Genomic DNA, 288,358 nt, shown 5'->3' with positions numbered 1-288,358 from the left:
TGTTCAGACATCACTGGAGCAGTAACTGGACCTCCAGTTACCACTGGGTATGTTGCATGCTGTGCATAAGTGTAATATACACTCAGTGCTATATACAGGATTGAAACGATTAAAAAAACTTATGTTTTAACATAAACATTATATAAAGGGGTATGAAGAAAAGATAGTGATGGGACACATGTTATTCTGCTCCTTTGATATGAAATAAAATAATTTGATACATGTGTTTACCTTTCTCTTATATTTAATTATAAAAGAACACTGAGAACTTTGAGAACTGATGTGTTAACAGTATGTAATAAATCCTTTGCTGCATTTGTATTGGAGTGATGTGTTCCATCATATAAAGTTTGGAATGTTCTCTCAATGGTCTGCCCTCGGGCTCCGGTCACCACACTAAACCATTCTTCTGACAAACGCATCTCACACTCCTTTCAATCGCTGTTCCCTGCTAAGCAATCTGATGTCAGTGTTTATGGCAGGAGGTAGCATTTCATATTCCCTTCCGGGAGTTATCAGTTTTAAAAGGCCTCTAGCCAGAAGCGCAGTATTACTGTGCACTAATCTTTTATAAAAATAAAGGACTGGTTTAGGATCACCTCTCATAATGTCTCTTAGAGCTTTTAGATGTCAGGATATGACATACTTGAAAAAGATGTAGTCTGGCTGAGACAGAAAGTTGATACAGTTGAGTTTTTATAATTATGTAGTTTCCTGACTGGCTGGATCACCTTATCAGAGTGACCCAACAGCAAAGGCCAATAAACAAATAAAAGCTTCTAGCTCACTTTCAATTTAATATACCTACACCAGTTTCTACCTCTAATGAAGTTTGAATGATATTATAGGATTTTAGCCATCACAAAAGCAAAACTTTTCTGAGCTCTTTGGATGATCATACCAAATCATCACAGCTAAGTCCTATTTTATTTTTTAATTGCTGTATTTACCATTTTATTTTATTTACTGAGAGAATTCTAATTCTCTTTTTACCATTAACCAAAACCTGAATACACTCTCACTCCCAATGTGCTGAATTTTATTCAGTTGACATTGGACCATTCTCTCCATCAAAATCCGTACATTCATACCTAATGCGGTCCCCCGGACGGGATGCCCAGGAGGACGAGAGGAGGGCTTGTGCCTCCTCCAGACCGCGAGGGGGCGTCTGTCCTGGTTATGTTGGGGGCCTCGGGTAGAGGGCTTGGAAGCCCAGCCCTATAGGGACCCTTGGCCACCGCCAGGCGGCGCCCTGATACCGGTTTATCCCGTGTGGTCCTCGGCCGGGGCTGGAGCCCGGCCGGGATGCCTTGGAGGACCAGAGGAGGGCGTGTGCCTCCTCCAGACCGAGAGGGGGCGTCCGTCCTGGTTATGCAGGAGGCCTCGGGTAAGGGGCTTGGAAACCCAGCCCTGTAGGGACCCGTGGCCACCGCCAGGCGGCGCCCAGTGCCTATTTATCCCGGGAGCCCGGCACTTCCGCCGGGGGGAAGACGACAGGGGAAACCCGGACGGCTTCCGGGTGCGCAGCCGGCACTTCTGCCACACATGGGTGTGGCTAAGTTTAATTGCCGGGAAGCAGCTGGAGCCCATCCAGGTTCCTATAAGAGGGGCCGCCTCCCTCCAGTCATGTGTGGATGTCGGGAGGTAGCAAGACAGAGCTGGGGAGAGGACTGGAGGCGGCCAGAAGAAAGGCACAGAACTGTGAGCCCTGGACTTTGGGGGAATCGGTGCAAGAGGCACTGGGGTTGCACGTGAACATAATTATTGTATATAGTGTAAATAAACAGTGTGTTGGGTGAAACTATGTTGTCCGTCTGTCTGTGTCCGGGCCAGCTTTCACAGTGGCGTAGTCGGCAGGATGCTCCGCCTGGTGCAAGGCGGGGACCTGCGTTATTAACAAATATATCTGTGAACGGTCCGGCACAGCAGCGGACCCCACACACTGGCCGCAGGAGCGGGCCGTGCACAACTCTGTGGGAGCGGTTAACCCCTGAGACCGGCGTCCGACCGCAGGTAGGCCATCCCCGGGTGCAGAGGAGGAACCGGCGTCGCCGGAGCGCCACGGGCCCCGAGAATCGCGCTGTCGGGATGGACAGCCAGGCCGGCGTTGCAACGCAGAAGGCCACAACGAGGCAGGGGCCTCGGCATGACGGGATCCGGGAGGTGAGTGCCCTGCCCTGCAATAATCGGCCCTTCGGGGTCGTACATACCTTGTTTCCTACAGGGAGGGACGAACCGGATCTGCGTCCGTGGCAGGAGCACGCCGGGCCACGGGCTGTCGGCAGCACGGCAGCGGCAGCAGAGGAGGCTGCGTATTCGGAGCCGATGCGGCTCAAAGGATCGGCGCAGCTGCGGAGCTGCGAGGAGGCACGTCTCCGCACCCAGATCAGGGGAGACAAGATGGCCGCGGGCCGGATGTCCCGCCCGCTGACAGGCACGGGATTGGCTGGTGTGTCTGGTGTGCCCGCCGATGATTGGATAGAGGCAGGACCTAGGAACGCCAATCTCGTGTCGAAGAGGGACCCGATTGGGCCAGAGGGAGTGGCCCAGAGGAGGCAGGCGTTGCGTGGAGCTGATGGACAGGTAAGCTCACCGACGTCTGTCTCTTTCTTTCCACCAGCGGCTCGGTGCGTGTCGGAGGAATCCCTTCGGCCCGCCGAGCCGTCTTTAGAGCAAATGCTAGGTGATCTTGTGCTCCGTTTGGAGCAGCTGGAGGGGAAGGCGGTCGCGTCGGGAGAGACGCCACGTGGGACGGAGAATCAGCGCGACGCTGGAGCCTTTGGCGATCGGGACACTGCGGGGAAGGTGAGTTGTACCATCCCCGTAAAGCATGAAGGGGGATCCGCCGAACATAGTCGTGACTTATTTAAGAAGGACCGACTTCATGTAAGCGATCCCCCCACAGCGGACGTGGCGTTGCAGACGGCCGATTGGGCGAGGAGAGCGAGCACGCAGGCGCTGGCAGGACAAGGGCTGATGAGTGCCCTGGGTCCTAACGCCCTGCGCTCCAAGCCCGCGGCAGTCTCATGTCGCTCTGCAGGGATGCAGACGGGGCTGGATTTGAGCTATTGCCATGCTCAGACCCAGACTGTCAAGCCATCCAAGATTAGAAGGAGGAACCGAGGGGTGTATGCCGGGACCTCCGATACGAAGGGGTGTCTTGCTGGGTGCGAGCGCCCGGAGAAGGGCCATCCTCTGCGCAGGCAGAGGAAATCCCCTGGGCGGCTGGGCGAGCCGTAGGAACCCCTTCGTTGGGGACCTGCCCTCTGACATCGGACCGTCTGCGGAAGGATCTCTCTGCTGGTGCGCGAATGTCGCCACGGCTGGAGGAGGCTGCAGGGGAGCGAGTGACTCCGACCAAAGGGGTGCGGAGGCCTCGGAGGGGGTGCCAATCAAGGAGGCCCCAGGGTGCCGGTAAGAGGGGGGAGCACAACCTGTGCGAGGCGCAGGGGAGCACCAAGCGGTGGTGCTCAGGCCGTGTCTCCGCCCCTAACCCTGCTTGGAGTGCGGAGCCGGACCCCAGCTATCCTGGGGTTGGACCCGCTTCGGGGCTGCGCTGCCCTCGCGGGACGGGCCGCTCTTTCCCCAGAGTGGTCTTCGCTGGCTGTGGGGCAGTGTCAGAGATGCCAGGGGCCATGACCCGGCCGGGATGACGGGAAGGACCGGATGTGGGTCTGCACCCACCTTGGATCACGTGGGGGTTGCTTTCCGGGTTGCTTTGGGGGCCACGGGTACAGGGCATGGAAGCCCTACCCTGTAGGGGTCCGTGGTCACCGCCAGGAGGCGCCCCAATGCCTTGGGGACCTGTTACCCCAGCACTTCCGCCACACCAGGAAGTGCTGGGGGGAAGATTTATGACGGCGCCCGGAGAGCAGCCGGGAGGACAGCTGGCACTTCCGCCACGCTGGGGCGTGGCCAGAGGAGGAATGCCAGGAACACCTGGTGCTCATCTGGCCCGAAGACAAGGCATTGTGAGGCCAGGACTGTGTTTGAATTGGGGTTTGTGCACGTGACTGGGTCTGTGTGACCAATGAACTGGGGTCTTTGTGACCATTATTAGTATTGTATATAGTGTAAATAAACGTGTGGTGGAAAAAGAACAACATGTCCGCCTGTCTGTGTCCGGGTCAACTTCCACACTAAGATGAACCCTCCTCAATTTTTAGAAGAACTGTGTTTTCCTTCTTTTCCTGTTATGATGTATAGCATAGAATACTTGATCATGTTGGTTTCAAAGAACAAAGATGGCATCTCTCTATACCATTCTTTAGTTGCCTCCAAATCTGTCTGAACTCTTAAGAACTTCTAATCAAAGGCCTCCAGGTCATGGAACAGGCAATCCTATGATTTTTGGCCATTTAAGGGAATCTGAAAAATGTGTCGCAAACCCAACAACTCATTACTTGCTCAATGACCCCATGACAACTTGCACAGTGTAACTGATATTTTATTCAGAAGCAACAACATTGGGAACTTGATTCTTTAAATATTCAATTTCCCTTAACATTTATGAGAGATCCCATAGGAGACTCTGGAGGTTAGGAAATGTTAGCCAAGATTAGCAAATTGGGTATATATAGATTTAATACTACAGTATTTCCCTGTGTGGTCTAAATTAGATTAATTACTTATCCTCTTTCTTGCATCACCTTGGTTAGCCAATTAACCAGGGTCCTTATTTCATTCATATGTGGTGACAAGCTTATTTCCCAAAGGTGCTATTTGGACAGATTGATGTTGTTAACATTTTTAAGGCTGCATAATAATTTCCCTTTTTTGTGAGTTATATGCATGGAGCCAGGTAATCATTTTGAAGAAGCTTAAATGTGCTCTGATGTTGAGACTTACCAAAAGGCAGAGGTGAATTACACTATAGTGGATGTATATTGGGGTTCATTTTTGCAGTGTTATCAATTTATTTATCCTATTTCACGTTTGTGCTTTTCTTAGCCACTCTGTTCAATATTTATAAATATATACTATATATCCCATCCCAATATATATATATATATATATATATATATATATGTATATATAGTGGTAGATGGCAGGCCGTTCATCCCGGCCAATACCCTCACGCCGCCAGGTGGAGCCCTCCCTGCAGCATGGAAGTGCCCCGAATGCCAGCAGCGAATTATGGATGTTGGAGTTTTCCTTTACAGCCCTGCTGGATACCATGGGGGCCACTAGAAGGGGAGGAGCAGTGACTATTTTCCCTACGCCCCAGAAGTACATATGGACAAGGGGAATGACGTGCTTCCGGGGTAAAGAAAAAGGATTTTTATCTGACCTGGAAGTGTTCCTAGTCACATGGACAGAGAGGGCAAAACACTTCTGGGACAAGGACTATAAAAGACTGAGAGGCACACCAGAGCATTGAGCTGAGCTGGGTGGAAGAGTGGCAATGCGTCTGGGAGTGGTGGAGAGTTTATTATTGTGTATTGTGATCGATTTGATGAGTATAGTGGAGGTGAGGGTTCTTTGTGCACTGTTGTATAATAATAAAGTAAACTTTTGGACTTTTATCTGGTGTCTGGAGTCTTGGGCAGGGGTTCAAGGGAGCGATAGTACCCCCTATCTGTCACAATATATATGTATATCTATGTACATTTCTCAAAAAAAAATAATGGAACACTTTTTAATCAGAATATAGCATCAAGGAATGAAACTTCTGGGCTATTGATCTGGTCAGTTAAGTAACAGAGGGGGTTGTTAATCAGTTTCAGCTGCTTTGGTGTTAATGAAATTAACAACAGGTGCACTAGAGGGGCAACAATGAGACGACCCCCAAAACAGGAATGGTTTAACAGGAGGAGGCCCCTGACATTTTTCCCTCCTCATCTTTTATGACTGTTTTTTTCACTAGTTTTGCATTTGGCTATGGTCAGTGTCATTACTGGTAATTACTGGCGATACCTGGACCCTACAGAGGTTGCACAGGAAGTCCAACCTCTCCAGGATGGCACATATATACGTGCCATTGCAAGAAAGTTTGCTGTGTCTCCCAGCACAGTCTCAAGGGAATGAGGGAGATTCCAGAAGACAGGCAGTTACTTTAGGAGAGCTGGACAGGGCCGTAGAAGGTCCTTAACACATCAGCAAGAATGGCATCTGCTCATTTGGGCAAAGAAGAACAGGATGAGCACTGCCAGAGCCCTACAAAATGACCTCCAGCAGGACACTGGTGTGAATGTCTCTGACCAAACAATCAGAAACAGACTTCATGAGGTTGGCTTGAGTGCACAATGTCCTCTAGGGGGCCCTGTGCTCATTGCCTGGCACCGTGGAGCTCGATTGGCATTTGACATAGAATACCAGAATTGGCAGGTACAAAATTGGCGCCCTGTGCTTTTCACAGATGAGAGCAGGTTACCCTGAGCACATGTGACAGACATGAAAGGGTCTGTAGAAGCCGTGGAGAACATTATACTACCTGTAACATTGTTGAGCATGACCGGTTTGGTGGTGGGTCAGTGATGGTCTGGGAAGGCATATCCATGGAGGGATGCACAGACCTGTACAAGCTAGACAAGCATCTTGACTGGTATTAGGTATTGGGATGAAATCCTTGGACTCATTTTCAGACCCTATGCTGGTGCAGTGGGTCCTGGGTTCCTCCTGGTGCACGACAATGCCCGGCCTCATGTGTCGAGAGGTTGCAGGCAGTTCCTGGAGGATGAAGGAATTGATACCATTGATTGGCCCACAAACACTCTCCTGACTGAAATCCAATAGAACACCTCTGGGACATTATGTTTCGGTCCATCCGACACCACCAAGTTGCACCTCAGACCATCCTGGAGGTCAGTGATGCCCTGGTCCAGATCTAGGAGGAGATCCCCCAGGACACCATTCGTTGTCTCATTAGGAGCATGCTCTGACGTTGTTAGGCATGCATACAAGCGCATGGAGGCCATACAAACTACTGAGTACAATTTTGAGTTGCAGCAATAAACTTTTGATAAAATGGACTAGCCTGTTGCATCATGTTTTCACTTTGATTTTCAGGGTGTCTTTGAATTCAGCTGTCTGTAGGTTGAAAGTTTTCATTTCCATCAAACAATGTTGTATTGTTTCATTCCAAATGCATTGCCCAGTCAATATCAATATACAGTAGATAGCCAGCATGATTTTTTTCCCTTTAAAATCTGATGTGTTTTCAAAGTGTTCCTTTAATTTTTTGAGCAGTTTATATAAATTACTCCAGTTGAACTGCATATTAACTAATTTTAAAGCTGTTTGTATTTTATGGGGAGATATTGACAGCATTCTAGCCCTCAGACAGAGATTGGTAAAGATTTTCACACTATTTCACTTCGGACATACTGTATTTTATGCTCCCACCATTAATGCAGCAGTATAATGTTGTAACAGCATCTAACATATGGCCTTTAAACTTGGCACGCTTGATGGAATGCCTCCTTAGAACTTCAAGTGAAACGTGAAGTTTTTGCAGTATTTTTTAAACGTAAAATAAGCAACATTAGACCTAATATAATACATCCCTCAAATTCAAACCCTGCTGAACTTCACCATGCTTATTAAAGTTAATTCAGTTCCTTCACTAAAATAGGTTTACCTAAAATCATATTAGCACTCAACTAAAACCTTCCACTAGTGTCACAACAGTATTTTTCAAAGAAGTTTCTGGTGTGTTAATTGACAGAGAACTTGGCATATTTAACTCTCCATTAGGTACTGGGGTCTTCCCAGAGTCTTTGAAGACTGCAGTAGTTACACCCCTGCTTAAGTAATCTTGAGTCCTCTGTCCTTGATAATATTAGACATATTTTATCTCTAAACTACCTTTTAAGTACAAGAAAAAGCAGTTTTCCAGAAGTTAAATGATTACATGAATAAACATTGTGTTCTTGATAAGGTTCAGTCATGCTTTAGACCAGATCATAGTACAAAAACAAAATTGGTTAAAGTAGTAAGTGACATGCACATTAATACTGAAACAGGCCACATATCTGTTGTTGTTCTCTTAGACTTGAGTGCAGAATTGGACTCTGTAGACCTTATAAATTGTCTTGGTCAGGGGGTGGGTCTCTCTGGTAGTGTCTTAAATTGGTTTCAATCTCAATTAAGCAAGTAAATAATTCTTTGTTAGGTAAGATCATCTTGAAGAATAAAGTGAAATACCACAGCTATGTAGCCGATGCACAGCTTTACTTATCTATAGCCAATGTCAGTTTCATATTTGATGACAAAGGACTCAGCAGTTCCTGTAGCACCCACGGAACCCAACAGGGCTATGCCAAGCTCAACTCCCATGGAGCTGTATGGGAGTCCAAGTGCAACCCAGGGTGGCTGCCATCTAGCTCTCTGGGGGAGGTAACGCCTTGACTAAGCTCTCTGCCCCAGTCCTTTCACTGTAGAGGCATCCCAGCCAGGTAAGGGCCCTGGGAGGGATGCCACACATTATAAACATGGAAGATCTAAAAATTAATCTATAATAAAGGACTCTACTTTATTAGTTGCATATCTGTATTATTCTTCATACAAAAAACTACAATGTTAACACCTCAGCCAAGTACATTTTTTAGTTTAACTGGTTAGCCTATTGATGAGTGTGCTCCACCGTGGTAATGAGAGCTAGTGATCCAGAGTTTCAGCAGAGGTATTTTTACATCAAGCACATCTGGACATATTCCATTTTCATTCACAAGAGTGGTTATTTGACAAAAATTTGGTTTGGTTTATTTAACAACATTTTAATAAAAATAATTTTGTTTGGGACATTGTGAGTATAAGACTGGATTATTTAACATGTGGATTATAAAACATTAGTAGCCTGAGATTTTTTTCCAAGGACTTTTTATTATTGTTTGCTGCTGTTCAGCACTGAGCATAAAAACACAGGATTAAAAGTTTTTCCTGGCCACCACTACAAACTGCATTAAGTAAGTAACATATAAAAAGTTAGTTATTGTTTTCCTTCACTTTGACCAGTCGATAATGTGAATATGTGAACACAGAATATCATATTTGAGCAAACACAGAGAACTCGCTTAAGAACTGTTATCAAGATTACTCAAAATGAACTGTTTTTTATGAACTGAGTTGTTGAATAACTCCAAGAAGACTTTTTCTGAATTAGAAGAAACAATGAAAAAATTATTAAGAACATAACTAAAGTATTTTGAAAGATATTAATGTTTCTGCACTGGGTTTAAATGTTATACTAGCATGCAGCCCACAGCTATCTGACAAAGCTGATATTATGTATTTGTAATGTAGTTATTTGACAACCATCAAAGTTAAAGAGGGCTGTTACAGGCTGGAAGTCTTTTTCATTCATTGGATGCCAGTCTTGTTTAGTTTGACTTTTTTGCTTAATGATTTGCCTTTTGATTTTTGATGTTTTACATTCATACTTTTGACTAGGTCCTTACCCTTACTTTATGCTTATATTTGACTACCGTATATACTCGCAGATAAGTTCTCAAGTTGGGACTTGATTTTGCAGTTTAATTTCTTGTATTTTATAATGTCGGTTGTATAAGTCGAATGCGAAAAACTCACGCTATTGGTCCAAGAGAGTATGATGTGCTAACGCCCACCTGAGAGAGTTACCATGGAGCACACTGCCTTCTTTTCTATGTGGGTGCGGCAATGTGCTGTTTCAGAGGGTGCTCCTAACCTCTCTCTCTCTATTGTGCCTACATGTCCACACGGTAATACCAAACTATTCTGAAACAACGTTTGCACTGTTTTGTGTTTTTTGTATCTCACACCCTCATAGACCTTTATTGTAAGAGCATCCCTTATCTACGATGGAGTGTTCAATCAGAAGAAAATATGAAGCTGGTTTTAAATTAAATGTCATTGAAGTAGCGAAAGAAATTGGTAACTGCGCTGTTGCAACAAAATTCGATGTGTCTGAGAAACTGTTGCGATATTGGAAGAGGCAAGAAGATTTAAAGAAAAAAAAAATTAAGTGTCGCATTTTTGAATAGGCGTATAAGTCAGGTCTGATTTTATGATGGATTTTTCGTGTTTCAAGACCAGACTTCTACGTGAGCATATACGGTAATCATCTGTCTTCTTGCTTTCAGGCTGTCAGACTTACAGTGCATCCGGAAAGTATTCACAGCACATCACTTTTTCCACATTTTGTTATGTTACAGCCTTATTCCAAAATGGATTAAATTCATTTTTTTCCTCAGAATTCTACACACAACATCCCATAATGACAAAAACGTTTCTTGAGGTTTTTGCAAATTTATTAAAAATAAAAAAAACAGAGAAATCCCAAGTATTCACAGCCTTTGCTCAATACTTTGTTGATGCACTTTTGGCAGCAATTACAGCCTCAAGTCTTTTTGAAGACGATGCCACAAGCTTGGCACACCTATCCTTGGCCAGTTTCGCCCATTCCTCTATGCAGCACCTTTCAAGCTTCATCGCGTTGGATGGGAAGCATCAGTGCACAGCCATTTTAAGATCTCTCCAGAGATGTTCAATCAGATTCAAGTCTGGGCTCTGGCTGGGCCACTCAAGGACATTCACAGAGTTGTCCTGAAGCCACTCCTTTGATATCTTGGCTGTGTACTTAGGGTCGTTGTCCTGCTGAAAGATGAACCATCGCCCCAGTCCGAGGTCAAGAGCGCTCAGGAGCAGGTTTTCATCCAGGATGTCTCTGTACATGGCTGCAGTCATCTTTCCTTTTATCCTGACTAGTCTCGCTGAAAAACATCCCCACAGCATGATGCTGCCACCACCATGCTTCACTATAGGGATGGTATTGGCCTGGTGATGAGCGGTGCCTGGTTTCCTCCAAACGTGATGCCTGGCATTCACACCAAAGAGTTCAATCTTTGTCTCATCAGACCAGAGAAGTTTGTTTCTCATGGTCTGAGAGTCCTTCAGGTACCTTTTGGCAAACTCCAGGTGGGCTGCCGTTTGCCTTTTACTAAGGAGTGGCTTCCGTCTGGCCACTCTACCATACAGGCCTGATTGGTGGATTGCTGCAGAGATGGTTGTCCTTCTGGAAGGTTCTCCTCTCTCCACAGAGGACCTCTGGAGCTCTGAAAGAGTGACCATCAGGTTCTTGGTCACCTCCCTGACTAAGGCCCTTCTCCCTCAATCACTCAGTTTAGATGGCCGGCCAGCTCTAGGAAGAGTCCTGGTGGTTTTGAACTTATTCAAATTACGGATGATGGAGGCCGCTGTGCTCATTGGGACCTTCAAAGCAGAAAAAAATTTTTTGTAACCTTCCCCAGATTTGTGCCTCGAGACAATTCCTTTGACTTCATGCTTGGTTTGTGCTCTGATAGGAACTGTCAGCTGTGGGACCTTATATAGACAGGTGTGTGCCTTTCCAAATCATGTCCAATTAATTGAATTTACCACAGGTGGACTCCAATTAAGCTGCAGAAACATCTCAAGGATGATCAGAGGAAACAGGATGCACCTGAGCTCAATTTTGAACTTCATGGCAAAGGCTGTGAATACTTATGTACATGTGATTTCTCAGTTTTTTTATTTTTAATAAATTTGCAAAAACCTCAAGTAAACTTTTTTCACGTTGTCATTATGGGGTGTTGTGTGTAGAATTCATCCATCCATCCATCCATCCATCCTCTTTCGCTTATCCGGGGTCGGGTCGCGGGGGTAGCAGCTTAAGCAGAGAGGCCCAGACTTCCCTCTCCCTGGCCACTTCTTCCAGCTCTTCTGGGAGAATCCCAAGGCGTTCCCAGGTCAGCCAGGAGACATAGTCCCTCCAGCGTGTCCTGGGTATTCCCCGGGGCCTCCACCCGGTTGGATGTGCCTGGAACACCTCACCAGGGAGGCGTCCAGGAGGCATCCTGATCAGATGCCCGAGCCACCTCATCTGACTCCTTTCGATGCGGAGGAGCAGCGGCTCTACTCTGAGCCCCTCCTGGATGACTAAGCTTCTCACCCTATCTTTAAGGGAAAGCCCAGACACCCTGCAGAGGAAATTCATTTCAGCCGCTTGTATTCGCGATCTCGTTCTTTCGGTCACTACCCATAGCTCATGACCATAGGTGAGGGTAGGAACGTAGATCGACTGGTAAATTGAGAGCTTTGCCTTATAGCTCAGCTCCTTTTTCACCACGGCAGACCGATGCAGAGCCGGCATCACTGCAGATGCCGCACCGATCCGCCTGTCAATCTCACGGTCCATTCTTCCCTCACTCGTGAACAAGACCCTGAGATACTTGAACTCCTCCACTTGGGGCAGGATCTTACCCCCAACCCTGAGAGAGCACTCCACCCTTTTCCGGCTGAGGACCATGGTCTTGGATTTGGAGGTGTTGATTCTCATCCCAGCTGCTTCTGTGGACGAAAACTCAGACCAGACAGCAGGTGCGGTTACAAAGCAGCTTTATTTTTCAGAGTCACGGTGAGAAGAGTTTCAGATAAGCAGACAATCAAATGTACATGACAGCGTCAGGGCTCTTCTGAACCCCGTCTGTTGGGTGGGGTCCAGTTTTATACCCCTAGAATGCGTGATTTAATATCATTATAAAATGCAACAGTCAACACATTTATTATACACAAACCTTGAGCCCCTTTAATGTCCCTTGTAAAAGATGATTTCTTGGCTCCTTTTGTTATGGTGTTCAGATGTAAGCTAAGGGAAAACGTGATAAGGCAAACTCATGTGTGGAATGCTCAGACCTTGAGTCCTTTGCACAAACCTTTTTTCTGTTTGCTAAAACAAAGCATGCTGTTACTTGGTTTCGTAAAGCTTACTTCTCAGACATGAATTAGTACAAGGGAACGAAGAGAACATTCGTCTTCCACACTTCACACTCAGCTACGAACCACTCCAGAGAGAGCTGAAGATCACGGCCTGATGAAGCAAACAGGACAACATCATCTGCAAAAAGCAGTGACCCAATCCTGAGTCCACCAAACCGGACCCCTTCAACACCCTGGCTGCGCCTAGAAATTCTGTCCATAAAAGTTATGAACAGAATCGGTGATAAAGGGCAGCCCTGGCGGAGTCCAACTCTCACTGGAAATGGGCTCGACTTACTGCCGGCAATGCGGACCAAGCTCTCACAACGGTTGTACAGGGACCGAACAGCCCTTATCAGGGGGTCCGGTACCCTATACTCCCGGAGCACACCCCACAGGATTCCCCGAGGGACACGGTCGAACGCCTTTTCCAAGTCCACAAAACACATGTAGACTGGTTGGGCAAACTCCCATGCACCCTCCAGGACTCTGCTAAGGGTGAAGAGCTGGTCCACTGTTCCACGACCAGGACGAAAACCACACTGTTCCTCCTGAATCCGAGGTTCGACTATCCGACGGACCCTCCTCTCCAGAACCCCCGAATAGACTTTTCCAGGGAGGCTGAGGAGTGTGATCCCTCTATAGTTGGAACACACCCTCCGGTCCCCTTTTAAAGAGGGGACCACCACGGTCTGCCAATCCAGAGGCACTGTCCCCGATGTCCATGCAATGTTGCAGAGGCGTGTCAACCAGGACAGCCCTACAACATCCAGAGCCTTAAGGAACTCCGGCGTATCTCATCCACCCCGGGGCCCTGCCACCAAGGAGTTTTTTGACCACCTCGGTGACTTCAGTCCCAGAGATGGGAGAGCCCACCTCAGAGTCCCCAGGCTCTGCTTCCTCATTGGAAGGCATGTTAGTGGGATTGAGGAGGTCTTCGAAGTACTCCCCACCGACCCTAGCGTCGAAGTGAGGTCAGCAGCGCACCATCCCCACCATATACGGTGTTGACACTGCACTGCTTCCCCTCCTGAGACGCCGGACGGTGGACCAGAATCTCCTCGAAGCCGTCCGAAAGTCGTTCTCCATGGCCTCTCCAAACTCCTCCCATGCCCGAGTTTTGCCTCAGCAACAACGAAGCCGCATTCGCTTGGCCTGCGGTACCTATCAGCTGCCTCCAGAGACCCACAGGACAAAAAAGTCCTATAGGACTCCTTCTTCAGCTTGACGGCATCCCTCACCGGTGTCCACCAACGGGTTCGGGGATTACCGCCACGACAGGCACCGACCACCTTGGCCACAGCTCGGTCAGCCGCCTCAACAATAGAGGCACGGAACATGGCCCATTCGGACTCAATGTCCCCACCTCCCTCGGGGCGTGGTTGAAGTTCTGCGGAGGTGGGAGTTGAAGCTACTTCTGACAGGGGACTCTGCCAGCCGTTCCCAGCAGACCCTCACAACACGTTTGGGCCTACCAGGTCTGACCGGCATCTTCCCCCACCATCGAAGCCAACTCACCACCAGGTGGTGATCAGTTGACAGCTCTGCCCCTCTCTTCACCCGAGTGTCCAAGACATATGGCGCAAGTCCGGACACGACCACAAAGTCGATCATCGACCTGAGGCCTAGGGTGTCCTGGTGCCAAGTGCACATATGAACACCCTTATGCTTGAACATGGTGTTCGTTATGGACAATCCATGACGAGCACAGAAGTCCAATAACAAAACACCGCTCGGGTTCAGATCGGGGGGGCCATTCCTCCCAATCACGCCCTTCCAGGTCTCACTGTCATTGCCCACGTGAGCATTGAAGTCTCCCAGCAAAACGAGGGAATCCCAGAAGGTATGCCCTCTAGCACCCCTCCAGAGACTCCAAAAAGGGTGGATACTCCAAACTGCTGTTCGGCGCATACGCACAAACAACAGTCAGGACCCTTCCCCCCACCCGAAGGCGGAGGGAGGCCACCCTCTCATCCACGGGGTAAACCCCAATGCACAGGCTCAAGTGGGGGCAATAAGTATGCCCACACCTGCTGCGCCTCACCGGGGCAACTCCAGAGTGGTAGAGGTCCAGCCCCTCTCAAGGAGATTGGTTCCAGAGTCCAAGCTGTGCGTCGAGGTGAGTCCGACTATATCTAGCTGGAACCTCTCGACCTCATGCACTAGCTCAGGCTCCTTCCCCTTCAGAGAGGTGACATTCCACTTCCCAAGAGCCAGTTTCTGTAGCCGAGGATCAAAGCGCCAAGGTCCCGCTCGCCACCACCCAACTCACACTGCACCCAACCTCCTTGGCCCCTCCCATAGGTGGTGAGCCCATGGGAAAGTGCAGAATTCTGAGGAAAAAAATGAATTTAATCCATTTTGGAATAAGGCTGTAACATAACAAAATGTGGAAAAAGTGATTCGCTGTGAATACTTTCCGGATGCACTGTATATGAATCCAGCTATGAATAACATCTCTAACCACATAATCAAAAATAGCCAAATCTTCTGTTCTCAACACAGAAAGTTTACTGTAAATGCCTAAAAGAAAGTGAAGATCCATTTTACATTGGTCTGACAATGCATAACAATAGGTCTTTAATCATATTGATTCATGCAAACCTAGTATTACAACACCCTGTCCTTCAACCCATTTTGTTAACTGAGCAGGGTGAACTGTAAAATAATTCCATGCTGCAGTGTATAGAAAGCTTTTAACTCATTTAACATCATTTTCTATCTCCAACTCAATTTCTAGTGGAAAAGGAAATATGTTTTAGGTCTGGATTGTAAGCTGTCTATCTATATTTTTTCTTTGAAGAGAAACAATTACCTGAATAAGTTTGGTTAAAATAATGACCATTTCATTTTTAGCCCAGAAGAACCATCTCGGTGGACTCGACATTTACTATCAGTATTTTCATATTTGGTTACTTATAAATCTTTATCTTTGTCTGTATCTGTTAACCCCTGTCCTCTTCAGAGACACTGCCTGCCTGTGTGCCTAATCTATCTGGCATAAAATAGTCCATTTCATTTTTGTCAGAAATTTCCCACACAAACTTTTTGAGTATGAATTTCAGAATTTTCATGTAATGTTTTTTTACTATGTCTGAAAATAGAAAATTTAGCTTTAGCTTAAAAATACATAGATCAACCATTAATACTTTTTTAAACTGCAGTTTTTATACAGAATATGGAGAAAAAATCCATTTACAGATATCTATTCAATCAAAGTTAACAAGATATTAAATTATGATTACTAATGTTATTGGTGTTCCAAAAAGCTTTGAGGAATGAGAGACAAGAAACATTTGTGTCTGTATCAGTTTCTCCAACAGGCATCCTCTTCATCTGGGAATTCCACAGATGCTTTTTTTCCTTGTACACAAAGGCTTGGTAAAAACCATCAAGAAATGTACAGCATTTATAAAGAACAGATACTATTGTAGCAAGGCTTCATAACTTGACAGTCAGGATGGCCTCCTGGACTGTCTGTCACTTTATAATGTTGGCTGGGAGGGTGTTTGTAAATAGCCCTTCAGGCTCCTTTGGTGACATCCCAGTGCTGGGAGGACTCCGCCCGGTAAATATTCCAGCTGCCTGTTGCTGGTGTGAGATCTACTATGTCCAGTAGGAGGTGCTAATGTCATGGATTAACCACATTCATGTGATGCCCAGGTTGCCCACATTTGGCATTAACTTCTAAAACCCAGGACATCGATAGTCATGAAATCACCATGGACTTAGGTGATTCAGAACATAGAAGAACAAAAGGTGATGCAAACCAGTGCAGAGAGCATTTTATTTCAATAAATAGAGTTCCAAAACAAAATACAGCGCAGTTGCTGTAAATAAATAAATATGTGGTAAAACCAGCATCTTTTTGAGGTTAATAATTCTTCGGTAACACTTTACATTGTGTCCATAATTACACTGTAACTACTATGTAATTACCTGTATAAGTACAGTTATTACTCCATACTTACTTTGTAATACAAAGTAACGCTATAGTTAATTACTCAGTTGTCATTTTTATTGCACAGTTTATATATTTTGGAGCGAGTCGCAGATTGGTTGGACTGAGGAGGTATTTACGCTCAGTAGTAGAACAGTATGGAAAGACATCTTACTTATGCTTCCCATGCAATTCAAAATGTCTTGAGACCAATGGCATATTCATTTTTATAGCAAATACTTAACTTCTTTATAGGATCATGAATCTTTAAAAAACCGATAATAAAATTATCTTATCATTGAAATAAATGTCCCACATTGTCCTACAAATTTAAGATATTCCAACCATTACATCTTTACTGCTTTCTATTTCTTATATATTAAGATGTCATTTATTTGATTTCATTTTATGTATTGTCCTAAGAATTTGAGAGAGATAGAGAGAGTGGTTGAGGAGCATGCGCTAATAGCTCATTGCAGCACCCACCACATGACAGACCAGCTGAATTGGGACCTGAGTACAGCAGGTGACACCTCAGCACCACACTGGAATGCTGTGAGGTTTTTTTTGTTTTTACAAAGAATTTAAGATAGTTTGCTATACAGTGATCCCTCGCTATATCAAGCTTCGACTTTCGCGGCTTCACTCTATCGCGATTTTTTTCTCATACACGCTTACGTCACTACGCATGCGCTTTCTGAGAACTTTATCTAAGCCCTACGATGGCTCCTAAACATGCTGCTTTTTCTAAGCCTTCTGACAATAAAACTAAGCGCCGGAGGAAGATGCTTACTATCCAGGAGAAGGTGAAACTCTTGGATATGATTAAAGATGGCAATACCCTACAAAAGCCTCCTCACGCATATGAAAAGGCAGCGCCAGCAACTGCCTATCAAGATGTTCTTCAGCCGCACCCAGACACCCACTGCCTACTCCTAGTACTTCTTCACTGAAGACAACAACGCACCTGCTGAAGATACTGCACCACCTCTGAAGACTCTCCTACTGAGGTTGTGCCTTCATAGGTTAGTGGTTGTGTGTAATTAAATGTACAGTACAGTACAATAATCTACTATATAAAAGCATTCGGGATTGTCCTTCCGTCCCGTGAGTGCAAAGCGTATTCCGCTTATTACAGACTTACTACTTGCGGCTTGAGGTGCAGGCGCCGATGTGAGCAGAGTTCAGGTGCTCTCATCGTTCCCTTGCTTTTGTGCGATGCGCTGGAAAAATAGACAAAATTATGTCTCTGGAAATAATTAATGTTGATGGAGTACAAATGCCTCACTGCGTAGTAAATATCAGGGGAGATGGTGCTTGCTTATTCTCAACTATAGCTTATTTAGTGCATGAAACTCGGTTTTTAGCGGTACAGATTCGGGCTGACATTGTATGACTTTGGACAGGCACTTGAGGGGATAAAAAAAAACTTAGGTTTTCAGGAGATGTTATGAATGGGCACTTTAATGTTCTCATTCCCTACATTTACATGCCTGATGTACACATGGAGCGCACAAAAATTGAGGATAAAAGTCGGTCGCCTTAAAAGGCAAGTGCCTAGTAATATGATATTTGTAACGTCTAATATGTCTTATTTTCTCTTATTTTGTCTAATATATTGGGTAATACGAGTGTAATGGTGACTAAAGAGTGTTATTTCATGCCTAGATGGCTCTAATAATGTTAAAAAACGTATTTAGAAGGTCGTAAACAGGTTTTCTATACTCTGTGAAAATATTCGATTTATAAATAAAGAATCCTACTTTGCGAAAATTCATTTATTAGAGTAGAGTCTGGAACGGATTAACCGGGATAAATGAGGGTTCACTGTACACTACTTATAAAGGCAAAATTGTACTTGACCAATCAAAATTAACTGATAGTTTGACTGTAACAGGAAAACCGTAAAATTACAAAAGCAGCTGGATACACCAGAAACATTTAAATTTAATTTAGGTGACTGTAATAAACTGACTAGTACAATGTAATCAACAAAGTCTGATGCAACTAAAATATAAAAATTATCTTTAGACACTGACCCATGACTCATGTTTACTGTTTCCATGCCAACAGATGCATAACAGGCAATATCACCATCCACTCAAATCATGACACTGGACAGTTTTTCAAAGAAGAAGCCTCAGGCTATTTTTTTTTTATGAATCAAGAGTGTCATCAATCAGTTTATATATGGTAGTGAACAATGAAAGATTATATTTTCCATGTTTTAAGGCAACATTTAATGTAATGAATAAAAGCAGTTAAGCAATTCATTGAAAATCTAGAGTTAGTTTTATAGCAAACCCTTCAGCCTTCACAATGATCATAAAATCTTCAAGGGCAATATATCTACTTAACTCATTGGCCAATGATAACTCTGAATTTATACACTAAAAATACATTTTTAAATTAATGTATTATCCCAATCACTCACTGTCTGTGCAACTGATTGCACCAGCAGTCTTTATCCGTTTGCTACATTCACTACTTCTAAGCAGTGTGCCCCTATCAAAGGGACACAAATGGTATCTTGGCACATTCAGTTCATTCGGTAATGCCAGAACCTGTTTGTGACCTGGATCACAGTGGAACATTGGGGCTCTAGTTTAGGAGTATAACATCTGCTCGCTGAGAGGTAAAATGGGAAAACCTGCTTCATCTGTGCTTACAGTCCCGACTTTGCCTGTCCCAGCCCTCTTCACAGTCTACAATCACAGCATCTGGATACTATACCTCCAGCTGCATTATTTTAATACTTGCAGCGTGCATAAGTGGCTCAGTGAGTTTCTTACAGGTTTTAAGATTATTTCATAAGTGCATGTTTCTGAGAGGTTACGTGCACGGGTGCTTAAGTCTGTAAAGGAGCATCTGAGGTAGGAAATAATGTAAAATATATCCTTGACTAGCCAAGCTCCATAGAAACATTATTTTGAACATCATTTTTGAAAGGGGTCTGCATGGACAGAAATAGGTCGTGCTTAAAGTTACAGCATTTGTTTTATTTGTTAGTACAATTATAATTAGTTGCACTTGTGTTACAGGAGTTCAGTATATTATACCTAATCAAAAGAGCCTCATGTCACATGCTTTTACAGTAATTGATCTTAGTTTAGCCTATGGAGATTACAGCCTGCTCTGAGACCTTGAAAAATGGAAAGATTACAACTACAAATACGGATAGTGTTTGTTTTCTAATGGGTATGTCACAAAATGTGTGGCTTTGTAGATCCTTAACCTGGTTTTCCTTGGTATGTACGCAAACCGAATGTATAAAAATGCATTTTATTATAAGCTAAAGAAAACAGAATATATAAAATATTGGTAATTATGATATTTTCTAAATTGTAAAGTTACAAACCTTTCAATGGAAAGTTCACTATATAAAAATAAATTGTCCCATTTCAGTGTATGCTTATTTATCTGATAGATAGTGAACAATTTCACTTGATTAATCTTCATAAGAAAGTCATTTTTGTTTTTTTGACTTTTTATATTTAATTGCCTAAATTGTAAAGAATAATAAAACTGCAGTTTTTCATGGTCTATAAATACAGTAAGGTTCATGTTTTTACCGTTACACATATGTACAATTATCCAGTTTTTTAAAGATTCATGATCCTATAAAGAAGTTAAGTATTTATTTTTATACTACTAGGGGGCTTTGCCCCCTTCTTGCTTTGCTCGCCCATCCCCGGGTTTGGTTTACTGGATATACAATTTAAAGAGATTATTTTCATGGGAATTGTTACATATGCATTATTTTCACTTTTACTTAAAAATGTTTGTAAAAACAGTACTTGTTCTTTATTTCCAGCCTCAGGCGTGGTTAAATCTTTTTCGCAGGACATATAACGCTGCTCATGTTGTGAAGTGAGACTGTTGAACGCACGCTAAGGAGATGCTGTCGGATCATCTGCTGTCTTTCTGCTGCTGCTGCTGGTGAGCTGCGTGTTCTTTTTGTCATGCTGCATGTCGATCATTTAAAAGCCTGTACAGCAGCTGTCCTTTTGCCACTTCATGTCTCTGTCACTCACGTTATGAAGAGGGGGCGGCTAAACGCACACTAAGGAGTTGCAGTCGGATCATCTGCTGGCTTGTTGCTGCTGGCGAGCTGCATTTTCTGCTTGTTGTGCTTTGCGTCGATCATTTCAAAGCCAGTACAGCAGCTGTCCTTTTGCCACTTCGCCTCTCTGCCGCTTGTGTTATGAAGGGGGGGGGAGGGGTAAGGGGTGGGATGGAGCTGAACACACACTAAGGAGAAGGGGTTGGATCATCTGCTGGCTTCCTGCTGCTGCTGTTGGCAAGCTGTGTGCTCTGCTTGTCGCTTGAGATTGTTTTAAGAGCAGGGAGCACATGATGTCTGTCTGCCAAAAGCATTCCAATAACTGCTTGGTTAGATGTCCGTGAACTTGTTTTAAATGTTGTCTCACTGCCTTGTTTCTCGTGATGTCAAATTGTCTTTGCATAACATTAAAATGTCTCTCGCGGGATGTCAAATTATCTTCCGAGAAGATCACGTCTCGTCTCCCTAGTCTCCCTCCCAGGATTTTTTTTTATAATGGAGAGATCTACATTTGTTCTTTTCATATTTTTGATTAATAGTCTTTATATGTAATTTTGTATATAATGGTACACTTTAATTTTGATGATATTTTATTCTGTTGTCCTATTTTTAACTTGTCTTTCCTTGAACTTTGTGTATTTCTTGCTTTTGCTGGTCTATTTGTATAAGAACTCATTATTGGCAGAAGTTTGAATGTTTTTGTTTGAAATGTTGAGGCCAAAGCTATAATAAAGGTTGTCCCATTAATGTAATTTTCACTGGCTACAGATTGTAAATGGAATGTATGTGATGCATTTGAAAAAGCAACATTCTTATTTAAATTAGAGTATCGAGTTATAGTGGCCTCAGGCCATTTACTTCCATTAATTATTTGCTCATGTATAAATGGTTTAATAATGATAACCTTCTCACAAAATGTGAATTTCTTCTCTTGTGTTGTTTCTTAAAGGTTTTCAAAGGATTTTATACATTTCCAAAAAAATCCCATTCCAAGCAAATTTAGCAGCAAATTGGTGGCCTGTAACAATTCAACTTCAGGTGGAAAGAAAGAGTCTTTTTCCTGATTCACATATGTAAGTCTACAACCATTCATTCTGAACCCATCTTTTTTCATTTCAGAGCCTATTCCAAGAGCTTCAGACACCAGATGAGACATATCTTTGAATGGAAACACATTTATTATATAAATTCACTCATGTTTGGCCAATTTTAAGTTTTCACCTATTCAATGTATGAATGTCTTTGGGATTTGGGAGGAAAATGGATTACCTAAATACTGGTGGAATGTGTAAAACCCATGCAAATGATGTCTGTGGCATTTAATGACTCCATGTCCCTTGAAGTGTGAGCCACTGCTGCTAACGAATGTGTCAGCAGGTCATTTTATTTCATTTTACATTTTGCATTCAATATTACTCAAATACAATGACAGTTATTTTTCTTTCAAATTTTGCAATAGCAAAAAGTGTTTGCTCTTTTTTATTTTTTGATGATGTAATGTGTCAAATTTCAATGCATAGTGTGTTTAAGCATAATTAAAATTTGTATAAACATATTTTCAATGTTTATAGAGAGAACATCCAGTGGGTCTAAAATATCATTTTTGATTAGTTCCATTCATGTATTTTCTGATCCAAATTACTCAATTGCAGGATCAGATTCAGTCAGAGCCTATCCCTGGAAAACCGAGTGCAAAATATGAACCCAATCTGATCTTGAACAAGGGCCTCAAGCTCAGTTCATACAGGGATGTGGTGGCTCAAGGTATTCTTTGCTTGAACAACATTTCTATTACTATTTATTGCCAATTACTGATGCCAATGGAACATACAGTTTTCTTCATATTAATTCACTTGTTTTTTTTAGATTACTAGCCTTTAATTGATTCTTTTTTTTCCTCACGAAACTGCCAGTTAACAATTTAGGTAAAAAACATTTAGATGATAATCTTATAAAAATAAAACACACAATATTAGAAATGTTTGATGTATCAAAATGAGAGATCTACAAAATAATATCTGTATATATAGTATAAAGCTACATGGTCCTGATTGACTTACTGACAGACTGAGAAGAAATACTTGCAGACAACCTAAGGCAATATCATGGCCCGAAGCACAAAAAAGTCCAGCCTCACTGGAAACTTAACTGTGAAAAAATTGGACAAAGCTGCAGTAATGTTTTGCAATCAATATTTGGTAAGTGCAATCTTAGTCCCAGTGTCTGGCGGTTGCAAAATAGCCAAAATGGTAGCATGTCCAACTGTAAGTCAGCTGGGTCTAGCCTCACCTGTCTCCTATTTTTAACTTAATATTATTTATATTTTGTAAAAGAAACAGAACAAAGTAGAAAGGTTTGTGGAATCCACCCCGTATATTGTTAGTAAAACAAACAGTCGACTTTAGAGTACTGAACATAAGACTGAAGTGAAGGGTGGAGGGATCGGTCTTAAAGGAGTTGTGCAGGAAGGTTCTTAGGTGGAAGTGAGGTCTGCAGGAGGGTGTGGTCTGGCAAAGGAGGTGGGGGTAGTTCTAGGTTGGTTTCCCTTCTGCTGGTCTATAGAAGAAGAAGAAAAAGCATTAATCCAGTTCGTCAACCCCTGATTCTGCGTCTTATCCCCTTAAACTGCCTCCCATGTGTGCATGTGTGACAGTTTCAAATACTAAGGGAAGGGGTTTGATTATCAAAATTGTTTGCTACTATAAAATTATCTTATCATTGAAATAAATGTCCCACATTGTCCTACAAATTTAAGATATTCCAACCATTACATCTTTACTGCTTTCTATTTCTTATATATTAAGATGTCATTTATCTGATTTCATTTTATGTATTGTCCTAAGAATTTGAGAGAGATAGAGAGAGTGGTTGAGGAGCATGCGCTAATAGCTCATTGCAGCACCCACCACATGACAGACCAGCTGAATTGGGACCTGAGTACAGCAGGTGACACCTCAGCACCACACTGGAATGCTGTGAGGTTTTTTTTTTGTTTTTACAAAGAATTTAAGATAGTTTGCTATCATTACCGCCGTCAGGATTTAATTCAGGGGGGTGCACAAAGAGATTTTTTTCTTTCTACGCTCCCCCCGCAACAAAAACTTTTTTTTATATGTATGTGCCCATTAAATACCTGCCAATACAGTCGCTATCTCTGAACAGTACAGAGCAGTCAGTTTTTGCATAGATAGATTAACCACTTAAGGCATGACCTAATTTTTAATTTTCTGACAAAAAATCATCGACTTTTTTTTGTTATCATATGATTACTGGAATATAGTTAAAAATGTTATTGATGTATTCAGTGGCATAGGTAGTGCTTTTTTCCTTAAGTTTTTAATGTAATTTTGTAAGCACTTACATACAGCTAGACCTCTTAGATATGTTGCATTTCCGAATTCAATCAGGTGATCAAGTTTTAAAAAATCATTTGGAATCTGGACCAAAAAATGCGTTATACATATCCCATCAGATTCAAAATGAGCTGATCCAAACCTGTGCAGATATTCTCAAAGAACAGATAATCTGCGAGGTTAAAAAAGCATCCGTTTTTTCTGTGTTGGCTGATGAGACTGCAGATATTAGTGGAACAAAACAACTATCCATTGGTGTGCGATTTTTGCGTTGCGATGAAGGCACGGGGCAGTTGACAGTGTGCGAAGAATTTCTGGGTTATACTCTGTTGACCAAATTGGATGCAGTATCAATCTCAGAAGCAATCCTTCAGTTTCTGAATGATTGTAATTTAGATTTGTCGCGACTTGTCGGTCAAGGTTATGACGGTTGTTCTACGATGGCAGGTAAAGAAGGTGGTGTTCAGAAGCTTATCAGAGACAAGCACCCTAAGGCTTTGTATTTTCATTGTGCCAGTCATATATTGAATCTCGTCATTAATGACTTGAACAATGTCAAAGAAGTTCAAAATGCCAGTGGCACAACTAAAGAAGTAATCAACTTTTTAGAGAGCACTTTACAACGATCTTTGATTCCTAATATTCCTCTGTTTTGTGAAACACGTTGGTCGGCAAAGTATAAAAGTATCAGAATATTTTCTGAGAACTTTTGGTAATTGTCCAAGCGCTAGAAAAGCTTACAGAGGACAGTGCGAACAAAAACACAAAGGTTAAGGCTCATTTGCTGTTCACTGCTATTACAACTCCAACTTACATTTTGACGCTTTTAGTAATTGCTACTTATTCGGCTAAACTCGAACCTGTGTGCAATCAGTTGCAGCAAGTAAATATGAACATTAAAGATGTAACTGCTCATATAATTCAATTAATAGATGTGCTGCAATCCCATCGAGACAATGTTTCTGAAGAGTTTTCATTGATTTTCAAAAAAGCACAATCGATTTGTGAAGAATTAGACATTGAATTAAAACAGCCACGGTTAAATAAAAGGCAAGTTCACAGATCGAATTTACTTTCTGAAAACGCAGAAGAATATTTTAGGAGGTCCATTTTCATCCCTTATTTGGATTCTATAATATCTTCTCTACAAATTCGGTATTCTTTTACACAAGAGAAAGCATTTTCACTTTTACAACTTCACCCAAAAGAAATGAGTAAATTGGATAAATCATCGTTTTTAATAGTTCTGGAAGACATTAACAGTCTGTATGGTGATATTCTTCCAAACTTTATATCTGATGCTACCACATGGTATGAGATGTGGAAAAATAAAAACATTGCAAACGAAATTACCGATTGCATGAGTTTAATTGAAGAGGCTACGAAGTTTTATCCGGCTGTTTCGAGGCACTCAAGATTGGCATGACACTTCCTGCAACAACCTGCAGTATTGAAAGATCTTTTAGCACATTACGGCGCGTCAAAACTTGGAACCGATCTACAATGAGTGACGATAGATTAAGTGGATTATGTATGCTTAGTGTACACAAAAAAAGAATAAATAATTGTCCAAAATTTATCGACAAAGTTGTAGACAAGTTTGGACAACAAAAAAGAAGGCTTGAGATGCTCTTTTAGAAACAAAGTGAATGATTGCTTATGTATAGTTGTAAAATGTAAACGTCTAATTGTAATTTAAAAATTTTAAATAAAAACTATTTTTTCGCGTTTTTTCCTATTATTGAAAGATTTATTTTTTTTCTCCATTTCCTTTTTTTTCAAAAGCTAGGGGGGTGCACGTGCACCTACTTGCACCCCCCTGCCGGCGCCCATGTTTGCTATACAGTGATCCCTCGCTATATCACGCTTCGACTTTCGTGGCTTCACTCTATCGCGATTTTTTTCTCATACACGCTTACGTCACTACGCATGCGCTTTCTGAGAACTTTATCTAAGCCCTACGATGGTTCCTAAACATGCTGCTTTTTCTAAGCCTTCTGACAATAAAACTAAGCGCCGGAGGAAGATGCTTACTATCCAGGAGAAGGTGAAACTCTTGGATATGATTAAAGATGGTAATACCCTACAAAAGCCTCCTCACGCATATGAAAAGGCAGCGCCAGCAACTGCCTATCAAGATGTTCTTCAGCCGCGCACCCAGACACCCACTGCCTACTCCTAGTATTTCTTCACTGAAGACAACAACGCACCTGCTGAAGATACTGCACCACCTCTGAAGACTCTCCTACTGAGGTTGTGCCTTCATAGGTTAGTGGTTGTGTGTAATTAAATGTACAGTACAGTACAATAATCTACTATATAAAAGCATTCGGGATTGTCCTTCCGTCCCGTGAGTGCAAAGCGTATTCCGCTTATTACAGACTTACTACTTGCGGCTTGAGGTACGAAGCGACGCGATGTGAGCAGAGTTCAGGTGCTCTCATCGTTCCCTTGCTTTTGTGCGCGATGAGCTGGAAAAATAGACAAAATCATGTCTCTGGAAATAATTAATGTTGATGGAGTACAAATGCCTCACCGCGTAGTAAATATCAGGGGAGACGGTGCTTGCTTATTCTCATCTATCGCTTATTTAGTGCATGAAACTCCATCTTTAGCGGTACAGATTCGGGCTGGCATTGTACAACTTTGGGCAGGCACTTGAGGAGATAAAAAAAAAAAACTTAGGTTTTCGGGAGATGTTATGAATGGGCACTTTGATGTTCTCATTCCCTACACTTACATGCCTGATGTTCACATGGAGCGCACACAAATTGAGGATAAAAGTCGGTACGAAGCGACGCGATGTGAGCAGAGTTCTGGTGCTCTCATCGTTCCCTTGCTTTTGTGCGCGATGCGCTGGAAAAATAGACAAAATTATGTCTCTGGAAATAATTAATGTTGATGGAGTACAAATGCCTCACTGCGTAGTAAATATCAGGGGAGATGGTGCTTGCTTATTCTCAACTATAGCTTATTTAGTGCATGAAACTCGGTTTTTAGCGGTACAGATTCGGGCTGACATTGTATGACTTTGGACAGGCACTTGAGGGGATAAAAAAAAACTTAGGTTTTCAGGAGATGTTATGAATGGGCACTTTAATGTTCTCATTCCCTACATTTACATGCCTGATGTACACATGGAGCGCACAAAAATTGAGGATAAAAGTCGGTCGCCTTAAAAGGCAAGTGCGCCTAGTAATATGATATTTGTAACGTCTAATATGTCTTATTTTCTCTTATTTTGTCTAATATATTGGGTAATACGAGTGTAATGGTGACTAAAGAGTGTTATTTCATGCCTAGATGGCTCTAATAATGTTAAAAAACGTATTTAGAAGGTCGTAAACAGGTTTTCTATACTCTGTGAAAATATTCGATTTATAAATAAAGCATCCTACTTTGCGAAAATTCATTTATTAGAGTAGAGTCTGGAACGGATTAACCGGGATAAATGAGGGTTCACTGTACACTACTTATAAAGGCAAAATTGTACTTGACCAATCAAAATTAACTGATAGTTTGACTGTAACAGGAAAACCGTAAAATTACAAAAGCAGCTGGATACACCAGAAACATTTATATTTAATTTAGGTGACTGTAATAAACTGACTAGTACAATGTAATCAACAAAGTCTGATGCAACTAAAATATAAAAATTATCTTTAGACACTGACCCATGACTCATGTTTACTGTTTCCATGCCAACAGATGCATAACAGGCAATATCACCATCCACTCAAATCATGACACTGGACAGTTTTTCAAAGAAGAAGCCTCAGGCTATAGATATTTTTTTTTTTTTATGAATCAAGAGTGTCATCAATCAGTTTATATATGGTAGTGAACAATGAAAGATTATATTTTCCATGTTTTAAGGCAACATTTAATGTAATGAATAAAAGCAGTTAAGCAATTCATTGAAAATCTAGAGTTAGTATCTTGTCTTGTTGATTTAATTATTACTTTATTAATCCCAAGGGGAAATTCATATACTCCAGCAGCAGCATACTGATAAAAAACAATATTAAAGAGTGATAAAAATGCAGGTATAACAGACAATAACATTGTGTAATGTTAACGTTTACCCCCCCAGGTGGAATTGAAGAGTCGCATAGTGTGGGGAGGAACGATCTCCTCAGTCTGTCAGTGGAGCAGGACAGTGACAGCAGTCTGTCGCTGAAGCTGCTCCTCTGTCTGGAGATGATACTGTTCAGTGGATGCAGTGGATTCTCCATGATTGACAGGAGCCTGCTCAGCGCTCGTCGCTCTGCCACGGATGTCAAACTGTCCAGCTCTGTGCCTACAATAGAGCCTGCCTTCCTCACCAGTTTGTCCAGGCATGAGGCATCCATCTTCTTTATGCTGCCTCCCCAGCACACCACTGTGTAGAAGAGGGCACTCGCCATAGCCGTCTGATAGAACATCTGCAGCATCTTATTGCAGATGTTGAAAGACACCAGCCTTCTAAGGCAGTATAGTCCAGTTGCCATGTATGTCACCTAGGCTAGTCCAGTTGGATGATGATGATGATATTATTATTATTATTATTATTATTACTAGGGGGCTTTGCACCCTGCTCACTTCGCTTGCCAACCCCCCGGCCTGTTCTACGCGCAAGCCACTTCGCGTCTCTGCCTCTCACATATGTGGATTTCATTTTCACCAAACAACAAATGTTTTAATTCTCACAGATGCGCCTCTTCATTTGGAAGAAACACTACTTTTCCCAGGGTGGCACGGTGGCACAGTGTTAGCGATGACCTGGGTTTGCTTCCCGGGTCCTCCCTGCGTGGAGTTTGCATCTTCTCCTCATGTCTGCCTGGATTTCCTCCAGGTGCTCCGGTTTCTTCCCACAGTCCAAACACATGCAAAGTCTTACAAAAAAATTGTAAGAAAAAAAAATTGCAGGTTAGGTGCATTGGCGATCCTAGATTGTCCCTAGTGTGTACTTGGTGTTTGGGTGTATGTGTGTGTGTGCCCTGCGGTGGGCTGGTGCCCTGCCCGGGGTTTGTTCCTGCCTTGCACCCTGTGCTGGGTGGGACTGGCTCCAGCAGGCCCCCGTGACCCTGTGTTAGAGTGTAGCAGGAGAGATTATTATTATTATTATTTCTTACAGGGCAGCACAGTGACGCAGTGGGTAGCACTGCTGCCTCGCAGTTAGGAGGTCCTGGTTTGCTTCCCGGGTCCTCCCTGCGTGGAGTTTGCATGTTCTCCCCGTGTCTGCATGGGTTTCCTCCGGGTGCTCCAGTTTCCTCCCACAGTCCAAAGACATACAGGTTAGGTGCATTGGCGATTCTAAATTGTCCCTAGTGTGTGCTTGGTGTGTGCATGTGTGTGTACCCTGCGGTGGGCTGGCTCCCTGCCTGGGGTTTGTTTCCTGCCTTGCACCCTGTGTTGGCTGGGATTGGCTCCAGCAGACCTCCGTGACCCTGTAGTTAGGATAAAGCGGGTTGGATAATGGATGGATGGATGTCTTACAAAAAAATTAAGCACAACAAACACTACTTTCTAGCAAAGAATTTATATCAAACTTATTGTTATTCCAGATATCATAAATATGACGTATATATCAAAAATAATTTTAAAAATTCACAGTTGACTACAATGGCTTTCAATAAGTAATCAAAACCAATGCGTTTTAAAGATCAGTTATCTCAATACCACTTTGGTCTGCTGATGCTGAATCAGTGAGAAATCTCTAAACCCAAGCAATTCGCTTTTCCCCTCTAATTTTTATAAATTCAAAACTCAATTATATACCAACAGGCGGAACAATTAAATTTGTACAGAACTATTTAGAATATTTTAAAATCAAACTTACTATTGTACTTTTTTTCATTACCTGCAAATTACAGATTTTACTCACTGTCAAATACTTGTTTTTAAAGCTATTACCCATATCTACTACTGTTCATAGAATTGCTGTTACAGTTTAGAGGCCAATACTTACAAGAAAACATAGGATTAAAAAAACAGTGCTGGAAGAATCTGACATTTTGTTTTGCAAAGAATTAGCGCTTCAAAGAAAACAGTCATTCCACATTTATGCTACACAGGTTTTAACACATTTTGAACCTATATACTGTATTCTCATCATCATCATCATTGTCTTCTTCTATAAATGATTAGAATATCCCTAACCAGGATTTGATCCAATTTCAACAGAAGGAACCAGGCAACAGCCTCTCTTTCCACATGTTTCCACTTAACCCTATTTGAATTTACTTGATGTTTTTTTCTTTCACTTTTGCTGTCAGATACTTGCATCCTCGTCCATTTTCAGCCCTTGAAGTTATCTTGGACAGATCTCACAAATGACCATTATATTTGCATTTGTTACACAGCAAGTAGTAAAATCACAGCAAATGGTAAAATCCTGCACTACCCTCTATTTTATATTTTTTAAGTACGTGCAATGTTATCTGAAATTTTAAAAAAAGTGCACTTAACTATTTTATGAAATATGGAAGTTTTTTTGTGGATATAACTCTTTTGTTTAATTCCCAGAGCAATTTTATATCTTACATTTTTACTAAGGTTGTGATGGGTTTCTGGGCAGGAGGAATACATTAAAAAAGAAAATGATAATATTATAAAACCATTATATATTGTTCTATATTGGTTTTCAAAAATGTAATACAGAAATTATATGAAAATGTCAACGGTGTAGTATTTCTGAAAGAACTGGTATTTTCTAATTATGTTCAATATATTATTGTCTGCTTGGTCAGCATATTCTGTTTGGTCTACTCACTAAGGCACTGATATTAAAACATTAAAGTTTACTTTTGATTGAGTGGAAGCCACTATGTATGCCACATACACTACCTGGGCTCTGGCTGTTAAAATATATATGCAAATACAGTGCCTGTAAAAAGTGTTCACCCCCTTGGATGTTTTCACATTTTATTTTTATATAGTAATCACAGTGGGTTTCATTTGGCTTTTTTGAAACTGATCAACAGAAGAAGACTTTTCAATGTTAAAGAGAATGCAGATCTCTGCAAAGTAGTCTAAATTAATTATAAAATTAAACACCAAATAACTGATTACGTAAGTATTTACCCCCATTAATATAACACACCTAAATTATCACTGGTACAGCTGATAGAAATCACCTATTTGGAGTCCAGTTGTTTCAATTGATTGTTATAAATGCACTTTATCTGGAAGGCACAGCTTGTTGTGAGTCAGTATCATGGGATAACCTACACAGTGAAGACAACAGAAAACTCTGAGTAACTCCATGAACAGGTGATTGAAAAACTCACATCCTTTGATAGATACAAGAAAGTATCCAAGTCACTGAATATCCTTTGGAGTCCAGTTAAAACAATCATTAAGAGAGAGAGGTTGGTAGCATGCACTGATAGCACATTGTGGCACCCACCACACAACAAACCACCTGGATTGGAACACAAATGTAGCGGATGACTCCTCAGCACTACACTGGAACAATGTGAGGTTTTTTTATGGTGACTGGAGTGTCAATCCTGCCACCAACCCCCAAGTGTTCTTTGTAAATTGGAGGACCAACTTGCTGGGCTAGATACAGATTAACATCATAGCCAGGATGAAGCGATTGCAGATTAAGAGCCTTGCTTAAGGGCCCAACAGAAAAGAGTCACTTGTGGTGTTTGTGGGATTCGGATATCATTAAGGCACAGCTGTAAATCTGTCAAGAACAGGCTGTCCAAAATAACATGCATGAATACTAGTGAGGGAGGCCACCAACAGACCTATGGCAACACTAAGGTGTTACAAGATACAGTAGCTGAGATTGGAGAGATTGTGAATGCAACAATTATTGCCTAGGTGCTTCACTAGTTACAGCTTTATGGGAGAGTGACTATTCCCACCATGAAGCTTGGTGGTGGCAGCATCATGATGCGGGAAAGCTTGTGAGAATAGAAGGTAACTTGAATGCATCAAAATACAGGGAAATCCTGGAAGAAAACCTGATGCAGTCTGCAAGAAACGTTCGTCATGGATGAAGATTTGTTTTCCAACAAGGCAACGACCCCTGGTATAAAGCCAAAGCTGCACTGGAATGGCTTATAAATAACAATGTTAATGCCCTAGAGCGGCCAAGTCAGAGTCCAGCTCCCGTATTTATCAAGCATCTCTGAATTACTCCTAGGAATTGCACTAAAAGTCTGAGTAAAATAAGAATTTGTTCTACCTCAGAGTTGAACAAAAGAAGTATTTATGTGCCCATCCACTCTTGGGGCAATGATCTTGTTGTTTTTACAGTTAATCACACCAACAACTCCAGGAAAACCAGCTATTTGCATAAATGCAGCTTGCTTTAACATTACCTCATGGAGTGGGGGGAGTGCATCATTTTGAGTATTTCCTCACATGCTATAAGGACATTCAATGTTTCTTGCAAAATGGGAGATATTATTGGTTTTGACATACTTAAATCATTGCTGCTGCAAAACATTTTTCTTGTGGCCAAAAAAAGGTAATATTTCCAACAATTTCATTTTGGCAGACAGCACATGGGTTCTTTGCTTAGATGGACCAATCATGTGATGTACAAGATTTGTTATAAAAATTATTCCATCTCTGTCAAATTGATGTTTTTATGAGTGCAGTGTTATCCAGCATTTCCAAAACATTCAGGATGTGCATGTCAATCTCTTCTGGCAGATTTGGCAAGTTAGGAAAGCTCATAGGCTCTCCTAAATCCTGGTCAAGTTAAGAGTAGTTTCCTAAATTAGGAAAGTTGCTAAAATGATTTTACACCGACCCCTAAGAGTAGGTCCACATTTGTGTCACTCTGAGATTTTTGAGCCAGTTAGGACAGTTTTACTACACCGTGACACTTGATGATTGAGGCACAGATCTCAGTCCACTTGAAAATTTGTGTCTGGACTTGGAAAAAGGCTGTTCACTAACAATCCTATGTAGAGTCAAGACATGGCTTCCAAAGGTACATGTGCTAAATACGGGGAATAAATACTTCTGGAATTAATTATTTTGTGTTTTATATTTGTAATTAATTTAGAACACTATGCAAGGATCTTTTTTCTCTTTGATATTATTTCTCTGTTGATCAATGTCAAAAAGTCAAATGAAATCAAGTGTGATTTAAGGATGTACAATAATAAAATGTAAAGACTTTCAAAGGGGTGAATATTTTTTATAGGTACTTTATTTTGGAAAGCTCTGCACTTCCTAAGCATCCTGAGATATTGTTCACTATAGGAATGTGTTAAATAATAAAAGACATTACCTTTTATGTTTTTTAATTATGTGAACAATTCACCAATGCAATTTTAAACCAATTATCCAATTCAGTAGGATTCCAGTCTAGGAAACTGGTGCTTATCCCCAGCAGCACTGAACTGAATTATTGAACTATTTTCCATTGCATTTTACTGTGTAAAATATTACTCAAGTAAATTTAGTTCAAAATGGTGCCAACAGAGTAGTAACCCAAACCAAAGACAGCAACTATATTAAATCTCAGTTGACTGTCTACAGGAATTCTTTCTCATTAGGAGTCAACTTCTAAATTTTGCTATTGAACATACTAACCTGTACTTTACAGCACCCCAGAGTACCTTAATGCTGCTTACCCTATATCACATAAAACAGCTAAGATCTTTTTAAAGTGGCATTTATGCTTCTCCAAACATTTGATTTGAAACTCTTGGATGTTCATTGATCCCCCAGCCTAGTACTGTAAGTCTTCATATATAATGGAAGGAACTCAAAGGTTTATTCAAATCCATTAATTTCCTAATTGCACATATTCCATTCAGGTTTGCAAGGAGACAGAACCATCAGCACCAGCTATAAGACACAATGCCAGTTCATCACACATCAGACAAGCTAACAATCTGGAGATGTATATTAACCCATGCACTAGATATAAAACAACACTGTTAAGCACAACAACACTGTGCCATCCTTCAAAGAACAACAGAATTTCCATTCAAGGCCAAGAAATCTTTGGCTCGTATTAACATTGTTATATTGTCTTGCTTTGTGTTGTTTGATTTTCTACAGTGCCTTACAGTGGTGTTTAGCATGAAAGGCCCTCTTTATATATTATATAAAAATGCTAAGGTTTGTCTATCTGTCATGTGACTACTTACGGACTACTGTAGCTTGATGATTGATCTTGGTCTTAACCTGACCTGTTCTGAAAATTCAGAAAAGTCTGGGTAGCTGTTTCCTTAGCAAACTGACCAGTGCTCCTGTATTATTATGGCAAACTGATCAAGAAACTAACATGGCAGAAAGAAAAAGAAGAGCAGTGATATCTGCTGAGCGTTATGCAAATATCACCATTAGAGATGTGAACATTGTCAAGATCTATTTTTTCATACTGAAAATCAAATGTGTTGCCAAAATAGAAAAGATCTACTTTGTCTAAATGAGTTGTCAGAAGGAGCAAAAATACATTATGACTTCTAGAGGAACTGAAAGAAGTAACTATTTAGAAACCATGAGAAGTGTCAACAGCTGCTTATCTTTAACTTTTTATTCATCTTAGGCTCTTACTTGTATAAAATAAAAATTGACTGACATGTAAAAATAGGCCAACATAGAAAATGTGATGTACTAACCTCCTCTAACAAATAGTATCCACAGGGGTATATAGGAATGGACAAATTGGTAATGCATTTGCATTTTCTTTGTGCAGGGAAAAGGAAACCATACTTGTAAAAGACTCAGCAAGGTGATTATAAAGGATCTTCCCTCACCATTTATGGGAGTGTGTTGAAAATCGGGAGATTTAGCTGCTTTCTCTGAATCTTTGTTTTTGATTGTTTCTAGTTTATTCTCAACAGTCATGCTCATGTTTTATCAAGGGCTTGCAGGAGCAAAAACAAGGGGCTCCAAAAGAAAGATTTTCACAGTAAATGTGCTGGGCTTTCTGATGACCTTGTTCTCTGAATTATTTCCTGAAAATTCACCATACGGCTGGCATTTTTTTTCCTAGCACTCCATGAAGCATTGCAGGGCTAGCGTGACATTTTTCTAGGATAGATCGCTATTATAACAATCATAATAAAACAAAACTATAAAGCTAAATGATGTCTCAGCTAGTCAGTAAATATTATCTATTTTTTTCAATTCACCATATTATTTACAGTAGATTTCTTAATGTTCAAAACACCTGTTTGGGTGCACATTTATTGAAAACCTGTCCAGAAAAAGTTACAAAATATTAGGAAAGACTGTTAATCATAACAATATTGCTGAACCCTTGCAATTTAGACTGTTAGTGATTGAAGCTGTAGAGAAAGATGGAGATAAAGGAAATAGAGTATTGTGCTGTGCTATTGTAATTTCATTTTTTGTAGTTGTGTGTGTGTGTGTATGTAAAGAATGGCAAGCACAGGCTGACAACCTGGTCGGGATGGTTTAAGGTATTTTACCTGTCTGGAAAGTCTAAAGAATATTGGAGTAGGAATCAAGGCAGAACATTCCCTGCTTCAACCAAGAAATTGACAGAAGGTGCCAACAACACAGTAGAGATTTTCACATACTGGAAGGGCTCAGATGAGAACTCTTGCCAAGTGTAATGGTGCAGGTCAGCTACATGCTCCCACTTCTGTTTTGGGAGCCTTTTCAACCCAACACCATCGGTAATGTAACTGGATGAGCTGGTAGATGAGGACACAACACAAAGCAAGGGGTAAGTGCATAAAGTGCAAAAGTACTTTTATTAAAAACAAGTCAAAACAATGTTCAAGAGTGCAGTGCAAGCCTGTAATAAAAAAAGAACAATGGCTATGTGAAGGTTAAAATCAGTCAAATAAATAATCCATTAAAAGTGAGGTTAAAACATGGCAGGAAACTGTCCATAAAAACATGAGCCCTGGTGCACTCCTTTAAGACAGATGTCTCCTTAGCTTATCCCTGTATGGGTTCTTGCAGCCAAGGAGGCATCTGACCAGCAGTTTAGCCCACCTTCTGCACCTGCTCCTTGGCTCTGAGCCACGCAGGGGCAAAGCTAGACAGAATGGGTCCGCTAAGATTCCGTATATCAATACACATATATGCATATCAAACATTTTGTATGTTTTTATTCAAAAAGGAAAAATATAACTATGTAATGTAACTAACACAAAATATGATTTCTGAAGTCTACAAGTGATGTCATTTGCACTAGGATTTCCTTACCCACTTCGCATTGCTAGCAATGTGTGTATCATTTATGAAATGGCACACAAAATATTTTTTAAATATACAAGTATTACAATAATTTTTGCCATTTATTGTAAAATTATCTATTGCATATATTGTTTGCAATCATCACAAACAAAATTATTTTCATCACATGTTAAAGTTATAGGAAACCCACCTTTAGTATGCAGTACCAGTACGTGTACATTACGGGAACCACTATTGTCAAATGTTTTGTAAACCTGAAAATGAAGTGACATTGATTAAAAATACAGAATACTGCAGTAGCACTGGTAACGATGTAACTTTGGAAAAATGTATTGTTATAATTAATTAATTTGTATACGATACAAAAAAGAGAAATAATCCATAAGGAACTGTGATGAATAATAAAGGTGGATTGCACTACAAAATATAACAAAAATAAGTAATTTTAATATACATTCCTCTTTTGGGATTTTAATTAGGCAAAATCTTGTTTTTTTTATTTTACTTTCAATCATTTAATTTGATCACAAGTGTACATACAAAACAAGCAGTTAAAAAATACCTCAAACATGGCCATGGAAGAAAAAGATAAAAAATATTGCATGTCTGGAATTAATTTGGACAACAATGAAATCTGTCTTAACCAACTGTCACCTAATGATAATTCTAATGTATGATTGAAAAAATTCAGATTTAGGGTGGCTGCGGAATAAAATTTCATGTGTTATCTAGTACTACACCGCGGTGGGTTGGCACCCTGCCCGGGATTGGTTCCTGCCTTGTGCCCTGTGTTGGCTGGGATTGGCTCCAGCAGACCCCCGTGACCCTGTGTTCGGATTCAGTGGGTTGGAAAATGGATGGATGGATGGATCTAGTACTACATGTTTTGCTATTAAATTGACATTTATTTTGCTGTCTCATTAACATCTGATTAATGCTTATAAATAACTGATTACACCTGTCATTTATAATTGTGAGGTTAGAAGACTTGATGGCATATACATTTTTTTTATCTAAGCTAAGACATGTTTTTTTTCACAACCACCCTAAATCTGAAATTTGTTGGATCATATGATAATTTCAAACAAACAAACGTGATTTTTTTTTTTTTATGGCCAAGCTTGAGGTATTTTTTTTTTTTATGAATCAGTCCTTACTTTTAAAGTACCTATATTTATACATTTGCAGAATGCCATACTCATAAGAAACCACCCATCCATCCATCCATTTTCTAACCCGCTGAATCCGAACACAGGGTCCTGCTGGAGCCAATCCCAGCCAACACAGGAACCAACCCTGGGCAGGGTGCCAGCCCACCGCAGGACACACACAAACACACCCACACACCAAGCACACACTAGGGCCAATTTAGAATCGCCAATCCACCTAACCAGCATGTCTTTGGACTGTGGGAGGAAACCCACGCAGACACGGGGAGAACATGCAAACTCCACGCGGGGAGGACCCGGGAAGCGAACCCGGGTCTCCTAACTGCGAGGCAGCAGCGCTACCACTGCGCCACCGTGCCGCCCCCCCATAAGAAACCTTACGTGCATATTTGTATCTATGGCTTCAAACATGTTATAAAAGTTATACTTACTACTTTTGACTAGAAGTGTAATCAATTTAAATCAACCTCATATTGTAACTACTGTCATGTGCATTTGCGCAATTGTTGACTGAAATGACTGAATGTGAAACCACGTAAGGCTGTGTTCGAAAACATTACTAGCAAATTCGCGCTGACTGCATTCGGTTTAACGCTAATTATGTTTTATTTTAAAACACACAGAACAAGTCCAAATTAACGCCCAGGATACTCAATCAATTTTTGGACTTCTTTTTTTTTTTTTTATTTGAAGATTTTTTTTTTTAATTTCAATGTGACGACTGGCCCCCCGTATGGACTTATATAATGTGAGCATAAACAACATTACACACAGAAACGTACTTTTAAAAGTGAAACACGTTTTGTGTATTTATTTGTGTTTTCTTTAATTGTTGCAATTTAGAGATGTCATGGATGAACTAATTCATATTATACATAATCAGTTAATTGAGCTTATCAAATTATTTTAAAAATAAACTGTTACCTCAGTGAAATAATGATAATGATGTTTTCTGTTTTAAACTGCATGCAAAATTACAGCATTGCCAAACTGCCTCATTCCCTTTTTGAGCATACAGCATTCACCTTGTAATGCAGTGCCAACATCCATTTAGATAATTCCTGGTTTAAGGGTGTTTTTAAAGGTGTACATTCTCTGTTGTAGCAGAAAATGTAGCATTTACTCTAAGACTGAGCAAATGATGTCTGCCACACTGAAAATTATTTCACCTTCAGGCGATGTTACCTTATTTTACTGTAAAAAATAAAAATAATATTATAAAGAATGGAACATTATGCTACCTGGAAGTCTGTTATGATGCAATGTTGGAATCCTCACCTTGCCAATGGGATGACTCATCTCTAAGTTGGCGAGTTAGGTCACCTGCATTATTTGTCCTTGATTGGGCTAGAAACATAAGGAGGAAGATTCAGTTCCTTCTGAGGTTCAAGTAACTGCATGCACTAAATGTGAACCCAGCTCTGTTTGGCTGCAAAGTGTTTCTGTGTTCTTCTAGCCAGACATCAAGACAAAGAAATAATTTGGAGTTTATTCAATTTGTTGTTTATTCAGAATGAATGTCTTCATTTTCTACTCTAACTTTATCTTGTGATTGAGCATTTTATGATAGCAGGGATGTAAGTCTTGGATAAGTCCTACAATCAGCCAATAGTTTGAAATCAAAAAATCAATTTTTCAGGCATTGTAACACTCTTCTTAATGTGGAAACTAACTCTAGCTCTCAAACGCAAGTATATTCTGCATGTTAACATTCCTATGTAATTCTGTAAATTTCTTTGCTATTAAATTATATCCTGTGTAGATTTTGCCACCCTAAATAACATTGTTTAAGATGCACACTTAAATAGTTCACACAATGGTGTCTTTTTTAAAAAAATGTTTTCTCCTGGTCATCAAGCCCCTGCATCACTGGACTGTATAATTACCAATACCAGATTTATTAATTTTGTTTGCTGCCTTTCAATTTCTTGTTCTGTCTTCTCTCTTTTTCTCTGAAGAAGATAAAAATGTTTAATGTTAGCTGGTAATATTGAAAATTAAAAGACAGAATCTTTTGGGTTGACCCCCTGGCCACCTTGCCTTAGGTGCAATTAAAGAGTAAACTGAGATGGAAGTCAACTACAAAGTTAGAAGTGTAGCTCGAAAAACTTTTTATCTAAAATGACGTGAAAAGGTGTACATGATACAGCTGATGTAGCTTAAGTAGAAAATAAATATGGCATTTGTGTAGGAGGCAACATTAGCTGTGTGAAGTAGTTAGATAAACCAGTAAATAGGGCCATTTTTCTGTTTTGTATTGCCTTTTTTGTTTATTCCTGAGCCATAATGAAGGACTATTACTTGCTGTATAATTTAATGTGTGAAAATGTCCCACAGCAGACAAGGGATATCTTGTCCATATATCAACAAATTACATATTCTTTTCATTGTTAATTATGATCATAAAGCAGTTCTATAATCACGTTATACTGTGCAAATGAAAAGGAATTTGTGTAGTCTGTATAATGGGTAAAAAAAATACAAGAAGACTTTTTTTCAATATTATTATTATTATATTAAGAATAATACAGAGTAATTTTCATATACCAGAGTTGTCACTAAAGGTATAATCAAAAATAAAAGTGTTCTTCTATATATTATCCTTCATTAGGCTACTCAGAACCTTTATTAGTTCTCAGACACTGGTTGCCATTTGAAAAGCATGAAGAAAAGAAAACCTACTGCGGCAATTTTCTTTCTTTAGTGACAATGTTTAAAATTTAGCTATAACAATTAACATATTAGCTATATGAGGGACCTAATTTACAAAAATAGGGCCAGAGCAGGTTTTGCTTCTTGAGAAAACTTGGGTCCTTTAATGTGTGTGACAGGCTTCTAGGTATACACCATCAGTTCATCATTACTTTTATCTTTTCAGGGTGCAGCATCAGATCAGTATATGCCTGATATCTGAATAAGGCCAGCTATATTACAAGACAGACAACAGACTCTTTAGAGACTGACACAAAAGAGGATGACGACAAAATTAAATGCCATTATGATCAATGTTGCCCATTCTCTGCATAATGTGCTCTCCTGGGCACCTGCATCCACCAGATTTTTCTACTATGACCACCAAGATGTGCCACTAAAGCACTTTTTTGCCCATGGTCATCATACTACGTAATGCTCCAAACCATTATGCTGGTATTCACTACAGCCATTCATGACATATTGACTGGGACTTTATAGATTAAATATACACTGGGCATATGGTATTTACAGTCCTTGCACTTTTTTATGGTGACTTCATGTTCTGTAGTTTCTGCTGGAGGAAATAAATTCACCCTTGGAGATCGAACATATCTATCTATCTATCTATCTATCTATCTATCTATCTATCTATCTATCTATCTATCTATCTATCTATCTATCTATCGTGTTTCTTTCTAAAACATAATTCTTTGATTTCAAATATATAGTACATTCTGATTCAGTAAAACTTTTTCAGCTCATTTTCAGGGGTTAATATACTGTATATATTTACCGATGTATTACGTTTACAACAACAACAACAAAACATCATGCTAAATAAAAGTGCGTATCATACTATATAAGAAACATCACCTGGATGAACTAGGACACATCATCAGTGATGTATCCTGAGGTCATCGGGCATTTTGGGTCTCGCAACATCATACACCTTTGCTCAGGCGACCCAGCCGGGGTTGATCAATCCCCAACTTGCTTCTCAGTAGCAATCCACGGATCAGCCCTTTTTATCCAAAGCCACCTTGAGGTTTTCTCTGCGGCTTCACTTGCGGATTTAATGGCCCTCTTTTTGGGCGCTCCTGTTATGCCCAGCTGTGTGAGGACTCTGAAGAGTGAGCATCCTGCAAATCCTCTGCAACCAATTTCTATGAGCTCATAGAGTACCCTCCAGCCTCTGACCCTGCAATCCTCCACCAGGGTCTTTGGGAAGTAGCCCAGACCTGTTCTACCTGTTGCCACGGTGTCCACCACAGCCTTCTGTCTGAGGCGTGACTCTGCCACCTCCACATACTTCTCCGCCCTCCATTTCCTGCCTGTCCTCACCACAGTGCCAGCTGCTGAATTCTTCAATGAGGCCGCTAAATGGTAGCCGCAGGATGTAACTTGTCCCATACAGTGCTGCACTGGTGAGGCTGCGTGGGAGTCCCAGCCACCTCCAAAGAAAGCTGCTGATCTTCTTTTCAAGGGACTCAACTGTTGAAAATGGGACTGCATATACCAGCAGAGGCCATAGGACACGGGGCAGGATTAAGTGCTCATAGATCCAGGCTTTAAACACACCAGGCAGGCCAGACCTATAATATATTCTCATACAAAATTGAATCTGCATTTCTTCTATTAATTAAAATAAACTGGTCAAATACATAATCACTTGGAAGGTCATGTGTTTTAATGGCTAACACTTGTGGCTCACAGCTTTTAATTCCTGGTTTTGTATCCTTGCTTCAAAACTGACTATGTGGAGCCCTGCATGTGGTCTCTGTATCTGTTGGGGTATTCTTTCAGGTACCCATTCATCTCAAACACATGCCTTTGAGGTAATTGGACAACTCTTCATCAGCCCCATTTGAAAGTGTGTGGCTGTTAGTATGTGAGCTTGTCCTGCAGTTGCCTGCACCCTGCACATTTCCTACATTGTGGTCATTGCTGTTTGGATAGTCACTGACTTTCTGTGATTCTGTACTGGAATAAGCTTGTTAGAAAATCTGTATATATAGAGAGAGAAGAATATGTTGCATTAGTTAATTTTGCTGTCTCACCATACTAAAGTTTTTGGTCTGAATTACGTGGCTGAGCCTGTGAGATGTTTTTACATTGTTCTCCCTGTAACTGTGACTTTTTCCTCTGGTTTTCCATATACTTCCAAAAATGTGTGTGTTAACTACTGTATTGAATATTTGCTGGCATGCTCTAAACTGGAAGGTTGTATCCTGCCTTGCACACATTTCTGGCAAGGGTAGACACAGAACTGGATAAGGCTATGATTTGTCATCTTTTACATATTTAATTCCCCATACTTTTTTTTTTTTTAATACATAATTTCCCAAGAGTAAGTGGTCTTTTCTTGTCTTATTTAGTCACAACTTCAGAGTGAGTTCTTTTGTGCAGTACATGTGTGGTGAAGTTAAATTAACTGGCTGAATCTTAAAAGGCCTTGAACTTCTCAACAATCTTTGCATTCACAGGCACAGTTAAAATATTTGGTGGAAAAAGCCCCATGATGTCAGAAATGTAACATGTAATATATACTGTACTAGGATCACACAAAAAATATTTATCAAAGGATTACAAATTGTATGTTAAGGTTTATTGTTTTGTGTGGCATTGTGATGTTGCTGCTTCATAGTAAGGTGACTAGAATTCACATCCCTGGTCCACCTGAATGGAGTTTGTATGTTCTCCCCATTTCTGGGTGGGTTTCTGCTGGCAGTTCCGATTTCCTCTCACAATCCAAAGACATGCAGGTTAAATGGATTGTCAAATTTCTTTTTCCGGTTTCTTTGTGGTGGCGGCCTGCGCCACCACCACCTACTCAAAGCATCATGATGCACCAACATTGATGGACTGAAAGCCAGAAGTCTACGTGACCATCATCATCAGGTCCTTCCATGAAAACCCTAAATACAAAGAGGACTGTTTGATTTATGTTAGGTAGAATGCCCAGAGGGGACTGGGCGGTCTCTTGGTCTGGAACCCCTACAGATTTTATTTTTTCTCCAGCCTTTGGAGTTTTTTGTTTTTCTGTCCACCCTGGCCATCGGACCTTACTCTTATTCTATGTTAATTAATGTTGACTTATGTTTATCTTTTATTGTGTCTTCTATTTTTCTATTCATTTTGTAAAGCACTTTGAGCTACATTTTTTTGTATGAATATGTGCTATATAAATAAATGTTGATTGATTGATTGATTAAATGGTAAATTGGCCTTGTTGTGTGTGGTGTGTGTTCACCCTGCAATGGACTGGTGCAATGTCCAGGGATTGTTCCTGCCTTGTGCACTATACATGATGGGATGGGCTCCAGCTTATCCATGAGCCTGCTCAGGGCACAGCAGGTTTAGAAAATGGATAGACAATTTACTGTTTTTAAGTATTAAAATATACTAAATATATCTATTTGTTCAGTTTCAGTTGTTTTCAAATAAGCAACTAGAACTTTAATACCCCTTGTTCAACATACAGTGGATTCAGAAAGTATTCAGATCCCTTCACTCTTGTGCCCCAGAATGACAAATCTTCATCATGATATTAGAATTTTTGCAGTTTTTTTAAAAAATAAAAAGCTGAATACATTGACAAATATTCAGACCCTTTACTCACTACTTGTTTGAATCATATTTGGCAGTGATAACAGCCTGCTGACTCCTTGGGTATGAAGTGGCAAATTTAGCACACCTGGATGAGGGAATTTTCTGCCATTCTTCTCTGCAGATACTCCCAAGCTCTGTCAGGGTGGAAAGAGACCTTTGGTGGACAGCTACTGTAATTTCAGGTCTCTCCAGAGATGTCTTATTGGGTTCAAATCCAGGGTCCAGCTTGGAAACTTTACTACATTCCTAGAGTGGTCACAAAACCACTTCTGTTTTGCCTTTCGTTTGAGCTTTGGATCATTGTCCTATTGGAGGATAAATTTGAAGATCCAGAGTGCTCTGCAACAGGTTTTCATTAAGGATATACAATATCTGTCATTTCCTCCATTCAGCTTTCCATTAAACCTATTTAGTGTCCCAGTCCCTGCCACTGAATTCAAACCCCACAACATGATGCTGCACCACCATGCTTCACCACTGAAATGGTGTTACACAGGTGATGGGTGGTGCCTGGTTTCTTCCAGACATGATGCTAATCTTGGTTTTATCACACCATAGAATCTTGCTCACCACAGTCCGAGAATCCTTTAGGTGCTTTTTTGCAAACTTTCCAGACTTCTTCCATTTAAAAATTATGGTGGTCACTGTGCTCTTGTGAACTTCCAGTGCTGCAGGAATTTCTAACCTTCTCTTTGATCTGCACCTGCAAACAATTCTGTATGTAAGCTCTGAGGGCAATTTCTTCGACCTCATGGCTTGGTTTTTGCTCCATTGCACATTGTTAACTGTGAGACTTTATATAAAGAGGTGTCTGTCTTTTCTAACCAAGTCCAATCAATTGAATTGACCACAGGTGAACTGTTAGCAATGTTGAGAAACATCTCGATAATCAATAGAATGGGATGCACCTGCGACAGTTCATAGCAAAAAGTCTGAATATTTACATCAATGCATAATTCGGTAATTTATTTTTAATACATTTGCAAATTTTTCTCAAATTCTGTTTTTGCTTTGTCATTCTGGGGTATTGAGTGTTGCTTGATGTATGGAGAAATGAACTTCAATAATTTGGGCATAAGGCTGTAACAAAGCAAAATGTGAAAAAGTGAAGGGGTGTGAATACTTTCTGAATCCATTCTACCTTTCTAGGTCTTTGTTGAGCTGGTCTTTGAAAAAATAGCTTTATCTCAGGTTTTTCAGCTGTGGCCTGTTGCTCTCCCTTGCCATCCAGAAAATCTGTGTGATCTCTATAGAGGCAGCAATTAGTGTTTGAACACAGGGCTGAAATCTTACTGATTGTTTTTTTTTTTAGTATATGACGATTAAAGCTACTAATAAAGTTATTCATGTTGCAAATGTGTTTGTTAGTCACTTTCTTAAAAATAAAAGCTTATTAATCTTTGTACATTATTACTGACCTTCCTTTATTCTGATTTTTTTTCATCGTATCCTGCTGTTGCATTTGTTGCTTCTGTTACTGTATATTGAGAGCTAGTACTACTGCCCACTAGAAAGTGACGGCAGAGACTTTAGATGCCTTGTAATTATTATACAAGGATTCAGTCTTCTTATGATATTACTAAATGCCCAGAAATTGGAGGATGGCCAGTTAACTTGTGTCAAGAGAACTTTGTTATAGCTGACCACTGACCCATTAACCCCCCAAGCAGTTTTTAATTTCCCTAAAAATGTTGTTAACTTGTTTGTGTACCTCTCCATTGGTGTCCTCTGGTCATACTTCAATTATAATGTTAATGAACCTTATATTGTCTGTTTATATTAATTATTCATCTGTTTCACTGTGTATTTATTGTAATTTGTGTTTACTAGTTGGCTTCGCCCCCTGCTCGCTTTGCTCACCAGCCCCTTCACCCCATGCCCTTGTGAAGAGGGGGCTGAATGTACCCCAAGGAGACACGGCCGCTCCTCCGAAACCCCTCTTATTTGGTGATACAATGTGAAACAAATACATTATTTTTACCTGTTCTTTGCTTGATCAGCTGCTGGATTGCTGCTGCTGTGCCACTTGATCTACATTTCATGTGGCACTTCGAAGATTTGAAATCCTGTACATCACCTGTCCTTTTGTCTCATTGCCTTGTCTCTCTTGTCCCCCAGACATCCTCAAACACTACGTAATCTCTTTTCGCTGTTCCATTATTTCACCGAGTAATATTTTCTGTTTGTTTGTGCTATTGTGATCTTTATTGTCATTTTTTTGAGACTTTTGACTTTTCCTACTTCCATTATCTCTAATCTGCTCTGCATGTGTATAACAGACTTGCTTCCACAGGTTGTAAATACGACGTGACTTGTCCGTCTTGTGGGATGTGAAAGTGTCTCTCTGTCTCTCTTGAAAAGATCACTTCGCATTATTTTATAATAGGGAGGTTTATTTAAATATTTCGCAGGAACTGTATAAGGTAATGCTCTACATTACTGTTATAATGAATTTATTCTTGCTATTCCTTTCCATGCCCTTAATTAATAGCTCTAATCTCTACCTAAACACATATTTAGTTTTCTTCACTTTGACTTTAATCTTGTCTTCACATTCTCTGCAGTCTAATATAAATGAACCTAAGCACCTCACCTACTTTATTTGCTTGACCTTTTCTCTTTCTGCTGTGAAGTTTACTTAAATTCACTTTGACATTTACTCTGTACAGTGTTTACTTTGATCTTCTGCTTCAATCTTGATGTTCAAACTTTTGTTAAGTGGTAATTACAATATTAAATACTCCATCCAGTCCTTAACTGGAATCTGAATAAGCTGTATCCAGCAGTAGTGGCTAAACAGATACATTTTTAAACTGATTTGTCCTTAAAATATCTTTACACTAATGACATAATGTATTTGACTAGAATCAGCACCTGGTGTTGCATAGGTAAGTAGTTTTAAGTTCTGGTCCATTTGTCAGCTAGTGTGGTTTCAGTGTGTTCTACTGTTTCACTTGCTCTGAGCCTTCAGGTGGTATTGTTGTTCAAACTGAAGGAAAAATAACAAAAAAGTACATCCATCTTCAAAATTTTGGTTTGGTACATAGTCTACTGTGTTCCAATGATGAAATGAGCAGGGTATTCAAATTTTGACAGAAACTGGTCCAACAATATATTTATTGTTTATATATATATATATATATATATACTGTATATACATACACACACACACAGAGGCCATTTAGGTACACTTTTGCCTTCATAATTGCTGTAATTCTTCATGGCATAGATTCAACAAGGTGCCAGAAACATTCCTCAGAGATTTTGGTCCATATTGACATGAAAGCATCACGCAGTTGCTGCAGATTTGTTGGCTGCACATCCATGATGCAAATCTCCAGTTCCACTACATCCCAACCCTGCTCTATTGTATTGAGGTCTGGGTTCTGTGGAGGCCATTTGAGTATAGTGAACTCATTGTCATGTTCAAGAAACCACTTGGAGATGATTTGAGCTTTATGGCATGGCGCATTATCCTGTTGGAAGTAGCCATCAGAAGATGGTTACACTGTGTTTGTAAAGGAATGAACATGGTCAGCAACAATACTCAGGTAGGCCATGACATTTAAACAATAATCAATTGGTACTAAGGGACTCAAAGTGTGCCACGAAAATGTCCTCCACCCCACACCAACACCACCAGCTTGAACTATTGATTCAAGGTAAAATGGATCCATGCTTTAATGTGGTTGATGCAAAATTCTGGCACTAGCATCCGAATGTCACAGCAAAAATTAAGACATGAAACATTTTTCCAATCTTCTATTATCCAATTATGGTAAGCCTGGGAGTATTGTAGCCTCAGATATCTGTTCTTACCTGAGTGGTACCGGATGTGGTCTCCTGCTGCTGTAGCCCATCTGCTTCAAGGTTTGATGTGTTGTGCATTCATAGATGCCCTTTTGCATACCTTGGTTGAAACGAGTGGTTATTAGAGTTACTGTTGCCGTTCTATCATCCTGAACCAGTCTGGCCATTCTCCTCTGATTTCTGCCATCAACAAGGCATTTTCACCCAGAAAACTGCCACTCACTGGATATTTTCCCATTCTTGAACCATTCTCTGTAAACGCTAGAGATGGATATGCATAAAAATCCTAGTGGATCAGCAGTTTCTGAAATGCTCAGACCAGCCCATCTGGCACCAACAACCATGCCAGTTTCAAAGTCACTTAAATGACCTTTCTTCCCCATTCTGATTCTTGGAACTTCAGCAGGTCGTCTTGATAATGTTTACATGCCTAAATGCAATGAGTTGCTGCCATGTAATTGGCAGATTAGATATTTGTGTTAACAAGCACTTGAACAGGTGTTCTTACTAACGTAGACAGTAAGTGTGTGTATGTGTGTATATATTTATACATACATACCGTAGAAGAAAATGTATTTGAAACAGACACCTACCCACTAGAATGCCCCAATTTAAGCAATAAAGCACAGGCAGGAGAAAGTGTCAATCATTATTCTTTATCTTAATCTTGGAAGAGGCAACAAGTGCATATCTTATTAGCAACATGTTACAAAGAAAAAAGTGTCCTCTGCACTATATTTATACAATTCATTTATTAGTTCACTACTCAAAAAAGGAATTAATTACATAATCACAAAACTTTTAACATGATTGGTTATACCCAGTTGCTAATGGGACATGACAAATGTTGATACCTTAAATGACCAAAATTTGTTAGTTTGGGGTGTATGTGACTTTTTAAATGTATTATTTTTATTCTTATTTTAGAAGACATGATTTTTTGCAGCATTATCTTGTTTTCCAAAGAAAGGAACAAAGGCCTGATTTTTTTTATGATCCAACTGTGTACAAAAATAGGAAACTTATTAATAAGTGACAAATATAGAAAAATGATTATGCCATAAAATATAATATTTTCTCTTAAGTGTTTATATAAAATATATAAAAAATATATTTTATCATAGTAAATAGTAAAATAACAGCATCTGCTTTTAAGCATAACCTCAGAAGGATATGAGACTCAGACACATGTTAGGTGCACATTGGACCAGGATTCAAATTCAACTCTTACAATACATACATGCATACATACATACACACACACACACACACACACACATACATACATGTGCGTGTGGTGCATGCCGAAATGCCGTTGATGTGTCTGTTGAGGATTGGCTGTCCATCGTCAAGGCAACTGCAAGTTCACAGCCTCGCCACGTAATGCAGCTGTCGCCTGATGATTGCTGCAGGAAATATTCTAACCCGGCAACTGACCTGGCCCCATCACTGCTTGTTTGGTGTGCTTATGTGCATTAAAGTGGTAGCTCCCGTTTGAATAAATACCCTAACTGTTCCTGTTTAGATTTGAATAAAGTTGGTTTTCTTGAAGCCTTTGGACTCATCATCTTCTCTTGGGTGCAAGACAGTAACTCGTTCATTACATGGTACCAGGACTGGGGTCTTGCACAAATGGATCCTCAACAGGCAAATGATGTTCTTCTACCGCTGAAGTCGGATTAGGTTCCTACATGCACCCCTGCCCTTGCCCCTCCTAGAGATGTGCTGGTGAAGATGGCTCCTTCAGACGACCCAGAGTGTTTCCTATTCTGTTTTGAATGCATGACAACACTGATGTGCTGGAACAAGGGAGGCTGGATGGCTATTTTGCCCCCACTTCTTGACTGGGGAGACCATACAGGTTATGCAAAATCATCCTCAGGGCTTGATGATTATGACTTCCTGAAGCAACAGATCCTCCATGCGGCTATGAGCAACTTGGCCAAAGAGCGTCAGTTTCAGCTGTGGCAAATTGATCTGGATCACCCTGTAATCCCGATTATACTAGAACTTAGTAGACCTGGTTCAAAGCTGGTTTCCCAGAGACACCTTCGAGCACATTGTGGAAAAGCTTGCTATTGACGCAGTCTTGTCAGGGATAAACAAAGACCTATGTGATGTCACTGCTGGGCCTGACCTACAGGCTGGAGGATACCCAAGCCACCTGAAAACAGAGGGGCTATTCTAAATTGAAACTGACATTGACCCAACCATCACGACCCCACCCGAAGGCCAATCACAAAATCTACGGGTCTCAGCCCCCACCTCCAACTCTTCCTTGCCTCTCCTCAGATCAACATCTGCTGCCACTCTGTGCTTTGGTTTCTCCTGCTGAAACCCAGGCTCCTAGAGTCGATGATGCCACTGCTGGAAGCATACAGACTGACGCCACAGGTAGAACACACTATTGTAGGAACTCCACAGCTGGGAAGGACAGCAGGTGCTTTCGCTGTGAACAACTGGGACATCTGGCTCAGGAGTGCCGCATGTCACTTGCACAGTCTATGGACATCGGTCTGGCCCAGGTATGCGGTTCTAAGGCTTCCCCAGGATGTCGAAGCAAGGCAATTTTAAGGTCTCTATTAACTTTGCTGTATGTGAAATCCCGGCCCTGCAGGAATCTGGTAGTGACTTCTGCATAGTTCACCATGACTTGCTGCATCAGATTCCTTAAACAAACACGGATTGGGTGAACTTTCACTGTGTTCATGGAGATGTTAAAGAATAAGAGACTAACTTACTCCCTCTGAAATTAAAAGGGAGAAACTTCCCACATCATGAAGCACCTGTGTAAGAGCCTTGCAATTAAACAATTGAGCATCACTGTTTATTATCCGCAGACGGATGACCGAACTGAATGATTTTACAATACTTTGAAACAGATGATTTGGCAGGTGAAACACTGTATTGTCCTTTCTCCTGTTCACTATTACAGAATCCCCCCAGGCATCTACCAGCTTGAGTGTGTTTCAATTGTTATTTTTTTCAGGAGAAATGGATGGGGGGTTCACAATGCAACTCACGGAGTGTGATTTGTTGACCAGGTAGTTTTGCTCCAAGAACAGATTTCAAGATTGTCCTCCATTGTGGTGAAGCATCAACAGCACAAACAGGAGACGCAGAAATCTAATTATGATGAGAACAGCAAATTTCACAAATTCAAAAAGGGCAATTGGGTACTGGTGTTGATTCTGTCTGACCCACATAACTTTCAGGCAAAGTGGCTAATTTCACCAGTAGTGGAAGAACGTATGAGTCCCGTGAATTATGAGGTCATAATACCCAGCCGACAAACCCCAATGCAAATCTTGCATGTTAATCTTCTGCAGGAGTGGCATGAACCTCACAAGGTGCTGGCCACTTATGCCACAGTCTCTCATTGGTGATGATCTGACAGATATCCAGAAGGCTGAGTTGCTGTCAGTGATCGGAAGGAACTCTGATGTCTTTTTGGCTGAGTACAGCTAGACTGAAATTGATGAACACAAGATTGTAACTGAACCTGGTGTTAACATACAGAAGAGCCAGTATCATCTTCTAGAAGTGACGAGGAAGTTGATACATCAGGATATTAAGCAGATACTCGAGCTGGGTGTAATTCACAAGAGTAAAAGTGAGTGGTGAAACCCAGTTGTTCTGGTTCCAAAACAATAAGTCTTGGTTCGGTTCTGTATAGATTTTAAACATTTAAATAAGATTTCCAAGTTTGATGCTTACCTGATGCTGCGTATTGATGAGTTATTGGAGAAACTCAAGCAAGTCTTGTATATTTCCACCATGGATTTAATGAAGGGGTACTGGCAGGTGCCCCTGGAGTATTCCAGTTGCAAGAAGATCGCATTTGTCACCCCAAATGGGTTGTTAAAATTCACCAGATTCTCATTTGGTCTCCATGGTGCGCCTTTGACTTTCAGTTGATGGACTAGATTCTGGAACCCCATTCCACATACGCTAGTGCAGGGGTGGGCAAAGTCAATCAATCAATCAATCAATCAACATTTATTTATATAGCACATATTCATACAAAAAAATGTAGCTCAAAATGCTTTACAAAATTAATAGAAAAATAAAAAATAAACATAAGTCAGTCCTGGAGGGCTGCAGTGGCTGCAAGTTTTTGTTCCAACCAAGTTGCTTAATTAGAAAATAATCCTTGCCAATAATTTAATTTCATGACTTGTTAATGCTTTAAATCTCCCATGTCAGGTCATTCTCATATCGTAGATTTTTTTTTTCCTTTCTAAGGATATCGTCCAAATTATATGAAGTCTACAATTGAGGTGTAATTCTCAGCCATTTACTTTTTTCTCTTCACTTTCCTTCTAAGTATTTAATTAAACCAAATAGTGCCCATTAAATACACACAGGTGTAAATTGAAACAAGTTAAATGGAGAAATGCTCGTTTCTTTTGTCATTTACATCTTATTGATAATAAGGAGCAATTAAAAACCAAGAATACAGCTGTTGAAGACTAAAATAGGCAATAAGGGTTCAAAATCTTAATGAGCGAGACAACTAAAATGGAGAAGTGTTACTTGAGCAATAAGTGCTTCTGATTAAGTAACTGGGTTGGAACAAAAACCTGCACCCACTGCGGCCCTCCGGGAATGACTTTGCCCACCCCTGCACTAGTGTGTACTTCAATGATGTGGTCATTTTCAGAAATGATTGTAGCTCTCATCTCAACTGTCTGCAGACAGTGTTTGACAGATTGAGGTTGGCTGGGTTGATGGCTAACCCTAAGAAGTACAAATTGTATACGTTGGAAGCACATTATTTGGGGTATTCCATGGGGAATGATCTGCTTAAACCTCAGTTGAACAAGGTGGGGGAGATGCTTGTGCATCCTCATCTCATAATGCAGTAGCTTTCCTCAGTCTTGCTGGTTATTACAGGAGGTTTATTCTAAATTTTGCTCATAGGACCACCCCTCTAACTGACTTGACAAAGGACAGAAAGAATCACAGCATTGTCTGATTATGGCAGGTCCTTCTCAGACTTAAAGGCCGTTTTGCCCTTGTTCCCAGTTTTGCAGAATCTGGACTTTTCTAAGGAATTCATTCTACAGACAGATGTGAATATTTTCGGTGTGGGGGCAATGCTCTCTCATTGTTTTGATGGGGAGTAATAACCCATCATATTTCTATGTAGGAAATTGCTCCCCATGGAGTGTAATTTTTCAACCATTCAGGAACAATGTTTGGTAATTAAGTGGGCAGTGGTAACTGTCCGCTACTACTTATGGGGTCAGCAATTTACTCTGGTGATAGACCACGCTCCACTCCAGTGGCTGTATAGACCGGAGGATGTGAATACCCAGCTTACTCTGTGGTTTATTAGCTTGCAGCCATTTGCTTTTGCACATCAAGTATAGTTGACTCTGGCCTAGACTGTTGCTTTGTTCACACAGTGTGAACAAAACTAAGGTGGGGATATAAGATTTTTGAGACCCTCTCCAACTGTGCTGCACTCCGAAATGTGGCTGACGCATCTGTCGAGGATTGCTTGTCCATTGGCAAGGCACTCACAGGTTCATGGTGCCACCAAGGCAATTGCAGGTTCACAGCCTCACCACTTAATATTCCTGTCGCCTAATTGGTTGATGCTGGGAACATTCTAACCTGGCCACTGAGCTGGCCCCGTCACTGCTTGTTTGCTGTGTCTGTGTGTATTAAAGTGGTAGCCTATTTGAATAAAATTGGTTTTCTTGAAGGCTTTGGACTCAGTGTCTTCTCTCTGGTGCAAGACTTTTTGACACCCTGACAATCTCCCAACTGCACTGTGCGCTGACACTCAATTAACACATGTAGGGACTTGTTGTCGCTGCCAATGCAACTGTAAGTTTGTACGCTTCCCACGTAATGCATTTGTCACCTGCTGGGTGGATGCCACAGCTAACCTGTGTTCACTTTCTGTTTTCTCACTTGTGCTTGAAATCTGTCTACTGTTTTAAGCTGAGAAAGGAGCAACTTTAAGATGACAAGAGCGCCACTGCATACGTACAGTAGTTTTTTGTGAGTGCTGAGGCGACAGCTCCCATTTGCATAACTAGGATGACAATAAAACTGATCTTTTTTTAGAAATCTGGACTCGCCTTCTTCTGTCTTGTGCAAGTCTGTGCCCCACACATCACAATATTATGAATCACAACAGGGCACGCCAGCTACCCCAACACCAACACAAACAGATGCTAGGCAGTGTGACGATGTGGGTTCTGGCTCCACGCTCCCATGGCTGTTTGGGAACCCTTGAACCCAACACCGTCGATAATGAAACCGAGTGAGCCAGTCAATGGAGGCAAATTGAGCATCTGAGCAAGGGGATGGTTGAAAGTACAAAAGTGCTTTTATTAAAACAGTCAACAAAAACAGTGTTCCATAAATAGTGCAGTTTCAAATTCATTAAATAAATAATCCATAAAAAGAACGTGGAGTAAAACCAATAAATAGAAAAAACAATCCTTAAAAACGAGAGGTTAAAATCTTTTTAGGAAGCAGTCTTAAAACCCAACAAACAAATCTGGTGCTCTTCTGTTAGCGTCTCACCTGCTTATCCCGTATGGGCCAAGCAGCAGGCAAGACGCTCTACAGCTGCCCTCCTCAAACACACGCAAGACTGGAGACCTCCCGATCCCTGGCTTCGGTTTGGCTCTCATCCCAGCCTCGAGACTTGGACTCCTTGGTCTCCAGGACGCTCACACCAAGGACTGCCACTCCAAGCCTCCCGACTTCCGCTGCCTTTCTGCGGCCTTCTGCGGCTCGCTTTCACCTTGGTCACTCCGCTACCTGCTCGCCAGCGGAGCGACATCAACACAAACACGGGTGTCGGCCTAACACCCAGCTTCCATGCAGCTGTCCACGAGCGCCATTCGCCGCACGTCCGCCGCTCTTCGCGGCTCTCTCCCTCTCACCGACCTGCTTCCTCTCCTGCTCCCGTAACCTCCGCCCTCTCCTTTCCTTTCTCCGATCGTTTCTTTCTCTCTAATCGATTCTCTCTCTGAACGTTTCTTTCTTTTTCCCCCTTTAAAACCGACTCGCGCTTCTTTTTAAAATGACGAGGGCCACAGCAGCTGCAGCATTAGCCGCTGGACAATCATGAATGTGGGCAGTTCCTCACCTGTGCACTAGGTGAGAAACGCCACACCCTACGGATCGCCCCAAGGCCCACTATGGCCCAACGCCCCTCACTAAGCCGCGAGCACATTGATTATTTATTTAAAAATGGCCTTTACTCAACGAGCTGTGGACCCATAACACCACAGGCAGATGCAGGTGCTTTTCCCTCACTCCCCACAGCAGCACTGTATAAAACACTGATACATAGTTCCAAAGCACTTTTTTTGTTTCTCCTTCTCGTTCCACCTTCTCCTCCACAAGCAAGCTTAGTCCCTCTTCCTCCTGACTCTGGCTCTCCAAATAGAGTGAGGCGGCTCCTTTTATGTTACACCTGGGAGTACTACTAATCAGGGTTAACCGGAATTACTCCCAGATGTGATGGAAACCCAATATAGCAGGGCTCTGCTGTCTCTGTAGCTTCCCCTAGCAAACCCCACGGAGCCCAACAGGGCTGCATCAAACTTCATCTCTCAGCATGCCCTGCAGGAATCTGTGGTGTTAGTCACCCGGGGGGGCTAAATATAAATATAAATGCATACACACACATGGATTTTAAACTTCACATACTGTATTGATTGATGAATCATTGTATTAAGCAGAATTTGTAAGGCTAATGACAGCAGCAATATAATTTACTGTAATGTTGATCTTATTCAGATGTTTTCATTCAGTATTAGTTACCTTGAGAATTCAGGGGATCCTTCAAGAAAAAGGGGTTTGCTACAGAAATTTTACAAACAATTGGAGACAGTTCAGCCCATTAAGCTCATTTGGTATGCCTAATAGCTAATTTACGCCTCTCCTTATTGAAACTTTTGCCTACAATGTAGTTTCTACTCACTACGTACCTTTCATAGAATGTACAGTATGTACTGTTCTCTGTGGCTCTAGTCAGTTCCATATGTTTTGGTATGTTGCTTTTTACAGTACTTGCTGTTTAACAGTTCCACGTTATCGCTCGTTTTACTCTATCTTAGTCAACTGAAAAGAAACAGATTTTTAAAGTACTGGGGAGAGACCAGATCCTAGAATCACATTGCTCCTTTAAAGAGTATATTATTTTGAATTACTCCTATCACTATATCCAGTCTGCCATTTATTCAGAACCTATTGCAACCATTTTGGGAGAAAAGCAGGAACCTACCCAACAGGGCAAAAGTCCATCAAAACCCACATTTATTTGCACTAGACTAATTCAAAGTAATTGTAATAGTCAATAATTAATTACAGGGCGGCACAGTGGTGGCGCTGCTGCCTTGCAGTAAGAAGACCAAGGTTTTGTGTCACAGGTTCTCCATGCTTGGAGTTTGCATGTTCTTCCCATGTCTGTGTAGGTTTCCTCTAGGTGCTTCAGCTTCCTCCCACAGTGCACAAATATGCAAATAAGATGGACTGGCAATATTAAATTGCCTTAGTGTGTGGTTGGTGTGTCCAGTTTGTTCCTGCCTTGCACCCTTTCCTGGCTGGGATAGACTTTAGCAGCCCCCGTGACCCTGTTCAGGACAAAGCAGGTTAGAAAATGAATGCATAATTAATTACATTTTTAAAGAGTGTTTCTAGCTGCTCAAAGCACTTTATGTAGACATTGGGAAGCCACATTAACCTCCTCCAATGTGTGGCATCCACCTGGATGATGCAATGGCGGCCATTTTTCCTCCAGTATGCTCACCACACATTAATTATTAGGTGGTGAAGGGAAGGGAAAGACAGCCACTTGGAGGCAGGACATGATTTGGGGATTTGGGAGCCAGAATGGACAAGACTGTGATGGGCAATTTAGCCAAGAGATTAGGAAACAACTTACTCTTTTTCAAAAGATGCCTAGGAATCTTTTATGATTGCAGAGAGTCAGGACCTCAGTTTTACATCACATTCAAAGGGTGGCAACATTTTTTCAGTGTGGTGTTCCCTTCACTGCACTGGGGCACTGGGATTACCACACAGCCCACAGGGAAAGTGCCCCCTGCTGAACTTACCAACACCTCTTCCAGCAGCTACCTAATCTTTTTTTTTGTTTGTCTCCCATTCAAGTACTGGCCATGTCCAGACAAGCTTAGCTTCAGGTGAGCTTCAATACATGGATGGTATGTTGACTTCTTTTGATTTAAATAATAATAACATTATGATATCTGTCATGTGGTGCTTGTCACTAGAGGTAAGGTGTATGTAATATTATAATTCGGTGACAACTACATCATTGTTATGTCCTAATACTCCAATTAAAAGCATAATTTGAAAGAAGGCATACAAAATTTTTAATGTCTGTTTAAGTGCATTATCAGTAATAAGATGCACATTTAAGGCACATAGGAAATAATGTTGAACAATTCCAAAATACATCAAAATAGGTACAATCATTTTTATAAAATACACACTCCTGTGACCTTCCTTCATATGCATTTGCATCTTACTTTTAATTGTCTATGCCTTAGAAATTAATAATCCACATTTTCCAAAATTTCTTGTCAAACTGCTTCTTTGAATTTTTCTTGAAGGTGTTTCTGAAGGCAATGTAAGTACAACAAGCATGTATTAGTCAACATAAATGACAGCCGATTGATCAAAAATATTTGCCTGTACTACAACAGAGGCAAACATTTTACCTTAGTTTGAACAACTCACCCAAGTCCAACAACATAAATGGCCAATTGATGGCTTTTTTAAATTACTGAAGTCAAAATACATTTTACTTAGGTATTATTATTTCAATAAAAACAAATCAACATACGGAAGCCATATTGGAACAGAATAAATATTTTCTTACTGCTTCAGCATTGAGTATAATGGGAAATGGTGCTGCTATTCATGTGCATTCAATTAGTTCTTGATAAAGAAGTGCCATCACCCCCATATATAAAAGAAGCAGAACCTTTGACAATTTAATTTGACATTAATCTTTATGGTAACACTATACCAAAGATAAAACACATCTGTGGTCACCTCAGAAACAATTTTTAGCAACGACCATAAGGTAACTTGCAAATAATTATTGGTCTATGATTGTGCAGTGAAAAGAATTATTTACAAAAAGATAACTTTCAAAAATGTTATCAGTATTTCTAGAAGTGCTACAGTATATTATTCTGTTATCAAAAAAAAAAAAAAAGTATGACTTATTCAAGGATAGCAAGGAAAGGATTTTTCTTTCTAAAGAGAATATGGCATCTTGTCTTAGAATTGCAAAGTTGTACTTGCACAAATCACAATACTTTTGTAATATTATATTGAAGAAGAATGTAAGTGGAGTTGCTTGATCCTTATGCACATTGATGTGTTTGGCAAAAACCAAACCTAATGTTTGATGACAAGAACATAATACCAACTCTCAAACACAATGATACTGTGGTAATTTTGCAGTCACAGTTTGTTTAGCGGCCACAGGACTGAGTCATCTTACAGCCGTTGAGTCCACCAAGAGCTCCTCTAGGGCAGCAGAAAATCTGAGGCCATCTTTCTAATAGCTCAAGTTTAGTTAAAATTGGATTATGCAATTGAACAAAACAATCAAGGTTTTGGAAAGGCCAAGTCAACAAACCAGACCTTAGTCTTATTTTGATGCTGTAAGAAGATTTTAACAGAAGTGAGCATAGAAAAATGTTGGTAAATAACAAAATTATAAGCATTGGTTGTAAGGAGGTGTGCACCAAAATTCCTCCAATATGATGTAAGATAATGATAAACTCTTATAGAAAACAAATTTAAGATACTGCAAGATACTGCAAGCTACTGAATCTTTAAATGTACTAATTCTTTAGACATGACTTTGTATATTGGCTTGATTTCTGCTGACTGAAAAAATAGAGCAAAATAAGTCTGTCACCAAAGATTTCATTTATCTAATTAAAGGACTTGAGTACTTGACTGTCAGTTATGTTTTGTAATTTAAAACCATAGTGAAAGAGAAATGTACTTACTTTTTCACATGACTGTACATGATTGTCAGTCAGTGAATTAATAGACAAGTATAATACAAATAAAATATACGGTGTTCTCTTAAACGACATTAGTTGAATCGTTACTTGTAATTTTGAAAGGCATGGTAATCTGATACACCCTGGAGTGATTTGCATTGTGGTCAATCAAGAATGTGAAATCATAGTTTCTAGGATGGTTCAAGCCTCAACACCAAGTAAACTACCCCTAGGTTTCTAGCAGATTACTACATAGTTAGGAATTTCAAAGCTTATTTAAAATCTGTTCTTTTGAAACTGAGAATAAGTTAAACATAGAGATGCATACATAAAATGTGCATGGTTTACAAAATGAGTGTAGAATGGAAAGATGTGTGCTAAAAGTAGGTTATACTGTATATTTAGGAATTCTTTATTGCTGTTGCTGTATTATATTACAGATACTTTTTCAGTTAGCCTCACATATGCTCTTGTTATTAGAATTTTTATTAGCTCACAGCTTGTGCACAAAAAAAAAAAATAATAACAGAGTTAGGTTCAAAGCGGGAGTAATCATATTAACTTTCTTACACATAATGATTACCACATACAGCAGAGTATAGATATTGATGAAATGTGAAATGTAAGTTTGATTGTCTGCCAAAATATGAATCAGTTATGATAAGCCTTCAACTTGGCAGATGTGTGACTGAATTATACCCATATTACTGCAAGTGGAAAATGAGATTGAAACAAACTTGATGCATTTGTTTTAAAAATATGAGAACAATCACAAAGGTTTGTCAGTGGAACTGATGAAGCAAACAGATAATTGTTAGAATTCTCAGCTAATATATACTCATTTTTCATGAAATCTAGTAAGATTTTTTGTTTAAAGTTTAACAACCATGGATAAAATATTGAATGTACATAAATCACTTGATGATGTGGTAAACGTGATTCTGCACTCAGTGATTTTATTGTTAACAAAAACTAAAATGAAAATTGTCATTAATTAACAAAATCATCCATACAGCAGTAAACTGGTATTGCCTTTGGTATATTACATGTTAAAGACTGGTCTTGCTTTACTAATTTATTGTTTTATTTACTTACAGTACTATTTTGTAATGTGCACTATATTATCTTTTCTACTGATTTATCTAATGTGGTGATTGACTGGCGAATCTCACCAAAGGGTTTTTAAACAGAAAGTTATCACTGAACTTTCTTCATTGAATATTTAGCTGGAAATTTGCCTGCGGCCGATTTATACAAACATTTTTTCTCAGTGCTCTATGATGCTTTATGAGGTTGATATGACATCACATAGCAGTACCAGTCATGCACAGAACTTTCACATAGGTCTACTGTAAGATCCTTGTGGATTGGCTTCATGATCAATTCTTTACCCAAATTTCTGCCTTGCATGTATTAAAAGAAAAACCCATTCATAGGGGATGCACAAACCAGTGTGTTTCTTCGTGCTGGTCTAAAGCCCGGATAAATGGGGAAGATTATGTCAGGAAGGGTATCCAGTGTAAAATTTTGCCAAATCAATATAATACAAATTTCCATACCGGATCAGTCGAGCCCTGGGTTAACAATGACCACCACCAGTGCTGTTAGCTAACAGGGTGCTGGTGGAAATTGTGCTACTGTTGGCCAAAGAAGGAGAAGAAGACAGGGGAGATGTGTCAGGAGGCAAGAGGAGAAGAGGAAAGTACATAGAGTGGACCTGATTGTGGTAACTTTGAATGTTGGCAGTATGACTGGTAGGGGGAGAGAGTTATCCAATATGATGGAGAGAAGGAAGATTGATATATTGTGCGCGCAAGAGACTAAATGGAAAGGAAGTAAGGCCAGGTTGATTGGCGGTGGATTCAAATTGCTCTATCAAGGTGTGGATGGGAGGAGAAATGGGGTAGGGGTTACTCTGAAGGAACAGTATGTCAAGAGTGTTTTGGAGGTGAAATGAATGTCAGACAGTAATGATTATGAAGCTGGAAATTGGAGGTGTGATGATGAATGTTGTTAGTGCATATGCCCCACAAGTTGGGTGTGCGATGGAGCAGAAAGAAGAAATTTGGAATGAGTTGGATGAAGTGATGGACAGTGTACCCAAGGGACAGAAAGTGGTGATTGGAGTGGATTTCAATGGACATGTTGGTGAAGGGATCTGAGGAGATGAAGAAGTGATGGGTAGGTATGATGTCAAGGAGAGGAATGAAGAAGGTCAGATGACAGTGGATTTTGCCAAAAGGATGAACATGGCTGTGGTGAATACGTATTTTAAGAAGAGGGAGGAACATAGAGTTACGTTCAAGAGTGGAGGAAGATGCACACAGGTAGATTACATCCTATACAGAAGAGTCATTCTGAATGAGATTGAAGACTGCAAAGTGGTGGCAGGGGAAAGTGTAGTTAAGCAGCAAATGGATGGTGGTCTTTAGGATGACATTGGAGCTCAAGAACAGGGAGAGAGTGAGGGCAGAGCCAAGGATCAAATGGTGGAATTTGAAAAAGGAAGACTGCAAGGTTGAGTTTAGGGAGAAGGTGAGACAGGCACTGGGTGGAAGTGAAGAGTTACTAGACAGTTGGGAAACTACAGCAGAAGTAGTAAAGGTGACAGCAAGAAGAGTGCTTGGCGTGACATCTAGAAAGACGAAGGAGGAAAAGGAAACCTGATGGTGGAATGGGGAAGTACAAGAGAGTATACAGATGAGGATGGCAAAGAAGAATTGGGATAGTCAGAGAGATGCAGAAAGTAGACAAGAGTAGAAGGAGATAAAGCACAAGGTGAACAGAGAGGTGGCGAAGGCTAAAGAAAAAGTGTATGACGAGTTGTATGAAAGGTTGGACACTAATGAGGGAAAAAAGGACCTGTACCGATTGGCTAGACAGAGGGACCGAGCTGGGAAAGATGTGCAGCAGGTTAGGGTGATAAAGGTGGAAACATACTCACAAGCGAGGAGAGTGTGTTGATCAGATGGAACGAGTAGTTTGAGAGGGTGATGAATGAAAAGAACGAGAGGGAGAAGAGGTTGGATGATGTGGAGATAGTGAATCAGGAAGTGCAACGGACTAGCAAGAAGGATGTGAGGACAGCTGTGAAGAGGATGAAAAATGGAAGGGCCGTTAGTCCAGATGACATACCTGTGGAAGCATAGAGGTGTTTAGGAGAGATGGCAGTAGAGTTTTTAACCAGATTGTTTAATGGAATCTTGGAAAGTGAGAGGATGCCTGAAGAGTGGAGAAGAAGTGTACTGGTGCCGATATTTAAGAATAAGGGGGATGTGCAGGACTGTAATAACTACAGGGGGATAAAACTGATGAGCCACAGCATGAAGCTATGGGAAAGAGTATTGGAAGCTAGGCTAAGAAGTGAGGTGATGATTAATGAGCAGCAGTATGGTTTCATGCCAATAAAGAGTACCAGAGATGCAATGTTAGTTCTGAGGATATTGATGGAGAAGTGTAGAGAAGGCCAGAAGGAGTTGCATTGCGTGTTTGTGGACCTGGAGAAAGCATATGATAGGGTGTCTCGAGAGGAGTTGTGGTATTATATGAGGAAGTCGGGAGTGGCAGAGAAGTATGTAAGAGTTGTACGATATACGAGGGAAGTGTGACCACGGAGAGGTCTGCTGTAGGAGTGATGGATGCATTCAAGGTGGAGGTGGGATTACATCTGGGATCGTCTCTGAGCCCTTTCTTATTTGCAATGGTGATGGACAGGTTGACAGACGAGATTAGACAGGAGTCCCCGTGGACTATGATGTTTGCTGATGACATTGTGATCTGTAGTATTAGTGGGGAGCAGGTTGAGAAGAAAGCAGGAGATAGAGTTGAAGGTAGCAGAGTTAAAGATGCTAAGATTTGCGCTGGGTGTGATGAGGATGGATAGGATTAGAAATGAGTACATTAGAGGGTCAGCTCAAGCTGGACAGTTGGGAGAAAAAGTCAGAGAGGTGAGATTGCGCTGGTTTGGACATGTGCAGAGGAGAGATGCTGAGTATATTGGGTTAAAGGATATTAAGGATAGAGCTGCCAGACAAGAGAAAAAGAGGAAGGCCTAAGAGAAGGTTTATGGATGTGATTAGAGAGGACATGCAGGTGATGGGTGTAACAGAACAAGATACAGAGGACAGAAAGATATGGAAGAAGATGATTCGCTGTGGCAAACCCTAACGGGTGTGGCCGAAGGAAGAAGATGCATTAAAAGAAAAACTTGCAGTTTTTTTATTTGAGGTGCACATTAGCTGACCATAATGAGAATATTATGAATGCTGCCACTAAATATATAATGCTGATCCCCGTATGCTCACCGTGCCTCTCCTTTGCCATCCAATCATCAGAAAACATAGGAGACCCTGTGAAATAATAATATTGATGATGATAATAATAATGAGACATTTATTACTATTTACAAGGCGTTTATTTCTGTTTGATGGAAGAAAAATGTGTAAAGCTTTTGCACGGATACATGGACAACAAAAAGATGTTCAAGCTGTGCCTAGAGCCACAACTTCAAACAATACAGCAAGTCAGTCCCATGCTGTAACTTTGTGACAGACCAATTTGTGCTCCAAGACTGAAATTCTGCAGTTATCTACAATACATTTTATTTACTTTATTGCAAGACTGCAGTCTTTTGTTGTATTTTGGTTGTGGTATTCTTTGCATCTGTGTTGTCTGAGGCACGGTGGTGCAGTAGCTAGCACTGCTGTATTACAGCATAGATCACATTTTGGCTACTATTATCAGTTCAGCACAGTTGGCAGATGCTTCTCTAGCCCTCAGAAACACATAAAAGACCATTGCACAATTACAATTCACTCAAAACTATTTCAGCTTTTCCTTCCCCATTCACTTCAATGTATTTTGCAAATTTCAGGGAAGTTCCAGTTTTGTTATATTGTCAAACTTTCAGTGAATAAAATGAGCTTGTTCATCAGTTGTGATGAAGTTATATGTTGTATATGATATGCTGAATTCCATATTTCTGCTGTTATATCTATAGCTGTAACACAAATTTCCAACAACTATTTTGATTAGTAATAAAATTTCAATTTTTTTGTGTGAAAATTTTAGCGGGATAGTGGTGCATCAGTAAATGCTGAAATTTCATTGATCCAGTGTCCTTAGTTCAAAATGCCACACCTGGCTGCTGTTTATGGGGATTTTGTACTTATTCCCCATCTCTGCATGTTTTCTTCAGTTACTCCATTTTTCCTCCCACACCCCCGAAATATATTTTAGATAAACTGACAACTGCAAATTGACCCAGTCATTGTGAGCTGGCCATATAATGGACTAGCAGTACACACTGCCCTGATGGGCTGGTTCCATCTTTCTCTTAAAGCTGCTTCCATGTGAATCTGAATAGGATTAAGCAGGTCTGAGAGTGTTACATTATACAACTTGAATATGCAAAGGAAAGCCAGCAATATCACATGCTTGTCCAACTAGTGTGGCAAAGGGCAAGCAATCATTTTAAGGATAGAAAGCCACCTCAAAGAGACATGTAAACAGCAGAGAATCCATTCTGGCACTCAGCTCCGGTGATATGTTGGTGCCCAAAGCAGGACAAGACGACCTAACAGTCTGACTTAGCAAAGCATTGAGTGCCTCAGAGAGCTAAAAAGGATCTGCTTGTCTCTTCAGAGGATCTCCTGGAGAGTCTTGAGGCTGGGATCCAGGATCTGGAATGGTGTTTGCAGCAGAGGTTCAGGAATGGAAGACAGCTGAGAGACTGTCGACCAATGCTTGTCCATCTGGAAAGGGCTATTGGCCTGGGTTCATGGATGCCAATAATAACATCCACAACAATTTTTTGTTGTATAACCCAGAATCGCATAAGGAATGCCTCAATGAGCTTTAACAGGCCCTATTTTTGACAGCCCCTCAGCCATGACACACCAAGATGACAAGAAAAAACTCACCAAAAAAATTGTAAGAAAAAAAATGGAAGAAATCTTGGGAAAGGCAATTCAAAGAGAGACCCCCTTCCAGATAATTTGGGCATGCAATGGGTGTCAAAAATAGGGTTAATACAATAAACAAAATAGAACATAAGTAATCCTCTTCATAGAGCTATCATTGCCAATTAGAAATACAATACAATAGTACAAACTACTTTGTTCTTGCACAGCGTTCCTCACCAACTTTTAAGGCAAAATGCAAGAATAGATTATACTAATCATTATATACAGAACTATCATATAGGTTTGTTGGAACACATTAAAAACAAAGTAGAAACTAATTAATATAAATGAAAAACAACAATATCCGTCCATCAGTTAATTGTAGCCCCATGGCCAGATTGGAAAAAACGAGTCAGATTCCTGGAGACCTGGCAAACAATCTACCTCCCCCTACTGGCCATTCTACAGCTGAGTCAGTTGTAGGCCGGCCAAGCTGATGAAAAGTGAGTGCTAATAGAGTTTCCGGTTCATGATGCTGGGAAATTGTGCGGCAGATTGAATTGTCACTGGCCCCAGGAGAGTCATGTACAGGAGGGATAGTGGCAAAACTAAGCAGGAAAAGGACAAGCCATATTTCAGAGGCTTTATAGAGTAGCCATGGAAAGAAAGTCTCAAAGCTGAGAGCTGGACCTGGAATGCTGTTTGCAGCATTAGTTCAGTTAAGGAAAAGAGACACAGCTCAGAGACTGGTACATTTACTCCTCCACAGAAGGAAGTTTGCCTGCTGGTTTATAACTGACAGATTACTGTATAGTATGAGCTAGCTTTACATCTTGCAAATGTGCAGATTCAAAGCAAGAAGGCGGGGGCACCTATAAAAATGTCAAACCTGCAATGTTGCAAGCTTTTCCAAATAGTGAATCAAAATACATCCAGTCCTTTTAAGGACAGTGAGCTACTTAAAGAGCCATATAAAGAGCAAAAAATCCATTCTGGCACCAGCACTACAACATTTCATTTTAAAGTATGACAGCATTTAAATAGACATTCTTTTTTAAATGCTATGTCAATATCTTTAACGTGATATTTTATCTCCCAATCTGCTATTTTCTCAGTAGCCTTTAAATAGATATATTTCTGTTTGAGATATTTTTTGAAGTCATACTTCTTCCTCTGAGAAAGATTGTTTGACATCTGGGTGAACTGAGACTTACTTACAGTCTAATAACTTGAATAATCTATTTATGAGCACAACAATAGTAGTATAATAAAGTTTATGTAAGGATTATCAAATTCTAATTTCAAATAACATACTTTTTGAAATTTTGTTGCATTTATGTAATCTGCATAATGAAGCAAAGATTATTGCTACTGTCTTACATATGCAGGGATCTGGACTTAATGCTCACCACAGTCACTGTTTCCTTGTAGTTTGCATATGCTCAACATAGGGTATATCTATGCTGGTCAACTAACACTTCCCTAACATGTAGCATGTTAAGTAGACGGAGAAGTCTAAATTTACCTGGGATTATTAAGGCCATGTATTCTATGTGTTTTTGTAATCCACTATTTGGTTCCAGCTTTGTTCCACAGTACTTCCTTTGTTCCTAATGTTGTTGGAAAAGACCTATAGCTTCTTGCAAACCTGTATGTGAGAAGAACAATAAAAAGGTTTTATAGATGCAATTGACTCATAATTAGAAGTGGACTATAATCCTTGACTTCAAATGTAATAGGCCCTATCTAGTCAGGAAAAGTGTAAAACTGTCAGGATATCTGTATTTATTTTTTAAGGGACTGCTAGTGGTCCCTATTTTCTCTTTATGGTGTTTTGGGAGTTTTCTACTCCAAGGATTCTAGTGGTTAGTCCTGTTTGTTACCTGTTGGTTTAGTTTTTATTTGCATAGAATTATGTCTACCATTTCTATCACCATTTTGTTTATCTATCAGTAGCACCATTTTCATCTCCTGTTGTTAGGGCAGCATCTAGGTGCATGTCCTCTTAGGTTGTGAACCATTAACCACAATGTGGCAGGATAATAGGGTACCTCAAAGTTGTTAACGTATCAGGGTACACTGATTCCTCAAGAACCTCTTGTTGCTAATGTTGTTTAGATTATGCTCTGGACGCAGTTGCTCCCCTTAAAACAAAAGTGATCAAAGCACATAGAAACTCTCCCTGGTTTAATGAAAACACTCTAGCTCTTAAATTAGAGTGTCAAAAACTGGAGCACAGATGGAGAACAACAAAGCTACATGTCTTTCAAATTGCATGGACAGAGAGTGTTAAAAAATATAAAAAAAGCTCTCTTTAAAGCTCACTCAGAGTACTATTCTACACTAATAGATAGCTATAATAAATATCCTCGGGTACTGTCTAGAACAGTTGCTAAATTAACAAATGGGAATTCAAATCTACAGTCCAAAATACAAACAGATATTAGCAGTACAGACTTTATGAATTTATTCAATGAGAAAATTAAAAATATAAGATCCCAGATCTCAGCATCAAAGTACAAACTGCATACTAGCTTAGCAGACCCTGCCTCACATTGTATTCAGCACTTTAGTAATTGTAATCTTGTAACTGAGCAGGAAGTCTTAACTTTAATTTCTAAAACCTACTACATGTTCCCTAGATCCAGTGCCAACAAACCTAGTAAAAAGTGCAATAGATGTTCTTGCAGCGCCTATTCTAAACATTATCAATAGTTCATTATTGCATGGCACAGTACCTGATGCACTAAAAGTGTCAGTCATTAAACCATTACTTAAAAAGTCAGACCTAGACCCACACATACTAAATAATCCATCCATCCATCCATCCTCTTCTGCATATCCAAGATCGGGTCGCAGGGGCAGCAGCTTGAGCAGAGCAGAGATGCTCAGACTTCCCTCTCCCCGGCCACTTCTTCTAGCTCTTCTGGGGGAATACTGAGGCGTTCCCAGGCCAGCCGGGAGACATAGTCCCTCCAGCGTGTCCTGGGTCTTCCCCAGGTCCTCCTCCTGGTTAGACGTGCCAGGAACACCTTACCAGGGAGGCATCCGGGAGGCATTCTGATCAGATGCCCGAGCCACCTCATCTGACTCCTCTCAATGCAGAGGAGCAGCCGCTCTACTCTGAGCCCCTCCCGGATGACTGAGCTTCTCACCCTATCTTTAAGGGAAAGCCCAGACACCCTGCAGAGGAAACTCATTTCAGCCGCTTGTAATCACAATCTCGTTCTTTCGGTCATTACCCATAGCCCATGACCATAGGCTACTGAGGGTAGGAACGTAGATTGACTGGTAAATTGTGAGCTTAGCCTTACGGCTCAGCTCCTTTTTCACCACGACAGACTGATGCAGAGCCCGCATCACAGCGAACGCCGCACCGATTCGCCTCTCGATCTCATGCTCCATTCTTCTCTCACTCAACACAGGTTCGACTTACTGTCGGCAATGCGGACCAAGCTCTGACACTGGTTGTACAGGGACCGAACAGCCCTTATCAGGTGTCTGGTACCCCATACTCCCGGAGCACCCCCCACAGGATTCCCCGAGGGACACGGTCGAACGCCTTTTCCAAGTCCACAAAACACGTGTAGACTGGTTGGGCAAACTCCTATGCACCCTCCAGGACACAGTTAAGGGTGTAGAGCAGGTCCACTGTTCTGCGACCAGGACGAAAACCACACTGTTCCTCCTGAATCTAAGGTTCAACTATCTGATGGACCCTCCTCTCCAGGACCCCCGAATAGACTTTTCCAGGGAGGCTGAGGAGAGTGATTCCTCTGTAGTTAGAACATACCCTCCGGTCCCCCTTCTTAAATCCAGAGTCACTGTCCCCGATGTCCATGCAATGTTGCAGAGGCGTGTCAACCAGGACAGTCCTACAACATCCAGAGCCTTGAGGAAGTCCGGGCGTATCTCATCCACCCCCGGGGCCCTATCACCAAGGAGTTTTTTGACCACCTCGGTGACCTCAGTCCCAGAGATGGGGGAGCCCACCTCCGAGTCCCCAGGCTCTGGTTCCTCATTGGAAGGCATGTTAGTGGAATTGAGGAGGTCTTCGAAGTACTCCCCTCACCGACCCACAACATCCCGAGTCGAGGTCAGCAGCGTACCTTCCCTACCATATACAGTGTTGAGACTGCACTGCTTCCCCCTCCTGAGACATCGGATGGTGGACCAGAATCTCCTCAAAGCCGTCTGGAAGTTGATCTCCATGGCCTCCCCAAACTCCTCCCATGCCCGAGTTTTTGCCTCAGCAACGACCAAAGCTGCATTCCACTTGACCAGCCTGTAGGACTCCTTCTTCAGCTTGACGGCATCACTCACCGCCAGTGTCCACCAACAGGTTTGGGGATTGCTGCTATGACAGGTACCGACCACCTTACAGCCACAGCTCCGGTCATCTGCCTCAACAATAGAGGCACGGAACATGGCCCATTCACACTCAATGTCCCCCACCTCCCTCGGGACTTGGTCGAAGTTCTGCCTGGAGGTGGGAACTGAATCTACTTCTGACAGGGGACTCTACCAGACATTCCCAGCAGACCCTCACAACACATTTGGGCCTACCAGGCCTGACCGGCATCTTCCCCCACCATCGAAGCCTACTCACCACCAGGTGGTGATCAGTTGACAGCTCCGTCCCTCTCTTCACCCGAGCATCCAAGACATGTGGCCGCAGGTCCAATGACATGACCACAAAGTCGATCATCGAACTGAGGCCTAAGGTGTCCTGGTGCCAAGTGCACATATGAACACCCCTAAGGTTGAACATGGTGTTCGTTATGGACAATCCGTGACGAGCACAGAAGTCCAATAACAAAACACCGCTCGGGTTCAGATCGGGGGGACCATTCCTCCCAATCACGCCCTTCCAGCTCTCACTGTCATTGCCCACGTGAGCATTGAAGTCTCCCAGCAGTATGAGGGAGTCCCCAGAAGGTATGCTCTCTAGCCCAGCCCTCTAGCCCCCCTCCAGGGACTCCAAAAAGGGTGGGTACTCCAAACTGCTGTTCGGTGCATACACACAAACAACAATTAGGACCCGTCCCCCACTTGAAGGCGGAGGGAGGCTACACTCTCATCCACCGGGGTAAACCTCAATGAACAGGTTCCAAGTCGGGGGGCAATAAGTATGCCCACACCCTCTCGACACCTCTCACCGGGGGCAACTCCAGAGTGGTAGAGTGTCCAGCCCCTCTCAAGGAGATTGGTTGCAGAGTCCAAGCTGTGTGTCGAGGTGAGCCCGACTATATCTAGCCGGAACCTCTCGACCTTGCACACCAGCTCAGGCTCCGTCCCCTTCAGAGAGGTGACATTCCATGTGCGGAGAGTCAGCTTCTATAGCCGAGGATCGGGCCGCCAAGGTCCCCACCTTCGGCCACCACCCATCTCACATTGCCCCCGACCTCCTTGGCCCCTCCCATAGGTGGTGAGCCCATGGGAAGGAGGACCCACGTTGCCTCTTCGGGCTGTGCTCGGTCGAGCCCCATGGGTGCAGGCCCGGCCACCAGGCACTCATCATCGAGCCCCACCTCCAGAAAACGGCGTCCAAAATTTTTTCTTCATAGGAAGTTATGTTGAACCGCTCTTTGTCTCATCCCTCACCTAGGACCAGTTTGCCTTGGGTGGCCCTACCCAGAGCATAAAGCCTTGGACAACAGAGCTAAATAATTATAGGCCTATTTCAAATTTACTCTTTCTCTCTAAAATACTAGAAAAAGTAGTTGTCAATCAGCTTCAGTCACACCTTACGCATTATAATTTATTTGAGAAATTCCAGTCTGGTTTCCACACTGGTCAAAGCACAGAAATGGCACTAGCGCGGGTTGTAAACAACATTCTGATATTCTCTGATGAAGGAAACTCCACTGTAATTATGTTGTTAAACTTAAGTGCAGCATTTGACACCATTGACCATTCTATTTTACTGCACAGGTTAGAAAATGATGTTGGCCTTACAGGCACTGTGCTCGCTTGATTTAGTTCTTATTTATCAAATCAATTCCAATATGTACAGAAATGTGCTGACAGCATTCCATCATTATACACAGAAGTGAGATATGGTGTCCCACAGGGCTCAGTACTGGGACCTTTACTGTTTTCACTTTACATGCTTCCACTCGGATCTATCAGTAGGAAGCATAATGTTAATTTTCACTCGTATGCAGATGACACCCAGCTATACCTTTCATTTAGATCAAATGAAGTTTCTCCAATGTTGTCTTTATTAGTTGAGTTAATGAATTAAAGGAGTGGATGGATGAGAACTACTTGTCTTTAAATACAGATAAAACAGAGATGTAAATTGTTGGTGGGAATGACGCTGATCACAGCAATATTCTGTCATCGTTTTACTCAGTTGGAATCACCATTAATTTTACTGAATCAGCCCACAATCTAGGAGTTATCTTTGACTCCAGCATGTCATTTAAAGCGCATATTACAAAGTTGTTCAAATCATGTTTCTTCCATCTTAGAAATGTTGGGAAATTAAGGTGCTTTCTAAATAAGCAGGATTGTGAGAAATTAATTCATGCAATTATTTTTAGTAGGATTGACTACTGCAATGCGGTGTTCACTGGATGTTCAAACTGTTCTTTATACAGCCTCCAGTTAATCCAAAATGCTGTTGCAAAAATTATTACAAGAACAAGAAAATAAGAACACATAACTCCAGTTCTTAAATCCTTACACTAGCTCCCGGTTAAGTTTAGGGCAGATTTCAAAATCCTCCTTTTAACATATAAAGCATTAAATGGCCAAGGTCCGGCTTACTTGTCTGAACTTGACTTACAACTTATCATGAATTACAAACCAGAGCGCACATGAAGATCTCAAGATGCTGGTCTGCTTATGATTCCAAGGATTAATAAAATAACATTGGGAGATCGAGATTTTACTTACAGGGCCCCTAAACTGTGGAATGGTCTGCCTGCTACTACTACTATTTGGGGAGGTCTTGGGAGAACCCAGGGTGCTCAGAGCTGAGAGTCACGTGTGCTTTGCAAACGCTAGAGTCTGTTGAGAGTGTTGGTTTGTTCTGTGGTGTGAGATTTACATTTAAAAAATACATTTTGCTCTTAAAAACTTGGGTTTTGGTTGCCTCTAAGGAACCGTGTGGGAATTTTTAAAGCTTTTTTCCCTTTAGAAGGGTTTTTGCTTTTTTCGCCGCACAAGAGCAAAAGTAGCTGGGTGTTTGGAAGTGCGCTTGGAAAAGTTATTTGTACTTGTTCTTTTTCTTGTTATCTGTATTTGAATTAGCATCGAGGCGGCAGGGTAGAAAGCAGCAGTAACTGATATCGGCATTTGTAAATAAATAACCGCGTCGTCGTAACAGCGATTCCTTAGTTTAAAGGAAAAAAAAAAAAGGCCGCGGCTGACTTCAAAGCAGTAAAAGGTGGAAACTCAGTAGTGCGCAGGTAAGCGGCCTGCGTTAAGACACCGATCAGGCACAAGGAGCAGTAGGAGCAAATAAGGTAGTAAAGTTTTATTTATTTGTTTATTTTAGATTAAACAGTCCTTAGCCGTCCAGAGGCAGAACAGTTAAGTGGGCGACAGCGTATTGGTTCATTAATACGGGGGAATACAAACAGTGCGAGTGAAGAGCTTATAAGTAAGAAGAGCGCAAAGCTAGAAGAGACAGAGAAAAGTAAAGTTAACCTCATAGAAAGGCAAACAGCAGGCAGCTGAGAGGGAGAACAGTACAGGAGCTTAAGGGGAAAAGGTGTAAAATATCTGTAGCAGATCTTAGTGTTACCATTTAAGTTAAGGAGCAGCTGAAAGAAGAAGAAATTTAATTTTAAGAAAGAAAAAAAAAATATATAGTTAAGGCAGCTTAGTAATCCCAAATCAAATTTTAATAATGAGGCCAGTGCAATGCAAGTCCTGTTGGATGTTGGACTTTTAGATGATGGTTTGGAAGAGCCAGTTGTCTATGAGGGCTACATCTGCAAGAGATGCCAGCTGATCCAGCACCTCGAGCTCAGGGTCGCTGAACTGGAGGAGGAGTTGGCTGACCTGCGTTGTAATAGAGAATTGGCGGACTTGGCCCAGGTGTCCTTTAGAGATAGTGTGCACCCCTAAGGTGGGCGGAGGAGATTCCAGACCAGACAGGTAGGAATAGGTGGGTCACGGTCGCAAGGCGTAAGGTAAAGGGTGCACACTGTCCGGGCATCAACCCCAGAATTAGAAGTGTCTAACGTTATCATGTCCTGGCGGAGCTGGACGGTGACTCTGATAATTCTGAGGTGGTAGGCAGGGTTGAGGAGCCCCAACGGGCCACCTCAAAACCAGTTCCCAAAAAGAGAGAGGTAGTGATAGTTGGGGACTCAATCATTAGGGGATTGAAGCGCAGGCGTACTCCAGAGAGAGAGAGTCTCGACGGTGTGTTGCCTTCCGGGAGCACAGGTGGGAGACCTCCTGGAAGGGTGGATAGGCTCTTGGCCAGAGCGGGTGGATCCAGTTGTCATTGTCCACGTTGGAACAAATGACATACATAAGGGTAGTCTGTCAGTTCTGCGATCCAAATTCAAAGAGTTAGGTACCAAGCTGAGGAGCAGAACTGACAAGGTAGTCTTCTCCGAAGTTCTGCCTGTGCCACGCGCCAGTCCAGGTAAGATTGAGGAGATTAGAAGGCTTAACGCGTGGCTCAAATCTTGGTGCAGGGTAGAAGGGTATAGGTTTATGGGGCATTGGGACTCCTTTTGGAACAGATGGGACCTGTTCGCCGTGACGGGTTACATCTGAACCGGAGGGGCACCAATGTATTGGGGAGGCGTATGTGTAGGCTAGTCGAGGATTGTTTAAACTAGGGAATGGGGGCAGGGAGTTTAGGACAGGCCAGATTTAGATCTATACATGGAAGAACAAACAATGGTGTAGAAATAAAAATGCATAGTAATGTAAATTTTAAGCAAACACGTAAAGATAGAAGGATTAACACATTAAAAATAGCTTGCCTTAATGCTAGAAGTATCAAAAATAAGGTAAGTGAGTTGGAGTTGTATGTAGCAGAGCACAATTATGATATTATAGCAATAACGGAAACCTGGCTAAATAACAAAGATGGGGATGAGTGTAACATAGAGGGATACACATTTTTAGGAAGGATAGACAGAACAGAAAAGGAGGTGGGGTTGCTGTTTATGCCAAACAGGAATTAAATGTAAGTCATCTTCAGTTGGATGATGAGCCCCATCTTAGTGAGGACATGTGGCTTCGCCTGGAAAATATTAGGGAAAAGGTCTCATTTTAGGAGTGTGTTATAGACCACCCAATTCAGACAGTAATTTCAACACACATCTTTTAGTAATATCAAAAGGCAAGTTTACAGGGGATATTATAGTCATGGGGACTTTAATTATCCAAATATTAACTGGGATAACCTTACAGATGGAGGAGCACAAGAGCAGGAGTTTTTAGAAGTAATCAGCGACTGTTTTTTAACACAGCATGTTAAAGCACCAACAAGGGGTGAAGCCTATCTGGATTTAGTATTCTGTAATAATCAGGATAGAATTGAGGGTGTAGAGGTGATTGAACCACTAGGGTCAAGTGACCATAATGTAATACAATTCTCAGTATTTTGTAAGAGTACAGATGCAAAGACTAAAATTGTTAAGTTGAACTTTAGTAGGGCTAATTTTGAGCAGATGCGACAAAGTCTAAGTAGGATAGACTGGGATAAGCTTTTAAATGTGGAGACAGTCGAGGAGCAGTGGAACAGGTTTAAAATGTTTTACATGTAATGCAGGACAGATACATACCTAAATTTGGAAGTAATAGGAAACTAAAAAATCTCCACGATGGATTAATAAAGATTTAAAAAGAAGTTGCAAAGGAAAAACTGCTGTATAAGGCATATAAGACTAATGACTGCAAAGAGAACCGTAGCGTATGAGAAAATGAGGGCAACCATTAAGAAGGATATCAGAGAGGCTAAAAGACAGTTGGAGAGGAATATAGCAGATAAGGCGAAAGAAGACCCCAAGAGATTCTTTCAGTATTTTAGTAGTAAAAGAACAGTTAAGGAGGAGGTCAAGTTCATCAGGAATAGTAAAGGGAATTAAAAGATACAGACAATGAAATAGCAGATGCCCTAAACTTACATTTTTCTGAGGTGTTTACAAGTGAGCAAGTGGATAACCTGCCAGAGGTAAACACAACTACTAAGGAGGTACTGAGGGATTTGGAAATTGTAGAGGGAGAAGTGCTGCTCAGATTAAATAAGATGAAATCAAACAAATCACCAGGCCCAGATAATATTTATCCTCGTGTTCTTAAGGAGGCTAGTGAGTACATATATAAACCCTTGACACATATTTTTAGGAAGTCACTGTGCACTGGAGAGATTCCAAAGGACTGGAAAATGGCAAATATCATCCCATTATATAAAAAGGGTGACAGGGCAGATCCAAGCAACTATAGGCCAGTAAGCTTAACAAGCATCACAGGAAAATTAATGGAAGGAATTATTAAGGATAAGATTGAGCAACACATGACAAGGACAGGAGTTATTCTGAACAGTCAGCATGGGTTCAGAAGGGGGAGGTCGTGTTTTACTAACATGTTGGAATTCTATGAGGAGGCAACAAAAGGATACGATCAAAGTGGAGCTTATGATATTATTTATCTGGACTTTCAGAAAGCATTTGATAAGGTGCCACATGAGAGGTTGGGCATCAAGTTAAAAGAAGTGGGAATTCAGGGTGATGTTTTTAGATGGGTGCAGAATTGGCTCAGACACAGGAAGCAGAGGGTGATGGTGCGAGGAACCTCATCAGAACTGGCGATGTTAAGAGTGGTGTTCCACAGGGGTCAGTGCTAGGGCCGCTGCTATTTTTAATATATATAAATGATTTAGATAGGAATATAAGTAACAAGCTGGTTAAGTTTGCAGATGATACCAAGATAGGTGGATTAGCAGATAATTTGGAATCCGTTATATCATTACAGAAGGACTTGGATAGCATACAGGCTTGGGCAGATTTGTGGCAGATGAAATTTAATGTCAGTAAATGTAAAGTATTACACATAGGAAGTAAAAATATTAGGTTTGAATACACAATGGGCGGTCGAAAAATCGAGAGTACACCTTATGAGAAGGATTTAGGAGTCATAGTGGACTCCAAGCTATCAACTTCCAAACAGTGTTCAGAAGCCATTAAGAAGGCTAACAGAATGTTAGGTTATATAGCACGATCTGTGGAGTACAAGTCCAAGGAGGTTATGCTCAACCTTTATAATGCACTGGTGAGGCCTCATCTTGAGTACTGTGTGCAGTTTTGGTCTCCAGGCTACAAAAAGGACATAGCAGCACTAGAAAAGGTCCAGAGAAGAGCGACTAGGCTGATTCCAGGTCTACAGGGGTTGAATTATGAGGAAAGATTAAAAGAGCTGAGCCTTTACAGTTTAAGCAAAAGAAGATTAAGAGGTGACATGATTGAAGTGTTTAAAATTATGAAAGGAATTAGTACAGTGGATCGAGACTTGTATTTTAAAATGAGCTCATCAAGAACACGGGGACACAGTTGGAAACTTGTTAAGGGTAAATTTCGCACAAACATTAGGAAGTTTTTCTTTACACAAAGAACGATAGACACTTGGAATAAGCTACCAAGTAGTGTGGTAGACAGTAAGACGTTAGGGACTTTCAAAACTCGACTTGATGTTTTCTTGGAGGAAGCAAGTGGATAGGACTGGCGAGCTTTGTTGGGCTGAATGGCCTGTTCTCATCTAGATTGTTCTAATTCTAATTCTAATAAGAGATGCCCGTTTGGTCTCAGCTTTTAAATCCCGGCTGAAGACTCACTACTTCAGTTTACCATATCCTGAGCTGCTGATTAACTGTACATACTGCATCTCTGTCGTTAGTCATTAGCACTAAAACGTAAGTAACATGATAATTATAATTTGTTACTAACCCTCACCTATTCTGTTTCTCTTCTCGGTACTCAAATGTAGCACTTGGTGCCACAGCCCACCTGCCTAGTTGTTTTGCCTGCCTAAGGTAAAGTCATCCCTGATGGAGGATTGCAGGAATCATGGGGTAAAGGGGTCTTTTCATCGGATTGGCTAGCCCAGAGCTGTTTCAGCTGTGGAATGACCAAACGGGGGAGGCAGTTTGATGGCTGAGGTCTCCAGGACTCAACAAATTCAAATCATATTATGTGATATCATCTACTGTTAAATTCTGTTCCGTACTGTAAAATTTTTATTTTTATACTGTACTGGGGATTTGTTCTGTTTTTTGTATTGTATTGTATTTACCTCTTTCTTTTTGACACCCACTTCACGCCCAACCTACCTGGAAAGGGGTCTCTCTTTGAACTGCCTTTTTTTTTTTTTGGGAGTTTTTCCTTGTCTTCTTAGAGAGTCAAGGCTGAGAGGGTGTCAAAAGGCACGGCCTCTTCTTGTGTGATTTTGGGTTATACAAAAATAAATTGTATTGTATTGTATTGTATTAGTTACTCATCTTGATTGTCTGATTTTTAAACTTCTTTTGACCTTTTTCAGGTCTGTTAGGGATCAGAACTGGTGTGGTGCTGAGGCATTGCCCACTGCATGGCAGCACTCGGGTCCCAATTTGAAGCGGCCTATTCGGGTATGCACGTGGAACATCTTGATACTTCTGCAAGATAATCATCTTCCTCTGCTGTTGGAGGAGCTACATAAACTCCTCATTTTAGTGGCACTCTCTGAGGTGCACAGACCGGGGACTGACCAGATCTCTGTAGGTGGATACACCTTTTATTGGTCTGGTCACTCTGAAGGCTGTCATACTCAGGAAGCAGCTGTTACTGTAGCAGATTTGCTTCCTCCAATGATGTCTGATGTCACTCCTTTGCTGCAGGCTCTTACAAAACTGCAGGGTCTACAAAAGTGCCCAGTTTGTGAATTCTGATCACAGAGTTGTTATTGCTACTATTAAGATCCAGCTTAGGTCCAGTAGGTTACCACCTACTAGGAAAATGAGCCTGGACTTGGCCAGACTCCAAGACCAGGGTGTTTCTAACGAGTTTGCACTCAGTTTGTGTGATGAATTTACGGATTTGGGTGTGACTGCTAATCCAAAATGTGATGTGGGAGACCTTCTGTGACAAGACCATTAAGGTTGCTGAAGGTTGTGTTGATGTTACTGGTGTTCCCAGAAGGAGGTGTTTCACGGGCTCAATGGCAACTCTGGTCTGTACCGGGACCTCAGAATGACAGCTGTGAGGGCTCTGAGTGCTGATAAAGAGACGTTTGTTAGAGGAATCTGTGAGCAAGTGACACACCATCTGTGGTCTAGCGACCCATGTCCTGCTTACAGAGGAATCGAAGTATTACGCACATCCAAAAATGTTCCTCGGAGAATCACAGTCAGTGCGGCTGGTGGAACGGTCCTTATGGATGACACTGCAGTTGTGTGACCAGTTCAAAGCTGATCCTCCGGCTAGGATGGATCTCTGGGTCCACGATTCTTGAGGCTGATCTTCCAATTAGCTGTGAACCACCCAGTCTCACTGAGATTGCACAGGTGGTGCATCAGCTGAGGAAAGGAAAGGCTGCAGGGATCTGTGGTGTCTGGGGTGAACTTCTCCAGGCTGCTGGTAAGGCTTTCCTCCTAGCATTGCAAGCAAACTTTGCTTCCATTTGGGAGACTGGCATCATCCCAACTGACTGGAAAACGGGACTTGGAAAGGGAAGGGTGATCACCTGGATTGCAGCAACTACAGAGGGATAATACTGCTCTCAGTGCCGGGTAAGGTCCTTGCTAGAGTCATCCTCAATAGGATCCGTGATCACTTGCTCACCTACCAGCAACCAGAACAGTCTGGTTTTATGCCTAAGAAGTCTACCAATGCTTGTATGGACTGGGCAAGGTTGTGGGGTCCAGCAGATGTGGGGCATCTGTTGGTGAAGAATGATTCATGGATCTTGACTTTGCTGACGATGCTGTGATCTTCGCGGAGTCAATGGAGGCTCCGATGGGGAGCTCAAGTGACTGAGCGAGAAGTCTGAGTGTCTGGGCTTGCGAGTGTCCTGGATAAAAACCAAGATCCACACCTTTAATGACCTCTTGGGCACAGCCATCAGCAGTGTGTCTGTTTGCAGAGAGAGTGTTGACCTTGTCGAGAGGTTCATTTACATAATGTCTATAGTGACTTTTCCTATGAAGTCAGTAGATGGATTGGGAGAGAATGGGGGGTCATGAGGTCGCTGAAAAGGGGTGTGTGGTGCTCCCAAATATCTTTGCAAAGGGATGAAGGTCCAAGTCTTTAGAGTCCTGGTGCTTCCTGTCTTGCTATATGGTTGTGTGACATGGATGCTATCCAGTGACCTGAGACAAAGACTGGACACCTTTGGTACTGTGTCTCTCCGGAAAACCCTTGGGGATCGAATTAGTGGTTACTCATGGAGTCCCGAATGAGGCACATTACCTGCATTGTGAGGGAGCATCAGTTACGGCACTATGGCCATGTGGAAAGTTCCCCGAGCATGATCCAGCTCATAGGATCTTTATTGTTAGGGACCCAAGTGGCTGGACCAGGCAAAGGGGTCACCCACGTAACATCATTTACGGGTCATTTCCGGAGGGTGGGACTGGACCGCGTGCCTGCCTGGGGGGTTGCTATTTGGGATCCTGAGCTGTTTCGTCGTGTGGTGGATGAGGCAATGCAGTGTACCAGTGCATGCTCCCCAACTTGACTTGACTTGCCTTGACCTTTTACTGACTGCAAATTTTATCTTGAATTTTTGGTTTTGGTCTAGTTTTTCTAATCTCAGTTTTTACTTTGTTTCTGTCTTTGCTGCTTCTCCTGTTTGCCATTTAAAATCTTAGTGCTTGTTTTGTTCAAGCATGGCAAAAACAAACAGGGAGTATTTGAAAGATAAGGTGATATAAATTAACATTTTAATATTGAAAAGCAGCAAGACTAAAAATAGAGTTCTGTAGAGGAAGGTTAGAAATTATTCAGATTGCCATCTACATGTCTTATTTATATTATTTATTTGTTTCTAAAAAAAGACTTCCAAGTGATTGTCAATGCATTTAAGTTCTAATTACATTGGGTTGGGTTTCCTGGTTGGCTAGGGTTTCCAGCCAGAAAAGAGTGAAACAATACCCTGAGAGAGCGAGAAGGAAAGAAAAAGGAAGAGGAATAGGTACTGACCATGGTAGCTCACCCATATTCTGCCTGTGTGAGGAAACAGACACTTACAGAGGAAGGTCAGACATATAGCAGTATCACTTGAACAGGTAATTAGACAGGGATTAACATTCATGGAGGCAGCAATAGTAGGGAGTGGAGATGTGTTGCATGTTCATTACCCCAAGAATTTCACTGTACACATGATAATACTGGTCATATAAACAATATAGGATTTGTTGTTTTGGCTGCGTTCTTTTGTACTTTATTTTATCAGTTTGTTCATGCCTCTCTCAATTACATTTTTGTACTTTGATCTCCTTACTATAATTCTTGGTGGAGATGAACAAGTATTTAATCCTAATATATTGTCCATAATATATAAATTAGAACTATAAAATATATTTTATGAAAGATTAGTTTGATGTAAAGTGCTGTTTAAGCTGTACAAATCAAAACAAGTTAATACAGCACACTTTCACTTACAACTTTAGAACACTGCATACAGTTTCAAACATTTTAAAATTAAAAACAATATGATGTTACAATTACACTGCAATATGTTCATGCAAATATTCATAAATATATACTGGTATCTAAGAGAACAAACAAAATACCATGATAAATGATAATATTCAGCAAAGATATGTAACAACACATTGAAGTCAGTCTCCATTCTTCATTGCTGTTTTGATGGTTGAGGTAGAAAATGCTTCTCACGTGCTACTCAGGAATCCTCTTTAATAAAACCCTTGTGTGCGTCCAGGTGTCCGTGTGTGTGTGTCTTCTGGTGAAGTGCGCATGCGCGGGGCCACACAGCACGTGTTCAGTCTCTTCCTGTGCATTCCCTGTGCAGAGAGAGAGACAGAGACACACACAGGCGCACGCGAGTCACACACACACACACAGGTGTGCGCGAGTCACACACACACAGACACACACCCACGAGTCTCACACACACACACACAGACACACACCCACGTGTCACACACACACACAGGCACGCACGTCACACACTCATACTCATACACACACACACACGAGTCACACACACACAGGCACGCGCGATAGACAGACACACAATAGACAGACACACACACACACAGGTGAGAGACAGACAGACACACACACAGACACAGAGGCGCGCGTTTAAGAGACACACACGCGAGAGACACACACACACGCAGGCCCGCGAGAGAGAGACACACACACACACACAGAGGCGTGCATTGTTGCAATGTTACTTTTCTTGGTTGTTTATTAAATTACAGATTTTTCAAATGTTCATTTTTTCCCCTGTGCTTAAAACTCATTAAAAAAAGAGTTTTTAGCCAGTGGGTCATAAGGCTGTGTAATAGAAACCACAGCATAGAGAGAAGTGTGTACATTGCTTCTTACAGGAAAATGTGATGGAAAAAGTGCACTTGAATAAAAGTGCACTTTTGTTATACTTTTACACCAATATATGTTCCTGTGTTTTAACGACACTTGCAGCTGGGGAGTGTCTGATTATTGCATATAGCGCCGAAGTTACTGCTCTTTACCATTCTTTCCTCTGCATGTCCTGGAGTACAAAAGAAACAGCATACAGCAACATGCGGGGACTGGCAGGAACACTCAATAAAACTGAATAAAAAGAAAAGCAAGTGACGGTGAGATACGAAGAAGGCAGCTTCGCCAGCGTTTGTGTGTCAGAACCCGGGGGGTTTGGGGGGCGTTAGTATGCATAGTGGTACACTGCAGAGCTATAGCGCGTCTTTAGTGAAAACAGCCGTATCAGATGGGGTTGTATGGATTGATTCTGAACGCGACTGAGAGAATGAAAAGTGAATTAAAAAAAAAGCTAACCTTTACAAGGATCATAAATTGCACCGGCTGTTACAGACTGAAATCAAATGTATGCTTTTATTCTAAAATAGTAAGACTAAGAGCAGTTTACTTCTCAAAACGGAGAGACTCAGGATCGAACTTGCGACTTTTTGATTCCCAAGCGAGAACTGATTCTATTGAACAACGGAGACAGTTACAATAAATGGCTGTCAATGTGGCATGTTAAGGCGACTTTTTGTTTCTGCAGTTATATTTTTGAATAAAAGCGCAATTGTGTTATTCTTGTGAAAATGTTTCTTTGCTATTTGGACTTCAGGCTTCATACATTATATAGTTTATGCCTACATTTTGTCATCTACTACTAGAATATAAAAAACGTTTCTGTTTTAACAATGTGTTGACACAGATTACTGTAGAAACGGAACAGACATGAAATGCGTGTGTTCCAAATAACAATCTATTATTTCCACTCTAAAACTTCACTTCACTCCCAGATACTCAATCAAGGCATGAGCTGAGAGAAGTTCGTGCACGTTCTAAATTGGTGGGGGTATGGAATAGCCGGCTGCTCCTAGCTTCTCTTTATCAGCACATTTAGAAGACAAAGGACGCTGGCGGAGAGGTGTGAAGGCATTTAAGAAGTGATTTAAGGTGGGACGGAATTACGAGTTTTTTCGTAGGCTCTGGTAATTCTAGTGTTAAGGATCTCTTTGTATACCACATTGTGAGTTCGGCCCTCCAGTTGTAATATGACCAAGCTGTGCACTGAGGTTACTCTTGAGCATGCAACGTACAGTTGGCCATGTGAACAGTAATCTTGTTTCAAATCTCACAGCTTGGATTGCTGCTGTCATAATCAGTTTGAGTTTCATGGTTTGTTTCAATTACGACAGTATTTGTAGGACTTGTGTTGAAGAGACATTCGGCATCTGTCAAGCGTTGTAAGTATACAACCGGTTTCATCGATAACTTCACATCCAGCTTTTGAGGGTTTAAACATTCATAAACATCAAAGTGTCCACTACTGAAATCGTCACCTGTCAGTCTAAGATGTTTAAGAGGCATTGGCGGTTGTCGAAAGGTGTAAAATATTTGGCCATTTCGGTACACTTGAAAGCGACAACCGAACAATTCAGCGGCAGCCATCAACTCACATGCAGATGCATAGGTGAAGGGCTTAAGCATTTCACTCTTATAGTGCTCCTGGGTAGTATAATTTTCTCCTGTACCGTTATCAGTCCACACCTTGAACCAGCCCCAGTCATTCAATACATAAGACACAATGTTCCTCCGGAAAATCAAGAGTGAGCCTGATATGGCCGTGCAATATGTAACAAAGTGAATGGAAAAGGCAGGTGCCATCTCTGGGCATGGAAACCACTCGGTAAGTGACAGTTCTTTCATCGATGGTGATCACCTCGATAGACATGGTAATGGGAGTACGGTTGGAATGATAACAACAACAACAACAACAACATTTATTTATATAGCACATTTTCATGCAAACAGTAGCTCAAAGTGCTTTACATATTAAAGAATAGAAAAATGAAAGACACAATTATAAAGCAAAATAAATCAACATTAATTAACATCGAATAAGAGTAAGGTTCAATGGCCAGGGGGGACAGAAAAAACAAAAAAAACTCCAGACGGCTGGAGAAAAAAGAAAATCTGTAGGGATTCCAGACCATGAGACCGCCCAGTCCCCTCTGGGCATTCTACCTAACATAAATGAAACAGTCCTCTTTGGATTTAGGGTTCTCACAGAATGGCTTGATGATGATGATGCTCACGTAGACTTCTGCCTTTTAATCCATCCATCATTGTTGGAGCATCATGAAGCTTTGAGTAGGTGGAGGTGGCGCAGGCCACCACCACAAAGAAACCGGAAAAAGAAACAGAAAAGAGAGTAGGGTCAGTACGGATTTTAGAGCCACCATGAATAGTTATTATGAGGAAATTGAACATATAGAGTATCAGGATTAAGTTAAACTAAGATTAAATTGAAGTTATAGAAAAGCCATGTTAAAGTAATGTGTTTTCAGCAGTGTTTTAAAGTGCTCTACTGTATCAGCCTGGCGAATTCCTCTTGGCAGGCTATTCCAGATTTTAGGTGCATAGCAGCAGAAGGCCGCCTCACCACTTTTTTTAAGTTTTGTTCTTGGAATTCTAAGGAGACACTCATTTGAGGATCTGAGGTTACGATTTGGAATATAAGGTGTCAGACATTCCGATAGATACGATGGGGCGAGATTATTTAAGGCTTTATAAACCATAAGCAGAATTTTAAAGTCAATCCTGAATGACACAGGTAACCAGTGTAGTGACATTAAAACTGGAGAAATGTGTTCTGATTTTCTTTTCCTAGTTAGGATTCTAGCAGCTGCATTCTGCACTAGTTGCAAACGATTTATGTCTTTTTTGGGTAGTCCTGAGTGGAGTGCGTTGCAGTAATCTAGTCGACTGAAAACAAACGCGTGAACTAATTTGTCAGCATCTTTCAGTGATATAAGCGGTCTAACTTTACTTATGTTACTTAAGTGAAAAAATGCTGTCCTAATGATCTGATTAATATGTGATTTAAAATTCAGATTACAGTCAACAATCACCCCTAAGCTTTTTACCTCCGTCTTGACTTTTAATCCTAATGTATCCAGTTTATTTCTAATAGCCTCATTGTATCCATTATTGCTGATCACTAAGATTTCAGTTTTCTCTTTATTTAACTTGAGAAAATTACTATTCATCCATTCTGAGATACAAGTCAGACATTCTGTTAGTGAATCAATAGAATCAGGGTCATCAGGAGCTATTGATAAGTACAGCTGTGTGTCATCAGCATAGCTGTGGTAGCTCACGTTGTGCCTTGAGATAATCTGACCTAATGGAAGCATGTAGATTGAGAATAACAGCGGACCCAGGATAGAGCCTTGTAGAACACCATATCAGATATCATGTGTCTTCGAGTTGTAATTCCCACAACTAACAAAAAATTTTCTCCTTGTCAGGTAGGATTCAAACCAATTTAAGACCGTGCCGGAGAGGCCCACCCATTGACTAAGGCGATTTCTAAGAATGAAGATGATAAAGAAGAATGATAAAGGAAATGGTTACCTGAACAATGTAAAGTATGTCTAAAATACCTAAACAATACCTATAATCTTAATAAATGAACAATAAAACAGTGGAGAAGCCGTGGATTAAATAAAATGGTTGTAGTTATCAGCAGGGAGATGTGAATCCCATGGCGAAGCAAGGAAGAGAATGTAGAGACTGGAGCGACGGACAGCCTTATATAGGCAGGCAGCCAACAACGTGGGAGGCGTTGGGATGGGGGACCCAACGCCGCCTAACACGGTGACCGAGCTGCAAGCTATAGACGTATATATGTACGTAAGTAGGATTCAGTTAGCATTGGGAACCCGTGTACCGAATTTCTTGAAGATGGGCCCATAAGTAACAAAGACCATTGAAATGCTCAATATGGCAGCCGACAGTGGCATCATACCACCAAAATAAGTACCAAATTTCAGCCTTCTACCTACACAGGAAGTTGGAGAATTAGTGACAATGGAAAGTTCAATATGGCGGCTGACAGTGGCATCATACCACTGAAATAAGTATGTACATTGGTTTTGGTTAGCTCAGGGAAGTCACATACCAAATTTTGTGAAGATGGGGCCATGAATAAGAACGTTCAACATGGTGGATGTTGTTGAACGTTATGACCGTTACGCGTAGAATTTCGAAATGAAACCTGCTTAACTTTTGTAAGTAAGCTGTAAGGAATGAGCCTGCCAAATTTCAGCCTTCTACCTACACAGGAAGTTTGAGAATTAGTGACATTGGAAACTTCAATATGACGGCCGACAGTGGCATCATACCATCGAAATAAGTACGTACATTGGTTTCAGTTAGCGCAGGGAAGCCGCCTACCAAATTTCGTGAAGATGGGGCCATAAATAAGAAAGTTCAATATGGCTGACGGTGTCAACCGTTATGATTGTTATGTGTAGAATTTTGAAATGAAACCTGCTTAACTTCTGTAAGTAAGCTGTAAGGAATAAGCCTGCCAAATTTAGCCTTCAACCTACACGGGAAGTTGGAGAATTAGTGATGAGTGAGTGAGTGAGTGAGTCAGTGAGGGCTTTGCCTTTTATTAGTATAGATAAACGTGGGGTGATGATTAAAACAGTGTCCGCCTGTGTGTGTCCAGGCTGTCATATTTAACAAAGTACAATTAAAACACTTTAAAATCTACACTACACTGCACTACAGTTGTAATATTACACAACCTAAGTCACGTATCCTTTCATATTGTATATTTTTCATTTTTTATCATATTAATAACTAGCAAAATAATCGCGCTTCGCAGCGGAGAAGTAGTGTGTTAAAGAAGTAATGAAAAAGAAAAGGAAATATTTAGAAAATAACGTAACATGATTGTCAATGTAACTGTTTTGTCACTGTTGTGAGTGATGAGTGTTGCTGTCATATATATATATATATATAAATTGTGAACCCGGCCCGGACACAGACAGGCGGACATGTTGTTAAAACACCACCACACGTTTATTTACACTATATACAATAATTGGTCACAAAGACCCCAGTCCATTGGTCACTCAGACCCCAGTCACGTGCACAATTACCCCAATCACAGTCCTGGCCACAATGCCTTTCTCTTCGGGCCGCCTCCACAGCTCTCCTGAGCTTATTACTTCCGCCTCCCGACTCCAGCCTCAAATGATGGGAGACGGCCCCTTTTATAGAGTCCCAGGAGGAGCCCCAGGTGTTCCCAACATTCCTCCTCTAGCCACGCCCCAGTGTGGCGGAAGTGCCGGCTGTCCTCCCGGCAGCTCTCCAGGCGCCGTCCTAATTCTTCCCCCCAGCACTTCCTGGTGTGGCGGAAGTGCTGGGGTAACAGGTCCCCAAGGCATTGGGGTGCCTCCTGGCGGTGACCACGGGCCCCTACAGGGTGGAGCTTCGATGCCCTGTACCCGTGGCCCCCAAAGCAACCAGGAAGGCGACCCCCACGTGATTCAGGGTGGGCACAGACCCACATCCAGTCCCTCATGGCGTCCCGGCCGGGTCATGGCCCCTGGCATCCCTGACATATATATATATATATATATATATATATATATATATATATATATATATATATATATATATATATATATATATATATATATATATATATATATATATATATATATATACATTGTCACGCACATGCAGTAGGAGGTCATGGATTGATTCGACAGCACCTGGGAAACCACTCGCCAGGGAATGGTGGGGTATTAACTTTCTCCCTCTGCTTCCTCATAGGAAAAAGACCGCCCTGCACCATAGGCATGGATGACCGCAGTGCGTACTTCCGCCCTTCCTCCGCCATCTTGCCCTGACGCCATCCTTCCCATCCTCCCTTGCGGTCCTTCCCGACATTCCTCCACTTCCGCTCCTCCCCAATAAAATGGCGCGACGCCAGGAGTCGGCGCCGCGCATTATGAACTTTTGTTTATGATTTTGACCTGTTTTTTTGTCTGTACAATATACGGGCCGGAAAACCCCAACCCTTGCTACTGTCTCTCTCGGTCCTTTACAAGTGGCGAGTCGGCAGGATCAGAGATCCCGGAATGACGGAGGGACAGGACCTGAACACCGTGCTGCAGGGAATGAACGCCCAGCTCCAGGCCCTGCAGCAAGCGCAAGCCGCTACCAACCGGGAGCTGGAGGCCACGAAGGCCAGGTTAGTGGAAGCCCAACGGGCGAGACCAGACCCGCCCAGGCAGCCGCCTCCTATGGTGCCGATGGGCCTTCGGAGGACGCCGATGCCTACCTGGGCATGTTTGAGAGGACGCCACCCGAACGAAAGTGGCAGCGGTCCAGTGGGCGCCCATCTTGGCGCCATACCTAAAGGGACCAGCCATGGCCTATTATGACCTCCCTGAGGAGGAGGCCGCTAATTACGACCTCCTCAAGCCCAAATATTGGCCCGCTACGGCATTAGCCCGGCCAGCAGGCGTCGAATGGCGGAACTGGGTCTTTGACCCGAAAAGCCCGCGCGCCCAGGCGCTCGAAGTTCTGGGGCAAGATGGGCCGCTGGCTACGGCCAGAGAGCCCCGACGGGCGGAAAGTCGTCGAGCGGGTGGCCTGTGAAGGCCTGGTCAACGCAATGCCCAGTTCCCTCGCCCAGCAGGTCCGGGGGCACGCCTATCACAACATGTCGGGCCTCCTCGACGCCCTGGAGCGCCAGTTGGCGGTCCTCCGACTTGGGGGTCAGAAAAGCCTGCTCGCTGGAACCGCAGGGACGGGCGGCCACCCCCGAGCCCCCTCGACGCGCTGCAGAAGCGCCAGCCAGAGACAAAGAGAGGCCGGGTCCGCCGCTGTTTCAAGTGTGGCGAGACCGCCACCTGCTGCCAAACTGCCCCCATCACATCGCCCGGAGCCTATGGACTGCAGCTGGACATCGACGGAGAGGTATTGTACCCCGCCGCATCCCTTGGCGAGTCCGAATACGGGAGTGGTGTTGCTAAATGGGCACGCGTGGTGGCTTTGTTTGATTCCGCAGCAACATTACCATTGTTGCTCGCCGTTTGCCTTACCGCAACAGTGGTTAAAGCAACATTTGTTGGTTACCTGTGTACATGGGGGACTAGGTCATATCGCTCCGCCACTGCTATCTTACCTGGAAGGGGTAACCAATCCAAATGGCGGTCGCTGTGTTACCTGTCACCCCCTTCCCAGTGATTCTGGGACAAGACTGGTCGAAAAGAATCAGCGGTAAGCCATTCGCGCTCCCGGGCCTCGTTGGATCTTGTCATGAGGGGAAAAGGCACCTCCCGGCCTCCACGCCGCACAAGGGCAGGCCCTATGGGCGCTGGTGTCTCGGGGACCTTCCGTGGCTACGGACCTTGACCCGAAGATTCCGCGGAGAAGGGACTAGCCAGGAACTTCCCCGGCCCAGGCCCCAAGACCCTCGGCGCCTGGACCATCAATTTCGTCCACGCCGCCTCCTTTAAGAGGGAGCAGTGGAATGATGACTCCCGCGCTTTGCCCGAACGCGATTGTTCTGCCTAACAGCTCGACAGCGGACGGATCCACACCGCGGGAACCCTTCTTTGTCCTTGAAAATGATCTGTTGTACCGAGTGGCTACCCATGAGGGCGAGGTGCGGAAGTTGTTGCTAATTCCGCGTACCTTCCGGCGGGAGATATGCGAAGTTGGCACATGCTCACCTCCTAGGCCCACCTCGGGGCGAAAAACACTGGAGAGGATTAAGCCCGCTTTTACTGGCCTGGGATCAATGAGGAGGTCCGGCGGTTCTGTCAATCCTGTCCGGAGTGCCAGACCCGCCAGATTCCTAGGAGGGACCGTGCTCCTCTAGTCACTATTCCCTCGTGGACATCCCTTTGAAAGGATAGGGGTCGATTTGGTGGGACCCTGGAGCCCTCAACCCGTGGCCACAAGTATATCCTAGTCATGGTGGACTATGCCACCCGGTACCCAGAGGCGGTTCCCCTGCGCCCGCTAATACTAAAAGCATCGCACGGGAACTGGTTAACTTGTTTTCCGCGTGGGCATACCCAAGGAGGTCCTCACGGACCAGGGTACGCCCTTCACTTCGGATACGTTCAAGGAGGTGGCCAAATTACTGCAGATAAAGCACCTGAAAGCGCCAGTCTATCACCCGCAAACTGACGGGTTGGTGAGCGATTTAATCAGACGCTTAAGCAGATGCTCCGCAAGGTAGTCAGCGCTGACGGCAGGAACTGGGACCAGCTCCTCCCGCCGTGCTTTTGCCTACCGGGAGGTACCCCAGGCCTCTACGGGCTTCTCCCCTTTTGAATTACTATACGGGCGACAACCCCGGGGAATCCTCGACATCCTAAAAGAAGGCTGGGAGGCCGAGGCTCTTCCCTCCTCTAATATTTTGAGCACGTGGCGCAACGCGCGACCGACTCACAAAGATCAGGCCCCTCCTAAAAGAGCACGTGACTCGTGCGCAAGCAGCGCAGGCCCGGTGTTACAACCGCAACTCCGTCCTCAGGGAGTTCCGCCAGGGACCGAAGTTATGGTGCTCGCCCCGACCTCCCACTCGAAGCTGCTCGCCACTGGCAAGGGCCTTACGAGGTTAAGGAGAGAAAGGACTCGCCGACTATTTGGTAAAACAGCCCAACCGCCGACCGAGTGAGAGGATCTATCATGTCAACCTGTTAAAGCCCTGAGAGATAGAGAGGAGCTCCCAGCTCCCGTAGGTCACTCTCCCTTTCACAAGCACAACTGCCCTTAACCTCGGCGAAGAGCTGACCCCAAGCAGCGGCAGGAGTTAGCCCAAACACTCCGAGCCATCCCGAGGTAGTGAGCGAGTCACCCGCCGGACGCGCTGATTGAGCCGCGATATAGTCACGGAGCCCGGGTAATCGTCCGGAGAGGCCCTACCGACTCCGGAGGCAAAACGCGCAGAGGTCGAACTGGAGGTGAAACGTATGTTGGACATGGACATAATTGAAGAGAGCCATAGTCCCTGGTCCAGCCCTATTGTCCTCGCCTCCAAGCCAGACGGCTCCTGGAGGTTCTGTAATGACTTTAGACGCCTGAATCAGATCTCCAAGTTCGATGCCTACCCCATGCCCCGCATTGACGACCTCCTTGAGCGGCTGGGTACGGCTCGATATCTGACTACCCTTGACATGACAAAAGGGTATTGGCAAATTCCTTTAACGGCATCCGCAAAGGAGAAAACGGCCTTTAGCACCCCTAGCGGGCACTGGCAGTACAAGGTCCTCCCATTTGGGCTGCACGGGCCCGCGACCTTCCAACGCCTGGTAGATAGAGTGCTGACGCCCACCAGTCCTATAGCGCCGCTTACCTGGATGACGTTGTCATCTATTCCGCACCTGGGAGGAGCATCTACTGCAGGTCGCAGCTGTCCTCCGAACACTGGCTAAAGCCGCCTCCGCATAAACCCCGGAAGTGTTTTTGGATTAAAGGAGGCCAAATATTTAGGCTACCTCGTGGGACAAGGACAGGTGCGCCACAGAGCTCCAAAGTGAAAGACATCTTAGAATGGCCCGTCCGAGTACCAAGAAACAGGTGCAGGCTTTCTTGGGGCTTGCGGGTTACTACCGCCGGTTTGTTCCCGTTTCTCCAAAGAGCAGCACCCTTGACTGACCTGACAAAAGGGCGCCCCTATACGTGGTGTGGACCGACAAAGCAGAACACGTTCAGTGACCTAAAGAAGGCCCTAACGCCGGCACCTGTGTTACGGACGCCCGATTTTGGGCTCCCGCTTATTCTCCAGACCGACGCCGGACACAGGCCTGGGTGCCGTGCTGAGCCAAAGCGCCGATGGTGTCGAGCACCCTGTGATGTACCTTAGCCGGAAACTGATGGACCGGGAGACCCGGTACGCGGCAGTGGAGAGGGAGGCCTTGGCCATTAAGTGGGCAGTGACCCACCTCCGGTACTACCTGCTGGGTCGCGAGTTCCCTCTGGTGACTGATCACGCTGCACTTCAGTGGATGTCCCTGCACAAAGAGTCGAATCCGCGGGTCACCAGGGGGTTCCTGGACTTACAGCCGTATAAGTTCACTGTCACTTATCGGCGGGCACCCTTCAGGCCAATGCCGATGCCTCTCTCGTATTCACGACCTCTCGGTTAGGTCCGCCCACCTGACGGTCCTGGGCTAAGGGGGATCGTGTCACGCACGCGAGTAGGAGGCGCGGATTGATTCGACAGCACCTGGGAAACCACTCGCCGCCAGGGAATGGTGGGGTATTAACTTTCTCCCTCTGCTTCCTCATAGGAAAAAGACCTTCCTGCACCATAGGCATGGATGACCGCAGTGCGATACTTCCGCCCTTCCTCCGCCATCTTGCCCTGACGTCATCCTTCCCATCCTCCCTTGCGGTCCTTCCCGACATTCCTCCACTTCCGCTCCTCCCCAATAAAATGGCGCGACGCCAGGAGTCGGCGCGCATTATGAACTGTTTGTTTATGATTTTGACCTGTTTAATTTTGTCTGTACAATATACGGGGCCGGAAAACCCCAACCCTTGCTACTGTCTCTCTCGGTCTTTACAATATATATACAGTATATACATACATATATACATATATATATACATATCTACATATACACACATACATATACATACACATATATATATACACACAAATACATATATATATACATACACACATATATATAAACATATATATATATACATATATATATATATATATATATATATATATATATACAGTCTTTGGGGTGCGAGCAACTGTTGCTGGGGGTGCCAGAATCCATGAAGGAAGAAAAATGAAAAACATTATTTGTACAAAATCTTAATTTATACATCCATTCCTAAATAATTAAATGGGCAGGCTATTTCGTATCAGTGCAATACGCTTCTTGTTAAAACGGATAACTCCCGCTCTTACGTGCAAGTCTGCGTGGATATTATGAGCTATTGTATCTGTTCAAGTTCTATTTAAATTTTAAATAGAAGGAATTTTTATTTAGTGGACAGAATATTATTCTGGAATAAATCAACTCAAACCTTAAATAACTTATAATATTTTGCTCCCCATAAAAATATATCCTGTCTAAATTATACAAGTTAGAAATAAAGTAAACGTTAAAAGAACAAACATTCAAATTTCTTTACTCTTATGTAATTTTATATAAAAAATAAACTTAAATTTTAAATATTCCAAAAGATTTTGCTCTCCATAAAAATATATCCTGTCAAAATTATACAAATTCAAATATGAACATGGTGCATAACAAAACCTGGAAATATAAATAAAATTTGTTCTTTTCAGCAATAACAAATGAAATTATTCAGTTGTCTTAGCTCTTATGTGATTTAATCAGAGCTGGACGCCTGGCATCTTTTTTTGGCAACAAGTTCGTTTATGTTTGGTGTGAGGTTCTGTGTTGTGGAGATTGTCAGGATGGACTGCAGGTGCTCATCAGTGAGGCGACTCCTGTGTGCTGTTTTGTTAGTCTTCATCACTGAGAAGAGCTTCTCACACAGATATGTGGTACCAAACATACACAAGGTTCGAGCCGCATGTAGACAGAGCTGGAGCATTTGTGTGGGAATGGAGTGAATAAACTGTGCGGGCCGTGCAGTATCGTACTTTGCCTTCAGTGTGCCATTACACTGCAGCTCAATCACCTCCATCTGAATCTGCACAGGTGCAGTTTCCACATCGATGGCAAATTAGTTGCGAAACAACTCAAATTTCTTTTTTTGTTCTTCAAAGTCACCAAAGCGCCGTGCAAACTCAGTGCGCAGTGCTCTCAGTTTATCAGCAAAGTGCGTATTTGGGAACACCGTTGTGCCGACTTGGTTCAACATTACTTGGCAACAGGGAAAGTGGGGCAAGTTGCACTTGTGCATTTGTGTCTCCCATAAAAGCAGCTTCAATTGAAATCACTTTGTGATTTTGCACGGGTAAAAACATCTGCTGAAGTGCCAGATTCTTCTTTAACTCTTCTGTTTTCTGTATCTTGATCATTGCATTCAGGTCTTTCAGGTTATCTTGATGTTTTGTCTCATAGTGCCGTCTTAGATTAAATTCTGTAATTACAGCCACATTAGCTCCACAAATGAGACACACAGGTTTACCGGCAATGTCAGTAAACATATACTCAGCCTCCCATCGGTTTTTAAAGGCTCTATGTTCAGAATCACCTTTTCTCTTCGGCATCGTGTGAGCTAGCTTCGCAATAACTTGCAGCATCATAAGCTAGACTTGATTAACGCGGTAAGTGTTCGGCAAGGCAGCTGAAGCTGCATTATGGGATCTGTAGTTTATTGTGTTACCAGCGCTTCATATCCCCAGGCCATTAATAACAATAATCTATACTAATAAAAGGCAAAGCCCTCACTCACTCACTCACTCACTCACTCACTCACTGACTCACTCACTCACTCACTCACTGACTCATCACTAATTCTCCAACTTCCCGTGTGGGTGGAAGGCTGAAATTTGGCAGGTTGATTCCTTACAGCTTCCTTACAAAAGTTGGACAGGTTTTATATCGAAATTCTACGCGTAATGGTCATAACTGGAAGCAGTTTTTCTCCATTTACTGTAATGGAGATGAGCTTCAACGCTGTGGGGCCGGAGTTTCGTGTGACATCATCACGCCTCCCACGTAATCACGCAGTACATAGAAAACCAGGAAGACCTCAAAAAAGCGCTCAAGAAAACATGCATTATATAATTGAGAAGGCAGCGAAACAATAAGAAGCGAGTTCTGCTACTTCAGAAACAAAGCACGATGTAAACCTACACTTTAAATTAAGTTCATAGACAGGCTGCCGCTGGCGTTTGTAATTTAGTGCCTGCCCATATAAGGCCATCCGTCAGCGGCAATCCAATAGCAAACTGCCACGGGTAAATATTCACGGGTGAAGGACTGTGCTTATGGAGAGGAAGATGAGATGGTCAGGGTGGTGTTTGACACAAACTCAGCGAAACTGCCAGAGAAAGTTTTAAGTGCCAGGACTAAGGTAACATTAAATAAAGCTATGGACATAGCACAAGATGGCACCAGCACAGCTGGGAACCTTCGATGCAAGTACACCGAGTGGCTCACGTGAACTGACGCAGTGCACAGATAAAAAGCAACAGTTCCAAAGAGCGCTGAGCAAAAACCGAATTACACAATTGAAAAGGCAGCAAAAATATGAAGCGTCTGATAAGCATATTCATAAATGCAGCTACTGTGGAAACAAAGCACACGGTGGAAAAAGGCAATGTCCCGCTAAAGGAAGACAGCGGGAAAAAAAAAAAAAAAAAACCCGTGCATGCAGTTTGTCACATCACAGATAAAAGGAAGACGAGCTGTTTATTGATGCAGTAAGGAACTAATCGATGAATGAAACCTCTTATCTTTACAACGATTGACAAACACGGAATGTAACTTGAACACATCGTACAAATACGAGCCTGATTGAAAGAAATAATGATAATCAAATCCTTGATGACAGCAACATTCAATAACACTCACAAAACAATTACTGTATATTGACAATCATGTTACGTTATTTTAAAATGTTCCCTTTTCTTTTTCATAACTTCTACTTCTCCACTGCGATACGGGTATATATTAAATGTATATCTATAGCCCGATCTACAATACATACTTTAGCATAGACAAGCGGTGGTGCAATTGTAGAATCTTAAGCCTCTAACGCCGACATTGAGGTTCGATTCCCGAGAGGGATGTACTGACTATGTACGCAGCTACCGATTCATTTTACCTTCCCATCTCCTTGGTTTGGGACGTATGAAAAATATTAGGTTAGCAGAATCATGTTACGTTATTTTTAAAATTTTCCCTTTCTTAGCACAAGCACAGTTGAGAAGCTTCGATGCATGTACTCCATAGCGCGTTAAAAATACGCATTTAATCACACTTTCAATTCCAAGCAAGCGGGAACTTTTGTCAATGCATGATTTCCTGGTACATCCATTACACTGATGCACACATCACAGCTACAAAAATGTTAGAGTCGGAATAAAGCGTTCCTACGACTGATCATTTCGACTACCAGCGAAGCCTTGATAAAAGCATGGTTTTGTGCACACTGAAAAGCAAGCAAAATTAGATGCATTACAGAAAGCGGACTTTGTGGCTCTTACTGGGAATCATTGGACTTCCGTGACCGTTAGTAATTCTAAATACATCTAATTACAAAATGTTCAATGAACACACTGTTTTAGCCTAATGTACAAAATAATTTTGGCTAATGTTACTCAGAGTTTAAAGAGTAAGCTGGTCAAATTACCTTTTATGTTTCTGACTTATTTTTTAAGAAGAAAAACTGCACTTTATGGTGAAATTTTGGTTATTATTATTTAAAGACAATACTATTCTGAAAATGTACTTAAAGTACTTAAACTACCACTTTATTTTTAAGTCTGCCCAATTTTAACCAGGGATGATATTTTTGTTTCTGTTTTGAATTCAAATGCAGTTTAAAAGCTTTTTTTTCAGAAATTAAAACAGCTTCAGTTTACAATATTCATGTCCATGTCTATTATTTGATTCTGTAAGCCCACTAAAACCGTTTTAAATAAAAAAAAAAAAAACATTTGCGATTTTGGGCAAATTTACGTGTCGATTACATACGATTAATCAAGATTAATTCTTACACAGCCTCTAATTAATTGGATTAATTTTTTAATCGAGTCCCACCTAATATATATATGTAGATATATATATGTAGATTTGTATATATATGTGTATATACAGTATATATGTAGATATGTATATGTTGTATATACAGTATGTATATATGTGTGTGTGTATATATACAGTATGTGTATATATATGTATGTGTGTATATGTATATATATATAACTGTATATATATGTGTATAGATGTGTATATATATATATATATATGTTTATATGTATATATATGTTTATATATGTCTCTGTGTGTGTGTGTATATATATATATATATATATATATATATATATATATATATATATATATACCAGCAACACTCATGACAATTACAAAACAATTACATTGTCAATCATGTTACGTTATTATTAAAATGTTTCCTTTTCTTTTTACTTCTCGCTGCCAATGCAGCTATTTTGATATATATATATATATATATATATATATATAAATAGATAGATATGACAACAACACTCATATCAATGACAAAACAATTACATTAACAATCATCTTACGTTATTTTTAAAATGTTTGCTTTTCTTTTTCATAACTTCTTTAACACACTACATCTCCGCTGCGAAGCGCGGGTATTCTGCTAGTACAGTATATAAAATGATCTTGCGGGCCGGATATAATTACAAGCTGGGCCGGATGTGGTCTGTGGGCCTTGAGTTTGACACATATGGAATAAATAGAACTTGAAAAGAAATAGGTTTTCGAATGTGATCGCGCAATTCAGATCAAGTTGACGCGCACTACAGTACATCGAGCCTGCGTGCCATTGTGGTTTTGCCTGTGTGCCTCAAAAAGTTACCCTCCCCTCGCTCTTACGTTTTTACCATTCATCTAATGAATACACTGAGTATGGCTTTACCAAAACAGTCATTGATCCCGAATAAAGTATCCATTATTCATAAAGCTTCAATTGGTGATCTGTCTTTCTGCGTTAACCACATATTTTTTCATATGTCTCAAACCAAGGGGATGCGAGGCTAAAATGAATCAAGTAGCGCGCGTACATACTTAGTGCTTCCCCTCTCGGGAATCGAACCTCGCTAGAGCTAGAAGCCTCTACTATTGCCTGCCGGGTGCGGTTTGTCTATTTGAGCATAGCAGTGTAATTTTGTTCAGCACTTTTTGGAACTGTTGCTTTTTGTCTGTGCACTGCGTCAGTTCACGTGAGCCGCTGAATATGGTTTTATATGTCACTCGCTCGCTTCTAATTGTTTCGCTGCCTTCTTAATTATATAATGCATGTTTTCTTCAGCGCTTTTTGTAGCTCTTCCTGGTTTTCTACGTAATGCGTTATTACGTGAGAGGCGTGATGATGTCACATGAAACTCCGCCCCCCACGGCTTTCGAGCTTAACTCCATTACAGTAAATGGAGAAAAATAGCTTCTAGTTATGACCAATATGTGTAGAATTTCGAAATGAAACCTGCCCAACTTTTGTAAGGAAGCTGTAAGGAATGAGGCTGCCAAATTTCAGCCTTCTACCTATATGGGAAGTTGGAGAATTAGTGATGAGTCAGTCAGTCAGTGAGTCAGTCAGTCAGTCAGTGAGGGCTTTGCCTTTTATTAGTATAGATAATAATAATATATTATTATTGTTGTTGTTATTTTATCATTTTATAGGAAAATAAGTTTATGCAGGATTTGCATATTGAATCTCATTGTACCATACAATAACTGATTCAATTCATTACAAAAGAGAGCGTATTTATAAATGATGACGACTGGCTCCTAAGTTGATTTAGATATCCAAGTGCAATCTTCATGGAGCTCTTGATATCATTTTTAAGATGAAATTCAGTAAAGTATGTATATTACATTATACAGATACATGTTTTATCTTCATTTAAATAATGTACACAGTTAATAATTAAACTTGCGGGCACGGTTGCACTGTGGTAATGAGCTGGCGCCCAGTTCAGGTATTCTTCCTGACTCACGCTGTATGCTTGCCACGACCGTGGATGGATAGAATGATTAAACATGTACTACAAAGATATTTCCATATTCCTTAAAAGTTTTGAAGAATCATCGTTCTAAGCTTACAGATGTCTTAACATTTATTACAGACCTAATTGTGTGGTGATTGGTTACTTGGAGAATGAAAAGGAAGGACAGGAATTGATTAGTACGTTTGAAAGAGACAGTAGTGTTGCAATAAATCGTTTCATCGAGGGTCGCACATGGTGCAGTAGGCAGGAATAGTCTCTGGACGGGGTGCCAGCTCGTTGCTACCACTGGGCCAACATGCCCCCATGTTTTATACATGCTTTAATTCCTATCATGATGAAAATGATATCAAGTATACATCTTAGTATTTAAATTATTCAGTGAGCTGTAATATCATGAATGTAATGTATTCTGTGTCCTGTCGGCATAAGAGAAAGCCAGTTTAAGAAGCAAGTAGTGATTCACACACTTAGAGTATAGAGAAGAACACATAGAATACAAAGCATTTAACGTGCTACTTCAGTTATGATGGGATTTAAGAAACTAGTAAATTAAATGATTTTAAGATGAAGTTTAGGAAGTTCTACTTTAATGACAAAATAAACTATGTGATTAAAGTGGAAATTTTGAGATTATAGCTGATATTTCAACCTTTTTCCCCCACTGTATCCCTATTTTTTTATGTTTTCTCTGTACCCTAATACACTTCCATATTACACTTCGACGAGCCTTTTCACAGGGACTTTGATATCTGACCGCTTCTTTTCTTATTTTGGGCACTGTGAGAATTTTTGAACTGAAACTTTTGAGTTTCTGCACCACTCTATGTCATTAGATCAACTTCATTTTTTTGTTTATACCACTGCTTAAACAACAAATAGTATGTTTTTCCTTGCCTCCAATTGGTATTCGCTGAAATTCTTCTTTTTCTCCTGTCCTTTTGCTATTGTCTTTACACAGAATGCTGAACTTAAGGGGCTATTATATTGATTTGCATATTCAAAGAGGGGTGGGGTGGCAGGTACGTGCACGTGCATTACATTTTATGCTGACTAGGATTTACGCAGTGGAAGAACATGGAAGTTGGTGTATGTACAGATTTATGCATCTGGATTTTTTTGTTTGTACACACATTTCTGTTTTTGTCCATACGCCATGTTTTAGTGTGAATTCTATGAACAGCGTTATACAAGAAGCCTCTGGTGACTGGAATATTCATGACATGTACTTTACATTCTTTTCTTTCTTTCCAAACAATTCACTGAATATTTCTGTCCTGTACTGTGGGCATCATCATCCTGGATTTTTTTTAATCATTAGTAAAATAATATTTAAGTATGTAATTAATGTGGTAGCCCAGAACTGGAATTCAGGTGATTGCCATATTTTACTCATACACTTAATTGCAAAATCAGAATTTAAATAAATCCTAATTGTTTTTTTGTAACTATAGCTCCTAGATATTTGAAGTCTTGTGAGTGCTATAACCTGGATTTTGTATAAGTTTTTTTTTCATTTTTCATCTTTTTTGTGTTTTTTGTTTAATTTATTTATTTATTTTTTTAGATTTTTTTTGTATTTTGTAACTTTTATAAATTGTGGAACCTTAATTTAACTTTAAAATAGATTTAGTTCATTTTGTGCAAGGGATTTTGATTTTTTCCTTCACCTTTTGGCATTGCCGGTTAAGATCTTAGGCCCAAATTATAACACAGAGACAAATCAGATGTAAGTGATCCAGGTTTTTTCTTTACATGCAAGACCTCTCATGTGAAAAAGTACTCTCTTAGTCAAGTTAAGTCTCGACAAAGGGCTTCTCTAGTATACCTTCAAAAGTTTTAATATGTATGGCAGTAGTATACTGTAGAACACCATATAATCATCCTAGGCGGACACTTTTTGTTCAAGTTTGATATTTTGTTAGCGAATCAAAATTTACAATCCTGTGGTCTTTTATAACAGTTGCAATGAAAGACCCATGCAAAGTACTATACCTGACCTCAAAGTGCCGAGATGTGGAAGCACTTTTTCCACTACAGTTCATAGCTTAGCCTTTTAACATTCAAAGTTTTCAAGTCAGAAACAGAAAAATAACATTTTGTTAATCTCACTGGAATTTTCAGGAAGTTTTGTCTGCTGGACCCTCAGCCTGTGATGATTTTGAGATTCGAATAATAAGTGTATGATTTGCTTGCCCTCTTCTTGTTACAATTAATTTCATAATGCATGGCACAAGAGAGGCATACATTTCCTCCAGCAGTAGTGGACAAAGTTGATGAGATGTCAATAACTACTAAGAATTAAAAATACTTTTAATAAGCACACATCTGAAGTAGTATTTAAATAATACTAAACTGTGGGTTTTTCTTGGAAATGCAATAATGAAATACTTCAGACAATAACATTTAACTTTTTTATATATAAACACAAAAATAAAAAGAGCAGAAATGAGACATTACAACAGATATTCAGTATTAGTACATTTTGATGTTAAGCAGGTGAATGGCAGGATAGTAAAGAAAGGTGAAATTAGATGAAAGAGTGAGATAAGATAATTAAAAATCTAATTGGAATATTAAAATTATAATGCAATAATAGCAAAGCAAAAAAGAAAAACAAAAAACAGAAAAGAAGTCATAGTAAAAAGTATAAGCAAAACTGTAATGAAAAAGCCAAATACAGACATAACAACACAACAGATAAAATTTAAATTTTATTTAATGCATCGTATATCCTATATTTATCTGTTTTGTGTTCTATGCAGATAATATTTGTATCCAATATTAAAATATACCATGCTGTTTAAATAAGCGCCTTGAGCATAAAAAAAACTATATAAATAAAATGTATTATTATTATTATTATTAATAATAACAATAATAATATTGTACCTATTACATGTGGTGATAATCAGTTGTTTCCGAAGTTTTAGTTAAATTATTTCTCATATTTCCCGTTGACAGAATATTGTCCACAACTTAGTTTGGCAAAGCCACTCATATGATGTTTTCTGTTCCTTAATCAGACCCTCTTCAGGCTTTAAAAATATTTGAAGGTAGTTTGAAAGTATTATTTTAAAATTCTTGACCATCAGCCCCTCTTAATACATGAACTGAAAAACAGAAACTTATGGCACAAAACTGCTAATTAAAATGCAGTCCTCATGTTAATTTTTGTCAAAGAAAAGTGCGGAAAGATGTATAGCTAAGTATTCCTAAACAGAATCTGCTTATCTCTCTCTCTTGCATAGCATAGCACATGTTCCTAGAATTTGTAAAATACAACAACAAAAGTCCTTTGAGAATGTCTAACAGGTAAGTAATAAAAACTTTTATCTGCAGCGTTTTCCTTATTGATGTCTCCCAGGATTATACTGAATTTCATAGGATTTTTTACATTCAGCACATTCCGCAATTAATGGAAGTCTAATAATTGTTCTTCTATTTCTATCTTCTGAATCAACTGAATTGATTTGAGGAGTTTTACATTTGTTTCTAAGGCATTCATTCTTTATCTGCAGAAACGGCTAATCTGCAACAGTTCACTTTGGGATGTTGACATGTATTTTACACATTCAATATGTGCAACAGACATTCATTTTATTCTATTTATTCAATTTTTTGCTCCTAAGATTTAACTAGGAATTTAATCTCACCCTTCTCTCCATTCTTTGTACCATTCCTACTCTTTTTAATTACTGTGGTAGAAATGTAACATCTTATTAAAGAAAGAAACATCCTCTAACAGGACAAATCAATTATCAGGCAGGAGAAAAGCTGTTCATTATATCTTTTAATTACTCCTCGGCAAAATGCCTTAGAGGCAGCATTCTTCAAAAGCAGAATGTTACAGCATGGTCAGAATGATCAGAGAAACAAAAAATAGGGTTAATTTTATAATCTGTTAAATTTACATACAGTGTCAATCAATATATACATTTTACTCTGGTTGATTCATTGGTTTACACCCAAATGATTTATATAAAATGAAAATCTGTTATATTATATTCTGGTTCTTCTTATACCTTTTGAGCTGAGCTACCTCCCTTGAAATTTCTGTACATACAGTAATTTTACTTTCTGGTTGTTTACAGGACATCTGCTGATTTCTTAGTCACCTTTGAACAATTATGTTTTAATTATAGTCTTCCAAGTAGCACACAACTTTTATTATGTGTAAGATAAAAACTTTACAAAAATAAATCCACCCAAATTTCCTAATCGTCCATCAATACCCATGGTTGGAACTATACTGTCTACTGGTGATGATAAGATACAGACAGCATTTCCGAAGTTCATCTGTCTAAAAGTATGCATCTTTATATGATCTAAGAGAAATTTGAGAATATGACCTTTTAATTCAAGCTTTCAATGATGAATGGTAATCAACCATGAACCAGATTCACTATTCTCTATTAATTTGTGCAAAACATGGTGTGATTCAGTTAAAGACTATACATTACATTCATCTGTCTCAAATAAGAATAATGAATATATATTATGAGACATAATGTGAATTATGGCCACAGTTATTAAATATTTCATCGTATTGGGAAAAAAATCTCTATGTATTTGTCAGATACTTTTGGATATAACAATTCCAAATTCTCTAACACCATTGTTTCGAGTACCTCCAAAAGTGACAAGAAAAATCATTTTTGATATTTTGCACAGCAATGATCACGCTATACACTCTATACATCTATTTTGCCCTTCATATTTCAATGGGAAAATTATTTCATATATTAAGTAAAAGTAGAAACTCTCAAAATTTCTGTGTATGGAATAGACCAAAACTTTTTTTAAGAATGTGGCCTAAAATTCATTAATGTTACATAAAAATAAAAAAGATTGGCCTCTGTTAAGCTTTTTGATGTCTCAGCATATACTAGTAGAGTCGGCTTTTTATTCACATAACTCTCTGAATTAGGTAATCAAAAGGTGTTGATATTGATTTATTCTGATATGGAACATTAATATATGGAAGTAGTATACATTGACTTTTTATTTATTCTATGTCATTGTAATGTGATTCATTACATTAAAAGAATCTAAAATAAAAAATGAATAAAGCATTTTGTATCCAAAACATCAGGGACACAAGGGATATTACATATTGTTACATTTATGAAAGGAGATCAGTTATAGAGCTGCGAGAATTATAGCGCTGGTTTCTATTCTGGAAAAGAAGACTCTAAGCCTGGTCACAGAATCTGATAGACAGTTTTGGCAGGGTTCAATTTTTAAAGAGTGATAAGCTTTTGTGGAAATATTTTCATTTTGAAAATTATTCAAGAATTTATATTATTGAAAGTGTCAGCAAACTTATATAGATTTCAGATTGATAAATATTTTTATATGGCATTGGAAGCAAGCAATATGAAATATTACAGGATACAACCTATTTTTTATATAGCACTATTCATTGAATGCAGGTTCTGTAAATAATTCTCAGTTGAAATACAAGTACACTTTATGCTAATTACTAAATAAAAAACTTGAACACATATAAATGCAGATTTGTTAAAGCACACAAAGAACAAGGTTGAAACTGATTAAACATGGGAACACCAACAATAAAATATGAAAACCAACAATATATGTCCATTAATTAATTTATGAACTATAGTCAGTTGACAGCAAAACATATTAAAATTATAAAAGAGAAAGTTAAAAACAAAGTCAAAGTCCTGTAAACCTTGTCTATGTCCTCTTGGGTTTTACATAATGTAGTCTGTACTGACTGTCCAATCTGATGAATAATTCCACATGATGATTCCAATGCTCTTTCATGCAAGATGATTTTTCCATATGCAGGAGAGCAGTGTGGCAGTAGAGCAGTGGCACCAAATGTAATAATCAGATACCGAAAGAGAAACAGAATGGAGAAGGGCTAGTAATGGTTTAATCATACTGTGATGTTAATATTTCATCACAAGTGATTAATAAACAGAGATGCAGTATGCACTGCTAATCAGCAGCTCCAGTCAGGATATACTGTACTAGACTACAGTAAGAAGTCTTCAGCCTGGATTTAAAAGCTGAGACTGAATGACCATCTCTTATAATAGCAGGCAGATCATTCTACAGTTTTGGGGCTCTGTAACTAAAAGTTCAACCTCCCACTGTTATTTAGTCAAGTTTTACAAAACTAGGTTCAAAACAAATCAATAGAGAGCTAGGCCAACAGAATAAAACTTTAATACTAGGAAAAATAAGTACATAAATAAATAGATAAAAAAGAGAAGAGAGAATCAGCTTCCTTAATTTAAATACTTATTCTAAAATGCTATTGATTAGATTCTACCAGATTTTAAAGAAGTTTTGTACACATCCTCTAAGTGAGAATTTGATTTTTTTCCAATTTCAGATAATATATAACATCGGTTATCCACTGACTTAAAATAGGTGAATTAGGATTCTTCCAGTTGAGCAAAGATTACTCCATGTGCAAATACTGAAATAAAGGCAATTACAGTTTGTTTGTCCTTCTCCACTTTAAGCCCATCTGGAAGTACACCAAACACAGCTGTTAGTGGATTGGGGTGTTTGTGGCTCCATGGCTGTCTAAAAGGCATTTAAAGATTTTGGTCCAAAACATGTGGACCAATGAGGCTGGAACTTGATTGCAATGTTCACAGGTTGGATCTTGCCCTTGAAACATTTTGGACAATTTTAAACGAGACAGATGCATTCAATATATCATTTTAAGCTGAGTAATTGTATGCTTTGCACATATAAAGCTCAAGTGAATTCTGTGCATGGCTGCCTTCCACTCCTTTTCTGAAATGTTGACTGAGAGATCCTTTTCCCACTGTATCTGGGATTTTTGAAAGAGAGGGACTTTAAAAGGTGTTTATATATTACAGAAATTCTGTCTGAGTCCTCAAGACTGATCAATATTTTTTTCCTGAATAGAGGTTTTGCGTAAACTCTGCATTTCATTGACGGCACTCTCTGAGGTGTGCAGACCGGGGACTGGCCAGATCTCTGTAGGTGGATACACCTTTTATTGGTCTGGTCACTCTGAAGGCTGTCATACTCAAGAAGTAGCTATTGCTGTAGCGGATTGGCTTCTTCCGATGGTGTCCGATGTCACTCCTTTCAACGAGCGTGATATGAGACTCAGACTACGGCATTGCCTGGGTCCCTAGTCTGTTGTCTCAGTGTATGCTCCAACCACTGTGAGTGATGTCTCAGAGAGGGAGACATTTTATTGCAGCTTTGCTCGGTCGTTGATGGGTGCCCACGAGGTAACACTCTTCTGGTCATGGGTGGCTTCAGTGCAGCCACTGGATTGTCTCGGTCCCCATGGGTCTGGTGACTGTGGTGAAAGTGGCTCCATGTTCCTTGACTTTGCAAAAGGTCAGGGGCTGCGAATCGCTGGATCCTGGTTCCAGCACCCTGAACCACATCGTTGGACTTGGTACTCCAATACTGGTGGTGCTGTGAAGGAGATCGATCAAATCCTCATGAGCAGATGCTGGAGGCTCTTGCGACACTGCAGGGTCTACAGAAATGCCAAGTTTGTGAATTCTGACCACAGACTTGTTGTTGCTGCTCTTAGGATCCAGCTTAGGTCCAGTAGGTTACCACCTTCTAGGAAAATGAGCCTGGACTTGGCCAGATTCCGAGACCAGGGTGTTTCTAACGAGTTTGCAGGGTTGTGTTGGTGTTACCGGTGTTCTCAGTTCCCAGGGCATCCTGGATATCATTAAGAGGAGTCATAGCGCACAGCTTAATGGCAACTCTGGTCTATACTGGGAACTGAGAAGGACAGCTGCGAGGGCTCTGAGGGCTGATAAAGAGGCGTTTGTTAGAGGAATCTGTGAGCAAGTCACATACCATCTGTGGTCTAGCGACCCATGTCCTGTTTACAGAGGAATTGAAGCGTTACATACATCTGAATCTGTTACTCAGAGAGTCGCAGTCAGGGCAGCTGATGGAACGGTCCTTATGGACTGCTGGGTTGGCTACTTTGAGCAGTTGTTCAAAGCTGATCCTCTGGCTAGGACATTGAATATCTCTGGGTCCACGGTTCTTGAGGCTGATCCTCCAATTAGCTGTGAACCCCCAAATCTCACTGAGATTGCACAGGTTGTGAACCAGCTGAGGGGGGTAAAAGCTGCAGGGATCTGTGGTATCCGGGGTGAACTTCTCCAGGCTGGTGGTAATGCTGTCATCCTGGCATCGCAAGCAAACTTTGCTTACATTTGGGAGACTGGCATCATCCCAACTGATTGAAAAACGGGACTTGTTGCCCCTATCTGGAAAGGGAAGGGTAATCGCCTGGATTGCAGCAACTACAGGGGGATAACACTGCTCTCTGTGCTGGGTAAGGTCCTTGCTAGGGTCATCCTGAATAGATTCCGTGATCACTTGCTCACTTACCAGAACAGTCTAGTTTTACATCTAAGAAGTCTACCATCAACCGCATCCTGGCACTGAGGGTTCTCATGGAGTGCAAACACGAATATCGGCAGAGTCTCTTTGCAGCCTTTGTCGATTTTCACAAAGCATTCGACTCAGTTGATCGAGCTGCCCTGTGGGACATCCTGAGGATTTGCGGGATCCCCTCAAGGTTGCTGGATATCATGGCCGGCCTGTACACTGGTACTTTGAGTGCTGTGCAGAGTGGAGGCAGGACCTCTGCGTTTTTCCCAGTTGATTCTGGGGTTCATCAGGGGTGTGTTCTTGCTCCTAATCTGTTCAATGCTTGTATGGACTGGGTGTTGGGCAAGGTCGTGGGGTCCAGCGGCTATGGGGCATCTGTTGATGAAGAAAGATTCACGGATCTTGACTTTGCTGACAATGCTGTGATCTTTGTGGTGTCAATGGAGGCTCTGATCGGGGAGCTCAAGAAACTAAACGAGGAGTCTGAGTGTCTGGGCTTGCGAGTGTCCTGGATAAAAACCAAGATCCAGCCATCAGCAGTGTGTCTGTCTGCGGAGAGAGTGTTGACCTTGTTGAAAGTTTTACTAACCTTGGCAGTGACATTCATGTCTCTGGTGACTTTTCCTATGAAGTCAGTAGATGGATTGGGAGAGCATGGGAGGGTCATGAAGTCGCTGGGTGTGTGGTGCTCCTGATATCTATGCAAAAGGATGAAGGTCTTTAGAGTCTTGGTGCTTCCTGTCATGCTATATGGTTGTAAGACATGGATGCTATCCAGTGACCTGGACTGGATTCCTTTGGTACTGTGTCTCTCTGGAAAATCCTTAGGTACCATTGGTTTGACTTTGTGTCGAATGAGGGGTTGCTAATGGAGTCCCGAATGAGGCACATTGCCTGCATTGTGAGGGAGCGTCAGTTACGGCACTACAACCATGTGGCACGTTTCCCAGAGGGTGATCCGGCTCGTTAGATCCTCATTGTTGGGGACCCGAGTGGCTGGACCAGGCCAAGGGGTTGCCCACATAACAACTGGCTGTGGCAGATAGAGGGTCATTTCCGGAGGGCTGGACTGGACCGTGTGTCTGCCTGGGGGGTTGCAAACCAGGATCCCGAGTTGTTTCACTGTGTTGTGGTTGTGGCAACGCACTATACCAGTGCATGCTCCCCAACTTGACTTGACTTGAGGTTGGTGGGAGGTGAGGAAAATTGGGCAGGTTCTGTTTAACAAAGTTTCTAATTTGTAGGTAGTGAAAGAAATGTGTTGCTGGAAAGTTAAATCTGAATTGTAATTGTTTGTTGGATACAAAAACGTTGTCTATGTACAGATCTCTTAAGTGATTTAATCCCAAATGTTTTCCAGACATTAAAAACTGCGTATGTTTGAGGGGTGGAAAATGGTGGTTATCGTGCAGGTGCTTTAGATACAAGCTTCTCTGTCTTGAAGTACTTCCTACATTGGTTCCATATTCTGAGTGAATGAAGCACAATTGGATTGTTAGTATATTGGCGATAACTTGTGGGATAAAAAGCAAGGAATATAAAGAAGTGCTGCAGGATTTTATTTCTATTGCAGACCAAGCCTGTGTATATTAATTTATTTGTGTCAGTTTCCAGATTTTTATAGCTTGTACATTTGCTGCCCAGTAATAAAATTGAAAATTAGGTAGACCCATGCCACCTTCTGCCTTAGGTCTTTGTAGGGTTGCTCTTTGGATATGTGGATGTTTTGAATTCCAAATAAATGAGGTTATAATTTAATCTAACTTCTTAAAATGATTTATTGATGTATATTGGAATGTTTTGAAATAGAAAAGAGAAGCATAGGAAGGATATTCTTGACAGTGTTTATTTTTCCACCTAAAATGAGATGGAGGGTACACCATCTATGCAAGTCTTGCTTAATTTTTTCTATACAGACTGCAACATTTTGTTGATAAAGAGCTCTATGTTTACTTGTTATGTTTACGCCTAAGTATTTAAACTGATCTACGGTGATAAAAGGGAAGGTGTCCAATCTAATATTGTGTTCTTGAGAGTTCACTGGAAAGAGTACACTTTTATTTAAATTAATTCCTAGACCAGAAATCTTTTGAAATTCTGTTAGTGCTGTTAGGATGGCAGGCACAGTATTTTGTGGATCTGATATACATAGTACAATATCATCTGCACATAATGATATTTTCTGTTCAAGTCCTTTTCTGATAATCCCCTTTATCTCATAAGCATTTTGACAGTGAACTGCCAGTGGCTCAATGGTGATTGCAAAAAGCAGTGATGACAAGGGGCATCATCTAGTACCACGTTCTAGTTTGAAGTAGTCTGAAATAATGTTAATACAAAATGAAGCTTCTGAACTGGTATACAGTAGTTTGATCCATGCACAAATGTTCAGACCAAACCTAAACTTCTCCAATGTAGTGAAAAGGTAGTTGCATTCAAACATAACGAATGCTTTTTCTGCATCCAACGTTAATAATATGTCCGGGGTGTTAGACTTTGTGGGTGAATATATTAAACAGGCATCGAAGATGGGAAGCTAAGTGCCTTTAATAAATCCAGTTTGGTCTTGTGATATTACCAAATGAAGCACTTTCTCAATCCTTCTAGCTAGGACTTTGGAGAGTATCTTAACATCATTACTCAGAAGTGAAATTGGTCTGTATGATCCACATTGCAATAAGTCCATATTTTGCTTAGGAATGATGGTAATTAATGCTTAGCGAAAAGTTTGAGGTAGAATTTTATTGTCTGTAGCTTCTGTAAATGTTGGTAATAAGAGGGGATATAACTTAATTGAGACTTTTTTATAAAATTCGACAGGGTAGCCATCAGGGTCTGCTCTTTTCCCACTCTGAAGTGTGTTTATAGCATCTAGTAATTCTGGTAGTGCCAGAGACTTATCCAATTCCTCTGCACTGAGAGTATCCAGTTGTGGTATCTGTAATGCATCCAAAAATACATTAGAATGTGTCTTGTCTTCTTTAAAGTGAGTAGAATTTAAGGACTTGTAGTAGTTTCTAAATGTGTGCCTTATATTTTTATAGTCAATGATTTTGTCTCAGTAGTTATACAGACAGTTATTGTCACAAGGATGATTGATGACCTTAAGCCCCACCCTCAGATATGATTGATGACTTTAAGCCCCGCCCCCAAAATATGACAATATGATTTATGAAAATATGCTTTATGAACATATTAAAATATAAAAATATAAAATATAGTTTGTTAATATGATTTATGAAAATATGATTTATGCATATATGAAACGATAAAAGTATGAAAATATATTTATGTTAATATAATTTATAAGCTATAAAATTACGGCACGTGGCTTTATTTTATACACACTAGATTCAAAACTAATATTAAGAAATTAAATATACACTTATCATATACGCAAAGCAGTGCATATGTGTGACTACATAAAAACGCAATAAAATATTCACACACCCGGGCTTATAAACTCACCATACACTACCTCATTTTATAAACACTAGATTCAAAATTAATATTAAGAAATTAAATATACACTTATCCTGCATGCAAAGCCACGCATATGTTTGACTTTCTAAAAAATATTCACTCCTCCGTTCTAAGTTATAAACTCACCATACACGCCTCTATTTATAAACACTAGATTCAAAATTAATATTAAGAAATTAAATATACACATCTTGCCATCATAGATATGCCTATGTGTAACTTTCTGAAAATATTCACACACCCGAGCTTATAAACTAATGACACACACAACCTCATTTTATAAAAACGAGATTCCTAACTAATGTTAAGAAATTAAATATACACTTATCCTGCATGCAAAGCCACGCATATGTGTGACTTTCTAAAAACGCTCTAAGTTATAAACTCCCCATATACGGCCTCATTTTATAAATACTAGATTCAAAATTAATATTAAGAAATTAATTATACACTCCTCTTGCCGTCATAGCTATGCCTATGTGTAACTTTCTGAAAATATTCACAGACCCGCACTTATAAACTAACGACACACACGACCTCATTTTATAAACACTAGATTCAAAACTAAATATTCACTTAACCTGCGTGTAAGACAAGTCCACGCAAGTGTGCCTTTTTCACTGCCAGTAGGCATTCCGAGACCCAGGAAGCCCCACCAGCCATATGTATATTCACCATTTGTCTATCAATTTAAAACTATGGGAAACAAATATTCTTTCACAGGACATGGACACCTCTGGTGCTAAAATTCAGCTGATCAGGCGCCCACATTTGGCCGCCAATTTTAAATGTTTGTGAATATTTTCAGAAAGTTGCACATAGGCATAGCTATGACGGCAAGATGTGTATATTTAATTTCTTAATATTAATTTTGAATCTAGTGTTTATAAAATGAGGCCGTGTATGGTGAGTTTATAACTTAGGACGGAGGAGTGAATATTTTTTAGAAAGTCACACATATGCGTGGCTTTGCATGCAGGATAAGTGTATATTTAATTTCTTAATATTAATTTTGAATCTAGTGTTTATAAAATGAGGTCGTGTATGGTGAGTTTATAAGCGCGGGTGTGTGAATATTACATAGCGTTTTTATGTAGTCACACATATGCGCTGCTTTGCCTGTATGATAAGTGTATATTTAATTTCTTAATATTAGTTTTGAATCTAGTGTTTATAAAATAAAGCCATGTGTCGTAATTTTATAGCTTATAAATCATATTAACATAAATAAATTTTCATACTTTTATAGTTTCATATTTGCATAAATCATATTTTCATAAATCATATTGACAACCTATATTTTATATTTTAATATTTTCATAAATCATATTTTCATAAACCATATTTTCATATTTCAGGGGCAGGGCTTAAAGTCATCAATCATGTCTGGGGCGGGGCTTAAGGTCATCAATCATCCTTGTGGCAATAACTGTTTGTATAACTACTACTTGTCTCAGTCTGTGTTGGTAATTTCTGGGATTACATTGCAAACTTCCTGCTTGTGGATTTCATGAGCTAAGATCTTAATAGCTTTCTCTCCATGTTCCTAGTAATGAAGTTGCCAAGAGTTTAAGGTCTGAATGCAGCGATTGTCTTTTCCAATGAAGTGTCTTCTTTGGACATCTGGCATGTTCTTGATCTATTCTGGTAATTTCACTGATACCTTCTTGGTTTCCAATTTATTTTTGCGGGAAAGATATGAGATAATCTGTCCTCTTAAGAAAGCCTTCAGAGTTTCCCAAAGTATTCCTGTAGAGACCTCAGTTTGTTTGGATAAAAATTCTGTACAGTCCTCTTCTGCTAATAAAAGTGGGTTAAGATGCCAGTTTCAAGGTGAGTGTTTGGGGCATAATGATTTGAGCTCGATGATCAAAGCGGCATGGTTGGAGATAACAATAGCGTCATACTTACAAGATTTAATCATAGGCAAAAAATTGTTATCTATAGAGAAATAATCTCTTCTTGAGTAGCAGTGATGCACTGGTGAGTAGAAGGAATATGTTCTTGAGTTTGAGTTTAAACATCTCCATGGGTCTGATAAGTTGTGATCAGTTACAAACTGTGCAATTGTTTTTGCGGTGTTAGATTTCATCGCCCCTGTGGCAGGAGACATATCTAGGTCTGAACTTTAAACACAATTAAGTCCTCAGCCATTATAATTTTATGAGTGTTCACATTGGGAATGGACGCAAATACGTTTTGAATTAATTTTTTCTAGCATACCTTTAAAAGTTGCATCCAAGCAATTACTTAAACGTTTTCCTGGGTTTTAATATCCTGAAGCAGCTTCTCATTTGTCTTGTATATGTCCTTTATTTCTTTCCTTATATCATTTCTTTCTTTCTTTATATTATTCTTGAGCTCCTTTATGTCTTGAGCAGTGGCCATTGCGGCAAACATTACCTTCAGTTCAGACAGATTCGTTTTGGTTTCTCCATGCTCTGCAAGTGAAGTGAGAGGCCCAGTTGGAGTCAATTTTACAGGCTTGTAGGGAGTAGTTGACAATGCAGATGGTAAGGCCATTTTCAGTTTCAATGAATCTTCTGGAATTGACGAGTTCTCTTAGCCCGACACGCTTGCACATTTGCTCCCACTTTGCTTTCAGCTGGAGATGATGCAGCAGCGTCGATTATAGAGATGTTACTGAATCAGGAGAACAAATGGGATAATGGTACTTTTGGTGAGAAAAAAAGCACAAACTGTACATTTTTGAATATTGAGATTACAAAAGCAATGAAAAAATTAGGATTGGTAAAGCATTGGGCTCAAATGGAGAGATGTTAGAAATGTCCTAGAGACCTGTGTATGGAATGGAATATCCTAGAGACCAGTTTATGGAATGCCCTAGAGACATAGAATGTCCAATGGAATGTCCTAGAGAACCGTGTAACATGATGATAAGTGAATAAAGGATTCCTGAAGATTACAAAAGAAGTTTGCTTATTCCAGGTAAGGGTGAACCTATATAGTGTTGGGCATATTAGACAATTAAGCTTTTGAAGTAGATAATGAAGATGGCTTAGAGAGTGTAGGAGAAAAGAATCATGGATCAAATAAAAGTTAGCAAAATGTGGTTTGGTTTCTTGCCTGGGAAGAGAAAACAGATTAGATTTTTGTCTTTAGGTAAATACAGGAAGAATGCAAGGGGAAAAGGGGGAAAAAGCTGCAATATTCATTTGTAGATCTGGAGAAGGCACACGAGAAAGTAGTGGTGAGATAGGCATTGAGAAAGTTGGGAGTGAATGAATGGTTAATGTGTGTATTGCAGGGATATTAATGTATGTGGAAATATGAACTGTGTCAGGACAGTGGATGGTGATTGTGAAGAAATTAAGGTCAAGATGTGGCTTCAACAGGGTTTGCCAGAAGTGGATGCATGAAAGATGTAGAGGTTTTAATGTTAGTCTGCAGGTGGCAAGTACAACCATTGTTTGTGGAAAATGTGTGAGTGGTGGAGAATATTGATATATTAAGTGTAAATGTAGATATCAACAATAGTTTTGGAGAAAGTAGAGACGTTTTGCTACTTAGGTGACTTGTTGAATGCAAAGGTGCAGGCACACCAGTGATCTCCAAAGGGAGAGGTACATGGAAGAAACTGGGATTTGTAATCCACTGTTACTTCTAAAGTAATCATAGCATAGAGTTTATGAAAAATGTATGAGGACTAATATGCTCTATGGAAGTGAGACATTGCTGATGTAACTGAAGCATGAAGCAAGCTGGAAAGAATAGAAATAAGTAAGATCAGAAGGATGTGCTGAATATCATGGAGTGAGAAGAACATGTATATTGAGTTAAGAGGAAGACTGCTGAGGAGAAACAGACTAAGGTGTTATGGGCATGGGGAGCTAAAGTCAGAAGATGACTAGGTGAAGAAATATTCTAAAATCTAATTGGAGAGGATGAGGCCAAGATGGGAGCCAAAGAAGACGTATTTGATGTGGTGTCATATAATATGAAAAGGCAGTGTCTAACCCTGAAGGATGCCCAAGACAGTGGAGAGTGAAGAGAAAAGACTTTGTGGACACAGCTAACATGGGTAAACACAGAAAATGGCTGTTTAAGCAATGATGATAACAATGATAATGCATATAGTTTTAAAGATCATTATCATTGTTTTCGCACTATATACTGCACATTTGTATACATTGTTGCAGCATCTTTTTCTGATCCATCCTGGGTGATTAATTTTATTAATGATTTTTATTTATTGCTAACAAGTTAAAAAAAACACACAACAATAAAATTCCAACTTACTGTTTTCATATAGGATAAAACCTAAACTTGATATGGTTGGAAGGATTAAAACAGGTACTTATTTAGGTCCAGGGTTAAACAAAAACAAATATCTTCTTTGTTTAAAAAGAAGGAATGATTCAGACTAGATTGGAATTTATTTAGAAGTAGTGGTTCAGAGGTTGGCTTTTTCCATCCAGTGATAATGATTATTAAATTAAGGGCACTGGGAACAAAGCCAGCCTAGTGGAACCTAAATAAAAAATACATTGCTGAAGAAATTAATGAAAAATAAATATAGCTAGGAGCTCCAAAAATATCCATTTTTACTTGAGAACAGAAAAATTATATCTCATAAAAATGTTATGATTTAATAAATAAAATTTAATTCAATGTAATGCTTTTCTAAAACAGAAATGAACATTTTTATTTAATGTCTTCCATTTTGTAAGTCCATAAGACGTTTGTAGTTAAGTTCATAATATTCCCTTAATGAACATGTGCATACTTGGATTTTCCCAGAACTGAAATTTTAAATTTTTACTTACACCTAAGTGTTGCAACACAGCAATTACATCCACAGATATATTAGTTATTACTTTGATTATGCCTAACTTGACACATGTAGCAACCCATCCCAAATGCATGTTTGGCAGGGGAAAATACTATCAATCCACCTTAGTAATGTTAAGCAAAATTTAGAAAATGAAATATTTCGCCAGATACCTAAGAAATATTTGGTTACATCTTTCAATAATAACGTAATATATACAGTATGTAGTTCAAACATATTTTAGTTATATCTGAATTATAAGAAACCAATTATTTCCCTTTATATACAGTATGGTAACAAACATATTTCCATAATATTATGCATAAATCATGCAGTGTACTCTGTTCGTTCGATTATTCACACCGTAACTGTTTACCTGGAAAAGCTAAGCACAATTTCACCAATTATAATATGTGCTGTGACAAAGTAGGATTTGATCTAGAGTATATCTCAATATGAGAAACACCTATGAGATACCTAGTAGATTGCCAGGTTAATTTTTTTTTTTTAACCAAGTAGTGTCAAATACAAAAATCTTGAAATAAATACTTTTGAGTATCTATTGTACAGTACATTATAACTAACATTTACAAAATATTTAAAATATATTATGGCACATTTTAATATATATTGTCACTACCAGGGGGCACACAGCTCCCCAAACACCTGAACACAACAGGCAGACACAAGTTTGCCTAACATACACAGTTTATTTTCCAGTGGGAACACTCTCCAGGTGTCTCACACCACTAAAAGACAGTACAAAGCATGGTTCACAGTCACCATGCACAAATAAAAAGCAATGTCTTCCTCTCTGCCTTCTGCCTTCACTCCTCCTGGCAAGCGTTGTCCTCCTTCTCCTCCAGGAATCCAACAGGGCTGAGCCAGAAAGCACCAATTTCTATATTGCCCTGTTGGAATCCAAGGTGCCATTGCATCTCAGGAGGACAGCCAAATAGTAGTTTGTGGGAGATTGCGCCCTTCAAAACCCATCCTCCCTTCAAGTAGGTGTCTCTGCCAACCTTGACAATATTAAGAAATATATTTTTGGAGAATATATTGGAATATACAAAAATGACTATAAGTTACATATATTATAGGGCAGTATACAGCAAGATATTATAAAATATTTATTTTATAACTACTTTTTAATGTAGGGTTGCACATGTGCGTCTGATGATAACCTTGCCAGCTCTGTTCAGGTATGTGGTACCACCCCAGGAAGAGAGTGGCACTATCACAAACTGTCTTGTCTCTTTCCACTGCAGTTCAGAGAAAACCCCCAGGAGGGTGACTGACCACATCCTCAGTACTGCAAAAGGTCCTGCCCCTTCTGGTCCAAAGCATATAAAAATGGCCGTGCCCAGAAGGAGGCAACTTACTTGTGATGTAAGACTTTGACTGAAAGGAACACGCCAGTCAGACCCACTGAAACAGAGCCGCTGGTTATTCTTTATTTCTGTGTAACTATGCTACCAAGAACCTGTTTATTTCCTTAAAATGTTTAGACTTTTGTTGCCTCACAATTAAACGGGGTGGCTGGGTTGACACCTCATACTTTTTTATATACTCTACAAGTCACTGTGTACCACAGCAATCATAGAAGTAGTAATGTATTTTTTAAATATGTATTTTAAATATATTTCAATATTCTGAAAGCAGCAGTGTTAAGCATATTAAGATTAATTAAAAGACAAAAAGATTGTCAAAAAAAAAATAGCATTTGTGGTTGTTAGCTTATGTTAAGTGTTAGGGTGAGTCTCTGGTTTCAAGTGAGATAAGATAAGAATAATGTCATCAAGCTATGAAGGATTCTATAGTATGTCCCTGCCTATATTTGGCATTAAGGACAATTGCTGTAATCTCCTTACCCCATCTTTATTTTTTGGCTTTTTGGATTTCTTCGCCTTTAAGAATTATTTGCCATATTTTGTATTTTGACCTTTTATACATTAATCCCTCGCTATATCGTGCTTCAACTTCACTCTATCGCGGATTTTAAATGTAAGCATATCTAAATATATATCACTGGTTTGCGGATTTCTGCGGACAATGGGTCTTTTAATTTATGGTACATGCGTCCTCAGTTTGTTTGCCCAGTTGATTTCATACAAGGGACGCTATTGGCGGATGGCTTAGAAGCTACCCAATCAGAGCATGTATTACATATTAGCTAAAACTCCTCAATGCTATAAGATATGCTTCCCGCGCAGTGCTTGATTGTTTGCTTGTCTCTGCCTCTATTCACCCTCTCTGACATTCTCTGCGCCTGACTGATGGGGTGTGAGCAGAGGTGCTGTTTGCACAGAGGCTGTTTGCTTAAAAGATACTGACGCTCCTCTAAAAAATGCCGCTTTATTGCGGTGCTTCGGCATACTTAAAAGCACAAAAGCACACATATTGATTTTTTGATTGTTTGCTTTAATCTCGCTCTCTCTCTCTGACGTTCTCTGCGCCTGACGGAGGGGGTGTGAGCACAGAGGCTGTTTGCTTAGAAGATACTGCGCTCCTCTAAAAAATGCCGCTTTATTGCGGTGCTTTGGCAAACTTAAAAGCACACGTATTGATTTTTTGATTGTTTGCTTTTCTTTGCGAGCGCTCGCTCTCTCTCCCTCTGAAATTCTCTGATCCTGATGCAGACACTCCTTTGAAGAGAAGATATATTTGCATTCTTTTAATTGTGAGAAAGAACTGTCATCTGTGTCTTGTCATGGAGCACAGTTTAAACTTTTGACTAAAGGGTGTTATTTCATGTCTAGAGGGCTCTAATAATGTTAACAGTGTGGGAAAGTTTATAAGGGCTTAAAATATATAAAAATAACTATACAAACATATGGTTTCTACTTCGCGGATTTTCATCTATAGCGGTGGTTGCGTTCCAGAAGGATTCCATCGAGGAAGGATTACTGTATCTCTTGACCTTTATTTTTTGGTGTTTTGGTCTCTGCATTGCTTAGCATTTTGACTGTTGCATTTTTCCCTTTTTGACTCCTGTCTTTGAGTAGGCAACAATTAAACCAATAAATATGATCTTACCTTTTTGTGCTTCATGGTTCTCCTTTCTAATCTTTAAACCCCAAATCACAACAAAAGTATCCCTCAGATTTTCCGATTGTTGAAGGATGGTACCAAGCTCTAGTGCACAACTCTGATATGGCCTTTTGGTTGCACTTCTGGTACCTTCCTGTAAATAAAAGGAAGCAGGTATCTCTAGTTATCAGTCTCAATTTTAATGGTATCAGAAGAGGCAAAGTTTGGTCTCTTAATGGAGATGTTGCTTCTCTTCCACAGGCACCATTTCAGGGAGGAAAACACCATAGCCACTTGTCTGATTCTGCTGTGGATGCCACTTTCTTTCCTGGATCATCAACCCTAGGTATTTGAAGTCAAGCATCTGCTTGATCTGGACATCCTCGAGGTGGACAGTGGCCTGTAATCCTTCCGTTGTCAGCAACTTGGTATTGTCCTTATTGATTTTTATGCCTTACGACTGGGTGATATGAGCAATATAGAGGATGTTTGTGGCCTTAACATTGTCTGAAAACAGGAGGTCAGCCACAAACTGGTCCTTGTCATACTTTTACTCCACATCTGTCATGGAATGCTTTTCTCATGATGTCGTTGATTATGATGTTGAAAATCAGTGGAAAGGCTACTTCCCCTTGCTGGACTCCAGTCAGAATTGTAAACTCCTCATATAGTTTATTTCAGATAACCACCTAGCTGGTTGAACCATTGTAAGCTGTTTGGAGGAGTGTGATGACTTTCAGGGTATTAGATCACCTTATTTTAAGTACACTCATAATTTAAGCCATGCCTCTTCAAAAACAGAATTTCTTCAAAAGAACAAAGTAAACATTTTGTGTTTTTTTCCCTGTATTGTAGATGCAATGCTCCAGGTAGGTGTTTGGTTAAATATATTGGAGTAAATAGTAACTTTCTTACCAGCACTAATTCAGCACTAATAAAATATCTGTAGCAGCAACTGCCTTGAACTCTTGGTTACTGAGAAAAATGAGTGACGAAGGTTCCTTAATTGGCAATGACCTGTAGAGAAATACGGAACAAAACTTCTATAATTCTAAATAAAAATGAATATAATCTTCATTTTTTGGTGATCAATTTTTTAGTATGTAAGCATAAATAGGTCTGTTACCAAATAAGCAGTTACAACAAACCTGATACTACACCACCTTCTTCAGTACATCATTCAAAGTTTTTACTAAAGCTTCAAATGTGAAAAGAGTAGATAAAACAAACACCCCCCGCTAATTTACCCAATGAGCCGGTTGAATGAGAAATATGGCACTGAAATAGAACAGGAAATTTATCAAGTAGTGGGATTATGAATGCTTTTGAGTCACTTCCTAGTATAATGTCACAGTCTTTAAATTGTACCATTTGACTTACAGTATGTAAAGTAATGTAAGTATTATTATATGGAGATTGGTAGTAGATGGAGAAAAGGGCATTTTTCTTTGTCCCATTTCAATTACCTGAAAACAAAATCTTGATATCTATAGTGAATATGAGTTCTCACCCCATGTTTCTTGGATTTGGCTAAAGCAGATCCAGTTGTGTTATACCACTTATTAGAGAGTCTGGGTGTGCTCTTTAATAATAATGACCAGAAAAAGTTCAGGGCTGTTGTTTTAATGGCTCTAAAGTTCAGGGTGACTTTGGCACGTGGTGAGTTATCTTGGTTGTTAAGCACAGTAAAAGCATGGGTTTTTTGGTTGTTGTTTGCTCACAGGCTTGGTGTATGGATGCACACTAAAAGCGCTCCATACTCTGAGCTAGAAGAACGACCCGTTAAGCAGCATCTTTTCCATTACATTCAATGTAAATGTATTGCTGAATAATTCTGAATACCGTTAAGTTGATTATTAAAGGCTTCCTGACGGATATCTTTGTCGTAGACCTATTTTTTACCCACGCCGCACAGATGGCACGACAATACTTTTGTTTCTTGTTAGAAGACCTCATCTGCTCCTTTACGCCTTAGTCAAGCAAAGCAGCATGTTTCCTATCTGATTCTAGGCCCAGGACTTTCCAAGAAATCGTTGATTTGGGCATGTTGCGCTAGGATGGAAGAGAAAATTGAATAGTATGCAAGGCAATATAAAAAAAACAAAATGTGAGACAAGGCAAAATTATTTTTTTTTGCCCCACAATGGAATACACATAACATTCACATAATTAAACTGTAAGAGACTAAGTTTAGGGTGGATAAAATAGAGTCTCTATGACACTGAACAGTCAGTCCATCAGCTGAACAGTATGTGAACCTAGCACAACCCTTTTAACATGACAATAACAGATGTGCAAAAAGCATTACATTTCTTTTATGCACATTGATATATATACAGATACTTTTGTGTCCAATAAGGCCCATTGTGACGTGTGAGCCCCTGTTTTGCATCCCAAAACATGAGGCTGAGTCTCAGTACTTTAGCAAAACCAACTTTATATAGCTTGAAACAAGAACAACATGGTTAACATGGTTATTATAGCGCAATCTACCATTCCCCTATGCACAGACACAGCAATCAGGCAGGGTCATGGCCAGTTTAGTGGCCAAGTAATACTGTTCCCTGCATTTATAATGTTCCTTGCATTACCCATCGACGGCAAGTTCTTATAGCGCGACCATGATCGACTCGGATCTGCATTAGCTGCGAGCCTCTGTAGCGCTGGGAGCCCACGGTTGCACCTGCAACTGATAAACTGTCTTCCACAGACGTGGTGATCGCGCTTCGGGACGTTCTTTGGTGTTTTGTCCTATTGGAGGGAGTCCCAAAAGAGTTCAGGATCCTTACATCTCAGTCACCAGGGTAAACTGTCGTCCCCAGAGTTAGTAATGGAGGGCTCCCACTTAATCACTAAGCACTTCTTTTCAGTTGTCGAATAATTCCTGACCCTGGGTAGTAGCTTTCTGCAGAGAAACGTGATGTGGTGTTCTTCCCCCTCAAAACATTGTGAGAGCACTACTCCTAAACCGAATCCGTTACCATCTGTTTGCAGAATGAATTCCTTCGAAAAGTCCGGATTGCGTAGAACCGGGAATGATGATAAAGCGGCTTTTAGGTCTGCGAAAGCTCTCTTACAGGCATAGGTCCAGACAACACTACTTCTTTCTGCCCTTTGTCAAGTCAGTGAGTGGGGCTGCCCGATGTGCAAAATTGGGAATGAACCGCCTGTAATACCCTGCGAACCCAAGGAAGGCACGAACCTGCTTCTGTGTTTCGGGAAGGGGATATGCAAGCACATCCTCCACCTTGTCCATTTAGTCTTGAGCAAACCCTTCCCCATGAAATATCCCAGATAGTGGGTTTCTGACATACCCAGTTTGCACTTTTTAGGCTTGGCCATCAACCCCGCCAGACGTAAACTGTCAAGCACTGCCCAAAGACAGTCATTACTGAAAATGAGCACATCATCAAGATAGGCACCTGCATGCATGTAATGGGGACACAGGATCTGTTCCATCATTTGCTGAAAAATCAGCGAAAATGGAGTGCCGTAAATTCAAATAACACATCTGGAGTGGCAAATGCGGTTTTCTCACAACTAGATTCCTCCAAGGTGACCTGCCAATAACTCTTTATGAGATCAAGGGTGGAGATATATGAAGCCTGCCCGAGCTTTTCCAACAGCTCGTTCACACACAGCATCGGGTATGCATCAAACTTGGAAATCTTATTCAAACACCTAAAATCAACACAGAACTGAACCGTTGGACTTTGAAATGAGTACAATTGGGCTCCGCCATTCGCTTTTGTTTGTTTGAATAACGCCTGATTGGAGCATCTGTTGGACTTCCTCGTGTATCACTTTCCTTGTTGTCTCTGGTAGGTGATATGGGGGCACCTGTATAGTAACACCAGGTGGAGTGACAATTCTGTGTTCTGCAATCATCGTCCAGCCAAGCATTGCCGAGAAGACATCAACATTCCCCTCGATCAGTGGTAGCAATTCCGATTTCTGGGTGTTCAGTAGTGACCTCAGTCTTGGGGGCCGCTGCAGCCATGACCAGGACTTTGTGATGGTTGTGCCACTCCTTAAAAAGATTAACTTGCAAAATTTGTATGGGTTTCTGCCGCCTGGGAATTCTGACTTTATAATTCACAGGGGACATACGCACTTCTATCACTGCCGGCCCTTGCCATTTGGCCCAAAATTTATGTGGATCAGATGGGATCAACACCAGCACATGATCTCCCTTCTTAAACTCGTGGGGTCTTGCTCGCGCTGCTGATACTCCACTGCAATAGAGGACAATCTGCCAATCTGCTCTTGCACTGAAATGACGATAACTGTCCCTCTGTTACAGGTGTGACAGTGCAGTGTGAAGAGCAAGTGAGGCAGCATCCCCAGTTGACCTGTTTTCCCTGTAAACGAACTGGTATTGGTCCAGAGAAGAGGGGATGTGGCTCTTAATGTGTCTGAGGACAAGTTGCTCAAAGCACTTCATAGCAATAAGGGTCTTAGGGCCACCCGGCGAAAATTGCTCAGGGGCCTTGCCACTGCCTGTTTTGGAATAGGAACAATTGAAACAGACTTGAAACAAGTAGGGACAGTGACCTGTTCTAGAGAGAGAGAGAGATACTAAATAGGCTGGTGAAGACTGCTGTCATCTGTTTCACACAAATCTTCAGAACCCATCCAGGAACCCCATTAGGGTAAGCTGCCTTATTAGAATTAATGTGACCTAGAGCCCATCTCACCTCATGGGTATTCAGTGCCAGAGTACATAGTGGAGCCTCTTGCTGGGTTAGTTTGGTGATAGGTTGATTGCTATCTGTGTCAAACTTGTGCAAAGAAGTGATTAAGGTCCTCAGGAAGAAACAAGTTTCCAATGTTGGTTGAACAGGTGTTACCCTTGTAGTCTGTGATGGACTTAATGCCATGTCACACGCATCGAGGGTCAGAGTTGTTAAAATGCGCCTCTATTTTCACTTTTTAGTAGTGCATTGCCTCCTGAATGCTTTTCCTCAGATTGGACCTAGATGTTTTGTAGGCCTCTGGGTCTCCCATACAGAAAGCACTGTCATGTTCCTTTAATAAGTCTTGGACCTCCCTGCTCATCCAGTGTTTCCTATTAGGGAAAGTACAAATGCTCTTGGTGACTGTTTCAAAACATATCACACAAAGGACATTTACAAAATCTACATCAGTACAACAGTGGACACTAGACATAGCTTTCCTATGGTATTGTTGGTGTTTTGGTATTAACATGTTTCTGTTACAAATAACATTTTTTGTTGTTGAAAAAAAACAGTGTTTTTCAGTAGTCATTTGTCTAGGGCAAACATAATGCTGAGGAGGCTACAAAGCCAAAACTATAATGACTTTGTTCATTAGTGATGCTGGTAGCCTAGTACATTGTGAACAGCAGTGTTTCTCCCACACTGCCTCATTGAGGTTTACTGGAAGTCATCAATTGGCATAGCTACACTCCAGAGCCACTGCCAACACTCAGTCTTCCATAGCCCCATCTGCATGTGGCTACAATGATTGTATTTGTGCTGCATTCTGCACTTGTAAATTCATGCTGCTGGCTCATCCTTGTACTGTTAACTTGGGCTCAGACGCAATACACTCTTCATTCACAGCCAATTCAAGCAAGGATTCCTACTGAGATCGATATAGCCATGAACCAAGGTTAATGTATTTAAACAGTGGAGCGAGTTTTGTAAGTTCTGCTGTTAAATTGCTTGATTGTGTGTCTCATTGTCTCATACATAATATATACATACACACTCTTCACAGCTTCTCAAGATGGTTTCTAACTATGCCTCACACTCTCTCTCTCTCTCTCTCTCTCTCTCTCTCTCTCTCTCCCTCTCCCCCCCCCCCCCCCCCCCCCATGGCAAGACTTTAATGCAAAAACACCATTGCTGGCTTTGCTTATGTGCCCCTGAAATATATATTATTTTATGACCCACGAGAAATATATAAATGAAAGAAATTTTCAACTTTAAACCATACTATTTTATTTAATTAAATGACAAAATGTGTCTTCATTTTTAATGATTTCTAACATAAAATGAATCCACATATAATAGTGATTGCTTAAACCCACTATGATCTCATGATATTGAAAGTTTTACCCTGAGCTTTAGCTTTGCATTGCTTAATAGAATTGGAAATTGCATATTTAATCTTTACTGGAAAATCTGTCGATGGTATGAGTACCCATGGAATATAATAATTTGTCTAGTATATTTTTCAGTTTTGACAAAATTAACAAGATGTTTAATTTTAATTTGGTTCTATTATATTTTAATGGAGAGCTCAAAATTGTTTGACGACAAATAGGAGGCTCTTGATTTCCTAATATGACGATAGGTTGTGGTATCTTTGAAAATTCTGCAGGATAGTTAATGGTTTCTTAATCATGTCCAAAGTTTTAATAGATTTATATTCTCTTGAATCCCTAAGATTTTAAATTTGTGCCCAGTGTTGTACCCAGTATACACTGTTGTCCATATAATGCTGCACTAGAATAAGATGGTTAAAAAAAGATTAAATGAATGATGTATACAATTCTTTGTACTGTGACTATGATCTTTAATTTTGCAATTATCAGTGCAGAGAACTGAGTTTTGATCTGCACTTAAACACCCATTCAGGTTTCCAGTGCAAGATGGTGTCATAGCAAAGTGTGAAATTGTTTATTTTTTCTACTGGACTTATTATAAGATGCGATTTTACTTTCTAGTCCAAAAATGCTCACTATTTAGGATAGCCATGTATCTGCCAATGTCTTCCACAAGCTTTCCCAGCCAGAAGGTAGAATGATTTATGTAAGCATTCTCATTATGAAAAAAAATTATTGTGACAGTGTATACTTGAGGCTGAAAAAGTGAAATGGCAATGAAGGATTTCATTACATTTCTGAATTTAATATTTTAATATCTACTTCAGGCACCAAAAAGATAAAAGTTATCATGAAATCTAACATCATAGTTGCTTCTTTCTTTTAAATTCATTAAGGTTAAAACCTGCCCAAGGACTTCCATTGAAGGGTTTTCACATGAAATGTCTCTTATGATGAACAAATTTCATCTCTCTGTTGTAGTGTGATTTATTCTAAAAATTCCTCATGCACAAGATAGTCTATGAGTTAATAGATGTTGTTGAATCAAGTGAATTACTTGATTCTTTGAATCAGAAGTGAATGAAAATCTGTTTGATAATGTTGTTCAAGATACTGTTTTTCAATTCACATTTCCGTTTATTTTAATAATCTACAACAAACTGTATTTAGGGAGATACTTTTATGAAAAGCCCACAATGTCAAACTAGTTACAGCTTTGGATATAACCTCACCGACCACTTTATTAGGTACATCTTGCTGGTACTAGGTTGGACCCCCTTTTGCCTTTAGAACTGCCATAATGCTTCATGGCATAGATTCAACAAGGTGCTGGAAACATTTCTCTGGGAGTTTGGTCCATCTTGACATGATAGCATCACTCAGTTGCTACACAATTGTCAGCTGCATATCCATGATGCAAATCTCTCATTCCACCACATCCCAACAGTGCTCTATTGGATTGAGATCCAGTGACGGTGGAGGGCATTTGAGTACAGTGAACTTATTGTCATGTTCAAGAAACCAGTTTGAGACGATTTGCGCTTTGTGATATGCTGAGTTATCCTGCTGGAAGTAGCCATCAGAAGGTGGATGTACTGCGGTAATAAAAGGATGAATATAGTCAGGAACTGTGACTCGTCATTTGCGCGATAGACATATGTGCGCGTCAAAATCGCGCTGACAAAATTGCGAAAGTTTCATTAAATATGAATTACTAGTTTAAAGCATATATAATAATGTTTGTTTTAGAAGTCAATATTATGAGACGCGGCATGCCATCAGCACGGCACGCAGAAAGTCCTTAAGATCACGTCTTGCATATGTAGGAAGAATTGTAGCAAGGGTGTCCCACTCTCTTGGCCTCTCTCGCGATTTTGTCGTGGCGTGCATTTGTCGAAAACCAGTTAGCGGATTTGTCGGCGCTCATTTGTCAGTCGCGGTTCTTTCGGGGCACATATGTCTATCACGCTTTTGTCGGTGAACCGTCAGGAACAATAGTCAGGTTTTTAGTTTAGATTTTTACACAAAGTGTGCCAAGAAAATATACCCCACACAAACCACCACCACCAACCTGAACTGTTGATACAATGCTGAATGGATCCATGATTTCATGTTATTGATGCCAAATTCTGACCCTACCACCAGAATGTTGCAGCAGAAATCAAGACTCATCAGACCAGGCAACATTTTCCCAATCTTCTATTTTCCAATTTTGGTGAGCCCATGCGAATTGTAGGCTTAGTTGCCTGTTCTTAGCTGACAAGAGTGGCATCTGGTGTGGTCTCCTGCTGCTGTAGCTCATCTGGTTCAAGGTTTGAGGTGTGCTTTCAGAGGTGCTCTTCTGCATGCCTTGGTTGTAACGAGTGGTTATTTGAGTTATTGTTTCATTTCTATCAGCTCAAACCTGTCTGGCCATTCTCATGTGACCTCTGGTATCAACAAGGCATTTTCGCCCAGAGAACTGCCATTCACTGGATATTTTCCCTTTTTTGGACCATTCACTGTAAACCCTAGAGATGGTGGTGCTTGAAATCCCAGTAGATCGACAGTTTCTAAACCCAAACTCAACAACATATTCCTTCTACTCACCAGTGCATCACTGCTACTCAAGAAGAGATTATTTCTCTATAGATAACAATTTTTTGCCTATAATTAAATCATGTAAGTATGACGCTATTGTTATCTCCAACCATGCCCCTTTGATCATGGAGCTCAAATCATTATGCCCCACATACTCATCTTGCAGATGGCGTCTTAACCCACTTTTATTAGCAGACAAGATCTGTACAGAATTTATATCCAAACAAATAATTTTTTTCATAGAGACAAATACATCCTCAGAGGTTTCTGCAGGAATACTCTGGGAAACCCTGAAGGCCTTCTTAAGAGGGCAGATTATCTTCTATCTTTCCAACACAAATAAATTGGAAGCCAAGAAGGTATCAGAGCTAATCAGTGAATTTACTAGAATAGATGAAGAACATGCCAGGTGTTCAAGTGAGGCGCTTCATAGGAAGAGGCAGGCTCTGCATTCAGAACTCAACCTCTTAACAACTAAAGAAACTGTAAATCAAGACATCAATACTATGAACATGGAGAGAAAGCTAATAAGATCTTAGCTCAACAAATCCACAAGCAAGAAGTTCGCAATGCAATCCCAGCAATCACTAACATAAACAGAGACAAAATCATTGACATAAAAATGTAATGCACACATTAAGAGACTACTATAAATCCTTATATTCTATTGAGTTTAAAGAAGACAAGACACAATCTAATGCATTTCTGGATGCATTAGAGATCCCACAAATAGATACTCTTAGTGCAGAGGAATTGGATAAATCAGAATTACTAGATGCTATAAACTAGGAGTGGGGGTTGATTTGTTTCGAATCTATTTTTGTAAAACTTGATTTATTTTGTATGGAATGTTATTTGATTTTAATAAAATCAATAAAATAAAAAAATTAAAGTCCATTTCATAGTGCATAAGCATCATGTATATAATCAGCTGCAGAGTTTAATAGCAAAATATGACACATTATCTAACCAGACTCATTGAAATCCCAGTGTTTTGCAGTAATGAAGTAGAAACAATGTACTTAAGTATGTCTTGAGAATACATTTACTTGAGTTTAAAATTTTGTCTACTTTTACTTTAGTAGATTTTCAAACAGAAATAGCTACTTTTACTCAACACATTCATTACTGCAATATCAAAACAGAAAACAAAAGCTCTATGCAAACACAATGTTTTATTCAGTCAGTTATCTAAAATGCATATTTATACATAAATAACCTGTTTTAAAAAAATTTGCATTTGCGAAGAAGCTGGGACAATTTTCAAATGTGTGTCACTGGAGATAGTACCCAATCATCTACATAGTAGACCTCACTGCAGCAGAATGGGGCACAGCTGAATGTTGGTGAGGCTCAGTCCCAGTGTCAGTTATTTCCACAACTGATGCTGTTGTGTTAACACACTGACCTCATAGCTGAAAAGGGAGGGCTGATCCATATGCTACAATGCAGTGGGCTTTAACATTCATGTGATGTGGCTCACTCACTGCATCGCAATAAAAAGCAAGTCCTGCATGGGGTGTGCATATTCACCCTTAATCATATGGGTTTCTTTCAGGAGTCCTGGTTTTGTCCCACAGTCCAAAAACATACAGTTTAGGTGGAACATCCATGCAAAACATGCCTGATGAACTCAGTGCACGTTATTGGATTTAAAATTAACATTATCTTAAAGCATTAGCTACATTCGGTTTGTAACAAAAGAAAATAGCTTAATCTGTAAAATAAACATTGGAGTACACTGTATTTTAGCCCTTGTTATCTTGAAATTTATCCAATGATATAATAGGCATTAACATTATATGTTTACTGAAGTGAAAAAAATGCAGTACTCCTCTCATTGCATTTATAGCATAGTTTACTAACTCACCGTTCATCCATAAATTAAATGGTCTTGTTAAAATTACCGCAATTAAACCATCAGAACTTATGATTTATATACAACTAATTTATTACGCAGCAAAAGAACAATAGTTGTCAAAGGTTTCCTTGTGGCTTGCTTCTCTGATAATTTTATTTTTCTCTTCACTTAGGGAGCTCTGCCACCTGCTCGCTTCGCTCACCAACCCCCGGGTGGGCACTATGCACTAGCCACTTTGCAGCTCTGCCACTCATGTATGGGAAGCAGATGTACAATTTAAACAGATTGTTATTTTCATGAGAATTTTTACATATGCATAATAGGCTTAACTGTTTCACATTACAGCGAGTAGTTAACCATAGTAAAAAACAGTAAAACGTAATAAATTGAAAGAAAATTATGTTTCATGTTGTGTTAGAGGAATTTGTTGCATTATACGTTTTCTTTCTGTTTGGCTTTGAAATTAACACGTAAATACTTTTTAAACTTACACCTTTACTTTAAAACTTCAGTAAAAATAATATTTGGAATTAACGTTTCGTCAATGTTGCATTGAATTTTGATACTGTGTTTGGAGTTACATCGTGACAACACAATGTATAACTGCCTGTTAGTGAATATCGTTTCTTTCTCTCTAATAAATAAACCAACTTTTTTGAATGTTTGTGCCTGTGATTTGTTAATTGCCAAAGCAAAAGCTGTTCTAACGGGAGACTGTAAATGTTTTAATACGAATGGCATATCAAGATCTCCTTTGGTGTCTAATGTTATCTGCGGAAGATGTACTGCATTACTTTTCTTGTCGTCTGTTAAAATTTTACATGTTAACCAATTTTGAATGCAACTAATCTTTTATATTGCATAGCCCATCACTCATACATAAATTACGCAATAACATTACGTTACATTTCAACAGTAATTCGGCCGGTGGAAGACGGGACAGTGTTAACGGTTGTAGATATTCTACAGGATAATGTAAGTTGATGTTTTCATCTTCCACACCATTACCACCAACTGTTTCAGCATAGTCTATTTATACGCATTTTACCAATTTGCCATGTATCCAATCGACAATTTTCGCGTTAATTTGTTTGACTTCATCATTTCTCTGTGCCAGGATTGCCCTTGTACTCGTTTCTTCTGTTGATAACCCTTCGGGATGAAATTCTTCAATAAGATTTAGACATAGTAAGTCTGCTTTTATTAGGAAATTAAAGTGAGGAAAACTTCAAAATTTATAAGAGCTGAGAATGCAGGAACTGTGTCTGACAAAAGCATTCACACGAGTGAAAGGTGAGAGGACTGTGGGCATGGGCCGTTAACCGGAAATGGTTGAGAGGAGGGCGGGACTAGAAAAAAATCTCTTGGATATAGTCTCATCTTGCAGGACTTAAAAAAATCTCTTGGAAATTGTCTTGTCTCGTCTCAAGATTGTCTTTTATAAGAGAGAGATTTATTAGACGGTAAGTGATTTTGATACTTGTTAAGGTTACGTACCTATGTACAGGTTTTTATTGTATCTATGGTGCTAAATACTTTTAAATGAAAGAACACTTTTATTTGTGGTTGAAGTTAATTTGCACATCTCTTAGTAAAGGTGCTCTGATAATGTAAACAGTTTCAAATAGTAATATTGCTACTAAAGCAATGATAGAAGCATGAAGACAAAAGATAAAAACATTAAAAATAAGTCTCAGCTTCTCAAGCATTTACAACAGTACATTAAAACTTGAGCGCCTGATGATCAGATTAATGTGAACAAGAAGTGCCAATAACTGCCATGGCTGACAAGTTGCATCTTTTCAGTCTAATGCTAGCCTGAAAAATGCCTGTAACAAAACTTGGCTGTCACTGATAATTATTTCCATCATTTTTTGCTTCACTAAAGCTGTTAAAACATTGCAGTACAATAATTAAGGCCATCTTTGCACAGACAAATATACTGTATAACCAAGTCCAAAAGTGAGACATTCTCACTTTAGACATTTAAGGAGAATAAAGTACTTTCAATCAGGTTGTATTTAATCCAAAATGACTTTTGTAAATTAGATGGCAGTGACAATAAAATCTCAAACAAAAGTTTAAGAGAAAAATAATTCCAACAGATTTGCAATAATTTAAAATTTAAGTATTTAACTGTCCTCTGAAAATGCCTCAAGACATTAGTGCATATTATATTTTTTAATATGCATTCACCATCTTTAAAGAACACTCTTTCTACAAATGTGCTGAAGGTTTTAAATAGCAGGTTTTAAATCGATGTATGGATTTTTTTTAACAAAATGTCAAAAATTTTCTTCACAAATACAATTTGTGAGAATGCAGATGTCACATTACATATTTCAATAATAAAGGTAACAAATGCCAAGCTCAAAGAAACATAATAAGAGAGCAACCTTCTGGCATCTCTACAAACCCAACATAATACCATAAGAACCAATGATTTTTGATAAATTGATGAGTTTAATTGTTAGGAATAAATAAAAAAACAAGAGAAAACACAAATTATCAAAGAAATAAACAAAATGAACGTAAGCTTTGCAGCACAACTGAGCCAAGCTATCACAGGCTTATTTGCCATGTCTGATAGGTGAAGTGGCTTCAACACTTTACCAGTTCACCATAATGTTTTCCCTCTGACTGATTATTTCTATTTCTCCTATAACTTTATTAATTTATGGTCTGTTTCACCCTGCCAGTGAGCCTTTACCCAGAATCCATCTCTGAAATCTGGACTTGAAGCGTCTCAGCAATGTCATTTGTTATTAATCTTTTTTTTTTGCCTTTTCTTACATTTCATTACGTGTTTTCTAACATAATTCTTTATTTGTTTTTGTATGTCAGCTCAAGTGGTCAATAGGTCAATAAGCAGTAGTATGAAACTGATGGTTTAAAATGCAGCCCAGGAGTGACTTTTCAGCTTGTTAGACATTATCTAGACATTCATCTGCAATTGTTCTGATTTGCCATCACTTTCAACTGAATTCTCTTGTTTGATTTGTAACATTTTCAAATGAGTAATTTTACAAGACTTCATTAAACTGAAGTTTGCATTATGACAGTGTCTTTAATTTCTAACAGTGGTCAACCGTCATTGACCACTAAATAAATTCTTAACTTCCTTTATACAGCAAGGGTTCTCTTGGAGCTGGATTTACCGTATATACTCGAGTATAAGCCGACCCGAATATAAGCCGAGGTACCTAATTTTACCTACAAAAACTGGAAAAACTGGGAAATGCAGCAGCTACTGGTAAGTTTCAATAATCAAAATAAATACCAATAAAATTACCGTACATTAATTGAGGCATCAGCTCATTAATTGAGCACAGAAGCCAGGAATGAATCTCACAGAGGCTGCACAGCACCACACAGAGCCTGCAGCAGTTCTTCTACCGCCCGCAGTCCAAACCAGGTACAGTGGAACCTCGGGTCACAACTGTAATTCGTTCCAAAACTCTGGTTGTAACCCGATTTCAGTCGTGACCAGAAGTAATTTCCCCCATAGGATTGTATGTAAATACAACTAATCCGTTCCAGACCGTATGAACTGCATGTAAATATATATTTTTTTAAAGGTTTTTAAGCACAAATATGGTTAATTACACCATATAATAGTAAACTAAATGTAAAAACATTAAATAACACTGAGAAAACCTTGGATTAACAGAGAAAACTAACACTGCAAGAGTTTGCGCTATAGCGCTACAAACCGTTCGCTAAAAACACTTTTTTTAATGAGTTTTAAGCACAGGGAAAAAAATTAATATTTGAAAAATCCAAAATTTAATAAACCACCAAGAAAAGTAACATTGCGACAATGCACTCTACGAACCGATCACTGTAAACAGAAGTGAAGTGAAGGTTAAAATCCAATTGATAAAAGTCTTCAGTAAATACAATGAGGTTAAAACAATGCTTGGATCTGTCCTTTAAAAACAAGCCGGGTGCATTCTTTAACTGCCTTCTCAGCCTTATGCGGCCAACCCTCCCTCCTTCCCTCTCTCTCTCTCGCGTGCGTGCGTGTGTGTGCCTCTCTCTTGCGTGTGTCTGTGTGTGTCGCTCTCTCTCTCTGTCTCTCTCTCGCTCTTGCTGCACAGGGAATGCACAGGGGGCAGCGGGACCTGACTCGAATATAAGCTGAGGGTGACGTTTTTCAGCACATTTTGGGTGCTGAAAAATGCGGCTTATATTCGAGTATATACGGTAATCCTGGTAGCATCTAATGAAACACAAAGACAGGTCTTGAAGAGGATGCATCCTATTTTCAGGGTATACTCCTGCACAAACCTGCATTTGTCGATTTGCCTTTTTAGACTGCAAAGAAACTGAAAATAAAAAACAAATCTTTTGCAAGAAATGTCTTGATAAATCTGCTGAGTATAATACTATTATTGGACTGTCTACTAGTCAGTCATCAGTCAGTCATTCTCCAACCCGCTATATCCTAACACAGGGTCACAGGGGTCTGCTGGAGCCAATCCCAGCCAACACAGGGCACAAGGCAGGAACAAATCCCCGGGCAGGGAGCCAGCTCACCGCAGCTGTTTACTAGTAAATATGGAAATTTAATACAGTGTGACAGACAGCCAGGGGCCTTGCACAGTCAGAGTGTCCTCCTGGTGGAAGGACCGGGGGTATATCCACAACAATACCTTCCCCGGGACAAGAGAGGGCAGCCCCCCTGGATTATATCGGGGCCACAGGCTGGGAGCTTGGAAGCTCAACCCTACTGGTTCCCGTAGTCACTGCCAAGGGGCACCTGAACACTCCCAGAGCCATGGACTGCAGCACTTCCGCCACACTCGGAAATGCTGCCGGAAGAGGATCCAGGAACACGTGGAGTACTTCCTGGTACCCTTACAGTACTTCTGCCACACTCAGGAGTGATGCCGGAAGAAGATCAGAGTGCACCTGGAGCACTTCCGGGTGCACTATAAAAGAGGCCTACTCACTCCATTCAGAGAGCCAGAGTCTGGAGGTGGTGGAGTGAGGGCAGTAAAAATGAGAAAAAGAGAAAGAGAAGAAGAAAAAGAAACTGAACAATATTGGTGATTTGTGCACTGTGTGCTAATAAGAAAGAAAATAAAATGGTGTATTTTGCACTTGCGTCTCTATGCCTGTGTGTGTCCGGGGCTATAAGAGCATCAATTGAAATGACCATTACAGACCCCAAAACAGTACAATTCAAAGCTATAAAAATTTTGAGCACTCATTTTGAGTCATTTGCATAAACTTACAGAGAAATGTTATGTTTGAAAAATGATATACCGTAATCGGTCAGGTGCTATTAAAAGCCCTCTGGTGTATTTCCATGATGGCTACTCACTGCAGTAATTAAACATAGTCTGATCTTTCAGAGTACTAGCATTAATGTACTGAAATACATGAATTAATTCTCTAGTGTGGAGTGGTGACTCTGAGGTTAAGGATCTGTGCTGGTATCCAGAAGGTTGCTGGTTCGAATCCCTGTCACTGCCAAAAGAAGATCCTACTCATCTGGGCCCTTGAACAAGACCCTTAACCTATAATTGCTCCAGGGGTGCTGTACAATGGCTGACCCTGTGCTCTGACCCCAAGGGGTATGTGAAAGCTAACAAATTCCTAATACAAGAAATTGTATAAGGTGAAATAAAAGAACAATCTCAATTATGTGAAGAGGAGCATTTGATGAAAATATAACTTTTGAATCCCTGGTAAATTTTTCTTTTTAAAATATGATGAAATATGCAATGCATACACAAAGTTAATTCATAAAAACTGCAGACCAGTAGTAATTGGTACCCACAGGATCATCCCGCAAAAGCTGAATAACTCCAGGACATTGAAGACATTCATTAACATACATGGAAATCCCCAGTCCAAACTTTTGGATTAAATCTCAGACAGTGGGACTTACATAACCATGTTTTTATTGTTCTTGGAACCACAAACTTTTCCTAAGGCAGCCATCTTATATAGTAAAATCAGGCACTGCATAAAAAGTAGCATAAACATCCCCTTAATGAAAAGAAAAAACCCTTCCCTAAGCATTCATATACATTTCTGAGAAAAGGCCTTAGTGGGGAAAAAAATCTATCTTCTTCTTTCGGCTGCTCCCATTTGGGGTTGCCACAACAGGTAATCTTTTTCCATACCTTATCGTCCTCTGCATCTTGCTCTGTCACACCCACCACCTGCAAGTCCTCTCTCCCCAGATCCATAACCTCCACTTAGGCTTTCCTCTTTTCCTCTTGCATGGCATCGCCGTCCCTAGCACCCTTCTCCCAATATACCAGGCATCTCTCATTTACAAATGTCCAAACCAAAAGAATCTCGCCTCTCTGGCTTTGTCTCCAAACTGTCCAACCTGAGCTGACCATCTAATGTACTCGTTCCTAATCCTGTTCATCTTTGTCACATCCAATGCAAATCTTAACATCTTTTAACTCTGACACCTCCAGCTCCGTCTTCCCTTTTTGTCAGTGTCACTGTCTCTAACACATATAACACAGCTGTTCTTACTATTGTCTTGTAGACCTTCCCTTTCACTCTTGCTGGAACCCGTTGTTCACAAATTACTCCTGACACTTTTCTCCACCCACTCCACCCTGTCTGCACTCTCTTCTTCACCTGTTTTGCACACTCCCCATTACTCTGTACTGTTGTTCCGAGGTATTTAAACTCATCCACCTTTGCCAACTCTACTTCCCGCATCCTCACCATTCCTCTGACCTCCCTCTCATTCACACACATGTATTCTGTCTTGGTCCTACTGACCTTCATTCCTCTCCTCTCTAGAGCATATCTCCACCTGTCAGGGTCTCCTCAACCTATTTCCTACTCTCATTACAGATCACAATTTCATACGCAAATGTAATAGTCCACAGGGACTCCTGTCTAATCTCCTCTTGTCTACCTGTCCATCACCATTGTAAGTAACAAAGGGCTTAGAGCCAATCCCAACTCAACCTTAAACACATCCGTCACACCAACTGCAGACCTCACCACTGTTTCATTACCCTTGTACATATAATGTACCACTCTTACATACTTCTCTGCCACTGCCGACTTTCTCATGCAATACCACAACTCCACTCTAGGCACCCTGTCATGTGATTTCTCCAATTCCACAAAGACACAATACAACTTCTTTGGGCCTTCTCTATACTTCTTCATCAACACCTTCAGACCAAACATCGCATTTGTAGTGCTCTTTCCTGGCATCTTAATCTAGCTGCCACCATTTTTCCCATAACTTCATGCTGTGGCTGTTAAATTTCATCCCTCTGTAGTTAGTACAGTTCTGCAATCACCCTTATTTTTAAAAATAGGTACCGGTACACTTCTTCTTGACTCCACAGGTATCCTCTCACTTTCCAAGATTGTATTAAACAATCTCGTTAAAAGCTCCACTGCCTTCCAATTCTTTATCCTCTTCATTGCTGTCCTTACTTGTCCTTAATACTTACTTGCTTGTCCTTAATCCGTTGCACTTCCCCACATCATCCAACCTTCTCTCTTTCTCTTTCTCTTCAATCATCAACCTCTCAAAGTACTTTTTCTATCTGGACAATGCACTCTGCTTGCTTCTGAGTATGTTTCCATCATTATTCTTTATTACCCTAACATGCTGCTCATCTTTCCCAGCTCAGTCCCTCTGGTTACCCAATCGGCACAGGTCCTTTTCTTTCTCCTTAGTGTCCAGCCTCTCATACAACTCATCATATGCCTTATCTTTAGCTTTAATCACCTCTCTCTTCACCTTACGCTGTATCTCCTTGTACTCCTGTCCACTTTCTTCATCTCTCTGACTATCCCACTTCTTCTTCGCCAATCTCTTCCTCCATATACTCTCTTGTACTTCCCCATTTCACCACCAGGTTCCTTTGTCCTCTTTCCTCTGTCCAGATACCACACTAAGCACCCTTCTAGCTCTCCCTTACCTCCCTTACCACCGCTGTAGTTGACCAACTATCTGGTAACTCTTCACTGACACTTACTGCCTGGCTTACCCCTCCCTGAACTCCATCTTACAGTTTTCCTTTTTCAGCTCCAACCACCATCCTTGGCTCTGCCCTCAGTCTCCTTTTCTCATTCTCCAATGTCATCCTGCAGACCACCATCCTATGCTGCATAACTATGCTTCCACTGCCACCATTTTGCAGTCTCCAATCTCTTTCAGAGTGACCCTCCTGTATAGGATATAATACAACTGTGTGCTTCTTCCTCTTCTTAAAATATATATTTACCACAGCCATGTCCATCTTTTTTGCAAAATTCATCACCATTTGACCTTCTGCATTTCTCTCCTTGACACCATACCTACCCATCACCTCTTCATCCCCTATGTTCCCTTCACCAACATGTCCATTGAAATCTGCTCCAATCACCACTCTCTCTCCCTTGGGTACATTCTCCATTTCTTCATCCAACTCACTCCAGAAATAGTCTTTCTCATCCATTGTACACACAAGTACACAACCCAGTCCCAAACACAAGCACAATCCCAATACAGTGGAACCTCGGGTCACAAACATCTCAGAACACGTACAAAATGGGTTATAACCAAAAAGTTCGGCAAACTTTTGCATCTGTTCACGATCACACACTCGGGTGACGAACAAGCCAGTTTCCCTTCCGGTTTGTACGTGCCGGTGATTTACGCACATGTTCAGTCTCTCCCTGTACAGTACATTGTTCTCGGTCAGACGTGCATCACGCAAAGGGACTTTACCTTAAAACTGTAATGTCCTCTCCACCCAGCTTCCTACTCACTTCCTTCATGCCAGAACTCGACTCATGAAAGGTAAGTTTTCTTGGTTGTTTATGGTTAGTTTTTGTATAAATTAAGAATTTTTCAAATGTTCATTTTTTTCCTGTGTTTAAAACTCGTTAAAAAAAGTGTTTACATCGATCGGTTCGTAAGGCTGTAGAGTGAACTCTTGCAATGTTAATTTTCTCTGTTCAAGGTTTTCTCAGTGTTATTCAATGTTTTTACATTTAGTTTACTATTACACTGTGCATTCTATGGTATAATTAACTCTTTTTGTGCTTAAAAATCTTAAAAAAAATATATTTACATACAGTTTCTACGGTCTGGAACGGATTAATTGTATTTACATACAATCCTATGGGGGAAATTACTTCGGGTCACAACCAGATTGGGTTGTGACCAGAGTTTTGGAACGAATTATGGTCGTGACCCAAGGATACACTGTACTTTCCTTCTCTTATTCTTTTTCTTTTCTCCTCCACTCCTCCTCGGCAAGCTTTGTCTACCTCCTCCTGACTCTGGCTCCCCAAGTAGTGGCTACTGGCTCCTTTTATAACACACCCGGAAGTGCTCCAGGTGCTTGATGAGCCATTTCCAGCAGTGGGTGTGGCGGAAGAGCTGCTCTGTAGAGCTCAGCAGCAGCTATAGTACCCCCTGGTGGTGCCCACGGTTCCCAACAGGGCTGCACCAAACTCCAACTCCCATCAAGCCCTGCAGGAATTGTAGGCATTGCTGCAACCCAGAGAGCCTGCCATCTAGCACTCCAGGGGAGGTAATGCTCTGGATAGGTTGGCTCCCCAGGTGCTCCCAGCGTAGAGACATCCTGGCCGGGCAAGAGCCCCGGTCGTCCACCACACTATTGAACATAATATGTAAGTAAAATAAAATGAAAAAAAAATGTGGGATTAATTTTGTTTATCCTTTTCAAATATTCTTATAAACTATAACTAAATTTTACAATGACAGAAATACAGAAGAACAAATAAAGGAAACAGAACTTGACTGCTCTTTATGTCATTATGCTTAGTCAATGACTATTTAAAGGAAACTATCTGAACTTTATATAAATATTTGATTTGCTGCCACACTGATCTGATATTAGCCTATGATGATTGCCACATGCAGTTTACATTTCCCATATGTATTCATCTCTTTAACCCTTTTATGCAGAGGGATAATAATAATAATAATTCTTTGCATTTATATAGCGCTTTTCTCACTACTCAAAGCACTCAGCAATTGCAGGTTAAGGGCCTAGCTCAAGGTCCCAACAGAGCAGAGTCCCTATTAACATTTACAGGATTCGAACCAGCAACCTTCCGATTGCCAGTGCAGATCCCTAGCCTCAGAGTCACCACTCTGCCCCACCACTAAAGCAATCACTCATACCAGGTGCTATTAACAATATACCCTTGACCCAATCAATATTATTATAAAGTAAAATTAATAAAAACATGGCAAAACCAATGGTAGCAAAAGTAGGAAATATATCTGCTACCAAGGCATGCATTTTAGCAGTGGCCACTCACTTTTTATGCTGGGCAGCTTCCCTTTATGTCTTTTATCTTTTGCACTGCCAAATATGCATTCTTATCCCGACAATCATCAAATATCAGAGCTGCTGACTATAGAGACTCTTTACTCCAACTGTTATTTTCTTGCTCTAAGTTGTCTGAACTACTGTTCATGCTTTCTAATCCTTGATCTAATGCATTTATGTCTGTGAACAATACATAGCCAAATTGACTAGCTTTTATCTTCATGTTACCTTTCTCAACATCTAACTGCAATATCTGTACCTATCTTGTTTTGGGGGGAGGCTGAGCTACAATAGTTGGCCATGTTATAGAATTAGAAAATTTGGAGAATGCAGCAGCTACTGGATGCCTGCTACCAGTCAATGGGGATCCAGAAATGTTCTGTTCCTCTTCAGAAGGCTCTCTTTTTCTTACGCAATATGCATTCTACTTTAAAATAAATATTAACCATGGTTACCCCAAAAATCCAGGCACTGATTACACTAAACATATGTACCTTAAAATAACAACGCAAAAATCCTGCTAGTTGCTACGTCACGTATATTTTATTTAAAAGTAACTATGAGCCATGGTTACCCCAAAATCCTACCAGCTACACCAAGTTTGTTGTGGAATTTTGCCTTAATAACTGCTTTATAGCTTCCCATGAGCACAATCTTATCTGCATATGGGCTGCTTTAAGCAAAGAGACTTACTTGCTCAGCAAAAGCATTCCAAATGGCTAAGTTACACACAATCAATATATATTGTTAAGTATAAAATCAATTTTATTATAATGCAAAATTAATAAAACCAGTAAAAATGATGGTAGCAAAAGTAGAAAATATGTTTGAAAAGAGTCTTTAAAGGTTAGGAAATGTGTCTGAAAAGAGTATTATTAAAATACTTATACAGAAAGTTAAGGTAAACTAAAAGGAGTCTTTCAAAGTCTCGGTGCAGAGTTGCTTTAGATTGTCGTTAAATCTGCAGACATCTTGCCAGTTTCTTTCGGCTCTTCTTTCTTTTGTTCTTTCTTTTGTTCTTCCCTTCTTTACTCTCCTTGCTCTTCCTCTCTCCTGCTATTCTCCTCCTTACCTCAGTATGCACCCCAAACTTTTATGTCTAACTTCACGTCAAATTAACAATGATTACAAGAATAATCAATCAGTGTTTGCCATTCTCAGGTTGTTTGTCCATTCTGTTCCTAATTATCCCGGGTCTAAGAAATTACAAAAAAATTATTTGTAACAGTCTGTTTAAGATTGTAAAAGAAAGATCTAAATGATACAATTTTAGAAAATACTTTTGTTTTAGCTACCAGATCCAATTTCACTTGTATCACCTGCAAATTTACTGCAGTGTCCTAGCTAACAGTTCTTGCCCCAACCAGACTTATGTCTTCTTGGTGATCAATAAACATGCAATAACCTTACACTTTGAAGGCTCAAAAAAGTGATTATAATCTATACAAGATACAAGGTACAGATACTGAGTGATCTACTTACACAAATCTCCAGTTACTGTCAGGTTCTGTTTTATGTCAGTGTAGCTGTGTTTGACAAAGGTTTCCAGATAGTTCAAAAGGTTCCAGATAGGCATTCCAGCACTAGTATGACTTGTCGTACAAAAAATACTCCACAGTCCAAGTGTCTTCATTTTAATATATTTTAGTGAGATTCAAAGCAAACAGTTCACACAATAGAGAAAAGAGTTGTTAATACACGCAAAAAAGAAAGGGGAAAAAAGAAAACTTATCATATTCTGCTTAAATATCTAGGTTACATTTCTTAAGGTTTCTATGAATCATTCTATGTAATGTTCTTTGCAAAATTCTATGCAGTACCGGAAGTACTGCAGGTGCACCCGGATTCTCTTCTGGCAGCACTTCCAGGTGTGGCGGAAGTACTGAAGACCATCGCTCTGGTACTGTCCAAGCGCCCCCTGGTGGTGTCCACGGGCCTCAGCAGGGTTGAGCTTTCAAGCTCCAAGCCTGTGGCCCTGATGCAATCCAGGGGTTTGTCCTCTCATTTTCTGGGGGAGGTATTGCACCAAATATGTCCTCTCTCCCAGTCCTTCCATCACGGGGCAAGGTCCCTGGTCATCTGTCACACTACGTAATTCTGAAAAGATCTTCAAATAGAAGGAATTCAGTCTGCAATGTTAAAGAGTCATTATGAGACTAACTCCAGAACAGTTAATTAAAAAAGCAGGTTGCTTGAATTGCATTCACTTTCTGCAGTTTATATCTAGAACTATTTATTTTTCTGACCAGTATTCAAAAAACAATGCTCATGTCAGGTCAGGTTGGGGAGCATGCACTGGTACAGCATGTTGCTGCACCCACCACACGACAAAAACAGCTCAGTATCCTAGTTGGCAACTCCCTAAGCAGACACACAGTCTAGTCCCACCCCCAAAAATGACCATCTAGCTGCCGGAGCCAGGTATTATGTGTACGTCACCGCTTGGGTCCTCAACAATGAGGATCCTGCGAGTGGATTACCCTCAGGGAATCGCGCCACAGTAGAAAAAACAAAAAATAAACAAAAAAGCCTTTAACATTCAATGTTGCTACCTTTTTATAAATTTATCTTACAAAATATGTGCCTATTTTCCACACATTAGAAAAGAGCAATTTCAAAATAGAAGTTGAAAAACAAAATAATTACATATTTAATTTAGCTAATGACTTCATTCACTACATAGGGCTTGTATTTTAGCACAGAATTGTAGGCATCCTGTCTATTTTTTAAATATTCCATCCATCCTTCTTCCATACCTGATACCACATGGGGCATTTTGGAGCAGATGCAACAAATATATATGTACCAGGTATAGTAAGAAAGTTTCTGTTGTATTGAAATCATGTCAAATCTGTGGCACATGTAATATGGTGTCACGCTTGTGTGTCAGAGATCACACCCCTTTCAAGCGACCTCATGACCCCCCATGCTCTCCCAATCCGTCTACTGACTTCATAGGAAGAGTTACCAGAGACATGAATGTCACTGCCAAGGTAAGTAATCCCCTCGACAAGGTCGACACTCTCTCTAAAGACAGACACAGTGCTGATGGCTGTGCCCAAGAGGTCATTAAAGGCCTGGAACTTGTTTTTTATCCAGGACACTCGCAAGCCCAGACACTCAGACTCCACACTCAGTCTCTTGAGCGCCCCAATCAGAGCCTCCATTGACTCCGCGAAGATCACAGCATCGTCAGCAAAGTCGAGATCTGTGAATCTTTCTTCACCAACAGATGCGTCACAGCCGCTGGACCCCACGACCTTGCCCAACACCCAGTCCATACAAGCATTGAACAGAGAGGGCGCAAGAACACACCCCTGATGAACCCCAGAATCAACTGGGAAAAACACAGAGGTTCTGCCTACACTCTGCACAGCACTCAAAGTACCAGTGTATGATATCCAGCAACCTCGAGGGGAACCCGCGAACCCTCAGGATGTCCCACAGGACAGCTCGATCAACTGAGTCGAACGCCTTACAAAAATCGACAAAGGCTGCAAAGAAACTCTGCCGATATTCGCGTTTGCACTCCATGAGAACCCTCAGTGCCAGTATGTGGTCGATGGTAGACTTTTAGGCGTAAAACCAGACTGTTCCGGGTGCTGGTAGGTGAACAAGTGATCACGGATCCTATTGAGGACGACCCTAGCAAGGACCTTACCTGGCACAGAGAGCAGTGTTATCCCCCTGTAGTTGCTGCAATCCAGGTCATCACCCTTATTTCCATATAGGGACAACAAGTCCCGTTTTCCAGTCAGTTGGGATGATGCCAGTCTCCCAAATGGAATCAAAGATTGCTTGCAATGCTAGGAGGACAGCCTTACCACCAGCCTTGAGAAGTTCACCCTGGATACCACAGATCCCTGCAGCCTTTCCTCCCCTCAGCTGGTTCACCACCTGTGCAATATCAGTGAGACTAGGTGGTTCACTGCTAATTGGAGGATCAGCCTCAAGAACCGTGGACCCAGAGATATCCAACGTCCTAGCCTGAGGATCAGCTTTAAACAACTGCTCAAAGTAGCCAGCCCAGCAGGACACAACTGCAGTGTCATCCGTAAGCTGCCCTGACTGTGACTCTCCAAGGAACAGATTCAGATGTGCGTAATGTTTCGATTCCTCTGTAAGCAGGATGTATATCGCTAGACCACAGATAGTGTGTCACTTGCTCACAGATTCTTCTAACAAATGCCTCTTTATCTGCCCTCAGAGCCCTCGCCGCTGTCCTTCTCAGTTCCCAGTACAGACCAGAGTTGCCATTGAGCCGTTCACTGCGACTCCTCTCGATGATATCCAGGGTGCCCTGCGAGATGAAACACCTCCTTCTGGGAACACCAGAAAATGTGTTCCTCGCTGAGACGTCATTCACCGCAGTCGGAGCATACACTGACACAACAGACAAGGCACCCAGGGTGTGCCATAATCTGACTCTCATAATACGCTTGTTGAAAGGAGTGACATCGAACACCAATCCAATTCACTACAACAACAGCTGTTCCCCGAGTATGACAGTCATCAGACCGACCAGACCAATAAAAGGTGTATCCACCTACAGAGATCTGGCCAGTCCCCGGTCTGCGCACCTCAGAGAATGCCGCCACTGAAATGCGGAGTTTACGCAGCTCCTCCGACAGCAGAGGAAGATGATCATCTTGCCGGAGAGATAAGATGTTCCATGTACCCACCCGTATGGGCTGCCTCAAATTGGGACCTGAGTGCTGCTGTGCAGCAGGCGACGCCTCAGCACCACACCAGTTCCAATCCTCAAAGACCTGACTCCTTTGGCTCTCCAACGGTTTCGAATCTTCCGGGGATGGGGCTCCCAAGGGCTTTCCCCCATCACCTTCATGATGGATTTCAGTGCTTGAAGTGCATCTCCTAATTAGTATGATATGTCATTGCTGAATACGAATCTGAAAACACTAAATTTGTGTTATTTGTTTGGTTTTTGAGAGCAAATTAATGTTTATGAGCATAACCACTAAAATGTGAAGCATGTAGTAAAAGCACTTAAGTCAGATATTAGAATGGCACATTAATGAATGTATTGCGGTCTCTCAGTTAATGGACTACACGTAACTTTTGTAATTCTTTATTTGCACACAGACTAAGAAATAACAAAGCCTGAATGTTCATGTGAAATACTTTGGAGCCAGCACAGCAAAGGCTCTTTTCTCTCTGAAATATTGGATTAATGTAAAAAAATGTACTCGTGTTAAATGTTACTCTTTAATGAGTTTTTTAACACGCTAATGATACAAATATAAATCTTACAATAGCAAATGTTGCAATTCTAACAGAATGATTCTCTGACAAACCAAAATTTAAATGTATTTTGTTAAAATAACAGCTTTCAAGCGTTTGTTTAAATGTAATGTTACATTAAAGGGCTTGAATGAGGTAATTCTGAGCCAGACCGGGATGTCGCAGAGTGCACTGTCTCTTTTTCTAGTTTTTCTGCAGACTGTTCATTGGAAATTCCACCTGGCCCTGATGACATCAATTCTGGTTCTGTCCTCTTTGACATCACTTCTGGGTCCGAGCCTATGGATGAAGACCCTTCCAGTTCCAGCACCTATGATGTCACTTCCAGTTCCGGCTCCTTTGAGATCACTTCCTATACTAGCCTTTAAAAGTTGCCACCTTTCCCCTGTCCAATCAGTTCTGTTCAGGACTCTGATCTGTATACTTCAGTACATCAATATATTCAATTTTGCAGCCAGGAAATAATATATGGTTGGCTGCCCCAAACCTTGTGATAGCTCTTTGTCAAGTTTGTGACAGTAAGTATCCTAAATTATTTTGGAATTCACTACTTCAACAGTATAGCTATAATAATGTTTAAATTTTTATTTGTAGTATTATTTTAAGTAGTATTTTTCAGTTTGTGGAGAAAAAATATCAAAGAATACATTTAAAACGTGCAAATAAATCAGAAAGACCATGGTGATTTCATTATTTTTAAACCCTATGCTGAAATGCCCCATAAGATTACATCATAGCCCTGTTTATTGTTATACTAGGGGGATCTCTTTATCTTTCACACATTAAAATTCATGCCCTTTATTGTGTTTTGATATTTATGAATGCCACTACTAGTTTACTTAAATGACAGCTGGGTAACTACTTGACATATATACCACTACTGTAAATCTGCTGTTATCTTTAATGTTTGTACATTTTATATTGTGCAACAAAAAAGGCACAATATTATGGGGGGATTTAAAGGCCACAGAATGAGATTTCTGTTTTTGCCATGGTATGGAATAGGTATCGAGAATCATAAAATTGAATACATTTTAATGATATTAGTATTGAATGCAAACATTCTGGTGTTGTGATATCCCTAGCTGCTAGTATGTTAGACAGGGAGTGATCAGTTTGAATTGTCAAAATACATAGCTTGTTATTCTAAGTTATTTTGCCTCCCTAGACAGCAAATACATCTACAGACAAGGCACCATGGATTGCAGTCCAATAGAAGCCCACACAACAAAATGTTACAGATGTACTGTTGAGTGGTTTGAAATACAAAAGTGACTTGAAAGACTAGCAGAAAAAGGAGGAAGATACTAAAGCCAGATGGATAGGAAGCACAGGTCTACCAGTCAGAACTATAGAGGATGAAGATTTTGCTCAGACTATGGAGACAATAGAATAGAAAACAAAAATAAACAACCTAATTGACAAACAGTATGAAGAAGAGAAAGAAAAATTCAGAAGTCGACTATATGCAGCTCGGAAAGTGTCCATAGGTCTTGATATCTGGGCAACAAAAGGGCTGTCAGCAACAGTTCTGGGTCTAAGTGCATGTTACTTCTGGCTCTTGAAGAAATTGCACATCCGCACACAGCAGAGTCCATAAAAAATGTGTGGATAAATGCATGCATAAGTGGCATATACCAACTGACAAAATCTTTAATGTCATAACTGATAAAGGAAGTAACATGATTGCAGCATTCAAACATGTCACGGTTGAGCAGGACAAACCCAGCTCAGAAGAAGAGGACTCCTAAGGAAATGAGTCAGAGACCAATGACCAGAGGTGCACTTATTTTGAGTAAAGTTCTATATTATGGAATAAATAAAGTATGAGTTTGTTAATGAAATTGTTTAAAGTTTGTCTTAAAGTGAATATGAAACTAAAACTGATGCATTAAAATAGTTCTTCCATAAATGGGTCCACTCCAGTTGGTTTTGCCATCATGAATTTATTTGCCAGTCAGAAAACACTGAAATTTCAATTCAGTAAAACGTAGCAACGTCTTTGATAAATCATCATTTTTGCATATTGTGCTATACCAACCTATATTTAAGAAATGTTAGCTCAGATTAGGATTTCTGCATAATGGATATTTCTGTGAATCATGAGCTGACATTAATGCTTCCCTGTGAAAGGAATATGCAATGTATAAATAGTAACTTGAGCCATTGGCTGTGTTCTGTATTTCCTAGCTATAAACTGCCTTTTTTGCCTGCTGTTTTCAAAGTAACTGTATCTATAGATAATTATTGTAATTGTGAATGAAAGAAAACAACCCTTTGTGTGCTTGCCTTTATAGTTAATTCATTTATGTACTTCAGGTTTTGGTGCCTAGGAAATGGTCTGGACCCCTTGAATGGTGCACCCTGCATCTTGTAGTGAGTATTGTCAGTAAGGAGGCAAGTGTTCAGAGACCTATTGACAAAGTAATATCAGTGATGAAGCTCTTCAGAAAGTCTTCCGTGGTGACTCAGCGTCAGCGTAGCCTTGTTGTTCTGAATGACTGCCCCACACATTGATCAAGCACATTCAACATGATAGCACTTCTCTTTGAAGTAAAAGAGCCACTGCTTCCCAGTGAGTTGACGTTCTGCTGCCATTATCAGAACACACCAAAATACTCCAGACTAACATCATGTCTACTGTATGTGCCTTGTTGTCCATGACCTCATTGATTTGGTCAGCCACCTAGATGAATTTGCACAGAAAATAAGCTACAGAGATCTAGCTACCCTCATCCAAGAAATGAAAACCAATATGAATCAGTGCTTTGGCTGTTTATTAGATCCAGATGATGATAACTTCTGTCCCCTTCCAGAGCTACTTGTTTTCTCAAACCCAGTGTCTGTGAAACACTTGTGGAGTCTGAGGATGAGAAAATTTAAGAGCTGCCTGAAATAAGCAGAGGAATATGTGGCTAAGCATATCCTGCCAGATTCAGATGGATGATCTGTTTGACAGTGTTACACATGAGCATAAAGCCAAAATACCTTAAGCAGAGGCATCATCCTCAAAGCAAATACAATTTTGGTTTCTGTCTAAGTGCTCTGAAAAACATACAAGACAGTGGGCTCCAACAAGTGTCAGGCAGCAAATCAGGAAGTGTAATGAGTAAGTCTCACAACCCATCAGCAATTAGATGGGAACAAACTTTTGGCTTGAAAAAACGGATACTGTGTACCATACATTAAAACCTTTTGCTGTAGATCTCTTGGCTTTGCCAGTTTCCCAAGCATTTGCAGAAAATGTCTTTAGTGTCACAGTAGTGGAACCTCACTTCATGGCAAGAGCCACAGAACATCGTTTTTGAAAGTGAAAAAGCATTTACTGCCATAGCTTTTTGCTGTATGAAAAGTGCATTTTCTACATTTAAAATGGTTAAATCATATTTGCTGGAAGGTTCTTTTTTGTTGAAAGACCTTGCATTTTTCTGTGAATAAAAAGATTAAATGTATGCTACTTGGTTCAGCCTTTTTTTGGTAAAATCTTATAACAACATAAGTAATGCATGTTGAAGGCCAGAAAACTTTGATGACAGACCAGAGGTGCTATTATCTGACCAAGATCTTTAGAGTAAATCTTTTCTACTCCTACTCTTCATTTTATGTTCAACAAATCAATACATGTAGTTTGGCTCATTGTGTATATGTTAGTATAGTTTAGAGGTATATTCTGTGCATAATCACATGTTAAACAAGATATCGATCTGATTTAGTCTGTTTGTCTCATTTATTTTTAGTCAAGTAAAACCAGTTTACTTTTTCTCGACTAAAATAATTTACTTTTTTTCAACTAAAACTAATCTCTCTATTATAAAAAAAATCTTGGTGGAAGGGAGACCAGGGAGACAAGATGTGTTCTTCTTGGAAGACACTTAAAAGACCCGCGAGATGAAAGAGATTGACCACGGAGCGTCTCACGGGGACCTTAAACATGAGACTTGCCAAGAGATTGCAATTTGACATCCCGCGAGAGACACTGTAATGTCACGCGAGACAAGGCAGTAAGACATTTAAAACAAGTTTATGGACATCTAACCAAGCAGTTGTTAGAATGCTTTTGGTAGTCAGACATCATGTGTTCCCAGCTCTTAAAACAACGACAAGTGACAAGCAGAACATGCAGCTTGCCAGCAGCCACAGTTGGAATCCAGCAGATGATCCGACCTCAACTCCTTAGCGTGCGTCAGCCCCCCTTCACAACGTGAGTGGCAGAGACACGAAGTGGCAAAAGGACAACTGCTGTACAGGTTTTTAAATGATCAACATGATGTGCGACAAATATAACAGGCAGCTCGTCAGCAGCAGCAGCAAGACAACATGATCCGACTGCATCTCCTTAGCGTGCGTTCAGCCACCCACCCTTCACAACGTGAGCAGTGTTATACATCCTGCAAGAAAGAGATTTAACCATGCCTGGAGCCGGAAATAAAAGACAAGTATTGTTTTTACAAAAGTTTTAAAGTAAAAGTGAAAATAATGCATATGTAACAATTCCCATTGTATACCCGGAAAACCAAACCCAGGGGTGGGTGAGCAAAGCGAGCAGGGGGCGGAGCGCCCTAGTAATAATTAAATGACTAAAATGTGACTTAAAACTAAAATGCAATTTAGTCAGAAGACTTTCCACCACCTATATGCCCTTTTTGACACCTGTAAATGGATTTTATTCAAATGCCACATGGCATTGGTTTTCTTATATACTGGTAATAACTGGCATGATTTCTAATTGGGGAGAAGCAGTGTTCCACTGAAAAAATGATGCAGCTACAATACTAAAGACACTGTTACAAGAAATCATTCCCTATTTTAAGATTCCAGTTCAGATTTCTTCAGTCAGAGGAACTCATTTTGCTAATGAACTTACATACTGTAGTACCTTAATAAAGGATTACAAATTAAGCATTTGCTTTACTGTGCCCACTGACCACAGAGTGCAAGTCTGGTAGAATGTAACAATGGTAATATTAAGAGGAAGCTGCTGAAACTCAGTGCACAAACACAGCTTAAGTATCCTGAAGCACTGCAATTAGTCTTAATTTCACTTAGTGGTTCCCTCATTGCGAAAACTGGCCTGTCTACAAATGAGATTTACTGGTCTGCTCATGGCTAGCCCAATTTCACCACTGATCCTGTCCGAGCTTTCTGACTTGTATCAGCTTGACATTGAGATGACTGAATACTGGTTGCCTCTTAACAAATTCAGGATAGTTCAATATGAGCAAGTTAAACAAGGATTGCCTCAACCAACTGACACTGAAGTGCACTCTTTTTCACCTGGGGCCTCACGCATAACGCCGTGAGTAGAATTCGCACTATAACATGACATAAGCACAAAAGCCGAAATGTGCTTACACACAGAAAAATCCAGATGCATAAATCTGTGCGTTTGCCAACTTCCACGTTCTTCTGCTTCATAAATCCCGGTCAGCGTGAAAAGTAAAGCTCATGCACGTGCCTGCTGCCCCACTCCAACTCCTCCCAGAATTACACCTCTTTGAATATGCAAATCAATATAAATAGCCCTTAAGCTCAGCGTTCTGTGAAAAGACAATGGGAAAAGCACAGGGGAAAATAGAATTTCAGCGAATACCAAGTAGAGGCAAAGAAAAACGTATTATTTGTTAGTTTAAACAGTGGTATAAACAACAAAAGGAAATCCATCGAGTGACATAGCATGTCGGAGAAACTCGAAAGCTCAAGTTCACAAAGTCACACAGTGCCCGAAATAAAAAAAAAGTCACATATCAAAGTCGCCATGAAAAGGCGAGTCGTAGCCCACCGTGTGAGTTTAATATGAAAGCTCATTAGGGTACAGAGAAAAAAAAAATAGGCACACAGTTGGAAAAAAGCACGAAATGTCAACTTTAATCTCGAAATTTCCATTTTAATCACGTAGTTTATTTTGTCATTAAAGTAGAACATCATAAACTTCATCTTAAAATCGTTTCATTTACTAGTTTCTCAAATCCCATTGTAACTAAAGTAGCACGTTAAATGCTTTGTTTTGTATTTGATCTTCTATGTGTTTTAAGTGTGTGAATCACTTCTGGGTTTTGTCTTCCTCCGACAGGACACAGAATCCATTACATTCATGATATTACAGCTCTCTGAATAACTAAAATACTGAGATGAATACGTGATATCATTTTCATGATGATAGGAGTTAAAGCATGTTATTAAACATGGGAACATGGAGGCGCAGTGATTGTGCGCGATCTTTGATGAAATAATTTATTGCAGCAGTACTGTCCCTTTCAAATGTACTAAAGTCCAATTCCTGTCCTTCCTTTTCTTTCTCCAAATGCCCAATCGCCACACAATCAGCTCTGTAATAGACGTTAGGCCATCTGTAAGCTTATAACGCAGATTCTTCAAAACTTTTAAGGAACATTGAAATATCTTTGTAGTACATGTTTAATTATTCTGTCCTTCACACCAGTCCCAGTGGAGCATACAGTGCGAGGCAGGAACAATCCGCGAACGGAGCGCCAGATCCTTGCTAGCGTAGCGACACCGTGTCCTTTAATTATTAAGGGGTCATTTTTGCTAAATCGCTTGTAATTCGACCTCTCCAAATTAGAATCATTGCTGTTATTGAACTATCTGGAGTATAAACACATGGTTGGTCTCTTTGTAAAGGTAACATTCTCTAGTTTCACCCTTAGTAGTCAGAATCACTGTAGGTGTGACTGATCAAAAGTTATGCACATTAGAACTCACAAAAAAACCAAATTATTTTGTTCTCGCCTAAGTTTTTTTGTGAAAATAAAGGAAAATAAAGCTGCAGTAGATAGGTGGGGACAGAAACACACTATGTACCAACAGAATAACTTGTTGACTACTCACATTTCAAATTTGAAAAGAATACCTGTAAAAATGACATTTTTACATCAGTTTTTATGTGGGCATGTCCAGGTGCTTTTTAGAGGGACCATTATCCACATTTTGGAACGTATGGAAAAAGTGTAATAACTTTTGAATGCTTCAACCCACATATATCAATGAGGGCTCTACTAAAAGCTTACACCTAAAGGAATCTATATCTACACACAGTGTCACTCTATTAGTTATAAAAATAATAAAAACAATAAAAAATACACATTTCTATGTAAAAATAGTCAATACAAGTCTTATGGGCCAAAAATATATATATATATATTTTATTTTTTACTTTTTTTTTATAAAATGCACACAAACTATATACATTTCTTTTACAAACTGTTACAACACAGCTCAGCGTTTTTCCATGTGCCACTTGATGGCAGCAATCACTAGCAGGCAGAAAGCACAAGGGCGTGTCACATGTCGCTCTCTGCCATTAGACATCTCCCGGGCCGATTGATTACTTTCACGCCGCGTACATGCCTCTAATACTTTTAATCGACAGTTTATTTACGTTTATCTGTACGTTTATTCATATTTAAAATGCGTAAAAACTCGAAAAACACAATAAACAACCACGCACCAAGTCTGCAGACTGGCACAAATGCCACCTTCGCGCAGCTCCGATCGTTTTGTTTACAAGTTAGTATGGCAAGTTACATATCAAAATGCTCGGCTGCTCATTGGCTGTAAGTTTTGAGTGTCACTCACAGTGTCCAATCAAACTGGTAGATTCTACCAGGGTTTGGAGTTGTATGTCATCGTTCAGCTGTCTATGACACTCGTTGGCTATATGAGGTGCCAGTCAACCCCAGACCCGTTGTAATTGGCCAACTTAGGTGTCAATCAGAAGCTAACACTTCCGTGTAACATGCTGTAGCATGGTTATCGCCGACAGAAACAAATTACGTCTGATATGATCAATAGAAATGAAAAAAAAATGACGTAGCTAGTCTCAAGTTATGAAACGTTTTCTGGAGTTTTTGTCCCTTTGAGGATATATTGTGTGTTTTGGACCTAATCGTTTTACTGGATTATATTCGCTGGAGCCTTACGGACAGAATGAGATCAATACTGCTCGGAAATATTGATGTTTGACTTGCAGGGGGTCTTCAAAGGTAGGGAAAGTCAACTCTTAAAAGTATGTACTTCTCTGTAAAAAAGGCTTTAGTGTCAGTGCTGTGGTTGTTGTGTGTCAAAATGGTTTATATCATCGGTAAGACGAGACTTTGAAGTTTCATTTGATGTGTAGTATGTCGAGGTGCATGACAGATGGGCATGCACACATGGCTGTAACGTCGTCAAAACGCTGTTATGTCCCGGGACCGGTACGTGTGCGCGTTAAGGGGTATAGATTATTTAAATAAAGTTAACATTTTAGCTGTATACTATAATAAACATATTTTGCTGCATTTCATCTTTAAAATGATATCGTCATCATATGTAAATACGCACTTTATAAAGTGGCTCAGGTTGTGCAATATTATAACTGCATCACATGTTTACAGTGAGGTGATTGTACAAATAAGTATAAACAGTTCTACAAGGAGCACTTGATGGACTGATTGATTGCGTTTAGAGCTCTTGGGATGAAACTGTTTCTGAACTGCGAGGTCTGTACAGTAAAGGTTTTGAAGTGTTTGCCATATGAGAAGCAGTTCAAATAGGAAGCATGGCTGAGGCAGCATGTGCTTGATGCTGTATACTGATATTTCTCTTTCTGATCAGCTGCTCCGAGTGGTGCAGTGAGAGTAATATGGAGAAAGATGATCCGCTGTGGCAACCCCTAACGGGAGCAGCTGAAAGAAGAAGAAGGTGCAGTGAGAGTAACAACGCTAAAGAAGCTATGGTATTTAGAATAGTTTGACCATTCTGTGGACCATTATATTGTTACAGGTTAATTACAATCAGATGCATTAAACTAATAAACAATATGTGGTTAATTTCAGTGTATTTGTAAAGCCACATCAGGGATGTTGATCTAAAAAAGAAAGGATAACCACACAAGGACAGTAGCACTGCTTTGATGCCAAGCACAGAACTTGCATACGACAGGGTATGAGTTACCGTGGATATGTGCGTGGCTTTACGGCAAGTTTAGGTTTTATACATCGCGAATTGAAAGTGGAAATGTTCTTATGCAACATTTCTTTGAGTAAGCACCGTTTATACATGAGGCCCCTGGTGATTTTGTATTTTTAAAGGTTTCCTGACATAAAAATTGCTTGCATCCAACGTGGAGAAACACCCTATCAAGTGTTGCTGACAACAACCACTGCTCTCAAGCTTGAAGGGATACCACAATCGGTAAACTATACACATTGGAAGACAGCTTCAGCACCACCTGCAGTGACTGAGCTGACTGACCTTCCTTTGACTACCAAGGCCGAGGAGAAAGCCATCCTGTCTGTGGATCAAGTAAGGCACAGGAGACAACAATTTATTTCTTGTATAGTCCAAAATCACACAAGGAATGTTTTTTGACCGACCCTCAGCCTTGACTCCCTAGGAAAACAAGAAAAAAAAGTCCCAAAAACCTTATAAAGGAGAGACCTCATTCCCGGTATGTTGTGCATGCAATGGGAATCAAACATGAGGTAAATACAGTACAATACAGAAAACAGAACACAAGTAATCCTCTTCATGGAGGTAGATGGTCAATCTATCATTGCCACCACACCAAGTTCATACACAGAGAGCTGCATCAATTCTTGAGGCAAAACACCAGAATAGATTATACCACTCACTAAAAACAGATTCTTTTTTTTTTTTTAATTATTTTTAACTTTATTGGAACTAGGCTGAGTGACTTGTTTTTCTTTTCATACACATTTCATTGTATGTTGACCCGTGTTAACCTATATATGACAAATAAATAAACCTGAGCCTGAGCCTGAACCTGTATGTGTCTGCCTGTCCGGCCCAGAAGTGTGAAGCTACAGCATGAAGCTGAAAGAAAGTGACTTCGTTGCCAAAGTAAAACTGCCGATGAAAGACAAACTCACTTAGCCACTAATAGACAAGGAGGGGCAATCACATTGACAAAATGAAACCTCTGAAGAGAGAGAAACTTGCTTAGCTGCTGATAGACAAGGAGGGCAAGCACATCCGGAAAAACAAAACTGCTGACTCTACATTTCAATTTTTTTTTCTGATGATTTCAATAGTTTTTAGAAGCCCGGGCTTTTTACAGCATGGGCTTACACAGCTAATCAAATATAAGGATACAGATTTATTCACATACAGCAAAACAAAGTAGAAACTAATTAACAAAAATCAAAGATAACAATATCTGTCCATCAGCTAATTGCAGAATAATGGCCAAACTGTAGAAATGGTGTCACACAAGCTAGTCACAATCAGATTCCTGGAGACCTTGGGCAAAAAACCACTCCCCTAAGTCAGCGCTGGGATGGCCAGATTCATGAAGGACCCTTCTACCCAGTGATTCCAGTGCTCTTTTATCTGAGGTGACTTTTTAATGGCAGGCAAACAACTTGACAGTAGAGCGGTGACACCAAGTGCCACATTAGGATACTGAGAAGAGAAACAGAATAGGTAATGGTTAGTATCAGCTTATAAATACTGTGTTGCTTATTTTTTAGTACTAATGACTAACAACACACATACAGTATGCACAGCTCATCATCAACTCTACTCAGGATTTACTAAACTAAAGTAGTGAGTCTTTAGCCTGGATTTAAAAGCTGAGACTGAAAGGGCATCTCTTATAGTATCGGGCAGACCATTCCAAAACTTTGGTGCCCTGTAACTAAAAACCTCCCACTGTTATTTTAGTAATCCAGTGAACATTTTCTTTATTCTTACTGGCATACACAGTATGAACTAAGCCTCAACAAAAGACATGTGATGCCACCAGAAAACCAACTGCATGAGCATGGAATACACAGAATTAACACCTTCCATACCTTTTCTTATGTGGGCCTATAAGCTTAATGTCTCACACTCCCATACCTGCTTTGCACTTCCTCACTCCTTGAAACATACCATTCCTTTTCAGCTTATACCACTACAGCCAGAGACACTCATGGGTCATCTGACATTGTTCATCTTTAATGGTACCATTCATTAAAGTGTCACCAGTGCTCTCTTTCTACCTGAGCGTGACCAAGATGCCCCTCATACCTGTGGTGAGCCAGTGCATAATGATCCTGCTAGTTTATTTAACAACTAGACTACATTAAAGCGGATGGTAACATTTTCACTTGCCATTCTTCTCCTAAACTTTACCACAAAGACATGTTTAACCTGCAGAAACTAAACTGTACTGGGTTATTCCCAAACTTTTGTCTTTCATTGATTGAAAAATGGTATCTTTACTAACCCCATTAAGCCACTCTACTTCTTCTCTTCTAAAGGTGTGCACCCTAAATCTGCTGTTGGGAAATCTCAAAATTGTCTAAATTGATTCTCAACTTTACATGGGCATTTAGGACACTTCCCTAGCTTCTCTGGAATTTGAGTTCTAGCTATGATCATCAATAAACATGAGGCACCTAACGACATCCACTTTGTCTGTGGCCGCCATGCTTATATGTGGCTGCCTTCTGACTGGTGATCAGCATGTTACATGTTCCATCTGATGTGACTGTTCATTCAGGCCCTGTTCTGCCTCCTGCTTGGCTAAACATACCTCCATCTCAGTTCCTCAGATAACTCTTATCAGTGATGGCTTGCAGAGCAATATTTCTGACCCACATTTTAGAGCCTCAGGCTGGAGCATGTATAAATGAACTGGTTGATGCACTACAACTAGTGGCCAATCTCACTGAGGCCCATCAAGAACTCTTGGTGGTGGCTACAAGAACTGTGACTTTACATAATCCAATGGCCCTGGATATGCTCTTAGCTGCACAAGGAGGCAGCTGCAAGTTGATAGGACAGAAATGTTCACTTCTAATAATATATTTGACCTAGCCTATAAAATTCTTCCTGATTGAACATCAGAACCGACTAATGATTGATTTACTGATTTTCTTTCTTTGTTGCCTGACTTGGTTAAAAGCAGTATTCATTTCTTTAATAACTTTTGTCATCATCATTCTATTGTCCATCCATCCATCCATTGTCTAACCCGCTGAATCCGAATAGGGTCACGAGGTCTGCTGGAGCCAATCCCAGCCAACACAGGGCACAAGGCAGGGACCAATCCTGGGCAGGATGCCAACCCACCACAGGACACACACAAACTAGGGCCAATTTAGAATCACCAATCCACCTAACCTGCATGTCTTTGGATTGTGGGAGGAAACCCACGCAGACACGGGGAGAACATGCAAACTCCACACAGGGAGGACCCGGGAAGCGAACCCGGATCTCCTAACTGCAAGGCAGCAGCGCTACCACTGCGCCCTTCATTCTATTGTGCTACTATATTTTTAAATGTACTAAGTGTACCTTTATATCACCTGTCACCAACATCATGGTAAACATTTCTGTTCCCTCTTCTGACTTCATATATTGATTATTTTGTCTTTTATACTATTACCATTTTCCTTTAGAACTCTCAAAAAGAACTTAAAGTAAAGTCTTTTGACCTGTTACCCAGCCACACTGTGCTGAATTGCTACTGTGTGTATAAGTTTAAGTATTGATAAGAACCAGTCTAAGTCAGAGTAGCATATGGGATGACTCCGAGAGTCTGTTTATCAGTAACTTGCAAGCACATGAGAAATGCCCACTAATCACGTACATGTGTAATTAACTATGTATTTACAAAGTGTAATTGACAACTGTAAACCAGTCATCTCTTTTCTGGTATTGCTGTGACTCCACACGTGTGTCAATAAAGGTATTCTCATTCTAAAACGGCTATGTAAATTTGACTTTGACAAAGCCCACTTAAAGCATTTGATGTTACATATCAACTAGTAAGTAGCAACTGAATTTATTAGTTGTGTAGTTAGGTTCTGTTGAAAATAAACATGGACATGGCAAGATAAGTGTGAATGATGCCTGGGCAAACAACCCTTTTAGTTTTCTTTTTAGTAAAAGGAAATGAACAGAACTGCAAAATGTTTCAGAGAATGATGTCAGCACTGAAAAGTCCGGTGTTGCTCTAAATGGCAGTAAACTCCACAGTAAGGCATGTCATTGTACAGCTCATTGATACAATAAATACAGTACAAGGCTGGAATACAGGATATCAAAAGATGACGTTTTGGCATTTTTGTGATAACTTAATTAAGGATAGATTCACTTGTAGATTCAGACATTGAAAATGCATGTATCATGCATGCTGAAAACTTAAGTCAAGTAAAACTCACAAACCCCTGTTTTGTAAAAACACACATTATAATGAATGCCAATGAATGAATGCCATCTGTTTTCCTTATTGCAGTGGTCAAAATCATACAGAAATTGGGCTTTCATCAAAAGGTTGGTGGTAAGTATATTTTCACCCTTGTAAGTGGATTTAAATTAGTGCTAACAAAATCATAAGGACCTCTTGTGATAAATTTAGCTTCACCCTTTAATTAAATCTTTGTGCTGCTACCACAAATGATTTGCACAGTGCTTACTCATTTTCATGAACGGAATCAAACCCGTGGCTTTTGGACAGGTAGTTCTCAGACGACATTGCAAATCCCAAAACTAAAGATCTTTTATCAGCATTGAGACTGAATGCAATTAAGTAGAACTGCAGTTGGCTCATTTTCTTATTTTAATTATTATTTTTCTTCTATATTTTGTCATTGTTCCCTCTCTGTTTAATACATAATTTAATACCCACCAATACAAGTATATGGAATCTTTGATACATATTTGAGGTTGATCCAAGGCGGAGTCTGAACACTGTTAATGAATCAAATGAATGAAATGAACCAATTCACTTACAAAATGAATTGTAATGCTCATTACTACAGTGAGTCCAATTTAATAACTAAATCTGCATTTATACACATAAATAAGTAATGGCAAAATCAAGCAGCGTAGTACAAATACAACAAGAAATGCTCTTTTATAGGAATTTCAAAAAAATAATTTTAAATTGCCAGATTTGATTTCATAGAAGGAATCTTAAAGTTGGGACAAACCTAACAAAGAAGGGACGGATTTGGAAAACTAAAGAATCACATGTTTCACATTTGATGTTTCAGTTAATTTGACTTCTACTTGAAATAATTCACAGAAAAGGGTTCGAAAACTAAGATTTCAGTTTTTGATTTTTAATACATTTTCAGTTCTTTCACTTTTTCTTTTCACTGTTTTCACTTTGTCATTATGGGTTGTTGAGTGCAAATAGAAGGGCAGAAATGTATCCATTTAAAATAATTAAATCTACAACACAATAAAAAGTGTAGAAAGTGAAGGGGTCTAAATACTTTCTGAATCCACTGTATAAATATATATATTGTATATACACTCTACAGTATATATTATATATCACTATATGCCCATTCAACAGATAAATCTGTCTTCACTTAATACAGATCATTCTGACTGATTTAGGCAGGTGAGTGTGGTGGGATGTTATTCTTTTATTGCTTAGCATCTGCTTTGGCAATCACAACTACAATTTTTAATAGACTCTTGCTTCTCAAGTACCTCTCTGGCTGCTGATTCTTCATTCTGCACAGTTTTGCTTTCAGTAGATGCAGATCCTTCTGTAATAGCCCATTCCATGTTTACCATTTTTAATAAATTATTATAATTTTTTTTTTCACAATTATTTTTTGTAAGTGGTATTTTTCTGGTATTGTTTTCACCAATTCAAAAGATAAAGAAAATCTAAAATTAATTCTCTTGATATTTGCTGATCTTTACGTTATTTTGTCTTAGACTGTTTTCAGTGAAAATTGTAGCTTAAGCTCTGTAATTTTTCAAATGGTTCTGTTTTCTTTAATAGTTTGTAGCGGATGCCACATGTGCTATTATTCTGTGGGCGGTTGCTGCCTCTTTGGGTGCATTACAGGGAAAAAGGATGCTGTAAATACACCTTTAAGGGGGAGGTCATAACTCGGACAGGGCGGTTGGTGTTGAAAACCTAAAAGCCAGAAAAGAAGGGGGGAAAGGGAGACATCTTGTGGCGGAGCAAAGAGAAGGACAAGGTAGCGCCAAGAAATGGATCTGCTGGAACAAGTTCTTTTTCTTTTTGGGAGACGCGTCTCTGAAGACGGACTCTTTTTTCTTTGATTTCGCTGACGAATATCTTGGACCGGTAGGACTAAACTTTATTGTTATCGGCTCGACAGCCGGCGTATTCCGTTAGGGTTTCTCTTTGCCCTGAACAATAAGGACAGTAAACCCATTTGGACAGTCTGGGTTTTCTTATTTACAAACATCACGTGTTTAAACCAGAGAGGAGGGTTTTGATTGTTAGGTATTTATTTGTTCGTTTGTTTTTCTTTATATATGTAAAATAATATATTTGTTCTTTAGCTTCTTCTTTATTTGGTGTCATGGCTTGTGGTTAATGCTAGGCTGGGACAGGTGGTGGGGGTCAATAAAAGGACGAGCGTTGGTCACGTTGCCGATAGATATTGAACTGCTTTACACTAGCAGTTTTCTAATCGTGCCTTAACTCAGGGTTTAGTTGTTTGCCCCGGGGATAGCGGTACAGATTAGTGGTGGCCCGTACGGGGACTTGACTAAGTATATATCCGCTATCTCCTTTCACGTATTATCACCACCATAGTTCAGTTGTCTTCTGTGGATTTGGCGCAGGAGGCCACCGGCCCGAGCGAGGAGCCGGAGATAGGGGTCGAGTTGGGCGAACATGTTACCATCAGGGCGCACGAAGAGGTCGATGAAGCAACCAGCCTGTTGGATTCGCTATACATTTCTACTCCTAAGGTGCAAAGAGATGAAAACATCCTGCCGTCATTGTGGGGCGAGATGCATGAACGGATGGAAGAAATGCACGATCAGATTAAGGAATTGGCTGAAGGGGCCGCTGCGCGCGAAGAGGCTCTGCATGGATCGTTGGAAGGCGCTATCGAAACGATGCGCGAATATGTGCAAGATCAGGTGCGGCAGTTGGAACAGCGATTGATTGCTTGTCTCCAGAGAAGGGATCAGCAATGGGAAGTTGAGCTGCAGGACGTGGTAAGGAGGAGCGTGGACGCTTATTGTAGGAAATCACGGCAGTCTAACTCAATGGGAGGTACGACTTCCAGGGTCTCCCTTACTGCTGCACCTGCCGCGGCACTACGCTTAGAATTCCCTAAATTAGAAACCTCTTGTACATCAGCAGAAGTTCTCAGATTTTTGGAACAGGCGGATTCATTTTTAGAACTACACCCCTTAACTAACGTGGAGTTGATGGGCTTTTTAAACGCCTCGCTGAGCGGTTCAGCACGGTCATGGTGGCAGGCAGAAAAGACAAGCATAACCGACTGGTCTTCTTTCCGCTCCGCATTTTTAGAAGCATTCCTGCCGGCCGATTATCAGGCTGAGGTGGAAGAGCAGCTAATGAACACCCGCCAGGACCCTACGCAGCCCATCAGAGACTTTGCATACGAATATCGTGCGCTGTGTTTGAGATGGAATCCCAGTATGTCAGAAGAGGACATCGTGAGGCGTGTCCTCGGTGCTTGTAACCCGCGGCTGGCTGTGGCTTTACGTGGTATTGTGGGCTCAGTACAATCTCTGGTAAAAATTGGTACTTTAATTGAGAAAGACTGGGCGGCCATGAGGGGACATAAACAAAAAAATAAGGACCCCTCAGGCAGTAGTTTGCCTAGTGGACGGGGTCAACGACAAAAGGACCGATCCGCTGGGGCTGAGCTCACCACTGTGCGGACCCAGTTACCCCTGTTGGTCGTGCCAGTAACTGTGAGGGACATCACTGGGGATGCGGTTGTAGACGCTGGAAGCACTCTTACCTTAATGAAGCGCAGTTTGTGGGAAAAGATTAAAAAACCCCATGAGCTGCCGAAGGTGAGTGGTACAATGAAGTTCTTCTTGGCAGACGGGAGGGCGTATGGTGATAGTGGCAAAGTCCTGATGAGGTTTGCATTGCACAGTGTTTCCTGGGAGGTGGACGTATATATGTCTTAGAGGATGACTGCTTCACCATGCCACTGCTGCTGGGATTGGACTCCATCATTGCAGCAGGCATGAATTTACGTCCGAGGTCCGGAGATTACACGCTGCCCGGAGGAAAGGCGTTCAGGTTCGAAGAAAGATCTCGGGAAGAGCTGCGGTGGCCCAATCTTTTTTATTATCTGGCGCAATCCATTGCAGAACTGAGTCCTATAAAAGCTAGCATAGGTGCTCAGCCCTGGGAGGTGCAGCCTCTATTGAGAAGATGGCCTACGGTTTGGACAGATAAACTGGGATGCACGGCAGCAGTTACTCATCATATATATACTGTGGATGAGGTCCCTGTCCGACTTAGGGCTTACATTGTATCGCCAATGAAGAGGAGGCTTATTAAAGAATGGGTTGACCACATGTTGGAGGACGGTATTCTTGAACCTTCATCCTCCGCTTGGGCAGCACCAGTAGTATTGTTCCGGAAAGCGGATGGCACTTTTCGATTCTGTGTTGATTACAGGGGACTGAATGCTAAAACTCATCATGATGCCTATCCCATTCCTCTGGTGCATGAAATATTAGAATCATTGGGTGGTGCAGCTGTTTTTAGCACTCTGGATCTTCAGTCTGGATATTGGCAAGTGTGTATGGGAGAAGACAGCATAGAAAAGACTGCTGTGATCACTCCAGAAGGCTTGTTTCATTTTCGGTTAATGCCCTTTGGGCTTAAAAACGCTGGGGCTTCCTTTCAGAGATTGATGGAGCAAGTGCTGAGAGGGTTGATGGGGAAGACCTGCTATGTGTATATTGATGATATCATTGTCTTCTCTCCTTCATTGGAACAACATCTCCTGGACCTTGATGACATCTTCTACCGACTCAAGCAGGCTCAGTTGACCCTGAACATGAAAAAGTACCTCTTCTTGCAGTCCCACCTCACTTTCCTGGGGCATGTGGTGTCGGCCGAAGGCGTCAAAGTGGACCCAGATAAGATCACGGCCATTGTGGATTATCCTCCTCCTGTCAACATCAAAGCATTGCAGCGCTTCCTGGGGATGGTAGGCTGGTTCCACAAATTCATTCCTAAGTTAGCTAACACCGCGCCCCTTTACATCAGTTGACCCGAAAGGGAGTACCGTGGGAATGGACTCCAGAATGCGAAGGTGCTTTTAAAAACCTTAAACAGGCACTTTTGGTACCACCTGTCCTGTCACAGCCTGATCCATGCCTTACCTTTCAGGTGCAAACAGATGCCAGTGACTTAGGGCTTGGGGCTGTCCTCACGCAGACTAATGAGGGAGAAGAACAGGTGATTGCATATGCTTCCCGCTCCCTACGTGGCCCAGAGCTAAATTATTCACCCTCCGAAAAAGAATGTCTGGCAGTAGTTTGGGCTGTGGAGAAGTGGCGACATTTTCTTGAAGGGGTTCTCTTTGAAGTATATACCGACCACCGTGCCCTGGTATGGGCTTTTAATTGCCCCAAGACCTCATCCAGATTGACCCGATGGGTTTTGCGTCTTCAGCAATTTACTTTTAAAGTGTTTTACCGGAAGGGGTGTGGAAATGTGGTACCAGATGCGCTTTTCCGGGTCCTGGAACCACCTATGACTTCGGCGGTGACCCTTGTATCGACTCAATGGACAGACCTGCCATTGGATCTTCAGGACATAGTTCGAGCCCAGTCCATCAGTCCTGTTTGTCAGGAGGCATGGAGTAATTCCACAAAGCGGAAGGGTCACATTACCTTTCAGGAGCTTCAAGGTGTGTTATATCGCTGTGTGCCATCCAGATTGGGAGGAAACAAATACCAACTTGTTGTCCCTGAATCACATGTGCCAGAGTTCCTTGCGTACTTCCACGATAGTCCTTTTGGGGGTCATCTAGGTCGTCTGAAGATGCTGAAAAGGATATTAGAGGTAGCCTGGTGGCCAACGGTGAGGAAGGAGGTTTGGAAACATGTAAAGACTTGTATTATTTGTCAGCAGTACAAGAACCCACCTGGTTTTCCAGCAGGACCTCTTCAGTCCACAACAGTGAAAGACCCTGGAGAAACTTGGGGGGTTGATCTAATGGGACCGCTCCCAGTTAGTAAAATGAAAAAAACTTATTTAATGGTAGCGGTGGACTATTTTACTAAATGGGTAGAGCTGTTCGCCTTGCATGACGCCAAAACATCTCGCATTTGCTCTATCCTCCGAAGTGAACTTTTCACCAGCTGGGGAGTTCCCAGATGTATCATCACAGATAGAGGGCCACAATTCACAAGCTCGGAGATGGACCGTTTTTTGATGGATTGGGGTGTACAGCACAAGAAGACCACAGCATACCATCCTCAGGCTAACCTCTCAGAACGAGTGAACCGCAATTTGAAAACCATGCTTGCCTCCTATGTTGGGAACCGTCATCAAGACTGGGATCAAAATCTTCCTGAACTTCGCTTGGCCCTAAACTCTGCCTTTCATGAGGGTACTGATGAGTCTCCTGCACAATTAGCTCTTGGAAGACAAATTCTTGGGCCGTTAGAACAACATATCACTCCCCCCTGTCCTGATACTACTTCATACCAGCAATTACATTTGTTAGAACTTTTAAAGAATCAGGTTAGGGAACGGGTGGTGAAATCCCAGGCCAAACAGGCTAGATATTACAATAAACGGAGAAGAGTAGTTCTCTATTCTGTAGGTGACCGGGTTTGGTTGAAGGCGCATCCCCTTTCTAAGCCTTCAACTAAATTTGCTGCGAAGCTAGCTCCAAAGTGGTTCGGCCCAGCTACAGTACTTAGCAAATTAGGTCCTGTTAATTACCGTGTTCAATGGGTAACTGACTCTGGGGGAAAAAACAGATACAGTGCATGTGACCAACGTGAAGCGCTACTTTGGCCCTTCACTTGGTCTGGGGGTGGGGAATATGTAGCGGATGCCACATGTGCTATTATTCTGTGGGCGGTTGCTGCCTCTTTGGGTGCATTACAGGGAAAAAAGGATGCTGTAAATACACCTTTAAGGGGGAGGTCATAACTCGGACAGGGCGGTTGGTGTTGAAAACTTAAAAGCCGGAAAAGAAGGGGGGAAAGGGAGACATCTTGTGGCGGAGCAAAGAGAAGGACAAGGTAGCGCCAAGAAATGGATCTGCTGGAACAAGTTCTTTTTTCTTTTGGGAGACTCAGCGACACAAGGGAGACGCGTCTCTGAAGACGGACTCTTTTTTTCTTTGATTTCGCTGACGAATATCTTGGACCGGTAGGACTAAACTTTATTGTTATCGGCTTGACAGCCGGCGTATTCCGTTAGGGTTTCTCTTTGCCCTGAACAATAAGGACAGTAAACCCATTTGGACAGTCTGGGTTTTCTTATTTACAAACATCACGTGTTTAAACCAGAGAGGAGGGTTTTGATTGTTAGGTATTTGTTTGTTTGTTTTTCTTTATATATGTAAAATAATATATTTGTTCTTTAGCTTCTTCTTTATTTGGTGTCATGGCTTGTGGTTAATGCTAGGCTGGGACAGGTGGTGGGGGTCAATAAAAGGACGAGCGTTGGTCACGTTGTTCCGATAGATATTGAACTGCTTTACACTAGCAGTTTTCTAATCATGCCTTAACTCGGGGTTTAGTTGTTTGCCCCGGGGATAGCGGGGTTAAAAGGCTTCATCCATCAACCATGAGGGAATGGGTGTACTATAGTAGAAAAGTGGTTTAGAGCTACCGTTATCACACACTGTATCCTGGCTCCTGTTCCCTGTCATTAGCAGCCTTAATTGACATGTAAGAAGTTGGAGGAGTTAAGGTTAATAGGTACCTTTTGATGCATCTAACAGAAGATTTTTCAGTCTCAGTCCATTGTTTTTCCACACCTCAATTTCTTTTTGTATCCATATTCAGTTGAGATCCATCAGAAATTATAAGTTGGAAGGAACGTGATGATGTTGTCTCCTCCGTTGTCAATTGGCCATTGTTCATCGGTTAATTAATGGACAGATATTTTTGGTTTCCATTTATGTTTAATCAGTGTCTACCTTCTTCTCTGTGTGATTTAACAAGTCTGCATTTATATGTGTACCAGTTCTGTATTTAGTAATTAATATAATCTATACTTGTATTTTAACTAAGAATTTTTACAGAGCTCTGTGCCAGCACTCAGTGAAGCCATCAGATAATTTATCTTTAAAAGTGTTTGTATTTTAAATAAAGATGCAATTTTTCATTTTCTTTGTTAAATTCTTATACCATACAGTACAGTGGCTAATGGCAGCTAGTCGCCCACAGAAAAAAAGTCCACCTCTGTTTATGACCTATATGAGATTGCTTGGGAAGCAGAACACAACTGTAGAAGGAACACATCTGGAGCTTGTGCAGGAGGCTGATTAACACTGGATATCTATCTATCTATCTATCTATCTATATATATAATCTATAATCTATATTCTATATATATATATATAATCTATATATATATATATATAATCTATATATATATATATATATATAATCTATATATATATATATATATAATCTATATATATATATATATATATATATATATATATAATCTATATATATATATACATATATATATATATATATTGTCACACACGCGTGCATGGGAGGCAGCTAAAGGGCTCGAGTGAAGGCAGTTCTGAGCCATGCCGGGATGTGGCAGAGCGCACTAACTCTCTTTCTCACTTCCCTGTAGACCTAACCCGGGAGGTTCCACCTGTCTCTCTGGACGTCACTTCTGGGACCGAGCCAATGGAGACAGACCTTGCCAGCTCCGCCCCCTGATGTCACATCCGGGACTAAACCAATGAAAGATGAACACGCGTCATCCTTATGACCTCACTTCCTGCCTCCCCCTTTAAAAGCCTTCCCTTTTCCCTTCTCTGACAGTCTTGTTCTGGACTCTGTTGTAAGCACTTCAGTGCTGTATTTGCATAAAAAGAAACGACTTTGCAGCCAGGATACCTAATTACATGGGTGGCTGCCCCAAACCTTTTCTGTCTTTGTCTCGTTTTGTGACAGTGGCGTAGTCGGCAGGATGGAGAAGTCCCAGAAGAGAAGGGGACAGGACCTGCAAAACACCCAGGTGGGAGCGCATCGGGCCGAGTATTCAGGCGGGAGGGTGCCCCGTGGTTCGGCGAGACCCGGTGCGGGCTCCGCTCCCAGCACGCAGAACTAGGCCATCTAGAGAGGCCAGGGAGTGTGCGGGTGGGGCTCACCGAATTGGGCTGCCCTGAGGGGGAGACAAGAGGGACTCAGTATGCTCTCTTGGGGAGAGTGCCTGCCCCCAGTGAAACCACAGCCCCATTTACCACCAGGGGTGCCCCAGACTGGCAGGTGAGTAAAATAACAAGTGGAGGTTGGACCCTGAGAGGCCGACCAGTAAACAAGCCTGGTCCTTATGGGCAAAGTATGGCAGTGGCTACGCCCTTGGAAAACAAGCCCTACCAGGTAATTGAGCAGGTAGCTTGCTATCTGCTCCTGAAAACACTTCCCCAGGGCTTCACCCAGCCGGTCTGGGGCAAACAGTTTACGAACATGTCAGGGCTCATAGAGCTTCTGGAAACACAGAGGGCGGCCTCACACTCTGGGAGAGCAGAACCGCCCTTCTGTCAAACTCAGCCGGGTATGTCCCAAGACCTAGCCCCTCCCTGTACACCCGGAGCTTGTATCGGGTCGCGCGCGCTGGCACGCAAAACCGCTTGGAGGCGAGGAGGAATGCAGGTGGAGGGGAGGAGGGCTTGGTGTGCTCTGACAAACCCGCTGGACGGTCCCGCATACAGACGTGGTGATCGTTAACGGTTTAAAACTTCCGCTCTGCTCGATTCCGCAGCAACATTTCCATTGTTGCCCGCCGCTTTGTGCTACCGCGACAATGGCTAAAATTCAAGACCAGTATAACCTGTGTCCACGGGAAACCCGCTGGTACAGCACCGCCGCTGTGTCATTAGCTACGGAGGATCAGTCCAGAAAGTAACCGTGGCAATCCTTCCTGATCCTCCACACCCGGTGATACTAGGGCGGACTGGTCTGACATTAAAAGCGTGAGACACATACCACTCCCGGGTTAAGTGGGGCCTCGTTATGGACGGAGATGAACCGTCTCAAGCTGCCTCCACGCCGTGTAATCAGCCGGCAGAGAGAGGTGAAGCAGCCGTCCTGGCTGACGTGGCAACTCCCGGGCCGTCGCAGGCTGACACGCCATCCACCAACGCCGGCGGAGGGGAGGAAACCACGCCCATTGAGGTCGGCGCTGACCCTCTCTCCGTGTTGCGGTTTCAATTTAAAAGACGCCGGCTTCTTTCAAAGGGAGCAATGGAATGACGACTCCCTGAAGTTTGTAAAAAATGCAGTGGTCCTTGTCAATGGCCAGCGCACTAGTCAGTCGATGCCACAGGGCCCCTACTTTGTGTTAGATAATGACCTCCTTTACCGTGTAGCAATGCATGACGGGCAGGAGACGAGGCTGTTGCTAGTCCCGCACCTTCCGCGGCAGGTCTGCGAGCTAGCACACGCCCACCTCCTAGGTGGCCACCTGGGCACCGAAAAAACTCTGGAGCGGATCAAGCTCCGGTTTTACTGGCCAGGAATTAATGAGGAGGTTCGCCGCTTTGGCGCTTCCTGCCCGGAGTGTCAACTGCGACAGATTCCTAGGAGGGACCGTGCTCCTCTTGTTCCTATTCCCTTGATTGACGCTCCTTCCACAGAATCGGGTCGACCTGGTGGGACCTCTAGAGCCCTCAGCCCGAGGACACAAGTACATTTTAGTCCTCGTGGATTATGCTACACGATACCCGAAGCTGTTCCGTTGCGCCAGCTACCTCTAAAGCCATCGCGACGGGAATTACTAGGGTATTCGCGCGTGGGGATCCCCAAAAGAAGTCTTGACAGACCAGGGGCACCCCTTCACCTCGGAGACGTTCAAGGAGACTGCCAGATTACTGAAAATAAAGCATTTAAAACCTCGTGTATCATCCTCAAACCGACGGATTAGTAGAGAGGTTTAATCAAACTCTCAAGCAAATGCTACGTAAGGTGGTCAGCGAGGATGGAAGGAACTGGGATCAGCTCCTCCCCTCGTCCTTTTGCCTATCGGAAGTCCCACAAGCCTCCACGGGTTCTCCCCTTTGAACTACTGTATGGGCGACAACCTCGGGCATATTGATATTTTGAAAGAAGGCTGGGAAGAAGAGGCTCTTCCCACCACTAACATACTGGAGTATATCGCGCAGTTACGCGATAGATTTGGAAAGATTCGCCTGTCCTTAAAAGTCACATGGAGGAGGCTCAAGCAGCACAGGTTCGCTACTACAACGCTGCACGCCTCTTCGGAGTTCCACCCGGAGATCGGGTCATGGTCCTAGTGCCTACCTCCCACTCTAAGTTGCTTGCCCACTGGCAGGGCCCCTACGGTTAAGGAGAGGAAGGGACTGGTCGACTATTTGGTGAGTCAACCCAATCGCCGGCCAAAGGAGCGGTATATCATGTGAACCTGCTGAAACCGTGGAAGGACAGGGACCCCGATCCCTCCTCCGCCAGCCCCGCCACTCTTCGCCACACACACGACCTTAACTTTGGCGCAGACTTGAGACCCAGGCAACGGCAGGAGCTGGAAACAGTTATCCGGACCGCTCGAGAGGTAGTCAGTGAACACCCGGAAGGACCTCTCTGATTGAGCACAACATTGTGACAGAGCCCGGGTTGTTGTCCGAGAACGCCTGCCGTCTTCCCGAGGCAAAAAAGGCTGAAGTGGAGCTTGAGATCAAGCGCATGCTGGAACTAGGTGTAATTGAGGAGAGTTATAGTCCCTGGTCCAGCCCCATTGTGCTCGTCGGTAAGCCTGACGGGAGTTGGAGGTTCTGCAATGACTTCCGCCGGCTTAACCAAGTCTCCCAATTTGATGCCTATCCAATGCCACGCGTGGGCGACCTCCTCGAGAGGCTTGGACAGGCTCAATACCTGACCACACTTGACATGACAAAGGGTACTGGCAGGTTCCTTTAACGGACTCGCAAGGAAAAACGCGTTTAGTACCCCTAGCGGACACTGGCAGTATCGTGTCCTTCCATTTGGGTTACACGGGCTCCAGCAACCTTTCAGCGCCTGGTGGACAAAGTGCTTCGGCCTCATAACTCATACAGTGCTGCCTACCTAGATGACGTGGTCATCTATTCCAGCACATGGAAGGAACACCTACAGCATGTCCAAGAGGTATTGGACACTTGGTGAGGCGGGCTCGGATTAATCCCAAGAAATGTTTCTTTGGATTAAGCGAGGCCAAATATTTAGGCTACCTGGTGGGTCGGGTACCGTAAGGCCACAGTGCTCCAAAATTGATGCCATTCTGAAATGGCCCCGTCAGCCAACCAAGCGGCAGGTACAAGCCTTTCTCGGGTTAGCCGGGTACTACCGCCGGTTTGTACCCGGTTTTGGAGAAAGCGCCCTTGACTGATTTAACAAAGAAGAGGGCCCCGAACATTGTGGTATGGACTGCAAAAACAGACACTGCATTTGGTGACTTGAAGAAGGCCCTTACGCCCGCACCTATTTTGATGGCACCTAACTTTTCTTTGCCTTTCATCCTCCAGACGGACGCCGGACACAGGCCTGGGAGCCGTGCTGAGCCAAAGTGTCGATGGTGTCAACACCCGCCATGTTCCTGAGCCGGAAACTGTTGGACCGGAGACCAGGTATGCGCGGTGGAGAGGGAGGCTCTGGCGATTAAATGGGCGATCACTCAGCTGAGGTACTACCTGTTGGGCCGTGAGTTCACCCTTGTCACGGACCATGCACCTCTACAGTGGATGGCCCTGCACAAGGAGTCGAATCCGCGGGTCACCCGGTGGTTTCTTGACCTGCAGCCGCAAGTTTTCGCCGCTCATCGCCGGGTGCTCTCCATGCCAACGCTGATGCTCTCTCGGGTTCACGACCTCTCGGTTAGGGTCGCCCGACCCGACGGGTCTGGGCTGAGGGGGGCCTTGTCACACACGCCGCATGGGAGGCAGCTAAAGGGCTCGAGTGAAGGCAGTTCTGAGCCATGCCGGGATGTGGCAGAGCGCACTAACTCTCTTTCTCACTTCCCTGTAGACCTAACCCGGGAGGTTCCACCTGTCTCTCTGGACGTCACTTCTGGGACCGAGCCAATGGAGACAGACCTTGCCAGCTCCGGCCCCCCTGATGTCACATCCGGGACTAAACCAATGAAAGATGAACACGTGCCCGATCCTTATGACCTCACTTCCTGCCTCCCCCTTTAAAAGCCTTCCCTTTTCCCTTCTCTGTCAGTCTTGTTTTGGACTCTGTTGTAAGCACTTCAGTGCTGTATTTGCAAAAAAGAAAACGACTTTGCAGCCAGGATACCTAATTACATGGGTGGCTGCCCCAAACCTTTTTCTGTCTTTGTCTCGGTTTGTGACAATATATAATCTATATATATATATATATATATATATATATATATATCTATCTATATATATATATATATATATATATATATATATATATCTATCTATATATATATATATATATATATCTATCTATCTATCTATCTATCTATCTATCTATCTATCTATCTATCTATCTATCTATCTATCTATATATATATATATATATATATATATATATATATATATATATCTCTATACTAATAAAAGGCAAAGCCTCACTCACTCACTGACTCACTCACTGACTCATCACTAATTCTCCAACTTTCCGTGGGTGGAAGGCTGAAATTTGGCAGGTTCATTCCTTACAGCTTCCTTACAAAAAGTTGGGCAGGTTTTTATATCGAAATTCTACGCGTAATGGTCATAACTGGAAGCAGTTTTTCCATTTACTGTAATGGAGATGAGCTTCAACGCCGTGGGACGGAGTTTCGGTGACATCATCACGCCTCCCACGTAATCACGCAGCACATAGAAAATCAGGAAGACCTCAAAAGCGCTGAAGAAAACATATAATTGAGAAGGCAGCTTAAACAATAAGAAGCGAAAGTGACATATACAACCATATTGATGAGTTCTGCTACTTTGGAAACAAAGCACGCATGTAAACCTACACTTTAAATTAAGTTCATAGACAGGCTGCCGCTGGTGTTTGTAATTTAGTGCCTGCCCATATAAGGCCGTCCGTCAGCGGCAATCCAATAGCAAACTCCCACTAAATATTGTAGCGACCCGTGGAGGAGTCTTTAAAGATTTCGAGCCGAACTCTGCCGTGCACCTCTCGAAGCTGTCGGCTAGCGGATTGCCAGCGCATGCACACAACTGCACCCAGCTCTTTAAGAAAGAGAACACTGTGCCCCATACACCGCACGACTCGAAAGTGTCTCGGTAGTTTGCTTAGATAAATCTTAGCAATAAAACAGCTCTGTCCTGTTGTATCTTTTATTACAGAAGATAGTCAGAAACAAAAGCTCAACATTATTGCTCGCCATTGCCAAGGTCACAAGACACATTTCAATAAATTGGTACTTTTTACAAAATAAATAACCCCGGACGGCATGACCCAAACCCACCCAACCAATTAAATACAAACACACCATTATTTACAACACAAATGACAATACGTAAATTCGACATACAATAAGCTTTTTATAAATTACCCATAAATTCCCCACAAACTATTTACATAAATTACCCATGAGGCGTCACTCCGCCAGCGCTTGCTGCCGGGTTGTTACACAGCCCCTCCTAAGAGGGTTAGTGTCCCCACAACCCTACTCATCACAGATAAAATCACGTAAATGTCCTGGCCGCCGACGGATACGCTTGGTCCTGCCGGAGGTGCCATCACTTGTGTCGGGCTCAGTCCTGTCAATGTCTGACTCGGTGCCGGGGGTGGAGGTTGGAGAACCGCTTGTATTTTCGAGTTGTTGTTGTTCTGGGGCCAGTGGGTGGTATGGTGCTAAACGGTCCTTGTGCAGCACCACCCGCCTGCCTCGCCCAGGCATTCGACTCGGAAAACTACCTCCGATATTTTGTCCAATATTTCTCCCGGTCCTTGCCAATGGTGGGCTAGTTTTGGGGACAATCCCGTTTCCGCTTGGGCAAAATACCCACACTTTGTCCCCTGGCTTCAGCGCCGGGCCATGAGCCCGTGAGTCATAAGCCCGCTTTTGGCGCTCCAGCTCCCTCCAGGGCCTCCCTGGCCAGTCGATGAACGGTGTCCAGCCGCTCTTTTAGCCGTCTAAAATAATCCATTTCGGGCCCACCAATAATCTCAGGCTCAGGGGTGAGCCAAACACTAATTCCACCGGCGAAGTTCCCTTCCAAACATCAGCCCCGCTGGCGTGCATTGGCTCGACTCCTGCACTGCTGTCCGATATGCCCATAGGACCAAAGGCAAATGTTGGTCCCAGTCCCGCTGGTGTTGACTGGTCAGAATTGCCAGTTGAGTGGCCAGGGTGCATTAAATCGCTCGACCAATCCATCACTTTGTGGGTGAAGGGGTGGTCCGGTCTTTTCACCCCAGTCGCTGACACACCTCCCTGAACAAACGGCTCTCAAAGTTCCGCCCTGATCGCTGTGGAGCTCGTCCGAACTCCAAATCGAGTGAACATTTCATCCACGAGTTTTGGGCAGCTGTGGGGGCACTCTGATCCGGAACTGCATACGCCTCTGGCCATTTGGTAAAGTAGTCCATTGCTACCAAAACGTAGCGATTTCCGCTTCCGTTACAGGAAAAGGACCCAGTATGTCCACGCCAATTCTCTCCATGGGTGCCCCGACCAGGTATTGTTGCAATGGCGTGAGAACGTTGACCAGGTCCTTTTGTGCAGTGCAGACGCCACAGCAGTGGACGTGTAGCTCTGCGCCTTGCCGACACCCGGCCAATAAAACCGCTGCCGTAGTCGACGCGACTGTCTTAGCGTCCCGTAATGTCCGGATCCAGCCGCCCGTGGACCCATCGGAGGACCTCGGCGCGCAAAGCCTGGGGAACCAGTAGTTGTAGCCGGTCAATTCCTCCCGGTGCGTGCCACCGCCTGTAGATTACGCCATCGTGCAACTCCAAGTTGCCCAACTGAGAGTGGAGTATTTTGAGTTCAGGCCCCTGTGACGACACGGTTTGCCAGTCGGGACGTTCTTGTGTCTCCAACCAGCCCTTTACCTTTTCTAGTGCTTGGTCGCTCGCCTGTAACTGCCTCAATTGGTCAATAGTGTACGGCTCCCCTACTCCAACAGTGTCATCTATCCTTGCGGATGCTGACGATGGCCCCAGCCCCCTTTCTTCCTGTCGGCGGCAATATCGACATTCATTGCTGAGGCATGGACGCCTGGAGAGGGCATCAGCGTTGGCATGCTGCCGTCCCGGTCGGTGCTGTATCTCAAAGTCATATTCTTGTAGAATCTCCATCCACCTTGCCACCTGGCCCTCTGGTTGCCGGAAATTCAACATCCAGGTGAGGCTAGCATGGTCAGTCCGCAGTGTGAACCTAGTGCCCAATAGGTAGGGCCGAAAGTGCCGTGCCGCTAGGATCACTGCCAACAGTTCCCGCCGAGTGACACAGTAATTCCTCTCCGTCGACTGAGGCTGCAGCTGTAATAAGCTATCACTCTTTCTCCAGCCTCCCCTTCTGTGAGAGCACGGCCCCAATCCCCACATTGCTAGCGCCAGTGTCCACCACAAAAGGTTGGTTGGGGTCAGGGTACGCCAGGACAGGCGCTGACGAGGGCAGCCTTTAACTGTTGGAAGGCGGCTGTGCAGTCCTCCGTCCACCCAAACTGTTGGCCCTTACTCGTTAGTCGGTGCAAAGGGCTGGCAATGGTGCAAAGTTTTTACGAATCTTCGTAGTAGGAGGCTAAACCCAAAAGCTCCGCAGTTCAGTGATATTGGCTGGTGGGGCCAGTTGCTCACGGCAGTCACCTTCGCGGGGTCTGTAGCCACCCCACTCTCGCTGATTACGTGCCCTAGAAACTGAGTCTGTCGGGCGAAGATTGCATTTCTCAGGGTTTAACCGCAACCCGGCGCTACGAATGGCGGTCAGGACCTCCCTTAAATTGTGCACCGCCTGGTCAAAGTCTCTGGCATGAATCAGCAGGTCATCTAAATAGACCACACAACGGGTTCGGGGAATGTCTTTTAGGACCCGCTCCATTAGTCTTTCAAAGTGGCCGGCGCATTACAAAGTCCAAACGGCATTACCTTAAACTGCCACAGCCCTTGTCCGATGGTGAATGCAGTTTTGGGTCGGTCCTCTGCTGCCAGTTCTACCTGCCAATATCCACTGCGCAAGTCCAAAGTGCTGAACCAACGGGATCCAGCCACATAGTCCAATGCATCATCGATGCGAGGCAATGGGTAAGAGTCTTTTCGAGTGACTGCATTTAATTTACGAAAGTCCACACAAGGCGCCAACCCCGCTTTCTTCCGCACCATGACCATGGGTGCGCCCAGGACTGTCCGAAGGCTCAATGATGTCGTTGGTTACCATCGCGAATCAATTCTTCGCAGCTTGGCGTTTTGCAAGAGGCAATCTGTGGGGGCGCAACCGAATGGGGGCGGCGTGGCCAGTGTCAATGTGGTGTTTGACTAACGAGGTTCTGGTGCAGTCCTCTTCTCGAGCCGCACAAATGTCCACAAAGTCGTTCAATACTTTCTGGAGTTGCTCCTGCTGTGGCGTGCTCAGCTGTTCACCACTTGATGGCCCAATTCCTCCACAGCAGCAACCGTCTCAGTGGATGGGTGGTCGTGTGAGGAAAACCGTTGGGGAGCACTGGTCTGAGCTGCAATACTCTCCTGGGGTCCTCTTCAGTCCCTGCATCTTCCGAACAGCGGTCGGGAGCCGGTGAGCCGTGGTGTCCAGGCAAATCCAAGCTAACAGCCCTTCCAGGATGATTCCAGCCCGATTGGAGCGACACAGTCTCATTACCTACGCAGAGGATGGCCCTGGACACATCAACACATGCTCCCCAGTGGGCCAGCAAGTCTAACCCAATTATGCATTTGTCTTTAATGTCCATGAGCCAGAATTCGTGGCTGGTCTGGCTCGTCCCTACTACTACAGTCAATAGTTTCTTTCCGGCATTTTTGTCCGCTCACCCGTAACCGCGCGCAGTTCGATGTTAGAAGGAGTCCAGTCTTTTGGAAGAGGACCAGCTGTTTCGGGCAACACTCCTCTCTGTAATAGACAAATAGTGGACCCCGTGTCCACTAAGGCACTGCATGGCCGTCCGTCTATAATGCAGTCTAGGTACAGTCCACCTGAAAACCCACAGCCCCACTTTAGGGCAGTCATTGCGGAGGGATGCTGAAAAATGGAGCGAGGGTCCCCTCACGGCCTCACTCCGAGGTCGTTTCCCGAAGGTGATGTTGTACGAGGCAGGGGACTTGGAGCAGGGCAGTCCCTGGCAAAATGCCCTGGTTCTCCGCATCGGAAACAGCGGTCCGATCTTTGTCTCTGTCGGGGGATTGATGATGGCTGGGCGCGACTGACCTCCACACCCTCAGGCTGGTCCCTTTCTACCACTCGCTCAACTGCTCTCGTAGCGGCTTGGGCGTGATGATTGACGTGCGGAGACCCAAACTGTAGTACCTCTTCAGCCCGTTCAGCCTCCCGTAGTGCCTCACTCAAATGTCTGGGCACAACAGACAGACATGCTGACGAGACGCTCTGGTGCAAGGCCCGCAGGAAAGCATGAAGACTGAGTTCTTCCCTTGCTGCTGTCGAGAAAGTAGGGTAACCTTTCCGTGCATAGACCCTGATGTCAGCTGCAAATGCTCCCACACTCTCACCTTCACGCCGACGTCGGTTAGTCAGCTCCTCCCTGCTGTGTTCCGCTGAGGTTCTCTGTCCAAAGCGACGGGTGAGAGCATCGGTGAGGGCCTGAAGATCACGACACTCCTCAGGCGGCAGGTCGATGAGTACCTGAAGTGCGGGACCCTCCAAGGCAAGGGCCAAGTGTGTTGCAGCTTCCTCGCAGCTCCAACCATTGTGAAGAGCAGCCAGATCCACTTGTGCAAGGTATGGCTCCAGGGCGCGTCAACCCGCTGTATCGTGGCAGCTTAGCGGGTGACCGTGTGGGGAGGACCGGCCGACTGGTGATTTGGGGTGTCGTTGCGGCAGCTACAGGTTCATTCCGGCCGTGCCTAGAAGATCGCAACACTGTCCGGGGAATACTGGCACCCTCAGGCCAGTTTGTCCTTTTTCTCCGTGCAGTTCTGCTGATCAGGCGCTCCAACATAACGCTATTTTCCGAGATGGCACGCTCTATTTCTTCAAGACTCTGTTCCATGACGGCGTCTTCTAAACAGCCTGGTCTCCCACTTCTGACACCAATGTAGCGACCCGTGGAGGAGTCTTTAAGATTTCGAGCGAACTCTGCCGTGCACCTCTCGAAGCTGTCGGCTAGCGGATTGCCAGCGTATGCACGCAACTGCACCCAGCTCTTTAAGAAAGAGAACACTCGTGCCCCATACACCGCACGACTCCGAGTGTCTCGGTAGTTTGCTTAGATTAAATCTTAGCAATAAAACAGCTCTGTCCTGTTGTATCTTTTTATTACAGAAGATAGTCAGAAACAAAAGCTCAACATTATTGCTCGGCCATTGCCAAGGTCACGCACGAAGACACATTTCAATAAATTGGTACTTTTTGCAAATAAATAACCCCCGGACGGCGATGACCCAAACCCACCCAACCAATTAAATACAAACACACCATTATTTACAACACAATTGACAATACGTAAATTTCGTCATACAATGAGCTTTTTATAAATTACCCATAAATTCCCCACAAACTATTTACATAAATTACCCATGAGGCGTCACTCCGCCAGCGCTTGCTGCCGGGTTGTTACAATATTCACGGGTTAAGGACTGTGCTTATGCAGAGGAAGATGAGATGGTCAGCGTGGTCTTTGGCACAAACTCAGCGAAACTGCGAGAGAAAGTTTTAAGTGCCAGGACTAAGGTAACATTAAATAAAGCTATGGACATAGCACGAGATGGCACCAGCACAGCTGGGAACCTTCGATGCAAGTACACCGAGTGGCTCACGTGAACTGATGCAGTGCACAGATAAAAAGCAACAGTTCCAAAGAGCGCTGAACAAAAACCGAATTACACAATTGAAAAGGCAGCAAAAAATATGAAGCGTCTGATAAGCATATTCATAAATGCAGCTACTGTGGAAACAAAGCACACGGTGGAAAAAGTCAATATCCCGCTAAAAGAAGACAGTGTAAAAAAAACCCGTGCATGCAGTGTGTCAGGTCTCAGATAAAGAAGAAGACGAGCTGTTTATTGATGCAGTAAGAAACGAATCGATGAATGAAACCTGTCATCTTTACAACGATTAACAAACACGGAATGTAACTTGAACACAACACATCCTACAAATACGAACCTGATTGAAAGAAATAATGATAATCAAATCCTTGATGACAGCAACACTCAGTAACACGCACAAAACAAATACTGTATATTGAAAGTCATGTTACGTTATTTTTAAAATGTTCCCTTTTCTTTTCTACCTTTTTAACACACTACTTCTCGCTGCGATACGCGAGTATATATATATGTATATATATATATCCCGCTCTACATACTCGAATAATGGATACTTTATTCGCCATCAATGATTGTTTTGGTAAAGCCATACTCAGTGTATTCATTAGATGAACGGTAAAAAGTAAGAGCGAGGGAGGATGACTCATTGAGGCATGCAGGCTGTAGTGCGGCCAACTCTATCTGAATTGCGATCACATTTGAAAAATATATCTTTTCAAGTTCTATTTAGTCCATATGTGTCAAACTCAAGGGCAGGGCCACATCTGGCCGGCGTAATTATATCCGCCCGCGAGATCATTTTATATACTGTATTATTGTTATTAAAGCCCGGGTATATGAAGCGCTGGTAACACAATAAACTACAGATCCCATAATGCAGCCATGAAGCTAGAGTTATTGCGCACTGAGTTTGCACGGCGCTTTGGTGACTTTGAAGAACAAAAAAAGTCCGTCTACATGCGGCTCGAACCTTGTGCATGTTTGGTAGCACATATCTGTGTGAGAAGCTCTTCTCAGTGATAAAGACTAACAAAACAGCACACAGGAGTCGCCTCACTGATGAGCACCTGCAATCCATCCTGAGAATCTCCACAACACAGAACCTCACACCAAACAGAAACGAACTTGTGGCCAAAAAAGATGCCAGGCGTCCAGCTCTAAAATGACATATGAGCAAAGACAACTGAATGATTTGATTTGTTATTGCACGTAAGAGCGGTGTCAACTGCTTTTAACAAACAGCGTATTGCACTGATACTAAATAGCTGTGTGTGTATATATGTAGATATGTATGTATATGTATATATATGCTTATATATGTGTGTGTGTATGTATGTATATATATATATATGTATTTCTGTGTATATATGTGTGTGTATGTATGTATGTGTGTGTATATATGTGTGTGTATATATGTAGATATATATATGTATGTATATATGTGTATATGTATAGATATGTATATATATTATATATTATATATTATATATTATATATATATATATATTATATATATTATATATATATATATATGACAACAACACTCAACACTCACAACAGTGACAAAACAATTACATTGACAATCAGGTTACGTTATTTTCAAAAAGTTTCCTTTTCTTTTCATTGCTTCTTTAACACACTACTTCTCGCGCTAAAGCTGGTATTTTGTTATACTATATAAAAGAAAAAGGCAACTTTCCTTTCTTTACACCTTTTTTCCTTTTATCCCAAACCAAAGCCTTTCTCTCTTAACACTGCAGAGGACACAAAACTAATTTTCTTTAAATGCTGGTAAGGCACATTACCAGAGGCACAAATTTGAATGTTCACATAGAAAATGTAATTTCAATGTACCTGTACTTCTTAAAATGTTAATGTTTTACTGTTTAATAACTTATAGACTATAATTTATTATTTTTCCCTTGCACTCAGTGACCAAACCTATACACACACATATAGACACATACAAACATATACACAAGTATATGTATGTGTATACTGTATATATACACACACACACACACACACACACACACACATACATACATACATACACACATGTATATAATTTGTGTGTGTGTATGTATGTATGTATGTGTGTGTGTGTGTGTGTGTGTGTGTATATATATGACAGCAGCAATCCAAGCTGTGAGAAAACAGTAAAAAGGACGCGTGTCAGACGTCGTGGTACATTTTCTGATGCAGCTACCGAAAACAACTTCGTGACGCTGCCGCCAAATACACAAAACAATTACTTTGACAATCATGTTACATTATTTTTAAAATGTTTCCTTTTCTTTCTCTTTCTTTCTTTAACACACTACTTCTCCGCTGCCAAGTGCGGGTATATATATATATATAGATAGATAGAGAAATATATATATAGATAGATATGAGAACAACACTCATATCAATGACAAAACAATTACATTAACAATCATGTTACGTTAGTTTTAAAATTTTTCCTTTTCTTTTTCGTACCTTCTTTAACACACTACTTCTCCGCTGCGAAGCGCGGGTATTCTGCTATATATAATATAGATAGATAGAGATATATATAGATAGATAGAGATATATAGATAGATAGATAGATAGATAGATAGATAGATAGATAGATAGATAGATAGATATGAGAACTAGATAGATAGATAGATAGATAGATATGAGAACAACACTCATATCAATGACAAAACAGTTACATTAACAATCATGTTACGTTAGTTTTAAAATTTTTCCTTTTCTTTTTCGTACCTTCTTTAAAACACTACTTCTCCGCTGCGAAGCGCGGTATTCTGCTAGTATATATATATATTGGTCTCAACCTTGTGAAGATCACTGGCTTCTTAATTAAAGGTTATCCAACTCTCTCACCCTGTCCTACTCTGGGGCTGTACCATGGCAAATAGTCATTTTAGTTCTACGGTTTTACATATCATAACATAACTAAACGTAATTGAAAACTCTGTAAATACAAGCTCAAATGAAATAGTTGAATCGGGCAGGTACTTACTGCTACTCCATACTGGTACATCTCTATTCTCCTATTCAAATTAACAGCAATGTTTGAAGTTAGCTGTTACCCACAATATGTAGTGCCAGTACTTCTCACGGCCTCTCAGTACTGCAATACCACACTTGTTAGCTGTCAGGGATCTCCTGAGAATTGTAGCAAGGAGAACACACTCACTTAAACCCTGCTAATACAGTGTTCAAGCATAAAATCCATCAATCCTGACGTTTGTTGTATATATGAGAGGTTCTGTCAAAAATCATAACAAGTGTCCATCCATTAGTTAATTGACAAAGCAGAAAAACCTTGAGAACCACCACTTCTGTTTGACACTTCAGCCACTGGTGACATATAGTATGTGCAGCAGAGTGATCGGTCTGAGAAGTCATGTGATAAAAGACCAATTGCCTTGGTGCATGCTTTTTGCTAATGACATTGTGTTGTGCAGCACCAGAAAAGAAGAAGTTGGAAGAACGGAGAAGGGCTTTGGAAAATAAAGGATTGAAAAGAAATAGGAAGAAGATGGAACATATGAGGTTTAATGATGATCAAGATTCAGAAGTTATCATGCAAGGAAAGCTATTGAAAAGAGTGGATACATTTAAATATCTAGGCTCAATGGTAGCCTGAGATGGAAAAAAGGATGCAGAGATAATCTGTAGAGTACAGTGCAGATGGAACAATTGGAAGAAGGTATGAGGAGTATTGTGTGATCGAAGAATTAAGGCGGAGCTAAAAGGAAATCTTTTTAAGACAGTGGTAAGACTAGCAATGATTTATGTAGCTGAGACATGGGCAGTAAAAGGAGCACAGGAGAAGAAGTTGGATATGACAGGAATGAGAACGTTGAGATGGATGTGTGAAGCAGTGATATTTCATTCCTGATATTAATTGTAGTTTTCGTTTTTATTTAATTTTAGAAAATTAATTTTTATTTTTATTTTATTCTAGTTTTTAGTGGAGTCAACAATTTTTATTTAGTTTTGTGTTTAAAATTTTGTTTTTTATTTTATTTAGTTCTGGTATTTTTACATAATATTAGTACAATTTTTTTTTTCTGTTGCAAAACCACAAATGCTGGCCTACACATATTTCAATGCCACTTATATTTCAGTCAACAAAATACACTCACGGTTCATAATACCGTTAAACACAACTTGACTATTAATGAGCAAACAGATTAAGTGGCCTAATGAGTATAGTCAACAAGATAAAATGTTTAAACCCGAGAAAGCAGTCTCTGCAAGGGCGTTACTGTTAAGCTTTAAACAAGCACGCATTTCGAGAGATTTCTTAATGTTGCAACGACGTCTATTGCACAGATAGTCACACAGTGAAAATACTCGTTCGACTAATGCCTGTAATGCAGGTGTACAGACAAGGTACTCGGCCACTGGCGCTAGCAGACTGTATGTTGACGATTTCTGCTGCCAGTACTGAAGCTGGTGAGGCACTGACTCCTTCAGAGTCAGATTTACAAATATATGAACCAAAAAAAATAGCTTATTCACTATTCATGCACATTGACTACTGTTTATGTTTCAAATCTCATCAGCATTCTTTACACACAGATAGGTAAGGCATGTATTTGGCTAAGAAAGAATGTTACATTTATAGTGGCGCGTAGGAAAGCAGAGAGAGCGCATTTGTTCCGCACTTTCCATGTGTTCTAAATTTGCCGTTGCAATTCCTCAATTAATACTCATTCAATACAAATAAAAGTACAGAGTGGTGAACAAAAAACACGGATTTCAATTTTGACATTAATTGAAGTATTTAGCTGTTTTTAAAAGCTTTTAATTCTGATGCTTTAATCAATTTTAACAGACTGTTCAACAAAAGGATAACAAGAAAAACTAAAGAATATTTTAATGTCAAAATTTAGTTTTTAATTATTGGATTTTTGTTCTTAGTCTGATCCCACTTTTTATAAAATTGAAAACCGTTTATGGTCTTACCTTTATTTGTAAATGGATTCCATGAGCCTATCCTTTTCCATGAAAATCTCCATCAATTTCTTATAAAAGTCCTCCTTGTTTTTCTTTAATGTTAAAAGTCTTAATCTTCCATTAAATAGACCATTGCAGTGCACTTAAATTTTGTGATATTGCTAACTTATTGGCACCCAGACCCTCTGCGTAGAAGAACAGCAGCAGCAAGAACCTGTTGGGCTCACATCCGCCCCCTTACAATGCGGCACTGTACCGTCTGCCTCACCTTGTGCCTTTTCACTGCGGTTTTATGGCCGATCAAGCAAGACTAGATGTGTCACACACATTCATTAAAGATATTAGCCAGACTGTGGAAAGTCAGGGTGTATAATAAATGTGTCTGCAAACATTATATTGGCGACATACAGAGAGACAGCAAATAGCATGCGCCAATTACATGCATCAACCCAGGGTCTGAGAGATAGCGCAGTCTGAGTTGAGGTGAGGCTCGTCGGTGCCGCATGTTTCTCCCCTGTATTTGTGTGGGAGGAACGGTCTCCTCAGTCTGTCAGTGGAGCAGGATAGTGACAGCAGTCTGTCGCTGAAGCTGCTGTTCTGTCTGGAGATGATCCTGTTCAGTGGATGCAGTGGATTCTCCATGATTGACAGGAGCCTGCTAAGTGCCCGCCGCTCTACCACGGATGTCAAACTGTCCAGCTCTGTACCTACAATAAAGCCTGCCTTCCTCACCAGTTTGTCCAGGCGTGACGCGTCCCTCTTCTTTATGCTGCCTCCCCAGCCCACCACTGCATAGAATAGGGCTCTCGCCACAACTGCAGATTGCAGATGTTGAAAGACGCCAGCCTTCTAAGGAAGTATAGTCGACTCTGTCCTTTCTTACACAGAGCATCAGTATTGGCAGTCCAGTCCAATTTATCATCCAGCTGCACTCCCAGGTATTTATAGGTCTTCATCCTCTGCACACAGTCACCTCTGATGATCACGGGGTCCATGAGGGGCCTGGGCCTCCTAAAACCCACCACCAGCTCCTTGGTTTTAATATACCGTTCAATTGATATGGACATGACATACAGTAATATCACACATACACAGGTTTTAGTAGGGCGGCACGTTGGCGCAGTGGTAGTGCTTCTGCCTCGAAGTTAGGAGACCTGGGTTCGCTTTCTGGGTCCTCCCTGCATGGACTTTGCATGTTCCCCCTGTGTCTGCGTGGGTTACCTCTCGGTGTTCCGGTTTCCTCCCGCAGTCCAAGGACATGCAGGTTAGGTGCATTGGCGATTCTAAATTATGCTTGGTGTGTGGGTGTGTGTGTGCCCTGCGGTGGGCTAGCACCCTGCCTGAGGTTTATTTCCTGCCTTGTGCACTATACTGGCTGGAATTGGCTCCAGCAGACCCCCGTGACCCTGTAGTTAGGATATAGCGGGTTGGATAATGGATGGAGGTTTTAGTAATGAAAACTACTGATGGATCAAATCAATAAATAAATGACTTTTCTAAAATGTTTCTCTGTCATTTTTAAAATCAATGTTATATGTAGCTCTGTTTTTGCAAACCTTTTAAAAATTAATTAAGATTAATATTGGTTCACATGTGTATAATTTGCTAGTGGGACTATGAAATACTGAGGTGGGCTGGTGCCCTACCCGGGGTTTGTTTCCTGCTTTGCGCCCTGTGTTGGCTGGGATTGGCTCCAGCAGACCCCCGTGACCCAGTAGTTAGGATACAGTGGGTTGGATAATGGATGGATGGACTATGAAATACATTTATAGATTGAAAATCTCTAGGTATGAGTTTCATGAGGTACATTCTGTTTGAAACACTAAATGGTGATAAGATTTGTTACTTTTACTATAATGTAATGCTTCAGGAGAAAACGTAATGAACAGTTATTCATAATAGTAAAAAAAACTACTTTATATCAGCAAAGTGTTATATGCATTAGCATAAGTGTGAGACTGGACATCATTTATATTTGTCCAAATAGAAAACTGCTGTCATTTGTACAACTGCAGTGTACTTTGCAATGAGTGCGTCAATACTGTCCCGCAGATGGTATGATGCAACTGACACTGGGAAAGGGCGTTACTATCTACTTGGCGTGTTGTTCTGTCAAGGGCATTCAGTGACTGACGCTATGGGCATTCCGTGATATGGAGGGCGTTCCGTGTCTGATGCAGAGGTATTGCAGTCTGCAGCTTCACTCTGTTGTCTGTTGCCATGATATGCAGTCTTGGTGCCAGAGAAGTGCAGGACTTCCACTAAGGACTGATCCAGCTGGTCCTGCACTGAAACTCCGAGATTCTTTTCTTCTTCTTGCACACTATAGTTGCTTTTATTATCACCTGTGCTCTAGTTAAAGTATTTTCACACGTTATTTCCTTGCTTTCTACCCACAAATAACTGTGCAAAACTCACCATCGTCAACCACATGTGCTTACTGCTTCAACTCGATGAGCCAAATGTGCTCAACAAACAAACAAACAACGATCCTTTACGGAGGTTGCGCCGCGCGACTATAGTAAGCCCAAGTTACAAGATCACTGCATAGTGAACAGCGTAATGTAACTGAACGTTCAGGGCAACCTACAAACAATACCTCTGCATGACTGAACCGGACTGAACGAAAATGCTATTGCTTTTTTTTTTTTTCCATTTTTACTCAATTTTCATTCCCATTTTAGTTCGTTCACATATCATTAATTTTTATTTTTATTTAGTTTTAGTTTCTCTGTTTGCCTTAATTTCAGTTCTTGTTCTTGTAAAACAAAAAACAATATTTTAGGTCTAGCTCTCGTTATGAAAGTATCACTGGTGTGAAGTTACAAAAAAGGACAGAATAAGAAATAAGACAGTCAGAGGTACGACAAAAGTGGGAGAGATATCTAAGAAAGTACAGGAAAGTAGGTTGAAGTAGTATGGACATATGATAAGGAGAGACAATGAATATGTGGGGAAAAAAAGAGTGATGGGAATGGAACAGGAAGAGAAAGCAAGGTAGGCCAAAGCGGTAGTGGATGGATAAAGTAAAAAGATTTGAAGCAAAAGGGGTTGGCTGGTGAGGAAGTTACAGGGCAAAGCTGTTTGGAGAAGGCTGATCAAGCATATCAACCCCATATACTGTAGAAGTGAGAAAAGAAGAAAATGAAGAAAAAGAAGATGAAGAAGTGACCAGTCTGCGGATACAGCACACATTGTGTGAATTTGTTGCTCTATGTACATGCATGACAAGCTTTATTAGTACTATTATTTGCATATTCTGAACCTTGTAATCTGGTTAACTGTACTACATTTACACAAAACTACTGATTCTTTCTCAAGATGCTTAGGCATAATTCAGAGTTATTTGCAAACTTTCTACATTTCATTTTCTCTACTCTGACACTTTTAACAATGTGGTGAAACTATTATAAATGTTCTGATGTGAAAAATGTATTAACCTTTACTTGTTTACATCCCTTTAAATAATCAGTGAATATTTTTGTATCTACCTAAAATATCATATTTATAATCGTCTATTCATGGGGGGCTACAGCATGAAGCTCAAAGAGCCAGCAAGGTGGCCCCAAGTTAATGAGTTAGAAGAAAAAAGAAGTACAAGGCTACAGCATGAAGGTGAAAGAAAGTAACTCTGTTGCCAAAGTGAAACTGCCGACAAAAGACAAACTCACTTAGCCGGTAATACACAAGCGAGATGAGCACATCGGCAAAACGAAACCACAAACCGTGCATTTCAATTTTTTTTTCTGACGATTTTAATAGTTTTTAGGAGCCCAGGCTTTTTACAGCATGGGCTTACAAAGCTAGTATCTTATATAATCATAACTATTGCATATGTTACATTAAAGAAATAAATATACCAACAAATTAACCATTACACACCTATGCAGCTCACATAGTCTCTTTAAAAACAATAATAAAGGATGGTGGCCACCTAAAAATACTAATATAAAGGAAAAGTAGATGAAGCAGAAGTAGAAAGAAAATGAGAGGTCACGTAATGGAAAAAAAAATCACAGTTGAAAATTCATAACACTTATCATGGGAATCAAATAAGGAAAGAAAACAAGACACCATCAGATAAAAGATGTTATTTTGGTAACAAAAGTTTTTTATACCAGAAATACATTTTAAAATGAAATTTACAACACAGGCTGAAACAAACAGAACAAGTGTTATGAAAATGTATTAATGATATAGTTTCACCTAGTAATGAATCATGAAAACAATACATGTTGCAGTAGAGAGAACGATGTCAGAGTTTATTGTAATGAAATATTCTGACACCATAGCAATTGCAATTTAAGAAAACAGAAGTAGCAAAATTAGAAATCATGGAATTCTACATTACTACAATATCTTGTGTGACGGTATGCTTCCCATTTTTTTTTAGCTCAGAAGGAGATATGTCTGTAGTATAACAATTTATGCCAACTCCAGGATGAATTAAATGGCAACTTTCTAATGATACATTCAATAGTCTGTGAGGAATGGGCACAATAGTATTAAAAGTAAATGTCAGCTGTGTCATGTTGCCACACATAAGCATTTTAATGGCATAACATATCTAGTATTGTTCAGCATAACTTGACAGTCTTTAAGTTAATTAAATCAAATTTAAATTGCAGGTTTTAAAAAAGCTATATTTATTCAGGGGATATTGTGAGGACTTGTGAAATGAGTGTAGATTTCAAACCACATTTGTAACACTGTGGTAAGTTCTTTAAGCAAGAGGCAATTTTTCAGTCTTCCATTTATATTGGTTGTGCTAATCACTGGCAAATGGCTATTTAGAAAAGGGTGTGTAACTATAAGTGTACCGAGTAGAACCTTGCAACAGGACTTTCATAGAATTGAAAAAGCCCAGACATATTGCATTAGCCTCGGTGGCAGAATAATCCTGGTCCCGTTGATGGAGTTAAGTGCTCATAGCAAATGCACTGCCAGGCATTATTTCTTCAGTGTGATTCATGCAAATGATGCAAAACTAGACCTTTAAATTTTATGTCTATAATTCTGTTTTCAATTAGACTGAGTGCCTTCTAATAAAGAATATTTTCTTGATACTAAAAAAGTTTGAGATACGCCATTTGTTAAAATGACAGAAACATAGCAGCCACACAGACACTTATTCTTTATTAAATTGAACAAAGCATAAATTGCTTTTTACTTTAATAACTGTAATTTATATTTTATGATGATCTATATATTTTAAAGTTATTATTTGGAAAACAGAAGTTAAAATTCAATTAAATAATTGCTTATTCTCTATACTAAATTTATAGTAAGATACAGGATTAATTAAGTTAAATGTGCTGAATAAAACCTTTTTAAGTTATAAAGTGTAATTAAACGAGAATAAACTATTTATTTTTCATTGTCATTACTGAACCTGTGTTGCACATAGTACATCCTGTAGTCTTTTGATCATGCATTGAAGTCTTTCATTCGTCTATTAAAAACTGTTAAGAGAACCTTAAGAATTTAGTTTCACAATCATTATTTAACTGCAATAAAATGTGATTTCCCACCTTACCCCTTATGCTGTCTACTTAATTAAAAAAAATTCCTTTTGATTAAGATTTTAAATGCATAGACCTGAGGTTTGTGTCATCTGTATACATAAGCAAATCGTATTAACACTGAAATGAGAAGCAGTGAGCGTACTGAGCAATATACAAGTAACCCGATGATGTTTATGCTTAACTAAGTCTTCAGCGCTACATTGTTTTTAAACAAAGCAGCTTCTGGGCTTTTACTTGATCTAAAGGGATTCCTTTCAAAGTTTTTTTGTACGTTTCACTAGTTTTTAGCTTTGTGATGAGCACAAAGACAGCAAACTTTTACTTACTCTGAATTATTAATTTCTTATTTTAAATAGCCTGGCAAGCAAGCACATTCAACTTAGTTCAAAAGTCCTAAATTTCTGTATAATGTTTATATGCTTATAAAAGTTTCCTCTTGCTACTTCAATTTATTCCTTCAAAGGGTATGCTGGTTAAGTTAGTAGATGACTGAACTGGACTGGAATGGGCAGACACTATGTTTCACAGTAGTTATTTTTGCTATCTCGTAACTCCAATGGTTCTGGTCTCAGCACAGTCACTGCATGCATTATGCACTTTCTCCTTGTGAGTTGCTTTCTCAAACGTTTGCAGGTTAGGTATATTAGTGTCTCTAAATGGACTCAGTAAAGATGTGCCAGGATAACATTAGGCGTTCAATAACCCCGTATATGAAAGAACTGACTAAAAAACATATTCATTGAATATTTTCAACTTTTGTGCATAACTTGGTATAAAGCAAATACATCTGGTTTGCTTCACTTACAGTAATGCATAATATATTTTGAAGCAGTGCTGGAAACTGAAGAATGTGTGATGTACAACTGAGCTCATACTTAAGTGTTAATAAAGTGTTACACTGACAGCAGCCATGGTTGGTTCAATTTTGGGACTTTTCTGGACAGCCTTGACTCGGATGATAATTTGAAAGTAACTCCCCTACAAGATTAAAAAAATATATTAAATTCAATTATTTCCAAAAAATGGCATTGCTCAAGGAAAAAGACTAGTAATAATCATCAAGATTAAACTAAACTGAAAATTTTGGGTCTCGAACATTCAGGCACCTTCACTTTCCAGTTACACCATAAAGACTTGAAAAATGGTTATTTATTAATTCTATGAAGAGTTGCTTAGCTACAAAGAGGTTGCAAGCTACCACAAAATTCTTGCTCAAAAGGTTCTGCTTATACCAGATGTTAGTGGTGCCAGAGAAACACAAAAATAGTGTCACCCATGTGAGAGAGAGAAGGGGTGGGTTATAACCAGACAGGATTGCTAATTGGATAAGCTGGGGGCAGGTTGTCTTCTCAAACCTTGGCATTATGATAAAGGGGATGAGACAGAGCATAGGAGTCAAGTGGAAAAGTTTGTTTCTTGGTGCAAAGAAAATTGTCTGCATCTTCACATCAGTAAAACCAGGAACTGGTAGTTGACTTTCATCACACCTAAGAGCCTCTATGTCTGGTCACTATTCAATGAGTAGATATAGAGATGATTCACTCCTACAAATACTTGGGGGTTCACATTAGTGACAGGTTGGAATGGTCTTGAAACACAGAGAAACTATATGAGAAAAGGAATAGCAGGTTTTTTTTCCTAAGGAGACTGTGTTCCTTTAATGTGGGAAATCACATCCTTCACATCTTCTAAAACTCTGTGATGGCCATTGTGATTTTCTATGCTATGGTGTGCTAGGCTGGTAACATCACTTCAAGAGTAGCCCACTGAATCAACACACTAATTAAAAAAGCAAGCTCAGTTGTAGTATTTAATCTGGACCCCCTAGAGATCATAGTGAAAGAGAGAATTTAAACAAAACTGAGTGCTAGTATGAACAATGCTGCATATCCTATCTCTGACACACTCACGGCCTAGTTTCAATTCTGGGTTCTGCTGTGCAGGTAACAGTGGCTTCAGCCATATATATAATATGGGAACATGGCAGAAGCTCACACTGAATGAAAAATAAAATTCATTTAAAGATATACTGTACATAAAGTATGTACTAGTGCACCTGGACAATTTTACATTATTGAACATCCAGAAGATTTTTCTTTCATCTATGGGAATAAAATAAGCAAATGCAAACAGCTGGAAAAACCCCACAAATACTGTACCCTAGGAATACAGGCCATACAAATTTCACAGTAACAACAACCAAGTACATGATGCAAAGCTTGGTCTGTTCCGTAAGACAGAAATGCAAACCACTGCACCATTATCTAGCAAGAGTATGCTGCACTGAAATGATGCATCTTGATTTTAATGCTGAGACAAATTATGCATCTCCAATATTCACTTTTTTTTTTAAATATTTGTTGTCCTCCTACAGTAGCATTATTTATCTTTGGAATTTTAGGCAGATCTCTGTTTTGATATTGTAGCTATGAAGTACAGGAAGGGAGTTGTGCTGGGAACAAACCCATTTACAATTCTACTGTCAATTAAAAAAAAACCTCCAAAAGTGAATCAAGCAATATGGTGATTTAAAAACTTGTTATCCATAAACATGCTTTTCAATTATATATTTCAGTTCTACAAATACAATCATGGGTATTCAACACAAAGATAATTGTGGCTGTCTTATTTTAATGGGGTTTAAAAACTGAAGGTTTTTTTTTTACATTATTGAATAAAACTCGTAATATTTAATTTGTGTGTTTTAAGATGTGGCTTTTAACTGAATAAATTGGATTACCAAGACTATAGCAATTCTATATGGGATTTATAAGGGAACCCTTCACTGGTTTTAATTGTGTGCATTTTAACCAAGAGTTTAAAAAAGTTAAATGCAGGAACAGGACAGGCAGTGGTGACAAGCAGCTAATTTAACCCAACAATGTAATCATACTGTCCGGGACAGCCAGAGGAGAGTGGAGCAGATACAGGTGAATGAAGACAAGTGTTTGAGGAGCCATTGACAAAGATAAAAGTTTCAGTGCCAATTACCAGAGAACTTTAGAAAAGGGTTCCATTAGATCTGTTATTTTTTTAACCATCAGCAAGATAAATTAAAGGGAATAAAATGTATTTTAATAAGACATTGAATTCTGCGGGGAATATGCAAATATACAGAAAACGTTAAAAAGAAGTGTTACTTGTTATGTATAAACTCAGATAAGATAACCAGTCAATATATGCCTGTAAGAAAATGTGAAATCAGGGCTTTTGGGGACTTTGTTATTTAACTTACAGTTCACAGAAGAGCAAGATGAAAGGTATATTTTCAGTTGTCTGTTATCTGGATAATGTCATTAAGCCACAAAGCGCCTACTGGTTTGACTCATTTCACACTAACAACATTTATATTCAGCTGTGGAGGTGGACAGACATGAAGCAGACAATATGCCCGCATGGGAGAATACCATGCCTGCTATGAAAAGGTGAATTGTAAAGACTCACTGAAAACAACATGTTGTCTAAAGAAAGCAAAATGCCAGCTTAGAAATAAAACTGCAAGCGGACCAAGCCTGCTTTATTATGGCACACCATTTTAAGGAAAATTTTAGTTGGAATAAGAAGAATTGACTCTTTAAATTACACAGACATCTCTCTCTAGCTTCTACTGAACCAAAGCTTGATGTACTGTATGGACAAGAATTTGAACGGTTCTGGTTGCATCTTCTACTTTTTACTTTAATGTCTGTTTTCTCTACAAATCAACAAACGTAATGATTAAATTAAGGTTTGAGCAACCCCTCACTGAAAAATTGTATTAATATCTTCTGCCCAAGTGTGGTTCTTTAAATGATTCGTAATTTATTTAGCTCTTTCAAGGGTAGTGATCTGAACTTGTTGGAGTATGTCAGTTATGTTGGTTAAGGTGCTAGCCATGATCATTTTGTTAGAATTATGCAGTCCTTTCAGGGGTAATGAAGCAGCCAGCTTCATTAAGGAAAGGTAAGGTAAGGTAAGGTTTAGAAACAGAGGTTGCCCGTCTCTGCTGTAGACCCTTAAGGGCTTTTGATGAGGGTCAGCTGAAGGAATCTCTCTGGACCCTGGAAAGGTATTTTGGAACCTGAGGTCACAAGCCTCTATTGTGTTCTTTGATTTGTGCAGTCTTTTAGGGGACATATCCAAGGGCAGCGATCCCATGGTCCCAGTAAAGGTGTTCTTGCTTGATCTCTTTTAAAACTGAGGTCTTGGCAAATTTGCTTGAATTGATCTGTGTGCTTGCTTGTATGAGTGATGAGTGGATGTCATGGGTTGTACATGTAAATCAAGGCTAACAATTTAGGCATTTCCGGTATTAACCTTTTGTCACAATAACAGTCCACACACATCAAAAAGGTTTGGGGCAGCCACCCATATATTATGCCCTGGCTGTAAATGGGTAATTTTGGTTGAGTTGTTCATTGCTTGGAGTCCAAAACTGATTTAAGAGTGAAAATATGACGGTTTTAAGGCCCAGAACCAGAAGTGATGTCATCAATGGCACCGGTACCGGTAGTGACATCATTTCCCGAGGATGGTCTGCAGAGGGTTGAGAGAGAAAGTCAGTGCAGCTCGCTATCCCCTGGTCTGGCGAGGTATTACTATTATTTAGGCCCTTTAGCTACCTCCCAATCACACGTGTGTGACACTGTCCACCAATACAAAAAAAAAAAACATTTGAGGTTAAAGTGCCTTTCCTGGATACTTTTACACCCCAAAACTCTTACACCACTCAGATATCAGTTTGATTCCCAGATGAGATATTTTGATGTTAAGTTTTCATGTTCCAGAAGTGATTCCACTCCGTTCGGCCATTGAGCAAGGCCCTTAACATGCAATTGCTCTGTCCTTGGTATGACGTTAATCTTCACCCAGGTCCTCCAGCTTGCAGGGAAAACTTGGGTGTTGGTGTCAGGATTGACACTCCAGCCACTGTAAAAAAATCAGACTGTTCCACTCTATTCGAACTAGTGTGGTACTGAGGCGTAACCCATTGCATGGCTGTGCTCAGATCCTAATTTCGGATCCTGAGGCGGTTCGTTGTGTGGTGGGTGCAGCAACACACTGTATCCATGCATGCTCCCAACCCCTCTCTTCTTCTTTTCATGTTCTCTCAGTATCAAATGTGTTTGCATGATACTTGCACTTTCTCTGTGAATATGATTGGCATCTTGGCAATGTCAAAGGGTGTATGCATATATGTTTTCAAAAGATGGTTCCTGCACTGTGCCTATCACTCTTTGAATGGGCTCCAGCTTTCACAGACCAACACTGTGAAAAAACTGGAATAAAAAAATAAAAGGACTGCAAACAGAAAGATCCATTAAATTGAAAAACTTGAGTTGCGTGTTGTTGTTGTGTGTTAACAAAACTCAAAAGCAAGAATTAATCCGGATGATTGACCATGTAAGGTATGTAGTACTGGACATATTAAAACATTTTTAACAGTTTTTCTCAGGTGCAGATTCCTTCCCACAGTATTTATTTATTATTTATTATTTTTTTAAACTTAATATTTTCACATTACATTACTAGGAATACACAGTGATACAACAAATTAAGTAATATAGTAAAAATAAATGATTAATTTGTATAGTTTCACTTTGCCTTCTCATGAAACACTATAGTAGAATTTTCTAAGCGGCTTAATACAGAACAGGGTCAAAGGAGTGCTTATAGAATAGGGCGCAAACCTGGCAGCAGTGCTACCACTGTGTGTCCCAAGCAGCCCTACTGTAAATATATAACATGATCAACCATATTGTTAAAGTTTAAAGAATAACAGATGTGAAAATTACCGTATTCAGTGTTGTTTTTTTTATAACAATGGTTATATCCTGCCAAAATAAAAAAAAAATTCTATCTTTTTGTTTTTTTTCAAAATATTTGAGAAGGGTCCGGCTGCAGGTCGCAGACTTGGCCTTCCATGCCCCTGGCCTTCCACGCCCCCGGCCTTCCATAGTCCGTCCCACAACCGCCCACAGTCAGTAGAAAGAGAAGGTGAAGAGCTGCTGTACAGTTTTTCCAATTCGAAAAAGAAAAGGAGCTGAAAACGTTTTCTGACATGGAACAATGGCACAACAGAACCAGGTATGGACTCACAGAATAAAAAGCTCAGTATATTTAAAGAAATCTTAGATCCATTAAGAAAAACTAATGAGATGTACAATTATATACTGTACAGCGAATCCAAGTGTTCTCTGTTTATTGTCATTACTGACATATCCTATTTTTAAGCATATCGTTTTAATTATTTTTTACATCTTGTATTAATTTTTTTTTAATATTTGCCATATTATTTAATCTATATTAACTTTTTTACTTATTTAAGAGATGTTATGTACAGTAGAGATCTACAATGTTAGTGTACAATATGAAAGGTATTTATGCTTATTGTCGTCATTAACGTGTGTTAAATATCTTATTTAACTTGATTTTTCTGCAGTTATGTTAGCTATTTATAAAAGCACATTAGCGCTTTCTGCCAAATTAGTATTACATATTATTTTTGTCTTGATTTCCACAGTCACATTTTTCCATAAAGGCAGAGAATATAAAAACAACTTTAATTACATTGATTAAATATCCAAATGAATCCAAGTACCCTCTTTGTAAAAAGCAAAGAGACTACAGCATCCTGCTGCCTTCCTTCAGAGTCATGAAGACCACATTGTCAAGTATGCAGGTAGTGTATGTATGCCAGGAGTGTGTACTTGCAAACAATGCTGACGTTTAGATTTCTGAACTGGAACTTTTGTAAATACAGTTTAAAAAGCTGAGCATTTTCCGTTGTTTGGCAGGTTTTACTATTTACAGATGTAACACAGGGTGTGTCCCAAGTGGACAATTTCATTGTTGTTTTTGTTTAAAAGTCATTGTCAACAGTTTACTGTATGTCAATATTTAATATTTTTCTTTGATAAATTTTTTTTACCCCTTGTATTAGGGCCTCCCTAGTGTGTGCTTGGTGTGTGGGTGTGTGTGCGCCCTGCGGTGGGCTGGCATCCTGCCTGGGGTTTGTTTCCTGCCTTGCACTCTGTGTTGGCTGGGATTGGCTCCAGCAGACCCCTGTGACCCTGTAGTTAGGATATAGCGGGTTGGATCATGGATGGATGGATGGATGTATTAGGGCCTTCCAAGTCAGATGAATAGCCATGACTGTGGAATTTCCATGTTGTTGGTATGATCACCATTTCATATTGTAATTATCTTTTTTTGTATGTCTGTATTTAATGTTGTGTCCAGGTTTCCAAAGGACCATTTTGTTGTGTCTCTGTATTTCATCCTCGAGGCCCCCTTCAATTTTAATGAGGTGTGTCTCAAATTTAGTCCTCTCTTCTTTCATTGTAGTATTTGTAGATGGAGGATTATATCTGGTTACTGGTTCCCATTTTTGTCACCCTCTACAATTTGTGTTGGATATTTGTGTTATGTTTAATTTATTTTATTATATTGGGGTTTTTTTTTTTATTTCAGCATACTGTCCATAGTGGTTTTGAAGTTCCAGAATCGCCTACCTTTTAAAATCCAGCTATTTGTAATGTATGTTTAGAATGGTTTGCATAAATATTTTTGTAATATTAAACTCCTTTTAACAACATGACTCTACTCAGTCCTCTTTAGAATGACATGCCAGCTTTGAGGAAGGGGAAAATGAAATTTTAATTTCCTTTAATAACTTTTATTCACTTCTGCGGTAATGTTGCAAAATATACAGTACTTAGCCATATTGTAAATCAAAGATAAATAGTCAAAATGTCTACCATTATAAATTTAGTGCTTCTTTTTGAAATCACTGAAGTAACTGCTCACATCAGACTGAGCGAGCAAACGGCATCCTAAATTTAGGCCAAGAACCAAACAAAAAATTAGAAGTTATAGAAATAATGGACAGCCAGGACAGGGTCATTTATTGTGCTTATTCTTTTGGTTCTTTTTTAACATTTCCTTAGGTAAATATTATTTTCTCTGTTTTCAGGTTTAGACTTTATTGAGCCATTAATGAGAAGACAGAGTAAAGACTTGGCACTACTTCTGAATTGAAAAAAAAAATGTCTTGATATTCTGTTCCATAGCACTGCATTTTGCAGGTTTCAGATCTTTTCTTTTAGAAGAAACGTCAGCCATCTTTCTTCAGCATCCAGCACTGGGCACCGATAAGCAGGTACAGACACATCATTTTATAAACTTCCATAAGAAAGATGAATTACATTTTGTTGATGCTGGCTTACAATGCCTATGGTATAGTGAATAAGATGTATAAAAAGACCTAATGCTTGTCTCAGATGCCAACTGTTAATTGATAACCAGTAGGAGTCAAAGCCCAAAAGACTAAAAGCCTGTTTTACATCTTCTGACAAACTGGAGTACTAGTACAACTCTTAATGGCCTTAAAACATTTGAAATGCATTGTGTGCTGTATTAATTACTGTATAGTGTATTGTAAGAAACATTGAAGACTTGTAGAATCTGTGATCGAAAGCAGTAATGTTAATAATGTATTACAAATTAAATATACTGTAGATTATTTTTTTTTACTTTCCTTAAATTCCTTGTAAATGTGGAGGAAAAGGCTATAAGCTTTATAATGACCATTTAAAGAATTTTCTTTCTTTCTTTTTAATAAAATGTATTACAGCAACATGGGATCCTTCAGCATCTTACAGAGGCAGAGAAGTGGTGGGCTGAGAACATTTCTCTGTCCAGGGGGCACATCTCACTCCCTGCATTACTGTCAATGGACAAAGACGACATTGAGGAGGCCCTTCAGAAATTTGATTTGCTATCTGAATTTCCAGAAGAAGAGGAGAGTGAATATGTCTTTAGACATATTTTTTTCACATATGGAAGACATGCATCTGTTTTTAGATAACGTGAGAGGAAAAAGGAAAATGACTGTGTTTTGTGAGAAAATGTAACAGACATACATATCCCTCATTGTTCAGTTACAACCTACAATTCTTGTTCTACGTTTTATATATTCTTTAACTTTTTTGTAATAAATGTTACAAACCAACTTCATCTTTACAGTCCGTTGTCTCAGATCTGCACTTCTTAGTGTTATGCATTAAAATAATGTTTTATAAAGCAGGGCAAGGCAATTTTTATTTATAAACCGCATTTACAACAGCAGCCAGAACTGAACCAAAGTGCTGTAGAAGAAAGGGTAAAAGAAGCAGTTCAAATATACTGTATGTACACATCACAAAACTGCAAGAATAACCAACCATTACATAAAAGATAACCTTAAAATACCCATACATACATATTGCTAATCATGAATGTACGTGAGCCAACATATACAAACAATGTCAACCTCTTGCAGGGTCAAATGGCAGCAAGAAGAAATAAGACTTTAATGATGAATTAAAAATGGCCTGTGCTGGAGCAGATCTAACATAATAAGTTGAGCCATTCCAGAGGAAAGGAGCAGCCACCACAAATACCCGATACCTCCTTTGCTTCAGCCTCAGCCTCTGCACAACTAAGAGCATCGTGCTAGTAGACCGCAGGGCTCTTGTTGGCACATACTAGTGAAGAGGTTCCAAGAGGCAAGATGGGGCTGATCCATTCAAACATTTGAAAACATGAAATAGAATTTTAAAGTCAATTCTGAAATGGACCAGAAGCCAATGAAGCGAGGTCAGTATTGGTGAAATATGGCCACACTTACAAGAGCCATTCAATAAGCGAACAGCAAAGTTGTGAAGTAGTTGTAGGTGTCGTAACCAATACCAACATACAAAGAACTGCAATAGTCCAAATGAGATGTTGTAAAACCTTGGATGACCTTTTCAAGATCACTGAAAGAAAGAAAAGCTTTTACCTTAAAGTCTCAGCTGGAAAAGCTTCATTTAACCTCACAATTTGTTAGTTGAGTTTGAATGAGCTGTCACAGATCTCACCTGGGCTAACTGAAGCTTTATAATACATACTGTATATGGCAAGGGGTCCAAGAGCAACATCAGAGACACTCAAACTTTCTTAACTTTTGGACACCATGATCACAATTTTATTATCATTTAGTTTAAGAAGATGCATTGCCATCCATGTTTTTATATCATTCAAGCACGCATGAAGGGTCTGTATTTTCTCGCTTTGATTTTAGTGGCAAATATATTTAAGTGTCATCAGTATAGAGAAGCCATACTTGTTAACAATGGATCCTAAAGGTAACATGCCTATCAAAAAGATAGCTGGTCCAACGATGGAACCCTGTGGAACCGCACAAGTAAGAGGAGCTACAGAGCATGAGAACTCACCCAAATGAATAGAAATGCTCCTATTTCTTAGATAAGATTTAAACAATTTCAGGGCATTACCTTGGATGCCTACATACTGTTCAAGGCAGGATATAAGAATCATAAGATCCACGGCATGAAAAGCTGAGGTAAGATCTAGCAGTATAAGAATTACAGAATCTCCAGCATTAGTAATTGGGAAGAGGTCACTGTAAACCTTTAACAAGGATGTTTCAGTGCTGCAAGAACATCTGTATCTGGATTGGAATTTTTCCAGAATACTATTTTCCTCTAGAAATGTTTGAGTTAGGACAACTTTTTCTAAGACTTTAGATAAAAAAGGCAGTTTAGAAATTGGCCTGAAACTTGACACATTAGAGGGTCCTTATTTTTTTTTTTTATAATACGTTTCTGTTCCACAGCATATTTCAAGGCAGCAGGAATACAACCAGAAATCAAGCTAGCATTTATTAAGGTAACAATACTTGGCCTGACTGAATCAAAAAAACCCTTAACTAATCAAGAGAGGACACTGTTCAGGGGGTAATTTGTAGGATTCAGGCATTGCACCAAATCAGACAACAGAGACGATGACACACGCAGGCACAAAGTGGTCAAAGAGAGCTGAACACACTATGGGAAGAGATGAATCCTTAGCAAGCAGTGAAACTGATGACCTAATAACGGTAATCTTATTTAAAAAAAAGTATATCTCCGTTTGGAGAGTAAGTTGGGGTATGCGACAAATGACAAATTCCTAATACAAGAAATGGTATATGGTGATTTAAGGATTAAAAATCACTAAAAAATGGATTTGTAATTATTGCATTGACCCAAACAAAACATTTTTAAAGTTAAGTTTAAAATATGTTACTTCAGTTCCAAAATAAGTAAAAAAGACGGTTTATGGAAGTGCAACTTTCAATAATGCAAAATTTTACATTTCTTTAAAAAAACTAACGATATAATATCTATTAAACAATTTAAGAGATTTGCTTCACTTTTTTGATAAGTACATACTTATAAGTTAGGGTCCCAAATAGAACAATTATGCATTAAAATTAAAAACCAGGTAAACATTTAAAAGTTTAATAATTCCACTTGAAATTTATCAACATTATAGCAGCAGCATAGAACAAAATTAAGAAAACACAATTCAAGACAGACAGTGGAAATGAAGGTACTCATGAATTGTATTTAAATTTAAATTGAATAAGCTGGATAATTTAAACAATTGTTCAATACAAACAATTTCAAATGTTTCTTTTACTGAGAACTCAAAAGTTTAGACCTTCATTTTCATGCCTGTTGATTGTTATGTTGTGTTATTGATCATCATTTATTTTGTAACATAATAAATTAATGTCATTAACAGAATTTTCCTTTATTGAATGAGGTTCCAGAAATAATGTCAGACATACCATTTAGTACAAGAGTACCATAAAAATAATTTTAAATATTTTGAACGATAGAATTCACTATAATAGCAGCTAGAGCAACCACATTCATATTTAATATGGTGTTTCCTTAATTGAAAAATATGTTATACCCTCTTTCTTTTAGCTATATCGAATCCTGACTCATAAATTATAAAGCTGCTTTTTTTTTTCTAAAAGTAAATACGAGAGTAATACCATAAAGAGAAACTCGGATTCTTGCCTCGTGATTGCAGGAAGTCATATTAATATCGTCTTTTAGGGTTACATGGTAAATCAATGTTACTAGTTTCTCAATGAAAGCGATGTGACAGAGGATGGACGCGAATGCTGGGGGCGTGGTGTGGAAGGCAGGTGGCGCGAAAGGCTGGGGGCGTGGAAGGCCAAGTCTGTGACCTGCAGCCGGCTACAATTGAAATATTTTGTGATACATCTAAGGTAATGGTGTTACTGTAATATCAAAGTGAAACTAATTCAATCATTCTTAAACAATAAATCAAGTTAGTGATATTTCATCAATAAGAAAATGAAATTACTATAGTGTATATAGCGCCTTAGAAGGTCTGCTGAACCTGCGGTTTGAGGAGACCGTCGATGATGAATAAAAAATTTGGACGCTGTTTTCCCTCGCCCAGACGTGGGTCACCGGGGTCCCCCTCTGGAACCAGGCCTGGAGGTGGGGCTTGATGGCAAGCGCCTGGTGGCTGGGCCTGCACCCATGGGGCTCAGCTAGGCACAGCCCGAAGAGGCAACATGGGTCCCCCTTCCCATGGGCTCACCACCTTTGGGAGGGGCCAAGAAGGTTGGGTGCAGTGTGTGTTGGGTGGTGGCCGAAGGCGGGGACCTTGGCAGTCCGATCCTCGGCAACAGAAGCTGGCTCTTGGGACATGGAATGTCACCTCTCTGAAGGGGAAGGAGCCTGAGCTAGTGCGCAAGGTCGAGAGGTTCCGGCTAGATATAGTCAGGCTCACCTCGACGCACAGCTTGGACTCTGGAACCAATCTCCTTGAGAGGGGTTGGACTCTCTACCACTCTGGAGTTACCCCTGGTGAGAGGCGCCGAGCGGGTGTAGGCATACTAATTGCCCCCCGACTTGGAGCCTGTACATTGGGGTTTACCCCGATGGATGAGAGGGTAGCCTCCCTCCGCCTTCAGGGCGGGGGGACGGGTCCTAACTGTGTATGCACCGAACAGTAGTTTTTTAGTACCCACCCTTTTTGAAGTCCCTGGAGGGGGTGCTATAGGGCATACCTTCTGGGGACTCCCTCGTAATGCTGGGAGACTTCAATGCTCACGTGGGTAATGACAGTGAGACCTGGAAGGGCGTGATTGTGAGGAATGGCCCCCCCGATCTGAACCCGAGCGGTGTTTTGTTAATGTACTTCTGTGCTCGTCATGGATTTTCCATAACAAACACCATCAAGCTTAGAGGTGTTCATATGTGCACTTGGCACCAGGACACCCTAGGCCTCAGTTCGATGATCGACTTTGTGGTCGTGTCATTGGACTTGCAGCCACATGTCTTGGACACTCGGGTGAAGAGAGGGATGGAGCTGTCAACTGATCACCACCTGGTGGTGAGTTGGCTTCAATGGTGAGGGAGGATGCCAGTCAGGCCTGGTAGGCCCAAACATGTTGTAAGGGTCTGCTTGGAACAACTGACAAAGTCCCCTGTCAGAAGCAGCTTCAACTCCCACCTCCAGCAGAACTTCAACCATGTCCCGAGGGTGGTGAGGGACATTAAGTCCGAATGGGCCATGTCCCCCACCATCTGACCGGAGCTGTGCCCGTAAGGTGGTTGGTGCCTGGCGTGGCGGAAATCCCCGAACCCGTTGGTGGACACCGGTAGTGAGGGATGCCGTCAAGCTGAAGAAGGAGTCCTACCAGACCCTTTTGTCCTGTGGGACTCTGGAGACAGCTAATAGGTACCAGCAGGCCAAGCAGAATGCAGCTTCGGTTGTTGCTGAGGCAAAAACTCGGGCATGGGAGGAGTTTGGGGAGGCCATGGAGAACGACTTTTGGACGGCTTCGAGGAGATTCTGGTCGACCATCCGGCATCTCAGGAGGGAGAAGCAGTGCATTGTCAACACTGTATATGGTGGTGATGGTGCGCTGCTGACCTCAACTTGGGACTTTGTGGGTTAGTGGAGGGAGTACTTCGAAGACCTCCTCAATCCCACTAACATGCCTTCCAATAAGGAAGCAGAGCCTGGAGACTCGGAGGTGGGATCCCCTCCCCCCATCTCTGGGACTGAGGTCACCGAGGTGGTCAAAAAAGTCCTTGGTGGCAGGGCCCCGGGGGTGGATGAGATATGCTCGGAGTTCCTCAAGGCTCTGGATGTTGTAGGACTGTCTTGGTCGACACGTTTCTGCAACATCGCATGGATATTGGGGACAGTGCCTCTGGATTGGCAGACCGGGGTGGTGGTCCCCCTCTTTAAGAAGGAGGACCGGAGGATGTGTTCAGCCTCTCTGGAAAAGTTTATTTTCAGCCTCTCTGGAAAAGTTTATTTGGGCGTTCTGAAGAAGAGGGTCCGTCAGATAGTCAAACCTCGGATTCAGGAGGAACAGTGTGCTTTTCACCCTGGTCGCGGAACAGTGGACCAGCTCTACACCCTTAGCAGAGTCCTGGAGTGTGCATGGGAGTTTGCCCAACCAGTCTAAAAGGCGTTCGACCATGTCCCTCGGGGAATCCTGTGGGGGGTGCTCCGGGAGTAGCCCTGATAAGGGCTGTTCGGTCCCTGTACAACCGGTGTCAGAGCTTGGCTCGCATTGGTGGCAGTAAGTCGAACCCGTTTCCAGTGAGAGTTGGACTCCGCCAGGTCTGCCCTTTGTCACCGATTATGTTCATAACTTTTATGGACAGAATTTCTAGGTGCAGCCAGGGTGTTGTGGGGGTCCGGTTTGGTGGACTCAGGATTGGGTCACTGCTTTTTGCAAATGATATTGTCCTCTTTGCTTCATCAGGCCGTGATCTTCAGCTCTTTCTGGATCAGTTCGCAGTTGAGTGTGAAGCAGCTGGGATGGGAATCAGCACCTACAAAATCCGAGACCATGGCCCTCAGCCGGAAAACGGTGGAGTGCACTCTCAGGGTTGGGAGCGAGATCCTGCCCCAAGTGGAGGAGTTCAAGTATCTCAGGGTCTTAGTCACGAGTGAGGGAAGAATGGAGCATTAGATCAAAAGGCGGATCGGTACAGCATCTGCAGTAATGCTAGCTCTGAATCGGCCTGCCGTGGTGAAAAAGAAGCTGAGCCGTAAGGAATAGCTCTCAATTTACCAGTTGATCTATGTTCCTACCCTCACCTATGGTCATGAGCTATGGGTAGTGACTGAAAGAACGAGATCGCGAATACAAGCGGCTGAAATGAGTTTTCTCCACAGGGTGTCTGGGCTTTCCCTTAAAGATAGGGTGAGAAGCTCAGTCATCCGGGAAGGGCTCAGAGTAGAGCTGCTGCTCCTCCGCATCGAGAGGAGTCAGATGAGGTGGCTCGGGCGCCTCCCTGGTGAGGTGTTCCGGGCACGTCCATATGGGAGGAGACCCCGGGGAAGACCCAGGACATGCTGGAGGGACTATGTCTCCCGGCTGGCCTGGGAACGCCTTGGGATTCTCCCAGAAGAGCTAGAAGAAGTGTCCGGGGAGAGGGAAGTCTGGGCATCTCTGCTCAAGCTGCTGCCCCCGTGACCCGACCTCGAATAAGTGGAAGAGGATAAATGGATGGATGGACATAGCACCTTTTATAACCATGCTTCATAAAACTTTTAATAATTGATAAAAATCTTTATTTATAATATCTAAAAAGTACAGCATATCTATTTCCTATTGCCATAAATATTTTTTTCACGTTGTCATTTGCTTTATATATATTTGAGTTTATATATAATTGCACTGAGAAGTTAGTGAAAAGTGTTATATTGCCATTGCCTCTGACATAGTGATATTTAGGAATATAGTGCCTGGTACCCTATTTGTATTGTCAACTATTTATATTTTTAGGGGTCTATGTCATGTGTATGGACTGCAGATATTTTCCTAGTTCTATGATGGAGGTGCTTTTTTTTCATTCTTCCTTTTTCTTTATCAAAGTCGCTGTATCTGCTTCAATCACTGTAACAAATTAATGATACTCAACAGAGAACTATTAAAATAATGAAAATAACCTTTCATCAGTTATATTCTCTGTTCATTTTTGGATAAATTTAACGTGGTAGGTTGTGAAATGAACCCGCTGAGCTGCTTCTCTCATTTAGTCCATAAAGATGTCTCAGTGTCATGACTACTGTGCTTTATGCATTGAAAAAAATTCATATGCAAAAACTAGACAAAAAAACTTTAAATAAGAGTTGTTTTGCTTTTATTTAGCAAAAAAATCTGCCAATGGGGTAAGCAAAATTTACTTGAGAAGATTTCTTAAAACATGCTAAATAATTGTAAATACAAGTTTTTTGACAAGTCAATAATTCTTACAATAAGGAAAAAAAGATTTAACGTCATGATATAAGTACTTTTCACTTGCTTAGATTTTGTTTTTTGCAGTGTGTTAGGTGGACAATCAGTCAGTCAGTTATTTTTTAACCTGCTTAGTCCTAAACAGGGTCATGGGGGGGTGCCAGAGCCTAGCCCAGTTAACATAAGGAAGGAACAAACCCTGGACAGGGCGTCAGTTCATTACAGGGCGAGCACACACACACTGACCAAACAATAGGGCCAATTCAGTACCAGAAAATCCAACTAACCTGCATGTGAGCAACTGAAAAAAAAATATTGGTTGGAGGCCCAGTGTTACTGTCCTATCGCTTAAGAATGAGAATATATGAAATTCAAGTTCACATAGTTTGTGTGATGACCCAAACGTTTTTGTGGATGGTTGGTTGAGTCAAAGACTGACAAGAGTTGTAGATATTTCATAACATTAGCTGAATGCCAAAGACTAAAAAAGATGATACAGTTTACTAGTATCCACTATTATGCACTGAAATGCTATGAATGCAAATTGATGAGACAAGTTCAGCAGACAATAATAATATGAATTGTCCATTGTGCAGCACAAACTTAGTAAGTTCACTTACTGCATTTATTTGCAAAATATGTCATAGATGGTATAATCATTACACACAAGCAGACAGCAGCAGTGTTATATGTGCATGTCATTACATTTAGATAAAAAACATAACTTTTTCAAACCTGCTTAGACCGATTCAGGGTCAGAGTGGTGTTGGACCCTATCACCACAGTCTCTTTTCCGAGGCAGGAACAACTGCTGGTTGGTTTTTCTGCTTCTCTATAGGGCCAACTTATTCACACTGGGAAAATGTCAAATCATTAACCACCCTAACATTGATGTTTGTGCAATGTGTGAGAAAAACCAGAGCAGCCAGAGTAAAGCTCATGCAAACACTGGGAAAACATGCAAACTCTGCACACATAACGGTCAACCACAACTTTCACATATACAACCTGAATCTGTGAGATCCTTTATTTGACTCAAAACCCCCTTTAAACAATTATTTATATTTATCTTGCGTTTCTGGATGATTTCTGAAGGATACAGTCTGCCCAACACTATCCAGTTTATAATTTTAATAAATCAAGTAATATCCATCCATTTTCCAACCCGCTGAATCCAAACACAGGGGTCTGCTGGAGCCAATCCCAGCCAACACAGGGCACAAGGCAGGAACCAATCCTAGGCAGGGTGCCAACCCACCGCAGGACACACACAAACTAGGGCCAATTTAGAATCGCCAATCCACCTAACCGGCATGTCTTTGGACTGTGGGAGGAAACCGGAGCACCCAGAGGAAACTTACGCAGACACGGGGAGAACATGCAAACTCCACGCAGGGAAGACCTGGGAAGCGAACCCAGGTCCCCTAACTGCGAGGCAGCAGCGCTACCACTGCGCCACCGTGCCGCCTCAAGTAATATCATGTTCTGTAATGTTCTTGTAAAGACCTAGCAAATAATATACAGAACTCAATTCATGGGAAATTCCAAATTTTTAAAGTGCTTTTTATTCGACACAGTGTGTTACTGCAGCTGCCTACTTATTTAGATTAAGGGGATATGTCATAAACAAACTAGTTAAAATTAAATTAAAAATATGTATTGAATACACTAAAATGTGTATTTGTTATACTATATTTATTTCTCTAAAAAGTAAGAGATGAAGAAACAATGAATGAACAACTTCCAAAGAAAAATATGTAATAAAACAAGTGATCAAGAGACTAAATAACCAAACAGTGACATATGTATCCAATAATGTAGCAAAATTTCCAATTTTAGTTAACACAAACTAGTTTCCAGAAACAAGTGACAGAATGGATCAAGAGTATAGGCAATGAGTTACTTCATTGGTGAACCCACTGGGAATTGCTGCACTGGCAGGGTGGCTTGCTTAAGAAACACCTTACTTGTATTGTATGTGTTGTGGAACACAATTGTTAAAATTTAAAACTCAAAAAATGATGTGAAAAAGAAAAACTTATTTTAGATGTGTGACTCATTGTTAGTTTCTAATATTGGGTCCCCATAAGGTCAAGACCAAATTAAATTGCAGTTTGGACAAATTTTTTGTGAACTACTTCATTTATGGAGGGCAAGCTTAATTTTTAAAGGCTATACTCAGTCTTCCTATTGATGGCAAAGTAAGAACATAGGCCCAGGCACATCATTGGTATGCAGCAAAATAAGCTGTGATCAGGGTAGATAATTCAGGGGCATTATGTGTGACCATTTTCAAGTTGTCAAATCATTTTTTATTTATCAGTCTGCAGAGATGCTTTATCTTTGTGTAAGGAATGATGATTGCATGAGTTGTCACCCAATGCCCTATATTGTAAATAAAGCTTGTGATAATCTGCCTACAGCTTCCATAATACACAATGCAAGGACTCTATGGGTTTACTGAAGGTCTTGCTGTGCTTCTGGCAGCAATCCAGACAGACTAGTTATCAGGTTCCAGGAATGCCCAGTGAGAGGGTTAAACATTGTTGGCACAGCACAGAGAGCATAAGGCCATTATCTAGAACTGCTGACTTACCAGTAAGTATGGTGATGATCTGAACACCAGAAAAAAGCAAAGCTGTAGGGAAATTCGAATTATATAAAGATCCACCCCATTCTTTTACTTCTTAGATCATGTCTTTTGCCATCTGCTTAATCAGTAAGATATAATTGATGGGACTGTTTCATGGGAGGAGAATATACCAGTGCAGTAGTGTACTACAGCAGGTGACCTGACATTTTCTTAACAAGTGGAAAATCTTATCATTATAAGCCATTAGCAATCATTACAGCTAGCACAGTTTCTCCCTTAGCTCTTCATGGTTCATTCATTGTATTCATTCATGTATTAATTTTGTGCTATGAACCTACAAATGCTGCATTTTTTAATTCTATGATCTATTAAAATAATAAAAATTTTAAAAACAAATATTGAATATTTTAAAAGTTTCATTTATCTACAAGAACAGTTGCATATTTAGTTGTTTATTTCTAATTGTACAGGCTGCATTACTTGTAATTTACATTATATCTCAATGGAGTGTTTCTCTTTCCCTATTTTTTTTTTTTCGTTTTTAGTCACTGTCCCAGATCCCATAGACTAAGACATGTACCAGATTTGGTTTCTGCACATTTTCCAAATATTTTCTTACTAACCTTAAACTTTCTCAGCAAGATTGGTTTCAGTACCATAATGTGAGACCTTTCTTCGTTTGCTAAAGATTTTAATCATTATTATAGTCAAAAAGTGAAAATTTAACAAGCTATTCTGTAATAAAAACAATTTCAAAAGACAAAAAAAAATTATATTGTCTGAAAGTCAGATTAAGCAGTCAGAAACATGCTGATAAAAAGAGAAGATTTGGGAACAAAGGAAGCAAAAGTTTACATTTGTTGTATCACCTGTCACACACATGCGCATGGGAGACAACTTCAGGGGTCTCGTTTACTGGTAGATACATTCCAAACCAGGGGCTGGTGCTGTCACTTAATATTTTTGCAGAACAGAAAATTGCCAGACAGACCACCAGTGACATCTCTTCCGTCTTTCGGCCACCTAACTCCCGGCCTTGTTTTGCTTTAATTCACTCTGGGATTGATTCACATCTCTGCCAAATGACTCTGCATATACAGTACATGTCAAATGCCATTATAGCGAATACTGAAGTAATAATGTTTTTTTGACCAAAAATGGCCACCAAAGATAATAATGCAATGCAAAAGATACATAATGCCACACCTTCACTTTCGCCAATTCTCGGGAAACCTGCATTAGGCTGTCTCTTTCTTGTTGGCCCAAAGAAAGTGACAGTCTGTTGTCCATTTTTGTGGTGTAGGCACGACATCATACATATAATCGAATTTTGAGTCAGTGCTCCATTGATCATATGAGTGGATAATTGTGTCATGTGCAGATACTGTACTGTGTCACACACATGCACTTGGGAGGCAGCTAAAGGCCTTGAGTAAGGGAAGTTCCGAGGTATGCCGGGACGTGGCAGAGTGCACTGACTCTTTTTCTCCCTTTCCTGTAGACCATTCATGGGAGACCCCACCTGGCTCTCTTAACGTCACTTCTGTGACCGAGCCTATGGAAGAAGACCTTGCCGGCTCCTGTGATGTCACGTCCAGGCTTGAACCAATGGCTGAGGACCATTAGCCCGATCCCTATGATCTCACTTCCTGTCTTCCCCTTTAAAAACCTGCACCTTTTCCCTATTCCCTCAGTTCTGTCTTGGACTCGGTTGTGTGCACATCAGTGTAGTATTCACTTAAAAATGACTTTTGCAGCCAGGAAACCAATTACACGGGTGGCTGCCCCAAACCTTTCTATGACTCTGTGTCGAGTTTGTTACAACTGTTAGAGTTTCATAGTGCTTCTCAAAGTTTTCTTTGCGATGAACAAAAAAAAAGCAAGAAACTGTGTGAGATTATGCTGAAAAAAATTAACAATCCTGGAAAAAGTTGAATAAAGAAAGATAAAAAGGATGCAAGGCAAAGTTAAAGATCTAGAGTTGGAACCTGAAAGAAAAAAAAAATTAGAAGCACATTTCTATTTTTGCAAAAAAGTAACATCTAATGTCTTATTTTTATTCTGTATTCATGCCTGTATTTCTATAAAAAGTTACATCTACCTTCTCATTTTTATTCTGTATTCATACCTGCATTTCTATAAAAAAACTTACATCTAATGTCTCATTTCCAAATAAAATTCATTTCCAAATAAAATTTTTCATTTTAAGAAGTGCTGTTTTTTTATAAAGATATAGTGAAGCTTGGGTCACAGAGTTAGTTGCACGAGAGACAAATGACAGTGACCCCGGCAACAATAGTTATGTATTTTCCTCATATTCATTATAACAAAATATTTTATGGTCCCATGAATTTCAGTACAACAGAATTCTACTTGAATTATTGTAGGATTAAAGTTGGACAGTTTAACATCTGTGGCAGAGTGACGGGCACTAAGCAAACTCCTGTCAATCATGAATAATCCACTGCATCCACTTAACAGTGTCATCTCCAGACAGAGGAGTAGCTTCAGTGACAGACTTTTGTCACTGTCTTGCTCCACTGACAGACTGAGGAGATCGTTCCTCCCCCACACTATGCGACTCTTCAATTCCACTCGGGGGAGTAAATGCTAACATTAATTTTATTTTAATTTTTTTTCATTTTTATTACTATTTAATTTAATATTGTTTCTTTGTATCAGTATACTGCTGCTGGATTATGTGAATTTCCCCTTGGGATTAATAAAGTATCTATCTATCTATCTATCTATTTTTTTCATTACTGTGCTTTTTCAATTACAGGAGGATCATAGGTGCCCCAGCCCTTTATAATCTTTGTTGTCTACTTATTTACGCATCATAAAGTATTATTTGTGAGCATTCATTTGTGATGCCAGTACTAGAAGCTTTATTTCTCTGTGTCTCTAAGTCTTGTTTTCTTTTACACATTAACTGTAACCGAACAAACTGGAAGCACATACTAAAGATTTTCAGTAAAAAGTGTAAACATCTCTCTGTGAGGAAACAGTGTGTATAAGAAAATGTAACTGAAGGTACAGTATCTGAAGATTACTGGAGTTCTGTGCAGTGGAAAAGAAGCAAAAAAGGTAAACAAGTAGCAATAAATAACAGAAATGTAGCAATTTATTACATATTATTGTGTACATACATGAATGTTTGTTACCTAAAAACAACCTGATCCATTCTATTCCATTCTGTGGTTCCTAGTATAAATGAAAAAGTAACATTTAAGTGTGTCTATTGCACTGTAGACCTTGAATCTATCTTTATACACCTTTATTAAGGGTTTGAATGCAATACTAATTCTATCCATGTAATTGGGTAAAAAAGTATTTTCTCCTGGAAAGTTATATTTTGATAAAAATGTTACAATTTCAGAAAATAACTTTCATACAATTGTTGCATTAAGAATTCAATGACTCAGGTATAGAACAGAAGTATAAGATATTCTTATACCCATTTAACTGAATTCTTTGTATTCACTTTCATCTTTAATTGATTATTTTTAGTTTTTTAAACAATGTTTATTTTTGCTATTTGTGTTACAGCATTGAGAAATTTGAAGCATACAGTGTTGCCCATCATGACATAATTCTAAATATATTGAACATTTTAATTCCAACATACACATAATTCCACATGTACTGATATGATATTATGGGTACCATTTTTCATTTAGTATAAATATGTACAAAACAGTACACAGTGACGTAGGTCATACTGTGACTATTACCTCCCATTTTCACTAATAAAATAAATGAACTGTATAGTGTTTCTCTAATCCAGATGGAATTTGCTATATTATTTTTTTTACTTAAGGATCACAATATGAGAAATATGTTTTAAATTCCAGTCTACAAATTAGCACATATTTTTCAGAGTGAGAAACTAGTTTAAACAATCATGAGAAGTTGTGAAAGATTGCTTTGTCTGAGAATCAGTAGTATGAAGACAAGAGGCTAAAAATGTGTTAATCTGCATACAGAGGATCAGTAATTAACTTTACTTTGAAAAAGATTGTTTCTTGGAATCTAATATGCCTGTGAACTGGAATGTTTCCTTGTTCAAGTCTTTCTGCTAATTTTGAAATAAAATACATTATTAGTCTTGACCTGTATACCTTTTTTTATAATAGATAATTGCTGCAGGTATCTGTTGTAAAATGTCCATCTTAAGATCCATTCGTTAATTTTATCCAAGGGCAACATTAGGTTAACCCAAAAGAATAAGCGAATAGTTCTTAAATGCTGCGATGTATTTTTTTTTTTTTTTTATATTCAACCAATTTATTGGTAAAATGGTTTACTGCAGTTAATTAGTCTTCTTGTGCTTTTAATATTACTCTACTGCTCTACTGTTTCTGTCTAATATTTAATGAAAAGAAATGCGCTCATTTTCTTTAAATTGCAAAAAATGGTTAAACTGCCCAAGATAAAATAAAAGCCAGCCCAGAGCTTTGAAAGCTTGTGTCACTTCATTAAACATGTTTCAACTAAAGACTTTATAAAATTATATGTTTTCCTCACCTTTATGGCACTAGTCAAGATTTCATGAAACTTTCTTGTTACTGCTGAAGAGGCACATATTGGGCAGAATGTGATCAAATATAAGAAAGATATTTATGGAAATATTTTCCAACTACATCAAAACTGCTGTCATTGACAATAATTTCACTGTTAAAGCAACTTCATTGACATCAAAGTTGGAATGTCTTAGCTATGAAGATTTCTTAAAGACCTTAAGGATTAAATTAAAAGTCACATCTGTGGGAAACTACAAACAGTATAAAAATAGCTCTCTCTTATATTCTAGTGACTATCTCTGTCAAACTTTGTTCCTTTGAAGGATATTGCACCTGAAAATAAGATGTAATAATAATAAAATTAAAGTCAGAAGGAGAGGCTATTCATGAAAGAGGATCTTTGAAGAAACTTAATTAATTTTGCCTTGAGCAAAACTGGAGCAAATCAGCACAGAGTTTCAACACTAAATTAATTTTCTAAGGATCTTGAAATGACAACCATCAAAATTGCAATTTTAGAAATGCTAGCTATGATGATGACTCGACCAAGGCATTAGTATGACTGAACTACATTTTCTGTATCTTGTACAGTAATAAAAGTCATCTTAATTTTGTGACATTTGAAAGGTTAATATTATGTGTTATTCAAGCAAAATAATAGACACTATCAAAAACAGCAGGTAGTCTCTGTATAGGTTTCACTTACTAAAAAGAAACTGCATTGAAATTAAAACTGACAGCATTAAACTACTGTTTGCAATATTCTCTCCCACTAATTGGTTTACACTGAGAACCAGTTTAGAGTTATAGGAAGCAAATATGAACATTCTTAATGGTAAAATCTTAAAGGAAGATAAGCTTAGGTGTCACCAGTGAACCTGGAGAAACCCGTATTCAACATCAGTTAACAATGACTGTGTACTTTTAATTAAGTCATTTTCATTCTTTACTATTGAATTGTCTTAGTATATTGTGTACAGTCGATTCCGGTTAATTGGACCACCGGTTAATTGGACCAGCTGCTTATTCGGACCAAATCCTAAGGAACCAAAACAGATCATATTACATAAGCCTAATATTGTTAGCTTATTTGGACCAAAATTCTGTTTAATCGGACCAAAGAACGTGACAGAGAATAAGAAAAAGAAGCCACAAGTCGCCCGCGGAAAGCGGATGTACAGCGGGTCAGCGACATTGGGAGGATCCCTGGGCTCCCCAGGAGAATTTATGCTTTTATCAAAGGTCAGGAAGTCAGAAAATTTGTACCAAGTGCAAACCAGTCGGGGTGAACATGCTTACCCTTTGTTTCCTAAAACAGACCGCCCAGTAGCCGGCAACGTCGGGCAGAAACAAGTGCAGTCCGTCAACAGAATGTGTCAGATCACACTAGATAAGTTTTTCAAACATTGATTGGAATTTGGTAATGTAACATTTTTTATTGTGCTTCGCATGCTGAGTGTCATGTAAATCGTTTCAAAAAATTTGTAGATTTCTTTTTCAGTAAACAAAGTTGTAAGCAACTGTACATGTACATGTACGTAGTTCTTGTTTGTACATTCGCTATACGCGTGTGCAGCACAATAAAAATCATAATGACATTTTAATATGTTACTTATAGCATGTCCCATCTTGGTTGCACATGTATAAGGCATGTTCTTGTAATTGGACCAGCTGGTTATTAGGACCAAAATGATCACGTCCCGATGTGGTCCGATTAACAGGAATCGACTGTATTTATAAACTTAGACTTTTTAAATTGTTTGAATATTATATAACATGTTTATAATCAAATTTCTCTGTTGTTCCAGGATGAGTCACTTATGTTAAAGGATGAGGTACATGTCTTTGATTCCTGAGATGTCTAATATTTGACTCCCCCACACTACTTATAACTGCACTACACGTTATTCCTCTTATCATATTGACTAAGTAAAGGACTGCTTCTGCAGAGGAATCCTGCTACACTATTTCAGAATTGCTTACAAAGCAATGAGACACCAAGGAGATTTGTTAATGTGTACAGTACAAAAGACAATATTGAGACAGTAGCATTTACATATTGTACTCATGGTTCAGGGTGCATGGATATTGAAATCTGTGTAAAAGGTCCATGATATCCAATTTCACAATTGTTTTTGCTATTGTCTAAAAGATTGATATGCAGAATTAGTCAAGACTCCGTAAAATTCTTTTGATACAGATATTAGCACTTAATACTTGAAATAGATATTTATGCTTTCATTGCTTTACATTTTTGAGTATGCAGTTATTATTTGGTGTACCATAAATAATCAGACTCATTTCTAAACACTGTAATGATCTTACAGAAAACGGAAGAGATGCTCTATTTGTCTCAGTGTTTAAAATAGGGATAAACTTCAGTATTGTATTTTTATATACCCCTATTAAAATTGCTTCTGCATGCTGGATAGATTATTGTTTATTGTGCATATCTGGATTGTTTACCATTTAAATTATGTACATAATCAATGAATAGGACAATGCAATGTTTCTTGTCTGTTTCTTGCCTAGTAAAAGGCAGTCATCAAAACTTCAATTGGATGAAAATAAAAATGTATAATTTATCTGTAGAAACTGAAAAAAAAACAAACACTAGCAATGTTATTCAATAATCTTAGAAAGTACAAATAACTTTAGAAATAAGGCACTTTGTTCGCAGTTGGTAATTGTACTACCAAATAGAAGGTTTGAGATGGGCATCATGTTAGGATGCACAATATCTCATTTGTGGCTGCCATAAACCTACTGCTTGAGCAGGCAGAGCACAATGTAGAGGGCCAAGATAAGAAGAAAGCACAAAACACTCTGCAGAGCTTTCACAGATGATGTAACAGTGATTACTCCATCAATCCAAAAAACACTGTGGACATTAATCTCCCTGGAGATGATGGCTACATGGGCGCAGATGCAGTTAAAATCAGAAAAATCTAGGAGTCTTAATATCCTGAAAGGAAAGATGACCAAATACATCTTCAGCATTCAAGGAGATGAGATTCTATCTATTAATGATCAGAAAATCCAATGCTTTGGAAAACATTTTGACAGCACCTTGAAGGACAGAAGTAACCTCAAAGATACTAAACGTTATCTAAAACAACTGGCTAAAGATAATTGACAACAACCAATTGCTTAAGAGGTTTAGGGTGTGGTGCTTCCAGCAGAGGATTATCCACAGACTATAATTGTCCTTCCTGGTATTTGACTTCCCCAAGTCTGTGCAAAAATGGTAGGTGTTCCCTGGCATTTAGCACTGCTAATCTTTACAGCAAGACCTCCGTGCTCAGGTTACCATTTTAATTGGTGGTGGAAGAATTCAAAGCCATCAATGCAAGGGTAATCAGTACACTGCTACTCTTGGAGGACGAGAAAGTTCAGTAGGCCAACAAGTGTGACACGAAGTGGAAGCCCCAGGAAACAGTGACAGAAACAAAAGCATTCTGGATTCCACAGGAGATACTTGAGTCTATCAAGGTGGGCTGGGACTTAGTAATTACAATACTAACTGATGGTACAAGGCAACTGCCAAAGGTAAACAAGAAATTGTGGTGCAAGAATTAGAAAAGCAATAGAAGAAGATTGCTGCATGAAAGCAGTAGCACTGCCAACCCAGTGTCTACTATACTGGAGGGAACTATGGGTTATCGACCAGTACAAGTTGACTTTCCTCCTCTGTGTAGTGGCTGACCTCTTGCCAACCCTGAACAACCTAAGGATTTGGTGTAAAAAGCAAGATCCATCCTGTAAGCAGTGCGGTGCAACCCTTGGCAGCTTGAACCAAATACTGACATGACTGCCCAAAGCACTTGGTGAAGGCTGCTGTAAGTGAATGCATATGACAAGATCCTTATAGGAAATGATAAATGGGTGGATCATCAGAGGGTCAAAGCCAATAAACACCAGACATCACCAGCTGAGTTCATCATATTCCAAAGGGAAGCAGATAAGATTCCTAGGGAAAAAAACAACTGCCAAGAAAAACCCTTACATTCTGCAACAAGCTTCAGATTGGGAGAGGTGAGCAGACTCTGGAAAAAAAGTTGTCTTCCCAGAAGAGGTGGCACTAACTTCACCAGATTTGATTCTGCTGTCCCAGAACACAAAAATCATCCTGGTGGCTAAGCTCACAATGCCCTGGTAGGACAAATAAGCTATATCCCATAAATAAAAAAAAAACAAGTATCAGGATTTAATTGATGTAGATCTTATTAAAGGATGGTGGGCAACATTATTCCCCATCGAGGCTGGCTGCTATGGATTCCCAGTAACATAAGTACACTAATTCTTACAGAAGTTCTGTTTGCAACCTGAACAGCTGAAGGAAGCCACTGGGGATGTTACCACGGCAGAGCTCACAGTTTAAACCCTTCTGCAGCCAGAGGCTGTTTGTCTTGCTGCCCTACTCAGGAGATGTGTACAAGTTAGGAAGTTAAATGCTTGGAACCCTGGGATATCTGTTAAGGATGCAGAAGCGTTTCCAAATTTTTTAGTGCCATCTAAATTAGCTCCTACAATTTCTCCTTGCATCATAGGGATCTTTGATTTTTACAAAGTATTTCACTTGTGTTAATATCAAAGTGTCAGTTATTCAACATTGGTAAAACAAATATAGTCTTCCAAACCTAAACCATACTATCCGATTACATATTAAAATTATAAGCAAAAGTCTCATTCATCAGATCTTCCACAGAGTTCTATAAGTAAAATGTTTCAGAACACCAAGTTTTGATGGTTTCATAAGACCAATGGAAATCAGAGAGAGAGTTAAAGGCAGTCTATGACTTCAGCTTACATTATTTATTAAAAAAATAATTACTGCCAAATCATGATGATGAGTTGGAACTGGTTGTTTTAAGTATGATTTTCAGGAACACTTTTAAAACAGAATTCAGATGGATTTTTCTAAAGAAGAAAACTAAATTTAGCCAAGCTCTAGGGAAAACAATGCTCTTCAGTCTTGGCCCAAGCAAGGAGACACCCATGAATTAAATATACAATAAAAATACTGGGGATTTACCATATACTTCTTAAAAGATACATTTTTTAATTAATGGACAAATAAATGATAAAAATAACTCTGTGCACAATTTAAGGCTGAAATTAAAATATTGAGGCAAAACTATTCCAAAAGTAAATAAAGAAATATCGGTTTTACAAACCCTTGAAAGTTCCTTCTGATGAAAAACAATTTTTTAAAATAATAGAATAATTTGTATATTGTAAAAATGGCACAAGCAGAATATTCAGGTAGACTACTTATAATGATCAAGTCCAAAACTGTAGAACAATCTGAAATTTAAAACAAAAACAGATTTTTAAAAACAAAACTATGATGATCCGGTTCTCATGGTTGTCTGTTCAATAAACATAAAAAATTGCTGGCTTGAGAGCTGCAACAAGACCAGAAAACACCATTTGTGGTTACACAGGATTTCTAGCTTTGATTGGCTGGATCACAATGAGCTAAGGCAAGGTGGGGCTCATTAGACATACAGTGTGATGTTTTCCTGTCTGGGTTGGATCTGGAAAGAAAATATTATAAGGAATTCTCTCTGCATGGTCTTCTCTATGTCATTAACAATTATCACCAATTTACTGAATTGGTGAATTCACTCAAAATATAGAACCAATGTAGGAATCACTTTAAGAAAAATAAACTGCTGTCTGTTGCTTCATTGCAGGATAATGTTGTATTCAAGCCCTACCTCAACTATACAGTATTTACTCAGAATATACTAGGCATCACAACCTTCAGAGAACTTTATATTGGTCATATGTTTGCACCATTTTATCACATCTGTGGTAAATATGGAAATTCCTTAACATACCTTATTTTTCTACTTATAATTTAGAAAAATTGTGAGAAAGAATTTGTCTGACTGCCCTAATCCACTACCAACACTTATACTTAAAATATTTTAACTGGTAAGGAGAAGAATAAATCTTTCAAATACTGTCAACAGCACTCACTACTAGACCACCTTTGGCAATGCTGGATAAGAGCAATATCTCAGACAAGGAATGAAAGATGAAGGTTTACCCCATTTATTCTTCTTCAGTTTGTGCAAAACCCACTTCAATTCAGCTGAAGATTGTACACTGTCTTTAATTGTGCGCAATAGCAGGTAGCTTTGTCTTTGTTCAGGCATATGTTTTAGGACAGTCCATATTTACAGCAATATTTACACTTATTTCTGACAGCTTAGATCTGGTGGTAAACTGATCATTATTTCCTTCACTACATTATCAGCATTTGACTCATTCTGCTCAATTGGAAGAATCCACATGCGCCCTTTATACCTCAATAGGAAAATTATGTTTTATATCATTTGAAGCAATAAAAATCTAATCTTTTTTGCATGGAACCATGCAGAGCTTCTTTGGAGTTTAGCAAGATTTCATTAATGTTTTTCTAAAGTAAATTTACTGAGCCCATGCCTGTGTTTCTACTAAACTCCTATGGTTTAAATTAACAAGAGGTTCTATAACAAAATCAACCTCTTCTATTTATTAGTAATTACCTCTCTGTTGTGAGTGAGATTGGGGGTTTTAGTGTGGCTTTATAATATACAAGATCAAATTCTATGACTTCTTTAAATCTTACAGTTTAATTTACTGAACGTATGTGTGATTGTCTTATACTGTAAGGTCTCCAGTAATGCACAGATTTGAAGCAAATAAAACTTAAAAATTATACACAGTCCTTTGACAAAAATCTGTGAAAAATGAGAAAGATGCAATCCAAATTGGTATTGAGCATGATAGTGTCTAAGGTAAGAGTTAAGACCTGTTTATTATTAAAGCAAGAACGCTTTGGGAAGTAAACCCATTCTGTTTCCCCACTGAGTTCTCTCAGTTTTGTTACCAGTCTTAAGAAATTTTTCAGGATTATCTAAGTTAACTCTAAGGCAAAGCACTCTTCTCAGGATGTTCATGGCAGCTTTATTTAGGCAGCAGTATTAGTAATATAAATACCGTATATACTTGCGTTAAGTCAGGGCTTTATTTTACCGTATAATTTCCGGCATTTTATAATGTCAGTCATATAAGTCAGATTATGATACCATGCAAACTCTTTCATATCTGTTCTGACAGTAATCAGCTTGGTTGCTTTTTTAGGGACTAGGATGAAAATTTGATCCCTTCTGACATTATATCAGCATTACAGACAAAATACAAAATTACACCAAGCATTTGAGTGGTATGTACTGCAGGCTGGAATAGCATGGAATCTGGGTCACAAAGGCTAAAGTTGATTTTAGCTTGGTGTCATCAGTGCTAGTAACATAATATTCTCAATCTTAGAAAAGCACTTTAGATTGAGAGGTAAGTAAAGAGATATTTGAAATGATGATTAATATACTGTAATCTTTTGTTCTTCAAGTCATGTATTGCACTGATTTCTCATTTTTGTCACTCAATCATGTAACTGCTCATTAAAGGAGCTATACTCTGGCCAGAGCCATGGTGGCCTGTTCTACTTCTTTAACTGTAGTCATATTACCTCCAACACATGCCTTTTCAACTATTAGATTCTCTCTTAATAAAACTCAACGTTTCTAGCCCATGCTTTGGCATTTGTCTTAACTGCTGCAAAACTCACAGATGGGCTGGAGTTCTTAGAAGACCCTGATAACACTGATCATGGCTTACGTGATTGAATGAAAGAGATTGTTGTGTGAGTTGCCTCTCAATATTACACATTTACTCTGTTACAATTAAATATGGCATAAAAATGAGAATGACAGGGGAGAAATTATAATTCACCTCTGCTGTATAGGAGCTGTTGTATTGCATCTGTCGCAAGGCTGCTTTTTCTTAATTCTTTTCTCAGTGTATGTAATTTTACAGGCACACTGTGGTCAACCCATAATGAAAACATTGAAGCCTAAGAAGTCTATAATGGTAGGAGTGTAGGGCAGTAGCCCAGCACCGATTGGGGATATAGCTACAGTCAAATGTTAACAAGACTGCAATCAAATCCATGTTCTGAACTACCACTAAAACACCATCACTAATTACAAAATTTAAAACAATCTCTTACATCTCAATTTCCACCTGAAATGAATGATATATAAATCTTTGATCAAAATAAACATTCTCTTAAAATGTTAGAAACAACTTCAATTTATGCCCAGTATATTTAAGGAAATTCTTCTTGGTGCCAGCTGATGGTGCTGTTCCCTTATATGTTCAGTATTAGATTATTGTTTGTTTGCTTGCCATGCTAGTGCCTCTCTGACCTCATGGAGCCCATCTTGTTATTTATCTTATGTTAGTTACACACATTGTAGTCCATTCATCATCCAAATTTGCATGATCTAGATAGATTAAAAAATCTGTTTTTCCTTTCCTGTATTCCTTTGTACAGCTATTATATGTAAAATTAATATATGATGTATTTTGTTATTTTTTCCTGTTAATATTTGTTGAAAATGTTAAGTTTAATATACAGTATGTATTTCCTGTTTGGTTTCATAGAGTCCTGACTCTCCTGTTAATTGCATAACTACATAGACAAGTGTATGTATGAGACATCAGCTCTTTTCAGCAAAGAACTAAGGTTAACACACTAATAATCCTAAAAATGTAAGTTTGCTTGTTCATGTATGTTAGGGTGGGTCGCAGCTTTCACATACAGTTCAAGTTAAACCTTTAGAGTCCTCGCAAGGTGCAAAATGTCTGTGAGTTACAGTTTTTGTTTTGAAATTATGTTAATAAGTATAACTAAAATTTTTAAATCAAGACTTAAAACACACTTGTTTTCGATTGATTTTAACTGTAAATGAGTAACTTCTGTATCAATTTTATTAATAATTTATACATTTTTTCATACCCATTGTTTTTCAGCAATTTGTTTATCTTCTAATCGGTTCCTTTAACTTGTTTTACTATTTATGTAATTTTTGTCTTTCATTTCTTTACTGATTTATTATTAATATTGTTTTTATTTTATTGTACAGCACATCAGTTAACACTAATGGTGTTTTAAAATTGTGCTTTATAAATAAATTTTGATTTAATTTATAAATGTTACATGTCTGTGTTCATTCTATAAATCGTAAGAAAACAGGAACATTAAAAATGTTTTGACAAGCATCCAAATAAAACTTCTGAATTTCCAGTAAGCCAAATTTACAATATACTTTGTTGAAGGTCTCCAAGTACTACTATCTGTAACTGTGTTACTGGGTCTGTGTGAAAAAATAATGTGTAACAGTTGTGTGAAATTCACCCTAAACAAATATCCATTTGCATCCCTGTACAAGATGATAAATAAATTCACTGGCATCTGGCATCTACCCTACCAACTCCCCTGCCATCATGTCACCCCCTGATGTTTATTTGCTTGCTTAAACTGGAAAAATTAATCTCCTTAAATCTTTCCTGAAGTTTCTCAGCCAGTAATTCTGGAATAGGTGTAGTACTCTGAAATTTGCCTTACATAATTTTGTCCTTTTTGTAATATGCAGCACAAACCTGCACATAAGCCTCACAAAAATGGTGTGCAGCAAAATTATATGTACCTTTGATTTTTCTTCCATACACCATTTCATGTAATTTAGCTTCCAACTAGCCAACTTTATTGCTCTTGTACACTGACTAGAGACAGAGATATGTCCACTAGGTCTCCTTCTTTTTTCTAAGGCATAATTTCCAGTTATGAATCACCCATTCAATGACTATATATAATACTGTGTTTTAACTCCCAATCTTTAAGGATTTAAATCCATTTACATTAACATTCACCTGGCCTGTAATAGAATAGAATGTTTCCAGGACTATTTGCAATGGTTTTGTTGTCTTTAAGGGATCTGTCATCTATCAGCAGACTTAATTAGTTTATTAGATACATATTTATCTAACTCATTTCAATAAATTAAAAAGATCAACTCAAGCACTGAGGCTTGAGGCCCCAAACAACATAATCTATATTCAGAAAAAGTTTTTGACTTATTACCTATTGACTTTCGCATTTAAGCCAATCTTCCACAGATGTGCGTATGGTGCCTTGAATTCCTATTTCTTATAATTTGATCACAAGCTTTTCAGCTTCTCATGAAATGCCTTATAAAAAAAGTAAAACAAATTCTGAATATAAAGGTAATAATACAAATTAATTTAATTTATATAGCATTTTTTTAATAATACAAATAATACTAATTCAATGCCTAGAATAATAGCGTATACCCCAAAGTGATAAAATGCTCTTGTTTCTTCTAAAATTGTGTTATACTAGTGAAACGTAATCTCCTGACATAAAACAATGTTAAGTAAATGTAAATGCACTTAAATGCACTGAAATATTTTGAGTGATCTTTACTTAATTAAGGTTTCCAATAAGCATTGTGGTAAATAGTTTATAGTTACTAATATTAGCTAAATCACCTTTATAATTAAAAAGGACATTTGGTAATTTCCCCAGCATGCAACAATTACAATCAATAGTTTCCCTGAGCACTTATGCATAAATGTTTTTTGTTAATAGTGATATATTTGTTTTCAGCTTAATTTTATTAATACTGTACATCTCACTCTGTAATTTCCAAATCATTTCCCATTAATAAATTTTTTTGCAGCTACTGGATATTTTCCAACTTCTTCACAGTTTGCTATTGCCTCTAAATTTTAGGTTAACATTTACTTCATTGTCTGATGTTTTCTTTTAAATCTATCTTTCTCTTCCTCAATAGTCATACAAAAGAAAATGAATCCACTTTTCTTTAAATAAAACTCTATTAAATCTTTTTAAAATTAGCATTACTAAATTTAATTCAATAATTTTCATTTTTGTGTGTGTTCTCTGCCAAAATATTGCAGAAATTTGTATAGCATTATTATTGGATGCTACCAAATCAATAGCACATATATAGTGAGTCCCACCTTGATTATTAAAAATATTAAATCTATATAGGCTTCTTTCTTGGTGTTTTAACATATTCAGTTAAAAAACAATCACTGATCATATTTTAAAACTCATAGTCTTGTGTTTCTCTACTTGCTGGTCTTGCAGTCTTCTATACTAACTCAAGTATGTTCATTAAAATGCAGCACACCCCTCTTTTGACTCAGGTTTGTGTTTAAAATCTGTGTTATATTAATGGATTATCACTTACAGTTACAGTATCTTTCACTCCTCCTGTCTTTTTAGGTGCATTTTGATATAATGCGCAAAGCAACCAATTAAGTGCAGGCTCTTGTGGATATATTTTGTTGAAATGTGGCACACTTTCACTTTAAGGAAATTTGTTGATACAGTTCAGTTTTCATTGAGATATTTTGAACATAACGCACGTTACAAAGTTTTTAAATTTTACATTCTTTCAATGAAAAGCATTGACAAGTTTGTGAACGTGTGTATCATAAAACGACCGAAGTTTTATGTGTTAGTTTACTGTTAAAATTTTACCTTGAGAGTGGTTACACTGACTTGTATATTTTGTAAATTTTCCTCTTTTTCTACTCTGAAATCTGCTGCTGATGGCAAACAAATCCTCAATACAAAGGTAATGAAACTCCTGCAGACTGCAAGCATGGGTAGGAACTCCGTTTCTATTGGTGATTGCTTGCGTAAGCAGGGCAGCAATTATCTGTTGACAAGTCAAACTAGGCACGCATGTAATCCTCTGCATCTGCAAGTTGTTTCTGTTCTATGAAGACTTCCCAGCAGCTTGAACATACGCAGAAAAGAACTAGTGCATTTCACATGTCCTAGTGCTACATGTCATAACAAGTAAGCTAAATGATCCTCCTAACCATAACAGTTTAAAATACAATCAATAAAAACAAAAGCTTGTCTAAATATAAATACATACCCTGTGGCGTGTAATGTTTTGTGCACAGAGCAAATAAACATTTACTCAGTATTCACCTTACTCTAAACCAACCTCACAGCTTTATTAACTACTGTATACAATGATTCACTATTTCATGATTAGCATAATTTACTACAGTGACCAGGCGTCCCGATTAATAACCTAAGATTATAAAATTGTTGCCTATCTAATAAAACCCATAATCATAACAGGGTTGCCTAAAAGGTTGCCTATCTAATAAAATACATAATCATAACTGTATTTTGGACTGCCCGTACAAAACTTCAAGAGGGACCCCCATATCACCTCCTCCTCAATGCAATATACTTACAATAATGTGATCAAAACTCCAATGGGGAAAGTTTGAATAAAAACCTATGTTAAAGTTGAACAGCACTGAGAGAAGGACCAAGAACCAAACAAAACCAGAGTACTGCTATCTATCTGTTTCCACATCAACCACAGCAAAGAATCATATGTGTTCATTTATGAAAGTGTTTTTCTTCCCATGACCTGATCTCCCTCTGATGATGGTAGGATAGATCAGGTATTAAATTAAATATTATCAAACCTATTACCTATTGACTTTCGCATTTAAGCCAATCTTATTATAAATATTATAAAACCTGAAATATTTCAAGAATAGAATATATATACACACACACACTGACATACACACTATGAACACACACCACAATGACTATAAGTAATGAAAATTAAAAAGAAAGAAACCTTCTGACATGGAAGTCACAATCACAGTGAGGCATTATGCACACATACTATCGCTGTTGGTATAAAAGACCCCAGTAGCATTTCTTCCGCGAAATAATTTGTAGGCTGAAAGTACTGGGTTAGTATGTCATAGAGAAGATGTGCAGCACTGTTCATAGTGCCACTAACTTTTTTTTAACTCTCTCCTTTGCTATTAAAGTGCCATTCCAAACAGACTAAAGCAGATAACATCAGATTCAACAGTTGCGAAGGTGATGGACGGGAAGGATCTACGAGTTTTTCGTAGGCTCTGGTAATTCTAGTGTTAAGAAATTGCTTATTTCTCTACCTACATCACAATGAAAATACTCTTCTAGTTGATATGAATGTTGATGTATCCAAAGTGGATATAGATGTTGTTTTGTCTCAATAGTTTCCTGATTGTACTTTGAAGGTCAATTATATTGTATACAATGTACCGCAAGGACCTATTTTGGGCATGCTGCTTTTTTTAAATCTACATGCTCACATTAGGTCAGTTTATCTCAAAAAACAAGTTGAACTAACCACAGCCATGCAGATGACACACAGCTTTACTTATCTATATTACCCTGTGGGCACTCTGATCCAAATTTCTGAATGGAAGTGTAGTAATTTTCCTGTGCCAAATAAGGAAAAAATGAATTTTAGTGTTTGTCAAAAATGGAAACAGTGAATATCTTAGAAATAAACTTGATCCCTTAGTATTAACAGTCTAAGTGAAAGTAAAAAAAAATAGGTGTAATCTTGTACTCTGTCCTAAATTTTAAATCACACATTAACCATACTACTAGGTTTGTATTTTTCAATTTAAGGAACATTGCAAAAGTTAGACCTCTTATAACATTGCTAGATGCTGAGTAACTAATTCACATTTTTGATTTTAGTCAACTAGATTACTGTGAAGCTGTAAATAATTTTGCTTGTTCCAATATTTTGGAATGCTTGCTCCCCTACACTCTAGGTCATATCTTCTAATAGAGAGTCTGCTCATTATTCCAAGAGCTAAGCATAAAAGCATTGATGAGGCGGACTTTTGCTGTTATACTGCAAAATTCTGGAATATTTTACCAATAGACATATGCCAGGCTAACACTGTGATAATTTTAAAAGAGTTTTGGCCTTTGGAATCAAAAGTCTTATTTTTGAACCTGATTTTGCCGCATTAGTTCTGTTGCCAGACTCTTTGCTTCCTGTGTTTTAAGTAAGCTTATTCCGGATCACTATTCTTCCAATCTTAGAAACACAGGATACTCCACCAAGTGTTTTCCAAAAATGTGACAGAAAGGTAAAAGTAGGAAAAACTGTGTTGCAGAAACATTCAGTCCTACTCAATATTCTGTAAAAAGAAACAAAATACATTCTGGCTTTTTTTGACTATAATTTTTGATGATAAGCCAGAGAGAAAATAGGAGGATTTGTGGAACAGACGACTCAAAAGTTGAAGATTTTTTTATTTGAATTGAAGACAAGTCAAGAAACAGGTGGGTTGCAGATCAAATAACACCAAAGCTGCAGAGCTTGAAGCTAGGAAAAATAAAATGACTGCTTTCATGTTCTTACACAGAATAAAATATCAGCCAATCCACGTGAAATTTGCTGTTATTGATTTAATATGCTCAGAATTTTTATAAAATACATAGTTTCCACTGGAAGGAAAACAGTATCCTTTTAACTTTGCTATAACTAATTTACTTTGAAATATAGTATGAAAGGACTTTCAGTATACTGAAAAAATGAAAGTTTGATTGATTGATCTGGGTTATTGCATTCAATGGTTAACAAGTATTATTCACCTCTTTGTCATACAAAAAAAGATTTCCCCTATTTTTTATTCATGTTTATTAATTTGCAGATAAATAATTACATTTTGAAAATCAAGTAGACTGATTCTGATCAGCTGAATGCAGCTTTTTAAGATTGAAATAAACAATTAAGGGTGGGGAAGCTTAACAAGCAAGACCACTAAAATGAAGGACATAAAATGTCACTTAAGTGATAAGTGCTTCATCAGCAATAACTGACTTCTCATTAAGAAACTGTGATGGAACAAAAACCTGCAGATACTGCTGCTCTAAAGGACTTACATTACCCACCCCTGATCTAGCCTATCTACAACAACAACAACAACGACAAAATTTATTTATATAGCACATTTTCATACAAATAATGCAGCTCAAAGTGATTTACATGATGAAGAAGAAATAAGACAAAATTTATAATAATTAAAATAAAGGAACACTGATTAATACAGAATAAAAGTAAGGTCTGATCTTAGTAAGGTTACAATTTGGAGTGTAAAGTGTAAGACATTCCGAAATATAAGATGGAGCAAGATTATTTAAGGTTTTGTAAACCATAAGTAGGATTTTAAAGAAAATTCTAAATGACACAGGTAACCAATGTAGTGATTTTCTTTTTCTACTTATGATTCTAGCAGCTGCATTATGCACTATTTGCAATCGATTGATATCTTTTTTGGGTAGTCCCGAGAGGAGTGCGTTACAGTAATCTAGTCGACTGAAAACAAAAGCGTGAACTAATTTCTCAGCATCTTGCAATGTTATAAGAGGTCTAACTTTTGCTATATTTCTTAAGTGAAAAAATGCTGTCCTAGTAATCTGATTAATACAGTGGTGTGAAAAACTATTTGCCCCCTTTGTGATAACTTGCAATAAGTCTTTTACAGCGCTCTGGAGGAATTTTGGCCCACTCATCTTTGCAGAATTGTTGTAATTCAGCTTTATTTGAGGGTTTTCTAGCATGAACCGCCTTTTTAAGGTCATGCCATAGCATCTGAATTGGATTCAGGTCAGGACTTTGACTAGGCCACTCCAAAGTCTTCATTTTGTTTTTCTTCAGCCATTCAGAGGTGGATTTGCTGGTGTGTTTTGGGTCATTGTCCTGTTGCAGCACCCAAGATCACTTCAGCTTGAGTTGATGAACAGATGGCCGGACATTCTCCTTTAGGATTTTTTGGTAGACAGTATTAATTCATGGTTCCATCTATCACAGCAAGCCTTTCAGGTCCTGAAGCAGCAAAACAACCCCAGACCATCACACTACCACCACCATATTTTACTGTTGGTATGATGTTCTTTTTCTGAAATGCTGTGTTCCTTTTACGCCAGATGTAACGGGACATTTGCCTTCCAAAAAGTTCAACTTTTGTCTCATCGGTCCACAAGGTATTTTCCCAAGAGTCTTGGCAATCATTGAGATGTTTCTTAGCAAAATTGAGACGAGCCCTAATGTTCTTTTTGCTTAACAGTGGTTTGCGTCTTGGAAATCTGCCATGCAGGCCGTTTTTGCCCAGTCTCTTTCTTATGGTGGAGTCGTGAACACTGACCTTAATTGAGGCAAATGAGGCCTGCAGTTCTTTACACGTTGTCCTGGGGTCTTTTGTGACCTCTCGGATGAGTCGTCTCTGCGCTCTTGGGGTAATTTTGGTCGGCCGGCCACTCCTGGGAAGGTTCACCACTGTTCCATGTTTTTGCCATTTGTGGATAATGGCTCTCACTGTGGTTCGCTGGAGTCCCAAAGCTTTAGAAATGGCTTTATAACCTTTACCAGACTGATAGATCTCAATTACTTCTGTTCTCATTTGTTCCTGAATTTCTTTGGATCTTGGCATGATGTCTAGCTTTTGAGGTGCTTTTGGTCTACTTCTCTGTGTCAGGCAGCTCCTATTTAAGTGATTTCTTGATTGAAACTGGTGTGGCAGTAATCAGGCCTGGGGGTGGCTACGGAAATTGAACTCAGGTGTGATACACCACAGTTAGGTTATTTTTTAACAAGGGGCAATTACTTTTCACACAGGGCCATGTAGGTTTGGATTTTTTCTCCCTAAATAATAAAAACCATCATTTAAAAACTGCATTTTGTGTTTACTTGTGTTATATTTGACTAATGGTTAAATGTGTTTGATGATCAGAAACATTTTGTGTGACAAACATGCAAAAGAATAAGAAATCAGGAAGGGGGCAAATAGTTTTTCACACCACTGTATGTGATTTAAAATTCAAGTCAGAGTCAATAGTTACCCCTAAATTCTTTACCTCCATCTTGACTTTTAATCCTAATGCATCAAGTTTATTTCTAATAACCTCATTATATCCATTATTGCCAATCACTAAAATTTCTGTTTTCTCTTTATTTAAATTGAGAAAATTACTACTCATCCATTCAGAAACACAAGTAAGACATTGTGTCAGTGAATCAAGAGAGTCTGGGTTGTCAGGCGCTATTGATAAATACAGTTGTGTGTCATCAGCATAGCTATGGTAGCTCACGTTATGGCCCGAGGTAATCTGACCTAACGGAAGCATGTAAATCGAAAAGAGCAGTGGACCCAGGATAGAGCCTTGTGGAACACCATATAGAATATCATGTGTCTTTGAAGTATAATTAGCACAACTAACAAAGAATTTTCTACCTGCTAGGTAGGATTCAAATCAATTTAAGACATTGCCAGAGAGGCCCACCCATTGACTAAGGCAATTTCTAAGAATATTGTGATTAATGGTGTTAAATGTGGCACTCAGGTCTAAAAGGATGAGGACAGATAAGCAGCCTCTGTCTGCATTTACCCACAAGTCATTTACTACTTTAACGAGTACAGTTTCGGTACTGTGATTTGTTCTGAAACTTGACTGAAACTTATCAAGAATGGCATGTTTGTTGAGGTGATCATTAAGCTGCATAATGACTGCCTTCTCTAGAATTTTACTTAAGAAAGGCAGGTTAGAAATAGGTCTAAAATTTTCAAAAGCAGAGGAGTCAAAATTATTTTTCTTGAGCAGGGGTTTAACTACAGCATTCTTAAGACAGTCAGGGAAGACCCCCATATCTAATGACGAATTTACTATGTCAAGAATACTATCAATTGGCACGCCCGATACTTCTTTGAAAAAACTTGTTGGTATTGGGGCAAGGACGCAGGTGGAGGGTCTCAGTTGAGAAATTATTTTATATAAATTAGGTAAATCTATTCTGGTGAAAGAATTTACTTTGTTTAAAATGCAGTACCGGGGTTTAAGAGGTTCATCATTGGGGAGATGTACTATATTATTTGTAATGTCTTTAATTTTTTGATCAAAAAATACAGCAAAAGCGTCAAATGTTTCAGTGGAAGTTTTTTGGAGGCATTCCATTGAGTGACCTGGATTTAGCAGACGATCAGTTGTAGAGAATAAAACTCTTGGATTACTAGCATTGTTATTTATAATTCTAGAGAAATAACAGCACCTCTCAAGACAGACTATGTTGTTGTATTATGTTATTTTAACTGTCAATATTTCATAATGGTCAATCAGTTTAGTTTTTCTCCATTTACGCTCAGCTCTCAGCATGTTCTCTTATGATCAGGCACTCTTTGGGTCTTCCATGGTATAACAGTGCTAGAAGATTTTATAACTAGAATGCATAAACTGTATTCAGTTATCAATGTTACATGATATACTATAGATCCCATTATCCACCTAGTGAGTGTTATTTGCAGAAATGTTACACCCATAGTAATTCTTTTTTGAACTTTGCCTCTAATTGCACACTACTAATATTGGTGCATGCCCATAATAGCAATGATATTACCACAATGGAAGAAATTACCAAGCTCAGCTTTGGGAAAGGTGAGCTAGATGTAAAAAAGAACATATTTCAACAGTTATGGTTTGGTTGGTCGATGTATTGTTTTTACTGACCATATACAGCAAAAAAATGCACTTATGCAATATCTGTAACTGTTTTAATAAAGATTCCCAAAAACACATGTGAAATATATTATATGAAGTAATGAAACTGCTGGTGAGTTACAGTGACAGAAACCTTCCTTATTATATACATTATATGTAAGTCTAATATGTGATTTATGCATATTCCAACATTTAAAGTACTTCAAGAAAAACACATTGTGAAAACTTAACAAAAAGCTGATTGTCTGTGCTCAATATAAATGTGGTCATACAATATTATTCAATAGATATATTAGAATGCAGCCTATTTATTAAGGGATTTATGTCCAATTCCTGTCAAAGTGAGAGTACTAACCATTCAACAAATAAGATAAAAAATGAGCATTCAAAATTATATTAATTTTGTTGCTGACTCTTTATCCTGTGCAGTTATCACATACAGTATATATCTCTCTGTTCTCAACTCCTGTTCTTTTTGAAATTCTGCTATTTATTAAGTAATATTTTATTTAACAGTTTAAGTGGTTATTATTTTCATAATATTAATATTTTTATCGTTCTTATTATTCAGCTGCAAAGATACAGTCTTTTTTAAATTCTTTTTTATTTTGGTATTATTGGCATTTTTTTCTGCAAAATGTGTTTGGTCCTCTGTTATTTTAATGCCATTTGCAATAATATATTCTTTCTTAACTAGCCAACCCACGGCGTACCATACGCCGCATAATCAGGCCGGTTTTTTTAAATAATTTTTAAGCACAGGGAGAAAATTAACATTTGAAAAATCGGTAATGTAATAAATCAGCAAGAAAAGCAACATTGTAACAATGCACGGAACGAACCAACACACAATTGTCCGTGTGGCGCTCAGGTGCGGAGGGTGGAACGGGAGGAGAGGAGAAGGACGTCCACTCGCTCCCTCCGTCATGCTAGTCTGCTGATTTCTCGTTCAGTATGCACTGCCTGCTCATGTGCCCACCTCCAACTCGTCACTCGAGTCGTTGTCGTCTTTGTACAGTCCAGATGCACCTGTGACTCACGTAGACTTTTCATTGCTCTGTGCGGTTTTGGCTGCCTCTCTATATATAATCCACCAAGACACCCGACCACGGTAACAGCGAGGTGGGAGGGGGGTGTGTACAAAGTGCAGGAGCATCTAAGAAGACGCATGTTTGTTGCGGATGCGAATTGCTGTATGTAGCATGTAAAACAGTTTGCTATGGTACACGCGGTCGTGCGTCGTAACCGAAAACTCATTTTTTAAAGACTGTTCACTTCATTGTGTTTTAACCTCAGTTGTACGGGAATGTTTTAAGGATTCCATGGGATACCCCTCGCAAACAGTTTTACACGCTGCATATGGCGATTCACCTCCACGAGAAACATGCCTCTATTAACAGTCAACATGGGTCGGAGCTGCATGTGACCTCTACAACAGACGAATATAAATGACGCCGGTTTTTCTGTGTCGTCGCGTCTGAGTTGGTGGGCGTGGCTCTGTGAGTTGTCGTCGTATCCAATGGTCTTGGAGTTGTGCGTGGCTCCTTCTTGCGTGAGCCATAGGTGTCTCACTTGTCGGCGGCTTAGCGTATCCACGCCCCTTCTGGCGTGCTTTCCATGGTTGTCTTGCCTTTCCATGGGTGTCTTGCCTTAGTGAATTATATATATAGATTCTGATATGAACTTTCTCATTATATAGGTGTGCATATACTTAGATAAATGTGACAAACTTAACAGATAAAATGGGATGTGGATACGTACTGTACAGTATATATATACATTAGGTTTTTGTGTATTGTAATTATATGAAGATGATTTTTAAAATTATTTCAGTACTAATTACATTGTCTTTGGGTGACAAATTAAAATCCAACTTGCCCTAAAGGCAATGGGAACCCTGATATGCAATGACATATAGTATGAATAAGAATCAGAATATCTTTATTGTCATTGTAACAAATACAAAGAAATTGGGTGCAGTCCCAGCAGTGTCAAAATATAAATAAATATAATTACAATACGATAAGAAAGGATAAGAAGAAATAAGGTAGAACACAAACATTCAACACAAGACCTTAATTGCACAAGAGTTCATCTATTGCGCTGCTGCATTAGAGGTGATTAGGTGGCATTCAGAAAGCAAGAAACTGTTTTTCAGTCTATTTGTCTTTATTTTGATGCATTGATTTCTGATGGCAACAGTTGGAACATGTCATGAGCGGGGTGTGTGGAGACTTTTAAGATATTTTTTGCTTTCCTGAGGCAGTGAGAGATGTGCAGTTCATCCAGAGGGGGTAAAGAGCAGTTGATGATCTGCTGGGCAGTCTTTACGATCCACTGAAGTGTTTTCCTCTGCGCTGTTGTGCAGCTGGAAAACCCAACGCAGGGGCAGTAACACAGGATACTCTCAATAGAACAGCGATAGAAGGACACCAGCAGTTTTTGGGTGATGTTATTTTTCCTGAGGACTCTCAGGAAATACAGTCTCTGCTGTGCCTTCTTCGCCAGCTCAGCTGCGTTCACACCCCAGGACAGGTCTTCCATGATGTGGACTCCCAGGAAGTGGAAGTCAGACACCCTCTCCACACAGTCCTACAAGGACTATGATGGACCTACAAGGCAGATCAAGTGCCACCACAGACACCAAGAACAGAATGAAAGTGGAAAAGACTCAGTAATGACAACACAAAAGCAATTATTTAATTAAAAGGCAATATAAGATACAACCACAGTAGCAACTGTAACAAGGGTAGGCTGTGCAAAAAATAGTAAGTCTTAAACCGCCATTTAATTGCAAAGGCCGACTGGGCTTCTTCTAATATTAGTAGGCAAATCATTTGAGAGTTTGGGTGCCCTATAATGAAAAGCTATGCCTTCTACACTAGTTTAATTTATTTAGAATTTTAGGGAGGATTGCACTCTTACTGCAATATACACCATAGAGTAATTTTTTAAGGTAAGGAAATGTTATACCATTAATGACTTTATATATAAGAAGCAGGATGTTAAAATAAGCTCAGTATTAACTGTAGGCCTGTAAAGTGATTTTGTCATAATTCCATTTTGTTTTGTTATTTTTTTATGGAAGAAAACATTTTACCATATATCCTGTTATTTTTTTTTGTATCTGTAACTAATGCAGATTGTTTTTTATTCTTGGTTATTTGGCATCTTCTTTTCTTTTGACTTCATAATGGAAGTTATGGATCATTACTTTCTTTTAAAACCAATAAAGGTTATGACCAAATAATCTGCACATTGATTGACAAAATACTTTATATCTATTTAGATGAACAGTTTTTGAATCAGCCTAATATTGTTTTTCTGTTTGTAAGTATTTATAATATGCAAATCCAGAGAACGCAAAATATTTTTAAACAAATTAAGCCACAGCTGCAGTGAAACCACACTAGTTGTTGCAATGAAGGAACAGAACGATTGAGGTGTCTTCTAATGAATAGGGGCTGGTAAACTTGAATTCTCAAAAGTTTAATAAATCAGAACAACAGGCTAAGCAAAAGTCAAAATCACAGGCAGTTGCCAAGCCTTGCCTTAATTGTCACTAAAGTTCTCTTGATCAGAATAACCTTGAGTCATTAACTTGTGTTCATAATGATATGACAGGGTGTTGGGCATGCAGTCAGTTCTACTGGTCAATGGCACCCATGGAAGGTAATGATTAAACATTTGTACAAAAAGATTAAAATATTACTAATTACAAAAGTTAAATAGAATTAATCAGGACATTTTCAAATGTGAATCTAACAGTAAGAAATTAAAGTGAAAGTGCACAAAGAAAATAAGCACAGTGGGCTCAGACCAGGGGGGTATTTTCCGCATGTCGCTTAAATCATCCGAAACCAGATGCCTCATCTTGGATGAGTTAATGCCGGTGAAGCTAATCCAGGATAAATCAGTTTTTCAAATGCAGCCGTGTAGTAGATTAGTCTAGCTGGATCTAATCATCTGAGATGAATGTGCGCACCAGCACTGATTGAAAAGCCCATATATATTGAGTCTAGAAAACATGATCGGCAAGTCTTTGATAGACTGCAACAAAATGATGAAAGAACGGGCGCATTTTATTTTCACACAAGTGGAGCAGGACCTTTTATTCAAAGGATATGAAGAATTTCAAGATTTAATAGGCACAAGGGGTAACACTGCAAAAGCAGCCCAAATCAGAAAAGATGGCTGGCAAAAAGTGAATGTAGTGTTTCATTTCCTATGTGTCAGATTAATTATTATTTAATATGTCATAATTCCAAATCAAACGTGAGCACAAGGAGAACATGGGAACAGGTTAAAGTGAAGTACAAGAATATACTTCAAACTGGTAAATATTGGTATATAACTATTTAAAGAATTATTGACATAAAGAATCATATATAATATAAAAAACATTCATTTTAAAGCTAATAAGAAGGCAGATAAGCAAAAAACAGGTGGAGGTCCACGCGTTTCAGACCTAACCCCTGCAGAGTTGGCTCTCCAGAAAAATGCCCATCGCCCTGTTTGTGAGGGCATTTTTTTTTGTTGGGTCAGTTGCAGTGAATGTCATATCCCTAGAATTTGTGCCTGACCAACGAGATATTGACGGTCAAATATTTGATGAAGACACTGTGTTTGATTATTCATCAGGAGGAGAGGTACACTTTTGGAATAATGTTTGATCAGACTCCACTCTGATCAGTCCCATGTGCCCCAATCACATTTGGAAATCCTGGGTAATGAGAATGTTAGGCTGATTGTGAGATTCTTTATGGAACTGTGGGTGTTTTTGCCTGTGTATTACCTACCTGCAATGGCATGAAACACCTCTTTTATTGTCTGCACACGCAGGTGTCCAGGAAACACTATGAAAACCAGAAGGAAATATTTCAGAGCCAAACAGACTTTACAAATTGCCTGGCAAACTTCACTTTTAGATACATTTTCCGCATCACCTACAGAATATAAAAAAAGTGCCACTTGTAAAAAAACTCAAAGTAATGCATACTGTCTGTGTGGTTGTGAGAGCCCGACTTCGCCTAGTTTGATTTTGAATATGAGGTGCTAATAAATCTTTGAGATACAATATTCCCCCTCGGCGAAAGCAGTGTCTTCCGAAAAGAATTTCCTCCGGAAACAATAAAGGATCTTGCCGATCGCGCAAAACCCTCTCAATATGAAATTCTCTTCTTATAATTTGTGCATCGATATCAATTGGTAGCTCATTCATGAACGGCAACGCCATGACTGAATGAATTCCATGCATGGAAACTGATTAAGTGTGTGAGCTAATCCTTGTTTACATAGAACAAACCTGGGGGGTATTGCACAAAACCAAGATAAGGAATTAAGCTGGGATTTTCTGGTTATCCGGGCTGAATTTAGCCCTGACTCGGTTGCATGAAGGGAGGCTAAATTAATCTACATTAAGTTACTATGGAGATTTACACTTTGCAGCTAGCCTGCTCCAGAGCAGGCTAACAACCAGGCTAAGATTAATCTTAGTGATTTATCGGCTAGTTCCTCCCTAAATCCTACTAGATATTAATGTGTTTTAGTCATTTCATGGTCCTGCATTAAAAAACTAGATATACTGTCATTCATCTATTTATGCGTACTGTCATTTTAGTTATTATTGAAAACTGCTGTTCATTTCACTGTCAGAGGTTTGATGAAAATATATATTATTCGAGATTTAAAGAGATTTAAAACACCCAGTGAGGAAAGCACATTTTCCTGAGCAATTATTACTTTGCTGTCCACAATGAATGCCAACACAGTGCAAAAGAACTATACTATACAATATGAGAAATAGAATATAGACTATGTATATCTATATATGCAAGTATACAGTAGAAATGTATTGTTGAATGATAAAAATATCAATATATTATATTTTATTGCAGTTGATGAGATAATAAGAAATGGCTCCTCAATTTGCAAATGTGGTTTCAATTAAGTCCGTAACGAGGTCAATACGTAGTATATATAGACTAAAGATTTGTGTGTTTCCTATCCACAATGGCTTGCCCTTTGTTGAATGATGTAGTTGATGAGGAAGTTTTAATACTCAGACGAGCATTCAGAGTCTTCCGAGATAGGGCAGACCCATTGGCCTTTTCAGACGAATATCTGACTGAGAGGTACAGATTCTCAAGTGATGGCATCAGATATTTGTGTAGGCTGCTGGGTCCAAACATACAGCACAGGACCGCACGGAGCCATGCTCTCACTGTCCCACAGATGGTCTGCATAGCACTGCGATTCTTTGCAAGTGGCATGTTTCTGTATTCTGTCGGTGATGCAGAAAACCTCAATAAAGCCACTATTTGCCGCACAATAAGAAAAGTAAGTCTGGCATTGAAATCTCTTGTGCACATATTTATCACCTTCCCTGGCCACAGAAGATTCATCCACATCAAGGAGGAGTTCTACAAGATTGCAGGTAACATGAATAATAACAGATTACTACAAAATGTTACATTAGCACAGTCACAGTATGACAGTCATTGTTTTGTGTTATAGCTTTTCCTAATGTAATTGGTACAGTGGATTGCACCCATATTCAGTATCCAACGCCCTCAGGGGCACATGAGGGAGATTATGTGAACAGGAAATCCTTCCACAGTGTCAATGTTCAGGTAAGAATAAGTAATGGTTACTGTCAGCTACATAATTATTCTGTGCATTAAATTATTTTAATAGGCTATATATTGTTACAGATGATCTGTGATGCTGACTGCCTTATCACAAATTTAGAGGCAAAGTGGCCTGGCTTAGCCACGACTCCAGAATCTTTCGGGCCAGTAGAATTTACCAGAGACTCTCTCTAGGTAAACCACCCCATTTTTTTTAAGCACCTTGAACAGCAAGAGTACAGTACTTGTAAGAATTATGTTTTGTATTCACAGGTGAGTTCTCTGGTGTGCTGCTGGGGGACAAAGGTTATGCCTGTGAGACATTTCTGATGACTCCCCTTACAGACCCCCAAACCCCAGCACAGCAAGCTTACAACCATGCCCATGCCAAAACCAGGGCTCGAATTGAAATGACCTTCGGCCTCCTGAAATCCCGATTTCAGTGCCTGCACCACCTGAGGGTCTTCCCAGACAGAGCATGCGACGTGACTGTTGCCTGCACAGTGCTGCACAATATTGCCAGCCTAAGAAAAGAAAGGGCTCCCAGAGTTGCTTTGGATGTTGATTGGGACAATGCTGCCATATTCCCAGATAACAGAAATGGTAGACTTGTTAGAGAACAATACATTGCAAATTATTTCAGTTAATTTAGTTTTGATTTAGCCCATCCCTTAATAAAGGATAATGTAGGCTATATAACTTTTTCATGTGTACATGCATTTTATTTGGCATCAGTAGCACACACTGTGGTTATCTTCCCAAATTCTAGTTCCACTTCACTGGATCGATCACTATAAAGTGTACCTGACAGTCATAAAAAAATTGTAGAAGACCACAATGGTTTTGGAATATTTTTCTTTTATTATTTTGCTGTTATCACTTGTCAGCTTGGAGCTGTGGACAGAACAAATTATGATGATTAATACATTGGGTTACAGTCATGGTTACAGTATGAACTGAAGTCACTTACTTCTGTTTGTAGTTTCTGGATTTCCAGTTCTAGTTTCCTCAGTGTCTTGCGTTTAATTTGCATGTCAAGGTCCATGTCCTGCAGCTTTCTTTTGTTCACATCTCACCTATGTTCTCAGCAAACAAGTCACTTACCAGCCTGCAAAATATTCTTGTATTTAATCTTGACTTGCTGCCAAGTCCTTTTTTGGCCAGACATGTTTGTTCTTTAAGAGGAATAGAAAGATACAAATGATAAAATAGATTAGATGGATAAAAATAGAGCAAATTATCTGATTATAGATTACATCAAATTAATTAGAAACAAAACCTACATACAAATAGATAAGAGTAAAAGGATTAAACACATTAGAGACATAAAATAAACTAAATATATCAAATAGATGCATATAGTGGGTAAGTGTTTGCAATTATTCTTCATGTTAAATGCATGTCCACTGGACACATTTAAGGCAAAGTATACAATTATTTTTGAAAATGACAAGTAACTCCTTGAATTGTAATTATGAGGGTTTCAGTGGAGCACTGGTTATTTGGACTACTTACGCATTCAATCGGTCCGCTATTGTTTGCCAGGCATTCTCTCTTTGCTTTATTACAGCAGCTGTATTGCCTTTTTTACATATTATATGTTTCACTTCTTCATACGTTTCCATAAGAAGCTGTTGCTCATTAGGCTTAAAAGTATGCCGCACGGTTTTGTCCATTTTTGCATCGGTGATTCTGTGATCGATTTCGTGATCTTTTTAAGAATACCATGAACGCGCATTTATCCAAACTATATACACCTGGCTTAACATATCCGCGCGTTCTCATCCTGGCTCAGCAAACGTGCAACGGATTAAGCCAGGATGCACTGATTAAACTAGGTCAAGCCGCGACTGTTCTGTTATCCTGGCTTTCTTAATTCTACTTTTGTGCAATACCCCTCTGCTCCGAGCAGGGTTGATGATTTGGATCTACTGCTATGACAACACATCCAGCAAGAGTTTTGAAAAACCGACAGATCCAGGATCTTGCCAAATAGTCAACAATTACATCCGGCTAAACGAGTAATCCATGTACAAAAAATACCCCCTGTACTTGCACAATCCTGACATAAACAGGCCTGAAGAAAAAAAAAAAAAAAAAAAAAAAAAAACACTTGAAAGAAGGCAGCTAATCTCAATTAAGACCAAAAATTAAATTTGGTGTGATCAACAGCCAAGACTGTGGCAAGTCCAAATACAAATACCACTAGGTTCAAAACAAGTTTGTGACAACAGAAAAAATGTTTCAAATTCAGATTCAAATCCAATACTAGATTAGAGTACTATAGTTCTTTACAAGACACCACATTGAATTTATAATCATCTGAACATTTTCAGGAAAAGATGACAAAAACAGCATACCCAAGTAAGAAAATCACTATACTCTGTATATGATGGCAATAGTGACCATATAAACTTTTTTTTTTTTATAATTTTATTGATTTTATTGTAATCACACAACATTCCATACAAATAGATCAATGTTTACAAAAATAGGATTGAAAAAAAATCAACCTCAACCCCTGAGAAAGAGAGCAGCAGAGTAAAACTTAAAGCTAGTAAAAATAAGTAAATATATTAATTAATAAGTAAATAAAGATAAATGGAGAAGAAAAAGAAATGGTTAGAGAATCTGCTTCCTCAATGCTTTAACTCTTTGAGGGCTGAATATTTTTGCCAAAAAAATACAGTTTTCTGGAAAGCACACAAAGCAGTGGCTTCATGCTCTGGTGGACAGCCAGGGCCCTTTCCCAATCGGGATGCCTCTTCTATATATGGTCCAGGGGAACAAGTATGGACTGATCAGTACCTCCCCCGGGACACTAGATGGCAGCCTCCCTGGGTGGCAGTGGTGCCTCGGATTCCCACAGGGCTCCATGGGAGATGGAGTTCTCTACAACACTGTTGGGATCTGGGGGTGCTGCCAGGTGGTGCTGCGGTTGTTCCTGAGCCCTGTGTGGGTGGCGGCTTTTCCACCACACCCATAAGTGCAGCCGGAAAGAGGTTGTCAAACACCTGGAGCACTTCGGGTGGGCTATAAAAGGAGCCAGCAGCCACCACTCCAGGAACCAGAGTCGGGTGGCTGTGGATGAAGCTTGCCAGAAAGGAGTGGTGGAGACAAGAGGAAGAGAAGAGGTATTGTGGGGATTGTACTTGTGCTTATTGGAATGGGGAAGGTATTGCCCACAGGAGAAGAAAAGAAAAATAAAAAATTTATTTGTTTTATCAGTGTGCCTCCTGTGTCTGTCTGTGCCGACAGAAGTCAACATAAAACATCTGTTGTTGTGTGCTGTGGCAGGAATGCACAGCAGGCTGGCTGCCAGGCTGTCTTTGCGTGGTGTTGGTCGGGTTACAGTGCATCCCAATCTGGTGTGTAACTTTGTCATTGAAAGTAGCGGTCCTCCCAGCCACACAAACCTCTTCAGCACCACGTCCAGCTGGGGACTGATCAGTCAATGCTGGCACTTCGCAATTATTTTTGATCACTTGTAGTCCAATTCAGTGATAATATGCAATATTTTGGTTTACACATTCGCTTCTATTTCTCGCCAGATATCAATTTAATTTTTGCCGTTGTTTGCTCCTTGCTACTCGTGTGAGCTCAGGGAATCTCAGTCAAACCAACAAAGATAACTTTCCTTCCAGCAAAGAGAGCCCAACTAAAACACAATGGCAGGTTTTGTCACTGTTTATAGTTGTTTACCACCATCAACCTTTCCTTTTGACAAAAGTTGACATTCGCCCTGAGAGAGTTAAATGCTTATTCTAAAATGTTATTGATTAGATCCTGCCAAGTTTTGAAAAAGTTCTGCGCAGATCCTCTAAGTGCGAATTTGAATTTTTCCAGTTTCAAATAGTATATGATATCAGTTACCCCCTGACTTAAAAGAGGAGAGTTAGGATTCTTCCAGTTGAGGAAGATAAGTCTACGTGCCAATAGTGTAGTAAAATAAATCACATTTTGTTTGTCCTTCTCCACTTTAAGCCCATCCGCAAGTACGCCAAACACAGCTGTTAATGGGTATTAGCAGGGACTGTGACTCCGAGGCTGTCTGAAAGGCATTTAAAGATTTTGGTCCAGAATGATGTTAATTTAGTGCAGGCCCAAAACATGTGACCCATTGAGGCTGGAACTTGATTGCAACGTTCGCAGGTTGGATCTTGCCCGGGAAACATTTTGGACAATTTTCAATGAGACAGATGAGCTCAATATATAATTTTGAGTTGAATAATTGTATGCTTTGCACATATGCAGCTTGAGTGAATTCTCTGCATTGCTACATTCTACTCCTTTCTGATATATTGAGTGAGAGATCCTTTTCCCACTGTCCTCTTGAATCTTTGAAAGGGAGGGACTGTAAAATGGTTTTATATATATCAGAAATGTTGTCTGAGTCCTCAAGACTAATCAGTATTTTTTCCACCATAGAGGGAGGTGGGAGGTGAGGAAAATTGTCCAGGTTGTGTTTAACAAAGTTTCCAATTTGAAAGTAGTGAAAGAAATGTGTTGCTGGGAAGTTAAATTTGGAATGTAACTGTTCGTAGGATGCAAAGAGGTTGTCTATGTACAGATCTCTAAATGATTTAATCCCAAATCTTTTCCAGATATTAAAAACTGCATGTTTAAGAGGGTGGAAAAAGGTGGTTCTCCTGCAGAGGTGCCACAGATAAAAGCTTCTCTATCTTAAAATGCTTCCTACATTGTTCCATATTCTGAGTCAGTGAAGCACAATTGTGTTGTTAGTATATTGGCTATAACTTCCATTTGATGGGGCACAAAGCAAGGAATATAAAGAAGTACTGCAGGATTGTATTTCTATTGTGGACCAAGCCTGTGTATGTTCATCTATTTGTGTCCGTGTCCAGGTTTTTATAGCTTATATGTTTGCTGCCCAGTAATAAAACTGAAAGTTAGGTACAGCCATGCCACCTTCTGTCTTAGGTCTTTGTAAGGTAGCTCTTTGGATACGTGCGTGTTTTGAATTCCAAACAAATGAGGTCATGGTTGAATCTAATTTCTTAGAAAATGATTTATTGATAAATATTGGAATGTTTTGAAATAAAAAGAGAAGCTTAGGAAGGATATTCATCTTAACAATGTTAATTCTTCCAGCTAAAGTGGGATAAAGAATTGACCATCTATGTAAGTCTTGCTTAATTTTTTCCATACAGACTGCAAAATTTTGTTGATAAAGAGCTTTATGTTTACTTGTGATGTTTACGCCCTAGGTATTTAAACTGATCTGCGATCATAAAAGGGAAGGTGTCCAATGTACTGTAATATTGTGTGCTTGAGAAGTCACTGGAAAGAGCACACTTTTAGTCAAATTAATTCTGAGACCAGAAATCTTTTGAAATTATGTTAGTGCTATTAGGACAGCAGGCACAGTATTTTGTTGTTCTGATATACAGTACCATATCATCTGCATACAGAAAAATTTTCTGTTCAAGTCCTTCTCTGATTATCCCCTTTATCTCATAAGCATTTTGACAATGAACTGCCAGTGGCTCAATGGCGATTGCAAAAAGTAGTGATGACAAGGGGCATCCTTGTCTGGTACCACATTCTAGTTTAAAGTAGTCTGAATTAATGTTGTTAATACAAACTGAAGCTTCTGGATTGGTATACAGTAGTTTGATCCATACACAAATGCTAGGGCCAAACCCAAATTTCTCCAATGTAGTGAAAAGGTAGTTCCATTCAATCATATCAGATGCTTCTTCTGCATCCAAGGATAATAATATCTCTGGGGTGTTTGACTTTGCAGCTGAATATATTACATTAAACAGGTTTCGAAGATTAGAAGCTAAGTGTCCATCTTTATCTTGATCTTGTGATATTACCAAAGGCAGCATTTTCTCCATCCTTCTAGCTAGGACTTTGGAGAGTATCTTAACTTCATTGTTCGGAAGTGAAATTGGTCTTTATGATGCACATTGTAATAAGTCCTTATTTTGTTTAGGAAAGATGGTGATTAATGCTTGTTGAAAACTTTGAGGTAGAGTTTTATTGTCTCTAGCTTCTGTGAATGTTGCTAATAATAGGGGAGCTAGCTGAGTGGAGAATTTCATATAAAATTCGACTCGGTAGCCATCGGGGCCTGCTGCTTTTCCACTGTAAGAGGCAATTTTTCTCCCACTCTGAAGTGACTTTATAGCATCTAGTAATTCTGATAGTGCCAATGGTTTATTCAATTCCTCTGCACTAAGAGTATCTACAGTATTTGTGGTAGATGTATTAGATTTTGGTTTGTATTTTAACTAAAGTTAATGTAGTTGAAAAATTATATTATTTGGTTGTAGTGACAAATACAATGAGTGCCAGCAACAAATTAATCAAAGTTAATATTGTATGGTAATGTATAGACCAGGGGTTCTTAAACTTTTTAATCAGACATCCAAATTATAAAAGTGTAACGGGACCTAAGAAAAGGATTATTATTATTATTATTATTATTATTATTATATAACAAATGGCTATATAATAAAAACAATAGTAAATGTTTTTGCTTCCTTTCATGCATATTTTTCAAATGAATATTACTAAAACAGAAAACTGGTAAACAAATATATTTCTAAAACAGTACCCCATCTATCCATCTTCCTAACCTGGTAATCCAGACTGGGTCAAAGAGCAGCTGGAGCCTATCTTAGCAAGCATAAGGAGAAAGGCACGAACAAAACATGATCAGAACGCCAGTCTATCACAGGGTAAACACACACACACAAACAAGCTAAGGCCATCTAACCTCCATGTCTTTGAACTGTAGGAGGAAACCGGACCAGCTAAAGGGAAAGTCACGCAAACATTGGGAAAACATGCAATCTCCGTGCAGGGAGCACTTGGGACTTGAACCTAGAACAGTTATTATCATTCAAAACAGGGATAGATTCCTGAGGTATATCAATGCCAGGGGAATGTTTAGTGTACGATATAGTAAAGGTGAGAGAAAGAAATTCTTGGGGTTCTTTGTAAAGATATGGTGATTTTGAAAGAATAGTATGAAAGGTCACTTAAGTTAATCACTTAACTCATAATGCAAGATAAGGAATGAAGCAGTTAAAATTATTTGATCAATGGAGCTCACTTACTTTGTCTTACCATATATTTTTTATATAATTAGGGGTCTCCGCTCTGCTCGCTTCGCTCGCCCACCCCCGTGTTTGGTTTACCGGATATACAATACAATACAATACAATTTATTTTTTGTATAGCCCAAAATCACGTGCCTCAATGGGCGTTAACAGGCCCTGGCTCTTGACAGCCCCCCAGCCTTGAATCTCTAAGAAGACAAGAAAAAACTCCCATAAAAAAAAACCCTTGTACGGAAAAAAATGGAAAAAGCCTTGGGAAAGCCAGTTCAAAGAGAGACCCCTTTCCAGGTAGGTTGGGTGTGTAGTGTGTGTCAAAAATAAGGGGCTCAATACAATTCAGTACAAAACATAGAACAAAACAAATCCTCTGTACAGCATAAAAATAAAACTTTTAGCAGTATGGAGTAGAATTTAACAGTAGATGATATCACATAACATGATTTGGATTTGTTTTAAATCCTGGAGACCTCATTCATCAAGCTGTCTCCCCCATTTGGCCATTCCACAGCTGAAATAGCGCTAATCCAAAGAAAGGACCACTCTTTCCCACGATTCCTACGATCCTCCATCAGGGATGACTTTACCTTAGGCAGGCAATATACAATTTAAAGAGATTGTTGTTTTCATGGGAATTGGTACATATGCATTATTTTCACTTTTACTTTTGTAAAAACAATACTTGTTCTTTATTTCCGGCCCCTTGCGTGGTTACATCTTTTTCTCGCCAGACGTATAATGCTGCTCATGTTGTGAAAGGGGGGGAGGGGTTTGCTGAACGTACACTAAGGATATGACGTCGGATCAATCCAACAACTGCTAGGTTAGATGTCTGTGGACTTGTTTTAAATGATGGTTCACTGCCTTGTCTTGCATGACGTTGTAAAAACAATAATTGTCCTTTATTTCTGCCCCTGGGTTGGTTAAATCTCTTTCTTGCAGGACGTATAACGCTGCTTGCGTTGTGAAGGGGAGACAGCTGCTGTCGTGCTGCCCTTCGATCATTTCAAAGCCTGTACAGTCACAGTCCTTTTTACCACTTCGTGTCTCTGCTGCTCATGTTGTGATCGCTTCTCCGTGATCAGAAATATACACCTGACTGAATTGTGTTTTCTTTGAAAATAAACTTGTCGTTGCTTTAACTGTTGCAGGATCATAGATTCTCATAGCATATGTTCCATTATTGTGTAATTCTACGTTTTGTGCATTGAATGATGCGAATGTGAAGACTTTGTTTTCTGCTCTTTGCCTTTTATTTCTGACCTCGCTTTGTCCTGCTATTTTTTCAATTACACCTGGTCCTGATAATTAATTTCCTTTTGTTTGTACTAATGCAATCTTTTAGTCGTCCACGTTTCATTTATAACGTATTGTTCTTTATATGCTTTATATGCACTGAGACCCCTGTATCTGTGTGTGCTGCGTGCCTTTACACTACTGATTTTTTTTCTGGCCGTGCTCTGATATTGCTTGTAAGTAGGGTGTGTCTTTCAAGAATCTCTTGTTTTCTTTATCCCCGCGAGACACTCCGAGGCCATTCTCTTTCGTCTCGTGGGTCTTTTATTTGTCTTCCGTGATCTTAATGTGAAGATCACGTATCGTCTCCTAGTCATTCCCTCCCACAAGATTTTTTTTTTATATTAGAGAGACTTTTTTTCAAATGAGCGTCACCATAAACAATACATTTTTAAAATTAGATTGGAAACAGTTTAACATAACCCAGGTTCCATTTAAGACTTCAATTAACTGAATAAAAAAATGCTAAATTATTATATACTATATACAATATTTGTATTTTACATGGATGATGAGATAAATCTTGCTGAAGAATTCAATGAACTGCCCAGTTTAAAATGTTTATCATTGATATTGTGCTGAATGCTAACTGCTTGTCTCAATTTTTTTGTATTTTCTGGTGTTTTTATGGTTCTCAGTGGTTTAACAAACACCTACAGGGTGGTCCAGATCTAATTATGAAATTTTCATTACGCTATAACTTATTAAGTTTATTACATAGAGAATTCACAACTGAATGGAGGACAAGTGGGACATTACATGGAAAATCAGTGAATTAATTCAATGTAAGTCCATTTTTTATTTATTACAAGATATTTTGAACAATTCTTTTGTCTTGCATTTATTTTCCAGCATTGCATTAAAAGTTGCATAATTAGATCTGGACCACCCTATACTTTACACTATAAGTAGTTGGAATTTATTGAACCACTTGAAAATAGTGAGACAAGAAGGAATTCTTTTTCACCAAGGCATGTTAAACCTCACCATGAGCCACTGACCAGATTTGTGATGGACACTGAAACTGCATTTACCATAGAACATTACTACAGCACATTGTATATATACTCAGACCAAATTTCACTTGTCTTTCATAATACCCTAAAAATCATCACATTATTGTGCTGCATCCCTTATTTTCATTTCAGCAATTGAATCTAGTGTGACAGTTAAACGTTTAACCATGTTTAGCCACTCCCCATTCCACATGAAGCACCAAGAGGTACTTGGGTCTACCACCTTGATCTCTTCACTTCAAAGGCATGTCTATATTATTTCCTCCTTTGTCCCCCTTTCTTTTACATGTTCTTGCTGTTAGTCTTCTGCGGCTGATTGTTTAACAGGTTGTGAGACACAAGGTGGGGAATACTTATTTTTTACACAGAAACTAAAGTTCTTTGTGATGCATCAATGGCATTGTTTCACATACTCCTGCAACAGCTGCACAAATTTTATTACACAAACTTATGGTGACCCGTCACAGACACATGTCCATGACCGAATTTGGGTCTCAACCTCTACTTTAGGAAACACTGATATGGAACCAAGAGACTTTTTCCTATATCCTGATTAACATCATGTTTAACAGCAGACAGGAAAAAGGGAGTACTGGATTTCTGTACATACTAAAATATCAAAGGACCATCACTTCATTCTCATATTTGTCTATGACTAGATGGAAACAGCTCTTCTGCAAAGAATTTGAAAAAGTATACCAACAGTAGTCACAGGCAGTGTAGTGGTGCCAGTTTCAATGCTTAAAAACTCAACACCAATTATGAACAGGAATTTTGCTACTTAATAACCCAACTTTTGATTCATTTCTGCTTATTTCTTTTAAACTATATTTTAAGATGTAAGGTTACAATTGTCTCTAAAAGTTTAAAAAGAAAACGTACAATAACTTGGAAACTGGTCGTTAATTCTTAAGGAAAGTCAAGAACAATGTTATTAAATAAAGATATATTATTTGTTACTGTGACAAATGGCAGGTAGTAGGAAATATATGTTAGATCTCCTTTTCTGTCATCAATTTAAATTTACTAAGATGTTAGGCATAAGGTGTGACACATAATATATTGCAGTACAGATTTAGAGAGTGTTCCATCTGTAATCTAATCTAGTTAATTATTAAAGAAAATTAAAAACTTGTAACTGATAATATTTTAATTAAAGTCAGTCAGTTCAGATTTCCATCCATCCATTCATCCTCTTCCGCTTTCCAAGATCAGGTCGCAGGGGCAGCAGCTTGATCTGAGATACCCAGACTTGGGGGTGCTGATTCCCATCCCAGCTGCTTCACACTCAGCTGCGAACCGCTCCAGAGAGAGTTGAAGATCACGGCTTGATGAAGCAAACAGGACACCATCATCTGCAAAAAGCAGTGACCCAATCCTGAGTCCACCAAACCGGACCCCTTCAACACCCTGGCTGCGCCTAGAAATTCTGTCCATAAAAGTTATGAACAGAATTGGTGACAAAGGGCAGCCCTGGCGGAGTCCAACTCTCACAGGAAATGGGTTTGACTTACTGCCAGCAATGCGGATCAAGCTTTGACACTGATCGTACAGGGACCGAACAGCCCTTATCGGGGGTCCAGTACCCCATACTCTCGGAGTACCCCCCACAGGATTCCCAGTGGGACATGGTCGAATGCCTTTTCCAAGTCCACAAAACACATGTAGACTGGTTGGGTAAACTCCCATGCACCCTCCAGGACCCTGCTAAGGGTGTAGAGCTGGTCCACTGTTCCGCGACCAGGAGTCAGTTCAGATTTCTTACAGCTATTGTTATCAATTAAATTCAATGGATATTAACATTTTCATCCACTAACCTGGAAAATTAGTGCTTTTCTAGAAACTAATATTCTCAGTAAATGCAAAATTGTTTACACCCAAATTGGCAGTGTTCTAATTTAGGCAGCATACATTCTAATAAAACCAATGTAAGCCTTTTTTTCACTTTTTTTTTTATAGAAGCCACTTTATCTAATATCTCTCTTTTATGTGGAAGTTATTTGACAACTCAAAAACTGTATATCATTAGTTTCCAAACTTAAGTTGATGGTCAAAATGTACCTTTGATATGCAAGGGAAGATGAAAATCACGGTTACTTAAATAGCAATCTGCAGTGATTTTATTGAGAAGGAAGTGTGGATCTTAAGAGGCACTTTGCACTCCAAACCCCATGCACAATGTAACCACAACTCAAAAAGGGAATTCAACTACAGTCTTTTTATTGTGCACCATGTCTTACCTAGAACAGGAAGATACAGTACATAGGGTGACTACACAAACAGCAATAGATGGGCAGGAAGCACTTCTGGGCCAGGCAGAAGTTCCACCTCACAAGGGATCCTCCTCCAGCAGCTCTCTCCAGCTATCCACAAGGACAAGGTTAGACTGGTTCTGCTGCTATATTTGATCAGAAACTCTAATCAGATTAAAAGATGATGAATACTCAAAATAAACAGAGCAAGTCCAATGTTCAGTTTGTATCAAATCTGTCAAAATCCTTCCATATCTTTCTCTGTATTACTAAATGAACTAAAACCTTCTTGCAAAACCAGAAACACATGGGGGATAAAATCTAATTTCTATGAGGGAGGTCACTGAAGTAGTTAACCATCTCTGCAGAGGCAAGGCCCCGGGGGTGGAGGAGATCCACTGAGAAATGCTAAAGGCTTCGGCCACTGTTGGGCTGTCATGCCTTTTTAATGTTGCATGGTCGTCAGGAGCAGTGCCTCTACAGTGGCAGACCAGAGGGTATGCTCAAACTAGTAGAGATAATACTCCTTAGCCTCCCTGGGAAAGCTTTTGCAAAGGTCCAGGAAAGGAAACTCCACCCAGTCATGGAACCTAAAGTCCAAGTCTAGCAATGTGCATTCCATTCAGATTTTGGAACAGTGAAACAAACAGTCAACCAGCTCTTTACCATCATTCAGATCTTGGAGGGCCATGGGAGTGCACCTAATCAGTCTACATGATTTGTGTGGACTTGGAGAAGAAAAATGACCGTGTTCTGAGAGGGATTCTGTGTGGGGTGCTGGGAAAGTATGGGGTTCTAATATGGGCTATGTATTCCCTGTATAATTGCAGTAAGAGTTGTGTCTGCATACTCAGGAAAGCATCTTCTCAGTGGGTGTGGGCATCCACCAGGAATGTGAAGCCCAACAGGCAATGGGATGGTTTATGACCAAATGTGAAGTAGCATGTAGCATGGATTCGTACTTACAAATCAGAGGCCATGGTCCTCAGTAGGAAAAAGTTAGCTTGTCCTGTCTGAGTAGGAATTGAGTTACTGCTGGAGGAGTTTAAGTATCTCGGAGTCTTGTTCATGAGTGAGGGGGAAAAGGTATGATGAGATGGTGAGACTGACAGATGGATCAGGGCGGTGAGCACAGCAACCTCTGATAATGTAATTTCCGGTACCCAGAATCCATCTCACTGCCACATCAGTTCCTGTTCCGGCTGCCCTGACTCCACCTCTTTCTTTTTTCCACCATATTTAAGACCAGTATACAACCTGTTAGTCAATTCATTTGTGAAATATGCTTATGTTAACGATGTTTCTTTACTTTTATTGATTTTTCAGTATAAGGAATGGAAATCCCCAAACTTTTCTGTCTACTGATTATTTTTTACCACAACAGCTACTCAGCACTTGACAGCTTCTAGACTGAACAAAAATGAATTGTCAGTTTTAGGTCTTTCTAATGATAAAATCCAAAATTGTTCTCAATTAAGTCCTTCTACTTTTTTGCCTTTACTGCTTGATTGTGAATTGGAGAACGAGTTTCATGATTGTGAGCAAATGATTTCTCAAATAGCTACTCCTCGTGCAAATCTCCAAGACACACCATTGTTAGGTGGACTTAGAGCAATTTGTGGATTCTCCTCCAGCCATTCTGAGGATGGAAAAATTCAGTCAGGTTATGGCATATGTATAGAAACAGAATGTATTACAGTGGCTAAACATCCCGACATATATTCTGCTTCAAAGTTCTTATTCATTTGCATTAACTAGGGGTATTATACTTGCTAAAGATCAAACTGCTGACATTTATACTGACTATCTCCATGCTTTTGGGGTTGTCCATGTGTAGTAATAGGTCTGAAGTGTGCACTGTAATCTGTGAAATTTATTTCAAAGCCATTAATAAGCTGACAGGGTGAAACTGGCCAGGAAGATGGACAGAAACATGTGAAAAGTCACCTAGGCAGGCTATTTTAAAATGATGATGTTTGCTATATCAATATATGGCAAGTGTGTCTGCAGAAGCCATGAGGCACTGGAACAGGGAAAGGTGTTATTTGGGCACAATCCAGAAATAACAGACATTTCAAATGGCAGTTGCTCATACCTGACAAAATTCATAACAGATTCTATGAATATGTAAATATGTGAATGTTTATAATAACGAGGATCCATCACAAAGTCAGAAACTGTCCACATGCCACTAAATAACCTGCTGGACTTATAGCTGTCAGCATTCCCCAGTGAAAACACTGAATGATGACTGTACATTCCACTGGCTTCTCTCTGGCCTGGATATGTATGTATAAATAATTATGCATTGTATTTTAAGGGCAGAAGGTACATTTTGAATCACATTCAATAAATATATCTCTCTTTGTACCATATTGCTCTTGTCTGATTATTTCCACCATGATTACTAAAAGGAATATATATGGCTCAAGTCTGTTTATTCTATGTCAATAAATAATACAATCTCAGGGAAGAAGCGCCCCTGATGGATACACCATGATTTGAGGGCTCTTTACAAGCATCATGGATTTCTAACTTCCTCTGGTTCTTTTAAATCAGCTTAAAGCTCTACAGTTGCCGCCTGCACTTGCCGTAATAATATGTCAGACACATGCTGAAGGAAATGACCTAGTGATCAGAAGAAATACTTTAGCAGACTTCAATGTTAAGCAGGTAGCAGTCATGGGTTTTTCAGTATTCCAGTGTCCTCTTTCAACTCCGCAGATGGGCTTGATCCTTGTGCAAGGCCTACAATTTCCAAGGCATCACAGCGTTGCAGAAAAAGAAAGCCATCAGGAACACCAGAGAGGCAGTAGTGAAAGCCTCAAGGTGGCTGTGGATCAAGAGGAGTGAGTCATGGGTACAAGCTACTTGGATACAAGCTACTTGGGCACAAGCTGGGAGTTGATCAGTCCTGGCTGAGTCATCTGGGGCATTTTGTAAATAATGTAATTGGGGATATTTGTAAAGGATTAAGGGTTCATCAGCCTTTTCTTTGCTCTTGCCATCCTGAATCAGCTGGATTAGTTGAAGAAACTAATGGCACTATTAAAAAATAAACTTGCAAAAATGTTTGCAGAAACAGACTTGAAATAGCCAGACATTTTACCTTTAGTATGACTATTAGGATACCACCAGAACAGGACTATGTCCTCATCAAGTTGTAACTGGACAACCTATGCAACAGCCTGCAACTGCTATTTGAATTGCAAACAAATGGATACACATTCTTTGACTGAAAGCACTGAAAACTGTAATACCTTATCATATTCTCTCAGGTTTGCTTATTCTCAGGTTGAATCTGCACTATCACCTTCTGGGAATAGACCTGCTCACTCCTTCAATCCAGGAGATTTTGTCTACACTTAAAGGTCACCAATGAAAAGATTGTCTTAGCGTAACTCTAGATGAGCCCTCTACAAGTGCTTCTCACCACTTGAGAAGCTGTGAAGTGTGAAAGACAGCCAGCCAGTATGGGTCCATGCATCCCATAGTCAACTCATAGCTACACAGAACAAGGACTCCTTATCTTAGTCATCCTAATTGTCATCGGCTTCCAGGTCTAGGGGGGAATTTCGTGAGCTTATTTGGGTTCAGAAGAAAATGACAGCAGGCCAGACATTACACGCAATTTCCTGAATTCCACAAAATAAGTGCCCATTCACATATTCACACCCCAATTAAACATGAATATAACCATTGTGTATATGTTGTAATGAGACACAAGAAACATCAGAAAGAGTTGGGGCATGGTTGTAATCCCCATATACTATATGGTCAAAAAGAACAGAAAAAAAACTTTATTAAAATAAACAGTATGTATTGTTCAGATGTGAGCTTTCTTCAGACTGCCCCAATATGGCACTGGAGCTGGCTATGACATCTGCAAACCAGAATGCCAAAAACTGGAAATAACATCATAGGTATCAATCATCTTTTCAGGAGATGGGAGAAGAGTGAAGGCACTCGACAACAGCACCACCCTCTGTCTAAGAGTATAACAGCTATTAAAAAAGCATTGAGGTTGTCTTCCAGAAACACATGTGTGACAGTGCAGTGTTATTAATACTTATTTGGCCATATCTAATATTTGGACCACTTCAATGCTTAACTATTCCTGTTGGGTCTGTACTGGTTTTCCTCATTTAGATAGTACAGGCATTCTATTTTTCCAGGATCTTTTACATTAAATCACTTCATTGGACCTACATTGGGTACATTTTAAAACTTGAGCAGTAATACATACTCAACCCACCTTTGTTTATTAAAGCATGCCGTCACCTGAGGAATAATGGTATTTTACTCTGTTTTCTAGCTGTTCTTGGACGCTTTTTCCATTTAGTGCAACTCCACTTGATTGCAGCAACATATTTTATGAATTTGTGAAATTTTGCCTTCAGACTTTTCTCAAAGGCATATTTCACCAATTTAAGCCCAATTTTATTAATAGTAAGCTATTTATTTCTTATAGAAAAGTTTCAAGTTTTTTTACTGAGTCTGAATCTTTTTTATAAGAAATAAATTAAAAGCCTCCATTTGTTAACTAATTTTGTGGCTTACTTTTTCTTCCTGAATTGTTATGCCAAGTCAATTCAGTTCAAACAAAAATATTCAATAATTCTATAGTTTGCACAAAGCAAATTGGTAAAAAGTAAAATAATTTATATTAATTATAATAATTTATAAACAAAATTTTGAAAATAATATTTTTTAATAAAATAAAATTCTGGACTCATCTTTTCTATTTCAGGATTTTGAAAAGTGGAGCCAAGCCCTATAGTATAAAGCATAAGATATTTTGTCCATATCCTCCATAGTCACTCATACTGACACTATGTAGAATGAATCTAAAATGTAAGAAAAACCTACACACTCCACGCCAAAAATGATCAGCCTAGGAATCAAATTCCTTTGTCTAGAGTTATGAGTCTGCAATGTCTATTATTTTACCATCATTCCACCATTTACAAAGTAGTTATAATATAAAGTTTTCTCAGCTTTTCATCTCTATATATATAAAATCCAACGTCTGTCTGTCTGTCCGCTTTTCACAAGAGAACTACTTAACGTATTTAAATTGTTTTTTTTTCTATAATTTGTTTGAACATTCCGGTATATTTTGTGACTTCTCTCATGGCGCTATGCATCATAGTTCACTTGCGGTACCGATTTATTTGCGTGAATCCAAGAGACATGCAGCAGGCCGAGAGGAGGTGGCGGGGACCTCCTAACTCACATGCCAGCCTCGGGGTGTGTACCTTACCTCCGCTTAGCAAGAGAATGAGAGAAATACTTAACGGATTTAGATTGGTTTTTTTTTTTTATATAATTTGCTTGAACATTCCTTTTGATTTTGTGACTTCTCTCATCACACTAAGAATCATAGGTTGCTTGCAAGTGTGATATATTTGTGCTACTCTGAGACAGAGGCTGTGGGCCGAGGGAAGAGGGAAGTGTGAGTGGGCTCTCCTCACTGTCCTTTTTCACTAATACGCAGGTGTACTTCTTGATGAAAAACATTATTGTAGTCTGTTTACAATCATGCTAATTCCCTAAGACACAGTAGCAGGTATGGAAAAAAGCTATTTTAACAAGTGCTTTTTGTATGGATGTCTTTTGATAAAGATACTTTTGCAAAGAAATGAACTAGTATATGTCTAAGTTGGAAAAAGCCGATTAGAGAACAGTGAAACAAGATCATCACTATTATCTCTCTAGCCTTGAACAGACTCCATTAACATAAAATAACATAACAAACCATTTTCAATTCTGCAAAATTCAACTCAGAGACTCCCTAGGCAACACTGCACACAAAACAGTATCAGCCTTGTATAGAACGCCAATCCATTATACAGGCAATTCACTTATTTGAAAGTGACTTATTTTTGACTGAAACAACCAGATCCTCAATAAATCATGTCAAAAAGACACATATTATATCCCAATACATAACCAATATGCTCAAGTGACTTGCAGCGGGGTCTGAATCCACAACCTCAGGGTTTGAAGTACAGAGCCTTAACCACTACACCACACATATATAATATAAGAACAGTATTTCTCCCAAATGATGTGTTAAAAAGTCAATACAAGTTTTAAACCAGTAAAAAATAAAACAGACCAGTTTCCTTCTGCTCTGCAATAATATACAGTAAAAATACTGTACAGTAAAAGAAAAGTAGGACTAAGTCACAGACATTGTTCACAGATTCTGAGTGTGGAATCTACCACAGATTGTGTTAAGAGCGGAGACAATTATCGGGGTATGGCTCCTAGCACACACTGACTCAGCCATGCACACAGTCTATTTGAACTTCTCCAATTCAGCAAACGCTTCAGAGCCTTTCCTGCACAAACCTTGTGGTTCAGTAACAGTTTCATCCTGAGAGCTCTATATGCACTCAATCAGTACATCAAGTGCTCCCACTAAAACTCTTTGTTTTTAAGAGTACAATTACCTCACTGTAAACTTGCATTACAGTTGTAATATTGCACTACCTAAGTCACTTATGCTTTCATATTGTATATTTTTCATTTTTTATTGTATTATTATTATTATTGTTTTTGTTATTTTACCATTTTATAGGAAAAAAAGTTTATGGAGGATTTGCATAGTGTATTTACAGATGATGACGATTGGCTTCTAAGTCGATTTAGATTTCCAGGCACTATCTTCTTGATATCATTTTTAAGATGAAATGCAGTAAAGTATATATATTAATTTGTACAGATACATTTTTAACTTCATTTAAATAATGTATACTGTTATTAAATGTGTGGACACAGTGGACAGCGGCAGCGATGAACTGGCTCCCCGTTTAGGGATTGTTTCTGCCTCACGTTGTACGCTTGCTGGGACTGGCGTGACCGTGGATGGGTAGATGGAAGGAATAATTAAACATGTACTATGAAGATATTCAAATGTTCCCTAAAAGTTCTGAAGAATCTGCGTTCTAAGCTTACAGATGGCTTGACATTTATTAAAGAGCCGAAAGAAAAAGGAGGACAGGAATTGGGGGTTCCAAAAAGTCTGCAATTGTCTGCCCCTATAAATGAAATGTAATTTGTTTGTACTCATAAGCTTCTTCTACAGCCTTAGGAAATTTGGTGCAGAAAAGTCAGTCAGTCAAGCCCCATACTCAAATGACACTTGCAATTTGCCCATACTTAATAATCATACATTTCTGGTAGAAGGTCATATTGTTTTCAGTTTGGCTGGGTGTAGTATGCCATCAGCAAGCTCACAACAGTTCTTCCAGATTTTCCCATCTCTGTTGTTTCTTTCCCTTTCTGTTTCTCCTGTGTGCAATTTTGCTTATTTCTAAGGGCACATAAAAATTCCTTCCCTCCTTTCCCATTAGTTTAGACATCTCATCTTGTCTTCACACCTTTGCTGGTATGCTATCTTCAAAAGTATTAAAAACTCTTCATGGAACAATAACCACCAGCTTACTCTGTTAAAATTTATACATAGACTTTATCTCTCCTGTTTTCAAACTATACTTCATGGGTCTTTCTAAGATAATGTCTGTTTTCTGTTTACATTTTTTAATTTTTTTTTGGTCCAGTTCCCAGATTTATCTTTTATTTAAGGCACCTGCTACTCTGTTGGCTCCACCTTGTGTTTTAACCTATTTTTTAAGTCCATTGGTCTTTGGCTGTTTTCATTTCTGATTTTCTGGTTCTGCCTTTTTGCCTTATTGTTCTGGTTTTGATTTTATTTTATTAATTTATTTACTGTATTTTTGTTTTATAATTTGGATTCCTTAGTTTGTTTTAAAATATAGTTTAGGTATTTTGAATTTATGAATTTATCAACAGTTTTTGTGTTTTCATACTTATTTTTCATTTTTGGAAATGCCTGAGTTTGTTGGTTTGTTTTGGGACTTTTTCTTAATAGAAATTAAATTTAAATTTCAAGCGTTTCTTTAATTGGTCTAGGGGTTTTACTACTTCAACTCTTCCTCCTGAATATGTTCTTAGGTAAATAGTAATAGTGCTGTTGATGTTAAGCATCTTTTGGGTTTGTTACTTCTTACATATAGACATTTCCTCTTAATACACATTGACTATATTAATAAAATATTGATCACAACAATCAGCAACATAAAAGAAGTTTCATGTTTTAGCATTTAACTTTGAAAGAGCAGGTAAACTAACATCAAAAAATTTCAGCCATGTCACTCACTTCTATGGGGTGTAACAGTGCAAACTGATGTGGCTGGCATTATCAGCTTTTGAAATGTGAACATATTTTTTTAGATAATTTCAGAACTATAAAAACAGTGATGCTAAGCCAGCTGAGGTAAGATATTGTAGCACTGTTGCCAAGTTCCAGTATGGATCCTTTGCTTGTTGAGGTGGCTCACCATCCTTAAAAGGACTGCTCAACACTGCTGCACTAAATGGAATCCTGTTTGTGACATTGCAGGCTTTCTGTTTTTATATGTGCACCTTCTGCTAGCTCAGCTCATACTCTGGGGGAGTCATCCCTACCTGATGCAACTTGTCAGTGGCATTACAATAGTATCACTGCAGTTAGTACTGTAGTAATGTCATTATGGACTTGATGTAGTATCTTTAGTGTGGATGAGAGAAATGCAATAATCCAGACAAAAAGTCTTATAGACTAACATTAGGAGAGACACTAATCATTAGACACACGTCACCGATTACAAACCACAAGATGAATGAAAGAGACAATATATGTGAAAACCATCGCACTAATGCAATATTATTTGAAAACGAACAGCGTCAGATCGGGTTTGAATATGCGCCCGATCTGACGCTGTTCGCTTTCAAATAATATTGCAGGTACTGTGCGTTAAAACTGTTGCACTGGATAAGCTGACACCTTCTGTAACAGCGTCAGCGTGTATTCAAAGACGATCTGACACTGTTCGTTTTCAAATAATATTGCATGTACTGTACTATTTTAGAATAAAAACCTACATTTGATTTCAGTCAGTCTGTAAGAGCCAGTGTAAATGCATGATAATTGTAAAGGTTAGCTTTTTTTTTTTTTTAATTCAGTTCCATTCTCTCAGTCACATTCACAATCCCCCCCTCCCCATCTGACACTGCTGTTTTCACATAAAGACGCGCTATTGCTCAAATGTGATTTATTTGGAGACGCGCTATAGCTCGAATGTTATTTATATAGGGAAGAAAGAACAGTGTCAGGTGCTCATTCAGTGTAATAGCAACCATAGCACAGAGAGATGTGTACACTGCAACAAGTACACATGTCGTAAATGTAGGAAGGGTGTGTGGGAACTGTTAATATTTGAATGTGATGATTTTATACAGCACGGATTGGAAATCAGCAGTTCTTAGCATTGCCCCACGCAAGCTGTCATATCAACCGCCTACTGTAACTTGTTTTATTTTTTCTTCACTTATAGTCTAGAATAAAAGTGCACTTGTTTTTTATTCTTGTACACCAACATATGTTCCTGTGTTTGAGCGACACGGGCATGCTCAAAAAAATAGACGTGTAATGCCACGAAAAGTGCATGCAGGCACTGCAGTTCACAAGCATTGGTACGAGAATGCAGTCACAAGTACGCTGCAGAGCTGTAGCGCATCTTTATGTGAAAATAGCAGTGTCGGGGGGTTAAGGGAAGGATTCTGAACACAACTGAGAGAATGAAAAGTGAATTAAAAAAAAAAAAACTAACCTTTACAAGTATCATAAATTATACTGGCTGTTACACACTGAAATCAAATTTATGTTTATATTCTAAAATAGTAGGAATAACAGCAGTTTACTTCTCAAAACTGAATTGTGCGGGATCGAACTCATGACCTTTTGATTACTAATCAGCAGCTGATACAATTACGCTACCATGACAGCTGTAGTTAGTATGTGTCAATGTGGCATGCTAAGATGGCTTTTTTCTGCAGTTATATTTGTGAATAAAAGCATACTTGTTCTGTTATATTTGTACCTTTTGTGAAAGTGTTTGATATTTGGACTTCAGGCTATATACATTATATAGTTTATGCCTACATTTTGTCATTTACTACTACAATATGAAAAACGTTTCTGTTTTAAAAATGTGTTTACACGGATTACTGTAGAAATGAAACACACGTGAAATGCGTGTATTCCAAATAATGATCTATTATTTCCACTCTAAAATTCCACTTCACTCCCAGATAATCAATCAAGGCATGAGCTGGGAGAAGTTTGTGCACGTTCTAAGTCGGTGGGGGATGGAATAGCCGGCTACTTGCAGCTTTTCTTTTACCAGCACATTTATATTAACAAAAGACGCTGACGGAGAGGTGAGAATGGTTTTAAGAAGCAATTTAATGTGGGACAGACCTATGAGTTTTTTCATAGGCTCTGGTAATTCTAATGTAAAAACATTTAGAATGGAGAAAGTCCTTTTGACAACCAACCACAACTAAAAAAGATTAATCAGGCCAATCCTTATTAACAAAATAACAAAATGTTGGGAATGATTACAGAAAAAATACAACTCACATTAAAAAAAACACAGCAGAACATTAAAAATGCTGCTCCTCTGTGCACTGCCATGGATAAAATGACCTAGGACACAAAGACATAAACTTTTACAATGAAGTTGAAATTAATGAAACCAGGTTTGAGTGAAAATCGAGTAAACTATCAATTATGCAACTATAACTCAATAACAAAAGATTTCCAGACAGTCACTAATCAGAAAGTCATTTAAGGAAAGCAGTTGCAAAATATTTTTGTTTTAGTATCTAAAAAGGTGAACAACGTCTAGCATGTGGTGTTGGTTTCAAAAGTGTGGCATCAATGATGTTATGCTACATGACCACTGGTAGATACAGCACTGCAACAGAGACCCACATCTTAGCAACAAAGTCACAAAATGGCAGCATCCATATAGAAAACAAAATAGCATCACAAAGTAACAATAGAATTAAACTTCAAGCCTTAAGACATAACAGGAAAATTAAATGAGACTAGGAAGAGAAATATTCAAAACCTTAGCAAAAAATAAGAGTTCTCCAAAGAACATTATTTAAGCTCTGGACACATTCAACTAAATCATAACTCTCTGATCCTGATAATGCTTATTTATTGCTTAAGCACACTAGGCACAGCACCAACAGGGTTAACAGCTTTGCAGCTTGCCCACTGTCTTGAAAAAAAATATGCGAGACATGAAATGTGCATTAGTCCAATGGACTGAATCATAAGACTGTTTTCTAGATCACTGATCTTTTACTTCTTCCAAAATAAAATAAGCCAATACAGTATAGTTAATCAAGTTGTCCTGCTGCTATGCCATGTTCACATCAAACAAGTTAAAAAATCCACTACTGTGAGACTAAGCTCACCTGCTTCCTTTGATCCTGGAATACTTCATATTTATTAAAGTGATAACCTGAGAAAATCATGAGACCACTGCAATTTTAGTCTGATAGAAAAATGCTTTGCCACCAGAGTTTCTTGGTTCTGGACTTGATTTGGAAGGCAGGTTTTGTTATGCATTGATGGAGATCAGTGGAAGGAAGATTGCCTGTACTTCAATAGAGACAGCAACTCCATATAATAATGCATTTTTTCCTGATATTACCTTCCTTTTCTGAATATCAGTGTATCATTGGTATAAATGAGAATGCATTCATTGACCCCATGCTTGATAAATCACCTTCTATGATTAAACAGTGCATTCCCCTCACTTCACACACGCTTGCCAAACTTGTTTTGAAAGTAAACCTTGCAGACTCCCTCAGGTTATTAAATCCCTCAGCTAAAGAATTATCTTTCTTTTCCCCTCATTTTAACTTTTCCCAGAATAGATTATATCTTTATTTTAAACTTTCTTCCTCCTCCTCACACAATGAATGATTTTCTTTGCATTATTTCATTGGCCTCAATAGCAGCCAAAGTTCTAATAGTCACCCAATGGAAGAATCCTCAACCTGTCACTTTCTCAGTCTGAAATTCTTTTATTTATTTATTTATTAGAAATAGCCTTAGTCAATGGGTGGGCCTCTCTGGCAGTGTGGCAGTGTGTAAATTGGTATGAATCCTACCTGGCAGGTAGAAAATTCTTTGTTAGTTGTGGTAATCATACTTCAAAGACACATTATATTATAAAAGGTGTTTCAAAAGGCTCTATCCTGGGTCCCTGCTCTTTTCAATCTACATGTTTCCATATGTCAGATTATCTCGGGGCATAACGTGAGCTACCACAGTTATGCCGATGACACGCAAATGTATTTATCAATAGTACCCGATGACCCCGACTCTGTTGCTTCACCAACACAATGTCTTACTTGTGTTTCTGAGTGGATGAGTAGTAATTTTCTCAAGCTAAATAAAGAAAAATTTAAATTTTAATGATTGGCAATAATGGAAATAATGAGATTATTAGAAATAAACTTGATGCAATAGGATTAAAAGTCAAGATGAAGGTAAAGAATTTAGGGGTAACTATTGACTCTGGCCTGAATTTTAAATCACATATTAATCAGATCACTAGGACAGCATTTTTCACTTAAGAAATATAGCAAAAGTTAGATCTCTTATACCATTGAAAATGCTAAGAAATTACTTTTTGTCAGTCGAATACATTACTGTAACGCACTTCTCTCAGGACTACCCAAAAGATAATAAATTGACTAGTGCAGAATGCAGCTGCTAGAATCCTAACTAGGAAAAGAAAATCCAAGCACATTTCTCCAGTTTTGATGTCACTATACTAGTTACCTGTGTCATTCAGAATTGACTTTAAAATACTGCTTATGGTTTACAAAGCCTTAAATAATCTCGCTCCATCTTATGTATTGGAGTATCTGACATCTTATATTCCAAATCGTAACCTTAGATCTTAAAATGAGTGTCTGCTTAGAATTCCAAGAGCTAAACTTAAAAGAACCAGCGAGGCGGCCTTCTGCTGTTATACATCTCAAATCTGGAATAGCCTGCCAATACGAATTTGCCAGGCTGATACGGTGGAGCACTTTAAAAACTGCTAAAACATATTACTTTAACATGGCTTTCTCATAACTTCATTTTAATTGAATGCTGATGCTCTGCATATTTAATTAATTATCATTACTATTCATGGTGGCTCCAATATCCGTACTAACCCCTACTCTCTCTTCTGTTCTTTGTCTGGTTTTCTGTGGTGGTGACCTGCGCCACTACAACCTAATCAAAGCACCATGATGTCCATACATTGATAGATTAAAGGCCAGAAGTCCACGTGACCGTCATCATCAAGTCATTTCATAAGAACCCTGAATACAATGAGGACTGATTGAGGTCATTTATGTTAGGTAGAATGCCTAGAGGGGGCTGGGTGGTCTCATGGCCTGGAACCCCTGCAGATTTTATTTTTTCTCCAGCCGACTGGAGTTTTTTTTATTTTTTCTGTCCTCCCTGGCCATCGGACCTTACTTTTATTCTCTGTTAATTACTGTTCTCTGATTTTAATTCTTACTTTGTCTCTTTTCTCTTTCTTCATGATGTAAAGCATTTTGAGCTACATTATTTGCATATAAATAAATGTTGTTGTTGTTGTTATTTACAACCTAGCTTTATTAGAACCATCAGACAGGCTAATTAATAGGGAATCTGTACATAGTATTAGTAAATGGGAAAACACTCTTGACACTTTTCTATTACATTAGAGCACTGTAGATGAGAACACGCCATTCAGCCCAACAAAGCTCTCCAGTCCTATCCACTTATTTCTTCTAAAAAACATCAAGTCGAGTTTTGAAAGTTCCTAAAGTCTTACTGTCAACCTCACTACTTGGTAGCTTATTCCTAGTGTTCTTTGTGTAAAAAACTCTCTAATGTTTGTGCAGAATTTACCCTTAACAAGTTTCCAACTGCGTCCCCGTGTTCTTGATGAACTCATTTTAAAATAACAGTCTCGATCCACTGTACTAATTCCCTTCATAATTGTAAACACTTCAGTCATATCATCTTTTAATCTTCTTTTGCTTAAACTGTATAGGCTCAGCTCTTTTAATCTTTCCTCATGATTCAACCCCTGTAGCCCTGGAATCAGCCTAGTTGCTCTTCTCTGTACCTTTTCTAGTGCTGCCATGTCCTTTTTTTTAGCCTGGAGACCAAAACTTCACATAGTACTCAAGATGAGGCCTCACCATTGCATTATAAAGCTTGAACATAACTTCTTTGGACCTGTACTTCACACACTGTGCTATATAACCTAACATTGTTTGCCTTCTTAATGGCTTCTGAACACTGTTGGGAAATTGATAGCTTAGAGCAGGGCTATTCAATTGGCGGCCCGTGGGCTAGAATCAACCTCCGACTGGCCCGGCCGTGGTTCTGCCCACAGATAATAAATTAATATACTTTGTATATTATTCATAAATTGTTATTTAATATAATTTAATATAAATATATATATATTATATTAATATAAATATATAGTATATTAATATAAATATAAAGTATTTAATATGTCTATGGTCCCGCCCAAAACGCGCATTCCTACGTAAATTACGTAGCCTGCAACACGCAAACAATGCAGAGCGTACCGATAGTAGCTTAGATTACTATCAATATGTCTTTCTCAACACTGAAACGTAAAATTGCCAATGAAAACCGTAAATTTAACCCTGCCTGGACTGACAAATACTTGTTTATTTGTCCACCACATCCAAACGCCAAACCGATGTGTTTAATTTGTAATGAGTGCATTAGAGTATTTAAAGATTACAATGTGCGGAGGCATCATGTTGAGAAACACCACACTTTTCGCACCAATTTTCCAGAGGGATCTCAAGAGAGGACTGCAAAAGTGCAGAGTTTGATTGCATCTTACAACCGGAGCAGTACTACCATGGTGCGGTCATTCACAGCCCAAGAGAGAGCTACTGCAGCATCCCTTCGTGTTTCCTGGATACTGGCAAAAAAGAAAAGGCCATTCACAGACTCTGAAACCGTGAAGGACTGTATGCTGGCTGTCGTGGATGAGGTGATAAATGACGATAAAATTAAAATGAGCGTGGTATCTGCTATAAAAAACGTGCCCCCGTCAGATACTTCAAACATTCGTAGGGTTGAAATTCTTGCTGCAGATGTGTATGAAACGCTGTTAGGAGACCTGATGAAAGCTGATACTATGTCTATAGCAGTAGATGAGTCCACAGACAAAACTGATACTGCTCAGTTGTGCATATATGTCCGTTTTTTTGATGGCAAATGCTTCCGAGAGGAGCTGCTCAGCCTACTGCCGTTAGAAGGACACACAACTGGCGATATAGTCTTTGGGAAAATTTCCGCCTTTTTTAAAGACAGTGGTCTGGATATGAAGCGTGTGTGCATGCTTGTGACAGATGGGGCTCCGTTCATGACAGGGAAAGTGAATGGTTTGGCAGCACGTTGGTCCGCTGTTGCACCTCAGTTGATCTCCTTACACTGCATTGTGCATCAGGCGGTGTTGTGCGCAAAACTAAGCGGGGCACTCAAAACGACAATGGACAGCGTTATGGCTATAATTAATTTTATTCGCTCCACATCAAGCCTCCAACACCGCTTATTCCGCATGCTGCTGTCAGAAATGTCTGCTGAGCACCACGACCTTCTTTTGCATAATGACGTGAGGTGGCTGTCCAAAGGCAAAGCACTGCAGCGTTTCTGCGGTCTCAGAGAAGAGATCATAACTTTCCTCCGCGGCAGCAAGTAAAAAAAGGCAGAAACGCACTTGAGTCGCATACTGGACAAAAACTTCATGGCCGATGCCTGCTTTCTGAGCGACATATTCAAACACCTGAACGATCTCAATTTGGGACTACAAGGCAGAGACAAAACTGTCATCGACCTTGTGGAACAGATGCGCGCATTCCAAGTTAAACTGGACCTTTTCGCAAATGATTTGAGCACAGGCCGAATGCTGCATTTTCCGACACTCCGCAAAGGCATCTTACCCCCGCACAAATCACGGATGTGATGACAGATTTCATTGCGATGTTGAAAAATAACTTTGCTGGTTGATTGGATGGACTTGATCTGCCCACAGAGTTGGCCGTTTTTGTCAGAGACCCGTTCACTGTTGCAATAGAAGGGTACTTATCCGCCAGAGCTAAGAAACTGGTCCCTTCCATTGACGAGGGGAAATTCAAACTCGAACTTGTTGACATGCAGTCATCTGTAACCATGGCACTGGAGCTTTCCACTAACGGGCCTGCAATGTTTTGGACTGATGTCAACGCACATCAGTTCCCTAACATTAAGAAAGTAGCGATCGTCATGCTCAGTATGTTTGAATCAACATATACATGTGAGTCAAGTTTTTCACACATGAACTCCATAAAAAGCAAATCTCGTTGCTCCCTGACTGAACATACTCTCCACCAATGCCTTCGAATTGCATTGACAACTTACAAGCCTAAAGTCACTGCTCTTGTTCAAAACAAAAAATGTCACTTCTCCCAGTAAGTCAGCAGGGTAACTGTAGCCTATACATCAATATAATGTGGGATGCGTAACAGAGGCATGCCTAATCACACATGGTGATTTAAAATATGTTCCCTCAGTGTTGTTATAGTTGTGAATACTGTGCACTTTTTATTTTATGCACTTTGAGATGTTCCTGGGTCAAATGTGTGCAAGTTGTTATTTCTAATAGCCTACTACTGTGCACTATTTTGTTTTATGCACTTTGTGATCAGATAGGTCAGATATGTAGCCTAGGTCAGTTTTTTTTCTTTTGTAAGTGGAAAAAATAGGAGCTACCTCAGATTCTGTTAATTCAGCTCTTTTTGTATGCACCTTTTGCTCTGCAAACTGACCAAAGTTAAAAGAGAAACAACGAATAAACCTTATGTTTTTCAATAAATTTGTTTGTGTTGGTTTTAAAATTTGTCATTACGAGCTGCTTTGCCGCTAAAATGACTGGCCCAGCTTATCTTCTTGGTTTGGCAATCTGGCCCAACTGAATTTGTAATTGAATAGCCCTGGCTTAGAGTCTACTATGACTCCTAAATCCTTCTTATAAGGTGTACTCTTCTTTTTATAACTGCCCATTGTATATTCAAACCTAACATTTTTAATTCCTATGTGTAATACTTTAAATTTACTGACATTAAATTTCATCTGCCGCAAATCTGCTCAAGCCTGTATGCTATCCTAGTCCTTCTGTAATGATATAATGGATTCCAAATTATCTGCTAATCCACCTATCTTGGTATCATCTGCATACTTAACCAACTTGTTACTTATATTCCTATCTAAATCATTTATATATATATTAAAAATAGCAGCAGCCCAAGTATTGACCCCTGTGGAACACCACTCTTAACATCGGCCAGTTCTGATGAGGTTCCTCGCACCATCACCCTCTGCTTCCTGTGTCTGAGCCAATTCTGCATCCATCTAAAAACATCACCCTGAACTCCCACTTCTTTTAGCTTGATACCCAGCCTCTCATGTGGCACCTTATCAAATGCTTTCTGAAAGTCAAGATAAATAATATCATATGTTCCACTTCGATCGTATCCTTTTGTTGCCTCCTCATGGAACTCTGTCATGTTAGTAAAGCATGACCTTCCTCTTCTAAACTCATGCTGACCTGTCCTTGCCAGGTGTTGCTCAGTCTTATCTTTAATAACACCTTTTTCCTCAACCGGGCACTGGGCGTGTAGGTGGAGGGTTTTTCTTCAAAATTTGCATATGGAAATGTCTCCTTTTTTGTTGCATTACTATTTGTGTGACATCAATTGAAAACTGATTACAAAAAAAAAATATGTGAGTACCTGACAGCAAGAATCTAGCTTCTGTGAAGCAAAAAAACCTCTACAGCGCTAAAAACATAATTGACTGAAAAACAAATACGTTTAACAAAGCCACGCCAGAGTAGGCAAAAGACACAATCAAAAATATTTCTAAAATAAACAAATACATAAAATATTAAATACATAACATCTGGTTAAAATATATGTTCAGTTGAAACTTATATGAGTATATGTGTCAGCTAAACTAAAGGATAAAAAAGTCTTTAAAAAGAGGTGCAAAAATAAATACTTGTCCACATCACACAGGGCTAACTAGTTTTAAAAAGAATTTTGCTTAATATTTATTTATTGGATTTCTTTTAACCTCCATCAGCACCTTTTACTTTTTGGGTTATTTATTTATTGAAAATTTGATGCACTGCACTTCAGGACACTGTTCATTTGATTGTCTTTAATAAAAGCACTTGAGCACCTTTGCACTTACCTCTTGCTTTGTGTGTGTTTGTCCGCATCTACTAAGCTCATTCCGATCATGACTATTGACAGTGTCAGGTTCAAGAGGCTCCCAAATGCAACAGGGAGTATGGGGCACACCTGCACTGTCACATCTATACAAAACAAGTTGAGAGCAAACATACAACTACAAAAGAGATAAGAAACAATACATGCAATAAAAGAGAACAAGAATTTTACAGACGTGGGAGAGCCACGTGTAAACATGTAAAATGTCAAACAAGCTACAAAAACAAAAATTACCTGACCTGATTCCATTCAATCATTTTCCAACCCGCTTAGTCCTGAATAGGGTCATGGAGGGAGCTGGGGAATATAACAGCTAGCGTAAGGCACAAAGCAAGAACCAATCCACAACAGGACATCAGTCCATTACAGAGTGGACAAACACATACACATACCAACCATACACTAGGGCCAATTTGCAAATTTAGCATCGCAAATATACCTAACCTGTATGGTACAAAATATCTAAGAGGGTAAATACATGAATATCTAATCTCAAGTTTAATGGAATCGGAGTACAAGTAAAGTCTATCTTTATAATGGAAGCAGGCTATCAGCTTCCTGCTGTTTGCAGAAAAGGGGAAAACATTCTACACTGACCCAACCATCGAGTGAAGTAACAGTTTTCAAAACTAGACCAAGTCCATAGTTTATAAATTGTACATTCTAATTTGTCATTTGGTTCAGTGTTGTGAAAACCTCAGGATCCTAATGATTACTAATTGCCATTGCTGAAATAAAAATGATCCTCTCACATAAAAAAAGAACTTTATACTAAGTATAAAATTAAATCTACTACATGTTATTTTTTAAATATAATATGCAGTCTATGTAGTTATTGACACAAGTAAATGTTCAAACAACCAATTCAAAAAGTAACACAGTGGGTAAATACTAATTACGCTTCACCTTACACTTTACTTTTTGTTTCTTTCAGAATTAAATGATTTTGTCACATATTTCACCAGAAGCAATGTTTTTGTTTACTTAATAAATTATGAGCCATTTCAGCATATAAATATTGACCCCACTATAATTTTTAAATATATATCAAAATTCTAATTTTTTCATGTTTATAGTGTGTATCCTAAATGTTAACAACATATTTTTGTGATCAGTTCTGCATGGAAATGACAAAAATTCAAAATGCCACAAGAAAGTAGTAACACCTGTCTTACATAATGCACAACTATTAAATCTAGTCAAAATGAACAAAATATTATATTTAAAGCACAAAAACAAAACAAACACATCCCTAATGATGCCCTCTGACCTAGATGTTATCTTAGACCGAAAACAAAACAGATTCCAAAAGTGAAAAAAATCACTCATCCAAATAACAACTGAGTCCTGTTTGGCATTATGTTTCATACGCAGACATTTTTAAATAACTGGTTTCTTGATTGAAAACTTTAGAAAGTTATAAATCTGTTTTATTTAATTTAAAAATGCAAAAGGTGTGGATATTAACTGGTTTAAAATATATTTTTCATCTTAATGATGTACTAATGAATCAATGACTCAGTAACATGGTGAGTCAGCCAGGCAACACTAATATATAGTACTTAATTTATTATATTTTTATGCATTCAATTACAATGCTATTGTTGGTGTTAACATTGGTTATTGGTCCTTTCTGAAACACTTTTGGCAAATTCAATTGTCTTTTTCATTATTTTACATTTCTCACAAAAGCTCATTTGCTACAAGCCACGAGTTGACCAATTTAATTGGTAAAAATCCTTCTCAGCATAAATTGGGTTCAGGGTTATTGGAGAATTAAAATATGTCACTTCATTAAAGAAAAGTGCAGCTCCACCTAATGTTTAATTTACCAAGTGTGAATAAAGCCATTTTTCACTAGATAAGCGAGTTTCCTTATTGCTATAATTTTGGTTAGGAGACAGGGCTTTCTTTAGGTATGAGAATCATTGTAATTATCTCCTTTCTCAGAAATCTTAATAACTGATTGTGACACCAAGAGTAATGGATCAACAGATCATAGAAAAAAGTAGCATCTCATACTGTTTAAACCTGGGACTTGGCACGTTAGATGGTTGTTGTTTCAAATTCATTTGCCTCTTCCTTGGATAAACTGGATTGAAAGGATATGATACTATATTGCAGAAATTAAAGTAGAATGTAACAATGATTATTATCTTATTATCATGCATTTTAATTCTTGTAATAGAGGATTTTTCTTTCTTACACAGTTGGAGTTCAGACAATTGGCTAGATTTTGCTGCTAAAAATAATAATACAGGACAATTCTGTTCATCTCTAACCCTACTGTTATACTATCATTTTGTTCTGTAGCATTTTTTATATTCCATAATGGACTGACAAGCATCCTGACTGGGACTGAGAGTTGTGTTTTACCTGGCTGTGAGGACAATGGAAGGAGAACTTTAGATGGAGGATCAACCTAGCCAGGTTGGTTCCCAGTTCTAATCCAAGTAGTAGAGAAGCACTAATGGATGGACAGGGGAGCCTGTGTACCAGGGACCATTCATCCCCCAGTATGACAGATGGCAGTGCTCCTCTGGCTTGGTCCCAGTTTGGACACCTGTTGGGTTGCCTGGGACTTGGAGCTCAGAAGGACCTGCTGTTGAAGTCCTTAGGTGCTGCCAAATTGCGCCGCTGGTAAAGTATCTCCCTCTTTTGTGTACCTTACACATGACACGGAAAAACTTCCTCTGTGCTATGCTATGGCACTCTAAGTACTCCTGGGTCCCATATAAAGGAGATCAGGAGAAGGTGGACAACGCTTGCTGGAATGGTGTGGGAAAGAGTGAGAAAAGAATGTTGTTATTTTGCATTGTGTGCTGGAAGTATAGACCTGTGAAGGTCCTCTTTTGTGAATATAAATCACTTACTTTTGAACCCAGAGCAGTCTCAGTGCCATTGTGTCTGGTGTTATGTGCTGTGTGGTGCCCCCATGTGGTCACACATTGTATAGGGAATTGTATGGGGCGGCAAAAGAGGTGGAGACAACAGGTTGAAGGTCTACAGAATTGTGCAGAAACAAGTTGGGATGCCTCTTATGTCAAACACATGTTAGGTCACATTTTTATTCACAAGACTCATCCAATCAGTTAAGGCATCATATTTTGGCAGATAATACATCTACTTTTGGAAAAAGTGTGCTGTTCAGTTTAGGTTTTAATGGAGAAATTAAAGCATTTTGATGTGGATCAAACACTTGGGGGTTTGTTCTACATCTGTCAACTCTGATTCCAGACAACATATTTTCTGGACTTTCTATTTTGCAAAGATGATTGAGTTGTTTCTTATATGGCTTTAAATAACCTCTCAAAAAGATGAAAGAGTGTGAGACTGAGGCACATTTTACTGAAAGAAGTTCCCTGAGGTCAACTTTAAATTGAAGAAAGAACTGCTTGTAAATCCGTAGGAGAGTTTTAAATCTCTTTTAAGAAGCACTAGAAATAAGAGATGAAAAATCAATCATGGTTTTTCATCAATGACCTAAAATGCTGTTCTAATGGTACTATTGTTGTTCAGGGATGCTAGTAAAGACAGGAAGAAAACATTCAATCGTTTTGCAACTCAAGGCAATTGGCCAGAAAAAGTTTGGAGGTTGCACTAATTGCCCCAAACGAATCTGATAATGAAAGCTAGGAACAAAACACTAATAAAACTTTAGCAGCAACACAAGCATACAATAAACATGAAAAGATTAAAAATGGCATAAATTCCAAGCTTTATCTGATAAAGTGGAAAAGTACTGTAATCTATTTAACAGGTCAGAATAGAACAATGGCATAGTAGGGCTATGGAAAAAAGGTCTACATATCCTAGTGGTCCCAACAGTATTGCTCTGTTGGATGACAGTGGAGGACACAGGGGCTGCTGAGAAGAAGATCTGGCTGGCAGGTCCTTTAAAGAGGGAACTGGCAAAAGCAAGCTGATGTCTGAGGTCTGAGGTCTGAATTCATCCAAATCCGGGGCCCGGTGCAAAGAAGTTGTGTGGGCCCTTATACAAAATTCTACACACGTGTATGTGTGTATATTATTATTTATTTCTAACAATTATAGATTACATTGATACATTTAGATAAGTATGTATAGGTATAAATGTAAAAATAAAGTAATATATTTATAATAGTAAAAGACATTTATAATAGCATGTATTGTCTGCTGAACAAAGGTGCTTTCCTAGCCTTTTTCCTGGCGAAACTCTTAATTACATAATCAAAATTAATCATTTTTGCTAGATCAGACTCAATACTGACTCTTGCCAAATCTACTAGTCGTACTTGTGACATAGTGGATCTTATGACATTTTTTACCAGCTTTAGCTTACTGAATGAGCGCTCTGCAGAGGCTGACAGTGGCAGGAACTGTCAACAGAATATGCAGACCGATGTATATATTTGGAAAGAGTCCTTCCAGTTTGTACTTTTTCAAGCAATTCAGCAGCTCCAATGGGCTCAGTTGGTTCTCTCCAAAATTTGATCGATGAACAGCTGGCAGATGACTCATCTCCATTACAAAATCTTCACTGATATCAGCAGGATATTGATCTGCCAGTGATTTTGATTTTTCTTTAAGCTCATCTACAGGAATTGTTAGGTACTTCCAGAGGAAGCTGAACTTCTCAGAAATGTTCACTGCAGCATTGAAACAAATTTGCAGTGTCTCAGAACGAGGCGACTACGTGACATACTTGTTTGCCGGCTGATGACTTTTTTCTCAATGCGCCCGGAACCACCTACTCCTCGTCACTTCCCAACGAGCGGGGAATACCCTTGTATACCATGTGACTTCTCTCCCAGGGCGGCCTTCGTGAATGTCTCTTACGTCGTAAACTGTTGACCGCTGCTTAGTTCCCAGTGACCCAAGTGCTTTTTTAATTTTGAAACTAAACTGACTTAAAAAAAAATTAAATGAATTAAATAAATAAATAAGTAAATTTTCAAATTATAATAAAAATTATGGAGCGCTTTGGGCTTCATTGGCCCCCTTGAGCTTCATAGGCCCCGGAGCGATGTACAGGCTGCACCCCCCTCTCCAAGGTCCTGTTCTCACGCATTTGGATTACCATTTCTTATCCTGAATTACTATTCCTATCTGGATGTATGGTCTGTATTGTGACTGCCAGTTGTATGAGTATTGATCGGATTGGTCTCGTCACTCCCAATGTCATCATCCCTCACCTCATTAGGATACTGGTAGGACAAACTTTGCATTGCTTACAGTGAACCATTCCCAGGATTTTTCTCTCTCATCCATCATCATCTGTTGCCAGTGCATTTGGACTTAATGTTTATCATTCTGGTTTGTTGTTGTTGAGTCACGTTATGGGTCAGGGTTAGCTGTTTATACAGTGGTACCTCGGTATACATCTGCTTTGGAATAAGTCCAACTTGGTATACGTCCTGTTTGGACGTGAAAAATTTTGCCTGGTATTCAACTTTTGTTTGGAGAACAACTTGCGTGCTAGAACATTGCGCGCTACCCTTGTTTACCTCTCTCAAGACAAAGCCACAACTGCCCATGAGCATCAGTATGCCAGTTGCTAGTATTCAGTGAACAACCCGCGCTATAACTCTTTTGACTTTGTGTTTTTTCGTGTAAATATGAATTGGTTGATGAAAAGTATGAAGGTGGCATGTATATCTGGTGCATACCGTCTGACAAGAATGATGGTACCTATGATTGTCAAAAACAAAGACTTTGTTAAAAAGTAAAGTGAGGGTAAATTTTCATTTATTTCATCTAATTGCTTTTGTATTTATGTATTTTAGTATTAAGCAGTGTTTAAATTATTTTATACAACCCCATCAATGTATAATATGGCAATAACAATAGGATTTTTTTTCATGTTAACGGATTAATCATCACTTTTGCAGAAAATTGAAATCGAAGTAAAGAAAGAAATTATTGAAAAGTACGCGTGGCATTCGTGTTACTGATCTTGCCACCGAGTTCAAGAAGTCAAATCCTACGATTTCGACTATTCTAAAGCAGAAAGAATCTATTAAAGCAGCTGATGTTGCAAAAGGAGTTACAGTGTTAACCAGGCAGAGGCCTCAAGTGCTGGAAGAGGTGGAAAAACTGTTTATGAGTTTACCAATCTGAGAACCCTCGTGCTTTCAAGCAGCACAATGTAAACAAAGCCAGACTGCCAGTGATGTGGAGGGCAAACACGAAGGGTTGGGTCACAAGGACTTTGTTTTTGGAATGGCTGCATGAGGCTTTCGCTCCCACCAGCTAAACAGCTAAAAGCACTAGAAACAGAAATCACACGAGAGAAAACACCTGAAGGAAAACATCCTTCATCGCAGAGCCAGACTCTCCCTCAAGTGAATTGTTGTGGTGTTACTTTTCACTTTTTTCAAATGTTCATTTTTCTTCCCCTGTGCTTAAAAAAGTGTTTACAGCTAGTGGTTTGTAGCGTGATTTGTTGCAATGTTACTTTTCTTAGTGGTTTATTAAATTACAGATTTTTTAAATGTTCCTTTTTTTCCCCCGTGCTTAAAGCTCATTAAAAAAAGTGTTTATACATCGATCGGCTTGCAAGGCTATAGCGCGAACTCCTGTAATGTTACTTTCTTGGTTGCTTGTGGTTGGTTTTTAAATAAAGTTCGGATTTGTTCAAATGTTCCATCCCCAGTTGCTTAAAACTCATTAAAAAAAGTGTTTATACAGCGATCGGCTTGCAAGGCTATAGCGCAAACTGCTGCAATGTTACAGAGAGAGAGAGAGAGAGCGCAGGCTCGCGTGCTGCTGAGAGAGAGAGAAAGCACGGTCTTGCGTGCTGCTGAGAGAGAGAGGGTGCGTATTGCTGAGAGAGAGAGAGAGGGTGCGTGCTGCTGAGAGAGAGAGCGAGGGTGCGTGCTGCTGAGCAGGGAGCCTGGGTGTTTGTGTCAGTGTTATTCATTGTTTTTACATTAGTTTACTATTACACTGTGCATTCTATGGTGTAATTAACTATATTTATGCTTAAAAATCTTTAAAAAATTTATTTACATACAGTTTGTACGGTCTGGAATGGATTAATTGTATTTACATACAGTTCTATGGGGGAAATTACTTCAGTTCATGACCAAATCTGTTTACGACCAGAGGTTTGGAATGAATTATGGTCGTGAACCGAGGTTCCACTGTATTTGTATTTCATTTAATATATTGCATTATTGATGATTTAATCTGCTGTTTTAACTTTGTCTCTGTGAGTGAGTGTGTGCGAGGTGGGCCAAGGCTGGGTGCATTACTGGGATCCCCACCAAAAAAATAAATAAATCAAGTCCCTTTGACGGTGAAAATCTTAGAATCACTGCAACTGCTACAGATTTTGGTTAGCTGGGTAGGAGCTGGATTTAATTCAAGTACCATTCTAGTTCCGTTTCTCATATATCACTTATACAGAAGTCATGTCTGTTGAGGGCCAGTGCAGGGCGAGGAGCTTGAGCTGTGTATACCGCAGACAGATACGTGTCCGGAGCCTAGGTCATGCCACGTCATGGACAGAGCCCCCCTTGAGGAAGAGTTGACCCTGCAGGATACCGTGTGCTTCTCCAGACTGCAATTTATTCATATTACACTTTAAAACTATAGTCCATATCAATGACATATAGTAGAGCATGAAAAACTAAAAAGGAAAAGTTTATTTAGGAATGTCCTACGTGTGTTGTCTGGTGATCATTCTGAGGTGAAGCATCTGTCTGCCTCTCTGACATGGTTGAGGTTGCCAGACCCAAATCTTGGGTCCAACAGGGTAGACAGGGTCAATGTAGGATTGGATTTAGTGTGCGCTGTTACTGTGGGATTGTTATCTCCTTTAATGGTGGGATGCATAGATCTCATATGTCAAAGCGAGAAGATGGATTATTGAAAATACACAAGCTGTCTTTTGCAAAATATTCATTGCATTTTTTATAGGAATTCTAAGTGGAAATGATACCACATCAGAGACTAAGGTCTTTTTTATGATCTTTCCATAGAACATCACAGAATAATTAGTCAAATTGATTTATAAGTAAATGGCATGCAATCAGTTTCTCTTCACTTGTGCAAACCTCCCTTCATTGATTTTCTCTTGGGGGACCTCCATGATGTGAACTCAGGTTCTCACCCTGCACAAAGTACAAAATTTGACCACTTTAGTCAGTCAAGCAAAAGGGCAGCACAATGAAGGCATCTGATAGATCAAACTGTTAACAGTGAGGATGTCTCTTTTTTCTAGCGAGGTTATTCCTTTTGAGATAATTATTCCATCACATCACCCATATAACATATTAATAATTGAAATATTTAATTGCGTGATATAATAATTTTGTCTTATGTGTATTTAAGGATTTCATCTCCTTCTCAAATTCACATACCTATTTTTGTCAAAGGAGGTTATTAATATCTTCATTTTCTCTCTACTGGGATTGATTAAGCCAGAAGAAAGAAAGAATTAATGAGAAATAATGAGGAGTGTTTTAAAAATATGATTTTAATTTTTAAAAATACAACAAAAAACAAGGAAGTAAAGGCAATATCAAGAAAACACTAAAGGGGACTATTTCTAAAAAGAACCCTTACACTACAGGTTTCGTATTATTAAAGCTCTTCTTTGCCATCTGGTGCAAACTACACCTAATGGGAGTAGCTGAAAGCAAAAGACTAAGTACTAGAAAAGGACATCACACCACTAGAAAAGGACATCACACTTCTACAATGATACGTGGTATGAGACTCTGGCAATTATTGTGAGTGAACTAAAAGACTATCAGATAAGAAATGCAAGTCAACTACAAAATTACCAAGTGAAAAAAGCAAGAGGGCAAAGCAAAAACCAAAGCCAAAAAGTCAAAAATAGTTCAGAACTGAAACAAAACCTAACACTAGGCCTAGTTGTAATAAAGCTACCTGTGTCTCTGATGGATTTTATTTGTTTATCTAATTGAGGGATAACCTAGACCAGGCTACTGCCACTTCCTGGTGGCATAACAGATGCGACAATCCAGGTCACAAGACCTGTCTCTCACATTGTGTGAATAAAAAAACAGGAATGAAATAAAAGAATAGGTATAAAAATGAAAGTATAATTAACATGAATTATAACAATCAAGGTTTGTGAGTGACTTTTATTGTCTGACTAGCAGAATACCTGCGCTTCACAGTGGAGAAGTAGTGTGTTAAAGAAGTTGTGAAAAAGAAAAGGAAAAATTAAAAAAATAACGTAACATGATTGTTAATGTAATTGTTTTGTCATTGATATGAGTGTTGTTCTCATATCTATATATATATATATCTATATATATATATATATATCTATATATATATATATGTATATATATAGTAAAATACCCACGCTTGGCAGCTGAGAAGTAAAAAGAAAAAGAACCATTTTAATAATAACGAAAAATGATTGACAATGTAATTGTTTTGTCATTGTCATGAGTGTTGCTGGCATATATATGTATATATATATATATATATATATATATATATATATATATATATATATATATATACTAATAAAAGGCAAAGCCCTCACTGACTGACTCACTGACTCACTCACTGACTCATCACTAATTCTCCAACTTCCCGTGTAGTTAGAAGGTTGAAATTTGGCAGGCTCATTCCTTACAGCTTACTTACAAAAATTGGACAGGTTTCATTTCGAAATCCTACGTGTAATGGTCATAACTGGAAGCTATTTTTCTCCATATAATGTAATGGAGTTGAGCTGGATGGCCGTGGGGGCGGAGTTTCGTGTGACATCATCACGCCTCCCACGTAATCACGTGAACTGACTATAAACGCAGTACGTACAAAACCAGGAAGAGCTCCAAAAAGCGCTGAACAAAACAAGCATTATATAATTGAGAGAGCAGCGAAACAATAAGAAGCGAGCGACTGACATTTATAACCATATTCATGAGTGCTGCTACTTCGGAAACAAAGCACGGTGTAAACCTAAAGTTTAAATTAAGTTCATAGACAGGCTGCCGCTGGTGTTTGTCATGCCCACGGTAATGTGGGATACAAGTTTAATGAGAGGACGCAGGATATAAACAAGAGTTTTGATCACTTTGTAACTAAGTTAAAATTGCAGGTGAAGGTCTGTGCTTATGCAAATTCCGAGAGACTGTGTTTGTGGGGGATTGACAGTTAAGGCGGGTGGGGGAGTCACGTCATCATCTCCCCTCCCATTTACCTCATTTCGCTCTGATCTGAGCTCCACGGCTAACGCCGTCTTCCGAAGCAGCTTCGTCACAATGCCACGATATACTCATAGAAAAATCCACAAGTTAATACACACGCTGTCTCTAGAGTTTCTCCACACTCAATGTATTCCTCGCATCCCCTTTATACCCTCTGATCTCCCATTTCAATTCCGATGCCTCCAATTTCCAGTAAGGCTCTGCTGTGCGATGACAAGTAATAAGTCTCAGGGAAAGACCTTACAAAACGATGCCATTGATTTCAGGCAAGATTGCTTTTCTCCTGGATAACTATACTTGCGTTCTCAAAAGTGACCTCGCGCAGCTTCGTCATATTACAGCTGCCAGAAACTTTTAAGTGCCGGGTCTTACTTAACATTAAATTAAGCCGTGGACATCGCAACATCACACAAGAGAGCAGCTCACGTGAACTTACTGAACACAATACGAGTGATCACTTCCATGCATCAAACCTGTTCAAAAAACACATTACACAATTGACAAGGTGATGGCTTTATATGCCGTTCGTTTATAAAGCAGCGGAGAGGCTGTGTGAAGGCAACTACACAAAAAAAGCAGCAGTGCGCCACTCTCTGAATGTATTCCTGGCATCACCATTATACCCCCTGATCTCCCATTTCAATTGAAATGCCTCAAATTTCCAGTAAGGCTCTGCTTCGCGATGACAATTAATAAGTCTCAGGGACACACCCTACAAAAGGTTGCCATTGATTTGAGGCAACATTGCTTTCCTCCTGGACAAAACTATATGTTGCATTCTCAAAAGTTATATATATATTTATATATACACACCCCAATCTACATACTGTCAAATAAACGAACCACACATCCTAGCACAACATGAGAATCTTCGCCTTTAGTGCTGATGTCTGAGGTTCGATTCGCGAGAGTGGGTGCAGTGAGTGTGTACTGCCTGATGAACCAGGCAGTTGGATTTAGTCTTTAAATTTCTATGGTGAAGAAAAATTTATGCAATGATGATTAAATTTAACTTTCATTCCTACTAAACATATTTCTGTCGACGAAATAAAATTACTTATTTTTAAAATTTAAATAGAACTTCAACAAATACTAAGTGCACGTAAGATTAGGAGTCATTCGTTTTAACAAGCAGCGTACTGCACTGATACAAAATAGCCTGCCCATTTAATTATTTAGGAATGGATAAATAAATTAAGATATTGTACAAATAATGTTTTTAATTTTTCTTCCTCAATGGATTCTGGCACCCCCAGCAACAGCTGCTCGCACCCCAAAGGATATATATATAGAGATATAGATATAGATATAGATATACAGATATACATATATAGATAGATGGATATACTGTATACATATAGATATATATACAGTATTTAAATACAAAACCAGATTCCAAAAACGTTGGAACACTAAACAAATTGTGAATAAAAACTGAATGCAATGATGTGGAGATGGCAAATGTCAATATTTTATTTGTAATAGAACGTAGATGACAGATCAAACGTTTAATCCAAGTAAATGTATCATTTTAAAGGATAAATATGTTGATTCAAAATTTCACGGTGTCAACAAATCCCAAAAAAGTTGGGACAAGTAGCAATAAGAGGCTGGAAAAAGTAAATTTGAGCATAACGAAGAGCTAGAAGACCAATAAACACTAATTAGGTCAATTGGCAACATGATTGGGTATAAAAAGAGCTTCTCATAGTGGCAGTGTCTCTCAGAAGCCAAGATGGGTAGAGGATCACCAATTCCCACAATGTTGCGCAGAAAGATAGTGGAGCAATATCAGAAAGGTGTTACCCAGCGAAAAATTGCAAAGACTTTGCATCTATCATCATCAACTGTGCATAACATCATCCGAAGATTCAGAGAATCTGGAATAATCTCTGTGCGTAAGGGTCAAGGCCGTAAAACCATACTGGATGCCCGTGATCTCCGGGCCCTTAAACGTCACTGCACCACAAACAGGAATGCTACTGTAATGGAAATCACAGAATGGGCTAAGGAATACTTCCAGAAACCATTGTCAGTGAACACAATCCACCGTGCCATCCGCCATTGCCAGCTGAAACTCTACAGTGCAAAGAAGAAGCCATTTCTAAGCAAGATCCACAAGCTTAGGCGTTGTCACTGGGCCAGGGATCATTTAAAATGGAGTGTGGCAAAATGGAAGACTGTTCTGTGGTCAGACGAGTCACGATTCGAAGTTCTTTTGGAAATCTGGGACGCCATGTCATCCGGACCAAAGAGGACAAGAACAACCCAAGTTGTTATCAACGCTCAGTTCAGAAGCCTGCATCTCTGATGGTATGGTGTTGCATGAGTGCATGTGGCATGGGAAGCTTGCATGTCTGGAAAGGCACCATCAATGCAGAAAAATATATTCAGGTTCTAGAACAACATATGCTCCCATCCAGACGTCATCTCTTTCAGGGAAGACCCTGCATTTTCAACAAGATAATGCCAGACCACATTCTGCATCAATCACAACATCATGGCTGCGTAGGAGAAGGATCCGGGTACTTAAATGGCCAGTCTGCAGTCCAGATCTTTCACCTATAGAGAACATTTGGCGCATCATAAAGAGGAAGGTGCGACAAAGAAGGCCCAAGACGATTGAACAGTTAGAGGCCTGTATTAGACAAGAATGGGAGAGCATTCCTATTTCTAAACTTGAGAAACTGGTCTCCTCGGTCCCCAGACATTTGTTGAGTGTTGTAAGAAGAAGGGGAGATGCCACACAGTGGTAAAAATGGCCTTGTCCCAACATTTTTGGGATTTGTTGACACCATGAAATTCTGAATCAACATATTTTTCCCTTAAAATGATACATTTTCTCAGTTTAAACTTTTGTTCCATGATTTATGTTCTATTCTGAATAAAATATTAGAAGTTGGCACCTCCACATCATTGCATTCAGTTTTTATTCACGATTTGTATAGTGTCCCAACTTTTTTGGAATCCGGTTTGGGTATATAATATATATAATATATATATATATATATATATACAAACACACATTTACATACACTTATATCTATCTGTCTATCTATATATATATATATATATATACATATATATATGCCAGCAACACTCATGACAATGACAAAACAATTACATTGTCAATCATGTTACGTTATTATTAAAATGTTTCCTTTTCTTTTTCATAACTTCTTTAACACACTACTTCTCCACTGCAAAGCGCGGGTATTTGGCTAGTGTTTATGTATATTGTAACAGAATAAGATGCTTCTCGCACCCTTGCACCCTCAGACACCACGTCAGACACTAGGTAAAAGTCCAATACTTATATTTATTTTATAATAAAGTGCACAAAGCACCCTCTACTCCCAAATACTCCAATAAACAATAACCAATAACAAATCCTCCACTCCCAGACGCTTAGCCACCCTGCCTCCCAACTCAGCTCATCGCCTGGGAGCTCCCATAGTCCTTTATGTTCCCTGACCCGAGGTGTTCCTTCCCAACAGTCCACAAGTCCTTATTCCTTCCGGGTCAGGGTAAATAATGTTTCTCACCCCGGAAGCCCGCTCTTCCTATGACGAACTTCCGGGTCATAGGGCATGAAGAATTCTTCGGTCCTCCCTGCAGCTCCCTCTCGTGGCCCCCATGGCATCCAGCAGGGCGGTGCACAAAACTACATGGTCCATAATGCCCTGCTGGTCTTCTGGGGACCTCCATGCTGCAAGGAGGGCTCCACCTGGCGGCTTGGGGGTATTGGCCGGGGTACATGGCCGGCCATATCTTACAGTACTCCCCCCCCAGCGACGAATTATAAAGATTCGGAGCGGCCTGCCCCGAGAGGGAAGTCTTCCTCCAAGAGGACGCGTCATCCGGCTCTGACTGCGTTGTCCCTGTCCTCGAGCAAACCTTGGGGGAACGGTGTACCTCCTGTCTCCCCGGGGACATTGGCGCCACTCGTGACCCGTCGCTGGCAATTGTAGCACCACGAAGTCCTCCTGGTTGGCTCTTTCCCGAGACCTGAAACATCTCGAACTCGGTCAGCTCCACCCTTTCCCCCGCCAAGGAGGGTTTTCTGGCCGCCTCGCTGCTCTCCGCCCTTTTTCCCACCTTGTCAGGAGACCCACGGTGTATTTCGGGATCTCCTGCTTACTCTGTCGGCGACAGCTTGAGTCTCTATTAGAGAAAGAGAGCCTCTTTGCTGTTTGCATGCCCGCTGACTTTAAAGAAACCAGAGGCGGCGCTCTTCAGCACCGCATCGCCCGAGACAGCACTTTTCAGCTGCTCTGGTACGATCAGTGCTTCCACCGCCCTTCTGTCATCACACCACACTCGTTTGTAGGCTCAGAGTGACTTGGCACCGCTACTAATTAACCGCGGGCCCGCCACTCTGTGTCCCCTTATTCTGTACGGTACCGTAAAACTCACCTGTACCGCCAAATCAATCATAATGGGAGACTCCTGACCAAATCGCCGTAGGAATTCATCCACCCTCCTTAAAGGCGCCGCCGCTGCTCCCAGATCCCCAGTGATCTTCTTTATTGTCTCCACCACCTGTAAAAATTTGTGCACGGGCTGAAGCAACTTTTCCAGCTCGTGCACGTCCAAAAAGTTACTTGATTCACCCGGAGGCATGCTCGAGCCATCATTAGCCTTACCCTCCGGGTGGGAGCCAATAAACACGGCCGCTCCTGGCACGTGCTCTGACGGGTTCCGCACGGGTTTCTGGGAATTGGAGTTCTCTACAGACGAGGACCGGGCCGCCATCTTTGGTTGACTGCGACCTGCCTTTATTAATTTGTCGGCAGATCGACCAGCCATTTCCCGGCCCTCCTTACCTTCTTTTGGGTTGAGCAGTGCTTCGCTCATCACCCCTTTCTCCTTCGGAAAAATCAAGTCCGTCTTTTCTTGGGCGAAGTCATAAACAGTTGGACACGGAACGTCACCTTTCCATAATCTTCCGGGGTGGGTCACGTGTCCTTTGCCGGCACCCGTAACGCGGAAGTCTTTTCCGTTGTCCGTCTGCCCGCACAAAAGCGCCACACTGTCTTCGGGAGATTCTCCTGCATCCCGCAGAACTTCCGGATGATCTTTTCCGAGGTATGTGCATGGTACAAAATGCGTAATTTTAAATAAATTATCTACGTTTGCAGCACATACCTCGTTGTAGGTTTCTTCGTCCGGAGTCCTCTCCCGATCCGTAGTCGCCCTGTCGCTCATCCCGAGTGTCGGCCATGACGAACATGGAACTTCCGCTGGTGCTGTTGCCCTGTTTTGTCTTCTTTTTTCCCATTATAGACTTGAAAAAAGGTGAGGTTTCTGGCGATTTTCCTGTGTGTGTTGTGACGCTGTCTTCCCGGGGTATTCTGTCCACAGTAAAATTTTTTAAATACAGGTCCTCTGCCAAACTGACGGCCAGAGAATCCTGCCGACTACGCCAACTGTAACAGAATAAGATGCTTCTCGCACCCTTGCACCCTCAGACACCACGTCAGACACTAGGTAAAAGTCCAATACTTATATTTATTTTATAATAAAGTGCACAAAGCACCCTCTACTCCCAAATACTCCAATAAACAATAACCAATAACAAATCCTCCACTCCCAGACGCTTAGCCACCCTGCCTCCCAACTCAGCTCATCGTCTGGGAGCTCCCATAGTCCTTTTATGTTCCCTGACCCGGAGGTGTTCCTTCCCAACAGTCCACAAGTCCTTATTCCTTCCGGGTCAGGGTAAATAATGTTTCTCACCCCGGAAGCCCGTCGCTCTTCCTATGACGAACTTCCGGGTCATAGGGCATGAAGAATTCTTCGGTCCTCCCTGCAGCTCCCTCTCGTGGCCCCCATGGCATCCAGCAGGGCGGTGCACAAAAACTACATGGTCCATAATGCCCTGCTGGTCTTCTGGGGACCTCCATGCTGCAAGGAGGGCTCCACCTGGGCTTGGGGGTATTGGCCGGGGTACATGGCCGGCCATATCTTACAATATATATATACAGTACATACATGTGTACATATATACACACACACATATACTATGGGGTGCCAAACAGGCAAATAAATTGATTTTGTAAATATATAAAGTCGGCGTCAGAATATAGACAGTCAAAACTTGAATATATAAAGTCAGCGTTAGAATATATAAAGTCAGCGCTGGAATATATAAAGACAAAACTTGAATATAGAAAGTCAGCGTCGGTATATATAAAGTCATTCCTGATTATATAAAGTCAACATCGGAGTATATAAACTCATTCCTGAATATATAAAGTCAAAGTCAAAATCTATTGATTGAAATGACGCTGAACTGAACTAAGTGAACAAAAACGTATTCAGAAAAATAAATTAAAAACACTGTTTGGTTAATGTTTTGAAAATGATGCATGTGCCCTGCCCAGGATTGGTTCCTGCCTTGCGCCCAGTGTTGGCTGGGATTGGCTCCAGCAGACTCCCGTGACCCTGTGGTTGGATTCAACGGGTTGGGAAATGGATGGATATTCCAGCACTGACTTTGTATATTCCGACGCTGACTTTATATATTGAAGTTTTGACTTTATATATTCTAGCGCTTACTTTATATATTCCGAAATATTCCAACGCTGTCTTTATATACTCAGGTTTTGTCTTTATATATTTGGGAATGACTTTATATATTCTAGTTTTGACTTTATATATTCCAGCGCTGACTTTATATATTCAAGTTTTGAATTTATATATACCGACGCTGACTTTATATATTCAAGTTTTGACTTTATTTATTCCGACAGTGACTTTATATAATCAAGTTTTGACTTTATATAGTTAAACTAGCAAAATACCCGCGCTTCGCAGCGGTGAAGTACTGCATTAAAATTTTTATTAAGAAGAAAATTTAACCTTTTTAAACAGAGGGAAAAAATGCCAATAATTATTTGTTAAGGATCTCTTTGTATACCATGTTGTCAGTTTGGCCCTCCGGTTGTAACATGACCAAGCTGTGTGCTGAGCTTACTCTTGAGCATGCAACTTACAGTTGGCCATGTGAACAGTTCTTGAGTTCTTGTCTCAAATCTCACAGCTTGGATTGCTACTGTCATAATTGGTTTGAGTTTCATGGTTTGTTTCAATTATGACAGTATTTGCAGGATTTGTTGTATTGAAGTGACATTCGGCATCTGTAAAGCGTTGTAAGCACACAACCGGTTTCAGCGATAAAATCACATCCAGCTTTTGAGAGTTTAAACATTCATAAACATCAAAGTGTCCACTACTGAAATCGTCACCTGTCGAAAGGTGTCAAATATTTGGCCATTTCAGTACACTTGAAAGCGACAACCGAACAATTCAGCGGCAGCCATCAACTCACATGCAGAACCATAGGTGAAGGGCTTAAGCATTTCACTCTTCTAGTGCTCCTGTGTAGTATAATTATCTCCTGTACCGTCATCAGTCCACACCTTGCACCTGTCCCAGTCATTCAATACATAAGACACAATGTTCCTCCGGATATCAAGAATGCGCCTGATATGGCCGTGCAATATGTAACAAAGAGAATGGAAAAGGTAGGTGGTATCTCCGGGCATGGAAACCACTTGGTAAGTGATAGTTCTTTGATCGATAGTGATCATGTCGATAGACATGGTAATGGGGGTTGGAATGATAAAGGAAATGGGTACCTGAGCAATGTAAAGTAAGTGTAAAATACCTACACAATAACTATAATTGTAATAAACAAACAATAAAACAGCGGAGAAGCCGTGGATTAAACAAAAAGGCTGTAGTTATCAGTAAGGAGACGTGAATCCTGTGGTGAAGCAAGGAAGGGAATGTAGAGACTGGAGCAGTGGACGGCCTTATATAGGCAGGCAGCCAACATGGGGGACCCAACGCCACCTCACATGGTGACCGAGCTGCAGGCTATGGACGTATATATGTACGTAAGTAGGATTCAGTTAGCGTTGGGAACCCGTGTACCAAATTTCTTGAAGATGGGCCCATAAGTAACAAAGACTGTTGAAAAGTTCAATATGGCGGCCGACAGTGGCATCATACCACCAAAATAAGTACGTACATTGGTTTCGGTTAGTGCAGGGAAGCCACCTACCAAATTTCGAGAAGATGGGGCCATAAATAAAAAAGTTCAACATGGTGGACGTTGTTGACCGTTATGACCATTACGCGTAGAATTTCGAAAATGAAACCTGCTTAACTTTTGTAAGTAAGCTGTAAGGAATAAGCCTGCCAAATTTCAGCCTTCTACCTATACGAAAAGTTGAAGAATTAGTGATGTTGGAAAATTCAATATGGTGGCTGACATTGGTGTCATAGCACCGAAATAAGTATGTACATTGGTTTCGGTTAGCTCAGGGAAGCCACCTACCAAATTTCGTAAAGATGGGGCCGTAAATAAGAAAGTTCAACATGGCGGACGTTGTTGACCGTTATGACCGTTACGTGTAGAATTCCGAAATGAAATCTCCTTAATTGTTGTAAGTAAACTGTAAGGAATGGGCCTGCCAAATTTCAGCCTTCTACCTACACGGGAAGTTGGAGAATTAGTGACATTGGAAAGTTCAATATGGCGTCCCGACAGTGGTGTCATACCAACGAAATAAGTACGGACATCGGTTTCCGTTAAAAGTTCAATATGGCGGCCGACAGTGGCATCATACCACCGAAATAAGTACCAAATTTCAGCCTTCTACCTACACGGGAAGTTGGAGAATTAGTGACATTGGAAAGTTCAATATGGCGGCTGATAGTGGCATCATACCACTGAAATAAGTATGACGTTATGCGTAGAATTTCAAAATGAAACCTGCTTAACTTTTGTAAGTAAGCTGTAAGGAATGGGCCTGCCAAATTTCAGCCTTCTACCTACACGGGAAGTTGGAGAATTAGTGATGTTTGGAAAATTCAATAGGGCAGCTGACAGTGGCGTCATACCACCGAAATAATTATGTACATCGGTTTTGGTTAGCGCAGGGAAGCCACCTACCAAATTTCGTGAAGATGAGGTCAGCCTTCTACCTACACGGGAAGTTTGAAAATTGGTGACGTTTGAAAGTTCAATATGGTGGCCGACAGTGGTGTCATACCATCGAAATAAGTAAGTACATCAGTTTCGGTTTGCGCAGTGAAGCCGCCTACCAAATTTCGTGAAGATGGGGCCATAAATAAGAAAGTTCAACATGGCGGATGTTGTCGACCGTTATCGACCGTTATGACCGTTATGTTTAGAATTTCAAAATGAAACCTATTTAACCTTTGTAAGTAAGCTGTAAGGAATAAACCTGCCAAATTTCAGCTTTCTACCTACATGGGAAGTTGAAGAATTAGTGATGAGTCAGTGAGTCAGTCAGTCAGTCAGTGAGGGCTTTGCCTTTTATTATTATAGATATAGTCATCATTGCATAACTTTTTCTTTACCATAGAAATTTAAAGACTAAATTCAACTTCCATTCCTAACAAAGATATTTCTGGCGACTAAATAGAACCTACTTATATCCAAATTCGAGCTATTGAGCTGTCGCCTGCCTGCCTGAATAAGTCACCCTCGCTTCGCTCTTACTTTTTTACCGTTCATTTAATCATGGCTAGTGGCGGAAAAATTATAAAATGGAAGGAGGATTACACTGAGTATGGCTTTACCAAAACAATTATTGATGGCGAATTGATTATTCATAAAGCTTCAATTGGTGATCTGTTTTTCTGTGTTAACCTCATATTTTTTCATACTTCTTCTCAAACCAAGGGGGTGCGAGGTTAAAATGAATCGGGAAGCGCTGATCAATGTAATCGGTGTACCATGAAATCATGCATTGACATAAGTTCCCCTTTGCTTGTATTGCAAAGTGTGATTAAATGTGTGATTTTTAAACGCATTATGGAGCACATGCATCAAAGCTTCTCAGCTGTGCTTGTGCTAAGAAAAGGAAATGTTTTAAAAATAACGTAACATGATTGTCAATGTAACCTTTTGTAAGTAGTGCTTGGAGGATTCAGTGTGGAGAAACTGTAGAGACTGCGTGTGTATTAACTTGTGGATTTTTCTGTGAGTATTTGGTGGCAGCATCACAAAGTCGCTTCTGTAACACTGCATGCTCATCTCAGAGCGAAATGAGGTGAATGGGAGGGGAGATGATGACGTGACTCCCCCACCCGCCTTAACTGTCAATCCCCCACAAACACAGTTTCTCGGAATTTGCATAAGCACAGCCCTTCACGTGCAATTTTAACCTAGTTACAAAGTGATCAAAACTCTTGTTTATATCCTGCATCCTCTCATTAAACTTGTATCCCGCATTACCCGTGGGCATGACAAACGCCAGCAGCAGCCTGTTTATGAACTTAATTTAAACTTTAGGTTTACACCGTGCTTTTGTTTCTGAAGTAGCAGCACTCATGAATATGGTTGTATATGTCATTCGCTCGCTTCTTATTGTTTCGCTGCCTTCTCAATTGTATAATGCATGTTTTCTTCAGCGCTTTTTGGAGCTCTTCCTGGTTTTCTACGCACTGCGTTGACAGTCAGTTCACGTGATTACGTGGGAGGCGTGATGATTTCACACAAAACTCCGCCCCCCACGGCTTTCGAGCTCAACTCCAGTACAGTAAATGGAGAAAAATAGCTTCCAGTTATGACCACTACGCATAGAATTTCTAAATGAAACCTGCCCAATTTTTGTAAGTAAGCTGTAAGGAATGAGCCTGCCAAATTTCAGCCTTCTACCTATACAGGAACTTGGAGAATTAGTGATGAGTCAGTGAGTGAGTGAGTGAGTGAGTGAGTGAGTGAGTCAGTCAGTCAGTCAGTGAGGGCTTTGCCTTTTATTAGTATAGATGTCTCACATATTGTCATTAATCTCTATTGTCTGAGTGTTTAAATTAATACAAATGGCCAGGAGATGTCACTAGAGAGTTGAGTGTCAAATGCTGTAAAGTTTGTAAGAAGTTCTGGCACAATTGCTTTTAATGTTTTGGTGCTTAATGAAGCTTAATTCTCCCCATCATTAGCATGAATCAGAGAAGGCAGCACCAGGAGATGGGCAAAACAAAAATCAGTCAGAGCAGGCACAATTCAAAAGAACAGGAAATCAGAAAAACATTATAACTTTGAAAAAGCAGTCAAGATACAGGTGGTCTTGTTTTTCATCATAAATTTTATATCCTGTCAAGTCAAAGTGAAAAATACTTATTTTGTGAAAGCCTGCTAATGGGTAATGTTATGCTTCCAATTTACCATACCACTTTAGACAATTAAATCTTTGAGACCTGCTGCTGTACAAGTATGACACCCTGTTGGCTACAAACATTTTCATAGAAATAATGTTGCATGAAATCTCTACATTTTTGTGCATCGCAAGTGGACTCTGCTTCAGATTGAGTGGTTCATTTCACTTAGTCACTGATAAGCTAGTTATATAAAATCAATTGCTAAACTCATAATACCTTGTTACTGGAGCTTATTTAGGTAGTGCTATGTTGTGAATATTAAGATGACTACATGGTTTATCACTACAGTTAAAAATGTAACTAGACGTAGGCCTTCTTGTAAGACATACAGTATTCATTCAATTGAATATTAAAAATATGAAGTACCAAACAGTGCTTTATTTTTGTGTACTCATAAGACTGAATAATTCAAGGAGAAAAGCATGTTGTGAATGGCAAAGGTGACAAATAAGATATCAGCTAACTTTGTGACTCAGCATTTAATTTATCTGTCAGAAAAATCCCAGAATATTTCATAGAAGACCTTTGAAATGAAAATATTTTCTCACTATTGGTCTGTCTTGATGCTGCAGACTTCTCCTCTTATCAGCTGTGATTGAAGTATCACCTGACAACAGCCTGAAGCTTCAGCTTACATACTCGGCCATTCTCTCTGTTTTGGATTTTGGCAGCCAATTAACATTTCTATCTGTCAAGGCAGGCAGTACAATATTGTTGATTTTACACAGATCTCCATATTTGACTCAGTGATTTCATATGTTTCTGTGAAAAGAGAGAGAAACAGTAAGCTGCAGAATGTTTATTTCTCAAGTTAACATTTCTCCCGTTCCTTTCATCAGATTTTCATTCTCTAAGAATATATATATTAATCACTAAACTGTCCAGTTTTTCCTTCATGCTGCAATTTCTGTTCTTAAAATAAATACAGCTAAAGTTTAGTAATTAGTTTAATCACCATCAAGACTTTAGATTTTCCATTTTATTAATGTAATAATTTTTTAACAAGGAACTAAGTTAAGAAATAGTAATTCTTATTTTTGATGATCTCCTAAAAAGGAGGTGTAAATTTAATTATTGTATCAAGCAATAAAATGCATACAAAGTGATACCAGGGTGCTAGACAGTGACACTCACAAAATACCACCAAACAGTCAAAAGATCCAAAAATATGCTGCTCCGTACTTCTAAAATCTTTATTATTATGGTGTATTAAGGATTTGTTCTGTTCTGTGTATTGTATTGTATTGACCCCCTACTTTTGACACCCACTGCACGCCCAACCTACCTGGAAAGGGGTCTCTCTTTGAACTGCCTTTCCCAAGGTTTCTTCCATTTTTCCCTACAAGGTTTTTTTTTTGGAGTTTTTCCTTGTCTTCTCAGAAAGTCAAGGCTGGGGGGCTGTCAAGAGGCAGGGCCTGTTAAAGCCCATTGCGGCACTTCCTGTGTGATTTTGGGCTATACAAAAATAAACTGTATTGTATTGTATTGTATTATTACAAAGTAGTTATATGGAGGGATATGCTGAAGACAGAATCCCAAGTATAACTCACACCAAAGAAAAGCTAAAACCCTGCTCCCAAAACAAGCATTGAACCTTAGCTATCCAATGGGTGCCTTGCTTACTTGTCCACCACAGTACCACTTATCAATGTTCCCTGTTTATACTGTCCATCTGTCTTGCCATTCCACTCTCAATCCACCCTCTAACTAAGAGGCACCTTTAAAATCATATCTCACTGTCACTTCTGTCAAAATACTGGAATCACTTCCAAAGTTAGAGCAACCTTCAATTTGCACATGGGACACCAAGCTAGATGTCAGCTCCAAGGCAGCTCTCCTAGAGTAGTAGCACCATCCACTACCGTATATACTCATGTATAAGTCAGGTCTCGAAACCTGAAAAATCGAACATAAAATCAGACCCCGACTTATACGCCTGTTCAAAAATGCAACCATTACATTTTCTTGCTTCCTCCAATCTCGCACCAGTTTCTCAAACACATTGAATTTTGTTGCAGCAGTACAGTTACCAATTTCTTTTGCCACTGCACTGACTTCATATTTTCTTTGGATCGAACGCTCCATTGTAGATAAGGGATGCTGTTACGATAAAGGTGTATGAGGATGTGAGATCCAAAAAACACAAAACAGTGCAAACATCGCTTTGGAATAGTTCGGGTATTACCGTGTGGTCACGTAAGCACAATACTAAGAAAAAAAAGGCAGTGTGCTCCGTGGTTACTCAG

General features: G+C 40.0%; 1 long non-coding RNA gene across 1 annotated transcript; it reads left to right on the top strand.

Annotated features, from left to right (window-relative positions):
- Window positions 1-234,771: 234,771 nt before the first annotated feature.
- LOC120528588 lies at window positions 234,772-235,145 on the top strand. The gene is made up of 3 exons (XR_005633550.1): window positions 234,772-234,834; window positions 234,916-235,026; window positions 235,105-235,145. It is a non-coding gene; the product is annotated as an uncharacterized LOC120528588 (long non-coding RNA).
- The last annotated feature ends 53,213 nt before the right edge of the window (window positions 235,146-288,358 follow it).

The sequence above is a fragment of the Polypterus senegalus genome, chromosome 4 (genome assembly GCF_016835505.1).
Source record: "Polypterus senegalus isolate Bchr_013 chromosome 4, ASM1683550v1, whole genome shotgun sequence".
Lineage (NCBI taxonomy): Eukaryota > Metazoa > Chordata > Cladistia > Polypteriformes > Polypteridae > Polypterus > Polypterus senegalus.
The sequence above is the reverse complement of the archived record's forward strand: the minus strand, read 5'-3'. Positions and strand labels throughout refer to the sequence as shown.